Below are 281,133 nucleotides of genomic sequence, written 5' to 3'. Positions count from 1 at the left end.
TGACAGGCTGTGTCTGCTGTCTGCCTAGAGCTCCTGAAAAGTAGACAATCCTGGAAGTTTTCATCTTAATTCTCCTGCAGACCCTTGCAGACGCCCACTGGCAAAGAGAAGCTGGCGTGATAAAAGCACCAATTCCTGATTACCATCAGTGTGTGTGGCTTGGGAGGACCAACAGACCAGGGGGGACTCGCCTGACACGGCAGATAGAGGGGTTCACGGCAGTGGAGCGTGTGTGTGGCTTTATCCCCAGGACGAGGGGGAGGGCCATTGCGCCCTGTGGCCGTGGGACCCTGGGCCCGTCTCTTTGAAGGTGAGAACACGAAGAGGTGGTAGATCTAGATGAGTCCTAAGCTGTCGTCCAGATCTGGTGTTTGAAAAAGGGAGAAAGAGGAAGAAGATTTTGTTGTTCGCCCCTGCTTCCCAGTGGGGCCTGAGGGACAGGACAGGGGGATCACTGGGGAAAAGGATTACTCAGGACCCCAATACATAATCCAGATTGTAAGAAGGGGGGTAGCTCTGGGTGAGCAGTGGTGCGTCCTGCCTGTTCGGGTGCCCAATCCCATCCTCACCACCCCAAACTCTGAAGAACGCCCAGGTGATGGGGGAGAGGCTTTCTCTTGTCTCCCCACAGCTTGAAAGCCAGGGCTCTGTTATACAGTAGGCCCATGGAGGCTAGGGACAATCTAGCGACCTGTCTTTCCATCTCCAGCACCTAGCCGCACTCTTAACCCATGGCGACCACTTGATATTTGTCGAGTGAATGAATGGCCTACGAACTCATCAGCTATTGCTGCGATAATGCTGCGTAAGAGACAATTCCCCAAATCTCAATGATTTACAATGATAAGCATTGACTTTTTTTTCTTATTCATGGGCACAGGTCAGCAGGGGCAATTCCAGGGTGCAGTGTCTCCCTTTGGGACCGGCAGCTGCAGGTGGCCCATTCTGCTCACGGCGAATGTCCCAGTCCCGCACCCACACTTAAATCCTCTGCCCACATCACGTCCACAAACACTCCGTGTGGTCACACCCGGGGTCAACAGGGAGGGGGCAAGTTCTGCCCCCTCTAGTGGGGAGCGCTGCAAGGCCCCCCCGCAAAAGACGCAAGTGTGAGATTCTATCCAGGGAGGGAAGGAGGAAGTGGAAACGAGAACCCAGTCTGCCACAAACTACTAGATGGAAACAGTGAAGAGAATGTGCCCCTTTCAGGTCGCCTTGGCAAAGCCTCAGAGCAACTGTTATCACGACCAATGTCCCCACTGCTGGACAGCACAGTGACCACGAAGAGGGTCGCTGATAGAGGGGAAGGGAGTGCGGGGCAGAGGGACCCACCTCACAGGTGGACTGAAGCTGAGGACATGGCTCATTAACCCGGTTCTAAAAAGCACCCGGGGGCAGCTGGACTGGCTCTGCAGAGGCCTTTCAGAGAGAGGAAATATGGGGGCAGAGTTAACCCAACAGCCTCTGTGTCAGTGTATCCCTGGACTTCCGGTATGTGTGAGTGGCGCGCGCACACACACACACACCCTCCCTCCCTGCTGCTCCCCTGAAGAGACTCATTTCAAAGGTGTCAGTGCACTGGGTCTGCCTGTCTCTGGGCTGCTGTGAGTGTCAGATGAGAAAATGCCTGGGACTGTGACCTAAGACCAGGACACACTCGGATTCCAATTCTGCTCTCGGGGAGAGAAGGATGCTCCTGCAAGCTCTGCTTGTTTTCAGAAGTTTGTCAGTCTTCTAGCTTCCTTCTTTCCCTTTCCAAAGCTCCACTCACCCAAGCGAATAATGTAAACACTTACAATGGCACTTTAATAGTCTTGGGGGCATCGATCATTATTACAAATCTGGAAGTAGCCGAATTACTAATGTTTGACAGTGTCATCATGCAGCATGAGATACATCATAAAATCGTAAACGGCCAACGATGCTTTTCATTTCCAAGCACTTTCTCATCAGTTGTCTCAAAGGGGAGGAGCTATTCCCCCAATTAGGGTGATTGGAAAACAAGGTCGAAAAGGGTCAGACTGCTTGCCAACTTGGGCGGTACACCAGGAGGGATCAGAACCTGGCAGCCTTCGCCCCACTCTCACCCTCCCCAATGCTGAGGGACCACCAGCTCGTGGGACAGGCATGCTTCCTTCCTCCTTCCTCAGGACACCCTCTCTTCTCCTTCCCACCCTGAGACTTGAGGTTCCCGCCTCACTCCCCAGCCCGTGCATGGCCCCAGCTGTGCTGCCTCCCCCGGGCCTCTGGTTCCACCAATTATATCTCCAACTCCTTCAGTCTCCCGCCTTTCCCTCTGTGTGGCTGCCGTCCAGCTTCCGTGTACAGACGTGTTCATGCCTCGTTCCCCCAAACAACCTGCTCTCCACAGGGGGCCCCCTCCTGCAAACACACAGATGCCCCCATTGCTGTGTTGGCTCAAGCTGCCCTGAAGGCAGAGGCAGCAGGCTCTTTGGGAGTTGACCCCAGGACGACGGGGTCGCAGGGTGGGGTGAGATAGGGAAGAGGGAGCAAATAGAGAGGGCAAGCTGTCTGCGCCTGGACACCTGGGGACAGTCCTGCTGGGGAGCCTCTTCTAAGGAACGAGTAGAATGAGCCTAAGACCGCCCATTGGGAAGAACCAGCCACTGTGCAAATCTACCCTACAAATGGCTTTTCGGTTTCACGGTTCCACAGGACCGCTGGGATGGGGGCTCCCAACACAGCTGGCTGGCATCCTTTGGCGCTAGTTGCCTTCTCAGGGTCTCCCTTAGAATCTGGCTCAAGCTCTAAGCTCCAGGGCCTTTGATGTGCAGCCTGGGTCCACACCCACCACTGGGTGACATAGGGAGATGCTAACGGGTCACCCTGGAGACCAAATACCGACGCTGGATATGTGAGGTGCCCGTACAGGCCTGGGAGTTCAGGGACACGTGCTGTCATCCACACTTCCTTGGGTGGATGCCTTGCCTGAGCTAGGGGTTGGGCCTGGGCCTCAGTGGTAGGACCACCTCGCCGCCCGCCAGTACCATATCGCCTACCATTTGTCCACCCCCTGTCCAGTTCCCACCTCCCCACCTGCTCTGATCGCTGGCTCACCCTCCCCAACTCCCCGGCGGTAGGAATCAGCCTGTAGTTCCAAGGAAAGCATTTAAGGGCAGGCTAAACTCTGCTCCCCAGCTCAGGAGAAGGGAGCGTTGGGGGCTGATAGTCACCAAGGCCCCATCCTGTGCCGGTGCCAAGATGGGTATTGTGTGCCCCTGCTATCGTCTCAGTCTCCGTGAATCCTGTGAAGTGGGACTCATTATTCCCATTTTGCAGATGAGAAACCTGAGGCTTAGGGAGACGAAGGAGTTTGCTCAAGGTTACTCAGTGTCTTAGCTCAGGTTGCATTAACAAAATACCATAGGCTGGGGGGCTCAGACAAGACATTTATTTCTCACAGTTCTGAGGGCTGGAATCTAAGATCAGGTACCAGCAGACCGAGCTCTTGGTGAGAGCTCTTGTCTTGGTTTGCAGACGTCTGCCGACTTGCTGTGTCCTCACATGGCCCAGAGAGAAAGCGTGCGCAAGTTCTGGTGTCTCTTCCCCTTCTTAAGGTCACTAATCCCATTATGAGGGATCCAGGGATTTAGACGCATGACCTCATCCAAACCTAATTACCCCCCAAATGCCCCAAGGGGTTAGGGCTTCTACATAGGAATGGTGGTCCACAGCACTCAGCTAATAAGAGGTGGTGCTAAGATTCAACCTCAGGCTGGATCAACTCAGAAGCTTTTGCCCTCCTCATGAGACAGCAAATGCCCTCTCTCCAGGGTTATAGACAAGCTCACATGGCAGGGCCTCTGGGTCAGGGCCTCCAGAGAACAGGTCTGGAGACCGTGGCCGAGGACCCCCTTCCGCTCTGCCAGAAACATCCACCTAGCCTTATATCAGAGCCAGGGACAAGCCCAGCTTTCCCAGGCTGCCCCAGGCTGTCCTTTCCCAATGAGCTACTTTCTCAAGCAAAATCCCCTGGAGAAACTCGGGATGTCCCCCAGGGGCCATGTTCCAAGGTCATTTGTCCACCCTTCACTGAGAGGCCTGCAGGTGGCCAGACACTTCCCACAAAGGGGCCCTGAGTATTCAGTCCAGGGTCCTCTCCCCGAAGTGTCCCGTTGCTGTGCAGTCTGGATGGCTTAAATGGACAGTTCCATGGTCCCCTGGATGGTTGGAAATTCCAGATCAGTCATCTCACCAAGGCTGGCGCCGGCTGGCTACCCTTGTTGGTACCACACTACTGTCACCAGGACCCATTCGACTGGGCTTTATCCTGGAGTGTTGGTCTAGGGGGGTCAAATGTGGGAAGAGGGCCAGAGAGTGACACTAAGAACAGTATGGGATGCTCACGAGTTCCATGTCTGTGTGGGTTGAATTATTGTGGGTTGAACTGCATTCCCCCAAAAGGTCATGGTCAAGTTCAAACCACAGTACCTGCGAATGCAAACTTCTTTGGGAATAGGGTCTTTGTAGATATCCTCAGTTAAGATGAGGTCATACTGATGAGGGTGGCCCTAAATTCAATGACTTCTTATCCTTATAAGGATAAGAAAAGGGAAATTTGGACACAGACACACACAGGGGAGAAGGCCATGGGATGACAGAGGCAGAGATTGGATTGATGTGTCTGTGAGCCAGGGGCCGCCAAGGAAGCAGGGAGAGAGGCCAGAGACATTTTCTCAGAAGGAGCCAACTTCACCAAAACCTTAATTTCAGACTTCCAGCCTCCACACTGCAAGAGAATAAAATGTCTGTTCTTTTAAGCCACTGGGTCTACGGTGACTTTTGAACTGCACCTAAGGATGGGGGGTGCTGGCTGCCAGCAGAGCCAACCCTGTGATTAGAGGGTTGGAATTTTCAGTCCTACTCCCTTGACCTCCAGGAGAGGAGAGGGACTGGAGGTTGAATCAATCACGAATGGCCAATGATTTAATCAATCATGCCTACGTCATGAAGCCTCCGTGAAACCCAAAAGAACCAGCTTCCGGGTTGGTGAGCACATGGAGATTTGGCGAGGGTACTCAGAGCGGACCCGGAAGCTCCACCCTCTTTCCCACACCTAGCCCTGTGCACCTCTTCCATCCGCCTGCCCCTGAGTTATATCCTTTTATAATAAGCCAGTGAATAAAAGGGTTTCCTGGGTTCTGCGAGTCACTCTGGCAAACTAATCAAACCCCAGGCAGGAGTCATTGGAAGCCCAGTCGTGTGAGGTCAGTCAGAAGCACAGGTGACAACCTGGGTTTGTGATGACTTCTGAAGTGAGGGCAGTCTCATGGGGCTGAGCCTGTAAGTCTCCAGGTAGGTTATGTCAGAATTGAGTTGAATTGTAGGACATCCAGTTGGTGTCAGAGAATTGCTTGGGGCGTGGGGGGAAAACCACACACGCACTGGAACTGGGTCCCAGAACCCTTGTCCACTGTTATTAGGGCAGCAGAGAAGGCAGGACTCAGGGGTCAGGGAGAGCGCTGTGCAAATCCCAGCACTCCCATCGTCTCCAAGAGAGCATCTCCCCATCCTCCCTCCAGGCTCCCCTCCAGATGCCCTAGTCCTCCTCTTGGTCCAGGAGAGCTTGTGCCCCAAGCCAGTTGAAGGCCAGAGCCGGGTGCTGCCTGGGTGGTACCTTGGAGGCAGCCGTGGCCACCCTCCCCGCTGCCACAGCAGCGGCCCATCCCAAGACTGCAGGACCCCAGCCATTAATCATCCTTCTCCTGTTTTGTCAGGCCCCGCAACCTCCTGTACGTGCCACATAAATACACTTAACCTTTAAAGGGCCGGGTGGCAGCCCTGCAAGGATGAGCCATCACCCCCTCCTCTACTCCCAGACTCTCTCAGTCATAAAAGGCGAGAGAGTTTAAAACAAAGAGGAAGAGCTCCTTGTAAACCTAGCCCATCCATCAAACTGACGACGCTCTGGCCGCCAAGAATCCAGGGAGGTTTGCCAAAGAGAACAAAGGCCAAGGAATGATGTCAGTGTGAGCAACAGGGCCTATCTGTCTCACTTCCCCAGGGGGCAGCTAAGCCCCTGATGACGGGGCCTTTCCTGCCAAAGAGATCAGCAGACATGAGGCCCCTGGGCTGGGGCGGGGCTCTGCCTGGGGTCTGACAGCTGGGGGGCCTGCGAGGCTGGAAAAGGGTGCCCCACCACGCCTCACTTGCTCTCACTCCATCATTCATCCAACAAGGCCAATGAGTATCTTCCCAGTTCCGGGCACGGCACTAGGTGCCAAAGACGCAAGGAGAAATCAAAGATGGTCTCTGACCCCAGGGCACTCAGGGTCGGTGCGGGCGGGGAGGCAGGCTTGTAAGAAATCATTTCCATGGGATGAAAGTGAATCCGAGGATAAGGTAGGGAGGAGGCACTGTGGAGCCCTGAGAGGGGAGAGAAGCACAGATGGCTGGAGAGGGGAATTTGATCTGGGTCTCACTGCATGTGTAGGAGTTTTCTACACAGACAAAGAGAACTTGAATGGAGTGGCTAGAACATGAGGAGCAATAAGACAGAGGCCAAGTTGGGATTCCTAGGCCACACTGGAGGGCCAGTGAGGCCAGCCCCAAGCAACTGCCCCCGTCCACTGCCACAAAGGGGTGGCCACTGGGCTATGCCACCCAGATGCCCCTTTAATGCTGGAGACGTTGCCCCCAGCTGGCAGCACGCTCGGGGTGGCCTCAGCTGCAGAGACGCGCCCTGCCCAGGGCCTCACCCTCCCTTGGGGGCCACGTCCCAGGACCTATGGATGAAGTATAAAGGACTGGCTGGCTCAGCCCAGCCCAGCACAGCTCTGAAGGCCAGCCTCATCCAGACTCTCCCTCTGCCCGCACCCGCTTCTTCACTCCTTTCATTCTCTAATGAACGTCCCACAGGCTCAGGACGCCTCCCGGGAAACCAAACGTGCAATACAAGCAGAGGGTGAAGGGAGGACTGTAATTTAGAAATAAATGGTCAATAAACCAGATCAGAAATAAAAGCTCCCCACCAACTGGAGACATGAACTCATTCCAATTTCACAATCAAGACTCACTCTGCTGCTAAAACACTCTCTATGGAGAACAGCAGGGATCAGAGGCTTCCCAGGGGGCAGCTCGAGGTGCTGTGCCCTCCATGTCCCCCCGGTTCCTAAACCAGGACACTGCCTGAGAAAGACGTTACCGTATGGTGGAGAGAGTACATCTTAAAGAAGCACTGCAATGTCAAGAGTGGGATTGCCAGGGGTGGAAGCAACATGCACGGCTACGGTGACACAGAAGGTGCACAAGGACATGTCCCAGATCTTCAGGAAGGGAACCAAGATGCTGGTGCTCAGAATATCTCAAAGCCGCTCCTGAAATAACAGACTTTGGGAATCCACAAACATGCATACACATACGGTTCCAACTCGTAGGCGGGCCCACTGAGTTACCTGGGGCAGCCGATGAAGGTACCTGAGTCCACAGGGTGGGAAATCAGGAGAAGCAGAACTCACCTCCTCCCCTTCCTCTCCTCCCTAGATCCCTGGCTGAGAAGCTCAAGGTTGGAGACAAATTAATTTGCCTTAAGGTGCTTGAGTTTATCCATTAATTACACTCGCCCTCCCAAGCGATTTTCCATAAACATCTCAGTGCCTCTGGTGCGGTGCTAAACCAGTACTACCCTGCTTGGAGTGGCTGGTGAATTGCACTTGTTCATTTGTTTATTATGAAGAAGCTTGGTTGCCAGGGATTCATTAAATAAGACACACAGTATGTCGTTCACTTATTTTGACTTGCCTGGATGTCTTTGTGCATATAGACAGGGAGGCATTTGGTCCTCTGGTTTTCTAATATGCCAAGCACAGGTGACAATGGATTAGAGCTACCAGTCCCTGCGGGATGCATTGTTCCCGTGACAGTGTGCAGGTGAGCATGCATTTTCCCTGCTCACCTCCTCCCGTCAGACCACGGCAGGCACACAGCCTAGGGGCGTGGTGAGTCTCTGGTGGGGAGCGGGGGAGGCCTGAGCTGGGACCAGGTAGAGACTCACCCCGTAAGGCGAGATCATGGCAAGTGACCTGGACACAGGGTGGGCTTTGGGACTGCAGCTCAGAGGCTGCCCTCGTGGCTGGGGTGAGGCAGGCGTGAGTCCCTCCAGGAGCAGCCCTGAGTCCGAGGGTTTGGGGGAGCCTAGTAGAACCTGAAGGGGTGGCTTGGAGCTTGAGAGCAAGGCCAAGTAGAAGCCTGGGAAATAACTGGGGACAAGGCAGAGGGGCCACAGAGGACCAGGGGTCCAGGGGAGCACAGAGCGGGACAGGACAAAGCCCTTCGTGTGACAGGTGGGGTGAGCTGCAGGTGCAGGTGCAGGTGTGACATCCCGTGGGCCTGGGTAGGTTGGGTACAATGAGGGGCAGGCAGGCAGGGCCTGCAAGCCGGACCCTCACCAGGTGCCGAGCATCTGGACCCACCTGGCAGACCCAAGTCTGGGCCACGTCCCCATCCCCAAGGGGGCGGGGCCAGGCAGGCCACCAGAGGCCAGACCTGAAGAGCAAGATGGATCCAGGGCGCCTTCCGTGCACCGAGGCAGACCAGGAGACGACGAAGAAAAAGGAGCAGCTGGGGCCGTGAGAGGCCTCGCGGGTAACCCTGGAGCCACCACCACGGCTGCAACACGTCCCGTCTCACCGGTAGCACGACCGCCTGAGATGCTCCCTGTAAAGGTCTCTCTCCAGCCAGGCCTGTGGCCTGTTGCAGTGACTCTTTGGCACATTAACCTTTGAGGACCAGAGGTGACAGCAAGAGCTTTGGGGTCATGACCAGGTTACGGTCTCCATCAGGCACTTAGAACTTACCTGTCTTATTGACTGACCTAACCTCCGTTTCCTTGTATGGAAAGGAGGAGCAATGATTATCAACAGCTGCCTCGCAACGCATAAAGTGCTTTAAAAAGGCCAAGCAAATGGTAAATGCTTAAAACATGTTTTTGTCATTATTGTTCTATTATTACTACCAGTGGCTTATCTCCAATCCCTGCCACAACAAGGTGTGGGAACCACAAACCTACGTTATTTCAATCTCTGTGTTTGTCGGATACCCAGGCAGAGTGACGGCTGAGGTTCAGGGGTGGCCAAGGACATCAGCTCAGAGGATGTGGGGAAGAGAGAGACAGAGAAGCAAGGATGGTTCCACCAAGACTGGAACCTTCCAAACTCAGCCACCCCAGCAGGAGAGGCATTAATGCCAAACTCAGCGCGTCCAGCCGCATCAGAGCACAGACTGGGATTGGACTTGAGGGTCATGGAGCGAGGCCAGGTGGCGTTGGATTTCTCTGGAGATGCTCCTTCCGCACCAAAGAAAATGAAAATTGTTCCTGGACGTCCTTAGCCACTCCTGCCACCCCCTCTCACATCTTCGTCCTTCTCTCCTCACCTCTGCAGTTCGGCCAAGCAGAGGATAAAGAGAAACATTCCACACCTACTCCCAGTTCCCCCCACATCCGCCCCCCCACCCCTGGTCTGCTCAGACCCAGAGGGAAGGAGGTGGTACCCCGTTTAATCCGTCTTGTTCACTCAGCGGGAAGGGGTGGCTCACCTGCCCCCAGCATCCTCCACTCCTCCCGCTTCCACCCCTGAGACCCCACCCCAGGCCCTCTCTTTCCAAATCACCCCACCCTGCCAGCCCCCCACCTTCAGCTCCTGTGGCTGACAGCCCCTGGCTGCCCTAGGAATTAGCATCGTGACCTTCCACTTGATCCTCTGACCTTCATCCCCACCACACACCTCCACCGCGGCCTATTCTGGGTACAAGGGCAGACTCTGTTGCCTTCATTATAGACTATCACACAAAAACATAATAAAATAAAATGAATGTTTTCTCAGTGCAAATCCATTAGATGAGTTACCGTTGTAATTTAATAATGGGATGGGAAACTACAGCAAATTACCGAAGTATATAATTAAAGTAAATCTATTTTAAAGTCCTTTATTGCTTAGCGTTTCTCAGATCTCAGCCTCTCCCCACTGCATCCCCCTTCTCTTTTTTTCTCAGTGTGGGGAGGGGGATGGGAGCTGTGGATTCCTTTGAAGCCATCAGTGGTACTCGGTGGCAAATGCCACTCGCCTGATTCTTCCAAGGGAGGACCGTGTTCCTGGCGTGGCTGAGGCCCCAGGCTGGGCTCCCGTCGGCAGAACAAGAATAACTGACAGGCACTGGCTGAGGTCAGATCCCAGGACCCACCTCTGCTAGATCCTCAGGGCTGAGGGTTGAGTTTTGCCCTAAATGCCGAACTGATTAAACTGAGGTGGAGGTGTGGTGAAGGGGAAAAGGGAGGTGTCAGCCCTGAGAATACCCTTCACGGAGGACAGATGCCACTGACCCCTGGATCTCAGATTTGAGACCCACCCAGGATCACACAGCAAGAGGCGGCGCTGGGATTTGCTTTTGTCGGACAATTGACACAGGACCACCAGCGAAGCTCCCCGAAGGGATTCCTGTCTGCTGGGCATAGAAGCCCTCTGCAATGAGCCGGTCGGCTACTGCCCATTTTCAAAGGAGAGGTCAAATGTAGCTGAGGTTGCCATCACTGTTTTCCACTTTCTGGAATTCGGTGTCAGGGTGTGAGGGGTCCAGCGAGGGCACAGTCACACCAAAGCCTACGCAAAGCTCAGTCTCAATCCCTCCACTTTCTAACCGGGAAAGGGTAAAGGCTTCAGACCCTCTAGGATGAATCCCCTTCATCAGAAGGCCCCGGGTAGGTCCTAGGGGACTCACTGAAGACCCCAGACTCCGAGCTTAGCCTGGCCTGCCATGGCGAAGGGGGTCTGCAGGCCGGCGAGTGCCAGGGAGGGGCCAGCTGAGCCTGCGGTCACCTGAAGTGATCACAATGGCAGAATTTCTGTACTTCATTCAAACCCAGAACAATGCATTTTTCCCTTTCTAAGCCCTCAGGACCGCTGTGCTACTGGCAGCCACAGAAAACCAAGTGACCCAAACTGAGATTAAACCACAAGGGCCAATTCGTTAGCACAGCAAGCTTTTGGCTTAAGAGAGAAAATGATCCCCAAGAAAAGGAAGGAGAGCTCCCCTGCCCACCGGCAGTTTTCCCAGGGAACGCTGGACCTCAGGAGAGCCAGTCCTGCACCCCGCCCCTGCAGCCCTGGGCAGGGGCCCCGTCCTCCTCCGGCTGGCCCCCCTCCTCTTCTCCAAAGGAGAGGACTCGGAGGAGCCCCCCCTCCCCACCCCCACAGAAGGATGAGTGAGAGGCGTGGTCTCCGCAGAACTTGGTCCTATGCAAATGAATGCAAAGTGGATGCAAATCCAAGCCTGCTCTCTCTGAATCTCCCGTTTTCATCTGGTAGCTGAGTCGCTGCAGCCCTCCAGGCGCTCGGAAGGCCGCTGTCTCCTTCCACCTTCCTGTCCGTCGAGGACAGCAAGCTCTGGTGACGGAACAAACGAGCAGGGCCTTGCAGAGGGCAGGGGGCTGCCCACCCACCGCAGGCCTGACCAACCCTCAGGAGGCCAGATTTCCTGGAGCTCAGGCCGCTGCCACGCCCTCCTCTGGGGTCATCCTTTCTTGCTCCAGGGCAGCACCCAAAGATACGCATGTCCAAAGCCCCAGGGAATGCCCTATCCTAAACATGAAGTAACTCTGGAATGCAAATGCCACCCTGTCTCTCTTTAGCTGCAGGGAGTGGTGGCTGAGGGTGTACAGCAGTGAGGGTGAATTCTCCACCGAGATTCCAAGTTTGGAGCAGCCTTGGGGCTGTTTCCTGCCCCAGAGAAGAGCCGAGTGGAGAAACACCTCTGCACCTCCCAGACTGCACCTCGAAACCACACTCAGTGCTTCTCAGACAGGACCCCTGCTTTCCCGCCAATGCCCGCGTTGGTCCTGTGCCTGCTCCATTAACTTTCGAAAACATAGAGCTCCTCCAGGGTGAGGGTCATCGTCCACAGTGAACAGGAGCCAGGACATAACATAGCCCTGGGCAAAGACAGGATAATTCACCAAAATGGCCAGGTAAGCCAGATCCTGACACAAAAGGTGCCCTCCTACGCGAAGAAGAAGATCCCTGGCATCTCCAGGGATCATTAGCCAGCCCTTCTGGATAATGTTGGCTGCAGCAGACCCAAGTGTACTTCTTAGAGCTAATTAACACAGACACAGGAATGAGGGTTGATCCAGAGGCCACAAATATCTCTATAGAAACCGAACATATAAATGAGAGTCTGGGGGGGAGTTCCCTGGCGGTCCAGTGGTTAGGGCTCCGCGCTTTCACTGCTGAGCGCCCAGGTTCAACCCCTGGTTGGGAAACTAAGATCCCATAAGCCGCGCAGCCAAGAAAAAGAAAAAAGAGTCTGATCTGCCCAGGACCCCAGGACAGGAGACACGCTGTGTGACCTTGGACTTGTTCCTTAACATCTCTGGAGTTCTGTTTCCTCATCTGGAAAATAAGAAAAATCATACCTTGCAGCTTTGTCATGTAGATGACATTATTTTTTGATGTAACTAAAGCTGTGCTTTATTGTGAACTTTCTATGGACTGAACGTTCAGTTAAATCCTCTTATACACAATATTTCATTTATTCATTCTATGAGAAAAGGGAAGATACTATCTCTACCTCTATTTTATATATGAAGAAACTCATATATTGAGCTGGGAGCATTCATCCAGCATCATGCAGCTAAGAAGTGGTCAGCTGCATTCAGCCCAAGGCATTTTGACCCCAGACCCGGACTCTGAATCACTAACTCCTGGTACCATCCTTGCTGTTGAACACCTGGAACAGCATCAGGTACACAAAGGCTCTCAACAAATGGCGGCCTCTGTCTCACCCCAAGCCCTGGCTGCCACCCACCCGATGGCTCTTTCACCCAGTGGGGGAGAAAGAGGTATGCAGGACTCATGTCTCTCCCCAGGCCTGTCTTGTCATCACAAATGACCGAAAAAACGAACAAACCATCCAGGGAGCCAGATACGTTCACCCAGCACCTCATCAGTCTGTCCCGATTGGGAAGGGGCCACGCCTACAGAAAAGGCAGGTGCACCCAGGTTGAGGAGGGCTAGTAGGGAGTTGCATGTCCCCCCCACTCCCACCCCTGCTGCAGCCCAGACTAGCCTTCCAAGCCGCGGCCCTTTGCTGTTCAAAAGAAAGAAAAGGCTTTTGTTATAAGAGCCCTCTTTAATGGGAAGGGACTGCGGTCTTGTCAAAAACCCAGGGTGGTAACACTTCCCGAACACAACACACGCTCGTGACAACGTCTAATGAAGACTTTTATGATAGGAATGTAATTGTAAAAAAAAAAAATGATTACAAAATTGGTTTCAATGCTTTGTGATCCAAGAGTTCATTTGTTTCCTCATTCATGCACTAAATAAGCCCCTAATTAATCTTGAACCTTGGAGAAAGGAGGCTAGATTGCCATTTTCTCCAGAAGGACGCACTTCACATTTTGGAAAGTTTGAAGAGGCTCTTAAGCATTTTTCTTTAGTGGTATTTTCTCAGCATTTTAGAGAGGCTTCATCAGGCTGCGAAGGCTGCTAATTGCATTACCATATGTTTAAGCCTCATAGGTGCGGGTCAAGTTCATCTTTCTCCACATTCTCCTGTTAATTTGCTGATTTGACAGGTCAGAGACCTGGAGAAAGGGAAGATAAGCCGAGGGCTGATGCAGGCTCCTCTCAGCTGCCAGCCCGTGACCAGAGGAGAGAGGCTGCCCCTCACACCAGCAAGTGACCAACCTTTCTCCTTTAGCAGAACTTTTAGCTTCTAAAGTCATTGTGATGTCATTATTCCTAGGGAGGAGTAAAAACCTCCAACTTTCCAGCCAAGAAAAGAAAAGCAAAAGGAGTATGTGCATATGTGTGTATATAGATAGATATGAACACATGTGTATATATGTGTGTATAGAGAGGTGTAAATATATGTGCATATAAATGAATATATGTATATGTGTGCATAGATATGAATATATGTATATGTGTATATAGATACGAATGTGCATATGTATGTGTATACACATAGATACACATATGCGTATACATGAATATATGAGTATATAAATAGATATGAACTTGTGATGTATATGTACACATAATAAACATATGTATAGATATGAATATATGTATGCATAGTTATAAATATACATGCTATAAATGAATATATGTATATGTGTGCATAAATATATATGTATATATGAATATATGTGTATATAAATAGATATGAATATGTGTATATATAGATATAAATATGTGTGCATATATGAATATATGTATCTATGTACATAGATAGATATGAATATATGTATATACAAATATATGTATATAGATATGAATATATATGTATATCTATGTATGTATAGATATATATACATAGAGAGCTACAAATATGTGTATATATGAATATATGTACATTGTGTGAATAGATAGATATGAATGTGTGTGCATGTGTAGTGAGCCAAGATTCCATTTGTCTGGATATTTCCCCTCTATTTAAAGAAAATTTCGGGACTTCCCTTGTGTTGCAGTGGTTAAGAATCCACCTACCAATGCAGGGGACACAGGTTCGATCCCTGGTCCGGGAAGATCCAACATGCCGCAGAGCAGCTAAGCCAGTGCGCCACAACTACTGAAGCCTGCACGCCTAGAGCCCGTGCTCTGCAACAAGAGAAGCCACTGCACCACAACAAAGAGTAGCCCTCACTCACCGCAACTAGAGAAAGCCCGCGCGCAGCAACAAAGACCCAACACAGCCAAAAATAAATAAATTTATTTTTAAAAAATAAAGAAAATTTCAATGGAAACCTCATTCCCCAACCCAGGCAGATGGGCGGGTAAAGGCAGGCACTTCACCAAGGGTCTTACATACATTTTTTCATCTAATCCTCACTCCAACCTGGAGGAGAGTTGACTGGTATTCCCTCATTTTACGGAGCGGGAAATGAATTCTGAGAGACCCTAAGCCCCAGGTCTCTTAGGTGGAGGAGTCAGAATTTGAAGCGAGCCCGGCGGACTTGGAGGCTGATGTGCTTGGTGGTTGAACGTCCTGCACAAGAGTCAGGAGCCCAGGAGGTGAACAGCCCAGGGTCCAAACCCTGGCTCTGCATCCCCACACAAGTGTCTTAACCCCTCTGAGCAGCCACCCCCAACCCCAATCTATAAAATGGAATGATGACGTCCACCCTGCAGAGTTAAAAAGATAAAATGAAGTCAAATAGGTACAGCCATAAACCCTGGCCTGGCCACTAGCCACTCACACCGGCGCAGCCCTGAATGGACATTCGGACCCTGTGATGCGAGTAAGGGACCCCACATCCTCAGCAGACCCCAGCCAACACCCGAACCGGGGTCTCGCCAGCCAGCGACACTCGGAGACTTGGGACGGAGACAGTTCCTGCCTTTTGGCTTGAAAAGGTCTACCCAATTCCCCCACCCCCAGCCCGAACCTCATCCCTAAAGTTGTTGAAATAGATACTGTACTGCCTCAGGGTCCTGGCTGGGCAGTGAAACGTTCCCCCTCGGTGCTCCATCGCTGGTTTCCTACGGTCTTTTTTTTCTTTTTAACACGGGTGCCAGGAACCCAGGAGCCACTTCTCCTTAAGAGCCCCCTTGCATGCCTTCCCTCCACCTCCTCCCCATCGACGCCCACGCTCTCCAGCCTCGGGTCACCGTGCAAGCGTAGGAATAATGGTGCTGGGCTTAGAGGCGGTGGAGAGGGGTGACTGGGAAGCTGCGCTCAGGCCGGGGTCTCGGGTTCCCTGATGGCTGCCTGGGGGGTGCTGGCAGCAACCAGCCCGACAGGGCCCGGGGAGGAGCACTGCTCCCTGGTGATAGAGGCTCTGTGTTAACGCAAGGACCTCTGGAGATGGACAGTCCCCTCCCTGCTTGGGGATACGGGCCCCCAGGCCAGCATTGCCGGAGGGCCATCTGAGTCTCTGTTAAGCACAAAATAAGGAGACTTCTTTTTTTTATTTATTTATTTTTGGCTGTGTTGGGTCTTCGTTTCTGTGCAAGGGCTTTCTCTGATTGCGGCGAGCGGGGGCCACTCTTCATCGCAGTGCACAGGCCTCTCACTGTCGTGGCCTCTCCCGTTGCGGAGCACAGGCTCCAGACGCGCAGGCTCAGTAGTTGTGGCTCACGGGCCTAGTTGCTCCACAGCATGTGGGATCTTCCCAGACCAGGGCTCGAACCCACGTCCCCTGCATTGACAGGCAGATTCTCAACCACTGCACCACCAGGGAAGCCCAAGGAGACTTCTTGACTGGACCCCAGGCTGCAAGGCAAGGCCAGCTGGTCAGGCCACTCTGCCATAAGAGGAAGGGGACAGCAGGTGGCCGGGGGAGTCTCCAGGGGAAAACCCAGCTGGTTCCCTCCTGCCTGTGGCTGACTCCCGGAAGTTGCAGACAGTGGGAGTCGTGTCCCCCCAGTAAGCTGGCCACTGCCCCTCTTCCAGTTGGGCAGGTCAGCTGAAGGGCTGTTGGCTGCAGTGTGTTCGACACTCTGGGAGTCTGTCTGGACACGCTGCTCTGATGGAAGAGAGCACTGAGGAATAGTGGGCTCTCTGTTTGTTCTGTGTCCTCATGTCTTATAGAAGGAGAGGGGCCTGTGCATGGGGTCAGGACGTTGCCTGCACAGGATCCAGGGTGGCAGCGAGGAGGCATGGTTTGGGGGCCAGGCAGGGACCCAAGGGCCAGCTCTGCCACAGCCCACATGGGTGGCCACGGGCAGGTGACTCACCCTCCAGACACCTGTTCCCTTACCTGCAAAACGCAGCTAAAATCATCACTACCCCTAGGATTGCTGAAAGGGTGAAATAAAACCAATCTTTCAGCAAATAGTTTCGGAGCCCTTCTCCTTTCCCAGACACAGGCACGCAGTCCAGCTGGGAGACAGCAAAGAAACAGGTAAACCAACAAGTACGACAGAATAAATTGTGACAAGTGCCATGAAGGGGAAAGAGAGGAAACCGTGATGCAGAATAAGGAAGACAGGCTTCCTGGTTTGGGGGTCCTGGAGCCAAAGGATGAGAAGCCAACCAGGCAAAGGAGTGCGGAGAGGAGCCCGGCAGGAGGGCGTGTGCGGGCCCCGAGTCAGAAAGAGCTGGTCGCGGTGTGGTCAGCGATGCCGGCACAGGACGCATGCTCCAGGTGCGGGGGCTCCATCCATACCGTGCTGTGTCCCCCTGAGGCAAAAGTGCCCAGCAACGACTGCTCCCCTTCCCACCCAGGGGGCCTCCCAGGACCGCCGTGTCCCCTGTCCCAGGGTGGCCTTCCAGCCGGCAAGCATGCATGCTGACCCCTGGAACAGCTGGACCACAGAGAAGCCACGCATGTACCCAAACAGCACACTTCATCCCATCTCAGGACCAGGGCACCAAATCTTAAATCACATACCACACCCCGAAAATGGTCTCCTCTTCAACCAGGAAACCCTTTCTCATCCTGATTTTTCTTCTGGCTGATCTCGCTAGAAACTCAGGCAATGAGAAAACGGATCATGTGAGTCAGCAGGAACCATTTTCTATCCCAGGCCACCCATTCTCTCTCCCCTTCTCTCTAGCACGCACACATGCGGAAAGGACCAGCCATAAGAAGAAAGCACAGATTGCAGCTAACCCTGAAGATTCAAAATGACACACCTATTCCACACCTGTGAACATCACTCTCCCCGATCTTTACCACCAACGTGAAGCTCACACACTAACAAATGACCATAAAATGCCGTGATACGGGTTTACGCGTAAAAGGCAGGCGCCGACATATACACATACGTTGATCTGAAAAGCGCCAGGTATTGTCTTTGAGGTGTAGATTTCTGTCCCATTTAACAGAAAGGAACTCCAGGCCCAGTTACTAACCCAGGTAACACTGTGGCTTTGCTGGGGGGACATGTGATGCCAGCAATGGTTCTGTCCTCTGAAGGCACTTTGTTTCTCATCAAGTGACACTTTTTGCCTTTTAGTCTTATCCCTCCCACCCGAGAGCAGGAATGGTGTCATACGTCTTGGTATCCCCAGGACCCAGTGTCTCTCATACAGCAGGTGCTCAATCAATGCTCGTCAGATGAATGTCCTCCCAATGCCTAGGCTGGTGGAAAGCGAGGTGTTCAAAAGGGTCACTGGGGTTCTGGAACAGCAGTGCTCTTTCCCGTGCCTCCACCCGAATTCCATCCCTATGCGGGGGAAGCCCCGCCCTGTGGCATCCTCACCTGGATTGCTCCATGCGGCAAAACTTCAAAACAGAAAAGTAGGGAATGAGCATGGATGGCCACCTTATTCTCTGAGTAAGTACAATTTTTAAAGCATTTGCCATCCAACATCCCCATCATTTTATAAAACCAAGAACCTTCTAACACCAAAAGGTAGAAAGGATATAATCTCAGAATAGAGGGCAGGTCTTTAAAGTGACTACGAAATCGAGCGCTACGAACAACTCACCCCTCTGTCCAGTCCTCTTCATTTCGCATCCGGTCACATCCAGGGTCAGAGGCTGTCCAATGTTTAGGAGGATAGCGCTGGCTTAGTGGGGGATGGGGGCCAGGCCAGGAAGGAAGGGGGGAAGTGGGGGGCTCACAGTCAGCGGGAGACACTGGGTTCTGACGCAGAAGAGACCTTGGGAAGGAGATGCTGGGGGTCCTGACCAGGAAGCCCACCGAAGAGAAAGCTGAACTCAAGAGCTGGGAGCCAGCCACGCTTGGATGCGATTTCACCTGGAAAGCTGAACAAGAAACCAGAAGTCTTATAGATCCCCTCCGGACACTGAGACTCTTTCAGCTTCTCAGTTAAAGAACAGAAGACAAATTGTGTTCAAGGCTGGCTTTCAGTCAAAGCTCTAATTTTACACCGACATGGTTTTCATTTTCCAAGAGCGTGTCCTGTGAAGCCAGGGCCAAAGCGAACAGAAGACCTCACATCTTCGGCCACCTCCCCATCTCTGCCCCCACGACCACACCCAGTGAAAGCATCAACTAGAAGAGCCTGGGTGGCCAGCGCAGCACACACCCCCACCCCCACCCATCCACCCCCCTCCCAGCCCCATCACTGTCCACCCATTTTTACCCTGTATACAGTTGCTCGGTGCCTTCTCTGTGCCAGACACACACAGCCACCAAAGGTCCCCAGCCTGTGGCCCTTTTTGTCAACCAGACGAGGTGGGAGGAAAGAGGAATTTGCTTCGAGGCTGCTCCCTGCCTCCCCTTACCCCTGGCCTCTCTCCTTGCCCCTCCGGCTCTGCCTCCTCTGAGCTGGTTCTCAGAGAGCGGCCACTACACCTAAGGGAGATGCGTAAGCGCATAAAGGGTCAGCCCGGGGCCTCTCAGCTCTGGCTGATGTTCAGATGAGGCAGTAAAACTGCAGGAGCCCAGGCCTCCCCTAGAGACTCCGACTTCACAGCCTGGGGTGGGGCCCAGGGTTCCACCGTGCAGCTCAGAGACCCTCTGGCACTAAAGGCCGCCTGGGGCTACTGTGCTAAGGAATTACCCCCCAAGCCTCTGAGAAATGAGTTCTGGGCTCTCAGTGGCGCAGAGTAGAGGAGGGCAGGGTGGTCCTGGGGGTCCCTAGGCGGGTACCGTCCCTCCCCTGCCACGTATACCATCCTCCACCCATTTCCCCGCAGCTGCCCGGGGCTCCACACTGGTTCATATTAACCTGCCGGAAGATGTGCACATGAGATCATTTACTAATAATTGCATTTTCCCCCAGTGATTTTCTTTTTAGAATACAAATTTGAACTGAGTCAAGGTTATTATTCCTCTATTAAAGAGCTCCTCACTTGGTGCTTCTCATCCAGCATGCATTCCTGGGGGGCATTAAAATAGGGAAGAACTCCACACCTGCCTGACCAAGGGAGTGCGGCTCATGCGACGGTCACTGTCATGTGGGATGTTTCTGTGTGTGCCTCAGTTTCCTTGTCTGTAAAATGGGGGAATAACAGCATCTCCCTGCTGGGGTTGGTGTGAGGATTAAATGAAACTTGGAGCCAAGCCTGGTCCATCATGTTAGCTACCATCACCATCACCATCACCATCATCTTCATGTGTGTACAAAAAGCGGACCTGAAAACTGGAGCCCTGCGCTGTAGCCAGAGATGGCTGTGAAGTACATATCTGATCACTCTCTCTCCCCTCTCAATAATCTCTCTCTGGCTCCCCAGTGCCCTCAGGCAAAGTCTTTCAAAATCTGGTCCCCGCTGACCTTGACAACCTCCTTTTGCACCACCGCACCCTCACCCATCCAGCCATACCGATCAACTTCATTGGAGGCGGTGGCAATCGGCCAGCACAGGGCTAGGCCTGAAGAAAGCTTGTTCCTAAATCCGTTCAAAGCAGCAGGATGAGTTTGCACAGCATCTGTTCAGAATCTGCCTCAGGCAGTGTCCTCCACTTTAAGGGCAAAATGCAAATGACAAATTCTGAAATTAACAGCAGCCAAGATTACTTATCAAGTTCAGGGAGCTCTTCTTTCCGCAGCCAATGCTTCCTGATGGTGTCTGCAGTGCTTCCCCAGCTGCCGTTCGCGTGTTATTGCAGGTGCCTTATCTAGGTCAACATTATTATTTTTTAGAGGATAAGATAGCAATGTTAGTTCTACACAGGATTGTCAGATTGCAGTTACCTGTACTTGGTATTCACCGCAGAGGCAGAAAAACCTTCCAACACTTGTGAAACCAATCTGAAGCAGCATTGGGGAAGGAGGGGGCAGAGAATAGAAAAGAAAACCAGCAAAGAGCCAGGTGTAAATTATTATCCTAATTAAGTATGGGGGAGGAGTTAATGCACTAAGATTTTTTAAAAATGCACTGCTTTCCTTTTCTTTTTTCTTTTTGCAAATTGTGTACTTGTATGTTTCCTGATGACTAATGCGATGTATTCTTGGCTTGCAGAGCAAGAAAAGTCATCAGGGTTTCATTTTTATGTTTATGCCAATAGAAATAAATCTCGGCCGTCGTGGAGAAGGTTGTTCATACTCCAGTCACTGTCTGGGGAGGCCGGCTGGTCGCATCCCCTTAGGGCCCGCAGAACTGATTCGGGGTAAGATACACTTTGGCTTTATCGATCACAAAGCTTCTTCTTTACTGCTGTGGGGCTGCAAATCAATAGACAGGCCCACAGAAACATAATAGATTTTTTTTTTTAAGAAAATCAATTAAACTATTTTTTTGCAGAATTGAGTTTGCATGGTCGTTGTCTTGGGCATGCTACATAACAATTTTAATGTGGTCTCCTTCTAAGGGCTGCCTTATCATGACCAAGTGGCAATGCCTTGTTTAGAAGGTCGAATTTGAAAGAAGAGAGGATGGCCTGGGAAAAGCAGAAAGCACCCCGTTCAGCCCTGCGACCCTGACTTGACACTACAGCGTTGCTAGAAAGCCACAGTCAGCCCATTGGTCATCACGTGGACAGAATCTGTCAGCGTGCCTCCTTCTCGGGCTAAAAACGTGGAACTGAAACTTCTTGGAAAGCCCAGATTGATGTCTGAATTTCCCCATTCCGAAAGCAGAAGGAAGCTCGGTGGGCATAAAGGTGAAATACAGCCGGGCTAGGGCTGCCCAGATTTGCCAATGTGCCGCACACTCGTCCCTCTCCCCCAGGGACACTGCTGGAGTCTCAGGGATGATGAGCTCAGGAGACAGCTTCAGCCTGGAGCCTCAGCCAACTGGCCACACATACTTGGGCTTTTTTTTTTTAGATCACAGTTATGCAAGCAAATTCCCACCATGCCGCTTGTGGACAACGCGTATCTCCCCAAATCCTGGTCCTTAGCAGGCTAGGGCCATCACTCTGCTCCCTGGACTTCAGCCTTCTTGCCACTTTTTTCCTGGTCTGGGATGATCCTAGATAACATCTATTTTTTTAAAAAATCCTCTTTCCACTTCTGGCAACTCTACCAAGGACTCAAACTGACATGGTGACGTGGTGTGGAATCCAGCAGGATGGCCGAGCTGAAAGTACTCCAGCAACGCTGAACATAAGGAATTATATGTTCCTCATGGTACATAATAAATAACAAAGCTGTAATTCCAGAAAGGAGCCTGGTGATGACATTTAAAAATCTCCCTTAGCTTTTTGTTCTTGTGGTTCATGTCATCAGAACCCGGGGATGGAATCTCAGCCTGAATTTATGTCCATTTCGGGGGTGTGTGTTAGTTAACATTATTCCCTTTCATCCGTCTCTTGTCTTGGGCTTGCCTTTTGGTAAGTCGGGCGTTCCATCTGGGTCTCGCTTTCTTCACACCCCACCCCAGGGCGGCTGGCACCCTACTCTGAGTGCCTAGATTATGTACATTCCTAAAGGAGCGTGACGCTTCAGCTCTGAGATTCTGAACTGAAACAGGAAAAGCTGGGGCAAAGTATAAAGCCCTTATCCCTTTCTGCAGGGCCCAAAGAGAATCAGAAAGATCCCCCAAATTAATCCAAAGCAGCAGGCTGAACTTGCTTGGAGACTGACATCTGCCTGAAAACTGAGAAGCCCGTTCACTTCCACGCTGAGTGTCTGTCCGTCTGCTCCTTTGTCTCTCCGTCCCAGTGGAGAGCAGGGCTGAGTGGGGACCAAAGGGTATTGGAGCAACATGCCTTGTTTAGGGAAAGGGGAGCATTAGAAAGCAGTACAAAGTCTGAAGGCCAAGTGGAGGTTTTTCAGATCCAGTGATTTGGGGGAAATTACTGCTTCTAAGACCATGTTTTCAGTCTGGCTGGATTTCATGGTACATAATACGTGTCAGCAAAACGATGAATGACCATTGAAGGCTCAGCGTTAAACCTTCCATATTTAGTTGTTCAGAAATTCAACTTGGACCCACGATATACACTGAATTCCAAGACTTTTGAGGAAATGTTAAAGGAAAAACAACAGCATTGCCACGATAAATAATGTGCAAAAAAGAAAATCCATTTTTGTCATCTGTTGGGGCATGTCTACTTGGAGAGCCGTAATTCCAAATTTTTACCTCTCAGAGATGGTCCCAATGGGACATTAACTCATTCAATAAATGCTCACTGTGGGCTTCCACTTGGGGAGTGGCTGATTCACAGAAGTTCCTGCCCTCAAGGAGCATACATTCTATGGGTGAGACAGATAATAAACAAACACATATGGGTGTGATATAAACTCCATGAGTGCAGGGCTTGTCTGTGTGTTCGCTGTTGAATCTTGAGTGTCAGAAGAGTGCCTGCACATAGTAGGCCCTCAACAACTTATGAACCAGAGTGGGTCTATACTGTATATGCATGTCAGGTGGTAATAATGCGTGCATGAAGGTCCTACCAGGGCCGAGCTTCAACAGCTCTGACCCTGGAGCCGGGCCAGCTTTTATAGCCCTACAAACAGCCCCACATCCGCCCTTCACACACCACTCAATCAGGCAAGTGAACCACACACATAAAGGGGCACACACACGCACATCCCTGACTTGCGTCCAAATGCAATCTCCCCTCCCCTCAGACAGAACATGTTCTCCACAAGCTTTCTGGGCCGTGCCAGGCGTCAGCCCCAAGGCCTCATTTCACATCCAGAGTGGGTGATTTTTTACCCCACACCCCATACAACGAATTTATTTGGGGTAATTACGGTAGGCTGAATAATAGCCCCTCCAAAATATCCTAATCCCTAGAAACTATGAATGTTACCTTGTAGAACAAAAGGGACTTTTCAAAACATAGTTAGACTAAAGATTTGGGGATGGGGCGATTTGCCTGGATTATCCAGGTGGGCCCTAACATTCATCACATGGGCCCTTATAGGAGTGAGGCAGAGGGAGACTTGGGAGTGGAGAAGGAAGCTACGTAAGGACAAAAGCAGAGGTTAGAGCGAAGTGCTCTGAAGGTGAGACAGGAGCTACAAGCCAAGGAAAGCAGGCAGCCTCTAGAAGCTGGAAAAGGTACAGGATTCTCCCCGAGAGCCTCTGGAGGAAGCGCAGCCTTGCCAACACCTTGATTTTGGCCAGGGGACACCCCATTTCAGACTTCTGGCCTCCAGAGCTGTGAAATAATAGATTTGTGTGGCAGTAAGCCCCTAAGTTTGCGGTCATGTGTTGCTTCAGCCCTAGGAAACTAACACTGTAATAAAATGTGTAAACAGCTATTCTTTTCTTGATGTGTGATTTTAAAAAATCATTTTGAAAGAAGAATAAATGCTCATCTTAAAAAGACTGTTCACATTCAGTAAAATATTTCACGTATGAACTAAAATCGGTACTCACCAAACGTAAATACTTCTTGTCACGGTTCATACTGCTTCCCTGTTTTAAATTTTAAACACTGATGTGGAGTCACACAGAATGACTGAGCTGAAGTAAGTCAAGTTCTCTTCATCCCTGCGGTCGCTGTGCTGTCATTGTTTATTTCTAATCTGCTGTTTAAAAGCAGGAAAGCGCAATTCCACGGGGGTGGGACCCACAAACTGTACCCGAAGGGATCTCCAGCGACCCCAAACCCCCATAAACTTATTCCCCAAATGAACAGGAGCGGCCCTCCCCGCGCGGGGAGCCAACAGCACAACTGGGCTTTTCCAAACTGACTCCGATAAAGAATGGGATGTTTATCAAAGGCTAAGTAATAAAAAAAAGGTGTTAATTCAAAGCTTACATATATATTATTAAAACCCAACAGGAACAGCCATTGTTTAGAACTTAGATCAACAAAAAGTTTTTTCAGGGACGTTTTTTGGGAATCATGGGTTCATGATATAAACAAAAAGCAGAGCAACTTTTGCCGGGTTTATTGTTGTTTTCGCATTTCTTGCAGATAATGTGTGTCCTCGTTGCCGCCCTTGGAACTGTGGGCCTCCCACTCAACCTGCACGATTCCTCACAGACCAGGAAAAAGGAAAGCCAGGTTTCCCCCGACCCGCACCCGGGGCCAGGGGGCTGAGGGGTATTCCCAGGCAGCGCCCCGCCACACAGTGCAGTACTGAGATCCCCGGGGCGGGGTGGGCAGAGGCCTGGCGGAGAAGGGACTTCCACAAAACGCCCCCAGACCCTCACTGAGTATCAGGTAGGATGCTTCCCGCTGGCCTGAGGCCGGCAGCTGGGAAGGGATTTGCAGGAAGGGCCTAGACACAACTGCACAGAGTCCAAGTGGGTCGCCGGTGGGAACCTTCTCCCCGGGGACACCCCAGTCCCACTGAGCCTGGCCTCCCAGTGAGGCCTCCCAGCTTTCGCCGCCCTCGGAACGCCCCTACCCTGCTCTTAGCCACGAGGGACACCCTCAACCAGGAACTCACCCACGAAGCCGGCAACTGGTGAGTGGCTGTCTCCACAAACAGCTGTCACCCCGGCGCGACCGGCCCTGCGAAGTGGGGGGATCTGGAAGTCTCTGAGCATGTAGGGCGGAAGGATGAGGTCATCAGGAAGCAGAGACGGAGCAGGAAGGGGAAAGAGGGTCTGGTTTTCAGAACAACCGAGCCACCCCGCCTATAGCACCTCTGGCCACCACCCACCTGCTCACAGCCTCCGAGGCCAGGTGGTGGCTAGTTACTGGTCACCACCACCCGCCCTGTTCTCCCCGGACGCCCTCAGGGTGCAGCTGGCCTCCTCGTGACCTGTAAGCTCTGGAGTCTGCAGATGTGGATTCAGATCCTGCCTCTCTCAGCTGTTTGCCCTCAGGGAACGTGCTAGGAGTGGGGGGAGAGGGCACCAGGCACCAGGGCGGGCAATCGGCATCCCCTCCCCCTTTCCTCCTCCTGGCCCATTCTATCAGAACATCCAAAGGGCGGGGCACAGTGTCCCGAGCCCCCCACCCCTTAGAAACAGGAGCCTTTTGGTGACACGATGATCATTTTCAGCTGTTCCCGTGGGGTTCAAGGGCTTTAGGGCCCCACTCAAGGTGGCCGTGGGGCACGCAGCCCCGTCCAGAGTCGGGCTGGAGTGGGAACGGGGGAGGAGAGGGGAAGAGTGCGCAGGGGAAACGAGCGCTGAGAGCGGCGGTTCCCACCCCGCCAGTATGCAAATCACTCGCCGCTGAGATAAACGATCCGGCAGGAAGGCCGGCAGGGTTCCCAGCGGGAACCATTTGTCATTTCTATTCCCGAACGAGCAAACCCGCAAGAGCGTCCCCCATCCCTCCCTCCCACCCAGGTAGCTGCACCGTCACAGGTGCCCAGAACAAAGAGAGGCATCTCCCTCACCTCCGCCTCCCCACATCCCAACAGGGGCTGGGGGCACCTCGCACAGCCTTGGACTTGGGCAGCCCAGCACCGTGCGTGGAAAAACGCTCCTCGGACGCCAGGGCAGAGAGCGCTTTGTCTCTTGGAAGGACAATGTGAAACCGCAAACCTCTTTCTTTTGGCAGTCAGCTCTCCACCTAATTGACAAGTGTGTGTCCTGTGCATGAGCTGCTAAGATTTTCCATGACGTCAGCAGAGCCCGGCATTATCTGGGGTTCACCTGGCAGGCCTGGCACCAAGTGGAGGAAGCGTGGGAGCAGGTCGTGTTCCAGCAACAACTGGTGTAAAGCTCGGACCCCCCAGGCTCGTTCATGAACGGCTGACGAAGGGGCAGACGGATCAATCGATCCTGGAGATTTTGAAATTGCCAGAAACCCAGTCCAAGTCACCCCACCCTTTCCTATTTGGGGCTTCTCGTCTTAAGAGCAAAGGCATGAGAACATCACGTTGGACTCAGAATGCTATCTGGGAGCGAATGTCAGGCGTACTGATTTAGGAAGCAAGAAAGCAAACGGGTTGTCACTACCAGGGATTCTGCTCCACCCAGGCCGACAGGCTTCCGGTGCTGGAGATGATCTCCCGCAGTGGTGATGAGCCGGGCTGCTGCATCCCACCCCTTCCCAGAACTCAGAGCCTGGCTCATGGTGGGGGGTCAATAAATATTTGCTGAATGAATTAATAAGCAACCAGAGAAAGCCCCTCAGAGGACCACATAACACAGACTAAACTCTAGAAAGGGCTAAAGCTCCTTGTCACAGTTAGGGATTGAACCCAAAACCTTTGTGGTTAAAGCATATGGCCCGAGGGACTTCCCTGGTGGCGCAGCGGTTAAGAATCCGGCTGCCAATTCAGGGCACACGAGTTCGAGCCCTGGTCCGGGAAGATCCCACATGCCGCAGAGCAGCTAAGCCCGCGCGCCACAACTACTGAGCCTGTGCTCTAGAGCCCGTGAGCCCGTGCTCCGCAACAAGAGAAGCCACCGCAATGAGAAGTCCTCGCACCGCAATGGAGAGTAGCCCCCGCTCACCACAACTAGAGAAAGCCCGCGCAGCAACATAGACCCAACGCAGCCCAAAGTAAATAAATAAATTTTAAAAACAAATAAATAAAGCATATGGCCACACTTTGGCCTTTTATTCACTTGTTCCCTCACTCATACATTCATTCATTCATTAAGAAATATTCATTAAGTGCCCACTGCGCTCAGCACTGGACAATGCCGATTCTCATTAGGTCATAACTTGCCAAGAGCAGGAGCCTTAACAGTGATCCGTGGGCTCTCCACTGTCAATGGCTAGTCCTTGCCAGAAGTCCTCATGAGCCAATGCCCTGAAGCTCTGGGACAGCCCAGGATGTTGTTGGGTCCTGCTGACGTCATGGAAAATCTTAGCAGCTCACACACAGGACATGCCCTTGTCAATTAGCTGTGAGCTCACACGCCAAAAGAAAGATTTGAGGTTTCACATTGCCCTTCCAGGATACAAGTCTTCGCCAATAACCAGCATGACCCTGGCCCCCTCTCCAGTGGAGCCCTTCTACTCCTGGTGGTAAGAAGTTGGGTGGGTTTGTCAGCTCTCATCTGAGGTCCCCATCAGAACACTCTGAGGTCAACTCGACCCACAGATCCCTTCCCACCAAAATTTGGGAAAACTCCAGATTTGATCCACTTCAATTCAATGACACATTATATACCTACTACACACAAGGTACTCCATGAAAAGTTCCTGACGCTACAAGGATGACAAAAGACCTGGTCCCTTTTCTTCGGGGACCTGGTGATCTGGAGGCGAAGGCAACCCTAGCGCCAGTACCTGTGATACAAGGCTGTGAGTTGGTGCCGTAAAAGGAGTCTAGGTAGAGTTGTTCACTGAGCACATCCTCTGCCCTGGCCCCGGCACTAATCATTCTGCAGGCAGCAGGCAGGTCTTCGCTTACCTGTACCAGCGCCACAAGGCAGCACGCGCTGCCTCTACGTTACAGGTGAGGACGTTGAGGCTCAAGAGGCCAAGCCACAGGCCCAAGGTCTAAAGCTGGTGAGGCCCGTTGACCTTAACTGAGCTTGGCTGCCTGGGAAATTTCATGGCTCCACTGACCCAAGTTTGGGACACAGTTTGGGGCAGGTGAGCCATTGTCTGCTGGGCAAGGAAAGGGTGTGTGCTGGTGAGATTTAAGCCTCAGGAGTGAGGTCCAGCCTATCCCGAAAGCTGGGCAGCCCCAGGAGTGGCCGGCCATCTCGGGGACAGTTGAGGAATCAGGGAGGGAGGACAAAGGAGGAGGGGAGCAGTTCTTAGGGACAGGGTTCCCGCTGTGCTGTGGCCAAAGTGGAGAATGGGGGGGAGCAGGGAGGAAAGCAGTGGGAGGTCAGCGAGTTGGCATAGTCGTCAAACAAGGGCGGTGAGCTCGCAGAGACGGTCACGGCGCCACCACGACGGAAAGAGAAGGGAAGCAGGGTCAGCAGATGACGGTGATGGCGGAATGACTTCTTCAGCGGAAGAAGGGCTAGGACCTGGGGCGGTTGTTAGCCTGGAAGCATCCATGGGAGGGCGCCGTCCGGGTATCTCTTCCCAGCGGGAGGTGGGTATGCGGTGGGACAGAAGTGCAGGCAGTCCAGGAGAGAGGCAGGGAGATCCAGGTTTCTGTGAATTCAAGGGAGAGGTTCGATGTCACCTTCCAGGAAAAGCTCAAGGATGTGGCAGGAAGCCCTCAGCTCAGAAGGAAAGGGGCTCGGAAGGGGCTGGTAGGAGGCTGGGATGGGGAGGTGGAAGAGGACCAAGGTGAAAGGGGGCAAAGGGAGTTCAAAACAAATCAAAACAAGACAACCGCATCTGTCCCCAGCATCACGCCCTGCCTGTGCAGAACCCGCAGTGCAGCCGGAGGCCCCGGAGGGAGCTGGTGTGCCGGCCAGGTGTGCAACTGCTGCGTGCCCCCATCGTGCAGTGGCCACGTGCCCCCGCTCTCTGCCAGCACCAGTCTAGTCGCCGCTACGACAGTGAGCAGACAGCCACGGTCACTGCCCTCTTGCAGGAAATAAACATGATGCTTTGGTAGCAGCCATGAAGAAAAATAAGCAGGGTGTGGGGAAAGCAGCGGAGGGTAGGGAGTGGGGTGGGATAGAAATTTGCATTCAAGGAACTGCAGAAAGGTCTTCTTTCTCCTCCAAGGAGTCTGCTTTCTGGAGTCTCCATCCACCTCTCCAGGAGGCGCAGGCCGGCAGACACATCCCCTCCTCTAGCGGGTTTTGAATGTGCTGAGGCTGGTGGGCTGCCGCTAAAGGAAGTCTGGTGGGGTTGCCTCCTCTCTCCCCCACCCCCCAGCCGAGCGGTCTGACCCCTGGAGTTTTATCTGAGCCTGGTCCCAGCGGGTGGCAGCGAGGCCCAGCAGGGCAAGCTGAATCCCACTGAGAACTCATTCTCTGATCCTGCCTCCCTTAGCCCTGGGAAAAAGCACCTCCCCAAGCAAAGCTCATTCTCAGCTCCAAGTTTAAAGAGGTACAGAGACAGGACCATTCTCTCTCAAGCATCCTGACCTACAAGGAGTCTGGGTATGGCTGGAGGAGAACCAGGCAGGGCCTGAATATAGGGGCCTCTCCAGTAAGATGCTGCCCGCACCATGCTCCCATCTGGGCTTGTATCTGCATCTAGGTAACCTACTCAAGCCCCGCCCTCTCCTATGTCCCTCCTCCCCCGCCTGCCTCCCTGCTGCCGGGGCCGAACCATCCCCGGCTCCCTCCTTCTGGGCCCCATGCCTCACTCTGTTCTCTGGGCCTCCTGAAGTCTCTTCTTGCACATCTGATGCTGTGGCCCGGCTTAGTGGAGATGATAATTACTGTGTTAGCCCAGTGGCCTGAAGAAAGATTGGGGTGGGGGGTGAACAGAGAAGAGGGGGAGAGGAAGGTTCTTTATTAAATGCAGATGTTTTTAAATCACTGTAATTAACCGGAATGGATACCACGAATCACAGGCATAAAAGCTAAATGGGCTTTTGTTTTAACTGTTTGTCATATATTTAAAAGGTCATTGGAGAATATAACACACAGAGATGTTCTTCCTGTTTGCTTTTGCCTGGCAAAGGCTTCCTCTGGGCACGTGTGTGGTCACACACACACGCGCACACACACACACACACACACACTCGATGGGCCCGGCCCGAACGGGTCTTGACTGGAGGGGGAATGAGGCTCCATTAATGCAGCCGTGGAAGCTTCCTCAGAGGCCACAGCACTTCCTGCACCGGATGCCTCACGGCTGGTGGACATGCACAGCGGCCCTGGCCGAGCTGTTGGCCTCTGATCACCACAGCCCAGAGGTGTATCCATGGAGACTTGCCACTCCAAATCCTTCCTGTCCCAGGAAAAAGTCGGGAGACAGATATTCCCCCTTTGGGGTCAGACTCCCCCTTTCTCCCTGGGATGCTGGGCCTCTTTTCCACCGGGACAAACGCCTTCCCCGTTTCCGGGCTTGGGAAGGAGGGAGGGTCCGGCTGTGACTAGGCTGGCAGAGGTGCCTCGAGAGCCTTCGAAAGGTCCCCCCCCACCGGCCAAACACCTCTTCCTGCCACCCCCTGGGTCTGCACCCAAAACACTGGAGGAAGCAGGGCCTGCAGCTTGCATGGCTCCTGGGAGCAAGCAAATAGGACAGGCAGATGCGTCTGCAGCAGCAGGGGTGAGGGGTCTCCCAGTATCTCTGGGCCAACATGAACTGCCCTCCCAGAACTGCCCCCACGGGGCTGAACCACCGTCAACCGCATCCCTTTTCAGGAGAACCCACCCGTTCTACACCACACAGCCAACAGCTCTGAGGCTGGATGAAGCTGGGGCTCTGGGGCCCGACAGCTGGGTGCCCACCTCCAGGCAGGCTGCCAGAGCCCTCACCCCCTGCATGCCCACCCTGCCTACCCACGTCCCACTAGCACAGCTAAGTTTTCCCTTTGCTCTGCCTGTCCTCCATCTCCAGCCCCCTCACCTGAACAGAGCCCGTAAAGCAGGAAGGGGCCGGGAGGGGAATGGGTGAGGTTCCCCAGTTGTAGGGGAGGCTGATGGTGGAGATGTTCCCAGAATGTGCTGTTGGAACCAGAAACACTTCCCATGGAACACGCGTCAGGGCACTGGGATGGCCAGTGTGGCGTTTAAGGTTGCAAGGTAAAGAGCTACACCCTGAGTCCAGCTGGGACCCCAAGCCCCCGAGAACCAGGCCCAGAGGCACCTCCAGGACCAACGTCCACAGGCAGTGTCATCCTCCAGGGCAGGCTTGTCCTTTTAGTGTGGTCAGCGGAGCCGCCCTCTCCGCTCCCTCCGCCACTTCCAAAACCCCTTCTTGGGCAACACCTTTCTGCCTGGGCTCTCCGGGCCAGTGGTTTTCCAACCTTCTTGGCCAAGACCCACAATAAGAGACAGATGACACCATGTGACCCAATCCAGAAACGCACATGCAGACAAGTGTATAAATAACCAAGACGAATGCATCACAAAGGTCTCGCCCTCACAGGGGGCACACACACTAAGATGTTCTCTTCTATTCAGTTTTCCTATTTTTAATATTATTTTTTCTATTTTATTCTATTTGTATTTTTCACAGCCCACATCCTGGATTTCACCCGAGTGGGTCTCCACTTGAAGACCACTGCTCTAGGCCACCTTCACATTCTCAGTGAACCAAGCTTCCGCGAGCTCTCTGGCAACAGGCAGTGTCGCTGCGTGCAGAAATCTCCCAGGTTTTTCTCTTCCTTTCTCATAACCCAGAACAAACAACCAGAAGAGTGTTCTTACCTGAGCTTGGGAGCTTTGATATGTCACATCATCCTTTCTTTTGTCCTTCCCTCCCGGTTGCCTTTTTTTTTTTTTTTTTTTTTGCATCACTAGGTTCCCTCTGTCCATTCCCTTTCTCATGATTTCCTCCCAGTTTTCCAAACTTGGAAAGCTTCTTCAATATTTGGAGAACACTACTTGGGTCTCCATGATCTTGAGAGACGATGGCCAAGAAACCCAGCTTATTTCAATTTAAAGAGTCCATTTACATGTCTGGCCAGCAAGGAAATCTCCCAAATTATGTAGCGTTTCACAGGAAGGAGAGGAGCTGAATGTTTATTGAGCAGCTGCTATGTGTTCAAAGCTCTCCGAAGCTCTCTGTGGAGTTCTAAAGGCATCATCCCATTCACTGCTCTCAAGAATCTTTGAAACAGGATCTTATTACCACTATTCCAGCAGGAGACTCAGAGAAGGGAAGTCAGTTACCCAAGGCCAGCGGGTGGAGGGATTTGGGGTGGGGTGGGAGTGGCAAGAATCACACCCCATAGGTGCAGATAGGCCAGAGGATAGCAAAGCTCTGTTCCTTTCTGCCGGGGAGGTTGCTTTCCCAAGAGGAGGTGAGCAATGCAGAACAGGCAAACAAGAATCGTTTCACTGCATGAATGTGGACCAGTCTTTTCTACACACCCCTCCCCCTGTGTACATTTCCAAGCTGAACCCTTGGAGAAAGGATGGAGGAGGGAGAGGAAAGAAATGGTGAGAAAAAGAGTGAGGCAGAAACAGACAAAAATAGAGACAATGAAAAGGAATCACACCTCTTAAGACCACGTTTTCTCCATTTGAAAATAAACATGTTTTTCACTTTCTAGTGTTCTCGAAATGGAGGTACATCTTATGATCAATGTCAAGAGAGACTTGTTGGCTAACAGTGCGTTTTATAATCATGGTGAATCGGAATGGGGTGAGGGGGGGTGTGGAAATACGGTTCTGGTTCGTTACTGAGGTCACAAGGTGAACAACACCCGGGCAGCCTAAACTTCCTAGAGCAGCTCAAAGATACACAGGGACCTTTCTGGTTCGTTATCGGCCAGGCGCTATGTAATGTGACCACCACACTAATTTGTGGGGAAGAAAATTGGGGTGCCACAATTATATTTTTATTTGCACAATCTTATGTATCTATTTTCAAAATGTATGTTCTCAGCAGTTTGGGAGGCTTTTCTTTTTCTTTTTCTTTTTTGGTTTGGTTTTTGTTTCGTTTGCGGCAGCAATTAACCTAATAAACCACATTTTCACTACTCCGGTAGATTAACTACTTCAGAGAATCTCAGATACACGTGGTGCTTTGCGTTCAAGCACCTTCAGAAGCCCGGCTGAACAATGGGCTGCTTTTAACGGTGCAATCCTGGTAATTAGAGAGAAGAGGCCCCTCAGGTAACCGCTGAGAAAGGTCCCTTAATTTGACCCTGTTTCACACGGTCCAATTTTCAATGAAATGAGGCACTTCAGTACTGTCCCCTAGGAAATCGCCTCGCAGCCTGTAATCCCTAGACTTTCCTGGGGGTTATTCGGTCTCAAGTCCTCCTTTCTGATCTGTCTTCATCAAACCAGCCGTCCCTTTCCGCTCAGTATTTACCCAGGGATGTTTCCAGACCGGCCCCCATGCCCTATGGCAACATCCGTCAAGGGCAGCAGCGGTTTCTTCCTTCTCCGGTTGGCACCTTGCTTCTCACCAACATTTTTGATGATCTACTTGAACTTGCTTCTCCTTCTGACTGTCGGTGGAAACCCGAAGCAGGATTTAATGGTTTATTCATTATTTACTTATTTATTCATTGAATAGCATTTCTACTGCAAATACATTTTTGCCAGCAACATAAAGAAAAATATGCTCCAGTTCCTCACCCCCAAACTCCCCTCCCCTCCCCGACTCGGCTATGCAGCATATATAGTCTCGTGAATCCAAAACCACCCCTATTTACTGCAAAATTCCTTCCCCAGGCGCTTCAGTGCCAGGTTGGTTTTCTATTCCCAATGTTCCCTCCTTGAAGATTGATCTGGCAGTCCAGGACCAGACAACAGTAAAACGCAACCTTCCTTCAGGCAGAATTCCCTTCTGTCGGAGCATAAATTTTTCCACTCTAGGACCCCGGAGATGTGACGCTCCTGGAGGCCCCCATGCAGAGCTTGGGGCTTCAGAGCTTGCTGGCTTGTGCGCGCGCCTGCGTTTCTCATCCAGGCCTCTGAGTCGCTGGGTCTGGGAACCAAGGAGCACATCAGGGATTCAAGCCCTGCCCTGTGGAGTCAAGCCCCCATGCCTGTGATACTCCTTGCTTCACACCGTGCGCTCTAGGGACTCCGAGATGCTAACAGCTCCCCAGCTTTAAGTCAGGTGATTCATGAAAACTTAGCTCAGGTATCTCTTCCTCCAGGGAACCGCCAAGAGCCCAGGCTCATCGGAAGTCATCTATCTGTGTCCCCAGCAGGACAGAAGGCTCTTCAAAGAGAATGTATAGGAAAGCGGTCCTCTGGCTGCACATTTCAGAAAACCAACCCAATGGGATTAAGCACAAGAAAATGTTTTGGCCCCCAAGGCTGAAGGCAGGCCTGGCTTTAGACATGCTTCATCCTAGAGCTCGGACAATGTTACCAGGACTTGTCACTGCGCATCTCTGCACTTAACTCCCTTGGCTTGATTCCCAGACAGACTCTCCCCTCATAGGCTCTCAGGTTCACATCCATCAGGGAAGACTCTGGTTTCCCAGTAGTTCAAATAAAAAGAATGGAATCGCCTTGTTGGGCTTGTTGGGCTTTACTTGATCAGAGATCCATCTCGCTACCAGTCCAACGACTGGGAGGATGAGATATGTGATTAGAATCCGTGAGTTCACTGGAACTATATAATAATAATAACTACTCATTGTGAGTCATTAAAAGTAAGGGATAGGTCCTTAAATTAAAACTGGGGTGACTATTATCACTACAGGGAAAGCGGAGCTTAACCACAAAACCAGCAATGCCTACTGCTGCTAGCAGGGACCGCACTGATCCGTACTTGCCCAAAATAGAACATTTTGAGAATATAAGAAATTATCAAAAGAAAACAAGTCATCAATAATCTCATCATCTGGGGCTTCCCTGGTGGCGCAGTGGTCAAGAATCCACCGGCCAATGCAGGGGACACGGGTTCGAGCCCTGGTCCGGGAAGATCCCACATGCCGTGGAGCAACTAAGCCCTTGCACCACAACTACTGAGCCTGCGCTCTAGAGCCCGCAAGCCACGACTACTGAGCCCACAAGCCACAACTACTGAAGCCCTTGCACCTAGAGCCCATGCTCCACAGCAAGAGAAGCCACCGCAATGAGAAGCCCGCGCACTGGAATGAAGAGTAGCCCCCGCTCGCTGCAACTAGAGAAAGCCTGCGCACAGCAATGAAGACCCAATGCGGCCAAAAATAAAATTAATAAAATTAATTAATTTAAAATAATAATAATCTCATCATCCAAAGACAACAATTTTTAGCATTTCGGAGTGCTTTTCCTTTCAGTTTTTTTCCTGTATGCAGACTTTTTTATGTAGCTGTGATCGTATTATCTATATATTTGATGTCTTACTTTTTTCACTTAACACTTCACTTTTCTCACTCAACCTACAGCTTCTGCATAAATGATAACTGAGATGAGGTATATTGATCTATTTAATCATTTTATAATGGGTTGTTTTTAAAATACATGCTATTATAAAAATACAACCTGAAGCATTTTGAAATTTCAAATTGGGCATAAGAAGTCATTCTTTTAAAAGTGGGTGATCGGGCTTCCCTGGTAGCGCAGTGGTTGGGAGTCTGCCTGCTGATGCAGGGGACACGGGTTCATGCCCCGGTCCGGGAAGATCCCACATGCCGCAGAGCAGCTGGGCCCGTGGGCCATGGCCGCTGGACCTGCACGTCCGGAGCCTGTGCTCCATGGTGGGAGAGGCCACAGCGGTGAGAGGCCTGTGTACTGCAAAAAAAAAAAAAAAAGTGGGTGATCATCTGACCTCAGGAAACCATGCTGGGGATCCTAGATTTTGTAAGACTCTCCCTCAGTTTACCTTCTCCAGATTCTCCTTAGAACTGTGTTGAGGAGAGTACGTTTTGCTTGGTATTTCAAATACTCCCAGCCTCATCCAGGGAACCATACTGGGCTCTCTGGTGATAAATTCATCACAGGGACATGGCTGCCTTCCTAAAATTCTCTTCAGGGAACAATTTTCCAAGTTCTAACATGGTGCCTAATTGACAACTTTCTTTAATGGGCTGGGATGATAACTCTTTCTTATTTAAGCCACAAATGATTAATGGAGTTCCAACAGGACAGTATCTTCACTATTCTTACCTTCATTATTTTAATCTCTCTCTGAATGATTGTCTAATGGATCTGTATTGCTATGAAAGTCCATGAATGGTGGGTAGGTGCCTATAAATCCCTCAGAATCACAAGAGGTCCCTCCACTTGATTAAGGAGGCTACGGAGAGACTCCGTGAAGTCTGTCCACCCCTGGGATGCAGGAGGGTGAGCACAACTGGAAGAAATGGGCCATAGGGCCAACTATAAAGCAACCGGGTGCCCACAGCATCACCAGAATAGCTCCGAGAGTCAAATTACATTTATTCCTTGTGGGAAGGGATGAGAAGCAAAAGTTGAAATGGCAAGTTGGAGACTGTCAGGATACAAAGGGTTGTGAAGAATTAATAATGAAGGTGTCGATGGATCCATTCAATCATTTAGCATTTTATTGAGCCCACTGGTCTGTGCCAGGCACTGTGCCAAGCACTGGGAACTCAAGATTACCTGGAACAGCCCCAGCCCTCCAGGATCTCACAACCTCCATGAGGGAGGAAAAATCTACAATCCAACGATGAACATCTTGAGCAAAGTACTGTTAAAGTGACGTAAGCCAGCGGGGCCCTGCACATACAAGGACCTCACCCCTGGCTTAACGCTCTGCTGGTGGGCATCGACTACCCTTCAAATTCATTCCTTCTGCAAAGATTTATTGAGGGCCTACTCTGTGTCAGACACTCCTCTGGGCACTGAGGACAAAACAGACACAAATCCAGGACAGGTCACAGCAAATAACTATGTAAAACGTACAGGATGTCAGTTGGGGGTAGGTGCCAGGGAGGAGAGCAAGGGTGAGGCCAAGGTGAGGGCAATCCTAGTTGGTGGTCCATGCAAATACTGAGTGCCCACCTACCACCTCGGGCACCAGGGATGGTTAATTTTACATGGCAACTTGGCTTGGTTAGACTAAAATACCCCATGGTTTGGTCAAACGCCAGTCTAGATGCTGTGAAGGTATTTTTCAGATTTTTTAGACGTGATTAACATTTATACCAGTAGACTTTGAGTAAAGCAGATTACCCTCATCCAATCAGTTGAAGGACTTAAGAGAAAAAAGACTTAGGCTCCCATGAGGGAGAAGAAATTCTGCCTCCAGACTGCTCTCGGACTGGAGATGGCAACATCGTCCCTCCCCTGGCTCTCCAGCCTGCTGGCCTGCCGCAGATTTCAAACTTGCCAGTGTCCCCCCGCTCCAGTCACCTGAGCCAGTTTGTTACCACGCCAAACTTGGATCTGCCTGCCCGTGCACAGTAAAGCCAACCTACCGACACCGGGTTGTAGTGAAGGAAAATGCAGCGTTTAGTGTAGGTGCCGAGCAAGGAGTCCAGGGCAGCTAGGGCTTAAAAGACCCAAACTCCCCCAAAGGCCTCCAGGGAAAGGTTTTGGGGTTTTCTTAAATAATTTATTTATTTATTTATTTTTGGCTGCATTGGGTCTTTGTTGCTGCGCGCAGGCTTTCTCTAGTTGAGGCGAGTGGGGGCTACTCTTCCTTGTGGTGCGCGGGCTTCTCATTGCGGTGGCTTCTCTCGTTGCGGAGCACAGGATCTAGGCACGCAGGCTCAGTAGTTGTGGCGCATGGGCTTAGCTGCTCCGCGGCATGTGGGATCTTCCTGGACCAGGGCTCAAACCCGTGTCCCCTGCGTTGGCAGGCAGAGCCTTAACCACTGCACCACCAGGGAAGCCCCCAAGTAAAGGTTTTTAAAGACAGGGTGAGGGTGAGGGAGAGGGGTTGTGGGGTGTGTGATAGTTCGTGGACATTCTTCCGATTGGTTGGTGGTGAGGTAATCGGGAGTCAACATCATCAACTTTCTGGTTCCGACGGGTCTGGGGTCTCCATGCTTGTGTGCAGCACACAGTTAACTTCTTCCACCTGGGAGAGGTTTCAGTAACTGCAAAACAGCTCAAAGGACATGGCTACCAGTACTACCTATAGCCCTTGAGGAGGAACTAAAGGGCCTTGACTTTGTTTAATGGCTAAACTATTATTATTTTGTCTTACTTGACTGTTTTCCTTTCTCTCTGCATTTTCTCACTTCTCTGATTAAATTTATTCTTTGACTAAAGTTTACTCCAGACAAAAGGCAGGTAGAGGACCTGGGGGGGGTAGTTCTGTTTTCGAAGGCCCCATGGGGTCCTGCTCGGTTACAAATTCCTTAAAATAAAGCGCGTGCGCCCTCTCTCTCCCTCCCTCCCTCCCTCCCTCCCTCCCTCTCTCTCTCTCTCTCTCTCTCTCTCTCTCCCTCTCTCTCCCTTTCTCCCCCCGGTTCTCTTTCTCTGCAGAACCCTAACTAATACGGCAGCACACGAGGCACAGCTGCGGGCTCTACCATCCTCCCTGCTCCCAACCTCGGCAGCTGCCAGAGTCAGGATGCAAAGGGGGGGCGGGGCGGGCGGGGCGAGGTGGAGGCTGCTGAGCCCGGGGTTGCATCTGAAGACTCCCGCCTCAAAGTTTCTACTACAAACAGCTGTAGGAGCTGCCACTACCTGTGCCAATGGCCTGGCCACAAGTGCCTTCTATTTCCTCTTTCAAGGACTCCGTGGGATGAAAAACACACCTACCACATCTCACAAGTCCTCTGGGCCGATTGTGGGGAAGAGGCTCACTCTCTCTCTGACGGCTACCGTATTTGGCTTGAGTTGGACCCAGGGTGGAGGAACTCTGTGGCAGGCACTGTGGCAGGTAAGGCCCTTCCATCATGTCCAGTATAACCTTGCCAGCTGCCCATCACTGCATGTTTGGCTTCCCCCACCCAGCAGGCCCCAAAGAGCTTGCTGCTGCAGCCATCTGGACGATGTAGAACAACGTTTTTTAGTGAAAAGTACAGGATCCTCCAAAGAAATTTTTGCTGGAATGTCAGGCTCTGCTCCCTTTTTTTTTTTTTTTTCCTTTTTGCACATTGAAACGCGTGTCATTGCCCCAGAACGCTGCTGTCTTCTGGGAACAAACACAGAGGCCCATTGTTTACACTGCCAATTAGGAGCCATGAGTGACCCCAACACACAAAGGCCCGGCTGTGCCCGGGCAGCTGAGGGAAGTGTGTTGAATCTTTTGACACGGGTCTCGGGATGGAGGAGCCTGGGCTAGTCATTGATGGGGTTCTGGGGAGTCGTTTCCTCCTGTTCGGCCAAGCTGGCAGTGCAGCGGGATCGCCGGGGTGCAGGGCTCCATATAGATCCCTGGGGCATCACTCCACTGACAACAACAGCATCCAGTGGGCTTTCCAAGGCCTGTCTTCCCCTGGGGCAGCCGCTGTTCCTGAGGTCAAGCAGCAGCTCCTCCACGCAGAGCTGGGGAAGGAAGTTGGATTGTGAAGAGGCAGCAGGTAAACTGAGGCTGCCGAAGGCAGACTCACGGAAATAAGATTTTCCCAAACAAATGCAGCAGCTACTAAAATCTGTTCTTCAGGGGTAAATTCCCATCTTTAAACAGGTGGAAGGAAGCAATGGAGGTGCTTTTTCTAAAACATTTGTAGCAAAACAGTGCTGACCCCTACAAATGCATCTCTACATCATCATTGGTGGCAGTACCACTAAATGGTATTAAGAGCCCCCGGGTCCAGTTAGAGATGAGGACTTAGATCTAAGACCCTTTTGTATCTAGCAGGAGATTCGTTATGTAAATTATAGCAAATTCATTTGATAAAACAGTATGAATGCCATTAAGATGGTTTTTATAGATTTTACTGTAATAACATGAAAAAATTATAATGTGAAAAAGTTTTTTACTCCTAGACTAAACATGTTTCTCTTTTCCCCAGAGAGTAATTCCAAAACAATTCGTAGAGCATGAACATGTCTCTGGTTTTTTAAATTATGCTAAGATATGAGTCTGGAAGGAAACACTTTCAAATGTTCGCATAGGCTTCTTTGAGGATTGAGACAATGTGGTATTTTTCTTCTTTCCATATTTTCTACATTTTTTCATAAAGAGCCTTATTATTTTATAGTTGGGAAGAATAAAATAAACAAACAGGCAGTCGCTATGATGAGAAAATAGGGTGGGAACTTCATTATCTAGCTTCTCCGTTGTTCCAGGATCACATTAAACCCGTGGTCTGAAAACTGGCAGCTGGGAACCCTGCCCAGGCTACATAAGATGAATACCCAGCACCTCTTGGCTGACTCCAGATCACATCAGACGCCGAATTTAGAGGTTTGGCAACCTCTGAATTTCACCAGTTTGGGGTTTTCCCCCCACTTCTGGCTCTACACACACACACACACCCCCCAGAATCTACACATTTTGGTTTGTGGGGTTCACCATGGGTGGCACCCCTGCAAGAAGCCGGTTTGCAGTACCTGACACAGTCTTTCTGCAAGAAAGTAGACTCTGCAGACGCTGGAGTCCCAATTCTGTTCATCTGCAAGGGTCCCTGGCCCTTGAAGCCTAGCTGTAGATGAGACAGATTTCACTGATAATTCCCAGAGTCGCGGTTTCCAACACAAAGGCTGCGTTCCAGAGGTGACTTTGAGAGTCAACACAGGGCACGTCCCGAGCTTCCTGCCCTGGTCTAAGAGCAGGACCGGTCCCCAGGAGGCGGGGAGCACGCTCACGGCCCAGGAGATGGGCACACACGGTGACAGGCTCCAGGTAAACCTGCCCTCATTCCCACTGCATCAACTGATTGAAACCTGTGGTTTGGGCAGCTACAACAGCTCGAGACTTTCTCCCTGGCCTCACTCCTCTAATTATTTATCCTGTTTATTTTAACAAGAACTGCAGCTGAGTGTCTGAGGTCAGAATGGTTTCCATTACCTGGACGCCAAGGGGAATCGGATTCTGTACCCCAAACTGGCTTCCCCACCTTTACACACATGGAACTCTGAGCCTAGAATGCCGCTCCCTCCCTTGTTTTCCTGATACTCACCGACTCTGTCCGTAGTGTCATCTCTGGATGACGCATTCCCTGCCACCCACAGGCAAGGGGGAAACCAGTAACACCTGGTACAGAAAACCATTCATTCATACGACAGATATTTATTGAGCGCTCTTCATCTGTCACACACTGGGGATACAGCCGGGAACCAGTTGACATGGGTTGTAGAAATGGGTGGATACTTAATAAGTGGCCAAGAGGAAGCCAGTGGGAAGCCAGCTCCACTGTCAGAGCAGAGCAGACGTCCAAGCTTACCACCACGCCACTGAGATGAAGTCAGGCAACAGCTTGCTTGAAATGGGGTTGAGACTCCCTTGGGCTGACTTTATAACAGACTGAATGTGGTTGGTGATTTGCTGACTCAAATATTATTAAAGATGAATTACCATCTGAACGTTAACCCACCCTCCTGGGACCCTACTATTCCTGCTCCTGGCAGCACCATTCTACCCATCGCCCAGCTCATCATGAGTCACTTTGACTCCCCCCGCCCAACCCCAGTCTCCTGCTTCCCAATTAGTGGCCAAGTTCATGGCTCTCTCCGAATTGCCTCCAACTCTTTCATCATGGCCACCATCCTACTTATCTCTCCATTATCAACGGTTGTCTTTCCTTCCTTCCACAAACACTCATTAAACACCTGCAGTGAGCCACGCACTGTGTTAGTGCTGGGACAGAGCAGTGAGCCAAAGAGCAAGCACTGGGCTTCCCTGGTGGCGCAGTGGTTGAGAGTCCGCCTGCCGATGCAGGGGACACGGGATCGTGCCCCGGTCCGGGAAGATCCCATATGCCGCGGAGCAGCTGGGCCCGTGAGCCATGGCCGCTGAGCCTGCGCGTCCGGAGCCTATGCTCCGCAACGGGAGAGGCCACAACAGTGCAAGGCCCGCGTACCGCAAAAAAAAAAAAAGAGCAAGCACTATCTGCTATCGTGGGAAGTGTCGTCTAGCGGGGGAGACGAGCATTAACCAGGGCCCATAGAGCACATGAGTGGATGAATGAATGAATAAATGACTGATTGCTTGGACTGTCATGGTTCCCACTCTGAGCCATCCTACAACGGTCCTGCCTGGATAACCAGCCCCTTGTATGTTTTGCTCACGTTCCCTGCCTCAAACTTTCAATGGCTCCTGAACACACACATGTCAAGTTCAAATTCCCTAGCCTGGCGGCTCTCCACGGTCTGGTTTCAACCTACCTTTCTAGCTTTGTTTCCTTCTAACCCTCTAAGATAACCTGTGTACTACTCAAACTATTGCTGTTTGTTTTGCCTGTCTAGAAAACTCACCTCCAATTCTGCTGTTGAAATCTTATCCGTCTGAAGGAGGAGAAATGTGTAGGATGCTGGAATTGGTGTAGAAGAACCAAATCCTCATCTTCTAAAGTAGGAAGTCACAATGTTAAAGTAGAAAAATCAAGAAGGAAGTGTATAAGCAAACTTTTTAAGAACAATGAAGGTTAACAGCAGAAGAAACAGCTAAAGGACTTGCAAATGTTTGCTTCTGGGGGTAGAAATTGAGAGGGAAGAAGGATGGCCATGAGATTGGGAGTCTGTTTTAAGTCCAGGAGTATGTGACTGCCTTTTTTCCTTTTTTTTTCTTCTTTTGGCCGTGCCCTGCGGCATGTGGGCATTTAGTTCCCCGACCAGGGATCGAACCCGTGCCCTCTGCATTGGAAGAACAGAGTCTTAACCACTGGACCACCAGGGAAGTCCCTATAATTGCCTTTTAAAACTATATACATGGATTAGAGTTTTTAAATTGTTTTTAATGCTTACAATGTAGCAAGATAAAAATTTTTAAACATTAAGTGAGGTAATGTGTATAAAGTGCATATTGTAATGCCTGGCATGCAATAAGCAAAGAAGAAAGGGTTATCACTATGTATTTTTGTCTTTTCTATGAATCTCACCATGAAGCAAGCAGAGGCAGGAATGAGGAGGCCATGACTCTTCACATTATGTCATGTGACAATCCCTGCAACAGCTTCTGAGCTAATTTCTTGTCCTTCAGTGATTCTCTCCCTCTTACTTCATCACCTTACTGATCAATGGCATATTCATCTTCCCAAGAGTACTTTTCTCCTGAAATCCCTATTGAAAGACTTCACAAAGGTTTTCTAATATGGGTTAGGGTAGCGGTAGCTGCTGGAACTAACAAACCCTGAAGTCTCAAGGGCTACATCTAATACGTGGTTTCAATATGTGAGCCTGAAGAGTCTGGGGTTTGAAATTTGTTTCCATAACAAAGATACAGGAGTATATTTTCCTATTAGGTTTATTTGTTTGTTTATTTATTTATTTTTGGCTGCACTGTGTGGCTTCTGGGATCTTAGCTCCCTGACCAGGGATCGAACCCGTGCCCCTTGCAGGAGAAGCTCAGAGCCCTAAGCACTGGACGGCCAGCAAAGTCCCCCATTAGGTTTAATATACCACAGACAACAAATTAAAATGTCATACTATTAATATAGAATAAAACAATAATTTGTATTCAAATACCTATTGAGTTCCAAAAGATTTAGAAACAGAATTTCAGACCCAGGAGGAATCTTAGGCCACTTCAACTTCTTAAAAAAAAAGAAAAAGGTGGTAATTCCCTCCGTTTTTTGCAAACCATGCTCCCCATTTCACACATGCATGTGTGCACACACATACACACGCCTCTGCAGCTATCTCCCCTGTCTCCCTCTGGTCTCAGTAAGACAATTGACCCCCTCCCCACCCCCATCCCCATCCCCTCACCCCTGCATCTACTCCTTACTCAACCCCTTTCAAACAAACAGACAAACATCTTCCTCTTTGCTGTGTCCCCTTTACTGACCATTTCCTCTCAGCATATTAACCTGCTCACGTCTCCCTCTTTAAAGGAGTAAAACCAAACAAACCAATCAAAAAAACTATTTCTTAGCCTCAAATTCCTCTCTAGTCATATTCCCCCCTTTCCCCTGGCTGCCAAACTACTCTGTGTAACAAAGTACCACGTACCAGGTGGCTTAAACAGAAATTTACTGTCTCACAGCCCTGGAGGCCAGAAGTCCAAGAACAAGGTGTCGGCGGGGCCAGTTCCTTCTGAGGCTGTGGGGAGAATCTGTTCCACGCCTCTCTCCTGGCATCTTTGGCTTTCCTTGGCTTGTAGGCACATCACCCCTATCTCTGGCTTCATCTTCACATGGTGTTCTCCCTGTGTGCATGTCTGTGTCCAAATTTCCCCTTTCTACAGGGACACCAGCCATATTGCATTAGGGCTCACCCCAAAGACCTCACCTTAACTTGACTCTATCTGCAAAGACCCTGTTCCTCACATGCTGAGGCACTGGGTGTTAGGACTCCAGCAAATCCTTTTGGGGGATCACACTTCAACTATGTGCTCACCCTTCCAGCTCACTCTGCAGCCTGCTGCTCCCGGCTCCCCCACCGCCCCTGCTGAGGACTAAATGGCCTCACCGTTGCCCAGTTTGGTGGACACCTTCCTGTCCTTACCATGTGGGCCTTGCAGTCATACCATCGACCACCGAGTCCTTCCTCAAACTCCTTCCCCTTCCAGCCTCTCCAGTTCCATGGGGTCACCACCGAGGATTCCGAATCTCGGACGATCCCTTCTCAGACTCCTTTAGGGCTTTCTCCTCCTCCTTGGTGTCCCTCAGTCTCAGTACTCAGCCTTCACATCTTCCCTCCTAACCAACACCCCCAGCTAATCATCTATGCCCTGCCTTCAACATCCACCCCTATGCAGACCACCCCAGAAAGATCTCTCCAGCCCAGACATCTCTCCTCACTTGCAGATCTGACCATGCCACTAGCTGTCCCCCGGTGCCTCCAACTGCAAACGGACCCAAGCAGACCCACCCCTTGTTTCCCAAAGTCCCACCTAAGGCCTCTAGCTCATCCTCCTCCTCTTCCTGTAGCCCCTCTCTCACCATCCTCCCAACACTCACTGAGCAAGAAAACTGGGCATCGCCCTTTGCCATTTTCCTTACTCACTATATGTATATACCAGACCCCAACCCCCACCCCCAGAGTCCACTGGAGTTAAAATTATCTTTCAAAGGGATCCTTTCTGTTTGACTTCTAGTGTCACTCTAGTTCCTTCCACAGTTTCTCATTTCCTGGCTGCATGACTCTGTGGGCGTCCTACCCTGTGCCATCACCCCCTGCCTTACCTTCCCTGTCTTAGCCTTCTTCTCCCTGTCATCCACGATGTTCCCAGAGAGATCTCTAGGACAGCCAAGTATAAGGTTTAGAATCATTTAAGGGCCCTCCATGGCCTTCAGGATATAAAGTCCAAACGTCCTTCATGTGACATGATATGCTCCTTATAACCTGGCCCCTGCTCACCACTCCCACTTCTCCTTACACATTCGGTGTTCCAACCCTACTGACACTCTGCAGCCCCCTGAAAGTGCTATGCTGCTCTCTTCTATTTCTGTTCCACTGGTTGTTCCCTCTGTCTTCAATACCCTTCCATCAGCTCCTGGTCATTGCAGCATTCTAACCATGGCTCCCCTTGCATCCTTCAAGACTGAGATCAGAGGCCTTCTGGGAGGTCTTTCTGAGCACTCCAGAATGACCTGGGTCTCCCCTCCTGCCCCCTTCAGCACCATGGATGTATTGTAATCCTAAGCCAACCATGCCTTTCAACTTTAAATCCCCAGCACCTAGTCCATTGCCTGGCACATAACACAGGTTCAATAATTGTTCAGTGAGAATCTCTAACTCGTACAAAGGAGAAGGGTCAGGCCCAGAAAACTGCCTAAGGTCAAACAGCCAGTGAGCAGTGGTGCTGAGATTCAGCCTTGCTCATATCTTAAGATTCTGGTCTCTACTCCAGTATTTTCCTCGGTGCAGTGGGAGGACGACTGCACCAGAACCACTTGGGGGCGGGTTAAATATGCAGCTTCACGGGCCTCACCTTAGACCCACATGAATCTGTATTTCAAACAAGCTACCGTGGTGATTCTTATGAACAGAGTTCGAGAATCAACACCCCATGCCTCGCTGCCTGCCTGAGAGGCCTTTTAAGTTCATCATATTTTTTTCTTTTTCTGGCCACACCGCGTGGCATCTTAGTTCCCTTACCAGGGATTGAATCCGCTCCCCCTGCATTGGAAGCACAGAGTCTTAACCACTGGACCACCATTCATCACATTTTTTTTTAAGGCCAAGTCGGTAGCTATCTGCTTGGTGATTAGCAGCCCTTCTCCATTGCATTTTCATTGAAAAGCAATCATTTGTTGAGTCTTGAAGCTTTTTCCTTTTAGAGTCCACTGTTAGGATGCAAATTCTACTTGCAAAGTCAACATAGGTAGGAGGATGTAAGCAGGGGCTTCAGGAGGAAGCAAAGCAGCCCTGTGTGGTTGGAAGTAGCTGGGAGTGGAGGGCAGGCAAGTATCGCACACAAATAGGACCCTAAGGAAACGTGCCCTTTATTATTTTTTATTCTCCAATTTTAGTGTGCATCAGAATCACCTGGAGGGGGACTTTCCTGGTGATCCAGTGGTTAAGACTTTGCCTTCCAGTGCAGGGGGTGCGGGTTCAATCCCTGGTTAGAGAGCTAAGATCCCACATGCTTTGTGGCCAAAAATCCAAAACATAAAACAGAAGCAATATTGTAACAAATTCAAAAAAGGCTAAAAAAAAAAAAAAAAAGAATCACCTGGAGGGCTTATTAAGCTGCAGATATCTACCCCCACCCCCGAGTTTCTGATTCAGCAGATCTGGCAGTGGGGTCCAAGAAGTTGCATTTCTAACAAGCTCCCAGGTGATGCTGATACTGCTGCTGGTCCAAAAAGCACACTTTGGGAACCACTGAGCTAATTCAACCTTTGTGCCCAATGCAGTCATTTATTCTGCAATATCTATGGAGATGAGGATGTGATCAGCCTGTCTTTCTGCTTAAAAGAGATGTGGCATCTTGTTACATTTCAAGCTAGAGTTTCTATGGATAACTCTCATGATTCTTCCTTGAATGAAACCAAAATTCACCTCCAAACCTTCCACACACTTATCCCATTCTTGCCTCCTACATTCTCCCAGATGTGTCCAGCCAGGTCTTCTCCATCTGTCCTTAACTACTTGACATTTTTTTTTTTTTTTAGAAATTTATAAAACATATTTGTCTGCACCGGGTCTTTGTTGCAGCATGCGAACTCTTATCTGCAGCATGTGGGATCTAGTTCCCTGACCAGGGATTGAACCTAGTCTCCCTGCATTGGGAGTGCAGAGCCTTAGCCACTGGACCACCAGGGAAGTCCCTTGACCTTTTAACTTAAGAGCTACACTTAATATTTAATCCTCTTACATGTAATTCTGTGGGGTTTGCCCATTTTTATAGATTATAACCCATACCTTAGTTATGAGGTGGTAGTGGCAGGGCTGATAAAGGGATAACAGACCCCAAATATGCACTGACCCATTTTACAACTTTGCCTGGGGGCTGCTCATGCTTTATTCAGCCCAAATAGCCACTGATAAGTGACACTGCAGTCTCCACACTCATGGCCATCACATACCTCAATGTTTCTGGATCAGCCCTAATTTCAAGTATTCTTTCCGTTGCTACAGGCCCACATGCCAAACCATGAGTCTAATTTTTGGTTCAGATACTATGGTCAATATAAGTGCTGCCTTTTCTCCAGGTGTTTACAGTGTAAGATAATAGGAGAGGACAATTATTTTGCCTGGTTTAAGCTGAGGGAGGGGGACAGTAAAAAGAACAAGATGGAGAAAAGTTGAGAGGTTACAGTCACAAATTCAACATCAAGGACCAATATTAAATCGTGTAATTTTGGTTCAGTTTTCCAAAAAGCGAAGTTCTGCTTATTGCAATGATGGGTCCACCCAGGTATCTGGATTTCTCATTGATTTAGCAGTCTACTTAGTGGACGCTGAATATTTTGAAGATGTTATTATTTTGAGCTCCCTCCTGGAGCATGTGATGATACCTTTATCTTTGAGAAATACAAAGGATGCAGGTTTCTCCGAAGTCAAGAACCAAATTAATGTAAGTAAAACGCTGAGTGGAAAAGGCAGAAGCCTCTATGTCAGCTCCGGCTGACTTCAAAGCTTTCTAAGTGATGAGGGTTTTCGGGAGGCGAAATACCCAGCACAGACAGACATTTGAAGATGATTTTAGAGCGTGGTTTGTGACTCTGACTACCGGAGAGCTTAAAATATGGCAGTAAGAAGAAAGGAGGGCGCCGAGCTCATGGGACCCCGAAGGGAATCGAGAAAGGGGAATTTGTTGTGTCTCTTTCATCCACAGACGTTTCAAAGCAAGACACTCGCGGTAACAAAATTGCACTGCGAAAGTAACGTGTCATCTGCTCTTCAAGACGGGGACACGTAGATAGGGAATGGTCTCCAACACGAGCAACTTTCAAGTAGCACCGCTGAGCCTCCACCGCACAAAGGGGAAAGCTGGCCTGCTTCCACCACGCTTCACGAAAATGGAGAGAAATCTTGGTTTCAATATCTTCTCGTGACTTGAACCGAAAGTTAAAAAGGGACTTTTAAATTGCACATCGCTCCTGACCTTATCCACGATTAATGACTAGTGTACATGGAAGAGGAGCGGCGGGATGGAGGACCACTACCGGGTGCAGAGCACCGGGAAGGAACCGTGGACGGTGGGAGCCGGAGCGCCCGGGTTCGGCCCAACAGCTGTTTGCGCGGTGGGGGCGGGATGCTCGCGCTCCGGGGACAGGGATGCCTCCCGGGGGCTGTTTCGCAGCGAGGCTTGTTTGGTTCGCAGAGGGCGCGCAGGGGCAGGCTGGGAGGCGGGCGGCGAGCAGGATGCTCCCTGGCCCCGGCCGGCGCGTGTACGTGTGTGTGCACGATGGGGAGGTGCAGGGCGTGTGCACGGCACGGGCGGGACGCGCGCCCGGGCCGTCTCCGGGTTCCGCCGCATAGAAGGCCAGCGCCAACGGGTGAAAATACAGCGCAAAACCCTGGCTCGGGAGCCGCAGGGGGCCGGCCGGCTGGGGAAACCGAGCGGGCGCACAGAGCCGGGTCCTCGCCCCGCGGTTGAGCCGCGCTAATGCAGACTCGCAGCAACCTAAGAAAAGGAATGACGCCGCGCGAGTTTCCACGCACCCCAAGCAGAGCGCGATCCCTCGGGACTCGCGCGTACCCGCCAGCACCCTGGCGCGCTCCCCGCGCGGTCTGGGGAACTACAGTGCTGGCGGGTATTAAGGGGGGTGGGGGCGTGGCTTAGCTGGAAGTAGCCAATGGGCCGGGGAGGGGCGCGGGGGGGCGGAGCTCGGGTTTAGAGTGCCGATTGGCCAGTTGGCTCTCCGGTATGCAGATACGGTGGAGTCACGTGCCAGGGGCCAGGACGACTTCCTGTTGGAGGCCAAGGCGGGGCGGGGAAGGGGGCGCGAGCGCCCCGTCTGGCTGGAGCGGGGGGAGGGGGGGTTCTTGTCAGTTAGAGCAACAAGATGGCCGCGGTGGCAGCTCCGCACCTCAGCGCGACGGCCCCGGGAGCCGCAGCCGCCGCCGTCGGCCCTGCCGCCCCGCAGCCCTGAGCGCCGCCCCGGCAGCCCCCACCGCCCCTGACAGGGCCGTCCCTGCGCCTGCCGCGCTCCTGCCGCCGCCGCCGCGGGCCCGCCCGAGCCGGAGGCGGAGGGAGCGGAGCCGGCCGAAAGCAGAGCGCCGAGCGCAGCCGCCGCCGCCTCGGATCCCGGGCCGCGCCGGAGCTGCTGTCCCGCCTGCTGGTGCGAGGAGGAGGGCGCGTCGCGGCGTCGCCGGGGCCGGACCTGGACCCGCTGGGACGCGTCGCCGCCCACCCGCCCGCGCCGCCGCTCGCGCCGGGACCTGAGCCCGCGGCGCCGGCGCTGAGCGGGCCCCCGCCGCCCGAGCGCCCCGCAGGCCCCGGGGCGGCTGCTCGAGTCGTTTTTGCCGCCGCTGCCGTCAGGCCCGCGCCGCCGGAGCCCCGCCGAGGAGCCGCCGCCGCCGCCGGGGACGGATCCCAGGTGAGCGCGGGCTGGGCCTCCGAGCCGCCGCAGTCGGCGGAGCCGTTGGCGTCGCCTTTGTTCGGCCGGACCCGGAGCGCGAGGGGTCGCGGGTCCCGGCGGGAAGGGTGAGCGGCGCAGGGCGGCGGGAGGAGCTGCCGGCTGCGCGGGGCCGGGTGCGGGCGCGCGCGGGGAGAGAGGCTCACGGTGCCCTGCGCGATCGGCACGGTCGGCGCGGCCACACGGCGGTTGCGTGTGTGGTGTCTGGAAACGATGCGGTTGGTGGAATTGGCTCCCCTGAGCAGTCACCCGCGGGTTTTGCATTTCTGATGGCATGCATGAACCCAAGCGTTTTCGGTGTGGGGCCTCCCGCGCCGTTGTTTGGGGGAGAGCAGGCGCGGGCGTGCCTAGGCGAGCGTGGAGGAGCCCCTCGGCCTCCCACGGGTCTGGAATCAGGTGGGCTGCTCGCCGCGCTGCAGGCTGCAGGGCGATGCGCACGGGGGACGGGAGCCGACCCGCAGTTGCCCCGCTCTCGGAGCGCGGAACCCGAGCGCCTTGGGGCCACCCCCGCTCGAGCGACGCCTCGTCTGCACCTTTGCCTGGTGGATGAGGTTAATTAATAGATTCGTGCCTGTTAAATGTGCAGATACAGATACAGGGGTTCCCTGCGCGTTAACTCGGTGGAGAACCTTTCGCTTGCAGGTTACACGCAGCTTTGGGAATCTCACGGAAGATGCAGGATTGCTGCCTCCACGTCGCGGGGCGGGGGAGGAGGAGCCGCAGATCCTGGCTGCACCTCTTGCGGTGTAAGACGCTCGACAGCCTTAGGGATTCTGTGCAAAATGAGTGCGACTGTCTCGAACCTTTGCCTCTGTCAGATTGAACCTCCATTTGAGTGGTCTGCTCGGTTATGTCTAGGCATGAACTGCAGATTCTGAACTCAAAATGGTGCTCTGTAGATGTCCAACTTAAGCGTCTTTAAGGAGTTGCAAGTTGGAGGCGTCTGGCTGGTTTAATCCATTGTGTTGCTGAGGTTCGGGTTTTCTCCTGTCTCCGGTGTTCACGTGGATGTGCTGCGGTGTAGGTGGTCAGTTTGATGATCACTGTGTAGAGGCTGCTACGTCTCTGAACGTAATTTGACCCCGCAGGAGGCTTATTTTACGCAAGTTATTTCCTACATTTAGAATTGAGCAACTATGGGGATGAGTTGAGGCACTGGAAATGTGGCTTGAGTGATCTTCGAAGACAGTGGTGGCCAGTTTGAAATGTGTAGGGGGTGCGACAATTCTACGCATAGATTCCAGACTTCCTTCAATACTACATGAATGAATAAAGGATAAAACTTAGCCCCAGGCCAGATGAACTTGGTTGGCAGAGGGCACCTTGAAAAAATTTACATTATTCCAGAACCATGGAAGGTGGTGAAGGTCTTTGAACACCTTTCTGTGTGGCACTCCTAGGATGCTTTGTTGGGGGAAATGATGCAAAATGAGGTTTTCAAAACGACTAACCCAGTTGTATTATCCGGATTAATTTTATTATTGGTGTTCACAGATGATAAACGTCTGAATAGTTGTTACTTTGTTCTGAGTCTTTCATATTCTTGTCCAAATCAGAGACCTTACTGTTTGGTACCTCTGATTTACTATTAAGGTATGAAATTAAATAAAGTTGACACTGAGGCTGTCATGAGACTTAATCCTAACTACTTCGTTTTGGATTCTGGCATTTAAATATTTTAGTAGTAACCTGGGGTACACGTCAAAGTTGATTTTAGGTTTTCCTCCTCACAGTGTTTATTGTTGTTCTTTTTCAAGTGGCATATGTTTTAACACTTTGACAAAGATTATTTTGTAACAGGTTTATGTTTATACTTAGTTGGCTCAGGAATTTTGGAACAAGTAGTTGCCTTAGAGTGCTGATTCTGAGGGAAGGTGGAGCAAATTGTTTCATTTGACTCTCAATGATTAACTATAACTAAACCATGGAGGGAATATAGGAAACTTTAAATTACAGTATTTCTCACCACCACTACCTTTTTGTTAAACAGCCGGCTTTACGGAGATAAATTTGTGCTTTTGCAAATGCTGTCATCTGGCTCACTTCCAAAACCAAGCTGGAGGAGGAGGAGGTCAGGGCTGGAAAGGCGGCAGCCTTTTTCCTTACTGAAGAGAGCTTTCAGTTGGAAAGAAATGGAAGATAAAATTCCTACAGTACTGGCTGAGAATGGGTTGTTTGCATTACTTCCCAAACTCCAAGTGGGGGTGATAAGGTCCTGAATGTAAACTTACTATTTCTTGACTCAAGAAAGTGATGCTAATTTTAAACTTAAAAAAAGAGAGAGTACTAGTGAAAGTCTGTTTCTCTGTTATTTGATTTGAGCATATAGAATGTCTTTGACATCATATAACTTCTTTAACAACTTAACATTTTAAGGCTGAGAGCCATCTTAAAGACTATTTTATGGGGGGTATTTTTGGCCTTCCCCAGTAGGAATTAGATCCATGAGATTGCATGCTTATGTTTTCCATGATATGGACCTCTCAGTCAGGGTTTATTGTGTGAAGGTGATATCTGAGAAGATTTTGTAAGAAAGAAAATGGATTGGATGTGAAGTCTGAGGCTATTCCACATATCTGAATAGCATATGAGTTAGTTAAGATTTGGGGATGGAGCAAGCAAAGATTACTTAGCCAGAGCAACTGAAGCCTGTGTGGAAAGCATGAGAAATGGAGAGGTAGCAAGGGAATATGACAAGGGACAGATTTATAGAAAGCCTTGGAAACTGGGTAGGCTGAGGGAGCAGGAGGTGGAGCCCTGAGGAGGCAGAGCTGTAAGTGGGCAGGAACCAGGTAACTCTGTTTTTGTCTGTTTGTTTTGCTTTTCTTTTTCTGTGATTAAAACTGTTTTGACTTCTTACTCCTGATTTTGAGACAATCAGGTGGGTTTTTACCTTTTATTCCAGCTTAATTTCAGAGGCTCTTCTGATGTTTTTTAAATTTATTTATTTATTTATTAGGTGAGCTGTAAGGAAATCTTTTCAAAGAGTGTTAGTGTCGTGGTCTATTTTGTATGATAACTGGCTTCACGGTAAAGGTGACTGGATTTTATTTGCTTAATTAAGACAGTTAACATCTTAATAATTTTGTTTGAAGATGCCATAGATGTAAGTAGAGGGAGCAGAGTGGCCTTTTTTTTTTTTTAGGACATTTTACAGATTTTCTTTCTTTAAGCCAGTCTGATCATGACTATCTACATTTTTACAAATTAGCTTTTATTATTTTTAAAATTTTTATTGGAGTATACTTGATGTACAATGTTGTGTTAGTTTCTGCTGCACAGCAAAGTGAATCAGTTATATATAGGTATATATATGTGTGTGTGTGTGTGTGTGTATATATCTATCTATTTATCTATCTATATATCTATATATGTATCTCCACTCTTAGATTCTTTTCCCATATAGGTCATTACAGAGTATTGAGTAGATCAAATTAGCTTTTAAATAATTGTGCATTCATGAGGAGAACGTTCCTTACTTTGCAAAATAATATACATAAGCTTTAAGATGTTTTCAATCATAAACATTCAGCTTATACACAACTCTTCAGGAATATAATTACTTAAAAATATAAAGATTCCTTGTTGTCAGAAATAACTATAAAAGCTTACGTAGAGAATGTATGTTTGACATTGAAACCAAAAAATGTGTACTCCTTGCCCAGTGAACTTGTTTGAATAACTTGATTAAAATAATCCTGTAACTTTTCTCTTGTGCAAATTATGTATTTGAACTGTAACTTATTTAATGAAAAGTAAAATAGTTATTTTTCAGTTCTCCAACTGGAATGTGACAAGGATTTGCGTGTTAAAAACATGGTGAAAATTCATACCCTTTGTGCTAGTTTTGGAGTTTTACTAAAAATGAATTCTTTTCTTGGCCACACATGCTTTCAGAGAATGAAGAAGCTATTGCAGGGATGGAGAGCTGTTTGTTAAGAATGCATTCTTCCTCTGTAGCCCTCAAAGACTATAGAGCTGTGTGCAGAGCTAGACAATCTGGGCATCCAGCCATAAAACATCCCTGCTGTAGCACGGATAGTTGTTCGCACCCTCCTGAGCCCTCCATGGCTGCAAACCACAACAGAAGGAATGGGCTTGGGAAAGCAGCGTTCACTGCTATTTTGAACTCTTAATATTCTGTGTGGCTCTCTGAGTTCCAGCTCCGCATTGGGACTTTGGTTTTCTAAGATGTAGTAATGGTTAAGGGTAGGCAAGAATACAGCTTCTGAAATATGTCTCTTCTAGGCCAATGGATTTCAACTGTGGGAAATGAGGAGCAGCAGGTTGTCTGTCTCAGGGTCTCCCTCTCCTTGTTTGCCTCTTTGTTGCAATACTTCTATCCTGTTGGGTAATGACCTGCCTGAAGACACATCACCTGGCCACTGGGCCTTGTGTACAGGGCCCAAAGGAGAGAGTCCTGTGGAGTCTGTCCTCCAGAGAAGAGAGCCTATGGGCTAGATAGGTACCATGTGGCTTAGATCCCACTCTACTTCCTCATAAACCTTTTTTTTCATAAACGTTTTTTGACACAAAATTTAAAAAAAATTTTTGTACAGAAATATGAAAATGGAAGAGTGTGCAGACATGTCAGCTCATCTTTGTTATAAGGTTACAGCATTTTCTGTGAACACCCATCTACTTGTATAAATCCAGGTGATCCCCTATGATCCTCTAGAATACAAACACCTGAACAGCTTTTTTTCTTCAATCTAAAGTCCTACTCTGTTTTCCTTCTTTAGAATGTTTTAGAAATCATTACACTGTTCTATTTCGTAATGCCCTTCCTCTGAAGGCCTGAAGTGCAAACCTACAATATCACAATATCAAGTCAAATTATTCTCAGCAGCGGGATAACCCCTGTCTGTGACTGAGTCTTTTACTAACACACAGGCTGGCTAGTGCCAAACGTGGTTAGTGCCGAGGTGGTTATTGGGCGTATGTGTTTTGCCAGATTCATTTTATGTGTATAGTCTAGCTTATTAAGGATAAGATTTCTCACAACTAAAATCAGTTGCTTGGGTTGAGTCTGGCAAAGGCATTGTTTATTTTTTATTACCAAAGATAATTTGTTTTTAATTTTTCTTTTAATAAACGAATAATTTAAGATAGCAACCAGGAATTAAAGTTAAGGTCTGAAGCTGGGAAATGGCAGCAGAGGCAAAACTTATCACCTTCCCAACCATTGGGACTGTGAAAAGATGTTAACGTCAGGAATTGGGGGGGTGGGGTAGAATTACTCCTTTGATTGCATGTTTTCTCACACTCTATGTGAAATGCACAGGGGGAGGGGAAAGTGTAGGAAGAGAATTTACAGCAACAGGCTTTATTCTTCAGGAGGCTGATGTTTTAAATGAGGCTTTGGGGGTAGGTGAGGGAAGCAGATGTTGGCTGTGTGGAAGCAAGTACATTTGAGTCACTGAGGACAGTGGAGAATTGTGTGTGCATGTTGGGGGGTTAGGAAGCATCCTCTCAGGTCGCCAGATCTCAGTTTAAAAATAATCTTCAAATAGGTACAGCTAACATTTGAGCATCTACTGTGTGATAGTGTGCCAAGGATGTGAGTGTTTATCTTACTTAATCCTCACAACACTCCCAGAAAATGGGTGCTTTAATTCTATTTTACAAAGGAGGAAAGGGAGGACAGGGAAGGAAATAAAAGATCCTACAGCTTGTAGGAAGTGAAGCCAGAATTTACACTCGGTCTACTTCAGAGCCCTCACACATGGATTAATAGCTTGGATTATAGTCTCTTTTCCTCTGGTCTGTGTCCCACTGATGCACTTTATGTATGTTTTCCATCCCTCAGCAGCAGCTTGTAAGGTAGTTAGTATACTGTGTTCATTTTCTAGATTGGGAAGCTGAGGCTGATGGAAGTTGAATAGTTTGCCCGAAGTTAGAGCCTTAATAACATGTCTAGGTCCTCTGATGCCAGAGTCGGAGCCACTTTCTAAAGCCCAAGCCTGGTCATGTCGTTCCTTCCTTTACTACAGAAATTTAATACCTTCTGTGTTCAGCGGCCACAGTGAAGACTGACCTCTCCCTGCCCTCCATGAGGTGTCCTTAGTGAGGGAGACAGGCACCAAACAAGTAAAAACAAACAAAGCAAAAAACTGAGATGCCAATTAAATGTCGTGAAGCTTCCTTAAGTTCACAGCAATCCACGTTGGTATATAATTATACAGCTGTGTTCCGCATCTCCCCTCTTGAAGCTGCATGTTAGCACGTGGGATGCTTAGAGAAGTCCAGCAGCAGAAGAAACGTTTACCTTCGTTAGCCCAGTCAGCCTTTCCCAGACTTATGTGACCACCAAACACTGTTTTCCCTTTGGTACTACCTTGTAGTGTAGTTCAGTGGAACAGACTTGGGAATGTGAAAAGAGAGTGCCCAGTCATTCGATAGAGGGAGGGGACCCATGGGTCACAGTGGTCAGGCAGAACTTCACTTGAAATGGGCCCTGGAAGATTGATAGATAGCATTTGGCTGGATGGAAGGAATATTCTACAAGGAGACGAATGGGCAAGCCATGTTTGGGGAACATTTTGGCAAGTACCTAACCATAGCAGCTGGAACTCAGTATTTTTATTGAATAAGTGAACACCGAGACCTAGCTGTACGTGGAGTTTTCATGTTGGCAGTGAGGTTTAGAAGGGGTTATATGGGTAGAATCTCCATTCTTTGTCTGGTTAGGAACTTTTGATGGTTGTTGATGGGCATGATATTGAACCAAGTGGTAGATTAGAAACTTGCATGGAGCTGATACACAGTGGATGGTTGGAGGGGAGATTGGAAGCATGAAAACCATGGCTGTTGTGGTTGTCTGTCAGGCGATGCGAGCTTGGACAAGCATAATGGTAGGGGCACACTGAAACGGTGTTAGGAAAAATCAGCAGGACAAAATAATACCAAATGATTGGTGTGGGCTGTTGGAAAGAAAGAATTCTAAGAGGTCAGACACACTGTGCTCGCTGCTCTTTCTGGGATGTTCCAGAGAGGCTTTAAATTAAGTAAATAAAGAAGCTAATGTTAAACTGTTTGATTAAATACATAAATGAGTCCTTTTAAAACGCTGATCGGGGAAAGATGGCACATAATATAGCAGTTTTAGGAGAGTTTATTGTTTGAGGTTCTGGGGTGGGGATTTGACTCACAAGCATAAATCCCAGTATGTAATGAGCCATGTAATAATAGGGTTCTGCTGTTAATTATGGTGAGTACTCGCAACAAAATTGAATTTTCTTAGTACCATCCCTGTAAAAAAAAAAATCTTAACTCAGACTTTATATAACAGTCCCAGATAATATTGTAAACTTTATGGATATGGAATATTGACAAAAGAAAGGGAGAAAACAAATCTTAAGTATTTCTAGAAAATATGAGATCAGATTATAATGTAAGTAGTATACCAGTGTTCATGGTGGCTGTGTTGAAGTTACTAGAACTTTTTAAGTTAGGTGAATTTATTAGAAGTGATAATATGTTCTTTATTAACAAAGAAAAAAATTAAAGCAACAAAATAGACTTTTTTCTTTTTTTACTCCTCTAGAACGGGGTGGGGAAGCTTTAAAACAGACAAAAATATTATTTATTTGCCACATTCAGGTGATGAATAAGAACTTTAGCCACTGTTGTACCTTTGTATGTATTATGGTTTTGCGTTTAATTGATGAGCACTATTTATTCTCCCTGTTCATTTTGGACTCTAAACCCCAGCATAGCCACTTACAGATTAGTGCTTTGCAAAAAAGCCTTAATTATCATCATCATTTCTCTATTAGGTTTTGAGTTCCTTGATAGCAGGGATGATAATGTTTTTGTCTTTGTAATATCTACAGTATTTTGTGGATACTAAGGTTAAAAAATTTCAATTTTGAGTCATTTGTTTCTTCAGAGATGTTGCTTCCACAGATGATCATAGGGGAAAGGGAAGAGATTGATAATGACTACTTTTCCTCTGCCTTTTTTTTTTCTTTTTTTTTTTAGTCTTTTTAGGATAGTGACCCACCACATTTTCAACTAGTCAGCCCATCATGGGAGCACGGGATGCACCTGCAGGTGTGAGTAGAGTTATGCGATAAGTCCATCTTAACAGTCCTCGGTGGAATGCTTTGCACCGTGTTTTCTGTGGGTACCTGTAGGAATGGGCAGTTCTCTTTTCAGGTCTCTGGGCATTGCCAGTAAGTTCCACCAACCAAATTGTAAAGAAGTAATATGTGACATTTCTTAAGGACATTTGAACTTTAGGTGTAATTCCTGGTTTGCCTTCCACAGATCAGGTGACTATCATTAGATACTAGCCATTGGAAAAATGAGTGTTATAACTAATAGGATCATTCTGGCCAATCCACAATGTCTGGTTAGCATATATTAAATGTATTTTTCTATACTCCTCTGGGGGGACTCTGGAAATCAGATCGAATTTTTAAAGGATGTTGTCAAAATTCTTTTTCTTAAAATCAATTTATGTTAACTATAATTTAAGTACTCTTTTAGCACAGTTATTAAATGTGGTTAATTAGTTTACACATATGCCTATTTAGCCTTTTTTTTTTTTTTTTTTTTTTTTTTGCAGTACGCGGGCCTCTCACTGTTGTGGCCTCTCCCGTTGCGGAGCACAGGCTCCAGACCCGCAGGCTCAGCGGCCATGGCTCACAGGCCCAGCCGCTCGGCGGCATGTGGGATCTTCCCGGACTGGGGCACGAACCCGCGTCCCCTGCATCGGCAGGTGGACTCTCAACCACTGCGCCACCAGGGAAGCCCCCTATTTAGCCTTTGATGGCAGAATTTTGATTATGTAGATCCCATGGCCTAAGAAAATGGGGTTTTCTCTTTAGCTTGTGGTCTTCCAACTAAATCTCAAATTAGTGGACATTGATTTCAGAATTCAGCCTTTAGGATTACTCAGAAGTTTTTCTTGCCTTTTATTTGTCTTTCCTGTAACCCTCCCCCTCCGCTTTTTTCATTTGCTCTTTTCATTTTTTTTTTTTCTCTCCTGAAACTTTGCACTTCAGAGATGGGAGTAAAGGCTTATCTTGAGGCAATAGGATGAACAGTGTGCTTTCTTTCATTTCGATGTATTGTTGTTTTGCTAAGCCTATTTGCTCTGAGGATATAAAATCACAACTGGAGAAAGGATTCCAAACTTCATAATAGCTGTATTTTTTTGAGTGCTTGTTGTGTGCCAAGTACAGGGCACTTAATACATTACCTACTTTATTCTCATCAATAGATGTGGAAACCAGGGCACCTCAGAGAGGTCAGGGCTCCCTGATTGGTGGGACTGTGCTCCTGGCTGTTCAGTTGTTCCCCCTCATTCAGATGGACAGAGTGATTTTTATTACCATTAAAGATCTAAGAGATCAGGACTTCCCTGGCAGTCCAGTGGTTAGGATTCCTCACTTCCACTGCAGGGGCCACGGGTTCCATCCCTGGTTGGGGAACTAAGATCCCGCATGCTGCGCAGCATGGCTTGGGGCCCCAAATTTGATGTGTGGCATTTGGCTTCTTTTAATTTTAAAAATTTACCAAATGTTAACATAAATTACCTGTGTCTAATGGGTTCATAGATAGCCCCAATATCAGTAGTATCATTTGGGGCTCTAAAAGTACATTGAAAGAAAAATAACTTTGATGTGTTTATAAGAAATGTTATTTCTCTTGGAAAAACCTGATAGTGAATTCTTTTTTCTCCCTGATTTCTAAGTCTGGCATCCAGAATGCAGCTGAGGCAGGAGCATGTCTGTGAGACAAACATAGATCTCCTGAAATCTTATGGATTACTTTTTTTTTCTGCCACAGCAGCAGGTTTTTCTTAAAACACTGTTTGAAATTTAACATTACTGAAAATTTTAAGCCTGCTTAAAGGGATTCTAGTTTTGATTCAAATTATAAAAAGTAAGGCATTTTAATGAAAATCTGTGTCACCTTGACACCAGGATGCTTTAGTTATTAATGGGATAAGCTAGAAGTAAGGTGCCTTTGATATATATGAGCAGTGTATGATAACTGTCTGTCTTCTGTCTAATTCAACTACTTCCTACTACTTCCTGTTCAATCTCACATTTCAGTTGGAAAGCAATTTCCTCACTTGACCCATTTTTCTTCTGCATTGTGTCTTTCTTCCAGTTCTTCAACACAGAGAGTTTGAAGGAATGGAGTGTTGTAAACCCTAACAAGGTGAAGAGATTAAGATACCTGCTTTGGAATGAGCATATTCTCTTTTATTTCTTCCTTTGGCTCTCTGGTTGGAGGGATAATGGTTTTGCTTGTTTACTTTCATGTCACAGTTTTCAGAAGAGATACATATTGAATGACTGAGAATGGTAGAGAGGCATATGGGTAAAGAAAAACACAGGTGTGTGGGGGTAAGGATCTTGTTTTAGTAACATGGATAATTTAAGGATATTATAATTTTAGTAAATACATATGCAGTAAGCCTGGCATTAATAAGTCTATATTGTAAAATGTCTATTTATCTGGAGACCTGGGTCTCTTGATATCATTATCTTGTTATCATTAATGCCACCATTAGTCACAGGTTTGACGTTATCATGTGATGACATTTGTTTCGCACCCATGGCTTTGTAGAATGCTTGAATTGGCTTCTGTCCTTGTCAGATCAAATTCTAAATGTCCTAACATACCTAACAGAACACCAGTCTCTTTCCTGAAACCGTCTCTAAGTTCACTGTGTAAACTTTCTCTTTTCTGTTTACACTTACGCCTTTGGTGACCTTATTCAGTCCTGTGACTTTAAATACCATACATACCCTGAAGACTCCTTTGTTTTGTTTTGCCAGCCTGGGCTGCTCCCAAGACTCAGTATTTGCATAGCTAGTTGCCTTCTCCACATCTCCACATGACTGTTTAGTGAGCATTTCCACCCCACAGGGTCGGGACCTGACTCCTGCTCTTGCCCCCGCATCCACTCTGCCTGTACTCCTCCCTGTCTTACTCGAGAGCACTTACATCCTTCTAGTTGCTCCAGGCTCAAACTTTGGGGTCCTCCTTGGGCCCCTCTTTCTTTCCATGTACAGTACATAGGACATTAAACAGGTGATTTCCAAGTAGTCCATGGGTCAAAGAAGAGATCACAAGGGAAAGTCAGAAAATACTTTGAACTGAATTTACAAAAGAAAACACAACATATCAAAATTCATGTGATGCAGCTAAGCTGTACTAAGAGGGAAATTTATAGCTTTAAGTCTGTATTAGAAAAAGAGAAAGATCTCAAAGCAATAATTTAAGTTTCTACCTTATGATTCCAGGAACTGAAGAACAAACTAAACCCCATAGCGAGCAAAAAGAAGGAAATAAAGATTAGAGTGAAGTCAATGAAATAGAAATAGAAAACAGTAGAAAAGGTCAGTAAAACCAAAACCTGGTTAATTGAAAATATCAACTAAATTGAGAAACCTGTAGCTAGATTGACCAAGAAAAAGAGAGAAGATACAAAGTACCAAAATCAAGAATGAAGAGGGGACTTGAGAACTGATCTTACAGAAATTAAGTAGATACTCTGAATAACTTTGTGCAGACAAGTTAGACACCATAGATGAAATGGACAAAATTCTAGAAACAGACAAATTACCAAAACTGACTCAAGAAGAATGAAAAGTCTGAATGGACATCCAACAAGTAAAGAAACTGAATTAGCAATTAACAATTTGGCACAAAGAAGAGCCCAGGTGGTCTTGGCTTCACTGATAGATTCTGTCAGACATAAAAAGAACTAATACAAAGCCTTCACAAACATTTCCAGAAAATACAGGAGGAAGAAACACTTCCCAGCTGATTCTGAGGCCAGTACTGCCATGATAACAAAGCCAAAGACATCATAAAAAAATTAAACTACAGCCCAATATCTCTCATCAATGTAAACACAAAAATCTTCAGTCTAATATTAGGAAGCCAAGTCCAGAAACATATAAAAAGGATTATGACCAAATGGGATTTATCCTAGGACTGCAAGTTTGGGTTAACATCCTAAAATCACTTAATGTCATACACCATATTGATAAAATCAAAGACAAAACCACATGGTCATCGCAATAGATGCTGAAAGAGCATCTGACAAAATTCAGCTCCCATGTATGATTTAAAAAAACAAAAAACCTCTCAGCAAATTAGGTAAAGAGAACTTCTTCAACTTGATAAAGGGTGTATAGGAAAAACATACAAAACACAAGGAGTTAACTCATATTTGAGGGTGAGCAACTAAATGCCTTCTCCCTAAAATTGGGAACAAGACAAGAATGTCCATTCTCCTCACTTCTATTCAGCATTGTACTGGAGATTCTAGCCTGAGCAGTCGGGTTAAAAAAAAAAAAAAAAAGCATTTATTGGAAAGGAAGAAGTAAAACTTTGGCATGATTCTGTATGTAGAAAACCCTAAGGAGTTCTTACACACACACACACACACACACACACACACACACACACACACACACAGCTACTAGAACTAGTAAACAAGTTCAGCAAGGTCACAGAATACAAGATCAGTATATGAAAATCATTTGTACTTCTGTATACTAGCAAGCAATTTGAAAATGAAATTAAGAGAACAATTTCACTATGGCATCAAAAAGAATTAAATACTTGAGAATAAATTTAACAAAAGAAGTGAAAGACTTGGACACTGAAAACTGCAAAACATGGCTGAGAGAAATTAAAGAAGATCCAAATAACTGGAGAAACAGTCTGTGTTCGTGGATGGGAAGACACAGTGATGTTAATATAGCAGTTCTCCCTAAATTGATCTATAAATTGAATGCAGTTCCCATCAAAATCACAGAAGGCTTCTTTTTTGCAGCAATTGACAAGCTGCTTCTAAAGTTTACATGAGAATGCAAAAGACTTAGAATAGCCAAAATCATTTTGGCAAAAAACAAAGGAAGGTCTTAAAATTTCCAATTTAAGAATATACTATAGGGGGACTTCCTTGGCGGTCCAGTGGTTAAGACTTGGCGCTTCCACTGCAGGGGGCGCGGGTTCGATCCCTGGTCTGGAAACTAAGATCCCATGTGCGGTGTGGTGTGGCCAAAACAAATAAGCAAACAAAAAGAATATACTATAAAGCTAAAGCAATTAAGACAGTGTGGTACTGGCACATGGACAGACATATAGACAAATGGAGCAGAATTGAGTGTTCAGAAATAAACCTTTATCTTTATGGTGAATTTTTTGACAAAGGTACCAAGGCAGTTCAGTGGAAAAAGGATAGTCGTTTGAATAAATGTTCTAGGACAGTTGGCTGTCCATATGCAAAAAACAAAAAAAAGGTGATTTAGACTTCATACCATATGCAAAAATGAACTCAGAGTGGATCATAGACTTAAATGTAAAAGCTGAAACTATAAAATCGTTAGTGCAGGAGAAAATCTTCAAGACTTTTGGTTAGACAAAGAGTTCATAGATAAAACACCAAAAGCATGATCCAAAAAGAAAAAAGTTTATAAAGTGGACTTCATCAAAATTAAAAATATTGTGCTTCAAAAGATACCATTAAGAACATGAAGAGACAATCCACAGACTGGAAGAAAATATTTGCAAATCATACAGCTGATAAAGGGCTTGTTTCAGATTATATAAAGAACAACTCTTGTAACCCAATAATAAGACAAAATACCCAGTTAAAAATGGACAAAGGATTTCAGTAGACATTCACCGAAAAAGGTATACAAATAGCTAATGAGCACATAAGATGCTCAACATCATTAGATTTCAGGAAATGAAAATTAAAACCATATCCACTTCATATCTACTAGAATGGCTACAATCAAAAGGACAGGCAATAACAAGGACTTGAAGAAACGGGGAACCTCATCCATTGCTGGTGGGAATTGCTTGGTGCAGCAGCTTTGGAAAACAGTTTGGCAATTTCTTAAAAAGTTAAACATAAATTTAGCCTATGACCCAGTAGCTCCTTTCCTACCTATCTACCCAATACAGATAAAAACATATCTTCACACGAAAGCATGAACATGGAAGTTATTCATAATAGCCAATAAGTGAAAGTAATCCAAACTACCATCAACTGGTAAATGGGTAAATGAAATGTGGATATCCATATGGATATCCATACAATGGAATATTAGTCAGCAATATGAAGAATGAAGTTGGGATACATGTTACAGTGTGGATGAATCTCAAAAACATTGTACCAATTGAAAGCAACCAGATTTCATTTACGTGATATTTCTAAAAAGGGCAAATCTGTGGGATCCAAAAGTGTCTTAGTGGTCGTGTGGGGCTAAAGGTGAGAATGGGGATTGGCATGAAGGATCTTTGGTGGATAATGAAATTGTTTGAAAACTGGATTATGGTTATGGCTGTATAGCTCTAAATTTACTCTGCATCTTTTTTTTTTAAGAAGGAAAAATGCTATCTTAAGGCTTTGATGCATGTTAAAATATGTATACTAATTATCAGACATTTTCATCTTATTTTTTATTAAAAATATGAGAATTGTTCTTTGTGTGTTTTGTGGGTTTTTTTGGTTTTATTTTGGGGGTATATTACCATTGCTATTTAATGTTCTATATAGTCAAGGTGTTAATGGATTAGCGACCAGCATTATATCTTGTATATCTGCTGCATTTCCAAGAATGAGTCTTAACTAATTTAAGCTATTTAAAATTTGCAGATCTTTGGGGTTTATAGAGGAGAAAACTGGGGTTTATAGAGGAGAAAACTGCGATCCAAAGAGGTGGTGTGACTTGCGTAAGATCAGACAGTCCTGGGTTCAAACCCAGGTCTTGCCAAAAAAACCCCACTAGCTTTATGTCTTTTGACATAGGTAAATGAGCAAAGAAAAAGATAATTTATAAAAGAGACTAGTAATCAAACATTTAAAAAATTTATCTTGCCAGTAGTCAAAAAAAAGCAAATTAGAGAAACCAGAAAAATTTTTTGACATATTCAGTTGGCAAAGCTCAAATATAATCCTAAGGAGAATGAGAAAAGAATCTTCCACTCATATGGTGCTAGTGAAAATGTGGCAGTGAAAATGGGTACAAACACCTGTAGGCAGTGAAAATGGTAGTACATATCAAAAGATTCAAATACCTTAATACCCCTAGTGAGATTATTTTTGGGGCATTTTTATTAAGGTATTTTTCCCCACATATACTAAACTGCACATATTTAAAGTATACCATTCAATAAATTTTTATATACCTTTGAAACCATCCCCACCATCAAGGCAATGAGCATATCTGTTGAGGTTAAGTTTTGAAGTATGTTGGTAGGAGTAGTGGGACAGTGCACTGGAGGGGGATGAGAAGCAAAATTTAAAAACCACATGACCACTGGAAAACGATGGTAGAGGGAATGGGGATGACTTCCTTATAATTTTGCCCATAAAGGTAAGCTACACATAGCAGTTTTTGAAATACTTGTCATTCTTATAGGAAGGTAATTATCTCTTAAATATTATTTAATCAAACCTTTCCTTTTGGGGCTAAAATCTATTCTTTTGAAAATATAGAAAAGCATTGTGGTTAAGAGATTTGGGGACTTCACACACAAGTAAAGTTTTAACAGCAAAAGTGGGAGCTGACATATGGTTGCCGTCTTTTTTTTTAATTGTTTCATTTAATATTTATTTATTTATGGCTGCATTGGGTCTTAGTTGCGGCACGCGGGATCTTTTGTTGCAGCGCGTGGGCTTCTCTCTAGTTGTGGCGGGTGGGCTCCAGAGCACATGGGCTCTGTAGTTGCAGCACATGGGCTCAGTAGCTGCGGCATGCGGGCTTAGTTACCCTGCGGCATGTGGGATCTTAGTTCCCCGACCAGGGATCGAACCCACGTCTGCTGCATTGGAAGGTAGATTCTTAACCACTGGACCACCAGGGAAGTCCCGGTGGTCCCGACATTTGAGTGAAAACCACCATCATCTGCTCTTATCATTATTTTATAAAACAAAAGACGTTCCCATGCAAAGAAGTAGAAAGGACACCATCTTAGAGGAGAGTCCTATAAATTAAGTGAATGTAACTTTGTGAAAAATGTTCCTCATCCTTATTTTTCTAATTTTGTGGCGTTATCTGGAGTTACTTGATAGTGGGGTTGGTTTCACAGCTGTGTACATATATCAAAATTTACTGAATGGTATACTTTAAATATGTGCAGTTCATTCTCATTAACTGACAACGAGCATTTGAGGACCACTGGTATAAGCATGGTCTTGGGAGTATAAATTCTGGGATAGATTTCTGGGAATGCCACTTATCAGCTCAGTGACTTAATTTCTCTGAGCCTTTGCTCATCTGGAAGAAGTGGATAATAACGCCCACTACAGGGTTACTATACAAATTAAGTGAGATAGTGCATAAATTTGATACATTGTAGGTACACGTTATCTTCCCTGTATTCAGCCCTGCCAAGTCTGTTCCTTCCTACCACACATTTGTGCTATCATCTATTTGTGTGTATATTACTGTAATTTCAAAGGAGTGATTCAAGTCTAGAGAGAGGTATTGTTTTAACCCTATCATAGACATGACCATAGTAATCACTTTAGTATGATTTGTAAGGTGTGGGAGGGGGTTGTTTTATCTAGAAAAGATCCACAGATGGCCTATAAAATTATTGCTTGAACAAAAGGCATGGAATAGAGATTGAATTTGTATTCTTTGTAGACTGTTAGGATTTGTTCTTGTGATGATTATATTGTCCGTTTAATTTACTGTATTTCACACAGAGAAACCCCATTCAGGGTTCCAGAAGTGCTTATTAAATCGATCGTCTGTGGCATTTAATTATCATAATGTGGTAAAACTTTGTTCAGTACGATCAGATACCTAAGAAATATACAGTCACTCAGTCACATATGTTAAAGAGAGAAAGGAGAGGAGGAGAGTAGAGTGAGCAATAATATCGCCTTTTCAGTTCCACTAATATCTTTCTTAGATCTGTAATCTCCAGTACTTTTAAAGCTTTGGGTAATGAAAAGCAACTTCCTGATTCAAGAATAGTAGTTATTTATGCCCTGGTGCGAAACAAAAAGACAGCTTCTTAGGTCAAAAGGAAACATTTATTGAGCCTTAACCTTGTGGTAGGACAGGATCTTAACCTTTTAAGTAGTCACAGAACGCTTTGAGACTCCAGAAAACCTAAATGGAATGAAGAAGAAATTTTAATTATAAAAGAATTTCTCTCCAGAAAGTTTCTTCTTTTCGATAATGTTAATAAAATTATTTCATGGGAATTCCCTGGTGGTCCAGTGATTAGGACTCGGTGCTTGCCAGGGCCCAGGTTCAATCCCTGGTTGGGGAACTAAGATCCTGCAAGCCACGCAGTGCAGCCAAAAAATAAAAAATAAAAATAACATAAATTCTTTTATACTTTTTAATATTTACTATTTAAATTGTCTCAGAATTTTAAAAAGGGAAAGCTATTGACTTTCCTTTGTGAAGCTAGCGTAATTATATCAAAAACATGAAAACGACATCAACAAAGCTATCTTTAGATTTCTATTAACATAAATATAATCTGAGAATCTTAAGTAATTTACAGAAAGTATAATTCATCAGTGTTAGCATTATTTCTTTAAAATCTCTTTCTAAAGAACATTAGAGACATGCAGTAGCATAAGATTATCTTAACTGCTACCTGGAAAGTCACTGAGTAAAATTCAATATCCCTTAGACTCCTGCTTCTGGCTAAGGCAGACTAGCTGTATCAGACCACCCCTGCTGCCAAGAACTAAAAAAGTTAGGTGGAATATAAAAAGCAACTCTTTGAAGGCATTGGAAGCTACCAGGGTATTGAGGACTTATTTATTTATTTATTTATTTATTTATTTATTTATTTATAGCTGCGTTGGGTCTTCGTTGCTGCACGCGGCTTTCTCTGGTTGTGGCGATTGGGGGCTACTCTTCGTTGCAGTGTGTGGGCTTCTCATTGCAGTGGCTTCTCTTGTTGTGGAGCACGGGCTCTAGGTGCGCAGGCTTCAGTAGTTGTGGCCCACGGGCTCAGTAGTTGTGGCCCGTGGGCTCTAGAGCGCAGGCTCAGTAGTTGTGATGCACGGGCTTAGTTGCTCCGCGGCATGTGGGATCTTCCCAGACCAGGTCTCAAACCGATGCCCGCTGCATTGGCAGGTGGATTCTTAACCACTGCCTCACCAGGGAAGTCCCAGCATTGAGGATTTTGAGGGGCCAAGATCTCGCAAAAGAAGGGAGGTAAGAGGCAGAATAAACATTTGCTGCCACATGACCCCTCAGAGACATTTGCCAACTCAAAAGCTGTAACTGAAGAGCTGAACTGAAAACTGAGGCTGAGAAGCTAAGTAGAGTGTTGACTTGGCGGAATGGGGGGGGCCACAAGAGAGATGTCAGGGATGACAGTGGGGAAAGGACCCTGGTAAACATCCCAGGCTTTTGGCTGGGCCTCCCTAATTGCTTTCCCCCACCCCCAAACAAAAGTTTTATCCTAGGAGTAATGATGAACATAAGGATCATCCTGAAATCCAACCCTTGCAGAAACTGAAACTTACTTTTGAATTGGTTAAAATAGATTAAAGTGATTTCACCTCTACTCTGAAGTGCCTGTCAGAAGCAAAAGTAAATAAATGTTCTCTAGAGGGAGATAATATCATCCAGTCTCAGATATCGCCACAGTTTTTCCATGCAGTGACTAACATTCAGTCCAAAACTAGGCATGTAAAAAGACTGAATATCATAAATCACAGCAAGGTCCTTTGTGACCCACCTCCTAGAGAAATGGAAATAAAAACACAAATAAACAAATGGGACCTAATGAAACTTCAAAGACCATAAACAAGACCAAAAGACAACCCTCAGAACGGGAGAAAATATTTGCAAATGAAGCAACTGACAAAGGATTAATCTCTAAAATTTACAAGCAGCTCATGCAGCTCAATAACAAAAAAACAAACAACCCAATCCAAAAATGGGCAGAAGACCTAAATAGACATTTCTCCAAAGAAGATATACAGACTGCCAACAAACACATGAAAGAATGCTCAACATCATTAATCATTAGAGAAATGCAAATCAAAACTACAATGAGATATCATCTCACACCAGTCAGAATGGCCATCATCAAAAAATCTAGAAACAATAAATGCTGGAGAGGGTGTGGAGAAAAGGAAACACTCATGCACTGCTGGTGGGAATGTGAATTGATACAGCCACTATGGAGAACAGTATGGAGGTTCCTTAAAAAACTAAAAATAGAACTACCATATGACCCAGCAATCCCACTACTGGGCATATACCCTGAGAAAACCATAATTCAAAATGAGTCATATACCAAAATGTTCATTGCAGCTCTATTTACAATAGCCAGGAGATGGAAACAACCTAAGTGTCCATCATTGGATGAATGGATAAAGAAGATGTGGCACATATATACAATGGAATATTACTCAGCCATAAAAAGAAACGAAATTGAGCTATTTGTAATGAGGTGGATGGACCTAGAGTCTGTGATACAGAGTGAAGTAAGTCAGAAAGAGAAAGACAAATACCGTATGCTAATACATGTATATGGAATTTAAGGGAAAAAAATGTCATGAAGAACCTAGGGGTAAGACAGGAATAAAGACATAGACCTACTAGAGAATGGACTTGAGGATATGGGAAGAGGGAAGGGTAAGCTGTGACAAAGTGAGAGAGTGGCATGGACATATATACTCTATCAAACGTAAAATAGCTAGCTAGTGGGAAGCAGCCGTATAGCACAGGGAGATCAGCTCAGTGCTTTGTGACCAACTAGAGGGGTGGGATAGGGAGGGTGGGAGGGAGGGAGACGCAAGAGGGAAGAGATATGAGAACATATGTTTATGTATAACTGATTCACTTTGTTATAAAGCAGTAACTAACACACCATTGCAAAGCAATTGTACTCCAATAAAGATGAAAAAAAAAAGAATATTGAGCACAGTTCCTTGTGCTATACAGTAGGTCCTTGTTGATCATGGATTGAAAATAAATCATTAAACTTTCAAAAAAAAAAAGACTGAATATCAAGAGAAAAGACAGACAATAAGGACACCCACAGAAGATCCAGGTATTAGGGTTATCAGACTTGGACTTTAAGATAACATCAATTAATATGCTCAGAAAATTTAATGACATAAGAGTTTCAGCAGAAAACTGGAAACTATTAAAAAAAGTAAATGGAAATTCTAGAATTGAAAAGTACAATAACAGAAGGGTTCCATAACAGATTAATCACAGCTGAAAAGAGCATTCATGAACTGGAAGACAGATTAGAAGAAAATATCCGTGCTAAAGCACAGAGACAAAAGGATAAAAAAGGAAAAGAAAAAATACATAGACAAATGGGACACTTTGCTGTCTAAAATACTTATATTTGGAGTCTCAGAGGAGAGGAGAAAGAAGGTCAAAAGTAATATTTAAATGGCTGAGAATCAGGACTTCCCTGGTGGTCCAGTGGTAAAGAATCTGCCTTCCAATGCAGGGGACGCGGGTTTGATCTCTTGTCGGGGAATTAAGATCCCACATGCCATGGGGCATCTAAGCCCGTGTGCCACAACTACTGAGCTCATGCACTTCGATGAGAGAGCCCGCATGCCACAACTACAGAGCCCACGTGCCCTGGAGTCCACGTGCCACAGCTAGAGAGAAGCCCACGCACCACAACGAAGAGCCCTCACGCTGTAACAAAAGATCCCGTATGCCTCAATGAGGATCTCGCATGCTGCAACTAAGACCTGACATGGTCAAAAAAGAAAGAAATTTAAAAAATGGCTGAGAATCTTCCAAAACTGATGAATGCTATCAAGCCATAGATTTAAGAATCACTATGGCTGCTGAGCCTGTGCGTCCAGAGCCTGTGCTCCGCAACGGGAGAGGCCACAACAGTGAGAGGCCCGCTTACCAAAAAAAAAAAAAAGCTAATGGAGAAAGAGAGGGGAAATGGAATAATAAAAAAATACTGGTCCAAAAGAAGACAAGAAAGGAGAGAAATAAAGTGTAAAACAAGTAGTAAAATGGTCAATTTAAGTGATATCAGACAAAATAGACTTCAAGGCAATACACATCCCTAGAAATAAAAAAAGGAAATTTTGTAATGCAAAGTGAGTTAATCCACTAGGAAATTTGTATGCACATAATAAGATAGCTTCAAAATACATAAAGCACAAATCAACAGAATCAAAAGGAGAAATAGATAAATTCATTATCACTATTTCTTCTGTTAGACACAAATTAGGAAGAGCTGGGTATTTGTTTAATGAGGTATAAACTCTCAGACCAGCTTTCCCTATTGTACTCAATGCTAAAACCCTAAAAGCTCTCTCTCACTAATTTTTATACCAAATAACCCACTTGCAGAATTTCTGCTTTTCATTCTAGAAACTTTTGAGCTCTGCTGGGGTTTGAAGTTCTTACTTTCCAAGTGGGGAATGCTTCTACAAGAGTTCACAGAATAGTTTCATTGAGTTGGACTATGAGGCTGCCACCCATTTGGGGCACTGGAGAGACAATGGAAGGAGGAAGAGAGGGACAAAGGGGGCTTCCCTTCCTGGTTCTAATGTACTTTTTTGGTGCAGCAGTCAGCAGATTAGCATCTGGGAGTCCTGGTGGTTCTCACCTCAGTGGCACTTAAGGAGCAGCTTTGGTCCACCCATAATACCCTTGGGGAAGATTATTTGCCACCTAGGAGGGCCCTTGTATGGACCATCTCTGACTTGGGCCCTCTGTTAGGTCTTTTTGCTACTCACCAGCTGTGTGTCCTATGGCAGCCACATTGCTTCCAGTCCACAGGGAGGGATCCTCTTCTAAATTCTTAGCGCCTTATTTGTACACCCTCAGCCTAGAGGTAGTAAATTTCTGCTGTCTGCATTTGCTGCTTCTGGATCACTTAGAGACCTTTTTTGCCCCTCTTAAAAGTTAGCCAACTTTTACTAGTTAACAGATCTATTAAATCTACCCTGTTCAAATTATTGGTGTGGTTTCTGATGCCAGCTGTTCTCTGACTGCTAAGACTTACTGACATTAGTATTTAATCTTCTCTAACATTGCTTTCTAAGTCCCTGCCAGTTAATAAGGTGTGTTAGTTTTCTATTGCCACATAGCAAATTACCACAAACCTAGCTGTTTAAAAGAACAACCAATGTTAGTTTAGAGTTCTGTGGGCCAAAAGTCTGGCATGGCATGACTGAGGTCTCTGCTTAGGGTCTCACAGGGCTGAACTCAAGGTGTCGGCCAAGCTGAGCTCTCCTCTGGAGGCTCTGGGGGAAAATCTGCTTCCAGGCTCGTTGTTGGCAGAATTCAGTTCCTTGTGGTTGTAGGACTAAGGTCCTTGTTTCCTTGCTGGCTGTCAGTGGGGATTGCTCTCAAGGCCACCATGTTCCTAGCCATGTATCCTCCATCTTCAAACCAGCAACTGTTGTGTTGAATCCTTCTCATACTTTGAACTTCTGGCTTCTGTCTCTGACCTCTAAACCTGGATTCAGAGGGTTCATGTGATTAGGTTGGCCCCCCTTAGATAATCTTCCTATCTTAAGGTCAGTTGATTTGGGACTTTAATTACATCTGCAAAGTTCCTTTACAACAGTGCCTAGATTAGTGTTTGATTGAATAACTGGGAGAAAGTATGTATAAACCAGCAGCTAAGTATGGGGAGAGTGTCTTAGAATTCTGCCTACCACAATATGAAATAGAAATGAGAAATAAAAAGATGAAAAGAAGATGGTTGTTTACAGATTGTATATCCAGAAAACCCAAGGTGGTCTGCTGTAAAGTTATTTGATGCAGTATAGATAAATCAATAGTCTGACTAGATACCTACCATCAGTAACCATTTAGGCAATACATAGACTATTTGATCCTAACATAATAACAATAAAGTATCATAAAATACCTAGAAATGAGCTTAACATGTATAGGAAATAGATATAAAGAAAATGACAGTTTCACTGAAAGAAGAAAGAAATACATTGAGAGATTTCCTCAATTAGGAAAATTAAATCCTACAGAGCTTTTGGTTCAATTAATTTGTAGGTTTAAAGCAATTCTATTTTAAAAAAAAATACATGTTTTTCTTTTCGAACATGACAAAATGGTTGTAAATTTCATCTGGAAGGATAAAAGCATAGTTAAGTAAATTTTTAAAAAAGAATAATGAGGGAAACTAGTGGTAGCAGATAACCAAAATTTTATGAAACCGGAATAATTAAAATAGTGTGGTCCTGGCAGAAGCTCACAGTGATTAATGGAGCAGAATGGTCTTCAGGCCCATCTGTTTTATGTGGTTTTGATATATGAAGAGTCAGAGTCACAGATGAGTTGGGAGAGGAAGGATCATTCAGTCCTGGGCACTAAATGACATCTAGGCACTCAGTTGATCTAAAAGGAGGCAAGATAAATCCTAGTGTCTACCCTACACCTAAAGAAACATTAAATAAAGCATCATCTGCATAAAGCAATTAAGAAATCTAGAAAATAAAAACAATTTGAGGAATGTTTCTGCACTAAAAATCTCGTGAAAGTTTTTTGTGGGATTTTATGGGAATTTAAAACTTCTAAATGTCAAAGATAATTAAGAGATGACATGCAGCTCAATATCAAAGGAAACCCATACAAACCAATAAAAAAATGGGCGGAAAGACCTAAATAGACATTTCACTGAAGAAGACATACATATGGCCAACAGACACGTGAAAAGATGCTCAACATCACTACTTATTAGAGAAATGCAAATCAAAACTACAATGAGGTATCACCTCACACCCGTCAGAAGGGCCATCATCAGAAAATCTACAAACAATAAATGCTGGAGAAAAGGGAGCCCTCCTGCAATGTTGCTGGGAATGTAAATTGGTACAGCCACTATGGAGAACACTATGGAGATTCCTTAAAAAACTGAAAATAGAGCTACCATATGATCCAGCAATCTCACTGCTAGGCATATATCCGGAGAAAACCATAATTCGAAAGGATGCATGCACCCTGATGTTCAATAGCCAGGACATGGAAGCAACTTAAATGTCCATCAACAGAGGAATGGATAAAGAAGGTGTGGTACATATATACAATGGAATATTACTCAGCCATAAAAAGGAATGAAATACTGCCATTTTCAGAAACCTGGATAGACCTAGAGACTGTCATACGGAGTGAAGTAAGTCAGAAAGAGAAAAGCAAACATTGCATAATATCACTTATGTGAAATCTAGAAAAATGGTACAGATGAACTTATTTGCAAAGCAGAAATAGAGTCACACATGTGACTCTATAGAGTCACTTCTAGAGAACAAACTTATGGTTACCAAGGGGGGAGGGGAGATGGGACAAATTGGGAGATTGGGATTGACATATATACATTACTATGTATAAAATAGATAACTAATGAGAACCTACTGTATAGCACAGTGAACTCTCAGTGATCTGTGGTGACCTAAATGGGAAGATATATGTATACATATAACTGATTGGATATAAAGAGTAGATATATAAAAGAGTGCATATATGTATAACTGATTCACTTTGCTGTACAGCAGAAACTAACAACACAGTAAAACAACTGTACGCCAATAAAAAAAATAATAACTAAAAATTAAAAATAATTAAAAGACAAACTAAAAATGGGGAAAATGTTTACAGCAACAGGATAAAAGGTTAATCCATTTAACATATATAAATTCTTACAAATTGATAAAGGAAAAACCAATTAAGAACCCAAGGGATAGACCAGAAAATATAAATGGTTGATTCACAGAAAACAAAATTCATGCACGTTAACAATATATGGGGAATTAATAGTCAAAGAGGGCTTCCCTGGTGGCACAGTGGTTGAGAGTCCGCCTGCTGATGCAGGGGACACGGGTTCGTGCCCCGGTCCAGGAAAATCCCACATGCCGCGGAGCCTGCACGTCTGGAGCCTGTGCTCCGCAACGGGAGAGGCCCGCGTACCGCAAAAAAAAAAAAAAAAAAAAAAAATCAAAGAATTGTAAATTAATGCCAGTGAGATACTTTTTCTATCTGATTAGCAGAGATTAAAAATTATAATACTCAGTGCTTGTGAGGATATTTTGAAGCACTCTTATACTCAGCTAATAAAAAAGTACAGATTATTAAAATGCTTTTGGATAACAGTTTGGCTATAAGTATTGAAACTCTTAATTATACACTTTTGTTTTAGTAAGTCTGCTTCTGGAAACCTCTCTTAAGACAGCAATCACAAATACAGAACAAAATCGAATAATCACAAATACAGAACAAACTACACAAATGAGGGTTAGTGATGAAAGCAGTATAAAAAGGAAACACCTAAGTAAATAACAGGAGAATTGTTAAGAAGATTATGGTCTGTCTACACAATGAAAATATTATGTTATCTGTCATTAAAAATTGTATTTGTGAAGCTTGCTTAGTGTGAGAATACCTTGTTATAAATTTTAAAAAAGTATAAAATTTTATATATAGAATTATTTCAATCATAATCTTTCTTTTTCAAGTTTAGAAAATTCCATGAACTGAACTGAGCGTTATTGAGAGTGTAAATTAACACTGTGGTCAACCGTGTACCAGTGGTACTGTGCTAATTAGCATTATTTACCAGCTCTTTACTCTTTATCGCATCTTCTTCCCAACATCAGAATTTCTTCTCTGCATCTGCCCATCTGTGAATCTGTTCTCCATGGAGATCACTTCTGTACTTTAATGATTCCCTGGTTAAAAATGCACAGCTCCCCCCCTCTTTTCTTTTATGTCTGAGCATATTTAGAGTCCAAAAGGGTTTGGTTATAATTAGCATCTTTTCCAGTAGGTGCTACTGTCTTTCAGACTGTAAAAACTTTTTCAGTGCGATTTGAAAGTACATAATTGCTTTTTCAGTGTTGGATGTCATTTGTTGGGTGCTGAATGTTTAAATCTCTATTATGGTACATGTGCCTACAAATGACTACAAACAGTTAATGAGAAAATAACATTAATTTTCAAGGAAACTCTTTGTACTTTTACCTGAGAGATGCCAGGGTGTATAGATTTTAAGTATAAGAGCCACATTCTGGATCGTCTTTATTTCAAGTAGTTGTGTGTTTATTCCAGTTTTCTAAAATGTAAGCTCGGACTTCCCTGGTGGCACGGTGGTTAAGAATCTGCCAACTGATACAGGGGACACGGGTTCGATCCTTGGTCTGGGAAGAGCCCATGTGCCACGGATCAAGTAAGCCCGTGCACCACAACTACTGAGCCTGTGCTGTAGAGCCCACAAGCTGCAACTACTGAGCCCACATGCCACAACTACTAAAGCCCATGTGGTCTAGAGCCCACATGCCGCAACTACTGAGCCCACATGCTGCACCTACTGAAGCCTGCACACCTAGAGTCCATGCTCCGCAACAAGAGAAACCACCACAACGAGAAGCCCGCACACCGCAACAAAGAGTAGCCCCTGCTCGCCGCAACTAGAGAAAAGGCTGTGTGCAGCAACGAAGACCCAGTGCAGCCAAAAATAAATAAATAAATAAGTTACCATATGATCCAGCAGTCACACTCCTGGGCATATATCCAGAAAAGACAAGAAACTCTAAAATGTAAGCTCTGTGAAGGCAGGGACCAGAACATTGATGGCACATAGTAAGTACAGTTGACCCCTGAACAATGTGGGGGTTAGGGGTGCCAGTCCGCTGCACAGCCGAAAATCTGCGTGTAACTTTACATTCGGCCCTCTATATAGGTGGTTCCACAACCTTGCATTCAACCAGCCTCAGACCGTGTAGTACTGTAGTATGTATTTGTTGAAAAAAATCCACATATAAGTGGACCTGCGCAATTCAAACCCATGTTGTTCAGGGGTCAACTGTATATATCGAATGAAAAAGAGTGATTGATTGCCACTTCATGGAAATGTCTGCAACTAGAATTCATTAGTATGGATACCTCAGTGCCTCTCCATTTCTTGGAATTTGTGTCATTTAGCAGGGTGTACTTCGTTGCCTTAAAGCAGCAGTTCTCAGCAGGGGAGGTACCAACTCCTTTGGGGGGCATTTGGAAATATGGAGATGTGTTTAGAGCTATGGCACGATTGGGTTCAGGCACAGTGGCATTTAGTGGGTTAGGAGCCAAGGATCCTAGATGTTCTGTAGTACCTGGACCAGCCCCATACAGTGAAGCCTGGTACCACATCCTTGGTGGCTTTTGGATAGCCCTCTGGATATTTAGGTGGGTGAACATTTTGTTTATTCTCACACAGAACCTATTTTACATGTATATACAGTCTGTGTGTGTGTGCTGTTGTGATATATACTGAATTTCCCAGGAAAGCAGCTCTCATGTAAGTTGAGGGAAGATTATACTTTGTCTGGAACGTTCTCAGTAATTACTCATCATTTTGGAAATCTCATCACTGATGTCATGCCATCATGGAATTTGAGTTGCGATGCCAATTTTATTTTCTTCATAGCACTATCACAAACTGAAATTATCTTATTTTCTTGTGTTTTTTATTTGGTTGCTCACTAAACTGTAAGCTCCTTAATAATAGGAAGCTAATGTATCTTGTTCACTGGATATCCTTATACCTAAAACAGAGTCTGGCATATTGTAGCCAGTTACTAATAAAGAATTGATGCATAAATAATGGGTGGGTGTTTGAATGACAGTCTCATCCTCCTGAGTCTGACCTCTGAATGCTGATGTTCCTTAAGTCTTTGTCCCCGGCCCTCTTTTCTAACCCCATCCCTACCTGATTTCAGCTGTGGCCATGGCTTTGATTTATCTCTGCATTGACAGCTCCGTAGACTTCTCTCCAGCCCAGATCTTTCCTCTGAATCCAGAATTATATATCGAGCTGCCAGCTCCCTTCCCAGTTTAATGCTCAAGCATCTCAAATTCAGGGTGTTCTTCTCCAGTGTTTATCTTGAACGATGCCGTACACTTAGTCACACTGGTGAGAAACCCAGGGGCTGTTCTCGATGCCCCCCTCTCCCTTATGCCCATATGCAGTTAATCACCACGTTCTATTCATTTTATCTCCTAAATAATTTTCAAACCCTGCTTTCCATCCCCAAATCCTCTGCTGCTCCCCAAATCTAAACTACCAATTCTAAACTCTTAGACTGACAGCAGAGCCTACTCATTGGTTTCCACCTGTCCACTCTTATCCACATATATTCCATTCTCCATGTAGTAGCTAGAATGACCTCGTAAAAAGACAAATATGATTGTTATTTTCTTGCTGAATATTCTTCAGTAACTTCTCACTGCTCTGAGGATAAGACCAAAAACTTTAACTCAGTTTATCCCACCAGACTTGCTTTAGCCATTTCTTCATTGTCCCCATGCTTTAGGCTCACTAGTCATCTTGCTGTTCTCAAAACGTGCCGTATTTCTTTTCCACCATAGAGCTTTTATCCATGCTGTTCCCCTGCCAGTTCAGCTAGTTATCCTTCAGAGCTTAGCTCACCTCCACAGGAAACCTCCCATGCTCTCCTGACTACCTCCTCCCTCGTGCTCTCACAATGCCCTGTGCTTATTTTTTATATATATATTTTTAAATTAATTTATTTTATTTATTTTTGGCTGTGTTGGGTCTTCATTGCTGTGTGCGGGCTTTCTCTAGTTGCGGCGAGCAGAGGCTGCTCTTCGTTGCAGTGCACAGGCTTCATTGTGGTGGCTTCTTTTGTTGCGGAGCACTGGCTCTAGGTGTGCGGGCTCTAGAGCACAGGCTCAGTAGTTGTGGCGCACGGGCTTAGTTGCTCCGCGACATGTGGGATCTTCCCAGACCAGGGCTCGAACCCGTGTCCCCTGCATTGGCAGGCAGATTCTTAACCACTGCGCCACCAGGGAAGCCCCCGCCCTGTGCTTCTTAGCAAATTGTAATTCATGTGTTATGAAAGTAGCTGTCTGACTTTCCCATAGAATTGAGTTGTTTTTTAAAAAATTCATGAAGTGTATGTTTGACCTCCATATATTTATTTATATTATCATCATAAAGAATGGCCTAGTAGCAACAATTTATTTTCTAAAATTTAATTGGTTTTTGTCCAGTAATTTCATAAGGTAGATCACTTTGATTTGTTATTTCAGGGGCATACTGTATTTCATTTGTTCTAAGAAACACATTTTTCCCACTTTTAACATCTCTGAAATTGGCATGCATCTTATAGACTATAATGGTATTTCATGGTGTAATTGGCAGCATTTTTCTTTCTTAGTGCATAAGAAATAATGGTGCATCTTATATTTGAAAGCATCTTAGATTAGATAAAATTTGGTATTTTTATAACAAATTCATTCTGGAAGATTTACTGGCAACCTTGTGATGCTCAATCATTCTGTAGAAGCATTACTAGGATTTTTCTGTTGCCACAGCAAGTAACTGGTGACATCTTGATCCCTTGAAGAAGTTTCTGCCCAAAATCATTTTGCTCATATTCTATAGAGTTGAATGTTGGGGACTTGATTTATGTATCATTTGTTCAAGTAACACACAAACTCAAATCTGTATCTGTGTATGTATATCTGTTTTGTTTTGGAAAAATTACCTACTTTTTATCTCCACATAGAGATGGGGAAGCGCTTCATCAGTTCTGGAAACTGTTTATTTTCCCCCAGGAATGCATTTTCTCCTTCCTTTTGGAAGAAGTTTTAGATGAGCACACCTAGATTTCCCCAGCCGTACTTGTATCTAGATATGGGCATATGAATAAAGTTCTGGTTAATCAGATATGAGCAGAAATAATGTATGAACTTGCAGGGCATGAACCAAAAAGAAAATGATTTGCTCTGCAATTCTTCTTTTCCCTCCTCTAGTGAATGAAAAGAACTGGGTCCCTAGATGATTTCCTGGAGCAAAGGTACCTGGCCAGCCTCCGGACTTGGGGGAGAAACGTCTTGAGGACATTGCATTTTGGGGTCTCTTAGTTACAGTGGCTCTGCCTGTACTGTAACTAATGTATCATCTAAGAGATTGTCTTAATTGGACTCTTCAATTTCCAAAAAGTGGGGTCAGCTTTACTATCAGCTTGTCTTAAATCTGAAGCACTTGGCTCTTGCTCTTGGACTACGTACAACAAAGCGTATGTGCTCTTTAGGGATGCATTGTGCATGATGAAGGAGCATGTGCTTGAGAGTCAGTCACTTACTGTCTGTGTCACAGTGGGCAACTCACCGAGATCCTCTGAGCTTCAGTCACCTCTTTTAAAATGCAGGTGATGTCCATTTTAACAAAGTTGTTTTTAGGAGTCATTGGGGTCGTCTATTGAAGAGGCCTTGCAAGCCCAGTGTTTACTAAATGATAGCTATTGCTATCATTAGTTTTTTCAAAGACTACAACCTCAAACTATTATTTTCAGTTGAACTTGGTATCTATGGAGGATTGTTTGATTTTCTAGGTTTTATCTTTGGATTCAGCAAAACCATCAGAAACCTTCATACCTGGACCATGTACCTTGGCTCCCCAGAGAATTGCTGAGTTTTTGACAGTTCCCTGAGTTTTCCCATCATGTTTTTGGCTATGTGCATGCTCTAGGGCCTGAAAGAAGCTGTCCAGAGCCTGACTCTATGTCACCTGGGAGAGGTATCCCCTGGAAAACTTATTTCTGGACCTGAGTGCTAGGGAAACTTTTTCTTCCTTTGTAGAACTGGTGTATGTTCTCATGGTTTTAATAAGAAGCCATAAAGGACAGAGTGAGGAATTGAATCATTAATAGTAGCATAATTTAGTAAGTTGCTCATTGCTTCACTATAAGGCAGATTGTGGGTTAGCTCTGAGCACTTATACTAATCCGTTACCAGATGTGGTTCCATTAGAGTCCTTTAAGGAGGTGAACTCTGAATTTTTTTTTTTTTTAAGAAATCAGAAAGCCAAAATGGTGGGAACTAGCAGAGAGTTGACTTTGTGAGAGTAATAGGAAACATTTGCTCTTTTAAATTGGTATGTGAACATAGTATTGGACATCCAGGTCATATAAGTTACATACTTTGAGTATTAGAGTTGTTGACTTAAAACAGTAATTAAGGTACTGACACAACAATCTGTGACTAGTAAATACTTCTTACTATTCAAAGTATAGAACTGAACAAGTCAGGGTCCAGTGGACAGTTCACTGCTTTGTGTTTGTTGAATGAATGACTAAGGACTAGACCTGATTATATAAGAGCACCATGGCAAATTATAGAACACTTTTTTTCTTAATTAGGTTCCCGTAGGATCTCTGTCTAGACTTTGTTGTTTTGTTTCTTTGTTTTTGGTCATATGAACCTGGTGTATGTTTAAAAAACAAAACAGAAAATTTAATTCTTTTAATAACTGATATTTTTCAGGTAGGTTTTCTTCCTAATCATTTCTGAAATGAGTCTTTGTATTTCACATTTTTAATGTGAAATACTAACAATCCCTTGCAGTACCTGTGTTTTTTCTGCACAAATAAAATTGGTCATATAATTTATCTCCTGCCTTAGGTTTCTTTGTAGAAACTGTTTAGACAGGCATCTGACGCCTTTATCACCTCATGACTCCAGCACAGACCCTTGAAACCTTCTTTCCTACTATCCTTTCATATAAACCCTGGCTTCACAGATGTTTCTGGATCAGGGGACTGGGTGGATGGTGGTGGTATCATCTCCTTTTATATTTGACTTTTCCATTGTGCAGATTGTCACAAAGCTATTTCTGCCCAGGTCTTGTGCACTTGCCTGCTCTCCCAAATTAGAATCCAGCTTTGAGCACAGGTTAGTTTAATGGCTCCGGAAATTGAGTCCACAGTTAACAGTCCTTTTAGTTCACAGAATTTTAACTTTTTTTTTTCTTTTCTTTTTTTAAAGAGTTCGTTTTTGTTTTTAAATTTTATTTATTTATTTTTGGCTGCACTGGGTCTTTGCTGCTGTGCGCGGGCTTTCTCTAGTTGCAGCGAGCTGGAGCTACTCTTCCTTGCGGTGCTTGGGCTTCTCATTGTGGTGGCTTCTCGTTGCAGAGCACGGGCTCTAGGCGTGCGGGCTTCAGTAGTTGTGGCAAGCAGGCTCAGTAGTTGTGGCTCGCAGGCTGTAGAGCGCAGGCTCAGTAGTTGTGGCACACGGGCTTAGTTGCCCCGCGGCATGTGAGATCTTCCCAGACCAGGGCTCTAACCCGTGTTCCCTGCATTGGCAGGCCGATTCTTAACCATTGCGCCACCAGGGAAGTCCCAGAATTGCAACATTTTTAAATAGAAAGTTACCCTGGAAATGATCTGCAGTCCAGCTCTCTCACTGATAACTGCCCCAGGTGTCTGTTTCATCATTTTAGTGACTGGCCTGCGGTTATATGGTGCCAGGACTTTGTTCTTTCTTCTTCATAATCATGAAGGAGAACCTTCTCTAAATTCGCCCAGATGTATCACAAGTTTTAGAGCATAGAAATATTATTGAGTCAAACAAAAAATACTGGGCAAGTGATATTAGGCAAATCCAGGCAAATCGAGTCTTTTTCCACACCTATCAGGTTGCATACTTCAGGTCTATGTGCTATTAATTAAATTTAACTTGTTTTATATTTGATGTCATTTATTCGCTATTTAGGCACATCTGTGAATTTTACTTATTCATTAGTGTGGCAATATTAAAAAGTCTCCGGTTTGTTGACAGGATTGAAATAGGCTCTAATTTAAGGATTCTTCTGTCAGGAGAGAGAAACCAAACGGTAACGTGAACAGGGAAAGTTTAATATAAAGAATTGCCAACTCTAACGGGATTGGAGTAATGAGGGATTTGCTAGTCAGTAGAGAAAGCTTTAAATTTTGCAGGCATAGCGGTGTAAGGAGTAGCCACTGCCCGCAGGGCTGAGATGGGGTGCCCAGTGAGAGCCCCCCTGGCTGAGGTCCAGACCTCTGGATAGGGCACAAGGGATGGCAGAAAAGTCACTGAGCGTGGGAGGGTGGGGGGACCGCTGGGAAGTTCTCAGGGTGGGGGAGGGAGGGGCCTTTAGGAGTCAGCCAAGAGCAAAACTCTTTTCCTGCTGCGTCTCTCTAGCACCCTCTGTTGAAAAAGCTTAACATCGTGCCAGCTGGCAAAGGAAAATGTTTAAAGGTCCCAGTTTTCACAGAGTGGGCAAAAAGCTGAGCGTGGAGCTGAGCGGCAGTAAGTCAATAGCACAGTGCCCCACCTCCACATTCCTTAGTAGTTGGAAGTAGACACTTTTGGGTAAAGCATGCTTGTCATTGGTTACCCAGTACCGTACCTATTTTAAAATTTTCTAGCAAACAGTGAAATCCTGATCATTATTAATAACCACTCTGTGGCTTACATACCAGGATGTGCCAGCCAGGCCTACTGTATCTGAGAGATTGGTTGGAGATTTGCTTCTATTATTTTAAGCATATTTAAAGTACACGTATTCAAGTATCATTATGTAAATTGACGATGGAAATGGAGCAACAATAAAAAGTATAGTGGCATTTTCTGACTTAATTTGAGGCTACTTTAAACTCAGAAATGAAATAAAGAAAAGGTTTTCACAAAATGGTACTTAGGGACTCCCCTGATGGTCCAGCAGTTAAGACTCCACGCTTCTACTGTGGAAGGCACAGGTTCAATCCCTGGTTGGGGAACTAAGATCCTGTATGCTGTGTGGCTCGGCCAAAAAAAAAGAAAAACAGTACTTATAACTTCTATGCTTGTAACTGACATGTGATATAGTAATTCTAAAGCAGTTTTTATAGTGGTTAAAAATGTTTACTGAACATGATTAGTTTTGAGACATCATAATTAAATAGTGCTAGATCCAGTCAGCACATACTTTTACTAAGTCTAAATTAAATAAATAGATTGTTGAGAAACTGTATTTATCAGGATTCTTTGGTTACAAGCAACAGAAAGTGACTCTGTACAAATTAAGGGGGAAGGGGAAGAGGGACTTTGGAATGATATGAGGTGACTGACATCATTGAAGGAAAAACTGAGAAGCTGGGCTCCTCAGCCTGCAAAATCTAGGTAGCAAGTGCTAATGGACAGATCTGGAGGCTGCAGTCGCTGAGATGGATCTGTTCCAGCTGTTTGCCACTCAGTTCAGGATTCACATTCCAAGGAGGATCTTGACTGGCCTAGTAGGACCAGGCAAGGGCAGGCACTGAGGTACCAGGCCACAGGAACAACTTGTTCCTGGGCTCAAAGGACATACATTACCAAGACTTAATTCTCACGCCATTTCTTTGCTTCTTTTCCTTGGCGTCAGCTTCATTTCCAGGCCCTCTGTGATTAAGGCCTTGAGTTTCCGTTCAGCGTCCTTCCTGTGATGTTCACATGCAGAGTCATCCTGAATCTAATCACCGTGGCCCAGGAAATGCAGTGCTTTTTGATTGGCCAGACACATCTCTGGAGCCACTGTCCTTAACATTAGCGTGAGAGAAGGACTGGTACTCTGGGGGAAATTGGGGCACAGTTTCCAAAGGGAGGAGTAAAGGAAGCTGAGCGGCAAAAATAACAGACGGAGGTAATCAACTTTATTGTTCAGAGAAAAGCCTACCAAATGAGGGACATCATTTGTTCTGTGACAAAAAGCCAATGGAAGAAGATAATAAGATGTAGAGAAGCATTAGTGGGACAGGGAAGTGGGTATATGTCAGTGGTTAGACAGCAAGCACCATAGTGTGTGTTTATCCGATGAGAGGAACTGCTAAGAAGTCTGGTCAGTCAGACTGCTCCCTACTAAGGGTGCTGCTGGCTTTTGTTCTGGTTTGGTGTTTTAGCCACAGTAGTAAGTCTGTATTAGCACTAAAATGAAAATAATGTCAGAGTTCTTTTGGAATACCTCGAGGCCAGCTGCTGTTGCCATGCCTCTCTTCAGATCTCTGTGATGCTTCTCCATCCTTCTAAAATAAAGGTTCCTGCAGTCAGCATTCCCAGTCAGTGTCTCGTCCTTTTCTCCACATCTTCCCTCTGTGTCTTATGGTACACTGGTCCTGTGGTAAATGAAGATCTTTATCTTTAACTCTGTACCCTTGCAACTCACTCCATGTCCCCCCCTCCATTTAATTGAAACCCCATCTCTCATTAGGCCAGGAATGGAGGGGGAAGAAGATGCATGAGGGAGGGATTCAACATTCCCCAGAACCACCACCTTCCCCCCCACCCTGCCTCGCCCGGTGACCATTTACAAATCATTTTTTGCTTTTGTTTTTGATTTTTGTTGTTTTTATTCACTTTTTTTAAAAGTTTACGTACAGTACAATTCACTCTCTAGTGTACAGTTATCTAAGTTTCAACAAATGCATACAGTATATATATATGTAACGTTTATAGGTGTATATAACCACCATCATAATCAAGATTCAGGATAGTTCTGTCATCCTCCAAAAAAGTTCCCTTGCTCTGCCCCTTTGTAGTAATATCTTCCTCCCTCCCCAGGCCCAGGCAATCACAGGTCTGTTTTATGTTCCTATAATTGTTCTCTTTTTCCAGATTGTCATATAAATGGAACTATACAGCACGTATCCTTTTGAATCTGGCTGCTTGTACTTAATATATGATATGTCTGAGTGGGGTTTTCTTCGAGTTTATCCTATTAGGAGTTCACAGAGCTTTTTGAATCTGTAAATTTATTTATATCACCAACTTTGGGGAGTTTTCCACCATTATTTTTGCAGATTTATTTTTCTTCACCAATCTCTTTCTCCTCTACTCCTGGAACCCTAATGACATGAATGTTGGACCTTTTGGTATTGTCCCGTGGTCCCTGAGACTCTTCATGTTTCTCAATCTTTTTTCTGTCTGTTCTTCAGATCATTTCTTTTGCTTGAATTAAGTTCACAAACTTTTCCCTCATTCATTCTTTCATTGCACTCATCTAGTGAAGTTTTTAATTCAGATATTTTATTTTTCAGTTCTAAAATTTCCACTTGAGGGAATTCCCTGGCGGGCCAGTGGTTAGGACTCTGCGCTTTCACTGCCAAGGATGGGGGTTTGATCCCTGGTCAAGGAACTAGGATCCTGCAAGCTGCGTAGCACAGACAAAAAGTAAAAAATAAATGAATGAATGAATAAAATTTCCACTTCTGTTTTTACAGTTTCTGTTTATCTGCTGTGAACACCTATATTCCCATTTGTTTTAAGGGCATTTACCTTTATTTGCCTTCTGGAGCATAGTTACAATAACTGCTTTAAAGTCTTTGTCTGATAATTCCAACACCTGGGTCATCTGGGAGTTGGTATCCCTTGTACTTTGTCCTGACAGTTTGCCCACATATTCCTGGTTCTTTGTATGAAGAGTAATTTTGGATTTTATCCTGGACATTCTGAATGTGTTGTATAGACTTTGAGTCCTATTAAACTCCTCTAGAGCATTTGATTCTGTTGCTGTTATTTTGTTTTGTTTTTGTTTTAGCAGGCAATCAACCCAGTTAGGTTCAGACCACAAAGTCTGTCTCGTCTTCTGTGGGCAGTGGTTCAAATGTCATTCAGTTTCCGTAGCTTTCACCCTGCTATGCTGCTTTGGGCCTGGCCCACCCGTGTGCCACTTAGGGGTTAGTCCAAGACTTGGGGGAGAAGAGGGGAGAGTAGTTGAAGTTGTAGTTCAGTTTTCAAAGCAGCTGCTTCGCTGTTTTGGGTCTGTCCCACACACGCATGACTCGAAGTGAACCCGGAACTGTGGAAGTTTATGCACAGACTTTGGGGGTCTCCTCCAGCCAGTTGCTCTCTGGGTCCCCCACACTGTCTAGCTCACAAGAGCTCAGTTTCCTAATTCTCTGTTCAGAAAGATGGGCTTCTCTCGGTTTCAGCTGCCTGGGCCACCACAGCACAGCACAGCTCTATGACTGGGGCCAACCTTCTGTTAAAATTACAACAAACCAGCTTCAAGAGGAGGGTAGGTGAGAAACTCGCCCCCATACAGTCACCTCCCCAAGTTTTGACTCCTCTGCCTAGTCCACCTGCTTTTCTTTACTTTTCATAGTTTGTATTTTTGAATTTATATTGTACCTCATCCAGTCTTTTGTGGTAATCAGTGGCAGAGAGGCTGTGGTGGGCTTACTCCATCTTGGCTTGCCCTGGAAGTCTTAAATCACGACCTGTATTAGTTTCCTATGCTTCATGACAAATTACCACAAACTTAAAGCAATACATATTCATTATTTCACGGTTTCTGTGGGTCAGGAGGCTAGGCATGGGTTAGTTAGCTGGACCCACTGCAGGCTGCAGTCAAGGCCAGGTCTGGGTTTTCATGGGCGGGGCGCGTGTGTGGGGGGAGTTGACTGGGGAAAGGTGGGCTTCCAAGCTCACTCAGGCTGTTGGGAGAATTCATTTCCTTGCAGCAGTAGGACTCATGGCAGCTGTTTCTTCAAAGCCAACACCTGAAAGGGAGACTAAAGCAAGTCTGCTAAACAGATGGAGTCTTCTAAATGTAGTCAAGGCAGCAGCATTCCGTCACCTTTGCCATAGTCTAGCGGTGAGAAGCAAGTCCCGGGTCCGTCCCACACTCACGGGGAGGGCATTACACAAAGCTGTGAACATCAGGAGACCTTAGATTCTCTCTAACTGTGTTTTCCTTTAATCCTCAAATAAAAACTCTCCCTTCCACCCTCTGCTCCTGTTTGTCAGAGCTGTGGTGCCCTTTTCCACCCCACGTCCTGGTGTCACGCTGAATGACTGCATGACAGTCCAGTTCTTCTACCCAGTCCAGCCCATACTTGAGCCTACAGGTTCTTGACCTCCTATGCTAGTGACCTTTACTTTCGAACCTAGTTCTGTGACTCTGAATCTCAAGCATAAGCTGTCTACTACATTATTCTGTTTATTTCCATAGTCTATCAAGTATTAAGGATAATTCAAGCTTTACTGTCACTCTTCTATTAGATTCTATTCCCCTCAAGGTCTAAGACTATTTTATGTCTTATCCTTTCTGTACTGCCCACAAGGCTGTATCGTGTATTCAAACACATGTTGAAAAGAATCTTAAATATTTATTTGACGACTGGACAGGATACCTCTTCCTTCCCCTTCCCTTTTTAATTTTGTCTGATAACACTTAACCAGCTCTTCCTAACGTAAACCCTGCCAGGAAATTCTAATTGAATTAGCCAAACTGTATATAACGGCATATAACACACATGCGCGCGCGCACACACGCACACACACACACACATACACACTGAATTAGTGAATATTTTAATGACATGACATTGGAGTCTAACTTCAGAGCATAAGCTGTGATGTGTCCTGTAGGTGAAACTAGGTTACAGTTTCTGGTGACTAAACCTCACAGGCAAAAACAAGCCCACCCTCTTTTTTGAATCCCGTTCATTTGCAAAAAGGGAATAATCAACTAATAAAAGACTGGAAATTTGGAAGACTTCCCACCTAGAATACTTTGGCGTAGGGTGGCTACAGCTGCCAAATCCTGTTTCCCTGGGAAAAGGTGTAGTTAGCTGGGAGCACTGAGGTGATCGATACCCATAGAGGCTCCACTTAAGGGCAGCCTCCTACCTCCCGACCCTTCCTTCTTCTGGCTGCCTCCAAAGTACGAGTGTGGCTCTTTCTCCACCCAAAGCCTCCTAATCCAGCGATTGCTAAACTATTTGAGAGTAAAGGAAGTATGCATCTGGAAAATCCAGATGATTAAAAATATTTTCTTTCCAGTAGAATTCAGTATACTAGGGACCCATGACAGTATGCCTTGCCACACAGAGTAGAGGTAATTTATGTCCACTTTGCCCCTTCAGACTTGCTCTGGGTCCTGAAGTTGATCCCCGAATGAGATTTCTCCTTACCTAGTTTTCACTATTACTGAAGCATTAGCTATATCACTAATCAAAGCAATGTTGTTCTCTTTAGCAGAAGCTAGATAGACTAAAGCTGGAGTTACTTGTAATGGTGATAAACTGGAAATGAAGTGAATGTGTATGAATAGAGGAATAACTGAATAGAATATGGTAACATTCACACCATGGTATATTATGTAGCCATTAGAAATAATGGATATGGATTAGATCTGTCAGTTGGGAGAGGGGATGAGGAGAGAGAGACATATATTGAATGAGAAAAGCAAGATGCAAAAAAGTTTACATAACATGATCCCTGTGTTACAGAACAATGATCAAATAAAATCCTTTGTAAACATATATAGGTATGTATGTTTCCATATAATTACATGAGCATGGAGAGAGGCACAGAAGGGTATGAACTAGGTGGCTACATGGGTCATCTGGAAGAGAGGTGGAGAAGTGAACCTTTGAGATGGATGTGGAGGGAGAAGAAAGAATGAGTAAGGGATGCCAAGCAAATGAGAAACAAAAGCAAAGGTTATATTGGGAAAAAATATATAAGATTATATGTACACATGTATATAAAGTCATATGTATTTAAATTTAATTTTTTAAGTTGAAATTAAAATTTAAAAGTGAAATTCTCCCAACCTGGCTATCCCTCTTCTTTATTTCCCTTACAGCTTGACTTGTAAATCTCACAACTTCTCCACATAGGAAAAAAAATACAGTTTATAATCTTCTTACTAGCCTCAGAAGGTAGATAGAAATTTATTAAATATTACTTGGTCATTTCAGAAAACAAAGTTTCCCTTGAAAAGAAAATATAGAAGATTTTTTTCCAGTATAAATTTCACCTGAGATTATGGACCAGAAGTTGGTACTAGAAATGTCCTAAATGATGACAGGCTTTTCTTGGTGCCACAGAGACAGAAGACAGTCCTGCCACCAAGGTTCTTACAGCCCAGAGTACAGAAGGAAGCACACAATGTTCATTAAAGCAGGACATAAGGTCCCCTTAACTATAATAGAAAGATAACATAAGCAGGAGGGCATCACCCAGCAGACTTTTATGTTCTCGTTGCATTTTGTACATATCACTGCTGTAATAGTGATCATTTATTTGATGCATTATTTATATGAATATCCTTAAAAGCGTATGAACTCTGCCTTGTCACTGCTGTAATCTCTGCTATAATATTTGTTAAATGAATCAATCGCTCTTTTTGTCCCTGGTGCCTACCACAGTAAATAACATATGCTAGTTGTATAGTTCCTGAGTGACTGAATTAGTGAACATATGAGATGATCTTAAGGTTTAGGCTCTCTAGTAAAGGAACTGATGAAAATAGCTTAGAAGAAAATGGAAGACAAGGAATAGGAGTTTTTGGTAAAGATAATGAATGGGTACAGTGGAAATAGTAAGGAGAGGAGGTTATGGTCAGAATTCAGAATAATGACATCGAAAATTTCAGCAGTTCTAGGTGGTTAAGGTCTAGTAGCTACTACTTTGAATAAAGCACCCTGGTAATCAGGGGAAAGGCTGCATGTTTTCATCTTTGAGGCTACTTTAGCAAAATAGCCAGCTCCCCAACCTGTCTCCCTAAAGCAAAGCCAATGAGGAAACAAGTCCAGCCCATGCACACAAAAATAATTGGTTTTTTGTTTTGTTTTTTTTGACCCTGAACGGTCAAACCAAAGATGACCAGACAATTGAGAAAAGTCTCTCACATCAAAGGGAGTCTAAGGGAAGAACTGTTCAGAAAGGAAACAATGCAGAAAATTTAGCAGAACTTCAGAAAAACCCTAATTAATATCTTCTGCTAGCATAAAAATGATTTGCGTCCATAAAACAAGAACCCAGTATTGTGGGAAAAGAGCAACTGGAGAATAAGAAAGTTATATAAAATTTTAATATCATGGAATAAGAAGCTCAGTAGAAGGACTGGAACACCAAGTTCAGTTAAGCACTCAGAAAACTGAGAACAATAACAAAAAAGAGTAGAAAACATAAAGATAAATTATGATGATCCCTCCAAGAAACTTAATATGTGTTGTTTAGAAAACAGAAGATGTTTTCAATAAAATAGAGAACTGAAAGAAATGTCTCTATATTGAAAGCATCAGCCAAATACTAAGCACAAATAATGGGGGAGAAAGATACCAAGGTGCACATCATCATGAAATTTCAGAATCCCAGGGGTGAAAAGAAGCTTTGGAGGGGGAGAAAGCACCTAGAAAGGACTAAAAAAGCAAAATGACATCAGACTTCTCTTGAGTAGGTATGGATGCTAGAATACAGGGGCACTGTGCCTTCAAACTTGATTTTCAACCTAGAATTTATGCTCAGCCAAACCATCAGTGAAACAAAAAGGTAGCCAATTCCAGCATAACTTGAGGGCATCATTCAAGGAGGAAAACAAGGGAAGTCACAAGATGACCGAATTAGTAAGTTTAGGTCAGCATTCATGGATGGGCAATGATGAGGAGTTTGCACACACTGTTCCTTCTGCTTAGTCTGTTAGTTCCTCCTTTCCCACTGTATCAATCTGGATTGATAGAAATGACACAGTGATACAGAGTTAAAAATAAGGAATATGTAAACTATGATAAAAGAGTAGGCCCCCAAAAGATACACAAATGTCCAAGAAGCATATGAAAAGATGCTTGATATCACTACCATTAGGGAACTGCAAATCAAAACCACAATGTGGTACTTAGCGTTAGTCAGATTAATAGAAACAGAAAATAGAATGGTGGTTGCCATGGCCTGGGGAGAGGGGGCATGTAGTGGGGAGTTGTTTCTTGGGCACAGAGTTTCACATTTGCAAGATGAAAAGAGTTCTGGAGATTGGTAGTACAACCATGTGACTAACATTACTGAACTGTATGCGTAAAAATGGTTAAGATGGCAAATTTTATGTATATTTTACCACAATTAAATTTTTTTTTTTTTTTTTTTTTTTGCTGTACGCGGGCCTCTCACTGTTGTGGCCTCTCCCGTTGCAGCGGAGCACAGGCTCCGGACGCGCAGGCTTAGCGGCCATGGCTTACGGGCCCAGCCGCTCCGCGGCATGTGGGATCTTCCCGGACCGGGGCTCGAACCCATGTCCCCTGCATCGGCAGGCAGACTCTCAACCACTGCGCCACCAGGGAAGCCCCAAAATTTTCTTTTTATTAAAATAACTAGAGGGTATTAGAAAACTCTAGCAGAGTGCTCCCGACTGAGTGAGCTGGACTGAGGCTCTGGAAAGGAGTTTGGGAAATGCAGTTGAGGAGAGGGCTCATGTTTTTAAACTGGAGGAGGGTGGTTGTGTAAAAAACAAAAACAATTTTTGTAAGGAGGATATTGCAAAAGGAAAAGAAGAACAGTTAAGAACTCTAGAAAAAAAGCAGCTACACAAGAAGTTAAATGTCCTCACAGTACCCTACCTAGTTCTGCAGCGAACATTAACATACTGTTTTTAAAGCAAATACCATTCATCGTTTGAACTCAAAGCAGTGATGGGGTGGAAGATAGGGTCTGAAGAACCAAATTATAGAATTCATTATAGAAATTATATTATTATATTCATTCATATTCATATTCATATTCATGAATATTATTATATTCATTATAGAAATTAAATTGTTACTATCTCAAATTGATAAGAAATAGGAATCCAAGCATTTTTAAAGATACACAACCGTATATTCACATAGAGAATGTTCTTTAAAAAACTCCTTACCTCCAAGGAGAGAGCCTGCGGACACTGGAGAAGGAAGAATCTGTCTTTTTGTTAACGTATCTTTTGCACCGTTTATGTTTTCTCATGAGCATGTATTACTTTACAAATAAAAATGAGATTCAGGGCTTCCCTGGTGGCGCAGTGGTTGAGAGTCCGCCTGCCGATGCAGGGGACACGGGTTCGTGCCCCGGTCCGGGAAGATCCCACATGCCGCAGAGCGGCTGGACCCGTGAGCCATGGCCGCTGAGCCTGCGCGTCCGGAGCCTGTGCTCCGGAATGGGAGAGGCCACAACAGTTAGAGGCCCGCATACCGCAAAAAAAAAAAAAAAAAAAAGATCCAGTGTTGATTTTTTTAAGTTATTAATGAAAAATTGCAGGAATTGTAGAGGTAGAAGAAATTAGTGCTAGGTAGGGGGATATTAGATAAAAACTTTATTAAAGTTCATACATTTGAATCGTGCTTTGTCATAGGAACATGAGCTCAGGCAGGAGAAGTGTAAGATATCTCAGGGCTATATGAGCTGTTTATTTACAGCACTTTATTTTACCAGTACAGTAAAACCTTAACTGTACTCCTGGGGGAATAGCTGGTTCTAATTAATTTAACTTTCAGAGTAATCCAATCAAGCAAAAATCCTTTTTATTCCATCTCCTATAGAATGCCTTTTTTTAAATGTAGCTCTACTTGCCTTCTTTATTAAGTTTAATATCTGAAGATAAGGCTTTCATTATGCTGTAGATTAAGAAAGTATAACAGTAGCGGTGGACAGACACTACATTCCTAGTGAACATTTGTTCACTTTTTCCCTAGATGTGTGGCAGTAGCATGGTGATTACAGCAACAACCCATCACTCACAGGGCTTGCCTGTACCTTGTAAGAATATTTAAACACAGATTTCTTAGTGTCTCTGCATCCTTTAACATGAAAATATTCCTGGAAGGTATCATCTAAGGCAATGAATAATAGCTGGTTTCCAAGCTTGGGAAATGTACTGACTTCCTTTTAAAAGTTGTTTCTCAGCCTTGGTCGGACATTGGAGTCATCTGGAAGCTTTTAAAACTGCTGATGTCTGAGTTCAACTCCCTGATTTCACTGAAAAGGGATACAGCCTTGCCATTGCGAGTTTTTAAAACTTCCCAGGTGATTCTTATGAGCAGCCAAGAATCACTGTTTTAAAGGAAGAATAAGCTCTGAGTGCCCCCCATCACCAGCACCTTGTTGATTTGAGTTATTTTTATTACGATGGTATTCAAATAACGTACAAACTGACACTAGGTTGAGACTCCCTATGCATGTAGTAGTTGTAAACACATTTACAGGTTAAAAACAAACTCCAGAATTAATAAGTTAAACAGCAGTGGTGTGTGGACAGTGAGGTTTGCTGAGGCCTTTGTGCACGTTGCTCCTTCTGCTTTAGTCTGTTAAACCCTCCTTCCCACTTGTGTCAGTCTGACCCAGTGAGGACGCAGAAACTACATGGTGATATAAACAGGGAACGTTTATTGTAAAGAGTAATTAAACTGTGGTAAGAGAACAACTGTAGAGCTAGCTAGGGCTGAGGGAAGGGCCTGAGGAAGGGCCTGAGGAAGGGCCAATTGGAGGGGGCCCCTCCCCAAGGCTGGAGCTCCCACTCACTGAAGAAGCTGTAGGTGCAGCCCGCTGGATGGCAGAGTGGCTCCCAGCTTCGCCCAGGTCAGCCAGTGGGCAGTTGCTGGCAGCAGGAAGGAAGCACTCCTCCAGCCCGGGAAAGCCAGTAGCCCGCCACAGGGGCACACAGGAGGTGGGAGCCCTGGTGGCAGCCCTCCTGGTGGCGAGCTGCAGTTGATGGCCAGGCGTGCAGGTGTGAAGACAACGTGGCAGTGGCAGTGCCACGGGCACGGAGCACGTGGCATCCCCGTCAGGAGGGCCGCGGCCACATCATTGGGAGAAGGCCACAGAGACTGGTGTGGGAGTGGGGCGAGTAGCAGGAGGCCCGCAGTGCACAATGTCTGTGTTGACAGGGTCACTGGAAGGTGACACTAGATCACGCCAGAGCTGCAAGGTTGCTAAGAGACTGCCCTTTCTTGGTCCGTGGCTGGGGTCCTCACCAGGTGTCCTCATAGCCACATGCTGACCCCACCCTGCAGGTTCCAGAGGCAGTGGGACGGCCCCTTGCTGCTGCAGGCCCCTCCAGCGCCCCTCACTGGGAAACCTCTGCATTGCGCTCACAGGGAAGGAGAGGTGCTTGAGGGGACGGGTCCATTATTGGCAAAGCGTGTGCCGGAGGGTGAATCTGGAGCTGACAGGCAGCAAATGGATAACTGACACAGCACCCCATGCCAGCCAAACACTTTTGCCGCATTTAAGCCGTAGCTCATAGGCTACCTCACTCTTCCAAGTGTTGTTCTATGCCATGTTCCAGTGTACCCTTATAGTAGCTCACCATGCTGTGTAGGGATCTTTGTTTAAAAAACAATTGTTTTGTCCAGCCAACATAAAAGGTGTGCATAAGAATCACCTCCAAAGGCTCTGATTTGGTTGGGCTAGTGTGGGATCCAGGAATCTACACTTTTAATAGGTAGATTCTGATGATGGTGGTCCCTGAGACAGCACTTCTAGAAATACTGGTCTGGGGCTGGATTCTAGGGACTATGTCTTTCTCCATCTTGTACCCTTAATTCCTGGTACACTGCCTGATAAAAGGTTGGTGGTGTTCAACAGATGTGGGCCAGTGAATGAACACTGCCAAAGAAGTCAGGGCCACGTGCTCTAGTACTTAACAGAGAAGTGGAGCTGATAGGGGGACGGGTGAAGGTCCATTTCTAACACTGCTTCTCAAAAATATCCTTCTTTATACCACGTGTGAAACTCTGTGTGACTTAAAACTTTCTGCAGCTAATGTTTTTTCATTTTTTCATTTTAAAATGGACATTATACTAATACCATTTTATTTTTAATAGGGAGAAAGAACAAGAAACACAAAAAGAGGAACGTTTGATGGAAGAAAAGAAAAAGAAAAAGCAGGAAGAAAAGAAAAAGAAGGAAGGTGCTCAGAAAAAGGTTTGGCTAGAGTTCCTAGTTCATTGTTTCTGTCATCACTCGTGTCTCACCGCATTATAGCCATTGCATTACAGAGGTTCGGTTATTACTTTTAAAATTCACTATGCTCAATCTAGAGTGCTAGTGATATAGATAAAAGGTGACAGCCACAGAATGTCTTTTTTAAGGACTCAGAAATACTAGAGCTGTGTTTTGAAGGACTTTGATTTTAGTCATTGGTAGTAAAGAATGTCCGTGCTATTTTACTTAAACTGAACTGTCCGGGGCAGCCATGTCTAAGGGCCATTTAACTGATTTTGTTTGAAAAGCTAGAAATAATTTTTGCAGCTTTGGCAAGTGTTCTTTTACAGCTTGTACTAGTAAATATTAAAATCTAAAGTCCTACTGTATATCTTACGGCCATGCTTGAATTTTAGGGCATTTAAGGTACCAAGTTATGCCATTTGTATTGTTCTTGCCTGGTTTAATGCATCTTATAGTTAAAACTGTATCCGTTTTAGTTTGTATTAAAATATAGAGTTTAAGTGAGCTTCCACATAGATTTTTTTTGCCTTTAGATCAATATTGGCACATAATTAATAGAATGTAGACAATTATACATTTTTCCCAGTAGTAAATTTTAATAAGGTAACTGGGCAAAAACTTGTTTTTAAAGTTTCCAATATTAAAGTCTGCTTATAAACTTTCATATGGATGTGTACATCCTACACATTATTCCTAAAGAGTTTCTGATTTTTTTTTTCAGGCTGCTGATCAAAAAACCAAAGGTAAGTTTACTTTATTTTGGGGGGATACGTTTTATGACAGTACCAAAGTTTATGATGATGACTTTTTTTTTTAAATTGGTGGTTAAAAACAAAGAATCTCACCGTGCCTTTGAATCTGCTTTTTACTATTCCCTGTGAAATTCCTCATTTATCACTGGTTTTACATCTGCATTTAATTGGCATATGCTTAATCTAAAATGCCTAAAGAACGTTACATTACCTTTCTAAACAATGCTTTATAATTTTCCTTTGGTTTGATTTCCACCAATCAAGGATTAAGCTGATAAAGTTGGTCCAATTTGAGTAAGAACAACCAAAGGACATTGAATTTTTTTAAAGCTTCCAATTTCTCTTTGCCGACTATTTATAATAAAAAGAGGTATATTCTTTCTATATTCTTCCCTTTTTGCTTAATAATGTGTGAAAGGTTTCTTTTTTATTTTCCAAGTCCAGAATTGGCGTATGGTTGTCTTAATGGGTGTGGATGGGAACATATGTGGTTCTCACAGGAACTTGGGCATCTCTGTGTGATGTGCCGGAGGACAAGCAGAAGGGAAGCCACGCTCGGAGCCTCCGCACTTCATACTTGATTTGTTCAGGGACTGTCCAGTGCTGGGAAGCACACACTCAGGACTCGCATAGACCAGCTCTGTTTAATTTGGGGCAAGGCGCTTCACATCTTTAAGCCTTGGGTATCTCATATTTACAATGAGAAGGGTAAGGGGTGAATGGTTCCCACCTCACAGAGCTATCTTACGACTATATGAGATCCACATGGACAAGGCTTGGTGCCTGGCACAGAGCTGGTGCTCACTAGAGGTTGCCTGTGATTAATTGTAAGTTTTATTTCTTTTGGACTGTCACATATAAATGTAGACACAGACACATGCTCTGCAGAGGCTTGTGTCTCAGGCAGCGACACAGCGAAGGGCTCCACTTTTGTTTGACATTTATAGTTTTCAAAGTGGAGTTTATGTTATCTCATTTGAACTTCATGATTGAGCAGGGCAGGTGTTAATTGACAGTGAAGAAACTGAGGCCGATAGTGTGACTTACGTGGCTTGCTCTTGGCCTCGAGTTAGTGTAAGGACAGGCCTCGAGGGAGCCCAGGCATCTGACCCCAGCGCAGGCGGCTGCAGAGCTTCCGCAGCAGAGCCACGGTAAGAGATGGATTTCATGTAAAAGAATATTTAAAGACAGCATAGTTTTCAAAAAGGACGTTTTTCTCTCTTACATTCTCAGTGGTAGTGTGAATTTACAAAACTCTTGTCAGAAGGGCCCTGGTACATGGTTGTTTTGAAATTATGATCATGGATGAGAAATAATGGTTTCTTAAAATTGTCATTTAAAAGTACAGAATTATTGCTCTGAATCATCTATTTCCTTTTTTTTTTAACATTTTGAGAAGTTTTTACAACCTGATTCAGTACCAGCAGTGTTCTGTTGTCACTGTCATAATAATTATTTTCTCTTGAAATAGTAACAAATTGCTTATGATTGTATAGCGATCATGAATTACATTGTCCTGCCACCTTACACAGAGTTATTATTTTCTATTACTGTTCTGATGAGTATTTTCATTGCTGACTCCAAACCCTACTGGGTTTTTATCTTTTCCTTTCATCTTCTCTAAAATACTGCTCCTTTGGATACAATTTGTCAGTAACTGTACTAACCATAACTAGCCTCAGAACACAATGATTGTTAACGTCCTTCTAAACAATAAAAAAATGCTTTTTGAATTATCAATAATCTAACAGTGCTGCTAGGTAATTCATTAATAAATATTAGCAGCACCAAGGTCTAAATTTTTCTCAGACTGTCCATTATTACTGGTTCCAGTCAAAATTAGCTGCCTGCAAGGTGGTGGTTCTGAATTTCCAACTGGACATGTGTGTTAAATAACACAAGCTGGGCCTGACTGAACGTTGAGATACATTGTAGGAATAGTATGAGTGCTCACACGGAGCAATAGGTCCGCTTTTCTAACCTTCTGTCATTTTCGAGTCGTTCCCCTACTCTATTGTGTGTAGCCAGAAGGGCAGGGCCAAGTTTGCCTTGCTCTCTCTCACACGCCCAGCTCCTTGCTTTGTGTGTGCAGTCAGGAGGCCTGAGACCGGCACCCTCATCAGCAGCTGCTTTCAGACAGACCCTGTACATGTATTAGTTCCAGTTGTTGGCACTGTCTGCAGTGTCCACACGAGTAAACTGAAGCTCTGAGAGTTTGCCCAGTGCCCCCAAGACTGTATAGCTAGTGAACAGCAGGGCTGATGTGCCCAGAATCTTCCTGAACTTACGGCATCCAGGAAGGGCACACGACAGACATTCATCAAGCATTTACTGTATCTCAGTACCTACCATGCTTCAAAACAATCCTGTATCGGGAAAGGGATGCTCAGAGAGGTATGGTAACTTAGATAAGGTCACAGAGCTGGTGAGTAGCAGAGCTGGGTCAGTCCTGCCTCTGATTCCCGAGCCAGGTCTCTGACTTCCTGGCCAGATGTGATGACCCACTTCAGAACCACAAGAAGCCGGAGAACCCTACTCTCACCACAAGGCAGCACCCAGAAGTCTCAGGGCCCTGAGTTGTTAGAATGTAGGAAGGAGTTTAGCAATTTGAGTGAGTCCAGGAGTTGAATACTCTTAAGAGAGAGGCTACAGTTATAACTAAGGTTATATAATACACTGAATCAACATAGTAGAAGTTTGAATTGATTTTATTTCGATAATTAGATAACTAGACCATATCAATTAGTAACTTCCTTGCTCTGCAGTATTACACATGGCGTAAATAGTGGTATTAGGAAAGTAGTGCCTCCACTAGTTAGCATTATATTTGACTTAATTTTCTCAATAACTGAAACTTAACTTCTTTAAATTTTGGTTTATTTTAAACATTTTCAGGGAACTCTTTATGTTATACACATACATATATTATACCTTTCTGCTTTCTCCTAGAGAATAACTAGCCTAATCCATTCTTGATAGACGAGTCTTCATATAGCATTAATTATGCTTAAAAAGTTTTTTATATCTGGCTATAACCATTGAACTTGAAGTATGAATCTTCATTTAAGAGACAAATGAAGAACTGAATCTCACTGGAAATTTTTTCATTAGCTTAATCTAATATATAGCATGCTTCTCCTCCCCTACTGCAATCTGAAAACCAGGTGCTAGAAATTCTGCTTTACAGAATTACAAGTAAAATTAAATTTAGTACCTCTTTTTTCAAATCCTGCCTTGCGATTTCTTTGTTAAGGTCATTTTCTTTTTGTTTTAAGATTCAGGCAAGCGAGTTGGTTTGTTTGAAACACTGTGCTGCCAGCATTTGTGCCCAGCATCCCAGCATTTCTGCCCTGATGTCGGGGGGAGCTGCATTTTCTCTGCTTAGTTAAGCGCTGGAGACTTTTATGCAAATAGTGGATTCACCCTCACCTTTCACCAGTTTCCTCCTCCTTCTGTACCCCTGAGTATCCTGCACTGTAGGAATCTGAGCATGTTTCTGTGACTGGAACTCTTTTCCTTCAGTGCTTTCTAGTCTTGGGTGGGGTTGTTTCAATCATCCTTTCCTTATTTTTCCTCCTGTGATGAAAAATGTAAGTAATAATATTCTCATTGTCTAAAAAGAAGTTAAAGTTCAGTGAAATCCCTCCATCTTGAGATATTTAGCAGTTAACATTTTGTTGACCATCCTTGAAAGCATCTCTTTATGAATACATAAATATGCATTTATTATGGACTCTCTGCTGCTTCCCCTAATTAAACACTTCCCCATCCCTTGCCTCTCAAGGAGCTGCACTAAGCAACTTGAAAACCTCTGTATAAGCCTATTCAGAAACAAAACAGTCCTTAGTAAATTCTTCTAAACATTGTCTTTGCATTGGTGACCAATGAAAGAGCCAGCTGAACACAATGCCTTAGTGACACCCTAGATGTTCTCATAGTTAGGGGGAAGAGGAATCAGATATAATCCTGTTTCGAAACACCATTAACTTGTGTATTGTATCCCTGCTGTGGAGTAGCCAGTGTCTAAGTGTTGGACACTATAATGGGTTTTGCTTCGGTAATCAGTAATCTCTGTTCATTATTTGAGGCATTGCCCTTAATTTGGGCAGAGAAAATAATAGCTTTACATGTGATGTGATGACCTTATGAGCCTAAATTTTCCGTATTGTCTTCTGGGTTTTTTCATGGATTTAAAGGGGTTTTTTAGGATTAACTATAATATTCCTAAAGGTGAAGTGGATTTAATTTAGTGGTTTTAGCCAGATTTTCTCAAATTCATAAAATAGAAAGATAATTTTTCATACCAAAAGCTCAAAGTTAATTATATCATGTATAAAAGTGAATATTTTGATGACCCAACATGGCTCAAACTTCATATGATTCATGATTCATGGTTTCGAGTCATATACTTTTAAAAATTTGTACATTTTAATTAATTTCCTAATCTTGCTTGAAAGGACTATAAGTTTTGCAATCAGGTATTCAGCTTCTCCATGCATTCGGTTTTTTGTTTTGTTTTGTTTTACATCTTTATTGGAGTATAATTGCTTTACAATGGTGTGTTAGTTTCTGCTTTATAACAAAGTGAATCAGTTATACATAAACATATGTTCCCATATTTCTTCCCTCTTGCGTCTCCCTCCCTCCCACCCTCCCTATCCCACCCCTCTAGGTGGTCACAAAGCACCGAGCTGATCTCCCTGTGCTATGCGGCTGCTTCCCATTAGCTATCTGTTTTACATTTGGTAGTGTATATATGTCCATGCCACTCTCTCACTTTGTCACAGCTTACCTTTCCCTCTTCCCATATCCTCAAGTCCATTCTCTAGTAGGTCTGTGTCTTTATTCCTGTCTTACCCCTAGGTTCTAAATGACATTTTTTTCCCTTAAATTCCATATATATGTATTAGCATACGGTATTTGTCTTTCTCTTTCTGACTTACTTCACTCTGTATCACAGACTCTAGGTCCATCCACCTCATTACAAATAGCTCAATTTCGTTTCTTTTTATGGCTGAGTAATATTCCATTGTATATATGTGCCACATCTTCTTTATCCATTCATCCAATGATGGACACTTAGGTTGTTTCCATCTCCTGGCTATTGTAAATAGAGCTGCAATGAACATTTTGGTACATGACTCATTTTGAATTATGGTTTTCTCAGGGTATATGCCCAGTAGTGGGATTGCTGGGTCATATGGTAGTTCTATTTTTAGTTTTTTAAGGAACCTCCATACTGTTCTCCATAGTGGCTGTATCAATTCACATTCCCACCAGCAGTGCAAGAGTGTTCCCTTTTCTCCACACCCTCTCCAGCATTTATTGTTTCTAGATTTTTTGATGATGGCCATTCTGACTGGCATGCATTCAGTTTCTAATTGTTAATTTTAAGCAAACTTTTATATGCTTTTATTAATGTAAGTCAATTGAAAGCATATTCTTTCAGTAGCCTTATGTTGAGTGATAAGGGCTTGGAGAGGGTCACTGTGCTGTACTGCTATTAAGGCTTATTCTAATATATATATATATATATATACACACACATTTTTTTTTTTTTTTGGCCATGCTGTGCAGCTTGTGGGATCTTAGTTCCCTGACCAGGGATTGAACCTGCACCCTTGGCAGTGAAAGCATGGAGTCTTAACCACTGGACCACCAGGGAATTCCCTAAACATATATTTATAAAGCTTTCCCTCAACATGAGTGAAAAAAGTGAGAATTGATGTTTAAAGCATGCCTTCCCAATTTCATAGTCAGATATAGATAAAAACAAACAGAAACGAACCCAGATTTCTGCACCTCACCAATTAGGTCGCACTTTTCTTTAGCTGAGGCAGTTGATTTCTGTTGCTCAGTCCTTCAGGGGTCTCAACACAATAATCAGCAGTTAGTATTTATAAAGCAGCAGGTCTGTGTTTTCCTGAGTTATACTGTGTCATAAAATTGGCCAGGTTCCTTGAATTTACATGTATTCACGTTCACATCCGCATAACCAAAGCACATGTTATTTCGAGTATATGAGTTACTCTTAAAAGTAGCATCTAAAAATCTAGTCAGCGTACTTAGCACAATATTTTCTATAAAATATGGCATTTTATTTGCCTGTCTACAAGATTAATAAAATCTTAGAGCTTGAAGGATCCTTAGAGATCATCCAATTCCTGTTAGATGGGAAATGAGATTCAAAGAGGTTAAATGATTTGTACAAGTTTTGACAGCTAGTTAATAGCAGAACTAGAACTAGAACCCTCATCTTCTGGTTGTCAGTTATATATTTTTTCCGCTATCATGTGAAGGGACTGGAGACGTAGATATTGTTTATGTATCACCAGTACTGTGTGAGTTCCTTTTAAGAAGTAACTTAGGATATTTTCAAATAAGACTGGAAGAAATTCCTAAGAGATTTGTTATATGAGGGAACGTTATGGATGGTATCTTACAGGATTTTAAATATTATCTATGTCATTCTTTAACCCCATTGCTCTCTGTTTAAAGGAATTATTTAATTTTACTATTAAATCCCTAGGGAAGGAAGATATAATAAATGCATGAATATTTTTTCCATGGGAACAAAAGATAGTATATTAAGATGTGGTATTTTTCCCCTAAATATGTAGACAATTTAAAAGGATAAAAATTTATTGGAAAAAAAACCTAAGGAAATATATATATATATATATATATATTCTTTCTTGATCAAATTTTAGAGGAAAGGAAGTAAACCCAGTGATAATTTATCTGTTGTCTGTTATAAGCCCCTTTAACTGCATCTTCTGGATAGGTCTCAGGTGAAGTCCACATCTCTATTTAGCATAACTTCACTGAAGTGTTAAACATAATCATGATCTCCAGGCATAAAATTATAGTTTATAGCTCTAAAGGAAGCTGGCAATCTGCTTTCTGAGAAATCATTTGTTTGCCCAGATTGCTTTCTTCTTTTTGTTTTTTTTTTTTGTAAGCGCTTTACTGGGTTATAGTTGACATACAATAAACTGCATGTATTTAAAGAGAACAGTTTAATAAATGTTGGCATGGGCACACCTGTGAAGCCATCCCTGAAATCAAGACAGCATCCATCACCCCTGAAAGTACCCTGTGCCCCTTCCCAACCCAACTCTCCTACCCCTCCGTCCCCTCGCCAGTCTCTGGGCAAACACCGATCTCCTTTCTGTCACTACAGAAGCTTTTCTAGACTACTACATAAACGGAATCATACAGTGTGCACCCTGGCTGCTTCCACTCAGCCTAATAACACTTGTGAGAGTCATCCCTGTTGTTGCGTGTATCAGGAGACCATTCTGAGTAGTATTCTATTGTTTGGATTTTTCACAACATGTTTATCCATTCGTCTGTTCATGGACATTTGAGTTGTTTTGAGCTTTTAGCAATGATGAATAAAGTGCCTGTGAGCATTCATGTACGAATCTCTACATGGATATATATACATACACTTTCATTGTTCTTTGGTGAATCTGTGGGAGTAGAATGGCCAGATCTTATGATAGACGGACATTTAACTTTTCAAGAAACTGCAGAACTTTTCCACAGTGATTGTCCCATTTCACAGTTCTTTGCATCCTCATCAACACTTGGAAAGTCAGTCTTCATAATTTTAGCCTTTCTAATAGATGTGGAATCTCCTTGTGGTTTTGATTTGCATTTCCCTAACGGCTAATGATGCTGAACATTACTTTTATGTGCTTTTTTGCCATCTGCGTATCTTCTTTGGTGGATGTGTATTCAAATATTTTGCCACTGCTTCCTGAGTTATTTGCTTTCTGACTCCAGATTGGTTTCTAATATTAAATTGGCCCCTAGACTCGGCCGGAAAGTCTCATCACTGCAGCTTAGTTTTCTGCATGCCTCAGTCATTTCCCTTTCTTTCTGTGCCTGCAGTTATTTGTATGATAGTTATATCAGAAGATATGCACTTTCCATTGTGATCACATTTCATCTAGCTTTAACATACTAAAGATTGCATTAATAAATTAGCTAAATATTAGTCACATTTTATCACCTAGAGTTGTCAAGTTAGTTCACTAATTAATTTAGTAAATAGGTTATAAATACCTATCAGACAGCAGAGATAAGTTCTCTGTTCTCAAAGAGATATAGTAATGGGAAGAGTTGGCTGTATTAGCAAATGGATATATAAGCAAGTGAATGCAATAAAATGTTCTGGGTGTTGTGATTTATTTATCCCACATCTTCTACCTGAAAGGATTGAAGTTACATTCATTTGATCATCTTTTCATCCTATATTTATATTTCTATGAGAAAAGATAACCTGTTTTTAAAAATAAGTGAGAAAACTGGGGGAAAGGACAGTACTGATTGAGAGTGAGATAAATGCATGCTGGAGCTGGGCTGCTCTTCCCATTGGCCCCTAACTTAGCTGTGGAGACAAGGACAAGGAGGGATGCCTTACGCCAGTCATCCCAAACCCATCCATCAGGTGTGAGCCTACCCTATGAAAAAGGAGAGTCATTGGAGAGTTCTGAGTGGGGGAGTGACATCATGAGATTTATGTTTTAGAAAGGTCACCGAAAGCGCCAGATTGAAGGTGGATTAAACAGTTGGAGAGAGAGCTGGAGGCAGCGGGTGCAGTGAGACCGCTGCCCAGTTCAGCCTGCAGATGCTAAGCTGATGGGTGGGGGTAGGGAGGACGGCTCATGTTGACAGAGTGGGCAGAGCCCAGAGGCCAACCGGGCGCTAACCATCTGATCCAGCAGATATTTATTAAACACCTACTATTGGCCTTGCGCTTGCTGTTCACTGTGGGGAGAAAAAGATTTAAAAAATAAATACAGGGGCTTCGCTGGTGGCGCAGTGGTTAAGAATCCTCCTGCCGATGCAGGGGACACGGGTTCGAGCCCTGGTCCAGGAAGATCCCACGTGCTGCGGAGCAGCTAAGCCTGTGCACCACAACTACTGAGCCTGTGCTCTGGAGCCCGCGAACCACAACTACCGAAGCCCGCGCGCCTAGAGCCCGTGCTCTGCAACAAGAGAAGCCGCCGCAATGAGAAACCTGCGCACCTCAACGAAGAGTAGTAGCCCCTGCTTGCCGCAACTAGAGAAAGTCCGCATGCAGCAACAAAGACCCAACACAGCCAAAAATAAATAAAATAAAATAAAAAATAAATAAATTTATTAAAAAAAACAGATATATTTCCCACTCTCCTGGAACTTAGAGTCTTATGGGGAACAGACATAAACATCAGTCACAATGCTATAGGTATCGTTACCAACTGCCGTGAAGGAGAGGAGCATTGATTAATGAGAGCACAGAACACAGGAGCCTGGACTAGGCTGGGATTAGGGAAGGCAACTGAGTGCTGCTTCAAATGAGACCTGAAGGATGACGAGAACCTAGGCCCGGGAGAGTAGCGAGAGGGCAGGGAGAGTAGCGAGAGGGCGAAGGGCTCCCGCGTATGGAGGGGGCAGCGCTTGCAAAGGCTGGCTGGCTGGCTGGACCCTAAACAAACAAAAAGCCGTCAGGGCCTAGGAGCCATCAGCAAGGGGGAGAGAGTGGTGTGAGATGAGGAGAAAGTGGTAGATGGAGACCAGGGTGTGATAGAGGTGGAACATTCCTTTTCCTAAGAACAGTAAGGAGGCTTTTCAAAATAAATTAGCAATATGGGCAGTTTCCCTCCCCATCCGCTGCCTTCTCTGACTAAATGTTGGAGAAACTTGGGCTCCCTCTTCTGGCAGGATGTAGGATTCTGCACTTTGTGGGAGGAAAAACATCTCAGGATTATTGCTATTCCGTGATTTATTTATTTTATTGAAGTGTAGTTGATTTACAGTGTTTCAGGTGTACAGCAGAATGATTCAGTTATACATATTTTTTTTCTTTTTCAGATTATTTTCCATTGTAGGTTACTACAAGATATTGAATATAGTTCCCTATGCTATACAGTAGGACCTTGTTGTTTATCTATTTTACGTTTGGGTTTTTCCATAAGACGGTACAGAAAAACCCAAACAACTTTTTTGACCAGCCCAGTATATAGTGGTTTGTATCTGCTAATCCCAAACTCCTAATTTATCCCTCCCCCACCCCCTTTCCCCTTTGGTAACCGTAAGTTTGTTGTCTATGTGTGTCTGTTTTTGTTTTGTAAATAAGTTCATTTCCACAATTTATTAGTTTATTAAGACACACGCACACAGCCCTCCTGCACAAGGCAATATACATGTCCTGGGAGAACACTGGAACACTGGTGAGACATAATCCCACTTAAAACCTCTGTTTTATGAGATTTCGGATTTGCTCTTTGCTTCCAGAGCTTATTCAGCTCCGGATGATTCTGTGTGTAGAGAGAAGAGGTCAGACATAGAAGCTGTACACTCACTGGACTTTCTTTACCCTTCGCGTCTGTCCGGTGTGTCACCTCTTTGGGGAGTATTTCAGTTGATGGTCCGTATTGACAAGGTTATAGAAAAGCCAATATATGTTAATGCTGTATTGGCTACTTGGCTTTAACATATGCTGTTATCAAAATTTTCAATTTTTATTTTCTAAATCAGCTAGCCGACGTTTAAAAGAACCTAGAAACATTTGCCGGTGTGACAAGTAATACATTTTCTTAGAGTAGAAGAATCCAAGGACCAAAACAAGGTAACCTTTTTCCCCCCCAATTTATTTATTTATTTTTTGGCTGCGTTGGGTCTTCGTTGCTGTGCACAGGCTTTCTCTGGTTGCGGTGAGTGGGGACTACTCTTCGTTGCGGTGCGCGGGCTTCTCATTGTAGTGGCTTCTCTTGTTGCGGAACACGGTCTCTAAGCACATGGGCTTCAGTAGCTGTGGCTCTCGGGCTCTAGAGCACAGGCTCAGTAGTTGTGGCACATGGGCTTAGTTGCTCCGTGGCATGTGGGATCTCCCGGACCAGGGCTCAAACCTGTGTCCCCTGCATTGGTAGGCAGATTCTTAACCACTGCGCCACCAGGGAAGTCCCTAAGGTAACCCTTTAATGAAATGATTCTTACTGTTAGTAGCCTTTATTAAAATAATTTTACTGTAACATATTATCCAGTTTGATACATTAAGAGTAGCGTTTAATTTAATACCTTTCAGAGAGGTAACTATAATCCATTAGAATAGAAAACTCTGAACAGCATTTCTCATTAGCAGCAGACACGAAGTTAATGTAGTTAGTAGCTAATGAATGTGTGCTCATTTGAGTTGGACTCTAAAAGTTGCTATGGTGACAGATCAGCCAGAAGCCATCAACAGAACAAACAGAAGGCCACCGCTTTGTACCCCACCGGGACTGCGATAAACAGCAGATGGACCAATGCTCATAGCTGTCTTCTCCTTGAATCTCTGTTGTTCTAAGGGAACATCTCGCTAAAATGTTTGTTGCTGTAGAGGTTGCAGAAGTAATTGTAATAATGAAAATATTCCTCGGAATCACTGATTATTTCAGCACAGGAGAATAGTTCTCTTTCATAGTCACATTTTGCAAACAGTTAACATATACATTTCAGTAAATTTAAATTTTTAAGAAATTCTGAATCTTGGAGTATATATTCTGAAATGGCTAGAATTAATGCATGATTTTAAAATATTTTTCCTTTTTTGTCATTGTGTGGTGTCTTATGCATAAGAGAAATTCTATGCCTTATCATATAGAAACATCTGTTTCTTAAGTTCTAAGATAGCATCAATTATAGGGCATACCATTGATTTAATAATGTCTTATTGATGGAGTTGGAGGGTGAATGAGGAAAGTATGTTAAATTTATACACCAATTGTAGAAGCATCCAAATTTCAGAAATAAGACGTATTGAAATGTGTAGGTTAAAATGTCCCTTTAGGTTAACATTTACCTATAAAAACTTACTTTTAAAATATACTTCTATAACCCATTGCATGCCTGCTTGTCAGCATACTTCAGGCTAATGGAGGTAGCCTCTGAGAGTCTAATCCAGGTGTACGTAGGTAAGTCCCGTTACAGTAAATGTCATTAGTTGAATATCTAGCTCATACCATATACTGTGATACCGTCTAGGTGAATGAAAGATTTAAATGTCCTACTTGCTAAAAAAAATCTGTGCTCTTAACCAGAGCTGAATTGAAAAGTATAGAAACTACTCTAGCTATTTTAAGCAGAAATGAGTTTAAGTACAGGGAATTGGGTGCTTATAAAATCGGGGGGGGGCGTGCCCTAGGCTGGGAGGCAGATATGACTCCCCAAAGGGTCCTCCAGAAGAGCTGCTCCCTGGGGAAGAGTCAGGAGGCCCCGCCAGTACTGCTGGCTTCAGGAGCACGGTGTCACTGCCGCAGCCCAGCTGTCAGGAAGCTGCCACCAGTGTTGCCTCTCCCCACGACCAAGACAGTGATAGGAACCGGGACCCCATGCAGAGACTTCCACCATCTCCAGGGCCGTGCTTACACTTGGAGCTGGCGCAACGGACAGAGCGCCTAGTCACTGCTGGATCCCTCGCGCACATGCCTCCTTGCAGCTGTGAACCGACCCCTGTGGGGCCTGCCGCTGGTGTGCCTGTCGCTGAGCAGGCACCTTGGATTGCTGCTCTGTAAGGCTTTTAAAAAGCTGGGATGGCTGTCTACTAATAACATTTGTATAGTGCTTCACACTTTTCAAACAGTGGAAATGAGAGACCCAAATTAACGGAAGAGGTCTAGGGCCAGACTGGAGATCTAGTGCTCTGATGATCCTGAGTACAACGGTCATTGTCTGTCCCAAGTTGTCGCCTGGCCTAACGTCTTTGAGTGTTGCCTCTCTTCTTCCCTTGTTTACTTCATCATCTGCAATTCATTTAATGTAAGTTGGGTTTTGTTTTTGTTTTTGTTTTTTTTGCGGTACGCAGTCCTCTCACTGTTGTGGCCTCTCCCGTTGCGGAGCACAGGCTCCGGACGCGCAGGCTCAGCGGCCATGGCTCACAGACCCAGCCGCTTCATGGCACGTGGGATCTTCCCAGACCGGGGCACGAACCCGTGTCCCCTGCATCGGCAGGCAGACTCTCAACCACTGCACCACCAGGGAAGCCCATGGTTTTTGTTTTTAATCAGCCTAAAATACCTCCCATTGCTCCTGAGAGGAAGAGGATTATTAAGACTGACAAAGATTCTTTGTTTGACCAAACCTTTCTCAGGCTCCTGGACCTTCTCTTAGGCCCATCTCTGCACCTCCCTGTAAAAATCTAGTTTTAGCAAGAGCCCCACTGGGTCGCTTTAACCAGTTTCCTTCCTCCTCCTCCACCATCGCCCAGGTGATGTCTGACGACCACCCCCACCCCGCCTGCCTGCAGCAAGAATCCTGTTAGGTTGGTTTAGCTAGAACACCCCCTCACCCCTGATGTTTCCGCTTAGTATTTTCCATCCACTGACACCCTCACCCCCTGCTCCTTAACTCTCAGTTCCCACGTGCCCATGCTATATTCCGAGCTGAGCCCAGTCTCTCTCCCACACTGTAAAATCCCATTACAGTGGTCCCGTTGTGATGGTCCTGTATCAACTCTGCTTTACCATCTTCAACAAGTGTCATTGCATTTTTTCTATAACATAATATAAACACTTACCATGCACTCACTATGTGCCCGACACTATTCTAAACGACTCTTTACATATATTAATGTTCGCTCCTCAAAGAACCCTCTCAGTGAGGTACTGTTACCCTCACTTCATCCTCCACTTACCTACATTTTTACAAGTGGCACCACTGAGGGACAGAGAGTTAAGTGACTTACCCAGGGTCACCAGCCAGTAAGTGGCAGAGCTGAGATTTAAATAGATGAGTCTATGCCCATAGCCACTACACCGCATCTGAAGAGAAGAAGCACATGGGAGTGATAAACCCCAAAGTGCACATGGCCACAGTCTCCTGGGGGGAGGTGGAGTATGAAGCCAGGGAGGGGGAGAGAAGAGCCTTTGGTGGAATTGGGGACATTTTCTTTCTTAAGCTGGAGATTGGGTCCATGGAGTTTGTTGACTATTTGGTCTTTATGCCTTTTTGTACATCTTAAATATTTCCTAATAAAGTTTTTTTTTTTACAAAGAATGTCTTGTAGTATGACTTGGGTAATAAGATGGAAACACCTCAACACACTGGGCACCCCACCCTCCCCTGTTCTGTTCAGTTTTTGATAAGCAGCACAAGGTACCTCATAGCAGGAACCAAACCGCCTGAGTTTATAGAACAAGACAACGAGGGTGCTGCTGCTCTGGGCCATGGCTGCCGGGAAGGTGCTGTCGGGCAGGACCCCCTGGCTCTGGAGCCTGGGCAGACAGGCTCTTGATCAAGGTCACCTGCTTGTTGAGTTTAAACAGCCAGTGGTCACAACATCCTGGACTCTGTGAGTTTGTAATCAGAGGAGCCCGTCCCCAGAGAACTTCTGCCCGAAACTGGAGGCTCCAGACTCGTCAGTGTGCTGCAGCCGGGACAGGAACACCACGGGGCCTCCCTCCACAGGCTGCCCCGAGTGCTCTTCCAGCTGGCGGCCAAGTGATGGGACCCAGAATCTTTACAGAGTCCCCGCCTGCCTCTCCAGCCTTGCGTCCAGCAGCTCTTCCCTTGGGCACTAAGCTCCAGCCACACCAGCCTTGTTTCAGACCTTGAAAGCATGGAAGCCCTTTCCCATTTCAAGACCCTCCCATGCCCTGTCCCAGCTGGTGGGCGTGAGTTCGCAGACACGCTCCACCCAGCCAACAGTTTTCCAGACCCAGCTTAGCTGTCACTTCCTCAGAGGAGCTTTCTCTGAGTCCCTAACCTAAGCTGGGTTCTTTTATCCTATCGCTTTCATCGTGCTTGTGGCAACTTGTAATTGTATATTTGTGGAATCATTTTTAAGATAGTATCTCTTACTAGACTATAAACTACAAGGACGGGAGCCGTATCTATTTATTTTCCTCAACACACCCAGTGCCTGGCACAAAATAGGCACTGATTATGTATTTCCTAAATAAGTAAATAAAGAGGATAAATGAGGATACTGACACATGTGGGGTGTGAAAATGATAGGCAGATAACACGAGAAAAGTCAGCTTGAGCCCTTAGTTACCCTGCCCAGCTTTCCTCGTTTTTCACAGCACTTAGCACCTTCTGATGACTACTTATCTTAAATGCATCACGTTCATTGTCGTTTTCCCCTGCTGAGATGTGAGCGGAGGGGGTGAGGAGGTGGGAGTCTGCCTTTTTTGTTCACTGGAAGGTCCCAGCACCTGGAGCTGGGCTGTAGAAAGGCTTTGTGTGTGTGAGTGAGTGAGTAGCATCGATCTCAGGAACCTAGAGTCCCAGCCAGAGATTGAGAGAAGGGGGTGGGTATCAGGATTTGGAAGAGGTAGGGGAAGTTTGAAACAGTTGCTGTAAGGGACTTTGGGCCGACCACGTTAGATTATAAGAGGAGCGTTAGCAGTAGGGGCTTGGAATAGCAGAAGTGGGTACAGAACTCGTCGCTTCCTGAGCCTGCAGTTTCAGGCAGTCTGGAAAGCAACTGAAGGCTGGGATGGTACAGAGGTGTGGATAGCATAGTGGAAGGAAGGCCAAGGGGGGCTTCCAGATGGCAGTTTTGGGGCTTGGGCCATGTAAAATGGCTAGAGAAGCAGAAGAGAGAACGGGGTCGTCCAGAGTAGAATAAAAGGTAAGGAGGCTGGGTCAGCAAGGGCAGAGGCTTCTGTCTTGGTCTCCTAGAGATGGCAAGGTGTCGTACAAAAGTTTGAAAGGAGATCCTTCCTGAAGTCACCCAGACACCTGAAGGGACAGTCTAAACTTCCTGCCTATACTGTGGCCTGTTGTTTTGGAAAAGCAATGGTAGGAATTTATAAACTATTTGGACCCTGATGTGACAATGTCCCCTGAAATTTTTAACTGAAAGCGGAAAATTGTTTCTTGGAAAGAAAATTGTTGAAAGGACTTGCTTTCTTACATAAGGATTTAATATCTTACCTTTTCGCCAGCAGGTGTCGCTCTCATTTAAAATAAAAAAAGTAAAGGTTTATTAAAGAACCAGTGTCCAGCTTGCTGGAAGTTCTTTATTAGCTGTGTAGTTATTCACTGGATGCTATTCTAATTTCTTCTAAATAAAACAGATCATTTGTTGGCGATCCATATGAATCAAGCTAAAATTCCCATTGCCTTACTTTGTTCTACTGTGAAAATAGTGATGTGTCAGGTCGACTGGCTTCTGAGACTTTGTCATTGAGGTATCACCTTAGATCCCGGTCTGTTTGAGAAGAGGAACGTCAGAATTGCTTTGATACCCTAGCCTAGTTCTTTGGGCAGCGATAGATTGAGAAGAGAGTGTGGATAGTCAAAACTGACCATTTGATTTATCTGTATTTTAAGAATAGATCCAGATTTTAAGAGTCTCTATTTCTCAGTTGAGATTGTTAGTTGCCTGCTAGTTTCAAAGATCTGCAAAATACTACCTTAAAGAAGGTTTATCACTATCTCATGGAAAAGAGGCCAGAGGTGCAGCTTGGCAGGGTCAGAATTCTTGGTTCCCTCTCCCTCGTCCCTCTGCTGAGTGACGCTTCTCTTCCTTTTCCTCAGCATCCAGGGTGACCCCCCCCCCCAAGACCACCAGCCACGACACTAGTATCTCAGGCAGCTAGAAATACAACCATGAGGTTGAGTGTGTGGGTAAATTGGGAATACTGTGCTTGCTCTGTACTCTGGGCCCTTGGTCTCGCTAGCTACTTTGCAAATATCTAGTGACATTTTTCTGTTTGTGAGATAAGGCGCTAGTACTTCAGCTGGTACAGAATTGTAAGGGAAAATCTCTCACCCGAAAAGGCTTGTGATCTGCCACGACTGATGGTCCTTTATGAAAACAGACAGTTATTTAAATTTAACACATTTCTGAGAAGCCAACTCAAACTTTAACTCCTTCAAGAAGACAGTGCTGTTTCTAGACCAGCGCTATTCAATAGAAATAGAATTCAGGCCACAAATGTGAGCCACATAAGGAACTTCAAATATTCCAGGAGCAACATTTTAAAACTAAAAAGAAACAGGTGAGATTACTTTTAATATTTTTAATTCAATATATTCAAAATTTTATCACTTCAATACATCAATATAAAAATTAATGAGATTTTTGTGTACTGACTCTCTGAAATGCAGCGTGTATGTACTTAGAGCACATCTCAGTTCAGACATCGAGTGCTCGGTAGCCATATGTGGTTAGTGGCTACCATGTTGGGCAGTACATGGTTATCTTTCCGCTAAGTGACCAACTTCCAGTCTATACCACATGCTTCTGTGTCTTGTAACTTTTATTTCCCCTGTTGATTGTTGGTTCACTTAGGTGAGAAACACCTTATGCTTCAGTGCCTTCCTACAACAGTCAGCACCATCCTGGGCTCAGCCCAGGAAATCCTGTTTGGCCTTTGGGTACTTTCAGTTTGAAGGGTGACAGCTTCCAAGCATCACCGTCCAGTACACAACTGAAGGTCAAGGCTGAACTAGAGCTGAGGGCAATATAGAACAGACAGTATTCGGGTGTCAGCCTAGAGTTGATGGTCCTAATCGTGAACCTGGATGGCCTCTCCGCAGAGTCCAGGGCAGAGGAATGAGGCCAAAGATTCGAAGTCTGCTTCTTGCTTCTGGTCAGAGGGCCAGCAGAGCAAATAGGAAGAAGAGGTGAGCAGCTCATCCAGTCTGTGTTGACAGGGTAACAGAGTGCATTCTGTTCTCGCAGCTCAGTGCTAGGCTGTATTAAGAGCACCTGGGTTTCTAAGAGAGCGATCAAATCTCTTCAACTTAAAGTGTTCCCTTTGTTTTCTTGAGTAATAGCATCATATTACCCTTCATTCAGTAATCATAAAGAGAGTGAGCCTCACAATTGGAGAGGAGACATGAAACTAATTAGTTAGTTATACTTATTTATTTATTAAAACAACGCTCACACAAGACTTTGGCATACATTACTTGGATTTTTCCCCTAAGAAATTTGTACGTCTGATGCTTAATATAATAGCACAAGAAGTTTCTAGTCCCTACAGCAGGAGCTGGTCATACTTTTCCTGTGAAGGGCCAGATAGTAAGTATTTTAGACTTTGTAGGCCATATATATATGGTCTCTGTGACATATTGTTCATTGTTTTTTTCCCTGCCTTTTAAAAATGTAAGAAACATTTAGTTCACCTGCTGGCTCCTGCCTTAATCAGCAGTTATTCACGCGGAAAGGGAAGGCTGGCCTAGAGTACTTTCACTCTCAGAATGAGGCTGTCTTATAGAGACACAGATGTAGAAAACAAACGTATGGAAACCAAGGGGGAAAAGCGGGGTGGGGGGCTGGTGGTGGTGGGATGAATTGGGAGATTGGGATTAACATATATACACTAATATGTATAAAATAGATAACTAATAAGAACCTGCTGCATTAAAAAAATGTTTTAAAAAAAGGGGCTATCTTAGATATAAAAAGGACTACACATAATGCATCAGGCAGATAACCCAAGGAAAATTGAGTATTTCATATCAAATAACTTAGAACTGGTTGTTTAGATTCAAAACTAGTAACTGGGGCTTCCCTGGTGGCGCAGTGGTTGAGAGTCCGCCTGCCGATGCAGGGGACACGGGTTCGTGCCCCAGTCCGGGAAGATCCCACATGCCGCGGAGCAGCTGGGCCGGTGAGCCATGGCCGCTGAGCCTGCGCTTCCGGAGCCTGTGCTCCGCAACGGGAGAGGCTGCAACAGTGAGAGGCCCGCGTATCGCAAAAAATAAATAAATAAATAAATAAATAAATAAATAAACTAGTAACTGATAACATTCATTTATTTCTTCATTTCTGTATCATGAATTCCTTTTCCTCTAAAGGTTTTGAAGAAAAATAGCCCTGAATTTGTCCTTTGATACTTTTGAAAAGATAACAGCAGTGTCATGGAAGACCAGTCCTGACAGCAACTGTCATCTTGGTTAGCAGACTTGGGCCGAGGGAGTCTGTGTGGATGAGGGTAAGACGGGGTGATTTCTTAGGCTCAGTGTGGGTTCTTTGCTTCTGAGTCCTTGCCAGTTGTTTCCTCCAGGTTTTGAGTTCAGGTAGGTTTTCTTCGTTTCCAGCCTTTGAACAGGCAGGATGACGGGTGGAAGCGCCTTGCCTGGTAGTAGCTGGCCAGCCGATGTTGGTTACTACAAAAGGAAACAGGTTTTGTAACAAGGGCAGGTAGGGCTCTCTAGTGGTTCTCTTGCTTCCTTCCTCCCTCTACTCCTCTTCCTCCTTTTCTTCTTCTGCTTCTTTTGAATTTTGTAGTAAAAGGAAAGAACCAATTGCATTCAGACTCTGAGCTTCCTAAGAAGCAACTGCAAGGTCTGGAATAAAACCTTTGGGCCAGATACATTAAAATGTGCAGTTAAGTGAATTGATCTGCTGATGACATGTTTTTAAATAAATTTAGTGGTTCTAAGTTTCCCAGACAAGTGTACCTCTACTCTGCTCTCAATTTCGTTCGCAAAGTCCTAATGGAAAGTGAAAGAGATCAAATTTGCTTCTCTGCTTTTCGTTTTTTGTCTTTTTAGTTAATAGACTTTATTTTTTTAGAGCAGTTTTAGGTTTACAGAAAGACTGGGCAGAAAATAAAGAGTTCCAATATATTCTATCTCTCCACCCCCAGCCCACCCTCAGTGTCTCCTGTTATTAGTATCTGGCCTTGGTGTGGTGCATTTGTTACAATGGATGAACCCGTATTGATACATTATTACTAACTGAAGTCCAGAGTTTACCTGTGCCTTCACTCTTCGTGTTGTACAGTTGATGGGTTTTGGCAAATGCCTCATGTTGTGTATCCGATCTCACAGTATCACAGTGTCACCACCCTGAAAGGCTCCTGCACTCTGCCTGCTTATCCCTCCCTCCCTCCCTCCCTCCCTCTCCCCCGAGCCCCTCTCAACCACTGAGTGCCTTATGGTCTCCGTAGTTCTGCCTTTTCCAGAATGTTATATTATAGGAGTCATAGAGCATGTAGCCTTTCCAAACTGGCTTCTTTTACCTAATAAAATGCATTTAATGTTCCTCCATTTCTTTTTATGGATTGATAACTCATTTCTTTTTAACACTAACATTCCATTGTATAGATGTACCACGGTCTGTTTATCCACTCACGTATAGAAGGACATCTTGGTTGCTTCCAGTTTTTGGCAATTATGAATAAAGCTGCTGTACACATTCATGTAGAGGTTTTTGTGTGTGGACATAAGTTTTCCACTCATTTAGGTAAATACTTAGAAACTTCTGCTACTTTAATTAGCTAAAGGCCAATATCAGGAAAAAATATATTTGAAGGCCCCTGTACATTTAAAAATCAACCTATAGGGACTTGCCTGGCAGTCCAGTGGTTAAGACACTGTGCTTCCACTGCAGGGAGCGTGGGTTAGATCCCTGGTCAGGGAACTAGGATGCCACATGCTGCACGACGCGGCCAAAAATTAAAAAAAAAAAAGGAAGTGTTAAAAATCAACGTATAATAGGTCTTATCACTTTCTTTAAAAAAAAAAAAAGATGTAATGGATGTTCATCTAAGCAATATACAATGCTGAATGCATTGGGAAACACCCAAACTGGCCTAGGAGAGTCAGGGAAGGTTCTGAGGGGAAGTGACATTTAATTTGATATTTAAAGAATGACTAGGAATTACCACGTTTTATTGAATCTGAGATATGATCAATTGTTTTATGCATTATTTTATGCACCACTTAGAAAAAAAGCATTGCCTTTTAAACTGATACATACAACATCAATTATAAGATGCATCTCAGTTTGAGAGATGTTGAAATGCGGAAATATGTTGTTTTAGGACTGATGATACATGGTGGTTAGACAGAAGAGGGGGCACAATGGCCCAGAAGCAGGAAGTTCAGCATCGTGAAGTTAGAGGGGGCTGGAAAATTGGGCATTAGGACAGCTAACTGCTGGGACCTTGGACTTTATCCTAAGGGCCGTAGGAATCCCCAAAGCCTTCTAAACCAGGGAGGCGATCTGCATCTCAGAAGGATCATGCTGGCCGCAGTGGATGATGGATTAGAAACAGCCTCTGGTCATGGCAAAAGGAATGGAAATTGATGGAGTAGTTTGAGGGCTACTTAGGGGAGACATTTGGGAGCTATAAATGTCAACGTTTGGTGGTTGGTTGGATATGGGTTTGGGGAGATAGGGGGAGTAATCAAGGATGGAACCTGGGTTTCTGACTTGGAGCCATTTGCCGGAAGAACAACGGGAAGACTCAGAAGAAGAATGAGTCAAGAAAGCTGATGAGTGTTTGGGACACGTTGACTTTGAGGTGCCCGTAAGACTTCGATATAGGTATCTAATAGCCATCCAGGTCTCAGACCAGGACCACAGGGTTGATAAATGAAGCGTTGTGCGTAGATTAGATGACCCAGGATTAGTGTCTGCAGCAGGACCTTAAAGAGGCAGAAGCAGCAGCCTGTCATTGGGGAGCAGAAAAGAGTGGCTGGAGAGGTCAGAGGAAATCCAAGAAAGGACTTCCGGTGTCGTGGAGGCCCAGGAAGAGAGGCTCAGGACAGCCACAGCAGTCACCGCCAATACAGATGACTGAGAGGGCAAGCAGAGGAAGCTCAGGGGGGCATAGGGTTTCAGCCACAAGGAGGAAGAGGAGGGTGAGAGGACCTGGCTGAGAGGCACACAGCAGGTGAGGAAGCTGGACCAGAGGTGTGATGGAGGAGAGGAGAAGGAGGCCAGTCGGGAGGGGGGTGTGGGTCGAGAAGAGCCGGAGAGCCACTGTCTAGAGAGAGCAGAGGTGTGCACATGTCTAAGTGCTGACCAGGAGGGCCTGGTTGCAGGGTGGCCACATCCTGGCCTGGTTACTGGTTGGAAATGTGCTCTCCTCCACTCCACACGCAAACTCGGTGGCCGGATTTCTCTTCTCTTGTACACTCAGCGATGTCCATCTACTAAGCCCTGGAAGAAAAAATATAAATATTTGTAAAACAAAGAATTAATCGAAGACCCAGTCTTCAACTTTGAGCCTTTATATCTGCTCTGGAGAATGTCATGAGTTGAAGATCAAGGACACACAAAGTCCCTGAGACGGGATCCAGAGCCGTGGAGGGAGCCGTCTTGTGGTGCCTCTCTGACACCATAGGCAGTGAGATGCCCCAGTATTTCATGTGCCACTGAGGAAGGGATGTGCCGTCGATGGTAAGACACATGCCGATGCAAGTGATTTTCATATGTGAAGAAATGTGAGTCTTGGAATTGGTAAATATAATACTAGCCTTGGATAGGAATAACAGAAGTGTGGGACAGAGAACAGTGTGATGTGTATTGTAGGAGCAGAAACCTGGTTTTTGCCTGCTGGTCTTTATTTCTTTGAAGAATAAGGTCCAGTTTATCTTCTGGGGATGGGAGATAAAGGCATTATCACTGGAGAGTGGAAGGTCTTTGAATGAGTCATTGACAGCAGTGGAACCAGGCAGACCCAGGAAATCATAGGCTGGTCAGGAAGCACTGAGCGTGTCCTGAGGTTAGGGCCCAGGAGTTCATAGTGATGCCAAACTGCACGGCTCTGTTTTCTTGAGAGACATAGCAGTCCAAGTCCAGGGTGGAGAGAGTGGACAGTGACAGTGGCTTCATCCAGAATTGAGGGTTTGCCAGGCAGGGTGACAGAAAAACAGTGGGCAGAGCCTTCGCGGATACTGACTGTGTACAATGAGGTTGCGGGTTGGACAGCAGAACCCATTGCGGGAGGTGAGAAATGCGGGCTGATGGCAAGGGGTAATAAAAGGCAAACAGTGTCGACTGGAAAGTTTTTATAATGCTGCTTATACAAACAAGATATACAGAGAACTAGGTATAACTCGTTTTGCACATAGCTTTTACTCAATTCTGAAATCAAAGACATTTATAAATTAAGTCGAAAAATTTTTTTTTCAAATAACAGGGTAACATAATATTCTGGATATTAATGTTTCAAATTCAAGATGGAAATGAACTTGAGGCTCAGATTCTTTGGCACTTGACAGGCCTGTGCTCCGTTCCTCACTCAGGGCCACCACTCAGATCACCTTTTGCATTTGGCATGCTCACTAGCAGGGCTGTCACTCAACTCTCCTGCTCCTTTTTCCTGTTTACATTGCTGTGGAACCTTTGTTGATGCAGCGTACTCTGATAGCGTTTTGGCTTTCACTTAATGCATCATTTGCAAATTAGCCTACGGGCATTCTTTTCCAATAAATCTGGGAGGAGTGTAGTGGTGCTATCGATACCATCACCACAAATGCCTTAATTATTCAGATAACCCAGAATGCGCATATATATATATATATATATATTTTAGATTGTCTTCAGAATTAAAACAAATATATATATAAATTCATGGACATCTAATGATCCCTTAAATTTGAGAAACACAGACTGAGAGCAGTGATTCTCAAAGTGTGGGCCCAGGACCCGGGGCATCACCCTCACCTGGGAACTTATTAGAAATGCAGATTTGTAGTCTCCCCTCCCTTCCAACCACGTGAATTCCCCGGGCGGGTCCTAGGAATCAGGCCTTTAACCTGACTCCAGCTCAAGCTGAAGAGCTGCTGCTCTAACCCAGCGTGATCACCTGTCTTATAGATGAGGAAACTGGCCAAGAGCTACAGCTCAGGATCGAGGTTCATTTATAGGACAACTGGGTCTCAAGCCTGGAACTCTGGGCTTTCGTGGAGTTCGATTCCAAAGCTCTCCACTGTCATTTCTTTCTCAGTTTTTGGTTTTGTTTTCTTTGGTTTGGGTTGAAGGAGGTGATAACTAAAGTGTTGGGGCCTTTTCCTTTTGTTCCTTCTAGTGCCAGAACCTACTAAGACCTGTTCAAGCCAGCTCCAACCTGCCGGGACCAGTACCAGTACTTCCACCAGCACTCTCTCCAGCAGCAGCAATGGCAAACGTGCGTCTGCCGGCGGCCAGCAGCCAGCTGCATCCCGTTACCTGCCTCGCGAGGTGCCTCCACGCTTCCGCCAGCAAGAACAGAAGCAGCTGTTAAAGAGAGGTCAGCCACTGCCCACGGGGTCTCTGACCAGCGTGAGCCCCACCCAGGGTGCTGGGCCTGCAGGGCTGAGCCCACCCCCGCTGCCTGGAGCCGGAGCACAGCTGCACCCCAGCAAGCCCCAGCCAGGTAAACCGCACAGAACCTGGCATTCTTTCTATCTGAGAACTGGTTTGCTACTTTCAACTTGCTGCCCAGAAATAGAAATGGACATGTTTTGATCCATGTTTACTGTACACTTAGTAAAGCTAGCTAGATGATAGCTCGATTCATTTCAATTAGATCTTAAGGTTTACTTCTAGTTCCCCCTACTCATTTATATTGTTCCTCATACACTTTCAGATGGCATTAGCTACTTCAGCTAGTTTGTAGCTCACCAGAAACTAAAGGTCTATGTCAGTACATATAAATCTGCCAAGGCAGATGCTTTAGAACCCTGCAGTGAACACTTCAAAATAAAACCCTTTTCCCTCAGGTTACTAGGATATCTCATGACTGCACACATACTTTCTGTGCAGGGAGGTAATAGCATTTTATGGGGAGCGGTGTTTCTAAGTAACTTATTCAAGCATCCTGAGGCAACCCTGCCTGCTGTCTCCCCGTGCTCGGCCCCTGCGGTGTCTGGGGCTCTACGCCGCCTGCTGCTTGTTGTGTCCTTGCCTGCAGTTCAACGATAACTTTCTCTGGGCTCCCAGGAGAGCTCGCAACTTGCTCATTTGCTTTCCAGCTTCCAGAATGTCAGCATCTCTCATCTCCTCTCTCTCCTGTTCCCATCTTCTTGACCTCATGGATTTACACTTTTAACAATTTCTTTGCTGGAGTTTCAGGGAAATTTTTGGAAGAGCAAAGTACATGTGTTTGACTGCCATGAATCTCTGATTTTCTTAAATCTTTACGTTTCAAGTAATTTAACTAACAATTGGCAATGGTTCTGGCATCGAAAGCGTATTTGCTGATAGTAGTGAAATTCAGGTCTGTAATTAGAGAGTCAAGGAGGCTTCTTGTGTTAGATTAGAATTTAAAAGAAACATGTCACAATTCATATTAATATTTGTTTTCCTTCATGTGCTGCCTTTTTATATGGGGAATAATTCCAGCATGACATAGAAGTATTTATAGCAGAATTTCTCAAAACCATGACTTTGTGGTTTTATTTGGAACAAATATTTTTAGACAGCTTTGCCATGTCTCTTCAAATAGTCTTTACTTTCATCTGCTAAATTCCTGGTAGAGGCGATGTAGGTCAGTGATTTTCAGCAAAAAGCTAGGAAGGAAAGAAATGATCAAATATATTCACTGAATATAATCCTATCTGCTTAACGGCAACCAGTTTATAGTCAAACGTATGGTTACTTTCCACACTGAAATATGGTTCTCCGACCAATCTTAACAGAGACAAAGATTGTATAGTCAGACCTGTAATAGCTTGGGGTGTTGATTTAAGACGCTTATATAGAAAAACTGAAAAAGAAGTGTAACAGCCCTGCTTTTTTCTGGGCTTATCTCATTGTTATAAGATTAGTTGGCAGTCTTGCATCAGTGTTCTCACCAAATGCGAGAGGTGCAAGATGTTACTGGTATCTTCTTAGATAAGGAGAAAGTAATCAAGAAACTGATTCAGTAAAATTTTATATGAAAGTAATATTCTTTAAGAAAGTATCTGGCTCTGTAATTATAATATCCTTCTCCAGAAAGTTATTCCTAGTTGTTTGTACTTTTTAAAATATATACATTGAAGACTAAATCATCATTTTATACATAAAAACATCTTGAGAAATGGAATCAATCTATATATTTATATTAATAAAATAAGAAATGATTGATTTTTTTGGCTCCCAAGCAAAAGTCTTTGTTTTACACCAATTTCATCTCTTCACCAGCAGTCTCTGGTATCACAGCTTCAGAGGTCCCTTCGGAAACCTGTCCTGGTTTCCTAGTTCCTAATGCAGTCTCCGTCTCTGCCTGGCTCAGTGCCCTTCCCAGCCTTGTCCAGCCAGCACGTTTCCTTCTGTCCCCGGGTCCTGCTTTCCGTTCTGATTGGGATTGTTTCCGTATGGCTTCACAAATAGGCCACACTCAGTGTTGCCTTTCCCAGCACATGCACACACCTGATCGCCCTGCCCCTTTCTGTCTGCAAATCACAGTCACCCACCCTCCGTGAAGCCCCTTGAGTATTTCTGTCCTCAAGCTCCTCTTGAAGCTGTAGGATGCTCCATTCGTCCACAACATGCAGCCTCACACGCACTGTATACTGTGTAACCTGTATTGTATCCTAAAAGGACAGTGTCCGAACCTCTGTGTGACTAGTTGAGCAAAGTGAAAGGAACTGAACTGAAGGGGAAGTCCTGGCAGCCGGCACTGGTTATGCCACAGCCAGTACTTCCATTTCTCACCTAAAATGAGACTTCTAAGGTCCTTTCCCTGGAATCTCCAACTCAAACCCGCTTCCAAAGAGCTCGCTTGATTTTGTCAATGCAAACATTGCTGGGACGCCATCCCATGTCCTAGTGGAATCAGCACAGGGACCTAGGTGGGCGTCCCCGGGCATGGAGGCAGTGTGGCAGTGTGGTCAAGAGACAGGTCCGATTCGTTTTCCAGACCCACGACCCCTGTGTGACCTTGTCACTTAGCCAACTGGCAAAAATTTTAACTGATAAGTGTATATAGTCGTATATGTGTAGTGATTCACCCTGTTAAGCTTCCAGAAAAATGTTATTTTCTATTCAGACTATGTTTTTGCCAACCTGCAGTATAACTCCAGCTTGAAACACTTGAGAGCTTTTATCTTTTTTAAAAAAGAAAAAACTCTTTCTCGCTGCGCTTAAGGCAGAACAATGTATTGTTTTGGTGGCTACTTTGTACATTCATAAACTGAGGCTTTGATTAATACGCGGTAGTGTTTGCTACTTAGATCTTTTGTAGATAGAAGCAGGAAAGAATTTGGACACGTGCCAATTTACATATGGGGCTCATTTAGAAAATTATAGCTAGTGTTGGTATGCCGAACGTTTAGTGTGTGTTCAGGAAAAGCGGGAAAGAGGAAGGAACGGAACACAAAGGAGTAGGAAGGAGCAGCGGTTTATTTGCATGCAGCCAATGGGCAACGCGCCCTTGCTCTTTTGGCAGACTTTCAAAAAACAGAGGAAAAGTGGCTCTGGTGCTGCTGTAACTGGGTCCTGTAGTGAAAATGGCTGTGACAATTGAACGAATTTTAAGAGGCAGGAAGATCGGTTTAGTGTCAGCTGCAATTAGATAATCAGAGCTTTCAAGTCCTTTCCGCGGATGCCTCCCCCCGCCCCTCCCGCTGGAGGGGGTGATCGGCTCCCTCCCGGGAAGGGAAGGGAAGGGCAACGCCAGCTCCTGCCCCGCGGGCGCCTGCAGGTCGCCGGGCGCAGCCAGCACGGAGCCTCCCGGTGACGACAGCCGGCGGCCCGGGGCGCGCGGCGACAGGGTGGAGCTGGGAACCCGCGCTGCCCTAGATGCGGGCGCCCGGGCGTTCGGCGCGCAAGGTAGCGTCTCCAGGGGGTGGGCGGCCCCTCTCCGCAGGTACTTTCGCCCCCGCGGCCCGCAGAGCCGCAGAAACAGAGCCGACACGGAGCAGACAGCAGCTGCTTCTCCAGGGCCTCGGCCGGGGCGCGAGGGGCGCACAGACGACGCGTAAGATGGCGCCCCCGCCGCTGCGCGCAGAGCTGCTCCGGGCCCCGCGCCGCCGCCCCCGCGGCCGCCCCGCTCGGCAGTGCCTTTCACAGGGTCTGACCGCGGAGGAAGCAGCCTCGTTTCCTGCCGTTTTGAAGAAAAACCAGGCAATAAGCGTTTTCTTTTGGACACTTTAATTATTGTTTGCAGTAAACCTTTCACTTGGTTCTGCATTTCATAATTCCTTCCATTGATAGAAATTGACGAAGGAGATGTCTCGGAGTCTGTCCAGTGACGGAATTCTGAACTCAGAGCACTTTCTCCACAAGATTTTTACGCACACTCAAGGCAGTGGAGAGGGAGGTGGCTTCGGTTCTCCAAAGCTGAAAACGATGGTTTCGTTGATCCCGCCCCTTGAAACCGAGGACTGTGTGTTATCAGTAAGCGTAGCACTCATGTGTTTTCAACTATGGAAGGCATTTGGAATGACTTTATAATTTATTATTCTGTCATTTCGGTTAAAAGGACTGCGGTGAGAAAGAATGGACTACGTACTGTTTGTCAGTGTTAGCAATAATTAAGCATCCCGCGCACTTCTGAGTAAATCTTGTCCACACTTCCCTATCTGATTAATTTGATACCTAATTAAAAGCTCGCTTATTGTAGCTTTAGGAAGCTCTTTGTTAAACACTTTTTCTTGAAAATTTTATCTTTACATGGTAACATTTTGGAATTTAAAAAAAGAAGAAAGCTTTTTTCTTTAAACCATGCTATCGTGTGATCCTTTTTAATCACCTAAGACTGTTTATGTTACTTACATTTTTATAGAGACACCTATTTTTAGAACGTGTAAACCATTCAAACAGCAGGAAAAAAGTGAATTTAACATTTGGTGATAGAATGTTGTAATGGAAGGAGCACTGGAATTTTATCCTGAAGATAGGCATTTCTGTTCAGTCCTTACTGGTTATTGGTTATAACACCTTTTCCAAATCTGGCCTCTGAGCCTCTGTTTCCCCATCTGTAAAACAGATGTAATTTGTAAGGTTCAGTTCATTTAATGTGTGTGGAAATACGTAGAACTTGAAAGTGCTATGAAATATGTGATGTCTTAGGGATAGGAAGACTTATTTATAAACTCTCTCAAACTTGCTGCATAACAGATGCATGGATTTTAGCCTTTAACAGTTCCTGTGGGCTTATCCTGGAGAGTTGAGAATAACCTACAAGAGAATTCAGTCTTGGTTTATTTTAGAGCTTTCATTCATTTCAAAATGCCTGTTCCCAGAAGTCAGTCATTTCACAAATTTCTTTCATAGAGTCTTTTAGACTATAACTAAAAGATGGGTTTTTGAATTGATAGCACAGTCAAGAGACTTTGGTTTATGAAAGGCATGTTATTCAAATATTTTTGAAGTCATAAATTCTCCCAAGAAGAATGGTGTGCTTTAAACATAAAGAGAGTAATAGCCTTAAAAATGTAACACGTTTTCATTTTGGGGATAAATTCTAGTGTCAGAATATGTGGTGGTGGGGGGGGTATTGCTGGTGCTACTGGTGATGATGGTGGTGGTGGTGATGGTGGGAGTGATAATGTTGTTGATGTGATGGTGGTGTTGGTGATGATGACGATGAGCGGCAAGAGAGGAGAGACTTCAGGGGCTCCCCAGAACAGAACTAGTGAAACTGTGCTCCTCAGATACCCACAGAAGACTTTAAAGGAGTCTGAGTGGTGAAAGGATGGTGGGAGTGGGGAAAGCCTAATTTTTCCGAAGTGGCTTTAGGTTTAACTCCTTTGTGTTTTGGGGAAGTAGGTTCTGCTCTTTGTTTTCTGTTGTCTGGTTTTTACCACTGCACTAAGAAGACGGTGAGTGGTATTTTCAAATCAACTTAAGTCTATATTTGAAAATCAAAAATATTGCATTAAAATCATAACTTTCTGCTTTCTAGTTTTCAAGTCCTTTCCAGCTTTTAAATGCATTTATGTATTCAAACTTTTTTTTTTTTTTTTTGGCTGTGCAGGATGTGGTATCGTAGTTCCCCAACCAGGGATCAAACCAGCACCCTCTGCATTGAGAGTTCCAAGTCTTAACCACTGGACTGCCAGGGAAGTCCCCAAACTATTTTTTTTTTAATATATTAAAGTACATAGGACACAGTTGATTCCCATTTTAAAACTTTTTGAGAAGGAAAAAAATGAGAAAACAAGTTAAAGTGAAAGAAGGAAAATAAAAAACTAGAGCAAAGAGTGGCACCTTTGTGCTTCATGCTCGTCTCGGCACAGAAAGTTCTTTGAGGGGAGACTAGGTCTTGTTCATCTGTGCAGTGTTTGTGAGCTCATCGGTAAGGCTGTTGAACATGCTTGTTCAGCAGAATGTGAGTGTCTCAGGAAACTGTCATCGGAGGACACTGTGACTAGAGTCACACAGGAACAGGCTCTGTACGGGGCCCCAAACTGTAGGAAGAGAGGACCCTGTAAAGAAAGATCCTGGGGCTAAGAGCTTTCTTTAATGTACCAGAACTGGGAACACTAAGGAGCAAGGCCGAAAATCAAATTGTAGAACCACAGCATAGAGGAATTTTTACCATTTAGCCTTAACTTTTTGGTTTTTAATGTATTTAACGTTCATTTTGACCCTATAAACACCCCCAAATGTGGTATTATCTTGGAAAAATCCATATATCATTTTGGTGTTCCTGAAGTTTAATTACAGTGAAAGACATTGTAATATTTGTCTCTTTCATTTTGTTTCCTTATGCCCTGTTTCCATTACAACTAAAAACATTTTAAGTAGAAAAATATTTTTAGTGGCTTACATGGTAATAACACATATAAATGTATATAGCAAATTAACTTGTTAGCCTCACTTTAAGCCCCTCCAAATAGTTCCTCATATAAGGGTGGCCGTCTTTGCAAGCTTAGGACAGAAGTCCTCACCTGGAAATGGACTTGAGCTGTTCCGTGCACTGGTGAGAATTGAGCTTCTCCTTTAGGTTCCTTTAGTAGCAGTGATCCCCTGTCCTTTATACCGTCTGTGCCAAAACACAGGTGTAAGTACCCGTTCAGTAAAACTCCCTTGGTGTTTGGGGGACATTTCTTTTTTTCTTCCTTCCTTCCTTCTTTTTTTTTTTTTGCCACACCACACAGCTTGAGTGATCTTAGCTCCCTGACCAGGGATTAAACACAGGGCCACAGCAGTGAAAGCACTGAGTCCTAACCACTGGATTGCCAGGGAATTCCCAGGGGGACATTTCATCTCATGCTTTCACCTCCTTCCCTCTTTTATCTCCTCTCCTCTAGCCTTCTCTCTCTCGTCTCCTTTCCCACCATGTGTACCGAGTTCCAGAACACTTAGCTCCCCTTTGAGTTAGGAGCACTGGTCTCCTGGCATGCACCACTTGCAGACACGTTCTTGCCTTTGAGAAGAGTGTCCTGTTGAGTGGATGACAACACGTAGATTCTGCAGTGCTTGTTGGAGGGAGCCCCCACTTGATCCAGCTACTGAAGCAGGTGATGGAGGGGAGTGAAGAGGGGAGAAGAGTGGTGCTAATGGTCTTTTAAGGAGCTGGATGAAGCACCTGCAAGGATGCGTGAGTCCACACGGAGAGACTGCTGATGAACTGCACATTAACATCTGAGCTTCTGACTTGCTTCTCCCAGGACTGAGGGCGGATCCGCTCGGAGGTCTTGCAACCGCCCCAGACTCAATATGTCTGGATCTCAGTCCGTCATCTCCCTTTCTTCTCTCCTTCCCAGAACTGCCCTTACTCCAGTGTTCCCTATTATAGTTTAATATAGTTCCCTGTGTTCTACAGTAGGTCCCTGTTGTTTATCTATTTTATATATAGTAGTGTGTATCTGTTAATCCCAAACTCCTAATTTATCCCTCCCCCCGTCCCCTTTGGTCACCTTAAGTTTGTTTTCTATGTCTGTGAGTCTGTTTCTGTTTTGTAAATAAGTTCATTTGTATAACTTTTTTAGATTCCACATACAAGTGATATCATATGATATCTTCTTTCTCTGTCAGTGGGCATTTAGGTTGCTTCCATGTCTTGGCTGTTCTAATAGTGCTGCCATGAACATAGGGGTGCGTGTATCTTTTCCAATTATAGTTTTGTCTGGGTATATGCTCAGGAGTGGTATTGCTGGATCATATGGTAACTCTGTTTTTAGTTTTTTAGGGAACATCCGTACTGTTCTCCATAGTGGCTGCGCCAATTTACATTCCCACCAAAAGTGTGTGAGGGTTTTCTTCTCTCCAGCATTTATTATTTGTAGACTTTTCAGTGATGGCCATTCTGACCAGTGTGAGGTGATACCTCGTGGGTTTGATGTTAAGGACCTTTTGAAGTGTGTGAGTAGGCATTCATGATCTGCTGGAGGTGCATTTGGAAAGACTGCATTACTGAGAAGAAAGGTGCATTACTGAGAAGAGACTGGAGAGAAGCAGGAATGGGTCTGGGGGAGACAGTTAGAAATTCTCCTAGATTCTCATAGGAGAATCCAGTCGTAGTAAGTGAAAGTGTCCTAGAGACTCCAGTGTGTAAACGCACAGGCGAGACTTCATCCTGCCCTCTGTCGGCTCGGGTGCTGGGGCTCCTGCCAGCACTGCCTCGTTGGTGCCGAGCTGGCTCTGCTGCCCTTGAGCTCTTCCTCTCCACCCCAGGGAAGGACTGAGCGGTGGAACTTGATCACTGTGGGGGCCATCCCTTCAGCAGACAGACACACTTGTTAGAAAGAGCCCAGGCTGCACGGCAACGCTACATACCCTTGATACACCTTTATGGATGTGTTTTTTTTTTTAACCTAATGACTAATATTTTTCATGAAATTTGGGATTTTTAAAATTTGCGTGAATGAAAAAAATCCTTTTTCTCACAGGATTATCTCCTTAATTCCAACGTTAGCCTTTGGTCCTTGGCCCTTTGTTGCTCTTGTAAAGCTGTAAGGGCAGAGGACTATCCGTGAAAGTAGAGAATTCAGGTATTTATCAGCATGTTGATTCAGTGTTTTTCATGTAATTTTTCTCCTCCTTGTTTTCTATCTCCCCTTTTCAGGTTTAGTTACTGTATTTTTTTTTTTCTTTTTTGGCTGCACTGCACAGCTTGTGGGATGTTAGTTTCCCAAACAGGGATTGAACCCAGGCCCTCGGCATTGAGAGTGTGGAGTCCTAACCACTGGACCGCCGGGGAATTCCCTAGTTACTGTATTAAATTCATTACTTGCCTTACCCTCTCTCTGTCTCATAGACAAGTTTATAAATTATTTTATCTTGTAAAATGTAGGATGTTCTATAGCTCAAAATGTAATGATCTAGATTTATTTTTCTCACAAGCAACAACATTGCTCCTACATTTTATCATCTCATAATGTCAGAAATTAAATAATATTTACTATTTACAGTTTTATGTTTTGATTATAAATATTTGTAGAAAATTCCAAAACAAAACCATCTGAGTAGGAGGATGGCATATTTTGGAATTGTTTTACATTATTTATTGAAAACTCATTGGGTTTTATGGTTTTTTTATATGCAAACAATGTAGTTCTTGGATTGTTCATTTTAAACGAAATAAATCAGTTTGATTATAAAAATGCTTTACATGTGAAAAGATACTCAACATTACTAATCATTAAGGAGAAGCAGATCAAAACCACAATGAGATACCACTTCACACCCATTAGGCTGGCTGTTATTCAAAAATCAGAATATAACAAGTGTTGGCAAGGATGTGGAGAAATTGGAACCCTGGTGTATTGCTGGTATAGGGTTTCATCTTGGGATGAGGGATAGTGGTGATGGTTTCACAAAATGAATGTACTTAACACTGCTGAATTATATACTCAAAAATGGTCAAAATGGAAAATTATATTTTGTATATTTTACCAGAAAAAAAATCTTCTCTCCAATATTGTAGTTGAGATTGACAGTGTCAAATATGTTGCTAGGTATTTTTTTGTGTGATTCTTATGTACTATATATAAACTCTAGATTATAAATTTTAGAGCTGAGAACTTTAGGGCTTAGGTAGTTAGTTCATCATCATCTTTGTAGAGTTGAGAAATGACTTAAGATTGTTCAGCTAATTGGTGGCTTTAGCTAAAACTCATATTTGGTTCTATACATTGATTCTTTTGTCTGTCCAACAAACATTTATTGGTTGCCTAATATGTGGCAAGCATTATGGATGTAAAACCTTGCTAGGCCAGGCTGGTAACCTGCTACTGCTGGGTGCAGGTTGCAGTGAGTGCTCTCCTAGTCAAGAGGTAGGTGGCCTGCCTTTGGGTAAACCTTGTCCCTGCAGAGGCAAGACCGAGGGAGGGAGAGTGAACTGTGGTAGATTTGCTGAGAGAAAGTGATAATCTTTGGTTTTTGTTTGTTTGTTTTTAATTGGGGTATAGTTGTTTTACAATGTTGTGTTAGTTTCTACTGTACAGCGAAGTGGAGTTCCCTGTGCTATACAGCAGGTTCTCATTAGTTATCTGTTTTATACATATTAGTGTATATATGTCAGTCCCACTCTCCCAATGCATCCCACCCCACCTTTCCCCACTTGATGTCCATACGTTTGTTCTCTACGTCTGTGTCTGTATTTCTGCCTTGGAAACTGGTTCATCTGTACCATTTTTCTAGATTCCACATATATGCATTAATATATGATATTTGTTTTTCTCTTTCTGACTTCACTCTATATGACAGTCTCTAGGTCCATCCATGTCTCTACAAGTGACCCAATTTCGTTCCTTTTTATGGCTGAGTAATATTCCATTGTATATATGTACCACACCTTTATCCCTTCATCTGTCGATGAGCATTTAGGGATAATCTCTGTTTTTTAACTTGGTCTTATTTTCAGTGTTAAATGATGAGTGGCTCATTGATCTCTTTATTTTGAGGGCCACCAGGGAAGCCCTCGTTGATCTCTTTAAATTGGTTATTACATAAGCTAGTTTTTATAGTATAGGCAAAACCAACAGAGGAAATTGTCATAAACCAGGGTAGCAGAGCCAACCCCTAATATCAATATTTGGCAATAAAGAACTTCATTGTTTTATGGTAATTTAGATACTTAAAGTTTTCTGTTGCCTATCTTCATTTTCCCTTTGTAGTTTTCACCTGGAATTACCTGCCTACTTTTTTTTTTAATATTTACTTCTTTATTTTCTTAAGAACAAAAGCCTCGGATTTCCCAGGTTGTGCAGTGGTTAAGAATCTGCCTACCAATGCAGGGGACACAGGTTCGAGCCCTGGTCTGGGAAGATCCCACATGCCTCGGAGCAACTAAGCCCGTGCGCCACAACTACTGAAGCCCACGCGCCTAGAGCCCGTGCTCTGCAGCAAGAGAAGCCACCGCAGTGAGAAGCCCACACTCGCCGCAACTAGAGAAAGCCTGTGCGCAGCAACGAAGACCCAATGCTGCCAAACATTTTTTTAAAAGAAGAATAAAAACCTCTTACAAGCGACACAGTTGATTTTTTTTTTTTTTTTTTTTGACCACGCCATGCAGCACATGGGATCTTAGTTCCCCTACCAGGGATTGAACCCGTGCCCCTGGCACTGGGAACATGGAACCTTAATCAGTGGACTGCCAGGGAAGTCCCTACCTGCCTACTTTAGAATCACCTAGACCATCATTCTAAATTCATTACATTCCTTTTAGTCGCGGCCAGTTAGCTCAGTTGGTTAGAGCGTGGAGCTGATAAATTCATTACATTCCTTTTAAATCAGGCAACAAAAGTCATTTGTTTGGGTTTTTTTTTTTTAAGGTTGAAGTTAGTTTTGGTATGTTCTTTCTAGTGATGGTGATAATTCTTTGAATACTTCCTCTTTTAGCTCCATCAAGCTATAAAAGAGATTGCGGGGGGGAACCCAGTTTTACTGTCCATGAGTAAGATATTTCTTGTTGAAATTAATTTGCAGAGAACGTAATAATGAAAGTGTTCTAAAAGAGAAGAAATATTTAACTGCAATTATCTGTATATCATACTATTTAAAGAAACTCTGTCAACTATTTCTAAACTGTGTGAGGTCTTGAGTGATGCATACTTCGAATAAAGTCTTGGAAAATTCGTTGGAATATAAGTTTGATTGCAATGTTAGAAATACCCCAAAAATTAGGAAATTAAAGGAGGTAAATAACAGATACCAAATACTAGCTTCTTTAAAAGGATCATAAGAGTGAAAAGATATAAATACTATAGAAGATATCGTATAAAGTTATTCTGGGGATCTCCAAAGAAAAGACTAAATTAAGGAAGTAGAAAGCAACGGTAGAAGGAATCCATAGAGATCCGAGAAGATATCAGATACAGGGCTGAGAATATTTTTTATTAATGCACAGGAAACCAGGATAAACCATAATCACTGGTAATAACAGATAAAGTAGTATAAATGTAATCAAATCGTTCTAACTCTTGTACCCTTGATAACATGAGAGATCATTTTCTAAAACCACTTCTCTCTCTCTCCCTCCATCCCCCACCCCCCAAATATTGGTTCTGTTATATGATTCTGCGGGAGATTTACAATTCTTTTCTACCAAATGAGCTGTGTAACTTCTATCTAATACTGTGACTCATTAGAAGTCTTGAAAAGAACTGCAAATTGCACCCAGTGTCCAGGCGAGCTTCAGTGTTGTAGCCAGCGTTTCCCAGAAGCTGAGTGTTCACAGGTGTTGCATAGTCGCATAGATTCCAAACTGCTTCCAGTTAAGCCACTTTCTTTACTACAAACGCTTTCACAGATGCTCCTGTGCTAATGTGCATTGTGAATCTTCTCAATACTATGGTGTAGTGGTAAGAATTAAAGTAATTTTAGAAGCATTAACTCTTTTTTGAATGGGAGCTACTTAGAAGACAAATAACTTTTTTCTTGAAGTCATTTTTTAGTATTTGTCATTCAGAATTGAAAACTCGAAATAAAGAGCTTCCCCCAAAGACTAGTTTTAACAGTTGATTCACCGATAAGTGGGAGGAGAATCTAACTTTGAACTTGTTTCATCTTTTGCAGAAATCGGCCACAGCGGGCTGGCAGAGCATTATGAAAGTTCCCACTGGGGACAGCAGCCCACTTACAGGAGCGAAGCCAACGGCAGCTGGGATAAAGTGATAATAGACAGGACCGATAAGGAGGCGTGGCCTTCCATCACGGGAACAGAGGCTGAATCTGCCTCAGAATGTACGACAGACACTGACTGTACCTCCAGCTGTGGCTCAGAGAACAGTAGCATGGCTACAGGGAGTGCCCAGGGCAGCTTCACTGGACATACCAAGAAGACGAACGGCAATAATGGCACCAACGGCGCACTCGTCCAAAGCCCTTCTAATCAGAGTGCCCTTGGGGCGGGGGGAGCAAACGGTAATGGAAATGCAGCCAGAGTGTGGGGCGTAGCCACGGGCTCCAGCTCCGGCCTGGCTCACTGCTCCCTCAGTGGTGGGGATGGAAAGATGGACAACATGATCGGAGATGGGAGAAGTCAGAATTGCTGGGGTGCTTCCAACTCCAATGCTGGCATTAATCTTAACCTTAATCCCAATGCCAACCCAGCTGCCTGGCCTGTACTTGGACATGAAGGAACTGTGGCGACAGGCAACCCTTCCAGTATTTGCAGTCCAGTCAGTGCCATAGGTCAAAACATGGGCAACCAGAATGGGAACCCAGCGGGCACTTTAGGTGCTTGGGGAAACTTGCTGCCGCAAGAGAGCACAGAACCACAAACGTCCACTTCTCAGAATGTGTCTTTCAGCGTACAACCTCAGAACCTTAACACTGATGGACCAAATAACACTAACCCCCTGAACTCTTCACCAAACCCTATCAATGCAGTGCAGACAAACGGACTGCCAAACTGGGGCATGGCTGTTGGTATGGGGGCCATCATCCCGCCCCACCTGCAAGGCCTTCCTGGTGCTAACGGATCATCAGTTTCTCAAGTCAGTGGGGGTGGCAGCGAAGGAATCAGCAGTTCTGTGTGGGGACTGTCCCCAGGTAACCCTGCCACAGGAAATAGCAATTCTGGGTTCAATCAGGGGAATGGCGACACTGTGAACTCAGCATCAAGTGCTAAGCAGAATGGCTCCAGCAGTGCTGTGCACAAGGAGGGAAACGGAGGGAACGCATGGGATTCGGGACCTCCTGCCGGTCCTGGCATCCTCGCCTGGGGGCGGGGCAGTGGCAACCATGGCGTCGGTAACCTCCATTCGGGAGCTTGGGGCCACCCCAGCCGAAGCCCCTCTAACGGGGTGAACGGGGACTGGGGAAAGCCCCCAAACCAGCATTCCAGTAGCGACATCAATGGGAAAGGATCAACAGGGTGGGAGAGTCCTAGTGTCGGCAGCCAGAATCCCGCCACGCAGCCTGGCAGCGAACACACGAACTCTTGGGCCAAAGCTGCATCTTCTGGAACGACAACAAGTGAAGGAAGCAGCGACGGTTCTGGCAGCCACAATGAAGGAAGCGCTGGGAGGGAAGGAACAGAAGGCCGAAGGCGAGACAAAGGGATTCTAGACCAAGGGCACATCCAATTGCCAAGGAACGATCTTGACCCAAGAGTTCTGTCTAATACTGGTTGGGGACAGACTCCAGTAAAGCAGAACACTGCCTGGGAATTTGAAGAATCCCCAAGGTCTGAGAGAAAGAATGACAATGGGACAGAGGCCTGGGGTTGCGCAGCTACTCAGCTTTCAAACTCAGGGGGGAAGAACGATGGGTCCATCATGAACAGTACAAATACCTCTTCAGTAACGGGGTGGGTCAGCTCACCACCTGCTGCTGCGCCAGCAAACACAGGTTGGGGAGACAGCAGCAGCAAAGCGCCAAATGGCCCCGGGGTTTGGGGGGACACGATAAGCTCTACTGCTGTTAGTAATGCTGCTGCGGCCAAGAGTGGCCACGCTTGGAGTGGGACCGTAAATCAGGAGGACAAGTCGCCCACCTGGGGTGAGCCTCAAAAACCCAGAGCTCAGAACTGGGGAGACGGACACAAAGTGAATCCCGCCTGGAGCGCAGGAGGGGGAGATTGGGCAGACTCGTCTTCTGTCCTCGGACACTTGGGGGATGGGAAAAAAAACGGCTCTGGATGGGATGCTGACAGCAATCGATCAGGGTCTGGCTGGAACGAGGCTCCAAGGTCTGGGACCAGTGGCTGGGGCAATGGCACAAATGCAAAGGTGAATCCAGGGACAAGCTGGGGAGAGTCTTTAAAGCCTGGCCCGCAACAGAACTGGGCGAGCAAACCCCAAGACAGCAGCGCGAGTAACTGGGGAGGAGCCACTTCCGTTAAACAGACAGGAACAGGGTGGATTGGGGGGCCGGTCCCTGTCAAACAGAAGGACAGCAGTGAGGCCACGGGCTGGGAGGAACCTTCCCCGCCATCTATTCGACGCAAAATGGAAATTGATGACGGTACCTCAGCTTGGGGCGACCCGAGCAACTACAACAATAAAACTGTAAACATGTGGGACAGAAACAACCCGGGCATCCAGAGCAGTGCCTCGGTCAGCACCACCACCAGCACCAGCACCACCACCGCGAGCACCAACGCAAACGTGGCCGAGGCGCCCCCGACGCACCAGGCCAGCGCCCAGCTGAACCGATCGCCACTGCTCGGTCCAGGTACGTGGGGGGCTGTGTGTTCCTTTAGAGGCAAAGAAAAAAATGTTTATTCTCATTACATTTGCACACATACTCGACTAGTGTTTTTGTAGCAAATAACATTAAACTGATTTTAGTGCCCTTCATCTTACAATATCGTATTGAATGTCACCCAAAGAGAAGAAAGTTAAGTAGGATTCTCTGATAGCTTTTGATTCAAGAAAAAAAAAAACATTAAGCACCTTCAAAAGAAAGAAGAGGAAAGAAGAAATACGTCCTCTTAGGAAAGATTGAGGACCATTATGTTAGTTTGTGTTTACTTATTACAAAGCCTTTTTTGTTTTTTGTGGGTTTTTTTTGGCCTCGCTGCACGGCATGTGGGATCTTAGTTCCCCGACCAGGGATCGAACGTGTGCCCCCTGCAGTGGAAGCTCAGAGTGTTAACCATTGGACTGCCAGGGAAGTCCCAAGTCTTCACTTCCTTATGAGATAAACCACTGGTTCTCAACACCAGAGGACTTTCGTTAGAATTACCCGGGAGCTTGGGGACTGGGGGTACCAACCTGAGAGATTGCTAGTGTCATTGGTCTGGAGGTTCAAACCCATTCTGGAGCTGGAACACAGTACAGTAATAATCTAGAGAAATACCCCATGCCTGCCTTTTGATCAGAGATGGTAAGCTGCCCTTCCCAGTCCTTCTCAGACTCGGGGTCTCACTGGCGGTGGAGGGTGTGAAGTGCTGTCAGCTGGCTTGGAGCAGAGCCGCCGCCTCAGCTCTGCCCGGAGGCCTGGGGTAAGTCTGAGCCAGACCTGCAAGCGTAGCCCTTACTTACGTTTCTAAGGAAGTGAAAGCAGCTCCTGAAGTACAGCCCGATTATCTCGTGCACTTAGAAATAAACACTCTGGGACACTTAAAAATCTATTTGCAGACACAGGAGAACATTGAATATTAATTAATAAAACATTTGATGAATAACATCTTCACAGTAAACTCTGAATCTAGCAATGAGATTAAGGGAGAATCTCCAGAGACGGTTTCTTTCACCCCTGAACTTTGTCAGGTTTCATTAAGACGTACAGATAATTTGAGAGGGATTGGGAGGTGGTGGGGTGAGGGGTTAGAGAGATAACTACCCAGTTAATTTAGAGTCAAATATGAAGGCCATTATAGGCTTGATCTGAGTGAAACCAGTGACATGGTGGGGTCATGATATCTTGCCTAGGGCTGTGTCCTCCCACGGTGGATGGAAGTGAAACATAGTGCCACATGTCAATCAGAAAACCAGAAGAATACTGCTAATGTCGCTCCTATTCCAGAACATTTTGTAATCCGTATTCTACATACCTATCCACCTATTCTCCTCAGCTCCTCGGAAATGGGTCTCATTACCCTTGGCCAGGCATTCAGCTGTGCCGGTGGTAATCCCTGTAGCTGTCTCATGAGGTTGGAGGAGGCCCCAGCCAGAAGCAGACTTGCCTTTGCGTTGTATTCTTATTCTAATGATATTATATTTGCTTTATCGTTTAGTTTTCTGGCACAAACATAACCAAAGGCAGAGATTGTGTGAGTTAATCATGGAAGAAGCATATCACCCATTCGATGAACTAAAACTTGGAAGAAATTGGATTTGGGAATCCTCTCGCTAGGTAGATAAAACACATGTGCGGTTTCTCTAAGTCTCCTTAGAGCAGAAGCTGGAGGACATTGTCCTGCCTGCAAGCCGCCCTGTCCTAGAAGCTCAGTTGCTCTTTCATCATCCTTTGGTATAAAAATGATACTCAAAAGTAGAGTCACCTGCAGATGGAGTGAATCAGCAAGATGCTGTTAGAGAGTGACTATTTTCACACCATAACCTCAGAAATTGATCTCACCGACCCCTCCAGCCAGAGGAATTCTATTTTAAGCACCACGCAGTAGTTACTGAAAGAGGAATGAGCTGTGAGCAATCAATGCTTTGTGTGGGTATGAGATTTTTCTTGGGTTTCAGTTTGGTTAGGCTGTTTATACTTTCGTGTGTGTTGAGGGACTTGGTAAGTCAGGCTGGACGTGAAGGAGGACCAGGGAATCAGAAGTCCTGCTCAAGAAGTAGGAGGAGATGCCTGTCAGTGCAGGTCCTGCGGATACACATGAAGGTTTTCACTTTAGGTACCTTCAGTTCAAAATGAATAGAAAAATGAGACAAAGATGCCATTTGCCCCGCTACACAGCATATCAATAAGAAAGAGTTAGCCCATTTAAAATCGGTATTAATGCACTAAAATAAAAACCTATTTTTCTGTTTCTGATACCTACCCTCTGTGATGACTCAGTAAGACGGGCAAAGGCAGCTCTTCCTAAGAGGCTGTTGTGCAACTTGAGACCACGTGGTCAGCTTTAAAAAGGACCCTTATCTGTAACCCTCAGATAGACTCCCCTGTTTTTGGAACAGAAGTGTCAAATAAATGCCCGAGAAACAGGGCGTTCTAAAAATTATGGGATGCTTTGCATCTGACTGAGCAAACTCTTCCACATAAAGCTTCACTCTAAGTACCTATCTTGATTTCAAATGTGAAAAATTAATTGTTGCTGCAGTAAATAAGAAAAATTGCCAGTAGCCAGTAGCCATCCAAGCATTGTAATAAATTTACATTAGGCTTCCGTGCCATCATTATGAACAAACTCCCATCTCATTAATACTTAAGTTAGTACCTAAAAATACCAAGCACATAGCAAGCGCTCAAATGCCTAATCAATTAAATTTTCAGTTCTTTATTTTTCCTTCACTTAATTGTAATTGGTCACTTTTTAACTGAACCTTTCTTCCCCACAAGGAGTGCCTGTCACACTTGTAGAACTCTCTAAGTAGCATCCGTGGAACAAGCTAGCGTTGATTTCTTATTTCACAGAATAACGAATGAATGCCACCTCCCAGCTTAACTATCTGTAGTGCTTAGGATGAGAATCTTTGAGTCGGGTGAAGATTCTCTTTCTCTAGGTTCTGTTTCCTGGGCTCTTATCTGCTCTGTGCTCATTTTCACGCCAGTCTTCTGGGCCTGCAGCACTTGGGCACCCTGGTTTTCTCCGTTCTGATAGAAAGATAAAGAATGTACAGTAAGTCCCCTACATACCAACCTTCAAGTTGCGAACTTTCAAAGATGTGAATGTGCGTTCACACGTCCAATCACATTAGTTAGTTCACATTGAAACGGAACAGGACCCTAGGGTCCTTGCCCCCTCCCACCATGTCCTCAGCCTGCCTTTTGTCTGTGCAAAAACTTCGGCCAAAGAATTAGTTTAATCAGAGAAGTGAGAAAATGCAGAAACAAAGGAAAACAGAGGAGACCAAATAATAATAGTTTAGTCAGTAAACATAGTCAAGGACCTTTATTTCCTCCTCAGTGGCTGTAGATAGTATTCTGAGCCGTATCCTGTGAGCTGTCTTATAGATAGTGAAACCCACACCAGGTGGCAGAAGTTATCTACATGATGAGCAGGCTGTAGCCATGACATAAGCTGCCACAATTCCAAGAACTGGCCTCAAGGAAATGGAAACGAACAGACCCTGGAACTGAAGATTAACTGTACCTAAAGCAATCCAGATGACTCTGGTCAGACCACTGATGACCAATTTCAAGATGCCTGTCAGGCTGACTGTATTGTTTCTACATGTAGCCCCCTCCCTCTGTCTCTAAAAGCTGTTGCCCCCTGATTGTCGGGGGAGGGGGGAGTCGGCTTTTGGACAGGCGTCCGCCCTCCCCACCCTCCCCGCTTGTTGCCAGCATCCAAAATAAAGCAAACTTTCATTTGCACCAACCTGGCCTCTTTATTGGCTTTTGAGTGGCAAGCAGCCGGACCTGGGTTCGGTAACAACATGTCTGGCGTACATTGTCACGTGCACGCATCCTCTACAAGTGGTTGTGCTTTTGTGTACTGTACTGTACAGTGCTGTATAGAGTACAGTGGTACAGTATCTTTATTTCAAGCCCAGGATGAGTGAGTGAAAGTGCAGCTTGCCCTCTGTCTCCTGTTGCTGACGATCCTTCAGCTCTACCATCTCCCACCTCCTCTCCCTCCTCCAGTCAGTAACGCTTCTTGCCTGTTCACTCGATGCCAGCCCCTTGTACTGTATGCCAGCTGTTGTACTGGTACTACTGTACTTTTCAAGGTACTGAACTGTAAGATTAAAAATGTTTTCTTTTTCCGTGTTTTTTATGTATTATTTGTGTGAAAAGTATTATAAACCTATTACAGTAGAGTACTATATAGCTGATTGTGTTAATTGGGTACCTAGGCTAACTTTGTTGAACTTACGAACAAATTGGACTTACAAACGCACTCTCGGAACGTAACTCGTTCGTATGTAGGGGACTTACTGTATATTTAAAATGGACTGAAAACTACATATTCTGGTAGCATCTCATTGCTGTTGTTATTTTATTCCCAGCACTGTGTTTGTTCAGTTGAAGAAGGGAGATAATTGGGACTTCTCTGGTTAAAGACTGTGCTTCCACTGCAGGGGGCATGGATTCGATCCCTGGTCAGGGAACTAAGATCCCGCATGTGGTGTGGCCAAAAAAAAAAGGGGGAGGTTGGGAGGGTAATGACTCCTGTATCCCATGGACCATCTTTTAAAACTTTAATATCAATGTTTTAATGCAAGATAGAAATTTGTTCAGCCTCATTAAGCCCAACTTTAAAAGAACTTCTATAAAATTATTAACAACAGGGATACCAAATTCACTTGAGCAATAAACATTAAAAGTGGAGAGCGTATTTATTTTAGTAGTATGTATTTAAAATTATCTCCTAGCTACCGAAAATATTTGCTTTGCATCAAAACGTTCTGGTGTGCCTGGGTTTTTAGCATCTCTTCCAGAGGCTCTCGGTTGTCAGGTGGTGCACTCATTCTGATGTGTATGTTAGTTTGGCCTTGTAGGTAAATTATTTTCTTGCCAGAGAGCAACGTAAACTGGAAATGTTGTTTTCTTGCTTTTCTTCCATTTATTTCTAAGGTTTTAGAACCTGCCGCTTGCAGACCCTTTGCCTTCCATATAAAAATACTCTGTAGACATTCCTGCTGCTTTCTCAGGAATTAAAACCTCTTTAACTATAATTACCAGGGTTTTAACACTTATTCTTAGTTTTGACTTAATTAAATAATTTGTAGTACTGTATTTCAAAGAGATGGCAGTATAAGGGTGACAGACAGATTTTAGGTGAGTTTGTTATTTAATTACCAACAGTAAATCAGTATTTTTATAGCTGATTGGCCTTTAGCAACACCTGTATTATTTTATCTTCCCCAAACTTCCATAATTTTTGTCATCTGTGTTAATTTTCCTAATTTAATTTTGTCCCTTCGATTTGTAAAACTCCTTCTCCCAAAATGCATTATTGTTTTATGTGTAATTATAGGTAATATTACAGTTAGCAATTGCCGACAACAGCAATTAGGGCTAACTTCCCTGATATTGGTAATAGTTTACATAATATATTGCTCAGCATAGAGCTTGTAGTTTGAAATGATTCATAGGTTGCATGTACTTTTATTGTGAATCAATATTATTGCATTTTATTAGAGTAAAGCATCATGGGAGCTGATCACATGCTGTTTCTGGTCAGAAAATTAATAAATTTCATAATGGAGATGGTACTATCCATATTTTAACCAAATAACTTAAAATTTGTGGTTGGCTACTTGTATTTTATGCTTTCTATTCTTCAGTTAGTATTTAAAACATTCACAGTTCTGTCTCCGAGAAGCTGTATCTGTATGAAGACTACAAGTGATATGACCTGTCATTGTGACTATCAGTAGTGTCAAGTGAGCTTATGGGCAAAAGCAAAAAGATCAGAATTTGGATTGATTCGGAAAAAGTGAAGTTTGCATATATAACATAAAATATTTTTCTTACTAAAGTATAAAGAAGGTGGGGAGATCCTTACTGTTGCCTGGTCTCGTGACCGCTTCTGTGCCTGTAGATAGTGATGCCATAACCTTCTGGATTCATTAGGGACCCTTATCTAGTTTCATTGCATCCCAGTCCCAGATCAGGGTGCTATGGCAACAGGACTGGGTGGAGGAATGAAAGAAGAATTCTGAAAAATTCTTGCAAAAAATACTTGCAATCAGTGTGTTTGTTGGAACCACACTTATCCATAATTCCTCCACTCTGTTCCCGTCTTTAAAGATGAATGCCTCAGCTCTTTCTCAGCCCACTGCTGGTACCTGAGAATTGTCTGGGTTCTCTATTATTACTTTATTTGTACATGTCTAATCTGCCATCTTCTCATTTCTTTGCCCAGATATATGTCTTTGATGGTTGGTCAAAAGATAAGCAAAAATAATTTTCAGTGTATATTTGCCACTTGTAAATTTTTTTATAAGAGATTAATGTAACATGAAATTTCTTTTAGGTTGTTATGTATAATACCAGAAGTAAAAGAGCTACTTCTTAAACTTTAGTTTTTAAACTATTCTTTTAAACTCTATCATGTTGCAAATACTGTGAATTGAATAGTTTTTAACATAATGGACTTTTAAGTGGGTAGGGGTCAGGAGTGAGAAAAATGCAGCTTAAAAAAAAACTGAACAAATCTGATTAGATTCAATATTGTCTCCTTTTCGCTTTCTACTAAAAGCCATCCTAAAGATAGATTATCTCAAAATTATTTTGAACTTGAAATTACCATTTTTACTTTCTCTCTCTGTTTCATTTTTATTGTTTTCTCTCTCCCCTGGTGCCCTTTTCAGTTTCGTCAGGCTGGGGAGAAATGCCTAATGTTCATTCAAAGGCTGAAAACTCTTGGGGAGAGCCATCCTCCCCTTCTACCCTGGTTGATAATGGCACAGCAGCATGGGGCAAGCCGCCCAGCAGCGGCAGCGGATGGGGGGACCAGCCCACCGAGCCGGCGGTGACGTTTGGAAGAGCCGGCGCCCCCGCTGCCGCCCCAACCCTGTGCAAACCAGGTGAGCCGTGCTTCCTGCCCTGGGTTGGCCGGTTCGAGATGGACCTGGGTAGTCTGTTTAGAGGGATGCTTCTCATTGAATTTTAAGAATTAGTGTTTTAGGACGCTTTCCTCATTTTTAAGTCTAACGTTAAACTAAAACTATAAAGAAATATTTGCCCTATCTGATACAAGAACACAAGGGAGCTTTTAACAGAAGTCCATGTTCTCCTTTTTACAAAAAAATAAATACAAGGATCAGAGCAGTAAAGCATAGCTGCTTGCTGGTTAGTGGCCTCCACGCTTCTTCAGCAGTGTTCTCCTGCCTGCCGTTCAAACTACTTAAACTTGCTATTTCACTGAGCAAGGCGGATAAGCCAGGCCATTTTTCTTTTTGAGATTAGGTTTTGAAACATACATTACTTAACAGCAGTCTGACACTTGCTTTGCTTTCAAGTAAACAAAATTCTGCTTTAGATTCTCCAGGTTTATGCTTCTTCTCTCTCTTTTTCTTTTCTTAAAGAGAAAAACCATGCTGTGTTTTCCTCCCATTATCTGAAAGTATAATAAGTATACATATAAAATGTACATCCTTACAAATGAGATCATGTTTACCAAGTGGCATCCTGTAACGTGTGGCTGTTTTGCAATGTGATACTTACGACAAGAGCATGAATATGTTTGCTGATTTAAGTCTGATATTAAAATTAATTGTTCACATGGCTGCAGAAGCTCAGGTTTCTTGTGGTTTTTTTGGACATCATTAAATGTCTCAGATCTTAAAATGAAACTTTATTGTTTTAGTATTTTGTTACGTTGTTAACACTGGATAGTATGCTCTGTATACCAACCATTCTGCTGGATTATTTATTTCATTTATATTACTTCTTGTTATACATCTAAAGGATGGGGAGCTCCTGGGTATTTAAATTCAGGCACTGAGATAGTATATTTGTTTTTAATAATTTGTCCTTGGAGGCCTAATTATATGCCTGTCCACCTTGTAAGCCTCATGTCTTCATCGTCTTATGGACTCTAGTAACAGTACTGTCACCTGACCTTTGTCCTTCTTCAGATTCCCCAGGAAGTGAAAATTTGGGGTAACTTTTTTTTGCGGTATGGCCGCTCCGCGGCATGTGGAATTTTCCCGGACCGGGGCACAAACCCGTGTCCCCTGCATCGGCAGGCGGACTCTCAACCACTGCGCCACCAGGGAAGCCCTGGGGTAACTTTTATACCAAGAATTGCTTTGTATTTTAAGAAAGGAGAAAGATAATATCCTGAAATCAAAACTCAGTATTCAACTTGTAAAACTCCCTCTGCCTATAGCCTCAGCTGTCTCCATCCTGTCATTCTGGGAGCATCTCCTGGGAGCTTGTCAAAAGCGCAGACTGTTGGGCCCAACCACAGACCTGCCGCATTTCTCCTGATCCCCTGGCAACTCGGGTATGGTCGCGTTGGGGGAGCACTGGTCCACGTGACATACCACGTGACAGGGAGGATAGTGACGTTTTGCAGGACTCTGCATTTTACCAGCCGTTCCATATCACGCAGAGATTGCCTCCTTCAGTAGCCTCCAGGATTTACTGTTAGAATGTCCATGCTTTGAAATGACTTCTAGTTGGTTAAAGGAGTTTGGAACAGCACAACCTACAAATAGCTGAAGTTTGAAGAAAAAAATAGGTACATATATACATGTATATTACATTTCTAGTAGGGAAAATTAAATTCTTAGGTCTAAGGGAAACAAAGTAGTAAAAGGTAGGTTATGTACACCCCTTTTGTCCTGCCTCCCCCTAAATGATGTTATAGGGCACCATTGTCTGCTTTGGGAATGGTGAATCTGATACGTTCGTGTTCCCTCTCTTTCTAGCTTCAAAATCTATGCAAGAAGGCTGGGGCAGCGGCGGGGACGATGCGAACCTCGGTGCCGGTCAGTGGGAAGACGAGGATGGGGGCATGTGGAACAACGCCGCTTCCCAAGAAAGCACCTCCTCCTGCAGTTCCTGGGGGAATGCCCCCAAAAAAGGACTCCAAAAGGTGCGTGTGACACTAAAGGAAATAAACTCTAAAAATCAGTGGTGGTACTTAAAAACATTCAGTTTCAAGGTGGTATCTCCAGGTAACAGTGACAGAGAGATCTGAGGTTCTCAAAGTGCTCTCAGGACCCTGGTGGTCCTGAGGCCCTCTCGGCGGGTCTCTGCCGAGCGTAGAATGGGGTTTTCCAGAGACTACATGCCATTGCTGTCACAGCAGAGCGAAGGCAAAGACAGATGGGTGAATCCAGCTGCTTCTGTGAAGCCGGACAGTAGAGAGATGTTCAGTCAGGTACGACAATGCCACTCTTCTCACTAAAAATTTTTGTTTTAGAAAATATAATTATTTTCCATTAAAAAACATTGTTATATTAACATATAATGGCTTTGTTATGGTTATCTTTAAACAAATTAATACAGTTTTTTTAATTCATCAGTTTTAATTTCTAATACAGTAAATATCAATAAATACAACCCATATAAACAAAACTTCTTTAGGATCCTCGGGTTATTTTTGTTTGTTTTTGTTTTTGTTTTTGCGGTACGCGGGCCTCTCACTGTTGTGGCCTCTCCCGTTGCGGAGCACAGGCTCCGGACGCGCAGGCTCAGCGGCCATGGCTCACGGGCCCAGCCGCTTCACGGCATGTGGGATCTTCCCGGACCGGGGCACGAACCCGTGTCCCCTGCCTCGGCAGGCGGACTCTCAACCACTGCGCCACCAGGGAAGCCCAGGATCCTCGGTTTTTAAGAGAGGTAATGGGGTCCTGGGAGCAGGAAGTGTGAGCACTCCCCAGGGACTCAGTTCTCTGCACCCAGATGCACAGCCTCCAGAAGAAATCAAGTGAGGTCCACAGCACAGATGCGCACCAAGACAGCTTCCAAGTAGATCGCAAATTCAAATATGAAAGGGAAAAATGTAAGAGAATTTTAAAAACTATCTTGGCGAGGAAGAGGCCTTTCTAACTATGACCAAAATCTAAAAGCCATGGAATGAAAGGCTTATAACTTCAGTAAACATAAAAACTATACCTGATAGAAAATTTCATCATCAAAGTCAAAAGACAAATAACAAACTGGAAAAAAATGTTTGTAAGTCATAGAGAAGACTGACCTTCCTGATAAATAGAGAAAGATCCTAGAAACTGGTTTTTTTTTAAAAAAAAAAAAACCCACCGGTAATCCAGTAGACAAATAGCGAAGAATGTAAGCAGGCGATCCATGGAAAAGGAACACAAGTCACCGTTAAACGTGCGAAAGGATATTCAACCTGACTTGCAGAAAGAGAATTCAATTTAAACAACATGAAGAAATGCCATTTTTCATCTCTCAGCCCAGCAGAAATCCAAAATATGCTGTCTTTGCAAAGCTGTAGGAAAACCAGCACTCTCGTACATTGCTGGTGGAAGTGTAAACTAGTGTAACCCAAATGGAGGGCAGTGTGGCGTCATCTGTCAAAATTACAGATGCATCAGCACTTTGACACAGACCTTCTACTTGTCAAGGGACAGCAAAAAAATAGTAACTTAAGTGCACATTGATGGGGTAACTAGTTAAATTATGCTACATCCGTATTATGAAAAACTAAAGTTTTTTTTAAAGAAACTAAACATTGATATGAAAAGATCAACGAAATATATTGCTAAGTGAAAGGCAAGATACAGAGTATATGTATAGCACAACCCCGCTTTTGGGGGGCAAGGGGAAGAGAAGAGAAAATGGGTGTGTGAGTGTGAGGCACACACGTACTCGTAACGGCCTCTGTTGAATTTAAAATTCTCTGGAAGGATGAGTAAGGAGAGAAGAACTCAGCAGATGGGTCATGGGGCGGGAAGAAGATGCTTCCATTTGCCCCTTTTTTCTGCTTTTGAATCATGTGAATGTATTATCTGTTCAAAAATTTTTCAATTTGAAAACCATTCAGTTAGCAGTAAGCAGAACCCAGAAACTAAAACCACGGCTTTTTGCTCATAAAGAGTAGAAATGATTGCAGACTTCAAATTAAATCTTTTCACAATCAGGCTGGCAAATAATCCTGTTAATGATGGGACCAGAAACACCAAATTGATAAGTTAAAGTATTGTATATTCTTGGCAAACCTGGCTCTGGCCACAGAGTAATGATTAAAATCACCTCTAGAGAAGCCGCTTCCTTGAGGAAAGTGAGCCTGTTAGTTTGCAGTCACCCCACATGCTCTGTCCTGTGATTGTGGCAGGCTCAGTTTTGAAAGCACTGTGAAGAATACTGTGTATGGTAGTGACGCATTGTTACATCCCCCTCGTTGCAGAAGAGCAGGAGATTCTTGAGGGGTCACATCTTGACGCTCAGCCCTTCCGCGGTGCCTGCTGCCCCCTCTCCGTCTCGCTGCCCTTTCCTTTCCACTGGACTCCCTCCTTTTGTCTTCATCCTCTCCCTCACCGCCATTTCCCCGCTTATTTTTTTTCTCCACCCTACAGGCCATAAACGATGAATAATTAACAAAATTAATAGGTTTTTTTGATCCCTTTCATCTTTTCTGTTGGAATGAACACCCTGTATTTTGTCATCTTTTAGAATAAAGCTTATAAAAGGGCAAAAGCCATGTAATTTTTAGTAAACTTTATATGGTTATTATAGGGTCATGTTCAAGGGAGCACTTATTATGATTATTTGATAATGGAAGCGGTACATATTTGTGATGAACTAAATTCATTCTCTGGAGAAAAGAAATAATTATCTTGCTTTTTTAAGTCCATAAATTGCACACATATGCCAACCTCAGAAGCACCCTGAAGCATTTCATAGCACAAGCCGCCGAATACTGTCGGGGCGATGTGGAGCACAGCATTGCTCAGCGGTAACACAGAGACACGGTGACATGTAAATCAACGTGAATTTTAGGCATCTCCCACTTCTGGAAGAAATGCATTAAAGCGTGGCTCATGGACTTTCTCCTTCCCACACTTGGTTCTAGGGCATGAAAACATCTGGCAAGCAGGACGAGGCCTGGATCATGACCCGGCTGATCAAACAACTCACAGACATGGGCTTCCCGGTGACTGGCGTCTTACTTTACTCCTCCCGCCATGTGTCCTGCCCTGCATGGCCCTGTTGTGTCCTGCCCACCTTTGTCATGTGTAACACGGAAGGAAGACTTGGGGGATGAGATTGTTGGCAAAACCTAACTCGTAAATTCCCCTTTCACCTGGGCGCTTCTGCTTAGGGATCATTGCTTTGAACTACAGCAAAGATCCACATCATTTCTATCAAGAAAGGTGTGAGAACCTTTTCTTAGAATAAAAAATGATGTGTGATTTTTAATTTTCATTGGTTTATACAGTTTTATATTTTCTTTTCATTTATAATTAAAAGTGAGTTTTCATTCGTTTATGCAGTACGTTGACCAAGATCTCAAGAGAAAACTTGGTATAAAGTACTAAACCCTCGTGTCCAGATAAAGAATCCTAACCAGACCTATTTGCTTCCTGAGTTTCATATCGTGTGTAGGGAGAGTTGGAAATCTTAGGGTCTTCTTCTGAAAATGCCTCCCGGTCTCTTCAGTCCCTAAGAGCCAGTGGCAGGAGTTCAGACCATGAGCAGTGCCTCCTGTGTCTGCCACATAGCCCCTTCAAATGTCTTCTTTCCAAATCTTTATTCAAATGAGTGTTTACCTTTTGATTGCTGCAGATGTCCCTAAAGGACGGGTCTAGAGTGGCCCCAGACTGGAGCAGGGGACCACATACTTCACGTGGGGTGCAGGCCCCTGACCCTGTGCGGGCGTGGCCGGGGGCCCAGCCTTCCCACGGGTGAGGTGATAGGCCCACACTGGCCCTGCAGTGCTTCAACACCATGCCCAGCTTGGTTTTGGCCTCCACCGAGACTAGTCTGTTTCAATCAGAGAGATAATTATCAAAATGAACCTACGTGTTTTGTGTTATGTTGTCTTTACATTTTTTTGTGAAAAGTAGTTTACAGCAGAGCCTAGAATCTGACTCTTACTGTGACTTCCTGCAGCTGCCCTGGGAGAGGTTTCACCCTGCTAAACCACAGAGTCAGAAATAAGACTCTCCTGGCACTGGACATTTGGGGTTTAAAGTGTTAAATACAAGTTCTTCCCTCTAAAAATCAATTCAGTACATTTTCTTATTACAAGTATTTTTTATTTAGAAGACATTTCTCTCTAACCACATGGAAGAAAAGTATTTCTAGTTCTAAAATCTAACAATATTAGGTTAATATCAATCACTTCCCTGAGTTAATAGTGATAGAGCTCTTTACAAGCTTTTCCTTTTGTTAACACGCAGTCCTAGTGAAAACTCTGTTTCCCTCCACAGAGAGAGCCAGCTGAAGAGGCCTTGAAGAGTAATAATATGAATCTTGACCAGGCCATGAGTAAGTAAGATGACATACCTAAAGCACACTTTTTTTTAAAGGTACCAATTTGTGAGTTTTGATGTTCAGAGTCACGGGTTAATGGTTGAATACGCACTGGGGAGACAAGACCACCCATAGGATGTGCACCTGCCACGGGGCCGGTCCCTCAGGACTGGTGGGCACTGGGAACAAATGGCCAAACACCACATTGAACTACGTTTGCTTTTTCTGTTTTGGGGTTTTTTTTTATTATTATTTTTGCAACAAATAGATGAATTTTTTCTGTCTCCATCTATTTTGAGTGGGGAGATAGTGACCCTCTTGGAGAAAGGCACTGGGACCACGTGCCCACCTCATTGGGTGCTGAGTGAGCTGTTCTTGTGCCACGCCCGGCAGGGCTTGCTCAGGCCCCACGGGAGCATTGCCTGCTGGCTGAGAGACGAGAGTTACTGTCAAGGAACAAGCAACCCTAGTTCTGGAATTGCTTTAAAAATAATATCAATTATGTTAAATGTTTACATGTAAAATACAGCTGATTCGCATCATTCGTGGTACTTATGTCCTATAAAGTCCCTGCAGACACTGAATCAGGAAGTACTAAACCCTTGCTCCTCGGGAACATACAGGGTTGAGGTCGTCTGAGCCTCTGGCCACAGCATTTTTGTCAACCAGTCAACACATAACCTTGTTTTATGTGTGTTTCTGTTTAAAGACACCGTATTTAATATGTATTTCTCACAAATAATTATGTGCCATATTTCTTTATAATAAAGCATTAGCTATGAAGGGTTGAACATCCTCCTGACCCTGGATAATGTGACCATAGATTTTGTTCCCTTTTTGACTCACACCAATGCCGTGAGCTATGCTTTTTTAAATAAGTTATCATCTTGTGAATCCACAAATTTAGCCACTTTCCATCTTTTCTGAAGCTTCATCTCACACTGTAGACATTACTTTAGCTCCCCCCACACAGCCTTATACACGATGGTGACATTCTGTCCCTGTTCCGGCTGCACTGCCCTGTTCATCAGCTGAACGCAGCCGCCTGGGCAGCGCTGCTGCAGCAGCTGCTAAACAAAGCAGGCACCATGCAGCCTTCTTGCGCTTAGGACACTAGACAGCACATTGGCTTGGGGACCATGGGGACCACTGCGATGACCAACAAAAAGCACAGAGATAGCCCTAAGTACACCACAAAAGGACACCTGTCGCTTTGTGAGAGCCTGATCTGGGAATGTGTGTGTCGGGGGCTCAAATTCTTCACCGCCCCACGTGTCCACAAATGACCAAAAAGCGCCATACTATTGATTTGGGGGCTACAAGTATATTTAGGCAAGTAGGTGGATTCACAAGCTCGGAATTCACAAATAATGAGGATCAACTTTATAATCACATGCAAATGCCAAATGGGTGGTATAAGCTGCCCGGACACAGGAAATCGGTGTGAGCTGGAGGGAGTTAGTCCCGCCTCCTCAGAGCCGTGAGGCGGCGCAGAGTCAGAGGGAGTGGAACAAACACCAGTCTCTGAATCGGAAGAGCACAAGGACAGACTCTGTCTGGTTTGCGTTGTATTGTATCCCCGACATTCGGACAGGTCCTTACAGCCAGTAGGGACTCAGCAGGTGGAAATCGATGGCCATGAGGCAGGGCAGCCAGGGAAGGGCCCTCTTTGGAAAAAGAGGCGACAAGTCCCGGGGGAGAGGAAGGGCCTAGCCCCACAGTGGCAGAGGTGGCCGGTGTGGCTGCGAGGGACGAGGAGCAGGGGCCAGAGCCAACCCGAGGCCCCTGTTTTCTGGGGGTGAGCGTCTTAACTCCTTCCCTGAGGGGTAGGCTGGTGCCCGTCCGTGCTCAGAACTCGCAGCCGACCCCCGAGGCGTCTCGTTTCAAGCGCTGCTTCTGTCTGCTTTGCCCCAGGCGCTCTGCTGGAAAAGAAGGTGGACGTGGACAAGCGTGGACTGGGAGTGACCGACTACAATGGGATGGTCACCAAGCCCCTTGGCTGCCGCCCACCGATCTCCAAAGAGTCTTCCGCGGACCGCCCCACCTTCCTGGACAAGGTATGAGTTTAGGTGGCTTTTTGTTTGTTTTTAACAAGAGGTGTTTTTCGTTTTCACTGTGTTGGGTTAAAAAGTTATTGGGCTATAACATTTAAGTGACTTTTACCCATTTTTCTAATATATATGAATGTTTAACTCAAAAGAGGTTGTGTTATATTTCATATGATGGGACTAGGAATAAAAATACTGAAATTGAAAACTGATTTTCATGTTAGCAGGTGAGCTTGGCTGCTTCAATTTGTCCAATAGACGAGGGTCCATCAAATTTCTGTTTTACGGTCTTACTTTATATGCACAGTTCTTCCCACTGGAAATGATGTATTACATGTCTAATCTCAGGAAAAAGGGTCTAGAAGTGGTTAGGCATGGGCACCCATGTCTCATGGCCCTTGCTTGGATGTTCTACTTCAGAGAACACGCAGGGGTCTGTGGGAAAATCCCCTTAGATGTTTCAACAAGTGTAGTCGCCAGTTCATTCCCCTTAGTATCGTCATGCTCCCTCTCCAGATTGGTGTGACCTCAGAGGGGGGAAACAGCATCCCGTTAAACTCAATCAGAATGTTCATCCTTGAAAAAAAAAATGGAAGCAAGAAAGGACAAGTTTAAAGCAAACAAACAGACTAAAAGCAAGCTTATAGGAGAAGAGCTGAGAGTTCGTCTGTTCTCAGATTAGCAGTGTCCTCTGCCAGCACTCCACACAGTGGAGACCTCACCTTGCCCGGCACCGGCACCACTGTGCCCAGAGAAATCGGAATTTCAGACAACAATGAATCATTTTTGGACCATGTTTATTCTCAGATATTATTAGTAGTTTATCTGAAATTCCAGTTTAACTCCACACCCTGTATTTTTATTTGCTAACTGTGGGACCCTGACTTATTTCCGTATCTTTAAAATGTGAAATAATACTGCAGGTTTGGGGACTTCCCTAGTGGTCCAGTGGTTAAAACTCTGCACTTCCACTGCAGGGGGCACAAGTTTGTCAGGGAACTAAGATCCTGTATGCCACATGGCATGGCAATCAATCAGTCTATCAATAAATACTGCAGGTTTGTTGTGAAGTTAGATGAGATAAATTTACAAAGGACCTGGCACCCAATAAATGTAAAAAAATAATAATAACAAGATTTTTGTCTGTTTTATAGTTTACCTTATTATTAGGTTAAACCATATGAAATCGCTGTTTGTAGGTCAAAAACATTTGAATGTCAGCAGATTTCAACCTAATGTATACCTAGAGCCTTGCTAATAACTTCTCAAAAGGAGCCTGTTTATTTGAAAATGGTTGTAAAGTGTTTTCCAAGTAAGACTTTTTACAGTGTTTGTCTCTCTTCTGATTCCTACCCGTAGGCAGGGTCAGTAGTGATGAGAATATTATAAGCTGATATGTGTTTGTAAAATAATTGTTAAAATGAAAACAGCATCTTAATCCTGTTTCTCTTTTTTCTTTTTCCCCTCTTCCTTTTGACCATTTCTCCATTTTCCTGTCCGCACATTTTTGATCTTTTAATTCTTTGTTCATCCGCATCCCTTTCTGTGTCCCGGGAAACTTGTGCTTTGTGTGCGGACGGGCACCGCACACAGCTCACGCTTTCTTTCCCCAATCAGGATGGCGGCCTCGTGGAAGAGCCCACGACTTCACCATTTTTGCCTTCACCAAGCCTGAAGCTCCCCCTTTCCAACAGTGCACTCCCTAATCAGGCCCTGGGCGGGATTGCCTCAGGGCTGGGCATGCAAAACTTGAATTCTTCTAGACAGGTAAGGCTGTTGGTAGAGGGCCACCATGGTCTCTCTCACTTGCCTTTAAGAAAGTGTGTTTGACACGCAAACCTTCTTATTTTTAATTAATGCCTGCATTTGAAAATATAACTGAATATGTAAAGGAAGCTGAAATATTATAAGGATTTCCTTCCAAGTGATGTACTGCTGTCAAGAATTGAATCCAGTTCTTGAAATTTAACCATGTTATAGGAAATGCTTCAAAATTATATTTATTCTTACATGTAACTAAAACACCCTTGGTACTAAAGTACTGCTAGTGAAATGACATGGACCGCAGAGCCGTCTTCACCTGCCCAATGCGTTCACAGGTCCAGGCAGTGCCGTCCTGTCTCTCCTGACAGTCGAAACCTTAAATGCATTGATCTGCAGGAAAACACCATACTCTCCCCTTTTTCCCAGAACAGAGGTGACATCTCTTGCAGGTTCTCAGTGGTTTTCAGAGAGTGATGTTGGCACTGTTCCCTGCCTTTGACACTCTTGGGGGAGGTGAAAGTCACCCTCAGACGTCCCTGAACGGAGGGACCTGGGGTTTTGATCGACGGCCGCTTCGTGCCACTTCTCTCCCCTGGAATGAAATGATACGGAAGCGCGTCACGCTCTTCCCGTCCACAGACTGCTCTTCTTGATTTTCTCCTGGGGGAGGCTCACATCACACAGCTCTGAGCCTTCTCTTCCAGTGATGCTGTGAGATGTGGGGTGGCCGGCGGCAGTTCTCAGTGGCGCCCCTTCCGCGTGATCCTGGCCGTCTCTTGCTGCCCACCGGGCCGCGGTGCCATTTTCAGCTCTTCTGCGGTCGGGAGTCAGCAGCCTGGCCGGCGGGCCCCGGGGATCAGATACCCAGTCAGGAGAGTAGAAAGAAGCGCTCAAATGTATAGTTATTATATTTAACACAAAGTTAACTGCCTGGACTTGTTCACGTATTCAGTTTCAGGTTTGTTGAAATCATAATTACATTTCCTTTTGGAGAATGTCCTGTTCTCCCAGGTTAGTGGTCCCCACACATGATGCCCTTTACCCCAGCACAGACGGTGCCCACACAGCCGTGCCTGCCGCTCCTGTGCCTGGCTCTGTGTCATTATAGCTTCCTGGAACACGACGGCCTTGTCGGGGGGCACCTAAAACTGGCTCTGTGGGCAGCTTCTGTGATTTAAAGACATAGGCAGGCTCTGCGGGCAGATCTCCTGTCATCTGTACCCAGTTTAGACAGCACTTCTTAAACATCCCCTTTGGTACACGTTGAGAGCGGCAGGAAGCAGGTGCAGCCTTGCCCCCCGCTTGCTCCCGGGCGACTGTGTAACGCGCCCTCCGCCTCCCTGCAGACACCGAGTGGCAACCTGGGCATGTTTGGCAGCAGCGGAGCAGCCCCAGCGAGGACCATGCAGCAGCCGCCACAGCCGCCCGTGCAGCCCCTGAGCTCCTCCCAGCCCAGTCTCCGTGCTCAAGTGCCTCAGTTTCTATCCCCTCAGGTCAGACCCGCTTCCGCGCTACACTGAGAGCCAGTCAGCCCGCCCGTGTTAACCTGTCCGTCCCACCCTCCTGCCCTGGGAGGCATTTCCGGAGCTGCTCCCCCAGGGCCCCCGCCCCACAGGCCAGGACTGGGCCTCCCCCCGGCAGAGTGCTGTTGCCGGGTGACACATGCCAGGGATGGGACTTCTGTCCTGGTCTTGAGAAGATTACTTGGATGAACCCATTGAATTCTTCTAGATTAGTGAGAGAGGAAAGTGGCAAGTGAAATTGCTTGGGACATAAAAGAAAATTCTTAGAAGCAGTGAAGGACTGAGTAATGCTTTAGTGACAAACTAAATGTGACAATATATAATAGTGCCCATATCACAGACTTTTGAGTTAAGTTTATTCTTTAGTATTAGATCGTTTTAAAACAAAAGAGCAAATAGCATCAAGGAAAAGGATATTGTTTTGCAGAGCTCTAAAGCATAATGTCAGCTTTTTCTCATATTAATATTGTTTACTTTTAGAACATTTCCATAATTTTTGACTTTGGACTGAGTTTTTAATTACAGTGTTACAGTCCTTACCGCTTAAAAGAATATTCAGTAATAGATTAAAATGGTAAATCATAGAATTCGCTGGAAGTAATTATTCCTCCACGGTTGTTTGACCAGAGATCTGTGCACTGAGTTGAGATGGCTGAAATCTGGGTAAAATAATAGTGAAATGCATTAAACAGGATACACTGTAAGCTGCTACAGTAAAATGCATTAAACAGGGTACACTGTAAGCTGCTACAGCAAAGACACCCTGAAATACAGATGCTCGGACGAGACAGACAAGTAATTTGCCCCCAAGCAACAGAGCAGAAAGTAGCAGCTCTGCCTCGGCCGTTGCCCAATGACAGAGGGAAAGCGAGAGACATACCGCTTCCACTCATGTCCCACTGCCCAAGCCTAGTGACATGGCCACCCCAGCTAAGGCACAGGAGCAGAGACAGGTCCTGGAGACAGAGCAGCCTTCCGCACACAGCAAGCCAGCGTGTCCCGAACGTCACTCATCTGTGTGCCTCCCACGACTGTTACATAATGTGTTTTCTTTAAGTTGACTTGCCTTCTTAATTTAGATAAATTTATTCTTAAAACTGAACATATCTGTCGTAAAGAGAAAAAGCAACATTTTTCTAATACACGTTAGGCGACTGTAAAAGATACTCTTCTGTGCTCTACCTAAAACCATCTTGTGTAAATGCTGTGATAAGCGTACAGCGCACGCCGTGGAAAACACTGAGCTGGCCAGTGCCAAGCCCCTGAAGGGTTCAGAGCAGTGAATGCCAGTTGGGCAGGGAGGCAGGCTGACCATTGCGGTCAGGGCTGGCCGGCCACACCAGGGCACGTGCCACATGGGAGGCTGGGCAGCCGGGCCCCCCGAGAGGAATGGCTGGTCCCACGAGCAGGAGGAGACCACTTCCCGAACGTGTCAACTTGAGAAGGGGTCCCTGCCTGCCCTGGAACAAGGCCCCCCGGTCAGATGGCCGCGGTGCCATCTGCTGAGCTCCTGCGGGGACTAGTCCAGGGCGCCTGTGTGAGACGTAGACACTGGCCTCCTTTGAGGAGGCTTGAACTTCCTCCCAGAGACCCACGCCTTCGCTGTCTCCCACCCTTAAACGATGCCCACTTAGCTTCATTTCGACAGAACGTGAAACCAGTTACCGATGGGAGTAACCCAGAGCCCTAGCAAGTTAATTCGTAACTAAAATATTTGGAGGAAGAAATCTCTTTCTTGCCATCCGCCTTTACCTCCCTCCCTCCCTTCCTTCCTTTCTTCCTTTCATATTATCCACAAAAGCATGTAAACTACTAATGTTAAAATGTCTGTAAATTTTTTAATGGCTTTTGAAGTTCACCGAGACAAATATAACTGTCATTTACTCAGTTTTGAATCTCAAAAAACTGCACAGACAAGTAAATGTTTGAATAGAGAATCCATGTCTAATGGTGCATTTTTTGTTAACAGGTTCAAGCACAGCTTTTGCAGTTTGCAGCAAAAAACATTGGTCTCAACCCTGCACTATTAACCTCGCCAATTAATCCTCAGCATATGACGATGTTGAACCAGCTCTATCAGCTGCAGCTGGTGAGTAGGTAGATCTGCTCGGGTTCTAGGACAGAGGAAGAGCCTTCTCCCCGTGAGCTCGGGGATGTGCCAGCAACATGCACGCCGCCTGAAGAAAAGCAGTCGCCGCAACGCTTTGCTTCACGTCGGGGAATGTCGTTGAGACGTTCATGAAGTTTGTAAACTATTAAAGGAATTAGGAAGTTCTTCACTTAAGGGTGTGTCCACTGAGCTTTGTGGATTCTGTGGCCCTTTCGTGATCACAGTCTTCCAGATCTGACAGTTAGGGTGTCTGTTAGCTCTCAGCCAGCCTTTCTCATCTGAACCACAGAACCCAACAAATCATTTCATGATTGTTCTCTAAATTCTTCCAGGGTTGGTCTACACAGATAGCATTCTAGAAACAAAAGACAAAAGTTACTTCGTTACATACAAGAGATGAGATGCCTTAGAGATTAGGACTTGATTTTCTCAGAATCCCTCTTGAGGAAGGCTGATGTAGCCTAATAATTCTTGCAAGTGTTACAGTTTAACATACGTTGAATTTTTAATTTTCAACAGTCTTACTGCTTTTACCATGAAATGCCATGGCATTGTATCCCTAGGTGCATCCTGAATTTATATTCCCTGAAGGGCCCGGTATATTATTTCTTTCTTTAATACGTTGACACCTGATTTATTTAGAAGTCTTGCCCAACAGCTTCATCTCCTAGAAAATGACCAGGAGTCATGAAGGGAGAAAAGCCTCCAATAGACAAAACCATGCTGTCAGCCTTTCCTTACGGGGGAGCCCTGGGCTCTCAGTCCTGACCCTTCAGCGTTTGTTAGACACACGTCTGACCGTCTGGGTGTCTGGTTCCAGGTAGTGGCCAGGTGGGGTGGGGGTGACCTAGGACAAGCCGCAGTGCAGTGAAGTACCCAGGGCCCTGGGCACGGGATCCAGACCGGGACTGGACCTCACTCGGAAAAGGGAGCCAAGCTGCCTCACAGTCATGCTGTAAGGCCCCTGCGCGGTGTGCTACCGCCAGCGCCAGGAAGGGACCGCCGGCCTCAGCGGGGAGCAGCTGAGAAGCATGCTATTTAGAGCTCTCACTGCAGAGGAAAACAGCTTTCCACTCCTTGATAACACAGAGGACGGCTGGATTCTGACGGGAGACAGAACTCGTTATCAGTCGTACTGATGTTCTGGAATCCTTTATTTATACATAATTTTTATTGACCTCTGTAGTGTAAAAGATACCAAGAAAATGTTGGATTATGTTTACTCTGCTCTGTTTTAAAAACAATGTACACTGTTTTAACTTTTTTTTCCAGAAAACTTGGTAAAATGATATTTCAGTACATCCTAAGGTTAAGTTTTAGAGCCTGTAAGGATTCACTTAAGTGAAGTATTTTATTCCTCTCTAATTTACAGATTAATGAGGCATTTCTAGTAGTATAATCTCTACTTCTACTTGGATTCTATTTCAATAAATCCTCTTGCCCAAAACGTCCCAAAAAAATCCATGTTGTAAAGAAAAAATTTACAGTATTCAGCCAACTTTCGAAACAAATGATCCGGCCTTCTGCCTCGTGGTGGGAAGAATCTGACGATCATTCTCGCTGGCTTCGTGGACGGGGTCTGTGTGGCAGAAGTGGCCACGTCTGGACCTCAGGCTCCCTGTGGACCAAGGCCACACGTGGCTCCTGGTAGCTACAAGCCCTTTAACGTGTATTGTTCTGTGGCCGCCGATCACTGCTGTCCTGCCACATGGTCTGAGCCATTCTGGACAACTTGCATCTTTATAAGGGGAAAAAAATTTTTATTTTCCCCTCATTTCTTTTTTATTTTTAGTTTGTATGAATTGAGCGGAAGAATTTTGATCTCTTCATTAACTGAAAAATATTTGCTGACAAACCTCATTACCAGCACTAAACAGGGGTACTGACTGAGTTACTTTGTAAAGTCTGTGCACTAGAAAGGCTTTGGAAAAACATGTCTCCTTTTGAAAAAGCTCCATGCCTCACGCTATGCTTAAACCACAGGATGGTAAGGGAACCGAGAATCTGTGCCTTTTTTTTTACACTAATGTACAGAAGTGGAACCCTTTGTTGAGGCTTTCTTATAATCTACTGGACGCTTCTCTTTGTGTCTGTGTCCACAGGCGTACCAACGTTTACAGATCCAGCAGCAGATGCTACAGGCCCAGCGGAACGTTTCCGGACCCATGAGACAACAGGAGCAACAAGTAGGCGCCCCCCGGGTGGCTCAGCGGGTCGCTAGCTGTCACCTCCCCTGGCCTGTTACTTGTCACTGGCTTCTCTCTCGCTCAGCCTCCCGTTTTGAAAGCCTCGGCGTCACCTGGGCTGGGGAGGAGGGCGGCCCCGGCGGCCCTCCCGACCCGCTGACCGCGCGTCCCCGCCCGCAGGTTGCGCGCACAATCACTAACCTGCAGCAGCAGATCCAGCAGCACCAGCGCCAGCTGGCCCAGGCCCTGCTCGTGAAGCCGCCCCCGCCCCCGCCGCCCCTGTCTCTGCACCCCTCTGCAGGCAAATCGGCCCTGGACAGCTTCCCCCCCCACCCCCAGGCCCCCGGCCTCCCCGACCTGCAGACCAAAGAGCAGCAGTCTTCACCCAGCACCTTCGCTCCCTACCCTCTCGGTGAGTCCGGGTCGACGCCGACCGCGTGCGCCTGGCGGGGCTGAAATAGCCGGGCAGAAATGCAGTTCCAGGCAAAACCGGAGCGAGGCTGTCTCAGGTCTCCTTCGTAAGGGAGGGACCCTAGCTGTCTTCGCAGAGCAAGAATTTTGCTGCGCCCATAAGTGCTTTCAGTATAAAATCTTTGAAAGTAGTACCAGAATGATCTCCTCTCCACTGTTGAATCGGCGCTTTGTTCCGTCCCTGGCTCTCTCCAGCCTGAACTGCTGGGAACAGGAAGGGTGTGCAGATTTCCGTGAACCAGGCACTTCTTAAAAAGCCATGGTTGCCCGCACAAGTCCTGTAGTGCAGAGCACGACTGTGTACTCACCCAGACCAACACGCACACCCTCACCCCCAACCGGTAGGGCGCCCGCCCAGCACTTGAAACCCGCAGGCCGGTGGCAGATGTGGTGCCGCCCTCGAGGTCACCAGGAGGGACACAGGTTACGACGTTGAAGACCGTCAGAAGGGCTGTGTCAGGAAAGTGATCGTACGGGGAATACTGTTGACCCATGAACAACACGGGCTGAAACAGCGTGGTCCACTTACCCATGGGTTTTTTCCCGTAAATAACGGTGCTGCGTGACCTGCAGTTGGTTGAGTTTGCAGGTACAGAGGACCGGCTGTAAAGCCATACCCGGATTTGTGACCCCTGCGTTGTTCGAGGGTCAGCTGTAATTTGCTCTAAGGATCCAGAAGTGGGTGAAAGCGCCTCAGGCTTGTCAGGCTGACTGTTAGAGTCTGAAGCTACAGGGCAAAGGGAATTAGTTACCTGAGAAATACATATCCAGAGGGTCAAAGGCCAGGTGAGTGACAGCGAATCTCGGCTAATGATGTCCCTTTCTGTGGAATACTACCAACACCTCTGAGAGCTATGTTCTGATCACATGAGCACTGTCTCCTTGACATGTAACCAGTGTGGTGTGTCTTTAATACAAAACTGACAAATGCTAAACTACAGTTCTTCTGTCCCTTCATGATTGTCCTACCCGTTACTTTCCTCTGTGCTGAAGAAGCAGAATAGTCTAGTAGTTAAGACCTGCCTTAGGAATCAGGCCACCACACTGCCCCCACGACTAAGCTGCCTGGCAGCTCTTTGCCTCAATTTCCCCATCTGTAAAGTGGGAATACTTACCTCATAGGGTTCTTCTAAAGATTTGGTGAACTAACAGGCAAAGTACTTTGTAATAGCAAGCACTTGGTAGAATGTTGGCTACTTATGTAAATACTTCTTTTTTAACAATAGTTGTTTTAGAAGAAAATTCAGTTCCATCTATTGTCCTGAAATGTTTAGCTGCAGCTTCCTAGTGTCCTAGTATCCATCTGTCCTCTTAACCTATATTTAGAGGATGTAGTACACAAATCTTTACCCTTAAACGCTTTTTCTTACAAGTGAAAAGATTAGTGCCTTGAATCTTCAAAATTGATGAAAAATACTTCGGATAATATTTTATAATCACATTAAAGTTTAAAAATAAATGTGTTAAAATAGATAGCTAATAAAGTTTAAGAAAGTTAGTTTGTAAAATTGCCTCTCTGGCTGGTTCTCACCCCTTTTCCTCAGCAGCTCTAAGTCCCGTCCGCCTTCCTTCCTGTGCAGCCTCTTCTCCGGATGCTGTCTTGACTCCCGAGCTTGTCGTCTTCCCAGGAAGACCAGGCGTATAAAAACGAAAACCAGCCTTCATAGGCAGTGCAACGTGGTTACTGCAGAGCTTAGGGAAGGGAGAGTGCATGGTCACCCTGCGCGGTGAAAGAAGAATCAGAGCAGGGTTTAAGCGTGGACCTCAAACGAGTAGAGTTCAGTGGAGCAGAGCCAGCCTCGCATGGAAGAAGAGGCCGTCGGTGTCGGCGAGGGCCGGCCAGGCTGGCTGCCAGTGGAGGGAGGAACAGAAAGAAACGAGACGGGGAGGGTGGGGCCCGGCCATGGGACTTGGGGTGCTCTGGAGGCCAGTCTGAAGCCCGTCCTAACGGTTGTGCCCTCACCTGACTGGGTCTGTGTGGGTGGAGGTGAAGGTAGCCCCCAGTGGTGTCGGACTCCCATGGGCGTTCGGTTAGGTCTGCACAGTGTGTGTGTGTGAGATTGCCAACATTTAAAAATTGGAAATTTTCAATCAAAAGTGGCTTCTGGCTTCTCTTGAAAATGGCTGCCTTGGGCCTGTGTTCCATTCACTGGTTGCATGGGTAGCACCTGTAGCAGGGCGGGCGCTGTCCCCACCAGGCCCGCATCACCTTCATTTGTGTTGCCTGCTTGGCCCATACGGGCATTTGAGTTTGAAGCTCTTGATTTAAAGTTAAGAACAAAAATGTTCAGTACCTTTGCTCTGTACCAGGACATGTGGTGTGGGAACCGCAGGTTAGAAATGGCCTGGAAACACTGGGTCACACCTGCACTGGTCATTCTGTCCGGCCAGGCAGCCTGCTCAGCTCATGACGGGTGTCCCATCAGCGACTCTTTACTTCAGCCTTTTTGCTATCATCCCCCTCATCTCTCTCCACTAACCCAGCACAGTGAGGGCGCTTGTCACGTGCCCCAGTGCATGCCTGCTTTTAGCTGTAAGAAATAAACCCAGGATCAGCTCACATTCCAGCCAGGGCAGACGGCAGCACCCACACTTTGAAATAGTTCAAGTCCTTTAAGGGAGTTTGATGTTTAATTCATAAACTCCTTAAGAGCAGCCTTTTGTAAAGTGAGTTCACTAAAGGCAGATTTGGGGTCTCCCCACCAGCTTGTTCTGTCGGTGGGACCTTAGGGTACCGTTTACATCTCTGAGAGACTGGTTTGGATCTGGTGAGTTTGCACAAGGTGCCCTGAGATCAGAAAAGACTTTCCTAATTGTTTGGACTTGTTCTGTTTTTCTGTGGGCTCCGACTGAGAAGCTTCAGGACCACGTTTGGCACCAAAGCGAGTAAAATGAAGAGAATCATTGGTCTTACTTAATCAAAGACTATTTGTTACCATCGTCCCCCTAATTTAGGAATAAGATTCCTACAGATGTGTGTTACTAAAAAGGCAAAAAGGGGTTTTTTTCCTCCAGCATTAAAAGTTACATTTAAAATATTTGGCTGTGAATTAAGACTTAGTTTGATTCTCTAGGAGAGCTTTAGAAAGTAAACGTTTAGAGGAAGAGCAGACGTATCCTGATAGCGTTTTTGTTTTTAGCTGGACTGAACCCAAACATGAATGTCAGCAGCATGGACATGACTGGTGGTTTATCAGTGAAGGACCCGTCGCAGTCCCAGTCACGCCTCCCTCAGTGGACACATCCCAACCCCATGGATAACTTACCCGGTGCTGCTTCTCCACTCGACCAGAACCCCAGCAAGCATGGTACGTCCGAGCCAAGGTGCCTGCAGTCTGGTCACTTCTTTCCTACTCGCTGGTTATGCTCGTTTTGTTACTCGTACTGCATTTCCCTTCTAAGAGTTCAGTGCTGAAAGCTGAATAGAAAATATTCCAAGAGAACAAACCAAACCACAACAGACAGGGATACAGGGAACTAGAGTAGTGGTAACCAGAGGGGAAGGGGTGGATGGAGAGCGAAATGGCGAAAGGGGGTCAACTGCGTGGAGACGGGTATAAACTAAGCTCTTGGTGGTGAGCACCCTGTGGTGTAGACAAAAGTCGAAATGCAGTGTCACACCCGTGAAACTTAGATGTCAGAAACCAGTGTTACCTCAGTAAGTTAAACATATATATTCCACTTCATTACAGAGTATGTCAGATCCCAGGTAGTCAATGATCAAACCTCTCCAAGCCTCAACTTTCACACCTTAGCTACAAACCAAGAAGTAATTGAAAATGCCCCAGAGCAACGAAGAGTACAGGTCATGGCCGCACACTCATGTATCTGTATCTTCAACCAAAACTTTGTCTAAGAGAAAATTTTTTCCATAAAATGATAAAACACAATAGAAAATCTAATGCCTAGAAAAGAGAAACAGCAGATGCTAACAACCAGGAAATTCCCTGGTGGTCCGGTGGTTAGGATTTGGCGTTTTCACTGCGGGGCCAGAGTTCAGTCCCTGGCCGGGGAACTAAGATCCTGCAAGCTGCGAGGCACGGCCGGGGGGGGGGGGGGAAGCTAGTAACCGTAGGAGGTGATCTCACTTGCATTAAATTTAGCTCTTAAATTCCTCGTAGCATAAACAGCAAAGGAAATTTAATAGGGTGTATAATTCTCTCTCGATATAAGGCATTCTAAAAAGAAAATTTTTCCTAATGGTTAATTCTACAAGAAAATCATCATGTGCTAGTTGGGCACTTCCCTTGGCAGGAGAGAGCTCAGTCGCCCAGGGTGGGTGGGGTTAAGGCCTCCGAGTCCACATGCCTGTTTGTCCTTTCATAGTGAGGGCAGCAGACTGGGGAAGGGACACAGGCAGCAACAAGGACAGGAGCTGTCCGCAGGGACTCACAGGCTGTCCCCAGAGGGCTTCATCGTGGTGTGGGTATGCATTTATCAAGAATTCCAACTTGAACAACTGAAACAGTTCTTAAAGAGTTTGTCTTTCAAGGCCAAGTTTGGGCTAACGGAAATAGTCACTTCCCCCAGAAGGTGCTGGCCAAACCGAGTCTGACAGTTCGTGCACCTGTGCAAAGGGCAAGGCCCGGCGCCCAGCACAGGGACTCGGGGTCCCCTGTTCACTCGGCTCTTTGTTCCCTGTCGTCCCCCCAGGTGCTATCCCTGGAGGTCTGAGCATTGGGCCTCCAGCTAAGTCCTCCATCGACGACTCCTATGGCCGGTACGATTTAATCCAGAGCAGTGAGTCACCAGCCAGTCCTCCTGTAGCTGTTCCCCATAGCTGGTCACGTGCCAAATCTGACAGTGATAAAATCTCAAATGGCTCCAGCATCAACTGGCCCCCAGGTAAGAAAGAGTGTGCATGCTTCCCTGTGGCAGCCGATCAGAACACGCCAAGCCTATGGGAACGACTAGGCCCAGTAGAAGCCAGGGTCCAAGCTGAGAATCCTGGAAGCCTTAACCCCATAGCTTTGGCTTTTTCATTGGAAATCCATTCATCAGATAAATTGTGGGTGTGGTTGGCATCACAGGGTTTTCTGCAGCCCTCGGTTCAGTGGAAGGAGAGAGGGGAAGGGGCGCTGTGTCCCGTCCGGTCAGAGTATGTCTGGGCTGTATCCTCCCGTCTGGACACCATCTTAGTGTCCAGCGTGGTGGCTATAATACTTAGTTTGTTCCGAAGGATTGATGATTTACTAAAGAAAGTCTAAAGTGTGCCTCTTAACTTAATTAGCAGATTATAAACATTTCCATAAGCTGTCATGCAGCAACATGAAGGTGCTCTAATACTCATGTGTTGATTTTCATTTGTTTGGAATTTTCCAGAGTTCCATCCTGGAGTTCCCTGGAAAGGACTTCAGAATATAGATCCCGAGAATGACCCCGACGTCACTCCTGGAAGTGTCCCCACCGGGCCTACCATCAATACCACCATACAGGATGTCAACCGCTACCTCCTCAAGAGTGGAGGTGAGGGGGCGCCCCGCCCGTGTCCATGCAGTGGTCTCCGTGCAGGCGCTCCAGGGCAGCGGGAGGGTGTGGGTGGTGAGGCTGGGGCGTGCAAGGCACGTCCGGTGGGAACCTTCTCTTGCCGTGTGATGCAACATAGTGCTTACGGGGAAATGGAAATTGATTTGGGTTCAGTGTCTCTGCTGGATTTATTAACACATCGTTTTTTATAAACATTGTGTTATAAAATAACAATATTAACCATGAAGCTTTTTAAGAAAAAGGTTTCCACTTGAAATTCCTTGAGCCAGAAGTGACCTTTTACTCATCCATGTCAGCCAATTTTTCCTTCCCTCCAAGAGTCTGGTAAAAAGCCTGGGGCCTCTCCCCAGGGCTTGCTTCCTGGCACGAGCTCCCGATGCTGTGAGGTCTGGCGCACCCGCTCCAGACTTCAGGGTCCAGTCAGAGCAAGTGATGAGCTGAGCTGCGAGGTTACAGAACGTAAGCAGATTTCAAATGCAGTGTCGAGAAGGGCAGCAACTTGCCTTTCCCTAAGGCCTGCAAATGAAGACGCTCTGTAAGGCCGTTGCTGATGGAGTTTTATCCTCATAGTTCTAATAATGGGAAAGAATAGCCAGCTTACCAGAGAGGCTCAGCACTAATAAGGCCACTCGCATATTTCCCAAAACATTAATTTAGGTTTCCTACCTAAATATGGCCTGTGGGGGAGAGGCCGTTCTTATCAATGGTTCTTTCAAGTGACAGGATTCTGCGTGCCTGTGGTTCGGGTAGAAAGGCGCCATAAACGCAGATCACCTTCCCATTTAGTGCCGTGCATTCCTCGTGTCGCGAGGCGGCTGCATCTCAGAGCAGGGACATTGCAGGCCACCCCAAGGTCAGGGACGGATGAGTGGCACGGGGGACGAGAGGCTGTGGGACGTGGAGCCTGTTTGAGGTGGTGGGGACCGGGGGGTGGCACAGCCAGAGGTGAGACTTGGCCGTCGCCCCTCGGCACCCTGCGTGTGGCCGCAGGGTTGAGCCGGGCAGCCGGGTGGGTCAGCGTGTTCGAGGTTGTGGAGGGTGGGTGAGCCATGCCGATCAGGGCAGTAGAAGACCTTGGAAAGAGTCGAGGCTGCTCGGCACAGAGCAGAGCTTCCCAACTGGTGCCTGATGGTCAGCCCGTGGTCCCTGGCACCTGGGGCATTGTGGGCCACCTCCGCCGTCGCATGCGTGTGCCGTGATGCGACACAGGCGTCCTGGAGGGGCAGGGGAGTTGCGAGGGCAGAGCTGAGCAGATGAGACGAACGTCAGGGCAGAGGGAAGCTCAGCCTCAGAGATGTTGGCTGAAACGGGACCTCAGCTGTAGGACAGAGAGAGCTCCCTGCAGCCTCACATGGCCCTGTGTGACCTCCTGGGGCTGGAGCCCTGGGACAGCGCCTCCTCCACCCCGTGACCAGGCCTCGCCCCGGAAAGCCCTGGCTCCCCCACCTCCTGGTTTGTTTATCTGAGAGAAGGGGCGGGATGAACGGATCTTTATGTAGAACTTATTTACAAAAGGCACCACAGCCGCAGGGCCAGAAGTAAACTGCAAAGGCCAGACCTCGCTGACCGCCCCTCTCCAGGGCCCACGTGCCGCACCCAACACTCGAGGGCCTTCAGGCGCCCCAGGGGCTGACCTCGCTCAGGGCCCAGCCACAAAAGCCTGTCGTATTTTTGAGTGACCAGCTTGATCTGAAATACAGAGAAGGGACTTCCCTGGTGGCACAGTGGTTAGGAATCCGCCTGCCAATGCAGGGGACACGGGTTCGAGCCCTGGTCCGGGAAGATCCCACATGCCGCGGAGCAGCTAAGCCCGTGCACCACAACTGCTGAGCCTGCGCTCTAGAGCCCGCGAGCCACAACTACTGAGCCCACGCGCCGCAACTACTGAAGCCCGCGCGCCTGGAGCCCGTGCTCCGCAACGAGAGAAACCACCGCAATGAGAAGCCCACGCACCACAACGAAGAGTAGCCCCTGCTCGCCACAGCTAGAGAAAGCCTGCGTGCAGCAACGAAGACCCAACGCAGCCAAAAATAAAATAAACAAATAAATAAAATACAGAGAAAAAAATGGAGAAAATGTGCCCTAGAAGGAAAAGAGTGAGAAATGCCACTGGCCTCTTGTTGTTGGCTTATTTATTTTACGTACTTTCATAATGGAATTTTTTTTTTTACTGAGTATACTAGGTGTTGGGTTTTTATTTGCATTTTTGTTTTTATTTATTGTCATTGGTGTTAAGTTCTGATTTGATATTAAAAATTTAAATTAGCCCAGTATTTGTTTGGATGTTATTTATAGTTTTAACCTTTATGAGGTGAATAGCAACCAGAATGGTAAAATGCAGCTGTGCCATCTCCTGACAAATTGATACGAAAAGGAAAATTAACCAGAATTTTATGGGACAGTTTCCACTATTAAACTAAAAATGTCAAAACTAGAACACTGTTAAAATCTAAGTATCCTACTGTTAATTATAAAAGAAATGCCACGTAGGGTTAAATAGTCTATAATTTGGGATCTTGGGTTGATTGCATTTTGTTGGTAGATGGAAGCAGAGGGTTCAGGAACTACGATTAGGTTGTCAGTAAAGCTGACATCTTTCAAAATTGAAGACCTGCAGATTACAAATAAATTTTAATGTTCGTCCGCTCTCATGCCATATTCTAAGGAGGTCAGTTACAGCAGAGCAGCTGTAAACAGCTGTGCAGGTTGTAGACCGCACAAGTCTGGGAGGTGCCACACGCCTGGTAGTCCCAGTGAAGGGTACTCCCGACGTTGTTCAGTGCCATCCCAGCTGGTGCCCTGCGTCAGGGGCCCGTGTCTTGTGAGATTCCGTTCACGGTAGTAAACCTGACAGCCAGACTGTTGTGTGCGCCTGTCCCCTCCCCCGGCCAGCTTCCACACTCTGGCCGAGTAACTTGCCAAGTCAGAAGAGCTCTGATCCATCCTGCTTTAACCCACAAGTCACCACGGCTTCATCCTCCCTCTTCCCTGGCTTCCTGCTTTCCTCAGAAAACGGATGGGGTGACATGGAAACAGCACCAGCAGGGGTGCTCCGGGGGCCACACCCCGTCAGCCCCCCTCCCAGGAGCAGGAACAGGGTCCTTAACAGAGGGAACCGCAGTTCTGGGGACACGATAGCTCACAGTGACACAGTTACTAGCACACATTTCTCCTCATTATTCCCGTATTCAAAAGAGAATACGAATGGGGGAGATGGGATACGTGAGACCTTTCGAGTTAGGAAAAGCGCTGGTCTTTTTATGGCAAAATCTGTAACAGAAAGCTTGGAGTTTTGTTTACAGCTCTGTGGATCTTGTTGGAGGTGTGAAAAGGTGGAGTTGGCCCTGTGTTTTTATTTTTATCTTACTTGGAAGGGGAAACCCATGGGATCCTTCTGAACTTGGACGTGTTGTTGTAAACACTCGGTGGTCGTTCTCTTCCCTCCTGCTGCCTGGTTTCCCGCACCCCGCCCCGGCCTCTCCCAGGGCCCCGGGCCCCCAGAGGCGGTGGTGTGCCCGTGTCTTCCTCTCCTCCCCATGGTCTTGGCCGCGTCACGCTCTCATTTTCCACCATTTGCTCAAACGGCAGCCTAGGAGGACATTGGTTCTTGGCTGTTAGGACTCTCAGGCCCAAGCTGAGCGGCTCACCCCGCAGGCCCGTGCTCACCTTTCTTAGTGCCGCGTTTGGTTCTGCAGGGTCCTCCCCACCGTCATCTCAGAGTGCCACACTGCCTTCCTCGAGTGCCTGGCCGCTCGCTGCCTCCGGCTACAGTCGCTCTCTCAGCAGCCTTGTGCCCGCTCCTAGTATCGCAGGTACGCACCTGGCCTCTCGACTTGCAGGTAGCCTTTTCTCTCTTTCCGCAAACAAAACGGATGGCCTGGCTTTTCCTGGTGGTCTGTCTGCTCCTCCCTGAGCTGGGAGGCCATGTGGTGTGATGGAGAGCGGGCCTGAGCTTTGCTGAGCAGCCGTGGGGCCTCGGGCACCACTGCTCCCACCCACCCCCCACCCCCGTGGAGTGGGAATGGTGACACCTCCTCCGTGGGCTGTCACGAAGGTCCGGGGATTATGTAAACTCCCCAGGGCAGGATGTGACACAGCTGCTTTCCCCTCTCCTCCCTTCCCGCCGTAGCCATGAGACCAGGGGTATAGGAGGCTTAAAGACGTGAAGGCGGCCACCTCTGGGGACCTGCTGTTAACTTGCATTGGCCACCAGGGGCTAGGAGGCCACAGCAGCCCCGTGCTTCACTGCCGTCTCTGGGATCAGTGCAGGGCCTGGGTTGTTCCTCTCTCAGTGTAGACCTTACGAGTCTTTCAAGTTAGAAATTTCTTTTAGGCTGAGAGGAGAATTGAGAATTGTCATAGTAACTTCAAAGGAATTGTTATCTGGAAGTTTTAAGACAAGGATAGAGATAATGGACACACACACAAACAGAATGTGTACAGTACAGGTTTATAAAAAGAGGTGGAACTTAAGTAAAGAGGGTTTATTGTTTATACATTTCTTCAAATATGTTTCTGCATTCCACCAGCCTTTGTTTAAATCCATGTAAGAATGCTGTAGGAATTCCTTTTATACCAGTGCCTAGGGGAGAAAGTCGTTTTGATGTACTTTAGCGTCTTATTTAAAGAGAGAAAAAGAGCTGCTGGATTATGTCTATTCGTTCTAATGTTTATTCCCTCTGATGTTTACAAAGGGGATGCATTAGGCCTTTAGTGCTTCCCAATCATTTGGCTAAAGAGATGGGCAAACAAAACCGTCTTCCCATATCTCAGGCAGTTTTTTATGGCGTTTTGTTTTTTCTGATCAGTGACGCCTTTGCTCAGATTAGCATTTGTTGTTGTGAAGCTGCAGTGGACCCTGGCCGCCAGGGTGGCAGAGGCGCTCCACACGGGGCTTGTGCCGGCCTGGGTGCTGCCCTGCTGCCCAAGGAGCACGGTGACAGCGACCACTCTGCCTGCTGTCCTTGCAGCGCTGGGCCGCTGAAGCAGGCATGGCAGGTGCCCCGGGCACAGGAGGGGCTGGAGCTGGTGGTCATTACTGGCTTTGGTTTTTCTCCCCAAGAGCCTTAAAGCAGGCTTCCCCCGGCCAAGGTGCCAAGATGCCAGGCTGCTCAGCCCTGGGCCACACCCGTTTCTATAGGCATGGGGAGCGAGTCTCAAAGCCGCAAAGATGACGCTGGTCAGCGTGAGCTCAGGCGGGTTATGTCAGAGGGGGCGTTGCTTTGACAGGGGACGGACACCTAAGGAAACGGCGTAAAAAGCTCTTGCCCTTGAGTAGTCTGTTACGAGGTAAGATGTGTCCCAGCAGCATTGGTTAAGTTTAGCTCTAACACTGAACTACAAAAACGCAGTTTTTCTGGGTGCCAAGCGCGCGTCTGACACACTTAGCAAACTAAGTGTCAGGAGTACTGGCAAGATGCATACCGGACACCAGCAGGCTGTGTCTGGGCAGAAACTCAAGAGAGAGGATGCCTGTGGTCCTCGTGCGGGAGCTTGACTTGGTGCTGCATTCGGGTCACGCAGTCCTCTGGAGCCAGAGCGCCTGGTGTGATTCCCTAGGCACTGCCGTGACTTTCCTTCTCTCAGGAATGCCTATGCTCCACTTCTCTGCCTTTCCAGGTAAACTGTCAGACATTAAATCGACGTGGTCCTCTGGCCCTGCCTCTCACACACAAGCCTCTCTGTCTCATGAACTGTGGAAGGTGCCCAGAAACACTACTGCACCCACAAGGCCACCTCCAGGGTTAACCAATCCCAAGCCTTCCTCCACCTGGGGAGCCAGTCCCCTCGGCTGGACCAGCTCCTACTCCTCGGGTACGCGTCCGTTCTCGTGTCCAAACGGGGTGGCTGGGACGGGGGTGTCCGTGCCTGCTCCGCTTGTCCTTTAGGGAAGATGCCTGTCATTTTGTCCTGCAGCTCCTTTGTAAGGACTCCTGGACACTGGGAGGGCTTAGGAGGGGCCAAGTCGCCCTAGACCCTCGGGAATTATCTGGTCCCAGGCTCTGCTGCCTGTGTTTCAGCATCAGCCCTGGGTGCTCGCACACACAGCTTTGTTCGGAGCCAGGAGGTCCCGGCGGGCGGTCTCGGCACCCACTGAGGGGCCGCACTGGGCCCTTGGAGAGGCCCGATCAACGAGCACGAGGGTCTCGCTTCCCAGTGTGAGCGCACCACCCCATCCTAAGGTGCAGTTCTGGAGGCTTCTCCCGGCCCCCTGCTGAACTGCGGGGACGAGCCGGGTGCACAGGGCATTTAAGAAGCCGAGAGTGAAGCCAGCCCTGCAAGTCTGCTTCATTTTTGTTAGCAAGTGGGATTTTAGAGCATTGATTATAAAGCTGTGGGGGAGGGGGGCAGAGGAGGAGACCAGAACTTCCAGGCAGTTCTCAAGTCTCTGCCACCACACCCACCTCCCAGGGGTCTGCAGGGACTGTGACTCTGGGTTGGTTTCCGGGGGTTGGGAAAGGCTTGGAGCACAGGTTCGGCCCGTGCTGCGTCCGTGTGGTGAGACGGGAGGGCATCGGGAAGAGCTGTCTGACTCACCGCAGCCTTGTTGACCGGGTTCTTCCCTGGGCACAGGTTCTGCCTGGAGTACTGACACCTCAGGAAGGACAAGCAGCTGGCTCGTTCTCCGCAACCTCACGCCCCAGGTACAGGCACCCGGTGGGGGCATCGCCAGGCCTGAGGGTCTTGTCGGTGACCCGAGGCCTCACTCATGGCCCAGAGGCAGCGCCGGCAGCATGGGTCATTTAACCATGTTGCTGGTGAATTGTTCACCTTTCACTCTTCCGAGGCTGAAAGAGTGTCCCCTTATAAACAGAATTGCTCACCTGCACCCGCTCCAGAACCATTTGGCCTGCGCTCACTTTTCCCAGGGTCGGGGGCCGCGAGGCTCTGTGTGATGTGCTCTGGAGAGAGGGGGTCGGAACCAAAGCAGGGTTTTCTCCTTCTTCTGTTAGCCCAACTCAGAAACTATAACTGAAATGTCCAAGATTTTAAATTACACAGTAACTTACAAGGTGCAAAAGGTTAATATCATAATCATATAGTAAGCCCTTTCAAGGACAGACATCTTCCCAAGGTACCGTGCACCTGGATTTCATAAACGTGTATAGTGAAGAATCCCCAGGACGCGTGTTACCGCCCCTCTGCTTCCTTAATCAGATCGATGGCTCCACCCTGCGGACGCTGTGCTTGCAGCACGGGCCTCTCATCACATTCCACCTGAACCTAACCCAAGGCAACGCCGTGGTCCGGTACAGCTCCAAGGAGGAAGCCGCCAAGGCCCAGAAGTCCCTGCACATGTATGTCCCTCCCCTGCCCTGCGCAGCCCTGGCTGCAGCCCGGTGGTGCGGGGGCTGGGCGTTGTGGGTGGGTCCTGGGGCCGCAGCCACAGAGCACCGCGGGCGGGCGGGAAGTCCGATGTGGTGTGGACAGGGTCGGCTGCCCCCGGGGCCTCTCTCCTCGGCTTGCACTCAGCTGCCCAGTCCTGTGTCCTCAAGTCTCTCAGCCTGAGTGTGTCTGCGTCCTGACTTCCTCTCCTTCTAAGGACACCAGTCTAAGTGAATTAGGGCCACCCCCCTGACCTCATATTACCTTAATTCCCTCTTTAAAGACCTCTTTCCAAATACAGGCACAGTGCGGTCTTGGGGCTTAGGGCTTCAACATATGAATTTGGGGGGGACACAATTCACCCCGTAATAGGTGTCTTGTGACGTGTCGGTTTCTTCTGCTGCTGAAGTGCCATGGCTCGGCCTCCCCCGCACCCAGTAGGGAAATGGTCCCCCAAGAGAGCACATGTAGAGCCCAGTGATAGAAGATGCTCTGTCCATAGAAGATGTCTCCAGGCATACGACACATTCAGACCCACTGCTGGGCCTCGTAGTGGTCCCTGCAGCCAACTCCTCTCCCCTGATTAAAGGATGCTTTTGATAAGATGTGTGAGTAGACCTACTCAGCGACATCACTTGGGGTGTGGACCCTAGAAGTTAATCATTCCTATTTTTAGCCCAGGGTATAAAATTGCACTGACCCTAAATGATGCCCAAGTTTAATGGTCCATTCATGCACTTCCTTAAGAATGTGCGCTCTACACCGACACAACATAGCTGCTAGAAGTCTAAGGTGAGAAAAAAAGGTCATAATCTGGCCTTGGAAATAGCTATACTAAAACGTAAACTGCAGGACCATTTCTGGGTGGCCTGTGACATGAAGCCTCCAGCTGCCCTTTTCCCATTGAAAAAAAAAAAGGGGGGAACGCCAACGAGGCGAACACAGAAAGACACACAGCTGCTCTGCTCACATGACCCCTGTTCTGCTTTTTTTGTTTGTTTGTTTTGAGTTTTTGTTCTGAGATGTAACTGACATACAACAGCGTGTCAGTTTAGAGTGTAGTGTTGATTTGACACATTTATATATTGCAATGTGGTTACCACCGTGGGAGCTAACACCCACATCAGGGCACATGATTATTATTTCCTTTTTGTGGTGAGAACGTTTAAGATCTACTGTCTCAGCAACTTTGAAGTAAAGGATACAGAATTGCTAACTGTAGTCACCGCGCTGTACATGAGCTCCCCAGAACTCACTCATCTTCTAACTGGAAATTTGTACCCTGAGACCAACCTCTCCCCATTTCCCACCCACAGCCCCCGGTAACCACCATTCTACTCCCGAATGTTTCAACAAGTTTGGCTTTTTTAAAAAGATTCCGTATATGATTGATATCATGCAGTATTTATCTTTGACTTATCTCACTTAGCATAAGGCCCTCAGGATTAATCCATGTTGTTGCAGGATTTCCTTCTTTCTCATGGCTGAATAATATTCCAGTGTGTCTGTTTGTATCTGTGTGTGTGTGTGTGTGTGTGTGTGTGTGTAAACATCTTCTTTATCCACTGATTTGTTGACAATTAGGTTGTTTCCATATCTTGACTATTTAAGTAATGCTGCAGTAAACATGGGAGTTCAGATATCTATCTCTTCAATAGCCTATTTTCATTTCCTTTGGATATATACGCAGAAGTGGGCTTGCTGGATCGTATGGTTGTTCTAGTCTGAATTTTTTGAGGAACCTGTATACTTTTTCCACAGTGGCTAAGCAATTTACGTTCCCACCAGCAGTGTAGGAGGATTTCCTTTTCTCCAGATCCTCACCAACACTTGTTATTTCTTGTCTTCTTAATGATAGCCGGTCTAACTAGTGTGAGGTGATGCCTCATTGTGGTTTTGACTTGCATTTCCCTGATAATTAGTGATGCTGAGCATCTTTCCATGTGTCTGTTGGCCATTTCTATGTCTTCTTTGGGAAGATGTCTATTCAGTTCCTTTGCCCATTTTTTAGTCAGATTGTTTGGGGTTTTTTTGTTATTGAGTTATATGAGTTCTCTATATATTTGAGTTACAGGATATTCTCTATATCAGATAGATGGTTTGCAAATACTTTTCCCATTTTATAGGTTGTGTTTTCGTTTTGTTGATGGTTTCCTTTGCTGTGCAGAAGCTTTTTAGTTTGATGTAGTCCCACTTGTTGATTTTTTTCTTTTGTTCCTTGTGCTTTTGCTGTCATATCCAAAATTTTGTTGCAAAGACCAGTGTCAAGGAGTTTTTTCCCTATGTTTGCTTCTAGGAGTTTTATGGTTTCAGGTCTTATGTTTAGTCTTTAGTCCATTTCAAGTTAATTTTTGTGAGTGATGTACGGTAGGGGTCCAGTTTCATTTTTTTGCATGTGGTCGTCCAGTTTTCCCAGCACCATTTATCGAAGGGACTGTCCTTTCCCCATTGAGTATCCTTGGTGCCCTTGTCAAATATTAGTTGACTGTATATGTGGGGATCTATTTCTGGACTCTCTATTCTGTTCCATTGGTCTATGTATCTGTTTTTATGCCAGTACCATACTGTTTTGATTGCTGTAGCTGTGTAGTGTTGTTTGAAATCAGGAAGTTTGATGCGTCCAGCTTTGTTCTTTCTCAGGATTGCTTTGGCTATTTGGGGTCTTTTGTGGTTCCATACACATTTTCGGATTGTTTATACATTTCTATGAAGAATGCCATTGGAATATGATAGGGATTGCATTGAATCTATAGGTGGCTTTAGGTTGTATGGATATTTTTAAAGTATTTTTAATTCTTTCAATCCATGAATACAGGATGGCTTTCCTTTTGTATCTTCTTCAATTTCTTTTATCAAAGTCTGGTAGTTTCCATGGTATAGATCTTTCACTTCCTTGGTTAAATTTATTCCTAAGTATTTTATTGTTTTTGATGCTATTGTGAATTGGATTTTTTCTTTATTTCTTTTTCAGATATTTCATTGTTAGTGTATAGAAAGAAATGCAACTGCTCTCTGGGTGTTGATTTTATATTCTGCAATTTTACTGAATTCTTTGATTACTTCCAACAGATGTTTGATGGAGTCTTTAGGGTTATCTCTATGTAAGATGATGTCATCTGCAAATAAATTTTACTTCTTCCCTTCCAGCTTGGATACTTTTTGTTTCTTTATCTTGCCTGATTGCTCTGGCTAAGACTTCCAATACTATATCAAATAAAAGAGGTGAGAGTGAGCACCCTTGTCTCGCTCCTGACCTTAGAAGAAAAGCTTTCAACCTCTTACCATTGAAAATGATGTTAGCTTTGTGTATATGTATGGTTTTTATTATGTTGAGGCCTGTTCTTTCTGTACCCTATTTGTTGAGGAGTCTTCATCATGAAAGGACACGGTGGGTTTTTTTTGTTTTTTTTTTTTTGAAAGGACGTGGTATTTTGTCAAATGCTATTTCTACTCCCGTTAAGATGATCACATGATTTTGATCTTCCATTCTGTTAATGTGGTGTATCCCATTTATTGGTTTACATATGTTGAACCATCACCCCTGCCTGAATCCCAGAGATAAGTCCCACTTAACCGGCGTGTACTTTGTTGAGAATCTTTACTTTTTTGAGAATTTTTACATCTATATTCATTTATATTGGTCTGTGGGTTTTTTGTTTGGTTTTTTTGTGTGTGTTTTTTGGGGTTTTGTTTCTTGTTTTTTGTTTTGTTTGTTTGTTTGTTTGTAGTGTCCTTATCTGGCTTTAGTGTCAGGATAATATTGGCCTTATAAAATGAGTTTGGGAGTGTTCCCTCCTCTTGAGTTTTTTGGAAAAGTTTGAGAAGATTTGATGTTAATTCCCCTTTAAGTGTTTGATAGAATTCATCATTGAAACCATCTGTGGTCCTGGGCTTTTCTGTATTGGGAGTAATCAGCTGATTATTGATTCAACCTCCTTTCTCATTATTGGTCCATTCAGAGTTTCTATTGATGATTCAATTTTGGTAAATCGTATGTTTCTAGAAATTTGAACATTTCTTCTAGATTATCCAGTTTGTTGGCACATCCTGTGTATTTCTGTGTTATCAGTTGTAATGTCTCCCTTTCATTTCTGATTTTATTTGTGTCTTCTTTTTTTCTTGGTTAGTCTAGCTAAAGGTTTGTCAATTCTGTGTATCTTTTCAAAAAACCAGCTCTTATTTTCGTTGCTGTCCTGCTCTTTTAGGTGTGTTCTGGGAAACACTACCATCTTGGCCGAGTTTGCTGGCGAAGAAGAAGTGAACCGTTTCTTAGCCCAAGGCCAAGCACTGCCGCCCACCTCCAGCTGGCAGCCCAGCGCTGGGACCAGCCAGACGCGGCTGGGCGCCTCGGGCAGCTCCCACGGCCTGGTGCGCAGCGACACTGGCCACTGGAACGCCCCGTGCCTGGCAGGCAAAGGGAGCAGCGACCTGCTGTGGGGCGGGGTCCCCCAGTACTCCAGCAGCCTGTGGGGCCCCCCCAGTAGCGACGATGGCAGGGTCATTGGAAGCCCCACCCCGCTGAACACTCTGCTTCCTGGCGACCTTCTCAGTGGGGAGTCCATCTAGCCCGGAGAGGCTGCGTGGGCACCGCAGTCATCAGCACTAGGAAGAAGCGCTGACCCTTTCCAGTCCGGGCGTCGCTGAGGACCCCGCTTGACCCGAGCAGCCCGGCAGCCCTTTCAAGTACCTCTGTCCAGTACTGAAGACGAACCTTGGCCGCAGTCCTTGCGAACTGTTCCCAAGACAGTGCGGGCTGCGCTGGGTCAGTGTCATGTGTAATGACAGGATGCTTCTCACAGCTTTTTATTTTGTGTCGTCTTATGTTTGTATGGTGTGTTGTCATTTTGATTTTTTAAGTATAAAAGCTGCTTAGAATAGTTCTATCATGAAGGGCACTTTTCAGATTGTGGGCTGGAAAGGGTTATTTTATCAAGGGGGTGGGGAGGGGAGGGAGGGAGACGAGAAAGCCTATTTAAAACGAGCCTGTGACGATTATGCACATTACCAGAGGCGGACCCCGTAATCAGGGGGAGCTGGCGTCCATCACTGGGACACGGTCCTGGCGGCCCAGACCAGCGAGCCGAGCGGAAGGAGCGGTCTGCGATCTGTTCTCTGTTCCCACGGAGCCGCCTATGCACATTACCCTTGTTTCATTACTTTTTCATGTCATTTTTTTTAATCCCAAAAAATATTTTTTAAAAGTTAAAAAAAATAGACATATCAAACATGCAAATACTTGAATCCAGCAGGCCAATAATGAAATGTGAACACTTTCTAAGTCTAATTCTACACTTCCAGGTTGGCATCAGTACGCAGAAACAGGCTCTAGGAAAAATTTCTAAGTTCACAGCCTATGTGTGTGTGTGTTGAAACAGAAGCACGTGTGTGTGTGCGTGCGTGTGCGTGCGCACTTTCTGTGTGTGTTAAGTGTGTGAGGGATTTAACTGTGGGTTTTCCCTTTTATTCAGTATGTGCTTTTTTTTTTTTGGCGCATTGGTCAAACGTTTGTTATTATTAGCTTCTAACTTTGCACTGAGTGTCCCTGCCCTTCCTTTAGCTAATCCTATACATTAAAGAGAATTCATAGGACAGGGCCGGTGACAATTCATGTGTAAATGTTTACTCAAGGACTCTGTTATTGCGTTTAAAAATTACAGTGTATATCTCTGGAGAAATAATATGTATACCTACCTTTAGCAGCTTTTTATCGTGGACTAATGCAAGAAAATTATTACCAGAGTATTGCACCATTTTTCCATTTGGAATATAAAGTTAAAGAGAAAACAACTCTCGTTGAACTGTGGCCATAGATACTTGTAGAGGTGGATGGTTCCGCGGGAGGAACGGAGACAAGCACTTGGACGTGGGTTGTGACTGCTTTCGGAGGAGCCCGAGGCGCGGGCTCCCACCTGTTTACAGACCTTTTTTTCTCCTTCAGACTTTAAAATAAAAAAATTTTAAAAAGGAATTTAAAAAAAGAAAAGAAAAAAAAAAAGACTTCCGTCGTAAAGAAACCTATTTTCAGAATGCAGATCCGCTACTTCAGAGCTCTGGGATTGAACAGTGTTGTTTTCCCCTCCGGCCACCGTCGTGGACTCTGTCGACTGTCCCCTTCGTCCAGGTGACGAGTTGTGGTCACTGTCTTGCACACGCGGATGCGCTCTCAGGAAAGCCAGGGTTCCCGAGGGGCAGCTCCACACCATTTCATGTATTTTGTAACCCAACTCCTAGCACTGAAGATGTTATTAAAAAACAAACAAAAAATAAAGAAAAAAAAGAAAAAAGAGGAAAAAAACACACAAAGAAGAAAGATACCTAATCTCTAACGTGTAGCAGTTACGTATGTACCAAATAATGGACTCAAAGGAAATAGATGTTCGAAGAGTGCTTTATATATTAAAAATTGCTTTATGTTTTAAAAATGATCAATGTTTTGATTGTTTTGCAAGAAAGAAAGACAATGGAGTAACATACCCTTGAGTATGTTTAAAAAAATATATGAACATGTGCTCCCTGCCTGCTTGATCAGGAAACTTGTGCATTACATTTTTTTTAATTAGCTTTTTAATGGTTTTATCAAAACAAAACAAAAAAAAAACAAAAAAAAAGAAAAGAAAAAAAAAAGTTCCTGCAAAATTGCAGATCAACAAAAGCTGGTTTTATAGAGGATCATGAACTATGCACAAACTGGTTCAAGACTTTTTTCTCAAGTTCAGTAGTGTATTTAGCTAAACAGACCTTCCTCAGAGTAAGTGCATCTCATTGCCATTACATGCGTTCTGTATATTTGATGTACACGTCCCTGCGTTATGTACACCAAATATACGTGCGTGCGTGCCCGTGTGCACCCAGACATACAGCTTCCCATGCTGCATTTAGCATCGAGTTGTAGAAAACTGATATTTTTAAATTGAGGATGGAAGTAAAGATTCTCTCTGTTTTTGTTTTTCGTTGGGGTGGGTTTGGTTTTTTTCTTTGGACCTTTTATTTTGAATTAAAGATGTCTGTAACTCTGAGATTAAAAGACAAGTTTGTGGCTTTTAATGTTTTTCCTCATAGAATGTGATTGTTGAAGAAAATGCACCGAAAGTTGCTTTCAAAAGTACAACGCTTTGTTGAATCTTAATAAATTGCAATTTTTTTTCTTGGCTGTTCAAATAAATGTGTTTTTTATTTTTCAGAGGCGGATGTCATCCAAATTCACTTTGTATGTGTTGGGAGAGAGAGTTGTCCTACTGTGTGTAAGAAATTCCCTGTGTCGTCTTATGCCGTCCTCAGAGTTCACGTGTATAATCAGATACCCTCCAAGTTTTGGTTGCTTGACTTGTGATCTTATCATTTGTTTTGTGGTTTTGCAGTCCACACTGAAATCTTATTACTAGTCTTCGAGAGGTGCAGTAGAGCCTGGACCCACCCGCTCCGTGTGGGAACCGGTGTCATCTGGGGCAGCCGTGGGACGTGGCCCCAGCCGAGGACCATTGCTCGCTCTCACCCATGACCCAGTTTGGGCATAAGAAATATTCGGAGAGAGGAGAGTAGTGAAGGTCTTTTGGGGCTTCCATGGTGACACGGTGGTTAAGAATCCTCCCGCCAGTGCAGGGGACACGGGTTCGAGCCTTGGTCCGGGAAGGTCCCACATGCCACGGAGCAACTAAGCCCGTGCGCCGCAACTACTGAAGCCCGCGCACCTAGAGCCCGTACAAGAGAAGCCACAACAATGAGAAGCCCGCTCACCACAACGAAGAGTAGCCCCCGCTCACTGCAACTAGAGAAAGCCTGCGTGCAGCAAAAAAGACCCAACGCAGACAAAAATAAATAAATAAAAAAAATTTTTTTAAAAAAAAAGGTCTTTTGTTTTTCCTAGACATTCGTTTCGGTAAAGTAGCCTTAGCTAACTTTACAGAGCGTCTTGTACAAGCACAGTTGAAGTGACGGCACTGGGCAAAGCAGCAGCAGCCTTCTCCCCACGGGGTTCAGGCGGCAGTCAGAACACTCGGGTCTGGCTCTCAGGTCCACCCCTGGGTCGCCTGCCATGACCTTAAGTAAGTTCAGCACCAGTGCTCCTGTCACGTCAGGATTGTAAAGACAGCCTCTTGAAAACCAGCCAGAATGTCCTTTGTGACCCCCGCTCAGAGACCAGCAGAGTGAGTGTCTTTTTCTCTCCACTCTTAGGCGCCTCGGCCACGTTTTATCGAGAAGATAGGACCCGGGTTGGCCCCCCGCAGGCGAGACGGCGAGCTCCCGGCTCTGACTGGCCTCTTTAGAAAGCGGAGGAGGAAAGCGCAGAAGAGCCGTCATCCGGAGGAGAAGCGAAAGGCTAGACCGAAACTCATGGAACTCAGAATGTGGACAGTGGAATGTACTTGACACCCTACCCTGGTACGCACCTGGAGGCACCGACCCTGCCGGAGCTGTGAGCAGCCCTTCTGCAAGTGTTCGTTCAGTGCCCGTGAGTCCAGCATCGCTACAGGGAGCGAGCCGGCCCCATGCCTGCTCCTAGGAGAACAAGCCCAGTGCCTCCAGGTTGAGGCGGGCTTCATGGAGGAGGTGGCACTTTCCCCCCAGGACCGGGGGAAGTAGGGGACAGGTGGGGAACACAGGGTAAGCCAACCGACGGCCTCATGGCCTGGAGTGGAGGCGGCTCCTGGTACCCACAGGTGAAAAGGAGGCTCGGTGTCTGGGATCAAGAGAAAAATCAAGGCTCAGAGCTGCACTTTTTAAAAAAATCATTGTGGCGATACCGTGGGAGAAGGCAAAGAAAGAAGGCAGGGTGCTCAGTGGGTAGAAGCTTGATGTGAGAAGGGACTGTTGAATGGAGAGGAGAGGCCAGGAGAGAGCCGTCCTGGCCAGCACTGATTCTAACCGCATAAACGACAAGATCCGAGGAGCTGAGGTGCTGAACACGCGTTCACTCAGGAAGGCATTTCGAGAAGATTCTTTGCAGGAACAGAACATATGGGGTGGATCAAGGAGAAACCACGTAAGAGTCGTGGTGGAAACATGTAGTTAACTTACTAGCTTTACACATCAGTTTTCACAGCTTAGCTTGTGTGGGACCGTCCCCTGAATGGCAGACCGTGTGGCAGGCCTGGCCCCGGAGCCTGGATCCCCAGTCATCGTGAAAACCAGAAGCACATTTCCAAATGCTCCCTAAGTGCGCAGAAGCCTCAGGCTTAAGTGACATTTCGCTGGTTCTCCACCCTGGCTGCGTGTTAGAATTATCCAGAAAGCTTTTTAAATCCCAGTGCCAGGGCACATCTCAAGAGTTTTCACATCTCCCCAGTTGGCTCCACTGAGCGGCCAGGGCAGAGGCGGTGTCAGAGGGAGCCTGTCAGGCTGAGACTGTCGGCCGCCTACCCACTGGAATAGCCATTTCCAAGAGTTCAGTGCGTCTCATTTGGCAGTCATAGCTAGCTTTTTGCTTTTTTTTTTTTTTTTTTTTTTTTTTTAGCAAAACTGCTATGTGCCCGGCAGGGTGCTAAGCACTGTGTAGGACTGTGTCTGTTGTTTCAACAGCCCCACGAGGTGAGGACTGAGACTGGGAGAGGTTACAGAATGTGCCCGAGGCCATGAGCTGATGAGGGTCAAATCCAGGCCCATCTGACTCCACAGCCATCGCTCGCTGGGTCAGCCCCACACAGGATCCACCACGGAATATTCCAGCTGGAGGACCTTGAGGCCACGTGTGTATCAGAAACAGCTCCGATGGGCGATAGGTGTGCCTGTAAAGAGACCTGGCTGCAGCGGTAGCGGGGCCGGCGAGCCTGGAATTTGTACAGGGCCAGGCAGGGTGGTGCCGCAGCCCTGGGCAGAATTTCTTCTCCGGAAAACCTCAGCCTTGCTCTTGAGGACTTCCGACTGATTGGATGAGGCCCACACACGTCACTGGGGATAAAACCCTTAAAGCCAGCTGACTGGGTGCCAAGCACCTACAAGATGCCTTCACAGCAACACCTCAGGTGGCGCTTGAGTCGATAGCCGGGCCACCAAATGACCATCACACGTGGCTTCTGCAGAAATACCCGCGGGCCTTTCGCCTATTTGTCGTCAGCAGCTCGTCCTGACTGACCTCATAGTTGTTGCAAGGCAGGCGAAGTGGGCCCAGTCATAGCTGGTGGCAGTGCCAGCTCAGACTGGATGTGGTCGGTTTATGTCCATCCATCCAAAAGTGCATCCTCTTCACACAGAGGCAGACATCTGCGGGGGTGCTGGCCCCTAGAGCCCAGGCGAGTGTCCTCACCCGACCTCACCCAGCGGCACTCATGCTCGGAGACACAGCCCAGGCCAGCTACTTGTAGAGGTCCTTAAGCTGGCTGGGACCAGCCACAACAGGCCCAGGAATCCTGCCTGATCTGTCGGGCGCCCGAGAAAGTCAGGTGACAGTCTGCCCCTGGACGTCTGCCAAATGCAGGAGCACCCTGCGTGGGACCGTCCTCAGAAGAGGGACCATTCGGGGTTAGCGTGGGCCCAGCTGGGAGCACTGCTAATGGCAGTGGCATCTTCACTGCAGGGCTGGCCTGGCCCCCCCAGGCCAGGTTTGCTCTCCCAGGTTCCCCGCTGGGATGAGGAACGTGGGCCCATCGCCGCTCTCCCATCCTTTCCCACGGCGGCCGCTGCCCCAGCTCCTGTGGACAGCGGGCGCTGGGGCTGTGACAGCTCCGTCCCCTCCTCCCCGCACCCTCTGGTCCACGGCATCCCACAGGCTCCTCAAGCACAGCCGGGCAGGACCCGGGGTCACCCCCCACCAGTCACGGCAGCCAGACCCCGCTCCTGCCACAGGCCTGGGCGCTGGCTGCCCTTCGGCCTGCAGGCTCCTCTCCCCACGGCTTACCAGCAAATGACCCACCCCGGTCCCGCCCTATATTTTCCCTCCACCCCCACCCCAGGAACCACTAGAGCATCACTTCGTCACCCTCCACGCACCCCCGTTCTTGTCCCGCACAGCACAGGCTGGCAGGGCAGCGCCTGAAGCTGCAGCGCGGTCCATCCCTGCCATCGGGGGCGGGGCCAGAAGAGGGCGCCCTGCGCTCAACACTGAAGCCGCACAGAGTCTGCTTCATGGGGAGCCCGGCACCAGGGGAGGCCCCTCGGGCATCTGGTAGGCCGCAGGGCCCTGGCCTGACAAGGAGAGCAGCCTTGAAGAACCAGAGGGAGAAACTGAAGCGGCGGCACATGCACGAGGCCCAAGTTCCCATGACCTCGGCCTGGAGGTCGTCCACGGGCTGTACCTACAGCCCTGGGCACCTGGGCAGGCCTGAACATAAGCATGGACTCCCACGAGACAAGCCCACTTCGCAAAATGTGTTTAATCAGGATAAATAGAGTCCTGGGCAGGGTCCACCGGGGGTGCTCCAGCCTCAGACGGGCTGCAGACTCCCGTCACCTTCCCCATGTCCCAGCGGGCCATCTCCAGGCGGCATCTGTGCCTGCAGGTCCATGGGAACCGAGGGTGACAGGGTGACAGGGTTCCCGGGCTGCCAGGCCCAGCGCTGTCCTACTGGGCATCCCAGTCGTCTGTGAATACGGCCGGGGGCATCACGGCCTCCTCGGTTCTACCAACCCTGCCAGAAAGCAGAGTCGGCAAGGGGCCTCGCTCGGGAGGCTGAGAAGCCCCACGGTCATCCCTCTGGCCAGCCGAGGCCAGAGGATCCCCAGCAGCCTTCCTCAGGAGCTGTTTCCAGGCCTCCCAGGGCTGAAAGGCTCTGGACAGCAGTGGAAGGAGCCGGACGAGGCCGGGACTCACCACCGGTAGGCCTCGGCAAGGGAGGGAGTGGGGTGGGCAGGGGATCTTGTTAGATGGCTCGTTCTGGGGGCTCCTGCTGCCTGGGGTCGGGGCGGGGGAGCCCCAGGGGCCTCGACCTGCAGACCTCAGCTGGCCCACCTGGCCGGGCGGGGGTCGAGGAGGGGTGTGTGTGCATTCCCGTGGGTGGCCTGTCTGTCCAGGCAGCAGGAGGGTGTCTGAGTTCATCTCCCCTTCCCTGGGCTCAGCCGCAGGTAACAGTTGAAGGGTGAGATGTGCGGCCACAGGAGCAGCCCCAGCCCTGCGCCAGGGCAGCCGGGGCTGAGGCAGCAGCACTCGGTGGGGTGGGGGGGGGCAGGGGGGGTGTTCACCTCACGGGGAGAATGGGGGCAGGGGTCTGAGAAGGCCAGGCAGGCTGACCCCCGACCCATCAGGACGCGGGTGGCAGAGGGACTTCCCTGGTGGTCCAGTGGTAAAGAATCCGCCTTCCAGTGCAGAGGATGCGGGTTCGATCCCTGGATGGGGAACTAAGATCCCACATGCCGTGGGGCAACTAAGCCCACGCGCCACAACTACTGAGCTCGCGTGCCTCAACTAGAGCCCGCATGCCACAACTACAGAGCCCACGCACTCTAGAACCCACGCTCCACAACAAAAGAGCCCACATGCCTCAACGAAGATCCCGCATGCCGCAACTAAGACCCGACACAGCCAAAAAATAAATAAATATTTAAAGAAAAGAAAGACGGGGGTGGCAGAGAGGAGGGAAAGGGCGTGAGAGACCCCCAGCTCCACCTTGCCCCCTGCACACAGTTCCTTCATTTCTTTTTTTTCCTTTCTCAGCAAACTTAAGTTTTCTTCCTCCCCCAAATGCCCCACACACCTGAGGAGGAAAGGTGGGGAAAGAGGGTAGGGGAGTCCCAAGGGGCTGCAGGCCACCCCGGGCCGCCGGCAGCCACTTCCCTCCCCACCGCCGGCGGGGAGAGGCCTCCTGGTGCAGCACCCGTTCCTTCTCCCCCACACACTCCCCTCCAGGGCCCCTCACCTGCTCCTCTCCTTCCTCTCATAGATACGCTGAAGCTTGTTGATTAAGAAGATTTTGTCTTCCCCCTCCTAGAAATGCCAGAACACAAAGGCTGAGAAAACAGCCATCACGTGTCCGTCCAAAAGTGCCCTGTTCCAGACTGCACTTGGGGTAGCTCACAAAGAGTGTCTGACATCACAAGCACAAAAAGTTTAAAGAAGGGGGACAGAGGCACCAAACAAGGACAAGGAAATACCAAGAGCCAAGTAGTGGGCATACACACACATATGCATCTAAGCTTCCTAGTGGCCAAGGTGAAAAGGGAAATGTGATCAGTTGCACAGTGAGGGCTGCCTACCCAGCCTGACTCAATGTACAACCGGCCCTGACACTTAGTCTGTCTTGGGCAAATTACCTCCCCTCTGACCTCGGTCACCATCTGTAAAAGAGGGATACAAATGTCTGTGTCATGGGGCTTTTATTAGTTTTCTATTGTTGACCTAATCAATTATGGAAACTTAGTGGTTTAAAACAACACAAATGCAACATCAGTTCTGGAGGTCAGAAGTCCAAAATGGGTCTCAGTGGGCTAAAATCAAGGAGTCAGCAGGGCTGGTTCCTTCTGGAGCCTCTGGGGAGAATCTATCCTTGCCTGTTCCAGCTTCTGAGTCTGCCCACATCCCTGGGCTCATGGCCTCCTTCAGAGCCAGCAATGGTCAGTCCAGTCTTTCTCACACCTCTTTCTCTGACAGTGACTCACCCACTTCCTTTCTTAAGGACCTTACGATTACATCATGCCCACCCGAATAATCCAGGATAATCTCCCACCTCCAGGTCAGCTGATTAGCAACTGTAATTCCATCTGCGAACCTAATCCCACAACCCCAATGCCACGTAACCATGGCATATTCACAGCTTCTGGGATTAGGACAAAGACGTCTTTGGGGCAGGTATTGGCCAACCCAGGGCTCTTTCGACAAGTGACTGTGAAAACGCACATAAAGCTTTAAGTCTAGGACCCAGTAAACATCAGGCGGATTTCAGGGCCCATCGAACCCCGGAGTCAGACTGGATTCCTCGCAGGGAGTCTTCACAAAGGGAAAACAGCAATTTGGTCAGGATGCGTTCTGGGCGCTGGGGACCCTGGCTCACCCACGAAGGCGCTGAGACACTACGAGGTGGGACCTCCTTAAGAGAGCTCCCTGTTTTCTCTCCATCGAGTTAGTGGGTACAGAGGGCTGTGCACCTGAGTAAGCCACCTGCCCAGGCCAGGGAAAAGATGTTCCAAGCGCAGGCTGAGATCAGAAGTGTGGCCCCAAAGACTCAGAACCAGGGCCAGCCTCGGCCTTGGGAGGACACAGCCTGCAGCAAGGGCTGCCTGGGGAACCGTCCTTCAGCTCCTAGAGGAACGGCGGGCGGAGCTGGGATTCCCCTCCCGACGCTGCTGTGCGTCCCACCACCACGGGACACCGCAGGCCCCAAAACTCTACAAGGTAGGGCAGGAGCCAGTTGGGAAAAGCCCACTTCCAATAGCTGTACCTCAGCCAAAATGCCCAGCCTGAGCCCTGCCCTCGGTTTGTGAAAGGGGAGGAGAGGGGTTACCTTGTACTGCCTTACTTATAACCGTATAAAAAGTGGGAGCTGTCCCCAGGGCATCCCTCCACCCAAGAAGACCTGACCCAGAGTCCCTGCACCAATTAGCCAGCAGCAGAGTCACAGGCGAGCTGCACCCCAGCCCTGTCCTGCCTCGGCTGACACCCAGCAGCTGACCCCCAAGTCATTTCTAACGAAGAGTGGCTGGTGGCCACGAGCCCTGATGTGACCGCCTAGGGGACACAGGCACCAGCTGGCCCCAAGGTGGGCTCAAGCATTAAGTACACAAGTGAGAAACTGGGAAGGAAAAGGAAAAAAGAAGAAACAGCAGTGGGGAGAGTGATGTCAGGGCCCTGGGGGCAAGGTTGGGGCCCTGGGGATGAGGTCAGGGCCCACCAAGTGTTCAGGGGAGACCTGCTGTCACTGACAGGTGCCCCTGAGCAGCCAGCCCAGACCCCGGGAGGACAGGACCAGGTGAAAGGCCATTCCTATCTGGGGAAATGCCAGCCCAAGTGACTGACCTACGGGGCAGTGACTTGTTTTCAAGGTGATGGGAGGCCCAGTAACTGCGCAGGGAGGGAGGGACAGCCTGCGGGCAAAGCTGGGCGGCCTCTAGTGGGGATGCGGGTGGGGGGGGCGTGGGGTGTGTGGAGGGGCCGCGGGTGTGAGCCAGCAGGCACCCCCGAGGTGGGAGCCCAAGGGGCACTCACGTTGCTTAGCTGCTCCTTGAGGAGGCAGATGACTTTCCGCTGGCCCTTCACCACCTGGATGTTGAGGTAGATCACGGCCCTGCGGGAGATGGCCGCTCAGGCTGGGCCCCCCGCGCAGGAGCCCCGGGGGAGGGAGACCAGGGCCCCCACCCGGGCCTGCCCCGCACTCACAGCAGCAGAGCCGACGCCAAGTAGATGGGGAAGGCACTTTCCACCAGGTACCGGTGGATCCAGGGCAGCCAGGAAACCCCGGGGCCCGCCTCCTCCAGCTGGCGCACCCACACCTTGCCTGCCTCATACATGGTGTCCAGGGTCCGGAAGGGGCCGCAGATGCTCGAGGGCTTCGCCCTGGGGGAAGAGGGCGGGCGGCTTGACCCCTCAGCCCGGACAAAGGCCACCTCCACACCACCCAAACCGCGGCCACCAGCCACAGCGGCCCCAGGGGGCAGCTCCCCATCCCGCGCCCCCAGAGGCCGAGGGCCCACTCACTGCCAGATGGCGTAGCAGAGGAAGACGGCAGCGCCCAGAAAGGAGGGGAAGCAGAGCAGCGAGATGAAGACGGTGCTCATATGGGAGGCCTTCCAGGGCCTGCGGGGCGCCTGGCAGTTGGCCATCAGGCTGGTCTGGGGACAAAGGTTGCGCTCTGCCACCACCCTGCCACCCACCCTCCCCCAGGCCTGGTGGGGCCTCCAAGAGGGAAGGGGGCAAGGCCGGCAGTGGGCTGGGGGTGTTCTGCTTGCAGGGGGAGCCCGAGCCGATCCCCCAGGACAGCCCCGCAGAGAAGCAGACACTCAGAATCTCAGCCCACAGGCTGGAAAGGGCCAGCGGGGCTACCTCCCGGTCTACGGAGGGGAGACTGAGGTTCACGGGGGCAGGCTGGCCAGGTCACCTGCATGTGAAAGGGTTGATACTAAAAGCCACCTCCACTGACTGAAGGTCTCCACCGTGCCCGACGCTTTATAAACGTCATCTCCGGCAGCACCCCCAGAGCAGCATCACGTTGTACAGAGGAGGAAGCACAGGACCAGGGAGAAGGACCTGGCCCTGAGCACTCCCAGCCCCCCGGCCCTAAGCCCTGGCCCGTGCGCACGGGCACCTGGCAGTGACCACGGACCCTGACAAAGGCAGTGATGCAGGGGCGGGACGGGGGTCAGCTGTGGCCCGTGGGACTGACCCCAGAGGGTGGCCCTGGGCTGCCAGCCCCACACCACTTGGCTCAGGGCTCCGCATCTGCCGACCCAGCGGCCACCCTGGCTGCACGATCTCCCCAGGCCCCGCCGCCCTCCCAGGGACCCAGCGGCACCTCTACCTTCTTGACGTAGAAGAGGAACAGCAGCTTGATGATCTGCATGGCGGGGAGGAGCGGGGAGAAGAGGACCCCCAGCCTGAGGAGAGCGAGGAGAGGGCTGCATCCAGAGGCTGGGTCCCCGGGGAAGTGAGGGTCAGGTCCCTCCAGATTCCCAGGGCTGGGTCTTGCTGTGGCCCAGGGGGAAGCAGTCAGCCTCCCCAAGGGCCAGGCACTGGGACACAAGTGGGAGATGCTCACCAGGTCAGGGTCTGCCCGTAAATCAGCTCCAGAACATTCCCCGCAATGTCGAACTCGGGCTTCCCCTTCCTCTGAGACCTCTTCTCAGAGATGAGCCTGGGCAGAGGAACCACTGGGGTCACGCAGGAGGGCCAATCCCCAAGACAGACCCTCGTCCCCACCCCGACCCGCACACCAAGCTGAAGACCCTGCCCGCCCCACCAGGGTGCCCAGTGATGCAGAGGGGAGACGGCGGCCTGGGGTCCCACCCTGAAGGGTCCACACTGCAGCCAGCTTCATCTCCGTCCTTTTTCTAAGCATGTATGGATATGGATACACCCGGGTATAAATGTGCACGTCAGCATCAAATGTTTTACTGCCTTTTTTTTTTTTTTGGCTGCGTTGTGTCTTTGTTGCTGCACGCGGACTTTTCTCTAGTTGTGGCGAGCAGGGGCTACTCTTTTTTTTTTTTTTTTTTTTGCGGTACGCGGGCCTCTCACTGCTGTGGCCTCTCCCGTTGCGGAGCACAGGCTCCGGACGCGCAGGCTCAGCGGCCAAGGCTCACGGGCCCAGCCGCTCCGCGGCATGCGGGATCCTCCCGGACCGGGGCACGAACCCGTGTTCCCTGCATCGGCAGGCGGACTCTCAACCACTGCGCCACCAGGGAAGCCCAGGGGCTACTCTTCATTGCAGTGCACAGGCTTCTCATTGCGGTGGCTTCTCTTGTTGCGGAGCACGGGCTCTAGAGCGCAGCTCAGTAGTTCTGGCACGTGGACTCAGTAGTTGTGGCTCGTGGGCTCTAGAGCACGGGCTCAGTAGTTGTGATGCACGGGCTTAGTTGCTCCGCGGCATGTGGGATCTTCCTGGACCAGGGTTCGATCCCATGTCCCCTGCATTGGCAGGCGGATTCTTAACCACTGCGCCACCAGGGAAGTCCCTGTTTTACGGCTTTTTTAAAATCTTATTATTATTAAATTCATATGTTCTCAAAGAAAACACAAAAAGAAGGAAACGACACCTACAATGCTAGCACTCATAGCCAGGACATCTGAAAACGTTCCTCTACTTTCTGTTCTTCCTCCCCACCCCTTTTTCCTTTGTATGAGACAGATTATACCATATGCATCATTTTGAAACCTGTTTTCCTTTCCAACCTCAAAATAGGTTACATCCTGTCTCCTAAATGTTTTTCTCAGTTTATCGATATTTTACAGAAGAGCCGTCACGGGTAGAGATTTATGGCCCCAGTCTGGGGTCAGGTCCTGATTTTCAGAGGCCTGAGAACCGCCTGAGTGACCCCTCACCTCCACCACACAGGTGAGGATGCCAGGAGCCCTTCCACAGGGGGAGCCCAAGTGCCCAGGAGGTGAGCGCAGGGACCCGCCCCTGGGGCCTCACCTCCACACCAGCTCCCCCAGAAGCGTGTCCAGCAGCGTGAAGATGAAGTCCATCACCATGAGCCGGTACAGCTCCTGGCCCACAAAGTCCTCCCAACACTGAAACGGACGCGGCCTCAGCCCCCAGTGCCCTGGTGCCCCCCACCCCTGCTCCCCATGCCCACCTCGGGGCCTCCAATACGCTTGTAGACCGGGCCAGGTAAGATGAGGTGAGGGCTGGCTGCTGTGAGGGGCCACCACGTCCACCCCCAACCTGGGACCAGGGCAGACCCTCTTGAGGGGCCGGAGAGCCCCACGCCTCTGCCAGCACCGCCCAGCCCGCCCTCACCTGGTCCTTCAGGGTGCCCACCCTGCGGCCCAGCCAGTGGTAGCAAAGAATCCCCAGGATGACCACCTTGAGGATGAGGTTCCTGTGCAAAGAGGGGGGAGGGCATGCACAGGCTGAGGGAGGGGTGCCTGGGAGACAGAGGTCCCGCCCCAGAAAGCCCCACCTGGCGGTCCCATCCGACCACGCACCTGCAGATGGCCACGTACACCTCTAGCACCGGGGAGTCGTGCCGCTCCAGGACGGCCAGGACGCGGAACAGGTAGGGGGCCCCCAAGTTGAGAAGGCAGACCACCAGGGGCAAGGCCAGCAGCGCCCAGTCCCGCTCAGCAGACACGCGGCTCTGCTATGGCAGGGGGAGGGCCAGAGGTCAGCACCCCAAGGACAGAGGCAGGTCAGCACCCCAAGGACAGAGGCAGGTCCACTGATGAGCCCGAGACGGAGGAGGGGTTCCCGGGGCGGAAGGAGGGGGTGGAAGTGGCAGGCACGCCACCCTCCGCCCTAGGCCCAGTGTTCAAACCGCACAGGAAGGGGCGTGGGAGGGGGAGGACGGAGGATGGAACACAGGTGTGGCGGAAGAAAAGAGAAACCAAAAGAAGATGAGAAAACAAAAGGACAGAAAAATAGGGAGAGTGTTGAGACAGAACAAGAATGAGAACAAGGCTCGTGAGGGAAGTGGCCTCCAGGGAGGGCCCGGGCGGAGGCGGCGGGGCCCCAGGGGGCCCAGTCTAATGAAGCAGGCATTTGACCCCACGGCCGGAGCCTCCGCGGGGACCCCCCATGCCCTCCCCGCACCTGGATCACGAGCTCTGAGAAGGTGTAGACGGCCAGGGCGCACACCAGCGTGGTCCCCAAACACAGCAGCCAAACGAGCCCCAGCACGGCCCCCCGTTGCAGCCGTCCGCACGCCCTCCGGGGGCGCTGCCACAGCTGCCCCTCGGCCAGAAGCTCCTGGGGGCGGCAGCGGGCCTGTCACCCGTGGCACAGACCCACGGAGACACGCAGACACACGCGCCACACCCCAGGAGACACGTGGAGCAGACACACAGGGAGGCTCGGGGAGCACCGGGGGTCGCCTCCCGCCCACCCCTGGGGCCACGGCCCGTCGCTCCCCCTGCTCTGGGGCCCCTCCAGGCACCAGGAGACCGCAGGACGGGGCCGCAGGCTGAGGCCTGCCCCAGCCGCTCCCACGCACCCTCCCCAGCCCTGCCTCCTGAGCTGTCCTGCCTGTGGAAAGCCGTACCCTCGCTGACCCGGAGCCCCAGGGCACTCCCTGGGGGCCCATCAGCCGGGTCAGAGCCGTGAGCTGCCCTGACCCGAATCCCGCAGCGGGAAACCCCAGACAGGCAGAGAACCTTCCGCGAGGCCCAGCCAGCCACCCTCGAGCCCTGAGGCCTTGGGCAGTGTCCTCTCGTGTACCCCAGGGCTATTCCGGGGACTGGGACACATGCCAGCTGGCGCCCCGCAGGCCTCTGCCCGCGGGGGCTGGAGGACACGGGGACTCCGGGGAGAGGGCCCAAGAGCAGCCCTAACCCTCTCCCACTGGAGCAGGCCCTGACTGGTGTTCCCTGGATACGGGGTGGGGGACAGCGGCCCCAGGGCCCCTGGGCAGCTCACCTTCAGCTGGGTTCGGATATTGTCGTGCTGGAGGCGGCTGGCCCATTTCTGAGTCACTTTGTAGTCCCAGGAACAGAAAACAGTGACGGCGTGGACCCCCGAAGTGCTGCCTACCCGGTAGCTCTCCCCAAAAGAGCGGGACATGCTGGGAGAAGCAGAGGCAGGCAGAGGGTGAGATGGGGCGGAAGGCGCAGAGGCTGGGAGAAGACAGATGGGATGCTCCCTGCAGCCAAAACCTACCACCCACTCAGGGGGGCCCTCCCGGCGCTGGATGGGCCTCCAGCCACTCTCCCTGCCCCACCTCTAGCCCAGAGCTCTCAGCCTCCTGGTGTGGACCGCCGGCCACTCTTAGATCAGCCCTGACCAACAGGGTGCCCGCCAGCCACAGGTGGCTAGAAGAGGGGTCAGGCTCCACTCCCCACCAACATGGCTGGCTGCCTCCCACCCAGACGTGGCTGCAGAGGGTGCTGGCTCACCTCAGGGCCTTTGCACTGCCTCTCCCGATAACCAAAACACCTTCCCCGGCCTTTCTCCAGCCCACCCTTATTTAACCTCCCTCTCTGGGATGAGTGCCACCGCCCTGGGGAACTGGTCTGACTTCCTCTCCTATGCTCCAAAACACCGGAGCAATATAACACCAGGAGTTTCCCAGCCTCTTCATTGGCCCGTCTTCTCCTGTAGACAGCAAGCTTCTCAAGGACATGCACCAAACTCACTTACCTTCCTGTCCTGAGCAGAGCACAGCAAATGTTTGTGGAGTGGTTGGGTGCGTGGATGAAAGTGTAGATGGATGAATGGAAGGAAGGCAGGATCCATGGATGGATGGATGGATGGATGGATGGAGTGATGATGGACGGATGAATGGATGAGGAAGTGATGGTGGATGGATAGGTAGCTGGACGGATGAATGGATGGGTAGCTGGATGGATGGATGGATGGACAGATGGATGTATGGGTGGATCAATGGCGCTCAGAGCCAGGGTCATAGAGTGGAGGGCTATTACCTGTACACCAGAGTGATGCAGGTGATAAAGAAAGCTACCCCCACGGTGAAGAGGTAGGCCAGGGGCATATTGTAGGGCAGGCCGCCCGCCGCAGGCGTGCACTGGCCGCCATCCAGTGGGGAGGCACATGGCTGGTTCAGCGTCACGTTACTATAGTAGCCGTAGTACATGACGGTGTGGGTGAAGCAGCCCTGTAGAGAGGACGCCCGGCCACATCAGGGACTCTCCCCCTCCCTGCACCTGACCCACCCTCAGGCTTGGAAGGCAGATGGAGGGCACCCAGGGGGCAGGGCGAGGGGAAAGGCGGAAGGGGAAGGGCCAGGGCAGGGGCAGTGAGGAGAACACGGAGGTGGGCAAAGGGCCGCGGCCACCCTGGAGCTGCCAGGGCACCCCCCTCCCGGAGTCGCAGCAAGGGGTGGGGTGGGGATCCCTGGAGGAAGCCGTGACAAGGGGGCGCCTGCCCGCCCCCACCAAGCCTCACCCTGCCTGTGAGAAGCTCCAGGCCCCTGAAGGCGGGCGTGGAGCCCGAGGGCGCAGGCGGGAAGGCGGCCTGCACAGCCACGATAAAGGCCAGCAGTGGCAGCAGCAGCAGCGTGTTGAAGGCCAGCAGGGTCTTGAGGAAGAGGAAGTAGGAGAGAACGCTGGAGCCGAACTGGCCCCCGATCCGCTTCAGGGCGTAGTGCCAGGGCATCAGGGCCTGCAGCCCCGAGAGCAGCGTGAGCCCCAGGTTGTGCAACGCCTGTGGGGCCAGCAGCAGGACAGCCCTCAGGCGAGGCTGGAGAGGGGAGCCGGCCCCCAACCAGACCCCGGGCCAGGCCTAGAGCGCAGGGGCAGTGGAGGGGCAGCCGCTAGGGGAGGGGGGGTCGATCACGCCCAGAGCCAGGCTGAAGGCTAGAGGACCCCACGAGCAGCACGCGGAGGGAGAACACGTGGCCCCCCTCAGTGCCCCCGCCCCCAGCCGCCCAGAGGCGCCTACCAGGTTACAGCTGTCGCGCAGCCGGCTGCAGCAGGAGAGGAGCCCATGGCGCCCCCGGACCCTCCGCTTGCCCCTCGGGGGCCGGCTCTCCTCTCTGGGGGCAGAGGCAGCGTCAGGGCTTGGTCCACTCCCTCCCAGGGACCACCCGCCCACCGCAGGCTCAGGGCCCTTCTCACCAACCACCACGCCCAGCCGAGGAAGTGGGGCTGGGGTCCGCACGAGGCCGAGGGGCACTGACCGCAGGCAGCGTTTCTCGGCCAGGCTCAGCGGCATCCCCCGGAGCATGTGGTCCCGCTGGGCCACCGTCAGGCCCTGAAGCTCCTTCACCAGGAGGCCCCGCTTCTCTGTAGGAGCAGGAGGGAGCCCTGCAGGTTCCCCGCAGCATCCTTCCCTCCCTCCCACAACTGTGGCCGTTCCCCGGCAACACAGGCCTCTGCCGCCCTGCCGGGCCCAATGGCTCCTCTCTGCTAGGACACTGTGCTGCCCACCTGTCCCACACCCCCACTGGCCATCACTCTCTCACCTCCACCCCCTGGAGCCCAGGACACGATCAAGCTCCCAGCATCTTCCGAGGCGCAGCCCAGTGGCCCCTCTGCCTTGAACCAAACTCTCCTCTTGGGTCCCCACTCGCATCTTGCTTTGACCCCCCAATGCCCCTGAGCCCCGTCCACCCCCCACTCAGCAGTCCCCACTGTCCCCCCACCACATCCCACTATGCCAAGGCCTGGTGGGGTGAGTAGGGGAGGGCGGGACCTGGAGATCTGCCCCTCCCCTATGTCCTCGTTCCTTTCATCTTCACAACCACCCTGGAAAGGGGGTGCTATTTTAACCCCACTTTACACATAAAAAATGACCAGAAAGCAGACACCTGGCATGGTTTACACAATGAAACTGGAATGTCCATCCTGACCTCAGAGCCCACACCACCCTGCACTGCTCCGTCACCCACCAGCTGCAGGCCTTGGGTAAACAGGGAGAGGAAACACAGGCAGGGCCCCAGGAAGTACCCAAGCCCCTGGGCACTGATGCCAGAGATCATCTGGCTGAAGACCAACCTGTGAGCTGGGCCCTGCTCCCTCCTATGACCACTCTCCCTTGTTCCCCAGCCCCGCCACACAGGCCTCCGAGATACTCAGGCAAGCCGGCAGGCTCCCACCTCAGGGCCTTTGCCCATGCCCCATTGACTCTAGTGTCACTTCCTCCAGGAAGCCTTCCTGGGTCGCTCCAGGCTAGACAGGTTCCGTGACACTCTCCTGCGGCATGCCTTTCCTCAGCTGCCCTTATCTGAGCTTCAACCATCCACTTATCCATTTATTTGGTTCCTGTCTGTTTCACAAGGCAGACAATAAGCTGCATGAGAGCTGACTGGGTCTGCTTACCACCATCACATCCCAAAGCCAACACCAGCGTCTGCGACACTACAAATGCTCAACAGACGCTGTGGAGCGCGTGCCTGCATGAGCCAAACACTGTGCAGCTGGAAAGGCCCGCACTTCTCTACGCCAGTGGCCAGAACACCGAGACACTCCCATACCCCTGCAAAGAGACCTCACCGCTGGGGGCCTTCAGACAGCCCACTGCACCCCAGTCCCCCGACCCAGCCTGCTGACCTCCTCCCCACCGAGGCTCCGGCCCCCCCTCACTCACCATCCTCCTCCAGGACCGCGGGGTCCAGCTCCAGGTCGTACAGGCGGAGGCTGGGCCGGGCTGAGCGGCCCACGTCTCTGAGCTGAGGCCGGCCGGCCCTGCGGCGCAGCCTCACTGTACGGCTGTAGTACTGGGAGATGATGGCGCCGCGGCTCCGGCCTGTGGAGGCCGCTGGTCAGGGGGGGACGCGCCCCTCTTATGTAGAGGCAGGGGCTGCCCCCCCACTCCTTCCCAGGACCCATGAAAGTTCTTTCACAAGAGACCTCAAGCACCACCGGGTTCCCAAGAGCATATTTTTATCCCCGTGACGACTCCGGAGTCGTTTTTAGACCGCGGCGAGGCTGCATGGGACTGGGCTGGGCCTCCAAGCAGCAGACGGGGTGGGGTAAGAGCCAAAGAGGCCTGGCTCTGAGGTACACAGATCCCCGCCGGAAACCGCAGCCCAGCCCAGGGTCCAAAGGCAGAGGGTCCCACTCACCAATGGTGCGACTGGGCATGCTGGCCAAGATGCGGAGTGTGGCCGTGCTGTAGACAGGGGCGCCCTCGGGCCCCAGCAAGGCCTGGCGGTCACTGCCTGCCCAGCAAGAAAGACTCGTCCAGAGGTTCTACAGACACCACTGGCCGGAGATATCCCCTGCCCACCCGCTGCCCCAGGCTGCTAGGAGGAGCTTCCTGAGAGGTTGAGAGGCTCCATGTCCGGCCCACACATCCCAGCACCCGGCCTGGGCCAGGGCAGGCGGGCTCACCTGAGGCCCCCAGGGCTCCAGCCCCCAGCACCCTCTGCTGCAGCTCCAGCCCCTCCTCGGCCACCCAGCGGCTCTGCTCCTGGATGAGCTGGTGGAAAGAGTCGTGCACTTCGCTCTCATCGTAGGGGCTGGGCTCCTGGCTGCTGTGGTGAGAATGGGGGAAGGGGCAGGAGTTCAGGCTGCGGCTGACCCAGTCCTCGCCCCAGCAGCCTACCCGCTCCGAAGGGCTGAGGTCCAGACCACCTCTCCCTGGGGGTGATACATCCCAGCCCCCCAGCCCCACCTCAGAGCACTTACTCCTCTGGGTCCTGTGGGGTCTCAGGGACATTGAGGACAAAAGCCAGCGACCGGGACATATCTGCGGCCCACCCGCAGCCAGTCTGCCGACCTAGGGCAGTTCAGAGCCTGGACACAGCCTCAGGAGCCTCCCGCTGCCCATGTGATGAGACAGAAAGCGTTACAGCAAAGTTAGCCTGGCACCCAGCTCCACTGCCCGCTCCCTGGGGACCATGGGGCGGGTGCCACTCCCAGCCCAGGCTGCCTGAGCCCCCATCCTGCCCCCATCCACACACAAACACCAAACGCGTGGCCAAGTGAGGGGCCCCAAATAATCCTCAGGCCAGAACGGACTGAGGGGGAGCTCATTCCGGAGGGAAGGAGGAAGGAAGTGAGGGGAGTCTGGGCAGCTCCCCACCGGCTTCCTCAGTGACGCCATCCCTGAGAGATGGGGAGCGGGTGGGGTGCCTGTAGATAGGTTCTCCATTCCCAGGGTTCTGACCCAGAGATGCCGCCCTCTGGGTGGGAAAGGTCAGAGCAGTTGAGACCTTCCCTGCGCCCGCCCGTGACCACACAGCACTTCCTCCCGGCCGGAAATCCCACAGACAGCTAGCAGCCTGGGCCCTCACCCCCACCAGCGCCTGACAGAACGGCAGACAGGATGGCCTCCTCGGCTGCGGCCCACCCTGCATCCCCCCCACAGGAGTTACTCCACACCAGCCTGGGCGCGTCAATGTTGACAGCCCTCCTGGGAGACTCCCCTATAGTCCATCACCTCCCGCAGGCCAGGGCAGCTGGCGGGGGGAGGGGTGCTGGGCGTTGAACAGGCAGCCTTTGTCCGGGCTCTGCCATCACCCAAGACAACTGAACCAGGGCGGCCTTGTCCAGGCTCTTCAGCCTGTGGGAGTGGGGCAAGGGCAGCAGGCTCCCAACCACCCCCTGAGTCCTGCAGGCTCTGCCCCAGGAGGACGGGGCCCAGCCTTCGGTCTGCCCTGTCCACCCCTCCTCGCTACCCTCACCCCCAGGGAACTCAGCACAGAGGAAAGCTGGCTCAGCTCAAGGGGCTTCCTCGGGCGAGGCCAGGGTGTCCAGACAGAGCAGGTCCCGCTAGAGCTGTACCCAGACAGTGCCCTCACTTAGGGGTGTCCAGTCTCTGAGCCCAGGCCGCACAGAGTCCAAGCCCCATCCCCTTCTCTCTCACAGGAGCACAGTGTGGAGAAACCAGCAGAGAGAGGTCAGAGGTGGACTCTTAACTCCGCTTGAAATGGTGAGTAGCTGGGGCTGAGGGTGTGCCCCCCAATCCAGTCCCTAGAGCTGGAATTCCTTCCTGGAAAGACAGACCTTCCCAGGTTCAGATCCGCAGGCCTCTCCCACACACCCCTTGTCCAGGAGGGAGAAGCAGGGAGATTGAAGGCGCTCAGAGGCTGCCTGGAGGATGGGGGCTCACCTGGGCACTGGCATCTGGGCACTGCCCTAGACTTCTGTCCGGCTGGTACCCAGCACCCCGGCACCCTCGCCCAGGCAGGGACAAGTCGGGCAGGAGCTCCCAGGGTGCACCATTCCTGAGCCGTGAGCCAGGTAGGGAGGGGCAGGGTGGGGCGCGTTTCCAGAAACCCCACCCCAGCCGGAAGCCAGTCCTCTGGGAGCAGCTACTGCCCAGTCAGCGCCGCGGCCCAGCCTCTGAGCCAAGGGAAGGCAGGAACTCCGAGAGACCCTGGACCCCTCATCTGCCAGTCTCCCACACGCCCACTTTTCACCAGTGGTACCCACCTGCAAACCCAGCCTCCCCACCCTTTCCCATCTCGAGAGACGCACACCACCGCCCTCTCCCCTGACGCCCGCCACCTGACTGTTGGGGTGAGCTGAGATCTTCACGTCCCCCGCCCGGACACCCCTGAGAGAGTCAACTCCGGTAGTGAACTCAGGGAGATCCAAGAGAACCCGAGGAGTCAACGCAGTGCCCAGTGGCCCCAGAGGCCCAAAGGAATTCGGAGGGGGTGGAGCTGGTGGCCGCAAGGGAATTGGATGGGGCTAGGAGGACGAGGGCGAGGTCCCTAAGCCCCGGAGCTGCAGCCCCCACCCACGACCCGGCATCCGCATCCCGGCGCTGGCCTGGGAGGCGCTGGGGAGGAGGGGCCCGGCGCGCGGCTCACCTGTCCCCCGCGAGGGCCGCCGGAAACTGTGTCTGGGCTCCACCAGCTGCGGGAGGGGTCGTGAGGTCAGAGGGAGGGAGTGGCCAAGGGCCCTGGGTCGACCTGTGAGCGTATCAGGCCTGGCGGGGCCAGAGTGCTGCTCCGCCCAGCCCGGCCCACGTGGCGACGGGGCTCGGACAAGTCACGTGACCCGGCTGGGGGGGCGCGCCCCGCTCCTCCTGCTTCCCCTCCCCGTCGAGCCCTCGGCGACTGTGCCCTCTCCCCACCAGCTTCCGACCCCTCCTCTCACCCCACCCTGAGGTCTGACCAAGATGAAGGCGGCGAGTGTCTGGAAGTGTTCCAATCTCCGGTTGAAGCCAATTTCTGTGGGACTCAGTTTCCCCAAGTTTCAAATGGAGACAATGATTCCAGACCCTCCCGCTTACCAGGACGATTATCAAAATAACACCATGCGGCAAAGCCACACGGATACGGCGGGCGTTGCAGGACTACATTGGGTAGCCCCTTCCTCCAGCACAGCCTCCTGCGACAACTAGCCCCAAACTGGCTGGTAGAACCCGGGGTTATCTCCGACCTCCCGATGTGGGCGTGGTTTCTCCAGCAGAGTTCCGGCACACTTCCTGTGTGCTAGGTGGGGAAGAGAGGAGGCACACTTGGGGGCTGTCCCCATTGCTGTTTGCTCCGTTATTCCCCACAAGCCAGGGAAGGGGGCACTGATGACCCTAGCTCACAGATGAGGAAACGGGCCGAGAGGTCAGTCAGCCTCCAGGGTGTCATCGGCCAGGGTGTAAGTCTTGTCCACCTGGGAGCTCTACCTAGAAACCTGACCTCGAAAAAGCCCGGCAGAGGAGAGTCACCCTTGGGTTTGAGAAAAGGGTGGGATTTGGACAGTGGTGGGAGCCATTTCTTGTTGGGAGAAGACTTGAGAGGCGGGCAGGGTAAAAGTGAGCTGGAAGGCAGAAAGGAAGGGGAGGGCCCTCCTGGAGGGGAGGACAGGTGGGCCAAGCCAGGATGCCCAAATAGTCATTGCCTCAGGATGGATCTTGGTACAGGCACCTCAGCCTAGAGAACTAGCTCTGCCCAGCCCCCGCCTCTCCCCCAACACTACTCCCTGCCCTGCACACCCATGCTCCAGTCACGTTTTACTTGCATGATCCCAGGCACAACTTGAAAGTCACCTCCTCTGGGGAGCCTTCCGGGATTGAACCCTGTTGGAGCATGTGCCACTTCCTAGTGACATGTACATTTACTAGTCCGTCCCCCCTCTCCCGCTCCGTCTCTATCTCTATGCTCACTGTGTGCCCAGCACCAGCACCCAGCCTGGGGCCTGGCATGGGGCGCGGGGCGGGGGGGCGGGGGCGTCTGGAAAACCAGGAGCGGAAGCAGGCAGGGAAGCAGAAAAAACACTGGAGCTCTTTAGGGATGAGGGGGGCCCTCAAGGAGGCGGAGAGGGAGAAGGAGGAAGGACAGGACCGCGGGGCCTCCCAGGGGGTCCCAAGAGAGAGAAAGGGCCGAGATAACTCGCCGGGGCGGGGCATGAGTGCAGCGAGTTCCTGAGCGCTTCCTATGGGCCAGGCGCTGGGCCGCTTCGGTTTAAGTGCCAAAGATCGAGGCGGGAAGTTGAGAAATAACGCCTAGGGCCTCTGAAAATCGAGCAGCCCTGAGTGGTCGGACCCACCCCCTAAGTTATTGCACTATCGCGCCCTCTGAGCCGAGCGGAGCCGGGGCTACCGGCGGATAAGGGGCGGGGCCTGCGCCCAGCCGACCGCAGCCCCGCAGGGTCAGACCTTCGGCCCAGAAGCCGCGGGTCCCCCGTGGGGAGGGGAAGGGCCCGACCCCCGCCCAGCGCGCACGCGCAGCGCCTCTCACCTGCCTGCTGGCGCTCCGCGCCCCCTCAGGAAGTGCGGGCCTCAGTGGAGCGCGGAGGAAGTGCCGGAGGCGGGGGAGAGAGGAGTACGGGGAGGCGACGGCTAGGGGTGCTGGGGTTCCTGTCATGTGACCCCTCCCCTCGGCTCTCTCGCAGCCCCGCCGGGAGTGGCGGGAGCCAGTCGGAGGACGGTCTCTAGGTCCCTTGTCCCCAGGTGAGCTGGGTGCAGCGTGAGGGGAGGGGGGATCGTGAGGGGGTGGAAGAGAGAACTGAGGCCGAGGAGCCGCTGGCAGCTGGCGGGGAAGGGGTGAGAGCCGCTGCTGAGGGGCAGAGGGGTCCCTTCCTTCCTTTCCCACGGCCGGGGCTGTAGCCACGCTTCCCCATTTGGGTTCCATGGGGGGCCGGGGTGGACCCAGTCCCGGGATCTGGACCACCAGGTAGAAGACAGAGGAGGTCCCAACACGTCCGGATTCGAGGTGTTGCAGTATGCTGAATCCAGGGAACTGCTGGGGTTTGCGGCAGAGAGGTCTTCCCAATGGGAGAATCGGCACGTGGAATTGTCCCTTGCCAGGGGGCGATGGGGAAGGGCTGCGGCCACTGGTAACCGGTTGCGGTGGGGCAGAGCGGGCCTTGGGCTCCACCGCACTTAACTGTGGCCACACCTGGCCTTGGCTTTGTTTGTGACGTCCCATCTTTCCGAGCCCTTTGGACCTTTCTCCCCGTCTGACAGATGGGGAGACTGAGGCCATACGTTGCTTTGAGATGTGGCTGGAGACTGAGCCAGATCTCCTCCAACAGCATCCCCTCCCAGGAGGGGGAGCGTTACAACCCCAACTTCAACCCCATCACAGAGATGCTGAGGCAGTGGTCGGTGCAGGCCTCAGGGGAGCCAGAACCTGAGCCGGCCGGCGAGGAGCTGTGGGAGCAGGAGATGGAGCGGCTGTGCTCCTCCCAGGAACCTGTGCGGCTGCTGCCCTACGCCATGGTGGACAAGCGCTTCATCCGGTGGGTGCCCGAACACCTTGCCGAACACAGCGGAGGAGGAGCAGTGGGGGTGGGGAGAGGATGCACCTGTTGGTTGGGGGGGTGGAAATCACCAGCAGTGGGAAGACTCCCTGGCTCAGGGTGCTGCTCTGCCTGGCCAGGTGGGCATGCTGGGTGACTCAGGGACCCCTCCCATCACCACCCCATCCCAGGCAGCTGCGGGAGCCCGAGGGGGTGAAGACCTCGTGCTGGCAGCAGTGGCGTCACAGGCAGCAGACTGCAGGACGGCGCCTGGGGGAGGCAGCACGGCGGCTGGCCCGGGGCTGTGGGCTCTGGGAGGGGGCTCTCTACGAGATCGGGGGTAGGACCCGAACCCCAATCCCCACCTCCTGCCTCCCCTCTCTGCAGTCTCAATGTCTAGTTTGGAAACCAGAGGAGGGCATTATCCCCCTGGCCATTGTACCCCTCCACCCCCACCAACCCACCCCGCCTTCCTCACACATCCCCCTCTGCCCCCAGAGCCACCCTTCAAACCTTGGTGGATGATGGCACCCCTGGTGGCTGTTAGAGGTACTGCTAGGCCAGCCTCCAGGACTGGCCGTTACACTGAGGTCCCTGTGAGGCTGCTCACCCACCCCCCACAACCCTCAGATTATCAGCTGGGCACACGGCTCGGCGCCTCCGGACCCACCTGCTGTTCCCCGCAGGCCTCTTTGGCACCGGAATCCAGTCCTACTTCACCTTTCTTCGCTTCCTGCTGCTGCTTAACCTGCTGACCCTACTTCTGACCACCAGCTTCGTCCTGCTGCCCCTGACCTGGCTCCGCCCCCCTGACAGAGGACCTGCTCTGAACTTCAGTGAGTGCCTGGCCCACGGAGGGAACAGTGCCCCCGAGCCCACCTGAACCCTGTGGGGCCTGGTCCACTGGGACAGCCCCAACCCTCTGTGTCCAAACCCTGGGCATCGTCCTGCTTGGGTCCAGCCGTGAGGCTCTACTCGATCTCGCCTTTTGCATAACAGGCCTCCTGACATGCCCTCATGACCCTGCTCAGGCCTCCTGAGATGGGAGGCTATGGAGTGAGAGGGGCAGAGTCTCACCTATGCCTTGGGGACCCTTCCCTATTGGACCCCTCTCCCTCCTCGACAGCCCTCCAGTGTCCTGGTGGCCACCAACCCCAGACTGGTGTTCCCAAGTTCAACAATCTACTTTGGAATGTTTTAACTGGCAGGGTGAGTGGGTCTGTACTGGCTGTGGACCAGGGAGGCTGGGGAACCTGGTGATCTAGCCTCAGGGAACCCCAGTCTAAGAGGACCCTCACCCCTCCAAGGGCACGTTGGCTTCTAGGGAGACCGTCCTCCACAGACAGGCTGGCTGGGTCAGCAGTGGGGTCAGAGAGAGGCTGAGGCCACTGTGCACAGCCCAGGCCCATGGACATGTGCCCACGGCCCTCAGAGCCCAGCTGGGGTCGGGGTTTGAAGGACAAGAAGGGAAAAAGTGTCCAGGATTCTGGGATAAGCACCACCCTACCCTCATCCCTGGAAGCCACTGGGTGGTTACCGTGCGGGCTCCCGTGTTCCAGTCCTGGCTCTTCTTCCAAGCTGTGTGTCCTTAGGCAAGTTGCCCAACCCTTCTGAGCCTCTGTGAAATGGGGATACTCTTATTCTCTACCTGATGGGGTCACTGTGAGGGCTAATGTGTTAACAGCAAGAAAACACTTAGCACACAGCCTGGCTCACTTGTCATTGTCTGACATCCCCAGGCCTTCAACAACACCTATCTCTTTTACGGCGCGTACCGAGCGGGGCCTGAGAGCAGCTCAATATACAGCATCCGCCTGGCCTACTTACTGAGCCCACTGGCCTGCCTGCTCCTCTGCTTCTGTGGGATTCTACGGCGGTGAGAGGAGAGCCCCTGCCTCCACCCCTTTCCAGGGGGTCTTCCCTGATCACCCCTGCTTGGCGTGGTACCCCCAAGCTGGCAGGGAGTCCCTGCTAATGGAGGTTCCAGGGCCGGAACTCTGCATCCCCAGCTGCAGACCTCAGGAGCGGGGCCACCGCTCCTGTGTCCCCACCCCCCCACCCAGGCCGAGGCCAAAGGCTGCACTTAGGGCTGCCTGGGACTTCCCACCCCAGATCAGAGCCGAGCCGAGGCTGAGCCCTGGCCTCTGCCCCCTCCAGGATGGTGAAGGGGCTGCCACAGAAGATGTTCCTGGGCCAGGACTACAGGTCACCTCTCAGCGCCAAGGTCTTCTCTTCCTGGGACTTCTGCATCCAGGGGCAGGAGGCAGCTACCATCAAGAAGCATGAGATCAGCAACGAGTTCAAGGTGTGTGTGAGGATGTGCGTGAGTGTGAGTTGTGAGAGTGAATGAGTGTGAGAGCACGTGAGACTGTATGAGTGTGTGGCTTGAGTGTGGGAGTGTGTCTGTCTGTGTGTGTGTGCACACACGGTTTTCCAGCTGGAGGCGGGGGCTGTGCCGTGTCTGGGTGTGAGCGCTCACCTGCACGGTACTCTGGGGATGCTGTGGACAAAACCAGCCCGTCTGTCCCCGCCTCAGCGTCACCCCAACCTTGCCTAGAGCCTGGCAGCCTTTCTCCCCACGCACACCGACCTGGGGCTGTTTGCCAGCCCCCTCCGCTTCCACCTGGGCCAGCCCTAACCCACCTGTGCCCCTGCCCCTGCCCCCGTGACAGGTGGAGCTGGAGGAGGGGCGTCACTTGCTGATGGTGCAGCATCAGACCCGGGCTCAAAGGGCCTGCCACCTGCTTACCTACCTGCGGGTCAACATCCTCATCGGGCTCCTGGTGGTTGGGGCCATCAGTGCTATCTTCTGGGCCACCAAGTACTCGCAGGACAACAAGGAGGTGCCAGGCGACTGACATGCATTTATTTAATCCTGGCCAGACCTGGGGGAGGAGACGGGATGGTCCCACTTTGCAGAAGAGGAAACCGAGGCTCACAGAGGTTAAAGCAATTTGCCCAAAGTCATAACCAAGTCAGACAGGCTCTACCTGTGGCTACCTCCTGCTGCCACTGGGAATAATCCGTGGGCTTCCAGATTCCGGGCCTGCACCAGAGTTACACTTGAAGGGGGCCGTAGGGGATAGGGGAGCCGCTGGGGGCCCTCCAGCCCACGGCACCCCCTTATCCACTTCTCCCCACAGGAGTCCCTGTTTCTGCTGCTCCAGTACCTGCCCCCTGGGGTCATCGCCCTGGTCAACTTTCTGGGTCCCCTGCTGTTTGTTTTCCTGGTCCAGCTGGAAAACTACCCTCCCAACACTGAGGTCAACCTCACCCTTATCTGGTGAGTGACACCTGGGGGGGTGACAGGTGGGACGGAGTGTGGAGGGCATGGAAGGGCTGTGTCCTGCCGCCTGTCTTGGTTATCACCTGGCATCAGGGGTCCCGTGCAAGGGAAGGCAGGCAGCTGCTCCCACACACAGTCTGGGGGGCCCTGGTCTAAGGTTCTCCAGTCCCCACCATCCAAAGCAAGCCAGTGACTGTTTATGCCAGGACACGTTGGGTGCCACAGTCACCCACCTAGGAACACAGCTCCCTCCCATGTGCCCCGAGGGTTTACACCCCTCACCTTGACACCCTCACGTGACCTGTGAAGTTAGGACCATCCTCACTGCCACTGGATAGGTGAGGACACTGAGGTTTGAAAGGGTCAAGCGCCTTGGCCAAGGGAGGCTCCCCATGCCTGCTGGGTGCAGGTTCAAACTCAAGCCGTCCTCCGCCCCCAGGCTCTGCTCTGTCTCCTCTCCCAGGACTCGGGTCCTGCCTTGGACCCACCCACCCACAGGACCCCACACACACAACAGCTCCAGCCCAGGTTCTCTTTCCGTCTGCCACCCACCCCTCACTTGGCAGGCTCTGCTTTTCCTCGGGCTTCCCTGGCACAGAAGCTGTCCGGAGCCCATTCTGCGTATCTACCCATTCCGAGGTAGATTGTGTTTGCTTTGAAATTTTATTCTTGGAATGGGTAATAGCACGTGCACATGGTAAAAAAAAAAAATTCAAAATGCTCAAAAGGATGAAAGATAAAAATAAGCCCCCACCACCCCTGCCTTCCTCAACACAAGAACCACTGTTCCCAGCCAGGCTCCGGCCGTGTATCAGCCTTGAAAGTCCACACTTCATGGGATTTCCCTGGCGGTCCAGTGGTTAAGACTCCGTGCTTCCAATGCAGAGGGCACGGGTTCGACCCCTGGTCGGGGCACTAAGATCCCACGTGCTGCGGAGTATGGACAAAAAGTAAAAAAAAAAGAAAGTCCACACTTTGATATAACGTGCAGGCAATCGTTTGGGGTTAGGCCACCCTACCTGTGTGATCCAGTTACATGTTATTCAGGAGTATGCATGCACGTGTTTGTGATATATGGACAGTGTAAACGGACTAGGGCATTAATAGGCCCTAGAAGAGAGATCTCACCTGCATTAATGATATAAAAGCACGTATGTGCCTGTGAATCTCCAAGCTGGGTGTGGGGGGAGGATGGCTGGACTGTGCCGTGTTTCCCAAACTGATGTAAACAGAACCATTCTCCTGTGAATCATCTGGAGACCAAGATTCTAGGGAACGCACTTTGGGAAATATTGACACGCATGGAGCAGTTTGGAAGGAGGCTGGGCTCTGGGTTTCGAGGGGGCTGGGCCCGGGAGAGACTTGAGCTCATGCAGATGTCAGCCACACCTGTGTCCCGAGTAGATGTGCCTGGGCTCCTCCCCTGACACAGTCCCCGCCCCTTCCCCTAACCCCCAGGTGTGTGGTGCTGAAGCTGGCCAGCCTGGGAATGTTCTCCTTCTCGCTGGGCCAGACTTTGCTGTGCTTTGGCAGAAACAAGACCAGCTGTGAGTCCTACGGCTACAACGCATGTGACTACCAGGTGGCCGGTGACTCTATCAGGGCCTGTCCCTCCTGTCCTCTGCAAAGCCCCACCTCTTTGAGCTCCTCGTCCTTCTCAGGGTCTCACCTTTGTGAGAGGCTGTGGGCAGAGTTGCCCACCCAGCAGTCACCTCCAGGGGGCGCCATTCACATCACATTCTGCGCTGTGCAGAGAGGCAGCCCAGACTGTGGGCTTTGTCTGCTCAAATCTTATCCCAGGCCCGGGTTTTAACTTAGCAATCATATCAGACTCCAGGCAAGGGTCCTAGACCACAGAGTCCCCCAACGGGCGGGTGAGGGGCGGTTGGGGACCGAGGGTGGTGACAGATGCCCCCTCTGACCAGTGCTGGGAGAACTCGGTGGGGGAGGAGCTGTACAAACTCAGCATCTTCAACTTCCTCCTCACGGTGGCCTTCACCTTCTTTGTCAGCCTGCCTAGGAGGTGAGCCACGTGGGGACACTACGGGGGTGGAGTGGGCGTGTCTGGGGGTGGCCAGTGGCCACAGCCAGGGGTGAGCAGTTCTACATGCCTGTTACCGTGTGAGTGTGTTATGGTCCACAGCCAGGACCAACGAGGTCCACACACTTCTGGGTGGTGGGTACCTGGGCACTCCCCTCCCCCAGGCTGCTGGTGGAGCGGTTCTCGGGCCGGTTCTGGGCCTGGCTGGACCGGGAGGAGTTCCTGCTGCCCAAGAACGTGCTGGACATCGTGGAGGGCCAGACAGTCACCTGGATGGGCCTCTTCTACTGCCCCCTGCTGCCCCTGCTTAACAGCATCTTCGTCTTCCTCACCTTCTACATCAAGAAGGTGAGGGCTCGGGGGCTGGGAGGGAGCAGGGCCGCACCTGTGTGGGCACCTCGAGCGCCAGCAGCAGAGCAGCCCTCACCTCCTGCTGCTGCCCCGCCGGGCACCTCCCATCTGCACACTGCGCTGAGCCCCCTGTGTCCTTGCTCCTTAGTACACCCTGCTGAGGAACTCCAGGGCGTCCCCTCGGCCATTCCGCGCCTCCAGCTCCATCTTCTTCTTCCAGCTGGTGCTCATCCTGGGCCTGCTCCTGGCCGCTGTGCCCCTGGGCTATGTGGTCAGCAGGTGAGGGGAGCAGACGGGCTGAGGCTGCCGGGCCGGCAGCTCGTCACCCGAGCACTGACACCGGCCCTCCTCTGGCGGTCTCTCCCCAGCATCCGCTCCTCCTGGGACTGTGGCCTCTTCACCAACTACTCAGCCCCCTGGCAGGTGGTCCCAGAGCTGGTGGCCCTCCGGCTCCCACCCCCTAGCCAGCGCATCCTCCACTACCTGGGCTCCCACGCCTTCAGCTTCCCCCTCCTCATCCTGCTCAGGTGCCTTTCAGGGCAGCAGGGGCCGAGGGAGGGGGCACCCCCAGCCAGTCTCATGGGATCTGGGGGCCAGACAAGGAGAGCCCAAGGTCGCAGGGAGCCAGGGGCCCAAGGGCGGGTGGCCTGGGGGTTGCCCTGTGCCCCTGGGCAGCCCCTGAAGGCCCTCACCTGTAAAGCGGGCACTTTAAGTGACCACTGGGGAAGCACGTCGCCTGGTGCAGACACGCTGTGAGCCTGCCGCGCTTGTTATTCTTACTACATTTAGAGGAGAGGGGCTGAGCGACCAGTGGGAGGAAGGAGAGGAGAGAGAAAGCGGTGTCTAGGAACCTGAAAGAGAGAAGACCCCGGGAGGTGGTTTTTAAGAGACTGGGGTGGGGAAGGAGGAAGTAGTGGGGCTGACTGACCTAGCATCCCCGTCTATCCAAAGCCTTGTCCTGACCGTGTGCGTCTCCCAGTCCCAGGCCAGCGCGAGGGCCATCCGGGGGCTCCGGAAGCAACTGGTGTGGGTGAGTGTCCGCCGGACTGGGGAGGGGTCACGGACTCCGGGCAAGACCCTGTCGGGATTGTGGCCTCAGGCCGCGGATAGAAGTGGGGAAGGTGGAGGGAGGGAACCGGTGCCTCCGGCCGGGAACCAGTCAACAGGAATGTGGCTTTAGGCTTGGGGACCCAGTTTAACGGGAGTGTGGGCTTGGGCTGAAGTAGGAGGTGAAACTGGTGGGGGCGTGGTCTCTGGCCAGGCTGGGGCGGGACCTGATGGGGCGCGGCCTTGGGCTGGGGCGGGATCGGGAGGGGCGTGGTCTCTGGCCCGGCGGGGCGGGTCTAGGGATAGGGCGGGAGATTGGTGGGGCGGGGCCGTAGCGGGGGCGGGGAGGGGAAACTCTGGTGGGGCGGGGCCTCGGGGCTGCTACTGTGAGGTGGCCGCTTCTCCCGCGGCAGCTGGTGAGAGGAGGCGCCGCTCGTAAACCGGCCGCTCGCTCCCCTCTTCCGCCCCAGCAAGTGCAGGAGAAGTGGCACCTGGTGGATGACCTGTCGCGGCTGATGTCGGAGCCGGGCTCCGGCGACTCTCTGGGGCCTGAGTCCCCTCACTCCCGAGGTTCGCGCCCGAGATCCTTCTGCCCCGGATTCCCGTGCCCGGGCTCCCCGGGACCCAGGGCCTCCAGGCCGGAACCCTCCCTTGAGGATCCTAACGGGTTGCGCGGTGTCCGGGTCCCCGCCCGTAGCTGCCGCTTCCCCAGCGGTTCGGAGCTGTAGCACCGACCCCCACCACCGCCCGGAGCTTCCCCAGGGCCCCGTGTGCAGCTCCCCACTTCCTGCTCCCTCGCCCCACGCTCGTGACCCCAGGTGACCACCGCCTCTCTCAGTGGGCCCTCCAGCAGGGTGCCCTAAGGTGGGGTGCATATACCTAGGGGCATCAAGAAGAAAATATGGGAACTTGTATTTATATTTTTATCTCAATCCTTAAAAGTTTCTATTTTTGTGGAATGTTTTATAATATGCATAATATGTTAGTATAGTAACCCATGAATGCAGTTTATAAATACACATCCATTGGCAGTGCTCAGGAACTGTTTACCCTGGGCAGTACCATTATAAAAGTCCAGAGACCTCCACCTGCGGGAAGGGGCAGGCCTGGCCGCAGTGAGAGCACACAGTGGGGGCTTACTGTGCTCTGACTGCAGGCACCCTACACAACCTCCTGTAATTCCTCCTTCACGTGTGAGACCACTGAGACCCACAGACGTTATGAGTCAGCAAGGGGCAGAGCTCAGATCTGACCTGCATCAGGAGACACTCCGAGTGTGGGCCCCGGGAGGTAGCGGAGCCCGCTGCCCAGGAAGGCAGGGCTGCGTCCAAGATTCCCAAGCCTCGGGTGCCGAGGCTGCAGAGGTTCTCAATCTGTGGTTCTCAGCCTCGGAGAACTCCTGAGAAGCCCCGTCAGATGCTGGCCCTGTGCCAGCGACTCTGACGCCATTGGTCCAGGTGCAGCCAGCAGCCAGACATCTGGACTTTCTAAAGCTCCCAGGTGACTCTCACCGGCAGCCAGGGTTGAGGATTGCTGGCCTAAAGAGCTGTCAGGAGGGAAGGTCAGGAGAAACCCCAGGACGTGCTTGACGAGGCTCTACTTCCAGCAGCAGGAGGCCAGCGCCTGGCTGGATTCCCAGCCTGGACACGGCATCTGGGCGGCTCTGGCCCGGCGCCCTCAGTCCAGGGGCTTCACGTGGTCGTTGCAGTCTTGGCTGGTTCAGCTCCTCCTGTCGCTGTCCCTCTCTCTCACTCACCCAGCATCCCATGACCCATCCGCCTGTCAACAAGTGCCGGGCCCTGTTCTGGGGCCGGTGAGGAGACTGCGGGAGACACAGGGAGCTACGTGCTCAGCTTGGGGAGGGCAACCAGTCTGGCCCCAAAGAAGGCGACACACGTTGTTAATTAGCAGCTTAGGGTCAACGTGTGGTCCCGGACCAGCAGCACCAACATCACCTGGGAACTTGATAGAAAAGCCAGTTCTCAGGCCCCACCGCACCTCCTCTAAGGGTGGAGCCCAGCGATGTGGTTTAACGAGCCCCCAGGGGTGAGGCTGTTGGGTGCGAAGCGGGAGAACCTGCAGCACTGAGGCATCCAGGTCCTTCTCATCACCTTCACGTGCCTTCAGAGAACCCACCAAGTGCATCACCGGATGTGAGGGGGACAAGCTTCGGGACCTTGAGGAACTCAAACTCGGGGCCTCAGTTTGCTTGACCAAAGCCTGGGGATGACACCACCCTCCTCTGCGTGGTTGTGAGGACTGAATGAGCAGTTACTTATATAGTGTCCTTCCTAGGAGAGCAGTTGAGGCCCTATTACAACATGGTCATTGGCCTAAAGGAGCAAAGTGGGAGAGATGGGAAGGGGCCCTGATGGCCCTGTGACCGTGCCGGCCCAGCGAGGCAACCCGGGGCTCAGGGGGGAGCCATCGCAGTCAGCAGGAGGGTTTCGTGGAGTGGGCGACTAGCGGGGCCTTGGCGGACGGAGGACTCGACAGGAGGTGAAGGCAGAGGAACGGCCTGAGCCACGGTGTAGAGATGGGCCGGGCGGGCCTGAGCTGTGGAAACTGGGACTCTGAGGCCTCTAGACTGGGCTCTGAGGCCCACGAGGACAACCAGAGTGAAGGCGGAACCAGCACACCTATGGCTGGGCTTGGAGAGCCCGGGGGTCCGGTAACGTTGAGCGTCTACCAGCAGCAAAGAAGACACACGTGGGTAGGGAGAGGCCCGTGGGGTTATTGCAGTAAGTGAAGCCAGGGTCTCTCCAGGTGCAGGAGCCCCAGTGCCTCCACCTTGGGGTGGGGGTGGGGGTCCCGGACTCTCCCCACCCAGCCCTGAGAGGGCTCCCAGCTACTCTGGCCAAGGCAGCCCAGCACAGATTCCCACCCAGGGGACCCTCCCAGGAAAGTGACGCAAGGAGGTGCTGGTAAGGCCATTTATCATAGAGGAGACTGGCCCTCGGTGGGCAGGAATCACGAAATGTCAGTCTAGTGGGTGACAGGAGAGCTTTGCGGACACCCTGACTCCGCTCCATCTAGGTGACCTGGGCTCACCTGGGGCAACCTACTCAGTGCTGTCACACCTGCAGCCTGTGGAGAAGAGGCGCAGAACAGCTCAGAGAAACAGCCCTCATTTGGTGGGGCACACAGGTGATGGCTGGAGAGGGGTAGTCGGGGTGAGGCAGTAGAGATGCCCCCGGTCCCACCAAGGCCTGGGGGAATTGTCCCTCGAGTCCACCCACCGTTCTCTGCTCTGACTCTGGCTCCCCAGACACACCGATAAAAGGGGGAGGCGTCTCATGAGCTGCCTCAGCTCGAATCAGAAGCCCTGAGCACAACGTAGAGGAAAAACCTCGAGCTTCTGGGACTTCAGGCAACAGATTGCCCACAGCTGAGGGGACCCTTCTGCCTGCCTTCAGTCGTCAGTTCCCTCCACGCACCCCTCCCGGCAGAGTGAGAACAGACTTTCTGGAAGGGAATTTCGCTAGGAAAACTAAGAGAAGATTAGCTTTTGCCCAAATGCAGAGAGGTAGGTGGGTCCCCAGAGCACATCCCCAGGGGTACGAGTCAGGACTCTGGGTGGCAAGGGACAGATGCTGATTCTTGCCCACTGAGGAGAAGGGACCACCGAGGTGACAAAGCCAGTCTTCAGGGGAGCTCCAGGACACTGTGCCCAGGCTTGGGCAGGGTCATCCCACCAGACCAGCTTCCCAACACGCCCAGGCCTCAGTGGGTGCCCCTGAGCCGGGCCTAGGGGCCCCAGGGCAGGGCTGTAACTGGCCTGCCTTGGGTCAGGTGCCGGTTCCCGGGCTGTGCTGGGGATGTGAGTGCCACTGACCTGTGAGGCTCTGTAGGAGAGAAGAGTCCGCACAGGAAGCAAATTGTTCCCTGGGGGCGGGACATCCTCCCTGAGGAAGGCACCTGTGTGCAAATCAAAGCTCCATGTTCTGTGATAGCAGGAGAAAAACACATATGCAGCTGTGTCAGTGTAGAAACAGGGAGTGTTTCAATAAAGTCACTTCATTCATTTAAAAAAAAAAAGCCTCTGTGGGATTGGATGGGTCCTAGTCCCGCCTTACCTGCTCCCTCTCTTCTCTCTGCCCTGAGCCCCCAGCCCTGAGGGGTCCAACCCACCAGTTCTTCAGAAGGACCCTCATGATGACATCAGGCCCACCTCGATAATCTGGGATAATCCCCTCGTCTCAAAATCAGCGGGTTAGCAAGCTTAATTGCCCCTTGCTGGCTACCAGTGCCTCCACCTTGGGGTGGGGGGGTCCCGGTGAGGATTCCAGGGTGAGGACACGGACATCTTCTACCCTGGGGTCCTACAGCTCGGCAGTGGTGGTGACTGTGAGCCCTGGTTTGGCTCCTGGCCCCTCCTAACTCCCTGGGGGTGTGGGGAGAGTCGCCGTCCCGGGCCCAGCCCTGGGGCGCTGTGGCATCCCGGTTATCTCCCCGCTGCAGGCACGCACCCACCCAGGGAGCACCCAGAGGCTCTGGAGTGGAGGTGGCCTCGCTCGAGGAAGCGCTTGCCCTCCTGGCTGAGGGCCCCGCGCGGCAGAGGCATGAGGGTCCTGCGGCTGCTCTGCTTGGCTGCGCTAGGTGAGCTGCCCAGGGACGTGGTGGGAGGGGGCCGCTGCCAGGGCCTTGAGGTGGCAGACTCAGGGTCCAGGGGTCTAGGGAGCACAGGAGACACCTCTGGAAGCACAGGACAGAGAGGGGAAGGTTTAGGCTTGAGTCTCAGACCAGCCAGTTATTGCTTCACCACTCTGGGCCCACTCTACTCATCTGCAGAATGGGCTGATGATACGAAAGGCTCCGGCCTCCAAAGAGCTTCTGTGAGTGAAGGTGCTCGTGGAGTCCTGGGCCTCCTTCTGGGCTCAGGATGAGGCTCTCTGAGCGAGCTCTGGCCTCCCCTCCACCCTGGGCTCTCCTAACTGCCCTCCCCTCTCTTACAGCCACCAGCAGCTCCGCAAAGCAGGAGAAAGGTGAGTTTCCCAGCATGCTGGAGGGCGGAGTACCCCCAGATGGGTACCCTGGAGTCAGAGGCCCCACCCACGGTAGAGGCCTTGGCCGGCCGGGGGAAGGGTGTTGCGGGTGAGTGGCGTCTGCTGCTAGACCACTGGAAGGTTCTGGACCCCAGCCTCAACCCCTGCAGGGCCCTGGAGGGTTGGAGAAGAGAAAGCTCTGCAGGAGGTGGGAGTGGGCGGGACAACGGTGGGGACAGTGACGTGGGGCAAGGAAAGTGCTTGGCTTCCCCTTGGGCTGTGTGTGGTGGGGGGGCGGGTATTACCAGCGGAGGCGGGCAGAGGGCGTGTCCCGGGCAGGTGTACCCCAATCACTCTGAGTGCCTGATCTGTAGCAGAAGCCCCTGGGGTGGGTGTGACCCCAGGGCAGGCTGGGGGCATTCTGGTGGGGTGCCTTGGCCCAGGAGGAGGGCGAGTGAGAGAATGAGGAAGTCTGGGCTCCCCCAACTCCCCCCTCCCTGAGGTCCAGCAAAGGGGAAACTGCCTGACTCTCAGAGGCAACAGGAAGGTGTCAGGGCCCCTCTCTCCACCAGCCGCCTGGTGTAAGAGCCAGTGAGAGGGGAGGCTCCCGGTGGCCGTCCCTCCTCCCCTCAGCTTTGGCCGCCTCCGTCTTTCCACTCCCCTTCCTTCTCCTGCCCTCTCCCCTGCCCCCACTTCCAGCCCTGTGACCCTTAAAGTCAAGGTGGTCAGTCACCTCCTCCTCTCCACATCTCTGCAAGGGCGGCTGCCCTTCCTCTGGTCTCGTCTGGACCTGTAACTTCCCTGGTCTCAGGGCTGCAGCTGCAGCCGCTTCTATTCCACTTAAGGGTGGACCTCACTTGAGTGCCGCATGGGCTGAACTATCATTTCCTTATTTGCTTTAAAAACAAACACATCAAAAAAAAAAAAAAAAAAAACACATCATGGTGTTTCCGCTAAAAGGAGAACTGTGCAGGGCCCTGGCCTCTGGGTCTCCGGGAAGTACCTGGGCAGGGCCGGTCCACCCCCCTCCAGCCCCTGACTTCTGCTCAGACTCTTGCCCAGCAAGTCCTGCTAACTAAACTCCTAAGGAGCCGACTGACACATCATTCATTCATTCATTCATTCATTTATCCAATCATTCAGTAATTACTGGTTGAGCATCTGTTTGGTACCAGGTGCTGCTTGAGGCCCCAGGATGGTGGGTGCAGAAACAAAACAGACATCCCTGCCCTCACGTAGCTTACATTCTAGTGGGGCCGGAGGGACAGATGATAATAAAAATAAGCACATTCTACAGCGTGCTAGAACGTGATAGGTCCCAGAGAACAGCAAGCAGGGAAGAGGGGAAGGGAACATGGGTTGGGGGTGGGGAGGGAGGGCACCATCTACTGGGAAGTCATCACTGAGAAGGGGACACGCCAGCAAGGACACGAAGGAGGTGGTAGAGCAGGATGTGCTTGGACAAGGGCCTGCGTGGCCAGAGCACAGAAGCAGGGGCAGGGGAGTGTTGGATGAGGTGGGGGGGCCCTGTGGGCATAGCAATGGGAGGGTTTACAGCAGAAGGGTTGACCTGATTTACTCTTCCTGGGGTCATTTTGGCTGCTGTGTTGAGAAGAGATGGGGTGGGGATGAAGGCTAGAATCCCAGAGAGCCTTTAGACTGTTCCCGGGATCCAGAGGAGAGATTGGGTGATAGCCAGGAGGCCTGGCAAGGTGGTCAAGGTATATTCTGAAGGCCTTTGCTGATAGATGGGATGGGATGGGAAAGACAGAGCTGTGGAAGATCACTCGGGGGGTTTGGGTCTGAGCAGCTGGGAACTGGCGAAGCCAAGGGCAGCCTTACAACTGATTACTACTAATGGGAACGAGAGGTTGGGCCTGAGATATTGGGTGTTAAGAGCCAAGATTTTGGAACGTTTCTGTGTATTTTGAAATCCCCAAGGATCATGGCAAGTGCAGTATTGAGTGTAGCAGGAACCAGGCACAAGAATCTTCAAGGGATGGTGGGCATTTCCAGGTAACTGTAACCCAGAGGGGCAGGGTGCAGTGTCTGAAGACATGAGGTTCAAGGCTGCTGTTTAGGGAGGGAGGAGGGAGAGTGGTCCAGGAATAGCAAGAGGATGCCCGCCCTCGCCATCCCAGGCCAGTGTTGGGAAGGCTGTGAGGACCCGCCGCCACCTGAGATACCACTGGTGCAGGCACTGTGTGGGGGAGGGGAGGCTGGTTTCCATTAGGTGTAGAAGGTGAGATGTGAGAGGAGAGCTTGAGGGTTCCGGGATTTGGTGCAACTGAGCCTACCAGCCTTCCAGAGGACGCAGGGGGAGGTGGGACATAAAGGGGGACTTTCAGAGCCCTAGAAAAGGTGGGGCAGGAAGATGAGGCCTGGGGTCTCCCGTGGGGCTGCCATGAAAGAAGACAATGTTCGGGGTGGGGGGCTGGGGCGCGGCCAGTTGAAGGACAGATTCAGAGTGCAAGTGTGTACAAAGGAGTCTTGATAACTGTCCCCTCCCCCCACTCCTGAAACCCGCTTCACTTGTAAGGGGGCTGTGCTAGTTTCCTGGGGCTGCTCTAACGAAGTACCACACAGAAATCGATTCTCTCCTGGTTCTGGAGGCTTCATCTGAAGGCTCACCTGCGGGCTGTGGTAGTCCTTGGCGTTCCCTGGCTTGTGACAGCATCACTCCAAACTCTGCCTCTGTCTTCACATGGCCTGTGTGTGTGTGTGTCTTTGTCTCTTCTCTTTAGGGCCCACCCTAATCCAGCAAGGGTTACTGAAGTCCATCTGTACGGACCCCATTTCCAAATAAGGTCCCATGCACAAGTACCTGGGGTTAAGGCTTGAATACATCTTCCTTTTTGGAGGACACAATTCAACTCTCAACAGATGGGCTGCTTGTTCAACCCTCATCAGATCCCTGGGCCCGAGCTCAGGTCTAATGAATTGGGCCTCCAGGGTTGGGACTCCAATCTCCAAGCTTCTGGGTTATCACAGAAACAAGCTAGGGAGAGGTAGGGGCGATCCTGAAGGGCCTCCAAGCCCAGCTGGACGGCAATCCACTGCCCGGCCTGGGCACAGCCCTAAGCCGCTCGCTCGCTCTTTAGTGACAGCGGGAGGCTCTGCACAGCCATTCGATCACCCCAGCCCTGGCTGGCTCAGCTTCCGGTCCCCGGGGTGTCCTTGTCGCTTGATCAAATTCTGAGTGTGCCATCCTATCTTCAAATGTTCAGACACAGATGATGAGTTTGTAATTAAATGATAGACCCCTCGTTATGGGTGGGCTAGATGCATAAACTAAATAATCAAAAGGAAAGACCCACACAGGTCTTGTTAGAATAAAAAGTGAGTGCTCTACCCTGTAGGGCACTAAAACCGAAAGTGGCTTCTGTCTGTGAACTTATGTAAATCAGGCTTCTATTAATGGCCATCGTAATGGAAATGAAGGTGGGCCAGCTTTTTCTTTCCATTTTTGTTAAGTCAAGGTCATTTCCCCACAGTGAAGGGAGCAACAGTGTCATCACCCTGAAGCCTGAACCCACATTTCCCAGGGGGTGGGGTGGAGGGGAAGATTCTGGCCCCAAGAGCCGTTGACTGTTGAGCCCCAGAGTCACGTTGACGAAATTGTTGGTAGCAGTTTGCAAACTGGTGCCCTGGAGAGTAGATTAAACTCTAGATAGAGCTTTACTTAACTTCAAAGATTTTGCATGAAGGAGTGTTTGAAAAAAAAAATAGTATGAGGGCTTCCCTGGTGGTGCAGAGAGTCCGCCTGCCGATGCAGGGGACGCGGGTTCGTGCCCCGGTCTGGGAGGATCCCACGTGCTGCGGAGCGGCTGAGCCCGTGGGCCATGGCCGCTGAGCCTGCGCGTCCGGGTCCTGTGCTCCGCGGCGGGAGAGGCCACAACAGTGAGAGGCCCGCGTACCGCAAAAAAAAAAAATAATAAATAAAAATTCTGGGTATTTCACATGAATAGAATCATACAATATGTGGCCTTTCGTGTCTGATGTATTTCATTCAGCATAATGTGTTTTTGTGGTTTTTTAAATTTATTTATTTATTTGGCTGTGTTGGGTCTTTGTTTCTGCGTTAGGGCTTTCTCTAGTTGTGGCAAGTGGGGGCCATTCTTCATCGCGGTGCGTGGGCCTCTCACTATCGCGGCCTCTCTTGTTGCGGAGCACAGGCTCCAGACGCGCAGGCTCAGCGGCCATGGCTCACGGGCCCAGCCGCTCCGCGGCATGTGGGATCTTCCCAGACCAGGGCTTGAACCCGTGTCCCCTGCATTAGCAGGCAGATTCTCAACCGCTGCGCCAGCAGGGAAGCCGCAGCATAATGTTTTTAAGGTTCATCCATGTTGTAGCAGGTGTCAGTGCTTCATTCCTTTTCATGGATGAATACTCTTCCGTCATGTGGATGGACCACATTTTGTTTATCCGTCATCCATTGATGGACATCTGGGCTGTTTCCACCTTTTGGCTGTTGTGAATAGTGCTGCTGTGAACATGTGTGTACAAGCATCTGTTAGCGTCCCTGTTTTCAATTCTTTTGGTATATAGCTAGGAGTGGAATTGCTGGGTCGTGTGGTAATTCTTTAACTTTTTGAGGAATTGCCAGACGAGCATTTTCTTAAGGTGCTTGTTAAGCGTTGGTTTCCTTCTTCCTCTTTGGACTGTCTCATCTTTAAGAGACTGCCTAAATTTTATTCATTGTTAATCTGAATTCAAAATTAACTGGGTGTCCTGTATTTTTAGCTGCTCAGTCTGGCAACCCAGAATATACCACATGAAAATAAAACCAAATACATGGATGAAATTGTATGGTATACACTGCAAGTAGGGTAGAAGCTCAGACGCGAGGCGGAGGGAGCAATCCAGAAGGCTGCCTGGAGGAGCAATCAGTCAGTTAGGCCACTAGGCTCATTAGGCATGTGTACTGAGGGAACTGGCTAGGGGGAGGGCATTAAAGTCTCCCAGCCACACCTGTGCTCCCGCCCTCTCCCACCCTGCCAGAGCCGGTGTCCCAGCTGCAAGCTGACTTCACCCTGTTGGACAGGGGGTCAGGCCTCAGGGTAGAGGTGTTCTGCCAGGCATCCTCGGGCAGCCCACCCATCACCTACAGACTGGTCAGGAGGAACGGGCACATCCACATGCAGCAGACTCGGAACCCTGGGCAGCCAGCCAACTTCTCCTTCCCACTGAACCAGACGTCGGACTGGTTCCGGTGCCAGGCTGAAAACAACATCAGCGTCCAGCACACTCCCTTCACACTAGTGCCCCCAGGTGAGAGGGCCCCTTGGTTTCCAGAGGGGCAGCTGGCGCTTCTGAGTAGGTCAGTGGGAGGTGCCAAGAGCAGGGACGGGTGCCCTGACGCAGCCATGCCTACCCTGGCCTGGCCTAACGGAAGTCCAGCCCAGCTGTCCCCCGCCTCCTTCACAGGAGAGCTGCCCCAGGGACCCACCTTCACGCTGGCTGCCTGCCTCATCTCCATCATAGCCGTCTTTTCTTGGAAACTGAGCTGGACCAAGCAGATCAGGTAGGAAATGGGTGCTGGATGTGGGGGAGGAGTGAACTGCTGATGGCCTATGTGGACCAACGGGGGCCCTGGCTTGGCAGAGCCGGTGGTGGTTTGGTAGGGCAGGGCTGCCATTGGAACCAAGCAGGACCCTATGGGGCTTTCCCAGGACAGATCCCTCCTCCATATCTTCTGCTGTAGCTCCTCTCTGAAGTACCCAGATAACAGTATCTCAGGCATATTTCCTGAATTTTTCAGATGCTAAAACCCACGACCCAATGGAAGAAATTAACTACTTGAGGATCATGGGTTCGTAGCCCAGGGGCCTTCTGGTGCCTAAGGATTGATAATGTTAACCTCTGTGACACCAACCAATCAGAGAATTGATCACATACCCTGCGGCTCCCCTCCCTCACCTGGCCGATAAAAGTGCTTTGCTGAAAGCCCTCGAGGAGTTCGGAATTTGGGGGGGCAGAGCGCCCCTGCCCCGTTCCCCTTGCATGGCCCCGCAGTAAAACTTTCTGTGCTCCAAACTCCAACATTTTGTTCTGTTTGGCCTCACAGTGTGTTGGGCACATGAACTTGCGTTCGGTAACACCACCAGGGCAAAGAAAGGGCCGTATGGCTTATGCATGACTTGCAAAAGTTTACTTAGGGCCTACCGTGTGCCAAGTGCCCATGGAGCACGTTGGCGGCTTTATCTGACCCTGACCATGCTCTAGCCGCCTTGTCGTGGAGTCCACTGCCTCTGGGTGGGGCTCTCTCCAATACTCCCTATTGGTCTGAGGAGGATGGAGCCTCCGGGGCACCAGGGTGGGCCAGGGGCTTCTACCCTCCATGGAAACCCCGTCAGTCTTTCCAGCTGGTGACCGGAGGCAGGGGCCGGACCTCCTGGGGTCCCCTCTCGAAGGCTATTACTTCACTGACTTGTAAAGTGACCAGGGCCTTTGTGCTGTCCAACCCTGGGCACCGCAGGCCTCTGTGTGCCCCACCTGCCTGGCCTTTGGCAGTGGTCACCTCTGCCTCCGAACTTCTCACCTCCCCTCGTTCCTAGGACACTTCTGTCTCCTGGTCATCCTCCCCGCCCCTCTGGTACCAAAGCTGTCTCCCCAGAATCACACCCCTGTCCCTCCCTCGAACAGAAACCAATTACTCTTATCTAAGTTTCAGGAGGAAGCAGCAAACAGAAAAAAAACAAGAACCAGTTAGAACCAACTAGGCTCAAGATGGCGGAGGATTCGACTTCCAATAGATCTAGAGCCTTACTACACGCTCTATACGTTAGCTAAATGACACACCCACCAGCACCAGGACAGCTGGCGATCACCATGATGACAACCAGAAAAGCCCCTATGAGAACTGAAAAGGAGAGTTGCATCAGTTCCAGGTCCAAACCACACCCCTGTTCTTGGATAACTCATGAATATTCCTCCCACTCATTCCAAACCCCTCCCTTTTACTCCAACCCTCCTATTTATTTGGTGTCTCCAACTGAATTGGGTTGAGTTGATTTGCAAACTAGGTTCCCGCTTCTCCATTCTTTGGCCATTGAAGAAAGCTGGTGCTCTTCCAGTCTCAGCATCCGTTTTGTTATTGACTGAGCAAATCAAACCTCCCTGGCTGAGACAGGGGGTCTCAGCCCGAGCTAGGACCCCAGTGTGGGTTTGGTCGACCAATTCACTAACACCTGGCCGGCCTCTTTGGTGGGCTTTGTCCAGGAGTCCTTGGCACTCTCCTTGTCTTACCTCTGCGCCCCTCCCTCCCAAGTCTGTCCCAGAGGCTAGGCTCATGGGCGAGCCATGTCAGCTCTCTGAGCCTCAGTTTCCCCTTCTATAACAGGGGGTATACAGACCAGGGGCCAGTACTTGGCCTCCAGGTGATTCAGTGCCCCCACCTTATTTCGTGGTGTGACTAAGCCTCACGCCCCTCCTCCTGCCCAGGGCACTGATGCACTTGCCACCAATAAAATTCCTGGAGGCCTTGGGAGGGGGTGGCTGGGAGGTATGCTGGCTTAACCTGGAGTCTCAACTCCTTTGTCATCAAGGTCGTGACCAGAAGATGCAGGCTGGGCAGAGTCCCCAGGAGAGCCCTGGTCCTTGTCCCCTATAGAAGGACCCACCATTTGAAGAAATGAAATGAAGAAAAGAATGAAGAAAAGCCCCACCAGCCTGGATTCTTGGAGCGCTGGTGTTCTTCATCAAATACTCATGGTGCTAGTTTGAGGGATTTAGGATGGGGGGAGCTGTAGGGGGAAGGAGAGGTCCATAGGAGGACGGGGCTCTGTGAGGGCCCCTCTCCTCACCGCTCAGCAGCTCGTCACCGTCCATCCAGGTCTGGGGAGACGGTGGGGTAGATGTGAAGGCCCAGAGGCACCAGCCCACCCAGGGCCACTGCTTCCTCCCCCACCCCTGCTCCCCTCTTCCCTGGAGTGGCACCCCATCTCCTGGTGGCCCAGTCCTCTGGCTCCACTGCTCACCTGTCACCGTCCCATTCACCTGGAGGACTCTGGGCCCCACCTGGCCAGCACCCCCTCATTAATCTTTACCTGCAACTATGATGTCTGGAATTCCTCCCTGCCGAGTCAGCCTGAGGCCCCTGGAGAACCAGCCCCCCTCCCCACCCACACACACCTAGAGCCATCCCAGTTTGGACGCTCTGAACCATTTCCGGAAAGAATTGTATTAAACTCTGCCCCCTGCCGGCCACCCTGGGAACTTCGTTTCTGTCTGCACACCATCTTGGAGCCTGGAAGTCGGCCCTACGCACGGCCCTACATGGCCCTGGGGCCGGGCCCGGCTCGGGAAAAACTGGGAGGGGCGGTGGTCTCGACCACATCCCAGGCTTAGCTCCAGAGAGGAGAAAAGAGTGACAGGCCATGCAGGGAGGGGTCCAGGCTGTGGCCTGGGGTTTAAGTAGAATGGGGGAGAAGAGAGGAGGTGCGTAGGAGCCTGGGTCTTGGGCAGATGGGGCCCAGACGGCGTCTGGCGGGGCTTCCTGGAGGCGGAGGCGGGAGTGCAGGGGCAAAGAGTGGATGGAGCAGGGGGGCGGGCCCTCCTTGCGACCCTCTCTTCCTGGGGACTCTCTGGCCCTTTCCAGTCGCCCTGCGGACCAGTAGAGCAGAGGGACGAGACTCCGGCCGAGAGGTGGGCTGGACAACGAGTCCGCTGCCGCTGGACGGATGTCGGCCGCTGGAAGCGCAGGCCGGGATGTCGGGGTAACCCTGCCGCTCCTGCACCGCCGCTCGTCTTGGGCGGACTTTGCCCTCGGTCCCTGGGGCGGTGCTGGCCACGCCCCTGGGGAGGAGCCGGGCAGGGGGCGGGGCGGCGGGCTGGCTCCTCAGCAGTCCGCGGCTGCGGCGGCGGCGTCGGCGGCGGCTGCGACGGCGACATGGAGAGCGGGGCCTACGGCGCGGCCAAGGCGGGCGGCTCCTTCGACCTGCGGCGCTTCCTGACGCAGCCGCAGGTGGTGGTGCGCGCCGTGTGCTTGGTGAGCCGGGGTGCGGGGCCTCGGGGAACCGACTTCGTCGCCAGGCCGGGGGAGTGGGGCCGCTGGGAGCCTGAGAGCGCGACAGGTGGTGGCGGCCGAGGCCCGGGGGTGGGAGCGGCGCGCGTGGGGCGGGCGAGCGGGGCCCGGGACCCTCCAGCCCCTCACCCCCCGGGCCCCGCCGCCCCCCGAACCCGGGTCCCGCCACCCCCCACGTCCCAGCCCGGGCGCGGAATGGCCGGGCGGCACCGCGGGGAGCAGGCCCGTCGCCCTGCTGGCAGTGGGAGGAGTTTGAGGCGGCTCCAGGACAGGTGGCCGGCACGCCGCGACTCCCACCCTGGGGGAATTCATCAGGAAGGGGCTTTCCGAAGCCACGTGGGGTGCGTGGGGCTGGGGGCCAGCCTGGCGCCCTGATATAGAGTCTCTCAAGAGCAGCCCATGGGTCTGCTTCCCCATCCAAGATCAGGTGACCCCAGGATGTTCCCCTCCATGTGAGCTGGCTGAGCGCTCCAGTACCAGGTTACCGGGGTGGGGCGTTGGTGGGAGGTCCCATGCTCTCGGACAACCGGAGCCCAAAGCTGAACAAGCTGTTAGCCAGCCCGCAGGCAGAGGGCTGGGCATGCGGCGCCCACACCACACCTGCCCCTGCCTGGGACTGGAGCCCTACGCGTTGCCCTGGTGACACTCTCACCCCCGCTCTGCCTGACTGTGGGGTCTGACTCCAGGAGCAGATGCCCACGTTTCGGGATGGCAGTGCCAGGAGTCAGGCTGGCACACTGCTCCCAGCATCCAGAGTTACGGCTTCATCTCCAGCTGGGGGTGGGGCCTGTGACTGCCAGCTCCAGAGCCTATTGAGAGGGCCTTGTGCAGGCAGGCAGGGCAGGCTGGGGAGAGGCCTGGGCCGGTCCCAGAGGGAGCCAGGCGTCCAGACTGTCCCGGGTCTGCTGACATAAGGCAGGGGTGAGCGGTGGCCTTTCAGTTTGGGGCGGAGACGGGTGACGTGAGGCTTTTCGCAAGGGCCTGGAGCCCCTCCCAGCGTTCTGGCTGGTACACCCCCTCGACCCCCACCCCAGTACATCCAGGGGTCTGCGTGCAGAGCTGTGTCCACAGGCCTGCTGGGCAGACCAGCGTGAGGTGCTCTGTGTGGGTGGGACCCACCGTGAGCGGGAGGCCAGCTGGGGTTCCCTGGGAGGGCAGGGGCCAGGATGCCAAAGAGCCCAGAATTCCTTGTAGGAAAGAAGCTGGCCAAACTGGGGAGCCCAGCAGGGAAGAGGTGGAGGGGGCTCCAGGAGGTGGGGGTCTGGGGACGCTATTTCGGCTCGGAGGCATGGCTCTCCTGAGGTGGGAGGAGCCCTCCATCACTGGGTGTTTAGGCAGAGGCTGGGTGCTGTAGAGGTGACTCAGACAGGTGATGGGGGTGAGACTCCAAGCTTGGGTTTTTATGACTTTGTGACCCATCCTGTTTAAAACTCACTGAAAGTGGGAGTGCTTTAGTTTGGGCGATTGCCCTTAATCTTCAAGTACCTAACCACCAGTACCCATCCTCCAGGCAGACAGCTGGGCGGGCAGTCCCCTCCCAGGAGATCCCCTTCACTCCCCACCATCCCCAGTCCAGGAATCCCCGGCCATGCCCCTCGTGACTTGTGACTGGTGTCTGGAGGTAGCCCAGGAGAAGGGAGAGGGAGGGGCTCGCTCCCCAAGTTCAGGAGGGGCTGGGACACCGACCTGGAGCACGGGGGACAGCAGGGGCAGAGGAGGCCCCACTCTGTGTGCCACCTGGGGGGTTTGTCCCACGAGGGTAGCAGTCACTCAGCGCTTCCCCTGCCTCCCCCTCAGGTCTTCGCCTTGATCGTGTTCTCATGCATCTTCGGTGAGGGCTACAGCAACACCCACGAGTCCAGACAGCAGTACTGCGTGTTCAACCGCAACGAGGACGCGTGCCGCTTCGGCAGCGCCATCGGGGTGCTGGCCTTCCTGGCCTCGGCCTTCTTCTTCGTGATCGACGTCTATTTCCCCCAGATCAGCAACGCCACTGACCGCAAGTACCTGGTCATCAGCGACCTGCTCTTCTCAGGTATCTGCCGGCTGCACCTCCATTTGATCTTGGGGTGAACAGGAGCGGCAGTGGTCCCAAGAGCTCTAGGGTGCTGTGACCGCAGGGCTTGGGAGGGGTGGGAGTAGCCCCAGGTCCCCAGACCTCCCAGCAGACCATCTGCTGAAACCCTCCGCAGCTGAGTGGGACTTGGAGCAAGGACTCCCAGGATAGCCTCTTGTCCCCACCCTGGCTTCTGCATCAGTGCCCTTTCCACCCCCGGAGGCTCCTCCCTCCAGGAGGTGCCTGCCCTCCTGCCTGCTCCGTGGAGCTGACCCTGCCCTCCTGGCCTTCTCCCCAGCTCTCTGGACCTTCATGTGGTTCGTCAGCTTCTGCTTCCTTGCCAATCAGTGGGCAGCCACCAAGCCGGAATACGTGCTGGTGGGAGCCGACTCGGCCCGGGCGGCCATCGCCTTCAGCTTCTTTTCTGTCTTCTCCTGGGTAAGTGGACCAGGACGGGCCAGGGCCCTGGTGTCTTTGGTGAAGGGTGGCGGAGGGCTGAGGAACCCAAACCTCGGGGCTCTCTGCAGGGCGTGCTGGCCTCCTTGGCCTACCAGCGCTACAAGGCCGGAGTGGATGACTTCATCCAGAACTACGTGGACCCCACTCTGGACCCCAGCACGGCCTACGCCTCCTACCCAGGCGCGCCTGTGGACAGCTACCAACAGCCGCCCTTCACCCAGAACGCCGAGACCACAGAGGGCTACCAGCCGCCCCCCGTGTACTGAGCTGCGGCCGGGGATGGTAAGGGGAGGAGGGAGGGCGCCTGGGGGGCCTCCCCTCTTCCCGGACTCCTCCCCCGAGGCTGGTCTCCCAGAGCTGCCGGCCCCGCTCGATCCACCTGGGGCCTGTCGGAGCTGACGCACGGCCTGGAGAGAGAGCCTCTGCCTCCTCGTCCTGGCTGCTGGCCTCAGAGCCTCGCCTGTGCCCCAGGGGGCTTCACCTACCACTCCTCGAGGGCATTTTTTAGGGAAGGGTTTTTGGTTGGATGGGTTTTGTCATTGCTTTTAATGATCCCCAGCCCCACCTGAAGTAGCTCCAAGGGCCCGATGTGCTGGTTTGACAAGTGCCTTAGCTTCTCCCCAGCCTGAAGGAGCCGGGCCACGTGCAGGCCTCGGTGGCCACCGCCCTCTGGGGGTCTCTGCCAAAGATGAGGCTGTGGGGCACTGGGCTGGGGCTCCTTTCCTCCTCACTCAGGTTCGTTCTGCCCCCAGCCCCCTGCCCCCTGCCTGCTCTGCGAGCGGCAGCGCGTGCTCACCGCTGAAGTGTCTGCTCGCTTGGATCTGGGCTCTGTGCCAGTGCCTCTGGGTCCCCTCCTGACAGCCTAGGCGCAGGGCTGGTGCCGCCCCCACCAGCGGGCTCGGGCGGGCAGCACTGTCTCTGCTCCCGCCCCTTGGCCGCAGGAAGGGGCTTTGCCTGACGACAGCACCCAGCTTTATGTAAATACCCCAGCACCGTTAGTTGGGAGGCGTGGAGCACACCCACAGCCCCCAGGCTGCTCTGAATGTGTTGCAGAGCCTCGGGGGAGATGCACAGCACCCTTGGATTCTGTTGACTAACTTTGGAGATGGAATAAATGTTTTTCTCATTCATAATCTCCATTGTCATGGGTAGGGCCTCTGTCTAGGGGTAGGAGAAAGAGAAATTCCACCCTGAGGTACACCCTCTGGCCGAGGTCTTATGGAACCTGTATTTTGAACAGAGTTGTGGCAGTCTGGCCCTCCAGCGTGCCTAGCAGCTCCCCGCCACCCCCACCCCCCCACCGACCCAGGGTCTCATTGCTCACGCTGCCCTCCCATCAGCATCTTAAAATAGTAACTGTGCTCAGCCTGTAAACAACATGGCTTTTCTGGGCCGCTCTGCCAGGGTCCTGGTGTGCCCCTGGAGGGGCAGGGGCCCTCTGCTTCCCATAGACAGGGCTCAGCACCTCTGCAGCCTGTTCCGGACACACAGGGGGCCGGCCTGACTGCCCAGCCCGCCCCAGGGAACAAGCCCGGCTCAGGCAGGAGGCCAGGGCCCCCAGGGCAACTCGGGGCTTCCCCTTTTGAGCCCAGACAGGGAGCTGTCAAAAGTGGGCCCCAACAGTTTCAAAATCCCGAGTAAAAACTAATAGGGTTTGGGAATTACGCTCTCATCACTGTACTGCACCTTTGTAACCTGGGACCAACCGCGAGCAAAGGGGAGGGAGAAGCTGGGGCGAGGGTGGGGAACCCGGACCCCCATGTGCATGGGGCACACCTACAGCCCAGGCTCATCCCATCCACACCTGACCTGGCGCACTCTTGCCTCCGTGTAAGCTGCCCACAGCGTATTTTCTGAGGCACAGCAGAGCTGGTCTTCTTGGCTCCTGAACTGTCAAGTGTCTGTTTCACAAACAAAACCTGACCTCACAGCCCCATCTGGCAGCACAGACCAAAGCTTCATCTTTCCAACCTGGGCCTCAGGCTCCTTCATCCACCCATCTTGACCTGAAACCTGCCCCGACAGAAGAGCAGGCAGACATTCCTCTCAGGACACACTTCACGATCATTTCTCAGTTAAAAAGCATTGTGGCTAAGAGATCAGTAGTACTAGAAAATGATTTGAAAAGAAATCCCCACACCTAAATCAGGTCACAGCTGTCTCCAGTGAGACCTGGGGAATCCCAGACAGTTAAAGAGAAATAACGCTTTCATCAACCAGTAAAGTTTAATATTAGTTATTAATATCACACACTACAACAGAAAAATCACAGCCCCTGCTTTAAAAGACAAGCCCCTGGGATCTGAGCCCCAGCAGGGTGTCACCCACATGGAAGAAGCTGTAATTCTGGAGAAAATGATCGCCAGAGCAGGAAGGGCTTTTGGCCCAAAGGGAAGTAAGAGAGAACAAGTCCAGCCATCCTCAGAAGGGCCAGGAGCCCGTCCCAGGCAGGAGGACTAAAGTCTTTGCACTAGAGGAGGCTCGGTGCTGAGCCAGAGGTGCTGGTGCTCCGACTTCCCAGTGAGAACAGAAACTCAACAGCAAAAGCCACAAAAGGGGAAGAAGCCAGGAGCGCTGATGCCACAGGAGCTCGCGCCTCCGGCCTCACCGCTTGGAGAGGGAGGGACTCACGTCAGCAGTGGCCCCGCGCCCGCCTGGGGTGGATTGTGAGTAGTCTGGGAAGGGAACTGAGGGAAGCCGGCGGGCAGGCAAGGAGGGAAGTGTGATGTGCAGACCACCGGCCCGTGGCCCTTGGCCGGGGAAGGGGCGCTGGTGAAACTTCACCCCCCACCCCCGCTTCCTCCTCCGAGAAGGCCGGGCAGCACGCAGGGGGCAGGCGTCCGCCAGGGGGCAGCAGCAGGCACGGGAGCGGGTGGCCGGTCAGCGCCTGTCCTGGGTGTGGGGCCTGTGCCTCAGTTGGCCGGGCTGCACTGCAGGATCTGATGAGGAGCGAATAGCTTCCTGGCTCCCATGGCCTCCCCGGGCTTTCCCAGCACTGGGCAGTTCTCTTTATTCTCTTTGCTGTCCAGCCCGACAGGCTGACCCGAGGCCTTCTTGAAGTAGCAGAGGCGGCACACGGAGTGGTACTTGTCTGCTCCTCCTATCACCTCGACCTGGCCATGGGACAGGAAGCGCCAGGACTGAGCGGGGACACAGCACCACCCCCGCCCCTCCACCCCTTGGAGAAGGCAGGAGGCGCCACCTCTTTCTCCACGCCCAGCCTCTTGGTGTAGGCGGCCTCTCGGAAGCACTCCATGCACACCGCCGTCAGCTTCACCACACTCTCGGCCAGGGGCACCAGGTTCAGGATGGTCCCGAAAGCCTGTATTCCCATGGAAAGACTGGTGTGCACTTACCTCACCGGGTGGGCTTTTCCTTGAAACCCTCTGATTCACAGCCCTGAAGCCAGGAAACTAGGCCCTGACCTTGCTTTCCCCCAGAGCACCAGCCCCTGCAGCAGGCGGCCTAGTCTGGGGCAAACCAGGGAGCTGGGTCTGGCTCGCCTGAGCGCCTGGGCTCTGGCAGTCTGGTCATCCAGGGCGCGGTGAGCTGTCCATCTGTGCACAGCCCCGGCCCCTTCCTCCCTCCTGGGTCCCATCCCGAGACCTGGACCAGACGCCTTACCTTCCTCTGGAAGGTCCCATCCAGTGCAGCCACAATGACGGTCTTCCCGGCATTGGCCATGGTCTCGCTGAACTCCACGATGTCGGGGAACTGGAAAGGGTGAGAGGAGGAGTGAGCTTCCGCCCTGGGCAGCAGCTTCTAGGAGCCACGAACACGTGGCTGGACCCAACAGCTCTGGCCACCTGGATCGGCGTGGAGCGCGAGAATAGGGTGGCCCCAGCCCCCCACACCCGGCACGCTGCCTGCACATCTGCAGCAGCCCCAGTCGCTCCACCATCCTGCCAGCTTTCCATGGCAGACCCGGGGCCCACTCCAGGCCAAGCACCCGGAACAGTCACCAGGAGAGGCAGTCTGCTACCGCAGTGGTCAAAAGCCCAGGCCAGAGGCTGCCTTGGGCTTGAACCGTGGTCTTGGTTGGACCCATTAGCTGTGACCTTGGCAATGACTTCACGTTTCTGAGCCCAAGAAAAGGCAAGGAAGGCCCTTGGTGGTGGTTAGGGATTCAGGAGCCTCGAATAATTTATGACATATGCTATATGGCCGAGAGGCAGGCTCTGTGTGCTTGCTTTTCTTTAAAAACATAATGTGCCCATGTGACGCCTTGAGAAGGGGTGAGGGTTCCACTGGCCACTTAGAGCAGGATGGCACGGCACACCCTTCTAAATACAGGGCCTGCAGAAAGGTCACTTACTTGGGAAATCAAATTTCAAGTGGCCCAGGGCAAGGCTGCTACTTAAATTCTTTGGTGAACTTTCACTGGTCAATCATCTGTCTAGATTGGTCTTTGGGTTGGGTGAAGTGGGGAGTTCTTGTGTTTGGGCAAAGGGTCTCTCTCCAAGCCGTTCATGTAGGTGCAAAATTACCAAGACCTGAGGGCTCAGCAAGACGAGGTCCAGGAGAGGGGTTAGAAAACCTGGATCAGTTCCAGCGGGATTCACCGAAGCCAGATCTGACGGCCTCTGCAGGGCTGCCGAGCCTGAGCTACGGAAACAGCACCTCCCACCCAGAGGCTCCAGCCTGGCTCCAGGTGAGGCCCCTCTTCTTCTCTAAAGGACTCATCACAGGTCACAGAAATGCAGCCCCCAGCCTGCAAGGAGCTGTCAGCCAGTGCCCTCCACCCTACCCCCCATTGTCACAAACAAAATGGTTTCCAGACATTGCCAGATATCCCCCGGGTAGGGGCTGGGGGCAAAACTGCCCTGGGATGAGCACCCCCTGCGTCTCACTCTCCCTGTCAAGGCCTCATCAGATGTGGGTCCTTCCACACCAGGGTTTGGGGACCTCTCAGGGTCCTCCACCTTGCCCGCTGCAGCGATGCCCACCATCAGAGACTTCAATTCTTCCACTTAAACTTTGTCCCCTGTTCACATGCCACCCCGCCCCCACCCAAACACTGAACCCTGGGCCTCCAGCTGGGGTTCCTGAATGATCAAAGGTAAGGTCAGAGCTGTCTGCAACATCCCAGAATGCCCACTGGTAACCAACCACATTACTGACGTTTGTTCTTATTGCCATTAAATTTTTTAGGTTATGTTATGGGTTGAATTGTGTCCCTTCCCACCCCCCAAATCCATACGTAGAAACCCTCACCCCCAATACCTCGGAACCTTATTTGGAGAGAGGATCTTTGCAGAGGTATCCAGTCATAAAGTAGGTCAGTAGGGTCACACTCCAGTATGACTGGTGTCCTTGTAAAAAGGGGAAATTTGGACACAGAGAGGGACAGACACAGGGAGCAGATGGCCACCTGCACACCAAGGGGACAGGACTGGAACAGATTCTCCCTCACGGCCTCAGGGGGAACCCACCCTGCCCACACCTTGGCCTTGGGCTCCCAGCCTCCAGAGCTGTGGGAAGTAAATGTCTGTGGTTTAAACCGCCCAGTCTGTGGTACGTGTCACAGCAGCCATAGACTCTAATACAGGTTACATTCAAAGCGGAACTTCAGAGGACCTAGTAAACGTAGGGTTTTCTTGGTAGACAAAAATGATTGCCACACGGGATCCAGGTAGAAAAGTAACGGGGGGTTTCTTGATGGTGACAAGTCTACCCATTTGGTTCACCTGCAGATCCAGCACCTGGGCTGACCTGCCGTGAGCCACTTCCTGAACAAGGTTTGATGAGGGGAGAGGACCGAAAGGGGAGATCAGGAAGCCAAGAAGTAGTTTCACCCTCGTCCTTATCTTGCCGAGAGGTGGCGCCCTCATGATGCACGAGGGAAGCACCCCAGCCCTGCCCCGGTGGAGGCCCAGCTTCCCGGCAGCCAGGCTGGTGTTGAAGGCGCAAAGGCCACAGAGGACAGGAACGAAGGACGTGACACTGAAACATTCAACCGTTCCACCATGAATGGTAGAGACTAAATGAGATGCACAGACCAAATCCAGAGGCAAATAAACAGGGAAGAAATATTTACAGCATGTGACAAACTGGCACCGATTACACCATGTCCTGTAGAGGAAAGATCAACCAAGAGAAGGAGGCAATTTACAAAAGTAGAAACACAGGGAAAATGATGTCAGCCACCCGAGCAACAAAGGAGAAGGGCAGTTGGAACAGGATGTGTGTATGCAGCCGCCAACACCCTGCCCTCCACCGCCGGGGATTTCCGCAAACACCCAGATGCCTCTCCCCCCACCCCCCACGCTGTCCATGCTCCTCCAGCAGAGGAGACGCCCTGGGCGGCTTCCAGGCTCTCCCAGGGTTACCGCCAAAGTCTTTCCCGCTGACCTGGCCAAAGCCCCTGGCCTCCTGGCTGCTCCTGAGACATGCCCAAAAGCACACTCCTGACTGGGAACCTTCACCCCACTTTCCTTTTGGCCCCTTTCTGACCGTCCTCATAAAGCATCATCCCCACCTTAGCTCTACCCCCTCACAGTGCCTTTCTCCCCCGGTTGCCACCACCTTTTACGTATTTCTCTCCCCCAACTAGAATATAAGTGCGAGGGTGAGACCCTGGCTGTATCCCCAACACCTAGAACATCGCTGCCACACAGCACAAGCTCAGAAAACACTTACTGAATGAATGAGATCGGTCCCTTGACCAGTGATTCTACTTAGTGGATAAACCCCAATACACCGGACGACAGCCAGGATGTCCGCACACACGTCCGTCACAGCCTGTAAGTGCCACACCCAAGGGGCCAGCTCGTGGAAGACATGGGATGTTCATAAGGATAGGTATTTGCTGATGAGGAAAAAATGGTCACAACACGTGATATGAGCCCGATCTATAAATACGAACTTCCGGCAAGGCCATTCTGTGACTGTGATGGTCAAGACAAAACCAGACCCCTCCTAGGGAATTCCCTGGTGGTCCCAGTGGTCTCCGCGCTCTCACTGCTGAGGGCCCGGGTTCAATCCCTGGTCAGGGAACTGGATCCCACGTGCTGCAACTAAAGATCCCGCACGCTGCAACGAAGACCCCGTGTGCTGCAACTAAGACCCAGCACAGACAAAAAAAAAAATTAAAAAGAAACAGAGGTAAGACCAACACTTGGAGTGACACTGTGCGGCTGGCATGCCCAGGATCCAGCTGCCCACCTACCACTGCACCCTCAGCTTATAGCGTGGGGTCTTCAGATGTACCACTCTCCAAGGGAAGGATGAAGGGAGGGAGAGGCAGTCCTTTTGTCAGGTCCCATGTTGAGAGGCAACTGAGGCAGCCACCTCTGGGCCCCAGAACTTCTTGCAGAGCAAGACCCACAGGGGTGAGGGCAGAACAGAAGATTGGTGATGTTTCTGCAGTAGGTTTAATAAACACTAGTTATGGGAACTCGAGTTTGACTTGCTGGCCAGGGAGGAAGTAGCCATAGAAACAGGGAACAGAACTGTGGGGCAGGGACTTCCCTGGTGGCGCAGTGGTTAAGAATCCGCCTGCCAATGCAGGGGACACGGGTCCGATCCCTGGTCCGGGAAGATCCCTCATGCTGCAGAGCAGCTAAGCCCATGCTCCACAACTACTGAGCCTGTGCTCTAGAGCCCATGCTCCACAACAAGAGAAGACACCGCATTGAGAAGCCCGCACACCACAATGAAGGGTAGCCCCTGCTCTCCGCAACCAGAGAAAGCCCGCGCAACAACAAAGACCTAACACCGCCAAAAAATAAATCAAAAAAAAGAAGCGGACTTCCCTGGTGGTGCAGTGATTAAGAATCCACCTGCCAGTGCAGGGGACACGGGTTTGAGCCCTGGTCCGGGAAGATTCCACAAAGCCCGTGTGCCACAACTACTGAGCCTGCGCTCTAGAGCCCGCGAGCCGCAACAAGAGAAGCCACCACAATGAGAAGCCCACACACCGCAACGAAGAGTAGCCCCCGCTCGCCGCAACTAGAGAAAGCCCGCACGCAGCAACGAAGACCCAATGCAGCCAAACATAAATAAGTAAATAAATAAACTATATATATTAAAAAATTATTTTTACAGTAAACAAAAAATTTGATTTCTCAACACTGGTGTATAGGGAGGGTTTGGTTCTGTTTAGCTCAATGTTGCTTCTTTTTTTAAAAAAAATTTATTTATTTATTTATTTATGTTTGGCTGCGTTGGGTCTTCGTTGCTGCGCGCGGGCTTTCTCTAGTTGCGGCGAGCAGGGGCTACTCTTCGTTGCGGTGCGTGGGCTTCTCATTGTGGTGGCTTCTCTTGTTGCGGAGCACGGGCTCTAGGCGCACGGGCTTCAGTAGTTGTGGCTCGTGGGCTTAGTTGCTCCATGGCATGTGGGATCTTCCTGGACCAGGGCTTGAACCCGTGCCCCCTGAATTGGCAGGAGGATTCTTAACCACTGTGCTACCAGGGAAGTCCTGTAAATTTTTTTTTTTTAAGGTACAATAAATTCTATATAACAGTAACACAGAAAGCAGTAAAGGGAATTCAAAGGGTATTCAGACACTAGTTAAAGCAAGTTAACAATGTTTACCTTATAAAAATATCAGAAATTGAACCAATAACCTCCAAATTAGCAGAGGAAAAAGGGGGACAGTTGAGTTCACAGGAAGAGTGCTATCAGGACAAGTCAACTTACAAACTGCCCTTCGTCGATGCCTATAACAGCCACGCCCAGGGCCTCCTGGGCCACATCCCGGAGCACGCAGGCTGGCAGGGCCTCCATGGTGTTCCTGGGGACAGAAAGCCAGAGTGTGAGCAAGAGAAGGGAGCCAGAGGAGACCAGGAACCAGAATGAGGGGCCAGGGAAATGGTCTCATGAGCAACCCCTACCTGCAGAGCAGGCTGAGATGTCTGCCCAGAGCTTTGAGAAATTAGCACCTGTGGGAAGGCATCTGGGGAGAAGAGTAAAGGCCTTTGTTTGGAAAACCAGTTATTCAACAAGAGCTATTTCACTTCACGCTTTGGACTGGAAATTAGCAATGCCCAATGTGAAGCTCAACCCAGATGCAAAGCTCTTCTCTGCTGTGTGTGTGTGTGTGTGTGTGTGTGTGTGTGTGTGTGTGTGTGGTGGGGTGGGGTGGGGTGCAGACAGGGTTACTTCATCAGGTACAGTGCCTGGGGCCCATGATGCTTTGGGGACGAATGAAACATTTTAATTTCTTCTAAAAATCAGAATAAATGTAACTCAGTCTGGATTATCTTTGTCTTTATATCAATGCAGTCATAAATTATATATTTTTATTTTTTTCTTTATAGAGGAAGGGGCCCATGAAAATCCTACCATGGCCCCGGGCAGACCATTAGCGCCAGAATCTAAGACTAGGCGCCGCGCGCACCAGCAGAGATAAGCCACGAACACCGACCAGCAGTGCAGTGACCTAGGATTCCCTCCCTTTGACTCCTCTGGTTGATTGATTAAAGGATTTCTCAGAGATCATAGAGCTATTAAAGGGCAGAGTCAGGATTCAGATCCGCATTCATACCGCTGCCTCGTGTGTCCTGAGGGGAGGTTCCTACCCAGCAGAGTCTGAAAGTGAAAGGCCATGTGTGGGAGTGTTCCAGTGCATTCAATGACGCGGTGGACCCCACCCTGCCCCACAGCCAGGCCTTTTGGAAGAGGAATGCTGTTCTTTGTCTTCTAGTTTCTGTTTTTCTGCAATGTTATTTTCTTCTGTTTCCATTTTTGCCTGCTCCTCTGAACTACCCTTCCAAGGAGCTAGGAGTTTCCTGACGGCTCTGCAGTTTTGCAGCTATATATTTATGTAAAACTTTACAACTACTTAGTGATGATCTTGCTTTGATCCTGGCAGGCAATGCAAGCCGGTTCCAGCTTCAGCAAGAGCAGCGTCTCTGGAGCACCGTCACCCCTGCCAAGCGCTAGGCCTCTGCTGCAGCTCGTCTGGGCCTCTACAGCCCAGATTAGAGAGGATTTGTGACACTGGGGCAGAGCTACAGCCCAGATTAGAGAGGATTTGTGACACTGGGGCAGAGCCTGGATTCCACCCCCATCTGACAGACCCAGAAGCTGCACTTCTAATCTTCTCCACTGCTTTCACTGTCCTCCCCTGACACTTCTCACGTCCTGAGCAGCGGACACCTATGTTTTAGGGATGAGAAAGCAAACGTGGAGACGTAAATGACCTGCATCAGGCAACATGTCCAGGAAACGTCACTCAACGTTTAACTTAACTCCAAGTCCTGGGCCCTCTCCGCCTCACCCACCTGCCCAGCTTCAGAGCCCCCCGCACTCCCACCCTGAAGCCACACACAGCACAGCCTTGATGCTGGGGGCTCAGGTGGATGAATCTGGAAGACGAAAAAAGTGTCTCAGCCTCCAAACCATCAGGGCCTAAATGCTGTACGGAACAGCAGGAGTGGTATTAAATTTAACCTCCCAACCTCAGGCTGCAGGCTGAAATGTCCACAGGACACAGGCAGATAAACATAAAAGGGGGATGCACAAAGGCCACGAGACAGGGAGTCAGCAAGGACAAGCCAACTAAAAACTTAAATAAAATTCAGCCTGCAGGCCAGCAAAACCAGTCTGCAACCTCCACATAGGTCAAGAGCAGGGTTTCTCAACCTTGGCCAGACATTACTGACATTTGGGGCTGGATCATTCTTTGTTATGGGGCTGTCTGTGCATTGTAGGATGTAGTGGCATCCCTGCCCTTTACCCACTAGTTGCCATCATGCCCTTACCTCCTCCTGTTGTGAAAACTAAAAAACGTCTCCAGACATTGCAAATAGACGCTGGCGGGCAGAATCACGTCCCGCTAGGAACCACTGGGCTAGAGCCCCAAGAAAGGCCAAGTTCTAGGGTACCTTGCCAAGCAACCTGGAAAGTTTGCAGATTTGAATGGTTCACTGCCTGGCATCAGCATTATTAACCATCCTCTCTAAAGAGTTCTGACAGTCACTGGCCTTCTCACAAAAGGTGTGGGGACAGGACAGAAGGGGCAGGGACTGACCGGTCATGCGTGGAGAAGTTGCTGCTGTAACGCGTATCCTTGGCATATTTGATCACCAGGCACTTGTACTGGGCAATCTGGAAGCGACGGACCCGTCTCATCAGCTCAGTACTGCAAGGTAAGGCCCATGCATAAGTGTGGGCGAGGAAGACCCCATCAGCACAAGTCGGGCTCCTTACCGCCTTCTAGGGGTATACAGCCTGAGCCCCACCAATGGATGGGAAGGCTGCAGGGCAGGGCGTGGACCAGTGAGGACAGAAAAGGCCCACACAGAGAGTTCAGTCTCGACCCAGGAGGGAGGAGCATGCCTGGGCTGATAGTCATTCTCTATGGGGAGGGTGGCAAAGAAGGGCCCTCAGGTGATTCGGGGAAGGGCTGGAGGAGTGATTTTGTTGGGGGCAAAGCAAAGACCACATGCACAGGAGAGGGGTTCAGATTCCATTCCAAAGTAATCTCACCCCACAGTTCTTCACATAGCCTGAACTAACTTCACAGAACCTTTTGGTGCAACAAGGGAAGTGCTTTGTCTCTGAGTCCAAGAGCCCACCCTGAGCCCACCCTGAGCCTCACCGTCGTGGGCAAGGGATTTGAGCTGGAGTGATTCCCCAGCGCCATATAGGAAGGGGGGCCAGGGGAGTTACTGGGGGCTCACTGGGATTGGTTCTATCACTTCAGGGAAGCAAAGGCACCAGCGCTTGACTCTTCAGTGTGGAGAGTAACTACGCTCCTGGGCCATCTAAGGAAACAATCATACACTGCAAGGAAGCCATAGATACTGCACGGCGCACAGAGCCTGGCCACCGTAGATGCACCCGTCAGAGAGGGCTTTAGTGAGGGGCTAAACGGTGAGCAGCTGTGACCAGCTCCCGGAAGGAGCTGTGGTTGAATGACCCCAAGGGGAAGAGGTTCCGACCCGGACGGGAAGGGGAGGAGCTTCTCCTCCGGTAGGATCCCACGGAGGAGAGGCATCCTGGGCGCGAACGCGGGGTCGGGCAGTGGGGGCTGCTCTAGAAGCGGGGCTCTGAGAGGGGCGGCAGGCTCGGGGTCGTGGGGCGTCATGGGAGGAGGACGGGGTCCTGGGGGTTGGAGAAGCAGGGAAGTAGAGGAAGAGATCCCGGCCTACCCCTGTCCCGCGAGGCCATTACCTTTTTCCTGAGAACATGGGTCCGAGAATCACCTAGGAGAGAAGGAGAGGTCACTGGGCCCCGGTGCGCACGGACACCCGGGCCTCGATCACGACTCCGACCCCGCCCCGCGGCCCGCACCTGGATCTGCCCCCGGGTCTTGCTGGGGGAGCCGGGCAGCACGGTGGGCAAGTTGATGCAGCTCATGGTGCCTTCAGGGAGATCACAAATCGAGGGCCCGGCCGCCGCCGCCGCCGCCGCCGCCGCCGCCGCCGCCGCCGCCGCCGCCGCCGCCCTGCAGGCTCTCGTCGGTTCCCGCGCCTTGCTTCTTTATCCCCGGCGCGCGGGCCAATCGGGAGCCGGCGCCGCCGGCCCGGAGCCAATCAGCGTGCGGCTGTGGGACCGGCGGGAGATTTGACCTCAGCCCGCCCCCTCGTGGGAGGGACCGGGAACGCGCGCACCAGGCTCAGCTCACCAGGGCGGTGGGCGCGGCTCCCAGGGACGGGGCCTGACCAGAGCCCCGCCCTCCTGGCATAAAAAGGCGGCCCGGCCCCCTGTCGGCTCGTACACAGCGGGATGGACGGGATGGACGACTTGGACGGAGGTCCTGAGGGCGGGGCTCCCTGGAAGAGGATGTCTAAAGAGGTAGGCGGATCACTGGGAGAGGCTAGGGCTGAGGAGTGTGTTTCAGAGGTGAGATGGGGGTTGAGAGGAAAGTTTAGAACCACTCCTGTGGGCGCCGTTGATAGCCTACTGTGTGCCAGCTCCCGAAAGCTTTAGCACTGTGATTTATTGATATTTTACTTCTCGCCACAGGTAGGCTTTTGCTAGCCTGATTTTAAGGGTAGAGGAAATGGAAGCCCTGGCTATGTTTTTCTACTTTTTTTTGGCCTCACTGTGCGGCATGCAGGATCTTAGTCCCCTGATCATGGATTGAACCCGTGCCCCTGCAGTGGAAGCGCGGATTCCTAACCACTGGACCGCCAGGGAAGTCCAGCCCTGGCTATGTCAATACCCATAAACCGGGATGAGGTTGGGGCCGAAGTTCTGGACCTTAATCTGAGGTTGTGCAATGTTTGGAGGATGTGTCAGACCTGAAGGAGTAAATACCGGAGGGCTGGTATTTACTGAGGGAAGGTTATGGGGGTTAGAAACCACATATGCAAAGCATTTGTTATGCTTATCATTCTGTTATAATTTCCTAACTAGTTTTCCTACATTTCAGGTAGTGGTTCTTTCTCTGGTCACGGACGCCTCTAAGAATGTGGTGACAGTTACAGATACTGCCCCCAAGAAATCCTAACCTCTCTTTTTCGGTCTCTCTCTGTCTCTGTCTCTCTCTGTCTCACACATAGACACACACACACACACACCCCTATAATATCAGAGCACTTTCAGAAACCCATTGCATTTTCATTATTATAAATAATAGCAATAATAAAAGATGATGATGATAGCAGTCACAGAGTGTGCGAGGTATGACTGCAAACATCCGACGGGCATAGATTGTACAGATCCAAAGACCCCTGGCCAAGAACCCCGTTCAATGGAAAGAGGGGGAAACCCACATTTGAGTGGCTAGCTTGACTTCATTTACATGCCTTATAGCTTTCAGCCTCGCAAGGTATACAGCCTCACAAGGCTGAAAGCTATAAGTCATGTGAATGAAGTAAAGTACTGTTGTTTTGCCCATTATACAGATGAGGGAACTGACTGTCAGTAAGTTGCCCAGGGTAAAAGAGCCTGCAAGTGATGGAGCTTGGATGGCACTCAGCCCATCTGATTCCAGAGCCCAAGACCTTTCCATGAGGCCACCTGTCTTCAAATTCTCCAGTCCAGCCTTCACCTGTTTTTTTGTTGTTGTTGTTTTGCCTCTGAGCCCTTTCTCCAAAACCTGGTTCCTTATTACTTTCTGTGTTAAGTCTGAACATCTTAGCTTGACATTCAAGACCCTCCACCCCCCAGCCCCCGCTTCCCAGCCTCACCTCTGTGTTTCAGCAATCTGGCTGGTCAACATTTCCAAACTGACCTTTGATTCCTTCCTCTTCACCTCTGTTTCACCGATTGTGCTGCGTCCACCTGCAGTCAGAATCATACCGTTTCAGGGAACATCAGCTCTACCTCACTTTCTCTGCAGCGGCCACCCCAGCTCCCTGGCTTCCTGTGGCCTTAGCCGCTGTGGAAGTGGTACCCATGATGGCATTGACTGGGACAGATCTATGGGACCTCATTTCCCTGTAAAGCTGTCCTGCTGGTTAAAGGCATGGCCATTGCTCTAGACCGTGGATCTGGCAGCATCTGCAGTGCTGTATCTGAAACGCCTAATTAGTTAGTGGGGGGAGAGTGGGGAGTGGCTTGCCAGGCTGGAGACCGGGGGGCTTGAAGGAAGCTAAGGGCATCTATGAGAGCCTGAGATATCAGGGAAGGGGCTTCTCCAGGCACGCGGAGGGGCGGGAGCACAGTCTGCGTGGAGGTCAAAGGTCTTATGGAACTTCGTGTCTTTGTCCCGTAGGAGCTGGAGAATCAGTACTCTCCCAGCAGATGGGTCGTCCGACTGGGAGCAGAGGAGGCCTTGAGGACCTACTCACAGATAGGAAACGAAGGTACCGGGGGCTCTCTCTGTGGCCGCTTCAGGTGGACTTTAGCATGTGGCAGTGTTTCAGGATGCCAGGGCGGGGAGGAGGGGCCTCCCAGCCCCAGCCTCTCGGGACAGTTCCCAAAGTCCAGGCACCTCATCTGCTCGGGGCCAGGCGCCCCGGAGCCCTCGCTGCAGGACTGCCGGAGGCAGGGCAGGGGCAGTGACCATGCCCCACCTCCCCTCCTGCTCAGCCAACCTGCCAACTATGCCCAGGCCCTAAGGCCACAGTGGCCCAGGGAAGTGGAGTGAGAAAAGGAATGTGGCTGCTGAATGCGGGATGTTGTTGCTATCTACAAGAAGCAAAGAGGTCTTTTTTTTTTTCTTTAGAGAAATCAGGGCTTGGGAATCTGTAAGCTAGTGAAGTCTCAAGGTTAATTCCCATCCCAGCCCTGGGTCTCTAGAGTGTTGTGCTGCCACCTTTTGAGTGGGTTGGGCAGGTGGGCTCCATGGGGGATGTGTGGGTGAGGGAGCAGCCAGCCTCTCCTCCAAGTCGGAAAACTGGATGTTGGCAAATGAGCTTTGTGTCAGCAGGCTGACTGGAGCTCCCAGGGTTGGTGGTTCTCTACACTGAGATAAGCCAGCTGGAGGGACAGGCTAGTGGGGGTTGGTTCCAGCACATTTCAGCGCCCTCCCTGTCCTGATAGGGGGTGGAGCTGTGTCCTGGGCTCTTCAGAGTCCCCTACTGTGCCTAGCTCTGCACCAAATATGTCTCTATATACTCAATATATATTTGAGTGTGCAGAGAAACCTACATGAGCTGGTAGAAAACCTGTTTGTCTATTGTAATTGTCTTGAGGGAGAAAAGAGCTGACCCTGTAGAGAAAGGGAGTCTCTCATAAGAAGCAAGGGCTTAGAAGAGACTCTGAGGCTGTTGCCCTCAGAGACTGTCTTTAGCAATCCCTCCTGAGAAGCCCTATGGACAGCTTTACATTCACATCCTACCTCCCTTCCTATTTTCGATGCTCCAGCTGGCCCAGAGGTGCCGCAGGTGCATCTGCCCTATTTCATTGGTGAAGAAGGTGAGTGCGACAACAGGGGGGCATCAGGGCCAGACGAGTGGGCGGAGCCATGCATGCGCAGGGTTGGAGGCTGTCTCTATTGGAAATGTTGATATTTCTTTCATCGTGGACTTTTTGGCATTAATTCTGATTTTTAAAAATATTGCACTTAAATGTTATCTTTGTATTGGTCAGCTCAGGCTGCCATAACAAAATGCCATAGGCTGGGTGGTTTAAACAATAGGAATCTCTTTCTCCCAGTTCTGGAGGCTGAGAAGTCCAAGATCAACGTGCCAACTGAAAAAAAAAAAAAAGGTGCCAAATGATTTGGTTCCTTGGTGAGGGTACTCTTCCTGGCTTGCAGATAGACCCCTTTCCCCTGCATCCTCACATGGCAGAAAGAGAGAGAAAGAAACACTTGCTCTTCCTCTTCTTATAAGGCCACTAATCTCATCACAAGGGCTCTACCCTCATGACCTCAACTAAACCTAATTACCTCCCAAAGTCACCATCAAAATAGGGTATGAATTTTTGGGAGACACAGGCCTTCAGCCCATAGCGATCCTCATTACTGAGTCTTTGGTGCCCTGCCCCATGCTGTGCCTGAGGTGTCTCACTCACCCCATCCTAGTCCTGCATGATGAGGTTAAACAACTCACCCAAGCTCACGTGGCTAGGGACAGTCACCACTTCCCAGAGCTGAGCTTCCAGGTAAGAGGGGAGCAGGCTGACAAGGGGTGATGACAGGCAGGTGGCGTTGGTGAGTGCCCACCAGCTGCCTCTCTTGGTGGAGTTCCCCAGACCTCTGGACTTGCAGATTGCCTCCTTGGAGTCAAACTCCCAGAAGATGGCGAAGGAATGTAAAGCGGAAAAAATGAACAGTGGAATCCCCCGCCAACCCAGAAAACCTCTCCACAGAGGTAGAAGAGAAAGAAAACATGATTTTTAATTGAGTAAGGAGATTGCAAAACCAGAAAGAAACCTGACCCTTTTATACAGCCAGGCTTATATCCCTAGGGCATACCTGTTCTCAAAATCAGCATACCTGTGTTCAAGCAAGAGGACCTGAGGGCACTATCTACTGCCCTAGTCCATCCTAATTCCATAAGGGTGGCCATCTGTGTTTGCAAATTGCCTTTATCCAGAGGAAGACGAGAAATTCCCATATCCTTAAGGCAAGAGGTGGTTTTGCAACTTGGAGCCAGGTGCCTGCAGAAGTTAGGGTCCTTCTCTCCCATGGGGTATCTTGCTCAATAATTATATTTCAAAGGGAGAGCTCCCAGGTCTTTGAGAAGAACATTCCTAGGTTGTAAAACTGGCAAGAGACTCTTTTAGCTTTAAAAAATATTTACATATGGGGAATTCCCTGGCAGTCCAGTGGTTAGGACTCCACGCGGAGGGCCGGGGTTCAGTCCCCGGTATGCGAACTAAGATCCCACAAGCCGCGCAGCGATAGATAGATAGATAGATAAAATATTTACACACATTCCCAAAGGGGTAGAGAAAGGATATTTGATGAGGTCTCCTAAAAATAAATGCTCTAAGAAAAGGGAGGAAGGTAAACTCTCTTTTCCTTTTTTGCACTACGGAGAATGAAATTGTTTTTCTTTTGATCTATATTCATTCTAACAGCGTCGACCTGGAACTTGCAGTGGGGACTGCCCTCTTCCAATGAGTAGGTCATTTTTATCCTCCACCAAGGCCTGGCCTCTCTCAGGCTGGGCACCTGGGGACAGCTGGGTGAGCACCGGCAGAGGAAGGTTTGAAGAACTGTTTCCTCTACCAGTAGCTATTAAATTTGATTAACAAGACTCAGTAAAAACACATTGTACAAGAAACTAAAGGAGGTATATGTATAACCCGGCTTGGGGCACAGTTCCAAACTCCCATTCCCCCAAACCACGCCTCGCCCAAGGAGCACCAATCACCAGTGAGGTGGGTGGGGCCTCGTGATTGACAGCCCCTGCGACTGAGAGCCTCTCTGAGGTCCCCTCCTGCCTTTCAAGGCTGAGATTGTGCTTTTTCCTCTCCATCAGAAAAACCAAAGGAAGAAAACAAAGGCACGCAAAATACAGGCCCCAATTTTGTTTTACTGTGATAAAATACACATAACATAAAATGTACCACTTGAACCATTGTAAAGTGTACAATTCAGCAGCATTTAGTACCTTAACGATGTTGTACAACCATCTCCTCTACCTGGTTCCACCACATTTTCATCACCCCAGAAGGAAAGCCCCTACCCGTTAAGCAGCCCCCTGGCAGCCACTGACTGCTTTCTGTCTCTGTGGATTTTCCTATTCTGGACGTTTCGTATAAATGGAATCCTACAAAATGTGGTCTTTTGTGTCTGGTGGCTTTCCCTTCGCATAATGTTTCCAAGGTCCAACCATGTTATAGAAAGTCAGTGCTTCATTCCTTTCTATGGATGAATAATTTTCCATTGTATGGATGGACCACGTTTTGTTTATCCATTCATCCGCTGATGGACATTTGGGCTGTTTCCACCTTTTGGCGATTGTGAAAAGTGCTGTTGTGAACATTCATGTACAAGTTTTTGTTTGAAAGCCCTAATTTCTTGTTAAGTTCGATAGACACAGCCATTCTACCAAACTGCATGTATTCCAAATGTTTACTTCCACCTTTTTACTTAGTTCATCATGGACCAGTAGCAAGCCGTGTGGGACACCCATTGTCCACAGACCACGTTATAATAGCCCTGCTCTGCACTCTCTGAGGTTGGCTATTTTTAGGCAACAATTGTTTTCTGATTACAAAAGGAGCATTTGCTGATTGAAAAGGATTTTAGAAAATAAAACCGTCAATAATTGTCACCCATTGTTAACACCGTGAGATCATTTCTTATAGTCTTTTTTTCTCCTAGGAGAAAGTGTTCTGTACTTATAATGTGCAATCTTGTTTTTAATAGCATAAACAGCCTTAAAAATTATTTCTAGAAGAGATACTATGTATAAAATGGAGAAACAACAGGATATATTGTATAGCACAGGGAAATATAGCCATTGTTTTGTAATAACTTTAAATGGAGTGTAATCTATAAAACGTTGAATCACTGAGTTGTACACCTGAAACTAATATAATATTGTAAGTCAACTACACTTCAATTTTAAAAATTCTTTCTAACCCAGGGCTTCCCTGATGGCGCAGTGGTTGAGAGTCCGCCTGCCGATGCAGGGGACACTGGTTCGTGCCCCAGTCTGGGAAGATCCCACATGCCGTGGAGTGGCTGGGCCCGTGAGCCATGGCCACTGAGCCTGCGCGTCCGGAGCCTGTGCTCCGCAACGGGAGAGGCCACAACAGTGAGAGGCCCGCGTACCGACGGAAAAAAAAAAAAATCTTTCTAACCCAAAAGAATTGAAAATAAGTTCTCAAACAAGTACTTGTACACACATGTTCATAGCATTACTCACGGTTGCCAAAAGGTGGAAGCAGCCCAAATGTTCATCCACAGATGAATGGATATACAAAATGTGATATGTCCATACAGTGGAATAGTTTTTGGCCCTAAAAAGTAATGAGGTACTGATACCTACTAGAACATGGATGGACCCTGAAAACACAATGCTCAGTGAAGGAAGCCAGGAACAAAAGGTCACATTTAGGTGAAATGTCCAGAATAGGGAAATCCGTAGGAACAGAAAGCAGTTAGTGGTTACAGTGTCTGGGGTAAGGGGGGTTTGGGGAGACACTGCTTAACGGGTAGGGGGTGTTCTTCTGGGGTGATGAAAATGTTTTGGAACTAGATAGAGGTGATGGTTGCATGACATTGTGAATGTGCTAAGTGCCACTGAATTGTTCACTTTAAAATGGTTAATTTTTTTAAAATTTATTTATTTATTTTTGGCTGCGTCGGGTCTTTGTTGCTGCATGCGGGCTTTCTCTAGTTGCAGCGAGTGGGGGGGCTACTCCTCGTGGCGGTGCACAGGCTTCTCATTGCGGTGGCTTCTCTTGTTGCGGAGCGCGGGCTTCAGCAGTTGTGGCATGCGGGCTCAGTAGTTGTGGCTCGCGGGCTCTAGAGCACAAGCTCAGTAGTTGTGGTTCACGGGCTTAGTTGCTCCATGGCATGTGGGATCTTCCCGGACCAGGGATCGAACCTGTGTCCCCTGCATTGGCAGGCAGATTCTTAACCACTGTGCTACCAGGGAAGTCCCTAAAGTAGTTAATTTTGTTATGTGAGTTTCACCTCAATAAATTATTTTTAATCTTTTGCAGCACTACCACTTCTCTCTGTCCATCTGCAAGTCCTCATGCCCCGGGGGCACTGTGCTAGGTGCTGGGAAGAAGGCGGGGCCTTTGTCTTCTCTCCTGACCACCCCCCTCTCCACTTCTTCAGCCTGTGCCGCTCTGCTGGTTTCCACTCCCTCCTCCTGGGAAACTTGGTTTTTCTCTGACTTTGGTTATCACAGATTTGGCTACGAACTCACTGTGACTGAGCCCCAGAACCCCACCCCACTGACCTCCCCCAACTTCTCCAGCTTGTCCACTGGTTCTGGCAGACAATGGCTCCCAATGTGTGTTCACTGCTCTAAAAATCCCGTATTCTACATATTCATCCCTCTCCCCCCTCCCTGCCCACTCCCTAGAAGTCACTGATCTTTTCACTGTTTCCGTGGTTTCACCTTTTCCAGAATGTCCTATAGTTGGAATCATACACTATGTAGCCTTTTCAGATTCTGGCTCATTTTTGTAGCACATGTTACCACCTGACATCTTTCTGTAACTGCTTGTCCCCCTCACTAAGGGGTAAGGCACATGTGATTTGGATTTTTTTAATTATTTTGTCACTACGATATTCCAAAATGGGCACAAGGCTGCTGCTTATATAAGTATTTGTTTGCTAAATGAATTAAAAGACTGGGGGAGAATAGTTCTGAAACTAGATGGAGGCTGATGGGCCCCAGCCTCCTCTTAAATTGCTGCCCCAGACGTGATGAACCCTTGGTCTTCAGCTCTCCGTGACTGTCTGATGGGTCTCCCCGCCCCACACCTGCATTAGTCTCTAGGCCCCTGCTCCCCCTAATTGCTCTAACACGATGCTCAGTTGGGTCCAGGGACCTGGAGTTTCTCTCTGTAAGAGCTGTGACACTTTGGACTGTGATTAATAGAAACCGAAGTTTTGCTTTTTCAAAAGAGGAAGTTTGTAATAGGGTTTATGCTGGGGTGTCTTGTTGAAGCCCTCCTGTGCTGCCTGTAAGTGCAGCGCCTGGAGGGCTGGCAGGATTCACGCTCTGGAGGAGGCAGTGGGTCCCCCCATTCTCTGTCCTTGCAGCCAGCTGCCCGCCATCACCGTCATACCACCTCCTGGAGAGAGGCAATTTCTCTGGCTCAGGGTCGGTTGGGTTTTTTAATACTGGAGGAAGACTTTTTTATGCATGATAACGAATATCGATAGCTGCTTGGTTTTAATTGCTCTTCAGCTTAGGGCATAAATTGCATCATCTTTTTCTTAGTTTTGGCACAGCATAAATCTTGTTGGTCCACGTACACTTCCAGAACCCTTGCGTTAATTAAGTTGCTCCCCTTTGCTGAGCCTGCTGTGTTGACGAGCTTGTCGGGAACAAACACCTTCACACAGTGCTGGTGGGAGGGTGGTTGGCAAACCCCTCAGAGAAGGCGAGCAGGGGAGCTCCAGGGCCTTTGGGGGGAGTGTGGGGGCTGTTATGGACCGAATTTTGTGTCTCCCCAAAATTCACGTGTAGAAGCCCTAACCCCTACTGTAGCTGTGTTTAGAGATGGATGGGGCCTCTAAGGAAGTAATGAAGGTTAAATGAGGTCGTAAGGATGGGGTCCTGATCCAGTAGGATTATTAGAAGAGACACAGAGGGTTCCTCCCCCTAGAGAGGGAGAGCTCCTCCCAAGCACAAAGAGGCCACGGGAGCGCACAGCGAGAAGGTCATCTGCCACCCCTGGGGAGGGCCCTCACCAGACATCACCCCACCTGGCACCTTGACCCTGCCTTCCAGTGTCCAGAACTGGGCGAAAAAAAATGTCTGTCGTCGAAGCCCCCCCACTGTATGGCATTTCGTTAAGGCAGCCTCAGCAACTAAGACGGGAGGCTCCGATTGAATTTGCGCCTCAGATCAACAGGATGTGATGCTAGTTATACCTGGCACACACGTGTGGCTGGATGGAGCCCTGGTGAAAGCAAGGGAGTGGAGAGGGACTGTCCCTGCTTCCAAGGGAGTAGTGAAGGGGTTCCAGGGTGGTCTCAGTAGGGGTGGGGAGAAGACTCAGGATTCAGGATAAGCAGAGAGGGAGCCAGGAGACTTTACTGATGATCAGATGTGGTTTGTTTGCCCTAAAAAGTGTCACTACTGGGCTTCCCTGGTGGCGCAGTGGTTGAGAGCCTGCCTGCCGATGCAGGGGACGTGGGTTCGTGCCCTGGTCCGGGAAGATCCCACATGCCACGGAGCGGCTGGGCCCGTGAGCCATGGCCGCTGAGCCTGTGCGTCCGGAGCCTGTGCTCCGCTGCAACGGGAGAGGCCACAACAGTGAGAGGCCCGCGTACCGCAAAAAAAAAAAAAAAAAAGTGTCACTACTGGTTAAATAAATTAAGGTGCAGCCATAGGATAGAATAGCAAGTTAACTTTATGAAAAAAAGAAAAGAACGAGGAAGCTGTCTATGTACTGATTGGGAAAGCTCTCCAAGAAATATGAATTGAAACAGGCAGGGCAGAAATGTATTTCATACGCTGCCCTTTGGATTAAAGGGAGAGAGAGTCCATATCCGTATTAATAACAACAGTCACCTTGGCAGGGATATTTCATGCAAATGCCTGTTGTATATTTTTTAACTGTATAAACATATTATTTCTTCAAAAGAAAAATGAATGGCATTTCATTTATTTTTTTAAGTTAATGCTCAAATAGCTCATAACTTTCACAGATTAAATTCCCGTCAACTTTTCAACGCAACTTACAAGATGTGATGGAATTCTGAAAAAAGCACTTCAAATTATAATCGCAAATGCAATGCATTTGATTTGCTTAACAGAATCTCATGGTTCTAATCAAGTAAAACGTACCTATTTATAATGGATTGATTCACTTAAGTGTGTCCTGCAGTGTGGTCTGCACCCAGCGTGGCACCTGGGGGCAGGTGAAGCCTGTTTGGGTCTGATCCTTGTAGAAGTCACACATCAGGCTCTGAGCAGTTGGTCGCTTGAAGCTTTAGGAGACGGGAAGCCCCCTTCCACCCCTCCATGGGAGAGGGAGTGGGAACCCACAGAACACAGCCAGCCTCATCCCTTTCCTAAGAAGCCTCCCCCTGGCCTTGTTCCCTCACTCAAGGGTGGGGTGTTGGTGATGGCAAAATCGGTTTTTCAGCCACCTCACCTGTCCTGCAGAGGCAGCCTGGTCCCTGCTTTAGGCACGTGGGAAACTTGGCACCTGCCATCATTTTTGTTTCTCTTGGCCTTGAGCAGTCCAGCAGAAATGGAGGCGGCCCATTTCAACAGTTTATTCACACTTGCATAAACACGATCTATGCAAACTATCTTCGTCTACCTAGTTTGCCCTTTCTGGAATTGCAGAATCACCCAACCCAAGGGAGCCCTGGTGAGTATTTTTGGGAAGGGGCCTGTGGGCGGGGGAACCGTGGCCACCGAGGTTGGGGATCTGGAGGCTTCCAGGGACAGGGATCCCAAGTTGAAGGTCTCTTGCCACCAATCTTCAGTATCAGAAAGATTGCAGTGTTCGTGCTGTATGGTATTTGCGTAACCTGCTTTCGCTCTTTACATGGCAAAATACTCTCCCTCCAGTATTTCCTTTTTGATTAATGCATTTTGGGTCCTGTTTGTGTAATCTTTGCCTAGTCCAAGGTCATTAGGATTTCCTATTTCCTTTTCTAAAAGCTTTATTGTTTTCGCTTTCATCTGGTCCATCTGGAATTGGTCTGGTGTGGTGTGAGGTAGGGATCAGGAAACTATTTTTTTCTCCCTTCAGATATTCAATAGACCCAACACGACTTACTGAAATATTTATTCATTACATAGTTTTCTTTTTCTTTCTTTTTTTTACACACTTTTCTTTTTAAAAATTAATTTTTATTGGAGTATAGTTGCTTTACAATGTTGTGTTAGTTTCTGCTGTACAGCAAAATGAATCAGCTATACATATACACGTATCCCCTCTTTTTTGGATTTCCTTCCCATTTAGGTCACCACAGAGCAGCACAGTTTTCTTTTTTTTTTTTTGGCTGCACCACACGGCTTGTGGGCTCTTAGTTCCCTGACCAGGGATTGAACGCAGGCCCTCGGCAGTGAAAGTGAGAGTTCTAACCACTGGACCACCAGGGAATTCCCTACACAATTTTCTTTTAAGTGGTTATGATGCACCAGGTCCTGGGTGTACAGAGGTGGGCAAAGCAAAGCCCTTGTCTTCTCAGAGCTCATGTTCTAGTTAGGGTGACAGACAGACAGTAAACAAGTAAAAAATATATGAAGGATTAATGAATGCTGGGATAAAAAATAAAGGAGTGGGGCTTCCCTGGTGGCGCAGTGGTAGAGAATCCGCCTGCTAATGCAGGGGACATGGGTTCGAGCCCTGCTCCAGGAGGATCCCACATGCCTCGGAGCAACTAAGCCCATGCACCACAACTACTGAGCCTGTGCTCTAGAGCCCGTGAGCCACAACCACTGAGCCCGCGAGCCACTACTGAAGCCTGCACGCCTGGAGCCCGTGCTCCGCAACAAGAGAAGCCACTGTAATGAGAAGCCCACGCATGGCAACAAAGAGTAGCCCCCACTCGCCACAACTAGAGAAAGCCCGCACGCAGCAATGATGACCCAATGCAGCCAAAAATAAATAAATAAATTTAAAAATAAAAAATAAAAAATTTTAAATAAAGGAGAGAAAGGGGCTATACCATAATGTATTTTACCTGTTTTCTATTGTAGATCACTGGGGCTGTGTCCAATGTTTTGCTGTCATAAATAGCATTAGTGTGGGCATCTTTAAAACAAGTCCTTAAGAATACTTCTGATTATTTCCTTATAATAAATGTATGGATAAGGACTTATGCATCAAGGAATATGATCTTCTTGGGCTTTGATACATATTTCCAAGTTGCCCCCCGGGAAGAACTTACCAGTTTACACTCTCTGGCATCCAGTGGTGGAGGGAGCTGAGCTTCCTGGGTTTCAGTGATCGAAGTGGGGCCTTGAGGGGAGATTGTTTACTGCAACATGAACATACAGAGTCCCATCCCACCTCTAGGCCTTTGCCTTTGGTATTTAATTTACTTACGGTAAATTACGTAAATGTACTTCCTCCTTTCTCCTGACCCCAGTCCTAGCCAATTTTCACATGCCTCTGACCTCTCCCATCATGGTGCTCAATTATATATTCATATTGCTTTATTATCTATTTATTTCAAGTGATTTTATATCTTAGTTCCTAGAAGGTTATTTTTCCAAATACTTGGAAAAGTTTATACTTCCCAGAGCACATAGCCAAGTGTAACACACATAATAAGCATGTAATAAAGTAGTGGTCGAAATGGTGCCCATCAGAACTGCCAGCTCACCAGAGACAGACGTCACAGATAGTTCTGGCCCCCACTTGGATGGGCCAGTCTGATTTCTTTGTAACTATGCACCTGTGGGATGCTTCAGACCCCCAGCCCCGATTACCATGAGGACTTGGGGAAGCACTGATAGCTGGAGCTAACTGGTCAACCCAAAGGGGCTTTCGGCAAAAAGGTTCTGCCTGAGGTTGTGCTGACAGCGACTTGTCCATTTCTGGAGACAGCTACCAAGAGGGCCCAGGCCACCGGGAGGAACCTGCTCGATGTCCCCTATGGAGATGGCGAAGGGGAGAAACTGGACATCTACTTTCCTGAGACAGTGTCTGAAGGTAAGCGGGGGCTAGTGGTCCCCCATGGATCTCAGCTGGGAGCCCTGCCTCGGCCCACACACCCTTTGTTTTGTCCTACAGCCTTGCCGTTCCTCGTGTTTTTTCATGGAGGATACTGGCAGAGCGGAAGGTGAGTCGGGGGATTTGGATGAATGGAGAAAAAGGGAGATTCATCTTTGCCTGGACTCTTCATTTCCTAGGGCTGCTGCAACCACTTACCACAAACTTGTGGGCTCCGACAACAGAAATGTCTTACCTCACAGTTCTGGAGGTCAGAAATCTGAAATTCTTCAAGGTGTGGGCAGGGCCACGCTCCCTCTGAAGGCTCTGGGGAGGACCCGTTCTTAACCTCTTGCAGCTTCTGGGGTGTCCGGGTCTTTCTCGCCTTGTGACCGCATCACTTCAACCTCAACTTTCATCTTCACAGGGTCTTCGTGTGTCTGTATTTCAATCCTCCCTCTCCTTTCTTTTACAATGTCACCAGGCATTTGATTTAAGGCCCATCCTAAATCTGGGATGATGCCATCTCAAGATTCTGAATTATATCTGCATAGCCCCTATTCCAAATAAGGTCACATTTGCAGGTATGGGGGTGTAGGATTTGGACATGTTTTTTGGGGGGACACTATTGGATCCACTATACCCAGTGAAAAGCCTGTTCAGTCTACTCTAATCAAATGGAAAACCACAGTGACTCACCATCCCTGTTTGCTCAGAAGTGAGTGGTTTCCCAGGACCTGGGGTTTTCAGTGGTAAAAAAAGAGAGAGTCCCAGGCAAACTGGGACCACGGGGCATCCTAAGATAAGCAGAGGGGAATTTGGGATCTTCAGGGACACTGTTGTTCCCTAGGATCTTACTAAGGCGTTGCCTGTTATAGGACCTACTGCTCTTCAAGCATATCATCTCAATGCTACATTTATTGCAGTTTTACCCTTTGCTTTGTGAAGCTCTCTACATGTCTCACCTCCTTCAATTCTCAAAAACAGCCCCCTAAGAGAAAAAACATAATTGTTCCTATTTTACAGAGAAAGAAATTAGGCTCAGAGGTTAAATATAGTCTCTAGGGTCCCATAGCTAGCATGTGATGTCGCAAGGACAAAGCCTCCCTTCTTCCCTTACTGCACCAGGTCAGAAAGCGACAGTGCCCTGGGTGGACAGGACACAGAAGCAGCCTAGTGGCCAAGTGGCCTCCAGTTGTCACGTCTTTGTCTCCTTCTGCAGTAAAGACTCGTCAGCCTTCATGGTCGGCCCACTGACAGCACAGGGAGTGGCTGTGGTGATAGTGGCCTATGACGTTGCCCCCAAAGGTAATGAGGGTAGTCTTGCAGGTGCAAGGGCTGGTGGGCTTTGGAGGGGAGAGGGCCCCCGGCGGAGCCTGACATAGCGCCTACCCTCTGCACAGGCACCCTGGACCAGATGGTAGCCCAGGTGACCCAGAGCATCGTGTTTGTCCAGAAACAGTATCCAGGCAACCAGTGGGTATCGCTGTAGATTTTCCTTTTGTCAGACTGAGTGGGAGGACAGTGGACTAATCTTGGATGCAGCCCAACTGCCCCCTCTGGCTTTGGAGCAAAAGGCAAATTGGGACTCCTTGATACTGGCCTGTTGCTTTGGTTATACTGGATGCAAACCCAGCTCTCTGCTCTGACCCACCCAAGGGGAATTTACCTGTGCGGACACTCAGCTGGGGCTCACCTCGCCGCCATGATGCTCCTGGCCAACTGGACCAAGCATGGAGTCACGCCCAACCTCAAAGGTTTCCACGGGGACTGAGCCTGGCTGGGCAGCATTCACCCTCCCCTGATGGGCCTGAGGGTCTGTAACAGCTGCTTGAAATTTCAACAGCTGTGAGTAGCTTGACCTCGGGGCTTTGAGCCTGGGGAGCAGGGCCTGCTTTGCTGCTTCTCTGCCCCCTACCCTGGCCTTGCCCCACTGGCCCTGGAGGTGGGCTGGCCCCATCTTGCCCCACCTGCAGCCTGGCTCTGTGACTGTTCCTTACCTTCACAGGCTTCTTCCTGGTGAGTGGGATCTATGACCTGGAGCCTGTCATGCACACCTCTGAGAACACCTCTCTCCTCACAACCCTGTGAGTCACTTGTCCGCTCGTCCCCCAGCTGGCCTGCAGCCTGCGAGGAGGGCCAGGGGTGCAGCAAAGGCTGCTGTCTGTCCTGACCACACTTACTCCCTGCACCAGGGAGGATGCTCAGAGGAACAGCCCACAGTGGCACCTGAAGACAGCCCCGACACAGCCTGTGGATCCAGCCTGCCGCATCCTGGTGACTGTGGGCCAACACGACAGCCCCGAATTCTACCGACAGTCCAGGGAACTTTATCAGGTACCCCCAGCACCCCGCTTTTGGCTCGAGGTTGAGGGTCATGCAGTCTTATTATCTTCCTGTTTATTTCACCCAAACGGACCCCACGATACCAGTCATTTCTTCAATAAATACTTAGCACCCGGTATGTGCCAGGCAGCTGCGAGAGCCCCTCTCCCCCCAGCCCCCCGCAGCCTCATGCTTCCTCTTCCCTCGTTTCTCCTACTCAGACTCTGCGCCGAGGAGGGTGGAAAGTCTCCTTTGAAGAGCTCCATGATGTGGATCACTTTGAAATCCTTTGGAACCTAACCCAGAAGGACTACGTGCTCACCCAGGTAGGGTGCATCCCTTCACCGTGGACAGAATGCGTCCTGCTGTAGCCCCTACACATAAGGCGAGGTGGCCAGGCAGGGGGCGTGGGGAGTCACCTCGCTGGCTCTTTGGCATCCAGGAGGTTGGGGGACTTGACGATAGGGATTGAGTGCCACGCTTGCTTCCTGTACTTCACCTCCCTCTGAAACAGCCCCAGGTGATCTGCAGAGGCTGGTCCTGGGCACACAGGTGGGATCTGCATGGGGCTGTGGTGTGGATGGGGACAGGCAGGTACAAGAAAGTATTAGCCTGTTTGTGTGTAAGCATAAAAGCAACACCAACTCCGTTGGGAAAGGAGGGATGGAGTTGGCCACATAAATGTTTATTACAATTTTAATGTGGAGAATCCTTTTAAAAGTCTAAGGATGGGGCTTCCCTGGTGGCACAGTGGTTGAGAGTCCGCCTGCCGATGCAGGGGACAGGGGTTCGTGCCCAGGTCCGGGAAGATCCCACATGCCGCGGAGTGGCTGGGCCCGTGAGCCATGGCCGCTGAGCCTGCGCGTCCGGAGCCTGTGCTCCGCAACGGGATAGGCCACAACAGCGAGAGGCCCGCGTACCACACACACAAAAAAAAGTCTAAGGATGAAAAGGAACCTTCCTACACTGTTGGTGCGAATGTAAATTGATACAGCCACTATGTAGAACAGCATGGAGGTTCCTTAAAAAACTAAAAATAGAGTTTCCATATGATCCAGCAATCCTACTTCTGGGCATATACCTGGAGAAAACTATAATTCAAAAAGATATATGCACCCCAGTGTTCATAACAGCACTATTTATAATAGCCAAGAAGCAACCTAAATGTCCATCAACAGATGAATGGATAAAGATGTGGTATATATATTAGTCAGCCATAAAAAAGAATGAAATAATGCCATTTGCAGCAACATGGATGGATCTAGAGATTATCATACTAACTGAAGTAAATCAGACAGAGAAAGACAAATATCTCATGATATCACTTATTATGGGGAATCTTAATAAATGATACAGGGACTTCCCTGGTGGTGCAGTGGTTAAGAATCTGCCTGCCAATGAAGGGGACAGGAGTTTGATCCCTAGTCCAGGAAGATCCCACATGTTGCGGAGCAGCTAAGCCCATGCAGAGCAACTAAGCCCGTGCGCCACACTACTGAGCCCGTGTGCCACAGCTACTGAAGCTCGCGCACCTAGAGCCCATGATCCAAAACAAGAGAAGCCACCACAATGAGAAGCCCGCGCACCACAACAAAGAGTAGCCCCCGCTCGCTGCAACTAGAGGAAGCCTGTGCACAGCAATGAAGACCCAACGCAGCCAAAAACTATATTAAAAAAACAAATTAAAGGAAAAAATGATACAAATGAACTTATTTACAAAACAGAAATAGACTCACAGACATAGAAAACAAACTTATGGTTACCAAAGGGGAAGCGGGGGGCATAAATTAGGAATTTGGGTTTAACCTATACACACTATTATAAATGAAATAGAAGACCAACAAAGACCTACTGTATAGCACAGGGAACTATATTCAATATCTTGTAATAACCTATATTGGAAAAGAATTTGAAAAAGAATATATATATTATATATATATAACTTAATCACTTTACTGTATACTTGAAACATTGTAAATCAACTATATTTCAATTTATTTATTTATTTAAAAAAATTTTACTTATTTATTGGCTGCACCAGGTCTTACTTGCAGCATGCATGCTCTTAGTTGTGGCATGTGGGATCTAGTTTCCTGACCAGGGATCAAACCTGGGCCCCCTGCATTGGGAGCATGGAGTCTTAACCACTGGACCACCAGGGAAGTCCTGACTATACTTCAACTGAAAAAAATATTTTAAAAAAGTCAAAGGCTAGATTGGGGAAAATATTTGCAATGGACCCGGAAAATATACAGTCACTACTTTTTTTTCCTGGGAAAGTGGGTACCTGATTAACTTTACTTTTTTTTTTTTAATATTTCTTTTTCCTCCACTTTTATTGAGATATAATTGACATACAGCACTGTATAAGTTTAAGGTGTACAGCATAATGATTTGACTTACAAACATCATGAAATGAACCACAATAGGTTTAGTGAACATCCATCATCTCACAGATACAAAAGAAAAGAAAAAGAAAAAAATATTTTTCCCTTGTGATGAGAACTCTTAGGATTTACTCTTAACAACTTTCATATGTAACATAGAGCAGTGTTAATTAAATTTATCATGTTGTACATTGCATCCCTGGTGCTTATTTATCTTACAACTGGAAGTTTGTACCTTTTACCACCTTCCTCCAATTCCCCCTCCCCCCCACTCCCAATTAGCTGCCACCTCAATAGGACGTTTTTTTTAATTATTTTTTATATTTATTTATTTACTTTTGGCTGCATTGGGTCTTCGTTGCAGTGCACGGGCTTCTAATTGCGGCAGCTTCTCTTGTTGTGGAGCATGGGCTCTAAGCGCGCTGGTCAGTAGTTGTAGCACGCTGGCTTCAGTAGTTGTGGCATGCAGGCTCATTAGTTGTGTCTCACAGGCTCTAGAACGCAGGCTCAGTAGTTGTGGTGTACAGGCTTAGTTGCTCCGTGGCATGTGGGGCTTGAAGGTGTGTCCCCGCATTGGCAGGTGGATTCTTCACCACTGTGCCACCAATGAAGTCCCTCCATTAGGCTTTTATAGCGTTCAGTTTTAATTCACATAGTTAATATCCTTACCACACAAAGAGCACTTTCAAATCAATAAGAACAGTTCTTTTTTTAAATTGAAATTTAGTTGATTTACAATATTATATTAGTTTCAGGTGTGTAACATAGTGATTTAATATTTTTATATAGCCTATACTCCATTTAAAGTTATTATAAAATATTGGCTATATTCCCTGTGCTGTACAATATAACCTTGTAGCTTATTTATTTTATACATACTATCAATAGTTTGTACCACTTAATAAGAGCAGGTCTTATTTCTCTTTAAGAACAGAAATAAATAGAAAAAATGGACAAAAAATAAGTGATAATTCAAAAAGAAATATAAATGGCCAGTAAACATGGGGGAAAAGTAAGCTGCATTAGTGATCATAGAAATGTAACTGAAATGGGACTTCCCTGGTGGTCCAGTGGTTAAGACTTCGCCTTCCAATGTAGGGGGTGCAGGTTCAATTCCTGGTCGGGGAGCTAAGATCCCACATGTCTCACAGCCAAAAAACCAAAACATAAAACAGAAGCAATATTGTAACAGATTCAATAAAGACTTTAAAAGTGGTCCACATCCAAAAAATCTTTAAAAAAAAAAAAGAAAGAAAGAAATGTAACTGGAAATGAGTCCTTTCCCACCTCTCACGGGAAATATTCTAGTTATAATAGTGCCTAATGCTGGTGAAGACACAGTGAAGCGGGCCTCCCCCATCCTGTGGAGCACACGTTGGCCTGATGTTTCGGGAGTACAGCCTGGCAATATGGACCCAAACCCACTCACCCAGTAATTCTGCTGCTTGGAATTTGTCTTCAGCATAATCAGAGAAACACAGAAACATAGTCTCTGTAGCTTTATTAATGTTCTAAACTTGGAAATAACCTAAATGTCTAATGAGGTTAAATTATGATATAATCAAGTAACAGAGTGAAGTTTGTGAAAATTAGTTAGGACATGTCAAATTGCTTCAGAGGTAAGAGCAAAAACACAAAAATTAACTGGCCTAGTATCTTCCTAGTTTTATGATACATAGATAGCTAGGCCCTTAGAGGCATATATATGCATCCGCAAAAAACGTTTACCAGTGGTGTTACAATGGATTTAAAAAATCAATTTCCACATTTTCTACCATGAACATGTATTACTTTTTTTTTAACTGGGGAAAAACAAGCCCCCAATAAATGACATCTCTTAAAGAAACCTAATAAATATTTTAGATTTGGAGGGCCATATGGTCTGTGACAGAACTCCCCAACTCTGCCACTGTTGCTCAAAAGCCGCCAGAAACAATTCCCAGGTGAATAAATGTGGCTTTGCTCCAATGAAACTGTACTTATGGATGCGGAAATTTGGATTTTGTGGAATTTTTACATGTCACAAAAGTATTCTTTTTTTGATTTTTTTTCCAACTGTTTAAAAATGTAAAGCCATTCTTAGCTCATGGGTCGTACAAAAACGGGCAATGAGTGGGTGACATTTCAAATGAGAGGTGGGAAAGGACTCATTTAAATTACGTTTCTGTGATCGAAAATGTAGCCTGTTTCTTTAATCAAATTCCTCCCAAGAGATCCTCACAAGAGCCTCTCCAACTCTGGAGCTTTTGTATTTTTCCCTCCTGCTGCAGATTATTTTGAAAACAATCTTCCAGGAGTCCTGATGACACCTGAAGCCCCGCCGCCAGCATGTACCCCGACTTGTGAAACTTCTCCCAAGAGCCCGACTGCTCCCCATTCTTGCCGGCCTCAGTTTTCCCTGTGCCCAGCAGCGCCTCTGTTTGTCCACCCACCCCGGCCAGGGTCCATTCCCCTCACTGCTCTGAACACGAGTACAAATCTCCATGGCCTGCCCCTGGCCTGGATCGAGCGGGTTCCAGGGAAGGTCTGGCCCAGGTTCACGCCATGTGTGATACCCAGAATCTGGCCCACAGTCTGCTGAGAGGGTGAAACAAAAGTGACAACTCCCAACCAAAATGAAGAGTAAGAGCTCCCCAAACCAGTTTTTGTTCTGTGTTTTTGTTTCACTCCTTTGTCTGGGCTCCACCTGACGTGGGCTCCACCTGACCTGTCTGGATTTGTCCCGTAAAGCCCTGGGATTTTATCCTTGGGGTTAACACCTTGACTGACAGGACAGTGACATCCACAGGTAGAACACACTTCCTCTGCCACTCCCCCACACACACAGGGGTGTGTGTGCATTCAGTTCCCAAGGAGCCAGCTGGGTCCACCCACCATCCACCACACCCCTCTCTCGCCCACTCTGAATAGCTAGCAGTTCAAGAATGATTGATGATAGCGAAAATAGGTAATAGCCTGAATATTCATCAGTAGGGAGTAAGTACATCTGAGCAGCCGACCATCATTAGAAAGAGGTCTGTGGGTTTTTTTGTGTGTTTTTTGTTTCTTTTGCGGTACGCGGGCCTCTCACTGTTATGGCCTCTCCCGTTGCGCAGCACAGGCTCCAGATGCGCAGGCTCAGCGGCCATGGCTCACGGGCCCAGCCGCTCCGCGGCATGTGGGATCTTCCTGGACCGGGGCACGAACCCGCGTCCCCTGCATCGGCAGGCGGACTCTCAACCGCTGCGCCACCAGGGAAGTCCGAGGTCTGTGTTTATAACGGGGGACATCTCCAAGACATACTATTACCTGACAAAGAGCAAGATGCTCAACGATACAATACAGTACCATCTCAACAGCATTACCTAATACTCACAAAATGACATGTTTCTGTGTGTGCACGCAAGTGTGTCTATGGAGAGAAAAAGTTTGGAGAGGCTCCACACCTAACACCTCTGCTCCCCTCGGGGGAGGGAAGTGGCGTCGGGAACACGAGGAGGGGGTGTTTTGGCTTCATCTGAATTATTTGGATCTTTTAGGATAAGAATGTAATGAGGCAAAAAAACCCTAATGGGACCTAATTACATTTAAAACTTTTGCACAGCAAAGAAAACCATCAACAAAATGAAAAGACGACCTACTGAATGGGAGAAAATATTTGTAAATGATACGATGGGTAAGGGGTTAATATTCAAAATATATAAACAGCTCATACAACTCAACATCATAAAGACAAACAAGCCTATTAAAAAATGCGCAGAACTGAATAGACATTTTTCCAAAGAAGATATACAGAGGGCCAACAGGCACATGAAAAGATGCTCAACATCACTAATCATCAGGGAAATGCAAATCAAAACCACAGTGAGGTATCACCTCACACCTGTCAGGATGGCCATCATCAAGAAGACCACAAACAAATGTTGGCAAGGCTGTGGAGAAAAGGGAATCCTCCTACACTGTTGGTGGAAATGTGAATTGGTACAGCGACTGTGGAAAACAGTATGGAGGTTCCTCAAAAAACTGAAAATAGAACTACCATATGACCCAGCAATTCCACTCCTGGATATATACCTGAAGCAAATGAAAACATTAATTCGAAAAGATACATGCACCCCAATATTCACAACAGCATTATTTACAATTTCCAAGATATGGAAGCAACCTAAGTGTCCAACAACAGATGACTGGATAAGGAAGATGTGATACACACACACACACACACACACACACACACACACACACATATATATAGACAGAATGGAATACTACTCAGCTATAAAAAAAGAATGAAAATTTGCCATTTTCAGCAACATAGATGGACTTGGAGGGCATAAGTGAAATGAGTCAGAGGAAGACAAATACTGTGTGTTATCACTTATCTGTGGAATCTAAACAGTAAAACAAATTAGTTAATATAAAAAAAAAAGAAACAGACTCACAGATCTAGAGAACAACCTAGTGGTTACCAGTGGGGAGAAGGAATTTGGGAGGGGCAAGATAGGGGCAGGAGATTAAGAGGTATAAACTATTATGTATAAAACAAATAAGCTGGGGCTTCCCTGGTGGCGCACTGGTTGAGAGTCCGCCTGCCGATGCAGGGGACACGGGTTCATGCCCCGGTCCGGGAAGATCCCACATGCCGCGGAGCGGCTGGGCCCGTGAGCCATGGCCGCTGAGCCTGCGCATCTGGAGCCTGTGCTCCACAACAGGAGAGGCCACAACAGTGAGAGGCCCACGTACCGCAAAAAAAAACAAACAAAAAAACAAAGACCCAACGCAGACAAAAACAGATAATTGGGGGAAAAAAACCTTATGGAAAAGACCTAAGCAGCTGAAGTTTTCAGTAAAATAAAAATTTAAATGGTAAAAGTTGGAATATGTTGGTGCCAAATAGAAAATGAATCACAGAAATACGTTGACTTGATGGTGTTTGATCCAGAAGATATATAGTTTTATTTATTTATTGGCCACGCCACCAGGGATTGAACCTGTGCCCTCGGCAGTGAAAGCATAGAGTCCTAACCACTTGACTGCGGGGGAGTTCCCTGGAAGATATATATTTTTATACAGATGCTATCAGTATTGATAGAACTCTGATTAAAATATCCTAGGATGAAAAAGGCAGGGTCAACATCCACCCAGACAAGATGGCGGAGCAAACCGTGTCCTGGTCTGATGATTGTGAGGACAGGTTGGCAATATTAAAAAATGTCAAAAGACACACACACACTTTCCCAGCAATCCTGCTTGCAGATGTTTATGCTACAGGCATAGTTGCACATGTTTGTGTGTCTGTCTGCTGTAGTACAATTCATAATAGCAAAAGAAAAAAATTGGAGATACCCAATGGGAAATTTGTTAATTGGAATTAGGGTAGACCATCCAATAAACACCATGCAGATATTATAAAACATGTTGAGATCTCTAGGTGCCGATAAAGCTGAGATGTGCTGTTACCTGAAAAGACAGGATGCCAAGTGGTGTATGAACACACACACACACACACACACACACACACACACACCTGGAAGTATACATAGAAACTGCTGAAAAGTTTCTTTCTGCTAGAGGTCTTTGGGGAGAGGAAGACTTCCTTCCCATTGCATGATTTTTGCTTTTACAGCATTGATGTGTCACTCTTACAGTAGAGGAAAAATGTGTTCACAAAAGTTTTGGTGAGACTAGATGGCCATAAGGTAATATCTAGCATTGATGTTTTATGATCTCAAAACAGTTTTGTCTGATCATCACAGTATCCATCAGGATTTGTGGCCAACTATTTGAAAATCCAGAAAGTTCACATAAAAATGCAAATTTGCCTTTGTGATAAATATATTTTTGGTCTTTGTCCCCGATTCCTGGCACACAGCTCCTAAAAAACCTTTGGAATCTCCAGAGTGATAGGAGCGTCTTTTGTTCTAATGAGCAACCCCTAGATGCTTCTGGCTGGGGCTGCTGGCCATAAAGACCAAGCCTTCATTAGAAGCTTCAGAAGCTTCACTCCCAATCTTCAGAGAGTGGAGAGGAGCTGGTGATTCAATTAATCACCAAAGGCCAATGATTTGATCAACCAAGCCTGTGAAACCTCTATAAAAACCACTTAAAGTCAGGTTCACAGAGCTGGAAGGCTGGGGCGTCTGCATGAGGCTAGGCACCAGCTACACAGGCCTGCTCTGAACCCAGTCTGGCTGTGCCTACAGGCAGGTGCCTGCTCCCTGGGCTCTCATTTCTATTATCCAGGCGGATTGTCATAGGCTGTTCACTTCCTGGAGTCACATAACAATCCCACCTCCCTGATAGGACACCCAGGTCTCCTGGCTGGAGGGCAGTGGGCATTGTTTCCACACATTTCTTCACCTCTGTTGATCCCCACCCGCACGTCTGTTTGGGGCAGGGACTTAGAAGGGATATCTAACTCCTGAGGAATTCTGGTGGAAAAGGAAGAACAAAGCTCCAAGGGTCAATTTCTGGCCTTCCAGGAAGCTTCAGTGCAAAGACTTGCCTCAGCACATGTTCCAACCCGGACGGCACAAGGGCTGGCTGAGGAAGCTGGCACTAGGAGGTTCCAGGAGTGGGGTACCCACAAAAACAATAACAGTTTGCACGCTTAAAGGGCTTAATCCATTTGTGCTCGGCAGGTGCCACTCCAAGAAACTATCACGGGAACTTCGGCCCATTCTCCACTCCTCTTCCTACCACTGTTTGCAAGTAGCTGGGATGGGAGTACGCGGGGCGGGGTTGCGTCGGTGCCTGGTGAGTAGAAGCAGAGATATGTGGCGGGAGGACTACAACTCCCAGCGTACCCCGCGCCGCCCAGCTTCCCATTTCCCAGAAGGCCGCGGGCGGCGCGTTCCCGACATGCCCCGCGGCGGCCGACAACCGCTGGATTTGAATCGCGTCACCGCTCGGCGGCGGCGGGATGAGTACCCCGTCGTTGCCCCCGGCCTGGCAGCTCTACCTCAAGGACCATCGTGTCTCCACATTTAAGAACTGGCCCTTCTTGGAGGGCTGCGCCTGCACCCCGGAGCGAGTGAGTCCGCGCGGCCTCCCGGAGCCCCCAGGCCCGCCCCGGCCCCAGAGCCCCGCCCCAGGCCCTGAGACGACCCCTCCCGCGGGCCCCGGCCCCTCTGTGGGTCCCCGGGGCGACCCCTCCCGCGCGCTCTGGTCCCTCTGTGGGTTCCCGGGCCCCTGGGGCGACCCCTTCTGCGGGCTCTAGCCCCTCTGTGGCCTCCCGGATCTCGGGGGAACCCCTCCGCTCTGGGGCCTGAGCCGAGCTCTGCTTTGCAGATGGCCGCGGCCGGCTTCATCCACTGTCCAACTGAGAACGAGCCCGACTTGGCTCAGTGTTTCTTCTGCTTCAAGGAGTTGGAAGGCTGGGAGCCAGATGACGACCCTATGTAAGTCCCTCAGGCCAGCCTCGCTGGGCTTCCGGGGTTCCCCAGTTACTTCAGGACCGTTTGGGGGTTTTTTTTGTTTGTTTTTTGTTTTTGTTTTTTTACATCTTTATTGGAGTATAACTGCTTTACAATGGTGTGTTAGTTTCTGCTTTATAACAAAGTGAATCAGTTATACATATACATATGTCCCCATATCTCTTCCCTCTTGCGTCTCCCTCCCTCCCACCCTCCCTATCCCACCCCTCCAGGCGGTCACAAAGCACCGAGCTGATCTCCCTGTGCTATGCGGCTGCTTCCCACTAGCTATCTACCTTACGTTTGGTAGTGTATATATGTCCATAGGACCGTTTGTTTTGAGTTGGGCTCCCCCCAAAACATCTGAATTTCGAAGTATTATTGAAGGACCTGCGGCTTTCCAGCCTCGTTTGTGCCCTAAACAGCTGCTGTAAAGGATGAGTCTCTGCTGGCACCTTGGTGATGCTTTCAACCTAATCAAATCTGATTTGGCCGAATGTCCTCCTGGGTGGAGTGTTGAAGAAAGGCTCATTCTTGTAGGTGCTTGATACCTTTCCGGTTAGACAGAATACTGGAGCAGATCTTGTTGTGACCTAGGGATGTCCAGGTGCCTTTCTTGTTTCAGAGGTTTTAAATCTGAAGCTTTTTTTAAAATAAATTTATTTGGTTTTGGCTGCGTTGGGTCTTCGTTGCTGCACACGGGCTTTCTCTAGTTTCGTCAAGCGGTGGCTACTCTGTTGCGGTGAGGGCTTCTCATTGCGGTGGCTTCTCTTGTTGCAGAGCACGGGCTTTAGGCGCACGGGCTTCTGTAGTTGTGGCACGCGGGCTCAGTAGTTGTGGCTCGTGGGCTCTAGTTGTGGCACGTGGGCCTCAGTAGTTGTGGCACGTGGGCCTCAGTAGTTGTGGCTCACGGGCTCTAGCGCGCAGGCTCAGTAGTTGTGCGACACGGGCTTAGTTGTTCCGCGGTATGTGGGATCTTCCGGGACCAGGGCTCAGATCCATGTCCTCTGCACTGGCAGGCGGATTCTTAACCACTGCGCCACCAGGGAATCCCTGAAGCTTTATTGAACTATAATTCATACAGCACAAAAACCACCCCTTAAAATAGTACACTCAGTTTTGGTTTAGATTTTGTTCTTTAGGGCATCTAGTTTTTTTTTTATTGTGTGCATATATTCATACAGACAACAATACTCCCGTAATGTAATGCCACATTTTCCCCGCACCGTTTTTTCTCCTGTCAGAATCAATTGCTTCCACGGCTTGAACTTTTTTTCCCCGTAGAGAATCACCGGAGTTGTTTCTCTTCTTGGCAAGAAGAGTGTTGCTGTTTTCCCTAATGTGTTTGCTCTCATGACCCAGTATTGACTGGGATGATATGGTGATCATACCAGGTATCACTGGGGAAATACTGGTTGTATTCTTGGGAGTGAATTTCCAAGTGCTATAATATTTTCAGATTATAGTTACTATTGGCTGTCCTTTTGGAATTTGCGTGGCTGGGTGTTCCTTCCAGCCTGTTCTGGTTTTTGTTTTGGTTTTTTTTGGCCGTGCCGCGTGGCTTGCGGGATCTTAGTTCCCCAACCAGGGGTTGAACCTGGGCCCTCAGCAGTGAAAGTGTGGAGTCCTAACCACTGGAGCTCCAGGGAACTCCCCAGACTGTTCTCGTTATAGTGCTATCCGCTAGCAGGGATAATTCCGAATGCACAGAATGATGGTATGAGGCAGAGGAATTCACTGGAGAAACTGGGTCAGTGGTGCCCTTTTTCCAAACCAACAGATTATGTAATAATTCGAGTGAAATGAGACAACTGCCAATGGTTCCTGGAGGATTTTAAGGGCTTTGACATGTGATACCTTTGGATTTATACTCTTAACACTTTTCCTACTAATTGCTAAAGGACTCCAGGTAGACTACATCAGCCACAGGATATGGGTGGCGCTGGGGGGAGTCCACAGAGCAAGAAGGTGCTGAGACAAGTTGTGTGGGAATGTGGGTCCTGCCCCTGTTTCCATCCACTTCAGACTTCACACTCTGCTCCTGAAGCAGAGCAGTGTGTGTCTGTGAGGTGGGGAGGGGGCTGGTGGTAACAAACTGTTGCCTTTCTCCCTTTACCTGAATTTTCTCTGTTGACATGCTCATGTGTTGCTTTTTCTAGAGAAGAACATAAAAAGCATTCATCTGGTTGTGCTTTCCTTTCTGTCAAGAAGCAGTTTGAAGAACTAACCCTCAGCGAATTTTTAAAACTGGATAAAGAAAGAGCCAAGAACAAAATTGTATGTATTACTGGGAATAAGAAGCGAGCGCAAATCCCGTTCGGCATCTTTAGTGCTAAACTCCCTAGCCCGCCACAAGCACTGCATAGACGCCTTTCCTTAATCAGCACTTTCTAAGCCCCTCTGATGTGTGTGCGTGTGGATATAAAAGGGTAGAAAAGCATCTGTCCTGGAATGTGGCCTTGGGGTTGTGCAGAGAGAAAAACGTATCCCCTGAGTAGAGGTGTCCTCAGTGTGCGGTTACCTCTGGTGGTGGGACATGTGATGGCTAGGCTGGCATTTCTGCCTTTAGTGACAACTGAGATGGTAGGTCATTTATACGGGGTGTGTTCATGTGTTAGCAGTGGTGGAAACAGAGGGTTTGGGGACACAGAGTAGAGAGCATATTGGGAAAGGGGCATTATGTGTGTTGGGAGAAAGAAGCACCAGTCCTACTGGACCTTGAAGGGATTTCTGCAGGCGAACTTAGGCTCTTGCACTGGGTTATTGGAAGAGTGAAACAGTGAGTCCACAAAGAGGCAGCTCCCAAGCAGCCCGGGCTGTAGAGAATTAAGGTTGCCAGAGAAAACCAGGACTCCCAGTTAAGTCTGAATTTCAGGTACACAAGGAGTAATTTTTTTAGTATATCTCACATTTTGTATGGCTGTTTACTAAAAAATTACTCGTTTATATGACGTTCAAATTTAACTGAGCAGGCTCTATCTTTATGTGCTAAATCTGACAGCTCTACAGAGAGTAAATATTCAGGTATTTAATCTATTTTTAGCAAAGCCCTGGGCAGGGAGTCCAGATGTACCAGTTGTCTCTGCCACTCACAGACTTTGTGAGTTTAGGCCAGTCTTGGTCGTAGTTTCCTTGCTGTAAAATGGAGGATAGACTCCTGTGGTTTCTCAGGTCCTTTTCAGCTTGAAAATCGTATTCCTTTTTAGAGATCAATAGAAATAATTCTGTGTAATATGGTACCTTTTAAATGCTAAGGACAAAATTGAAAATTTTTTCAGGAAGTGAGAAGAAATCAGTGGTCAGTAAAGCGGTGTATTCGATGGAGGTCTTGGGAACTGCAGTGCTGGAATTGGGAAGGGGGCTAGGGAGGGCCTTCGAGATTAGGGGTCAGCTCACTTTCTGTGAAGTGCCGCAGATGGTAAGTGTGTAGCCTTCCTGGGCCACAGAGTTTCTGTTAGAGATTATTCTTTCTTTGTTTTTTTCCACAAGTGTTTAAAAATGTAAAAAGCATTCTTAGCCATTGGGTTAAGAACGGGCCATGGGCTGGATGGATGTGTCCCACAGGGCGTAGTTTGCCAGTCCTGTTCTAGGTGAAAGACAAGCTTTGTGTACTTCAGGAACAGTTGTGAGAAAGCTGTGAGAAGTCCCCCAGATCATTTTAAAATGTATATATTTGGGGGAATTCCCTGACAGTCCAGTGGTTAGGACTCCATGCTTTCACTGCCGAGGGCACAGGTTCGATCCCTGGTCGGGGAACTAAGATCCTGCAAGCCACGCGGTGCAGCCGAAAAAAAGAAAGAAAAGGAAATCAAAGAAAATTTAGAATTCAGTCCTTCAGTGGCACTAGCAGCATTTTATCTGCTCATTAGCGACATGTGGCCAGTGACTACTGGACGGTGCAGGCAATTGAACATTTTCATCATTGCAAAAAATTCTGTTGGACAGGGCTGCTCTAGAGTGACACCCAATTTTGAGGTTTGTTGCAATAATTTATCACTGATATAAAAATTCAGGTCCCCTTGTGTCCCTAGGCACATTTGCATGTGAATGGATGTGGACAGTAAGGTTTGGGGTCAGAGTGCAGGGAATGGGCATAACCAGAGGCCTGTCTGCTTCCTGCTAGAGCTCCTGGATGGCCCCTCTAGGGTACATCGCTCCTGGAGGTGGGATGGCGTGCGGACCTCGGCTGTACCGTGGGGTGGAAATAAGTTGGGAGCTGAACTTTTAAACCATTTATTAAGTTAGTTATGGGATTGCAGCACACAGCTGTAAGGCAAACGTTTATCCAGGTGAGATAATTATGTGTTGCAGTTTACAGATACTGAAAACGAGGAACAAGTGTTGTCTGTCGTGATGCTGTGAATTTCTGAGACCCTGCATTTAATTGAGATGCCGCTGGTCAGTTCGACAGGACCACTGGTCAGGCAGCCACCTGGGCCTGACGCTGGGCACGTGTGCGGCTGAGGTAGAGCCGGGGCTCAGGGTCTGACCCTGGAGTGCACCACGTGCTCTCTGCTCCTGCTACCGCATCGCTGCCACCTTCTTTTGAAAACAAGTTACCTCTATTGTTTTTCTTATTAGAAAACATTTAACCCAATAAAAGTCTATTGTTTGTTTTTTAATGTGGCAGAGAAATCAGGAGAGTGAAAATTAGGGAGGAGGTTTCTGGATTTGTTGATGTGATTGTCATTTGTCCTCCTGGAGAGAGCACTTAGCAGAATGAAAGGTTGGAAGCCAGATTTAGAGAGCTGCTGCAGGTGGAAGGTTTCTCTGTTTGAGGAGCACGCTGATGCTTGATGGCGTCTGTTTAAGTGAACAAGAAGAGGGCTCCGGACTTCCTGTGGGAGCTTCAGAAGCAATGTAGGGTAGTGGGGAAGAGCAGGGCTCTGCCACAGACTAGCTGGTACCCCTGAGCCGGATGCTGCTGTGGACCTCGGTGTCCTCATCTGTGTAATGGGGATAAAGGTGGCACCTACCTCATGGGGACATGAAGCAGTGAGTGAGTTAGGGTGTGTGGAGCAGGTAGAATGGTGCTTGGTACAAGCAAAGCGGTCCATCAGTGTTTTCTGTTATAATTATTGTGGGACAGCTCAAATTAGAGCTAGTTGAGGGGAATTCCCCAGCGGTTCAGTGGTTAGGACTCGGCGCTTTCACTGTTGGGGCCTCGGTTTGATCCCTGATCGGGGAACTGAGATCCCACAAGCTGAGCGGCATGGCTGATAAAAAAGAGAGAGAGAGAGAGGCAGATGAGGTGAATGAGGACATTTACCCCATATAGCTGGGCATCTCTATTCGAGCATGCCTAGAGCTTCAGTTTCATTTGTCTATTCTTTATTTCCAGGCAAAGGAAACCAACAATAAACAGAAAGAATTTGAAGAAACTGCAAAGAAAGTCCGCTGTGCCATTGAGCAGCTAGCTGCCTCGGAGTGACGCCATCCCCACCGTCACTGCCCCACAGGGACACAGACACATCCTTTCCAAGGCACAGCCCTCAGCATTACCAGCTTTCCTCTGGGGCCCCTTAACTGTGCCTTAGGAAAGGAGAACATCAACACTTTGAAATTAGAATATTTACCTGTATTTTTGGGTTTTTTCTTGAAGGCGGTGCCAGGGGCTATTTCTGTTGTACAGCTGGTGCTAAGTACAGTGACGGATTCTCTTTTTTTCTCTTTGGTAGTTTTTGCTTTATTGATTCCTGGACTTAGGGTGAGGGGAGAAGTTTGTCCACGTGGGTAGAGCCCTTTTACAGTGACCTGTCTGGGCTTCACACTGACGACTGGCTGTCCAGCTGAGATGCGATGTGTGAATGTGATCATTGGTCCATTGTGACTGGACAAACAGGATTAAGAATGCCATTTTAAATTTCATTTGCGTAATAATCTCCATTTATTGTGTGCACTTCTCATGTTCCAGGTGCTCTGTATTATCTCACGTTGACGGCTGCAGGTCCTGTGACCATACCTTTTTACCCCATCAGGTCTGTGGTGTCTCAGCAGCTCCCTTCCTCCCAGGTGGATTGTACAGACCCATCCCTGCCACGCCTCTGAAAGTGCCCTGTGTGTGAGGTGTTCCTCGCCATCCCATCTTGTGATTTTCAGGTTTACAAGGGGGAGCTATGGGATTAGACCCTAGACTCTGCCTCTGGACTTGATCCGTGTAAGAGCCCTTTCCATGACTGTAGCATGAGCGGCTGGGGGGTGGAGGGGATGCAGAAGGACTGATGTCTTGAGAGTAGAGCTGGCCTCTTGCTTTTGAGGTCAGCTGAAGATACTTCTTCACCTCCAGTGGCACATGGAAAGTTTGCAACATTTCTTTATAGTGGACGAGGAGAAGGTTGTCCTTTGTGCCAGACAAGGAACTTTCCAGAAGCCTGGCTCACTGCTTCTTCCTCTTTAGTTAGCAGGGCACACAGAGGGGATTCTTCCTGGGAAGTTTTGCTCTGGACCAGCTGTCATCCATGGACACAGCAGGCAGGGGTGGGATGAAAAATCCAAGGAAGGAGTTCCTGTTCTTAATATTTCTAATACTCTTCGAATAGCTGCTTCCCATTAATGATGTGGCTTAGGCAGCTGGTAATTCCACTGTCTTTCTAATGTGAATCTTCCTAAAGGAATAAATTAATTTAAAAAGTGGATTGGAAAACCTCTTTGGGGGAAACTTCTTAAAAACATAGATGAGTCGTTTATGTTGTCTGCAGTCTTGCAAGATCACAAATTCAGTGATATTTGAGTTTCAGCACCAGCACGGACTGAGCAGAGAGTTGGAGCAGTTGTAAAAAAGGCATGTGGGACACCCACTCCGGGCCCTGACTGTGCCCTCTCACGGTGTGCTTGCCTTGTGGGCTTGGGACTGGCGCCTGTTGAATTGGAGCTGCAGTTTCCTAACCAGTGATGTGGGGATCCTAGAACCTTGTTGCCTCAGCTGGCTTTTTTTATTGTAGCAACATGGTTTTCATTTGAGGAGGAGAGGAATTGAGACAAAGCCCTCGGCCCCTCTGCACAACATTCTGCAATGTTGTTTTCTTGTTTTTGTTTGTTTGAATTATTATTTTACAGAACAGGACAAACTACAATTAAAAGTAAGCACAAAGCCTTTCTTAGTCACTTGGGGGCACCAATGTGAATTTTAGATGGATTTGGAGACAAAGTAAAGCAGCAGGAAATATCTAGCAGCAACTGTCATTTACGAAATTGCTGCAGTTAGCCGCCCTGGTGAGGCGGAGGGCGCACACTGGCTGCTGCTCCCCGGGACAGTGCAGTGGCCTGAATCCCTTCTAAATGACTTGGCTCAGAGCTGTGGAGACTTGGTGGGCTGCTGCAGGCGATCTGTCAGCCCTGAATGGCTGTGTCTCCATTGCTCCACATCTGTGCCACATTCTCCACATCACCACCTCCGCACGGGTACCCTGCTCTCCTCCCCGCGGCCGGCTCACGCAGGGCTGAGGCTTGATGTTAAGATGATAGATTTGATTTCATCCTCCTTCACGAAGTTAAGCTGCAGGGTGGATTGTTACTGTCCTACTGGAAACCTCTGGGGGTCATCTTGGTAGTTGCCAAGAATAAAAACTATTTCATTTCAAACACTGCAGACCCTACTGGCTTTTAAAATATTGTTGGCTTTTGGTGGTGGTCCCTTCTTAGCCTGCCAACTGATCCTTCCCGCCCCAGCGGTTGCAGGGGAGGGATGAGTCCTCGCAGAGAGACAGAGCCAGCCTTGGGCTCCTCTGCAAGAGCCACTTGAACCCAGAACCATTTGTGTCATCTGGACTCATTCCGTGTATAAACCGGCTATGAAAAATGCACCTCAGACTTAGGTTTTTCTGCCACATCTCAGAGAGTAAAGTGAATTTTTCCCTCCAAGTTTGGAGAATATTGCAGAGGTTTTTGTTATGGGGAAAAAAGCACTCCCGCGTTTATATTCATCTCAGCTGCTTATTTTTGATATTTGTGCCAATCTGTAAATGGATACTTCACTTTAATAACTGGTCCTTACAAACTGGCTTTGTAGAGAAGCTGAGAAAATGTTTTTGTGCTCAGTTTCCTTTGCACAGTGGGTATTGCTGCAGTTCTCGGCTTTGTCGGGCTGTGCTGTGGAGCAAGGCAAAGCTGGGGCCGACCCCTCAGACCATCTTACACATTTCCTCTTCTAGAAACTTTTGTTCTAAAAACCATATTTATTGCTGGACCTTAATGGCCACCAGCGTCGGGAAGTTTCCTAGACATCTATTAATGAAGTCTAAGACCCTTGCTAAGGGCAGCAGCCTCAACCTTCTCTCGAATATGTGTCTGCCTCTCAGGTTCTCCACGGTCGGAGGGAGTCTGGAAGGGTTGTAACTGGTGGTTAATGGTGTCAGGTGTGACATGGTCAGAGCCTGTGGGCAGCCTGGGGAATGGGGATCTTCCATTCTCAGCGCTGGGAAAGATGGAGTGCCAGCCAGCCAGCCATTGCCTGCAGGTTGGCACTCCCTTGGGATGCTGACCACTCTTTGCAGGTTGTACTCACTTAAAAAGAAATAACAATTGCCAGTAAAGTCTAATGTGATCTTACCCGCATTTTTTAGATGCAGAAATGGAGATTCGTAAAGAGGTGAAATAGCTTGTCCAAGATAATACAACTAGTAAGCATTCAGGTTGGAATTTGAATCCAGGCTGTCTATCCCCAAAGCTGGGCCCTCACTGTCTAATGACAGTGCCCAGCCTTGAGGGGGTGCAGCGGGGGGTGGCTTTTGGCAACAGCCTGACCCCTGGGGGCTAGTGCTGTAAACCGTCCCCATTCCGTTTTTCAGACAGCTTTGTCACAAAGGCCCTCACGTAAACTGACACCTGCCTGCTGAGCTTCCATGGATCCTCGCTGTACAAGTTTTAACTTTTTATTTTGAACTAAGGTTCACAGGAAGTCGTAAAGCTAGAACAGGGTTTCTGGGTACTCTTCGCCCAACCTCTCCTGTCATAACTACAGTACAGCGTCTGGAGTCGCTTCCAGCATCTAAGGCCTGAGCTGAGAGGAGGTGAGCGGTACAGCCCAGCGAGCTCTGAGCCAGGCTTACCATCGCCGGGGAGTTCCTGTCTCGCCCTGGGTGAATCTAGCTCTTGAAGCAAAGAGCCAGCTGAGCTGTAGGTTTTCTCTCCACTGGCCCAGCTACAGCATTTGAGCCGGATTTCAGCTGGCTGGGACCATACTGGGGCCTAGGTTTCTGTGGCAGTTTTCCACCTGATCTCCAAGGTGGTGACGTTTGTCCATCTGTTCGCTCAGACACTTGAGCACCTGTTGTTCGCCAGGTGCTATGTCCAGGGCTTGAAGCCTCCTGCAGTGAGCTCACGGGTTCCTTGTTCTCCGAATGGTGGGAAGGTACAGGCCACCTGGTAGCCATATGAGTGTGTCCGTGGGAGCACCAAGAAGATGACAAGGAACTCTCAGAGCATCCTGCCTGTCAGGAATGAGGAGGAGGCTGCCAGATGGATGAGGAAGGGAAAGATGTGCCAGGCAGAGGGGACGGGAGGGTCCGTTCTGGGGACAGCAGGTGCATTCTGTGATGAGGGGGAGGGGTGGCTTCTCCCGTTTCCCTCTTAGCAAAGCCTGTCAAGGCGGCCACGATGAGCCCTTCATAGGCCTGTGAGTCCTGGGGGATGAGTGCGACCAGCCATGCGGCTGCCGCCCTGCACATCAGTGCTTCCCACCTGTGACCCCAATCATTTGAGAACCCTTTAGAAGGGTTGGTTTTGACCAGAAGAGTCTACCAGGATGAATTCGCTTCATAATGCACCCTGAGTGAAGGAGCTGACCTGTCGGGAAGGGTGATTTAGGAAAGTTCATTTTCTGTTGGAGGATGTTTGCCAGAAGTGGTGAGATTAGTTGTAGTATAGCTGGTGCTGAGCTGCTCTCACAGTAATTTCGCCAGTGGTTTCAGCTGTTTCCCAGTCCTGCGATGGAGGCCATTTGTGGCGTCGTCGGCCTGGAGCAGGAAGCCTGTCACTGGACTCAGGCATCCTGTTGTTTCAGCTTCTGTGAGTTAGTTCAGTGTAAGTTTAAAGGAAAGAGGCTTGGCTGCAGCCCTGTTTTGTCACATGTAATTGGGATTTCTTCTATCAAAGATGACGCCTGCCGCTGATTTTGGGGGTAGTGGTCTGATGCTGGCTTTGAAGAGGTCCCAACAGCCTGGTGACAGGCTTGGTGCTCACAAGTTCTGGATTGCAAACTGATGAAAGGAGGATGAACAATGAAAAATAATGGGTCATTCTAAGCGGCACCTTTTCTCTGGGCTACGGTATAATTTGGATCCATCTCAAGAGAAGTAGATTGGCGGAACTCATCCAAGTGGCCTCTCAAGGACCAGCACCCACTGTCTGGGGACAATGCAGTCAGTGGCTCTGACTTCCACATCTAGGGTTTAAAACCCTGCACCAGGGCTTTAAAGCAATAGGGAGTAGACTGCTCCCCTGGCCGTCTGCACTGCAACCTGAGCAGGATACGTGTCTGTTCCTCTACAGAGACGTGGGGCTCTGGAGGCACAGTGGCCTCAAACAGCACTTGTCGCTGGCCCTGACAGCTGAATCCTGCTCTGTTTAAGTTTTATGGGGTGCAAAGGAGACCCTTTCAAACAAGCTCAGGCGGAGAGGCAGGGGCACTGGGAGGAAGCGTGTGGAGCGTGCAGCCACAGGGTTCCTCTAGTTCTCCCTAAACACAGTCACGATCGTAGCTTAAACACACACAGAAGCAGTGTCCATCTCTGTCATATTGTGAGGTGTGTGTTAGGGTCATTACCTGCTTTTCCAGCTCCACACCACTCTCCCCTCCTCCCCACTCCCAGCACCACCTGCCGCCCTGCCTTTGTAGATGGCTGCTACTCCCTGAGCACCTGCTTTTCTCTGTCTGCCTCCTGGATTCTTTCACCTTCCAGGCCCACTACCCCCTGAGAGAGGAGGGCCCCTGGCTGGCACCCAGCTTCCGGAGCAGGGGCTGGGGGAGGGCTGTCAGGAAAGAGGGTACTGAGACCGCCACAGCTAGGGTCACTCCCACCCCAACCCCGCCGCGTGCCTCTGGGTGTGGCGTGAGGACGACGCGTGGCCTGCACGATACTACACTGTTCCATGCCTCTCTGTCTGAATGGAAGTATGGTTTCAGTAAGTTTGCTAGGACCGCTTTCACTTCCTGATTATATTCCTCAAACCTAGAAGAGCCTGGTAGAGAAAAGGGGGCTGAGAAAACCAAGCACTTGGAAATGAGAGCCCTGGGATGACCCTAAGTCGAGAAGCTGCTGTCTGAGAAGTTTCACCCTCAGTGAGGCCTCTGACCCCCGTCTCTGCCCTGCATCAGGGGAGGGGGACAGCAACGCACGGTCCAGGGACCTGGAGAGGAGGCCCTCCCGTCTCCCAAGATTGGACCCCAGAGAGCCTCACTGTGACAGCCCCAGCCTGTCCGTCCCACACATGTCACAGGCCTGCTTCTTGTGGGGGCCTCTCTGCCTGCCACCCCACTAGCACCGGACACCTGTCCTAGGAGAAGCTTCGTTTATGTTTGTGCGTGAGTGATGGACAGGCAGAGGCTGGCCTTGCCTCACTCGGCATTTGTAATTGGAGCTAAAAGGAAGCAAGACTCCTTCCTTCTGTAGCCCCTCACCAGCCCACCCAGTTCACCAGATCCCTGTGGTGCTTGGTCCTGGGGACTGATGAAGACCAGGACGCAGGGCCAACCAGCAGCCGAGTGCCCCAGTGTGTGCGCGGGGTGGTGGCGGGCCGCCTGCTGAGCCCCCGCGTGGGCCATTTCAGGCCCCACCCTCCCTCCTCAGCCTGGCCATCTGGGCGCTGAAGAACCGGAGGGTCAGAGAAATTAAGAAACTTGCCCAGGGACCCACAGCCAGCAGCCAGCTCGCTGGGGATGCTGGCGTTTGAACACAGCTCAGGGGCGAGCTGGGCGGGCTATCACGTGATCACCAACAGGTGGGAGTTCCCGACGAACTGGAGGGGCACTGCACCCAGAAGAGCCCCGGGAGTGCCCGCCTGCCGCTCGGCTCCCCACTCCCCGCTCCCCGCGCCCCCTCCCCGGTCCTGCTCACCAAGTGCCCCCCAGCCCTTCTCCCTGGCCCTACTCCCCCAGGTTCCAGAATGCCCTCTCCCCCCACTTTCGGCTCTCTCCACCCCCTAAGTGCCAGCTTCCCGTGCTCCCCCTCACCCTCTGGCTCCCTCTTCTCCCCCATACCCGGCTCCGCTCCGGTCCCTGCACCCCCGACCCGCAAGGCCTGGCTGGGCGCGCTGCTCAGCTTTGCACTGCTGGTGCCGCCATGGCCAGCGACCAGTACCTCCTGCAGGTGGCGGACGCAGGCAACCACAGCGGCCACCCTCCCACTCGCGGCTCTGGCGCATCTGCGAAGGTACCGGCTGCCCCTACCCCGCGTGACCCCTTTCCCTCAGACCCAGGGGCCACACCCCTCCTCCCAGAGCAGCTCTGAGAGGCTGCCCCATCCCCTGCCTGTCTGCCCACAAGGGGGTCTCTCAGGCACCCCTTTCCCCCACCTGTCTTGGTGACAGTCTGGCCGGAGGAGGAAGGGACTCTGGCTCAGGGCCTAGCCAAGGGTGGGAAGTGAAAAGGGGGGCACTGGGTGGCGCCATAAGGACCCAAGAGCCTTCCAGAGCAGGAACCCTTGACGGTCCCCTGGCTTCGCCCTTGGGGGCCTGTCTTGCGTTGGAAGTGATGGCAGGGCACTGCTGGGTGACCTGGGACCTTGTCCCTCAACCTCCAAGTTCTGATCTGTCAGATGGGGAGAAAATGATGCCTCTCTGGATGCAGGGCGCGGGGTGGGAGGAATTAGGGAGGGGAGACACGGGCAGGCCCAGCACCCAGGGGTGCTCAGCTGCTGTTCTTGTCACTTGTCTGCAGGGGCCCTGGGGTTGAGCTGGGAGCCAGTGTGCAGGAGGGAGGCCCAGGTGTGGGGAGCTGGGGCCCTGGCAAGGCCAGGGTTCCTCATCCCAGTGACTGGGAGTTGTTTCTTTATTACCGTCCAGGGCTCGGTCTGGTCACCCCATTAGCCCCGGTCCCTGTGAGGCACAGCCAGGGCTCTGGCGCAGGGCCCCTGTTCCCATACCCCCGATGGCCTGACACACAGGGCGGAAAACCAGAGCGCCGCGTGGCTTCAGACCCGGGCAGGGGCGGGGAGGGCTTTCTTCGGCGAGGGGTGGGGAGAGGCAGCGGGCTTCCACACGTACCCCAGCTGCGGGCCTCGCCAAGCTGGGGCCAGCCTGGGGGCCTTCCACTGCACAGGACGTGCACAGGGTGGCAGGGATGTGCGTGAGCATGAGTAAACGAGTGTGCACGTGTATGAGAGCAAGGTCCGTTTGTGCGTGTGTGTGACACAGTGCCTCCTCGGAGCTGCCGGGGAGGAAGGACAGTGCAGTTTATTCAGCCACCCCACAGGCAGCCCAAGGCTCCAAGGCTCTCCCGGCTTGCATGTGTGTGCACGCGTGTGTGCCCGTGTGCGAGAGTCGGAGAGCCCCTTTCTTGTGCAGGCAAAGCCTGGCTTCCACGTGTGAGCAGGCCCAAGGGAGGCCTGAGGGCAGCCTCTCTGCAGTGTTTGAAACTTTTCGACAGGCATCCACGTAGGTCTTATTTGTACATTAAATAAACAAACAAAAGGTCTTGAGCCGTCCAAACCCGTTTGGGGCCTCAACTCCAAGTGGCAGGAGAGGACCTGATGGGGCCCTGTGGCCACCTCTCGGGGCCCTCAGCTCTGGTCGGGGGTGAGAACCTGCAGGCCACCTATCTCTGAGAAGTACAGGGTGGGTCCAGCCCACCAGGTTTTGCGTTCTTTCTGCTTTTTAGGGCAGAACAGCTGCATCCCCCGATTGACCCCTTTGCCACTGAGAGCCTGGACGCCTCCACCTTGGCGCAGCACCTCATGTGTGCGTGCTGGTGTGGCAAGCATTTCCCCATCCTTCCTTAATCTCCAGGCAAGGCTCAGAACCCCCTCATCCTAGGCCCACAGACTGCTTCCAGCTGGACCCTTTGTTGCCCAGAGGACACTGCCATATGTATCTGAAAAACCCCATGACTGGCCTCAGCCCCCATGCTCTGCTATTGGCTTGTGACCACAGGCGCCCGACCCCCAGCCTGTCCTGCCCTCCCTATGCCCCTTCTTGACTCTCCTTTATGTTTCCAAGTGGGTCTACCCGGTGGGCATCTCCCACTTGGTGAGTTGGGGGCACGTCTCTGCTGCCCCAGAGAAGCCTGGGAGGTTGGGGAGGGCACTGGGAAGCCTCCCTCACCCTGGGCCTCAGGAAGGCTGTGCCAGGACAAGGGGTGGCCCCTGGGAGGGTCAGGTGGTTACCGTGGAGACATCAGAGGGAATCGGATGGCCCAGCTCCTCCTCTGGCCAAGGCCAAGACAGTCCCGAGCGTCCTACGAAGGAGGACCTCCAGGCAGACAAGGCTCTGAAGTGCTCAGCTGGGCTTTCCTTGGGGGGCCGGTCCGGGTCCCCTCCTGCTCCCTGAACCCCCTCTCCCGGCAGCGCTGCGCTGAGCCCTCGTGGTGGTCCTGCCCCCGAGCCTCGTCCTTGTCGTGTGCGGCCGGATCCGTGGCCTCCTCGGCTCCCCGGCCCAGAGCTTCCCCCGGCTGCTCTTCATGGACTGCCGCTTCTTGTTGGGGGGGTGAGTCTGGGGGCTGTGAGGGCCGCAGCTCCTGGCAGTGGGGTGCTGCCTCTCCTGCTGCCCCATCCCCTACGCCCCCAGCCCCGCTGCTCTGAGCGTGGGGCCCACCCTGGCCGTTGAGCTGCAGCAGGCGGGGGCGCCCTGGGTGGCTCTGGGGCCTCTGTAGGGGCAGGGATTCTGATCGTGAACCCAGAGCCAGGGACTGGGGCTGGGGAGCCCCAGGGTTGAGCTTCCAGGCGCAGGAGGAACGAGGATCTCTGAGGGGTCCCAGGAACTGCCCCACTGGACGTGCACTAGGGGTGGCAGACCAACCCGCACCTGTTCCCTGTCCTTCCCAGATCACCCTGGTGAGGGGGCAATGCAGGCAGGGGGGTTGGCATCTGCCAGACAGGGTGAGACGGGACCTTGGAGTCCTTGGCAGTGACCCCAAGCCAGGCCCAGACTGCAGCTAGTAACAGTGCATGAGCTGGCGTACGTCTAGCCCGCAGGCTCTGGGCCGAGCCCTCCCTCAGGGACACAGCGTTGCAGGCACTCGGGTCGCATCTTCCTGCTGAGAGGTCCGAGGATTCCCTGAGCTCAGCAGGAAGCTTGTCCTGGAGTCCTCTTCACTGCCTTTCTGTGCTGTCTGCCCCAGCCAGCCACCCACCCGCTGTCCCCAGCTGCCCACGGCTGGCTGTCGCTGACCGTGGGTTGGAGGCTCCTCAGGGTCAGTCCTCAGTGACCCCTTCCATCCAGGGCCAGCCCTGAGCCGAGTCTGGTGTCCTGGGCCAGCTCCACTGTCAGGGCTGTGGCACGAGGACCAGAACACACCGGCCTGGGGCTCCCTCCTGGGCAGGCCTGCGTCCTCCCCAGGGGCTGCTGGGCCCTTTGGGAGGCCTTGGTCAGGAGGGAGTAGGTGCCAGTTGCCAGGGGGACCAGCAGCCTGGGTGTTTGGTGTAGAGAATGAGAGCAGGAGGAATTTGTATTGACTTGGTATTGTGCTTGGAACCAAGGCACTGGCCAGTGGGTGGAGGGAGGGTCTGCAGGCAGCTGCTAGGGGGCGCTCCGCTGTCTCCGAGGGCGGGCCGGCAGTGGGCCTGGTTCCAAGAACACCCTGTCTGCTCCACTGCTCAGAAGCCAGACTGGCTGCACCTCTGCTTTCCTTGCATGGCGGGTACCCGGTGGAAATGGATCATCTGACATCACCGTCAGGAGCCCGCACAGGTGGCCCGGGTGAGGCCAGTGCCGGCAGATGCACCAGCTCTGGGGGCTCTGAGACAGGAATGTCACACCAAGGGGACCTGTGTGAGGCCAGATCACCCCAGCCCTCCCCATCACCATCATCACTGCAAGAAAAGGGAGGAACACAGAGAGCTCCAGCATGACACTGGCTGGGTCCTGAGCTAGGGGGTTGGGGACAGACAGGGCCTGGGGTGATGAGTTCCACAGCCATCACCCCAGACTCTGTCCCTTCTCTGGGTCCCAGTGAGATCCAGACCTGGCCCCGAAGGTCAGATCTGGTCAGCCTCTTGCTGTGGCTGGGCAGTGTCCCGAGGGAGCACCGTACATTCCCTACAGCGGGCACCAAGGGCAGGCCCTGACGTCAGCCTGCAGCTGACTCTCTGGGCTGGTTCCTCTGAGCCTGGGTGGACAGGCAGGTGTCCCAGTGCCCAGCTCGTCGCTTGCCCCTGGCCCTCCAGGGTCACCAGGCACTATGTGCAAAGCCAGTCTTCTTCCTTTGACTGCGCAGACATGCAGGGTCAGAGGAGGAGGGCATCCTCGTCTGGTGAAGGACAGGGGTTAAAACAGGAATTATAGGAAGGGGCTGAAACTCAGACCTGGGGAGGGGAGAGGGCCTCTGGAAAGAGGTACACTGAGCTAGGGCCAGGAGGGGAGGCTGGGGCCCGGTAAAATGGGGAGGGGGAGCTGTGAGGAACAGGGGACGGAAGTGCAGGTCAGGGGCCTGGCTCAGGATGTCTGATCAGAGCTCCAGAGCTCCCCCCACCCTTCCCGGCTGCCAGTACAGGTCACTGGCCATGTACGTGTGTGTGTGTGTGTGTGTTGGGAACTCCAGGGGGTATGGGAGGGTGCTGTATATGTGGAAGCAGTTATGTGAGTAGGGACCATGTATCGGGGGTGTAGGCTGTGCTGTTTGCAAGCCTACAGAGGAGGCTGTGGTGTAGCCTCCTCTTAGAGGTGAGAACGTTGAGTCCCAGAAAGAAGCAGCAGCGAAGGGCTGAGGGCCGGCTTGTGGTGGTCGCGTGAGGGTGCTGCAGGCTCCTGGGTGGTCAGCGGGCCTCCTGGCCTCTTGAGGCCGTGGCCTGCGCTCGCCGCTCCCTATCAGTCCTGGTGTGCCACAGCTGCCCCCATTCTTAGGTACCTGAGTCAGGCGGAAAAGCTACCCCAGTCCTCAGGAGGGGGCAGTTCGAGAGAGAAGCAGGTATCCGGCAGACACCCCCTGTGCCAGGCGCCGTGCTGAGCGCTGCCCGCTCGTCCACTCTGCTCGTTCAGTCTCCCAGTCACCCTTCACAGCAGTTACCATTCACCCATTTTACGGAAGGAAGACTTAGGCCCAGATCACCCCAGAGCAGATGGCAGAGCCCGTGCCCACGCAGGCCTCTATTCTGTCCTCTCCCCGCCCCTCCCCAGGGCAGGCGTTGCTGGGGAGGGGACTGAGGACTGGGGGGACCCCTCGGATGTGCAGGTGCAGGGGGAGCTGAGGGGGCTGGACATGCCTTTGTTCCCCCTGTTTTCAGGCCTTTGTCCCCGTCCTGGTGCCGCTGCTCCTTCTGAGGGGCCGGCGCTCCAGGACCCGATCCTGGTCTGCAGCTCCCTGGGGAATGTCTGTGATTGTCAGGGCCGTGTGGGCCCCTGAACAAGCAGGTGTGCAAGTCCTATGGGGTGGGGGAGCCATGCCAGGGTGGAGAGGGAGGGGCTTCTCAGCCAGGAGGGGCGGGGGCCACCCAGGGTGGCAGAGGCCAGAGCCTGGAGTTCTGACCGCAGGCTCCTTGAATGGAGGCGCACCCAGGCCTGGTGCTCCTCTGAGGCCAGACAGACAGGAAGGTGGTCGGCCCGCCCACGCCGGTCATCATGGTCTAGGGAGGCTGAGGCTCCTCTCCTCCCATGCTGGGCAGTACCTGAAGCCCTCCTTGGCCTTTGTTTCAGGTTCAGGGCCCTCCTGAGTCTGGGGTGTGTGCTGGGGCGTCCATGGCGGCCTCTCTTGTGCCTCGGTCTTCCCCACCACCCCCGTCTCCCTTTATTGCTTGGGAAGTTACAGGAAGCTCTGGGGGCATCAAGGGAGTCCCACTGAGGGACAAAGAGCTTGGGGGTTAAGTGGGGGCCTCCCTTCCTACTGGTGTTTTAAGCATTTAACATTGTGCCAATTTGTCCTTAAAGAAATCAGCTCGTTCTGTGTGCAGTTAAACCTTTACTCTCTTAAAACTTTTTAGAATAGACAATACTTGCCCATGGCTTACAAACAGTGCAGGGAAACCCTGTTACCAGCTGTGTATGTGTGTGTGTGTGTGTGTGTGTCCATCCAGAGACATCCTATGTGTCTATCTATCCATCCAGAGAGAGACATCCTGTGTGTGGTCTGTGTGTCCGTCCATCCAGAGTCGTCTTCGGCAGACGCATTGAGCTCCTTCTTATTTCTGGTCAGCACAGGCAGGGATGACTCCTGGGGCCTCATGTTGGATCCAGGGTCTGGCTTTGTGGGCAGGTCCTCTCAGCCTGGGAGGCTCTTACCTGACCTCTCCCTCCTCTCACACAGGGCTTCTCGTGTGGGTTTGCTGGGGGTCAGGGTGTAGGAGAGTTTAACCCTGGGCCTCTCTGACTTCAGACAGGCTGGGGCTCCAGGCATGGACACTGGAACAGACACACATGGGTGGCCCTGGGATCCTAGAACTCCCTGAGGGAGGGTGGAGAGAAGGGGCACTTGCCCCTCCCCTGCTTCTAGAACAGACCTGTCCATGACTCAGTGAGGCCAGCCCAGGCAAGCCTCAGTCTCTGGCTGGCCAAAGTCCACAGTGGGTGTTTCACGTTCACTCTAGCTCCTAGCCCAGGTCTTTTTTTTTTTTTAATTAATTAATTAATTATTGTCTGTGTTGGGTCTTCGTTGCCACGCGCAGGCTTTCTCTAGTTGTGGCGAGCGGGAGCTACTCTTCGTTGTGGTGCGCGGGCTTCTCATTG

General features: G+C 49.2%; 9 protein-coding genes and 2 long non-coding RNA genes across 53 annotated transcripts; 8 read left to right on the top strand and 3 right to left on the bottom strand.

Annotated features, from left to right (window-relative positions):
* Positions 1 to 15,951: 15,951 nt before the first annotated feature.
* Positions 15,952 to 18,864, bottom strand: LOC132511166 (uncharacterized). The gene is made up of 3 exons (XR_009537538.1): positions 18,397 to 18,864; positions 17,354 to 18,046; positions 15,952 to 16,233 (listed from the first exon to the last, which is right to left on the bottom strand). It is a non-coding gene; the product is annotated as an uncharacterized LOC132511166 (long non-coding RNA).
* Positions 18,865 to 50,022: 31,158 nt separating this feature from the next.
* On the top strand, positions 50,023 to 176,669 carry TNRC6C (trinucleotide repeat containing adaptor 6C). Of its 10 annotated transcripts, none has more exons than XM_060134938.1 (23): positions 50,023 to 50,088; positions 95,462 to 95,561; positions 96,307 to 96,328; positions 120,094 to 120,420; positions 132,939 to 135,542; positions 142,256 to 142,471; positions 144,323 to 144,489; positions 147,436 to 147,516; positions 148,796 to 148,853; positions 150,753 to 150,895; positions 152,504 to 152,653; positions 153,997 to 154,143; positions 156,143 to 156,262; positions 158,386 to 158,469; positions 158,650 to 158,881; positions 162,081 to 162,248; positions 163,594 to 163,785; positions 164,263 to 164,406; positions 168,123 to 168,239; positions 170,047 to 170,241; positions 171,001 to 171,071; positions 171,586 to 171,725; positions 175,959 to 176,669. In XM_060134938.1, the coding sequence occupies exons 2-23, from the start codon at positions 95,499 to 95,501 to the stop codon at positions 176,317 to 176,319; spliced, it is 5,802 nt and encodes a 1,933-aa protein (XP_059990921.1). In that variant the 5' UTR covers positions 50,023 to 50,088; positions 95,462 to 95,498; the 3' UTR covers positions 176,320 to 176,669. The 10 variants fall into 10 exon arrangements, with proteins under 10 accessions (XP_059990921.1, XP_059990920.1, XP_059990925.1 ...); XM_060134937.1 differs by having other exon boundaries at positions 152,480 to 152,653; XM_060134942.1 differs by lacking the exon at positions 152,504 to 152,653.
* Positions 176,670 to 183,040: 6,371 nt separating this feature from the next.
* On the bottom strand, positions 183,041 to 198,625 carry TMC6 (transmembrane channel like 6). Of its 19 annotated transcripts, none has more exons than XM_060134963.1 (21): positions 198,487 to 198,624; positions 196,355 to 196,488; positions 196,058 to 196,200; positions 195,790 to 195,885; positions 195,312 to 195,470; positions 193,903 to 194,008; positions 193,665 to 193,758; positions 193,170 to 193,427; positions 192,689 to 192,879; positions 191,685 to 191,829; positions 190,863 to 191,018; positions 190,259 to 190,413; positions 190,071 to 190,152; positions 189,744 to 189,841; positions 188,367 to 188,462; positions 188,130 to 188,205; positions 187,310 to 187,443; positions 187,105 to 187,168; positions 186,821 to 186,899; positions 184,539 to 184,606; positions 183,041 to 183,314 (listed from the first exon to the last, which is right to left on the bottom strand). In XM_060134963.1, exons 2-20 carry the CDS (start codon positions 196,411 to 196,413, stop codon positions 184,557 to 184,559), a joined length of 2,241 nt encoding a protein of 746 aa, XP_059990946.1. In that variant the 5' UTR covers positions 196,414 to 196,488; positions 198,487 to 198,624; the 3' UTR covers positions 183,041 to 183,314; positions 184,539 to 184,556. The 19 variants fall into 19 exon arrangements, 17 of the variants coding, with proteins under 17 accessions (XP_059990946.1, XP_059990931.1, XP_059990940.1 ...); XM_060134948.1 differs by having other exon boundaries at positions 183,041 to 183,794; positions 186,992 to 187,168; positions 198,487 to 198,622; XM_060134957.1 differs by having other exon boundaries at positions 186,992 to 187,168; positions 198,487 to 198,622.
* TMC8 (transmembrane channel like 8) lies at positions 197,851 to 212,673 on the top strand. 8 transcript variants are annotated; one of them, XM_060134971.1, is made up of 19 exons: positions 197,853 to 198,190; positions 201,205 to 201,358; positions 201,550 to 201,698; positions 202,045 to 202,194; positions 202,485 to 202,567; positions 203,098 to 203,234; positions 203,516 to 203,663; positions 204,031 to 204,201; positions 204,502 to 204,641; positions 206,103 to 206,226; positions 206,570 to 206,667; positions 206,850 to 207,033; positions 207,185 to 207,315; positions 207,405 to 207,563; positions 207,988 to 208,066; positions 208,554 to 210,796; positions 211,120 to 211,230; positions 211,352 to 212,295; positions 212,545 to 212,582. In XM_060134971.1, exons 2-16 carry the CDS (start codon positions 201,207 to 201,209, stop codon positions 208,809 to 208,811), a joined length of 2,163 nt encoding a protein of 720 aa, XP_059990954.1. In that variant the 5' UTR covers positions 197,853 to 198,190; positions 201,205 to 201,206; the 3' UTR covers positions 208,812 to 210,796; positions 211,120 to 211,230; positions 211,352 to 212,295; positions 212,545 to 212,582. The 8 variants fall into 8 exon arrangements, with proteins under 8 accessions (XP_059990956.1, XP_059990955.1, XP_059990958.1 ...); XM_060134973.1 differs by having other exon boundaries at positions 197,851 to 198,190; positions 208,016 to 208,066; positions 208,554 to 208,653; positions 209,240 to 212,295; XM_060134972.1 differs by having other exon boundaries at positions 197,851 to 198,190; positions 208,554 to 208,653; positions 209,240 to 212,295.
* A 5,350-nt stretch (positions 212,674 to 218,023) lies between these two features.
* On the top strand, positions 218,024 to 221,276 carry C20H17orf99 (chromosome 20 C17orf99 homolog; the record flags this gene model as incomplete). Its single annotated transcript, XM_060135756.1, has 4 exons — positions 218,024 to 218,339; positions 218,496 to 218,592; positions 219,736 to 219,958; positions 220,616 to 221,276. Coding segments are annotated over 3 exons (468 nt in total), but the record flags the coding sequence as incomplete, so codon positions are not given.
* Positions 221,277 to 221,898: 622 nt separating this feature from the next.
* Positions 221,899 to 225,308, top strand: SYNGR2 (synaptogyrin 2). The gene is made up of 4 exons (XM_060134976.1): positions 221,899 to 222,057; positions 223,891 to 224,128; positions 224,448 to 224,587; positions 224,677 to 225,308. The coding sequence occupies exons 1-4, from the start codon at positions 221,959 to 221,961 to the stop codon at positions 224,872 to 224,874; spliced, it is 675 nt and encodes a 224-aa protein (XP_059990959.1). The 5' UTR covers positions 221,899 to 221,958; the 3' UTR covers positions 224,875 to 225,308.
* A 5-nt stretch (positions 225,309 to 225,313) lies between these two features.
* LOC132511635 (uncharacterized) lies at positions 225,314 to 234,557 on the top strand. 3 transcript variants are annotated; one of them, XR_009537673.1, is made up of 3 exons: positions 225,314 to 229,259; positions 230,302 to 231,712; positions 234,424 to 234,557. It is a non-coding gene; the product is annotated as an uncharacterized LOC132511635 (long non-coding RNA). The 3 variants fall into 3 exon arrangements; XR_009537672.1 differs by having other exon boundaries at positions 233,870 to 234,557; XR_009537671.1 differs by lacking the exon at positions 234,424 to 234,557 and having other exon boundaries at positions 230,302 to 232,004.
* Positions 226,821 to 236,982, bottom strand: TK1 (thymidine kinase 1). 3 transcript variants are annotated; one of them, XM_060134981.1, is made up of 7 exons: positions 236,850 to 236,982; positions 236,730 to 236,761; positions 235,585 to 235,695; positions 233,250 to 233,343; positions 228,233 to 228,322; positions 227,811 to 227,930; positions 226,821 to 227,721 (listed from the first exon to the last, which is right to left on the bottom strand). In XM_060134981.1, the coding sequence occupies exons 1-7, from the start codon at positions 236,913 to 236,915 to the stop codon at positions 227,521 to 227,523; spliced, it is 714 nt and encodes a 237-aa protein (XP_059990964.1). In that variant the 5' UTR covers positions 236,916 to 236,982; the 3' UTR covers positions 226,821 to 227,520. The 3 variants fall into 3 exon arrangements, with proteins under 3 accessions (XP_059990964.1, XP_059990966.1, XP_059990965.1); XM_060134983.1 differs by lacking the exon at positions 227,811 to 227,930; XM_060134982.1 differs by lacking the exons at positions 236,730 to 236,761; positions 236,850 to 236,982 and adding an exon at positions 234,632 to 234,710.
* AFMID (arylformamidase) lies at positions 234,569 to 261,822 on the top strand. Of its 4 annotated transcripts, XM_060134978.1 has the most exons (14): positions 234,569 to 235,550; positions 235,644 to 235,702; positions 236,260 to 236,429; positions 236,927 to 237,353; positions 239,221 to 239,311; positions 250,116 to 250,220; positions 250,302 to 250,350; positions 251,443 to 251,528; positions 251,624 to 251,696; positions 251,880 to 251,977; positions 252,229 to 252,307; positions 252,416 to 252,557; positions 252,767 to 252,871; positions 261,553 to 261,822. In XM_060134978.1, exons 4-14 carry the CDS (start codon positions 237,285 to 237,287, stop codon positions 261,673 to 261,675), a joined length of 1,020 nt encoding a protein of 339 aa, XP_059990961.1. In that variant the 5' UTR covers positions 234,569 to 235,550; positions 235,644 to 235,702; positions 236,260 to 236,429; positions 236,927 to 237,284; the 3' UTR covers positions 261,676 to 261,822. The 4 variants fall into 4 exon arrangements, with proteins under 4 accessions (XP_059990961.1, XP_059990960.1, XP_059990963.1 ...); XM_060134977.1 differs by having other exon boundaries at positions 234,569 to 235,702; XM_060134980.1 differs by lacking the exons at positions 234,569 to 235,550; positions 261,553 to 261,822 and adding an exon at positions 258,516 to 261,011.
* BIRC5 (baculoviral IAP repeat containing 5) lies at positions 261,698 to 268,194 on the top strand. 2 transcript variants are annotated; one of them, XR_009537670.1, is made up of 5 exons: positions 261,698 to 261,944; positions 262,202 to 262,311; positions 264,486 to 264,603; positions 266,450 to 266,615; positions 267,668 to 268,194. XR_009537670.1 is itself a non-coding variant. In XM_060134985.1 (4 exons), exons 1-4 carry the CDS (start codon positions 261,834 to 261,836, stop codon positions 267,755 to 267,757), a joined length of 429 nt encoding a protein of 142 aa, XP_059990968.1. In that variant the 5' UTR covers positions 261,698 to 261,833; the 3' UTR covers positions 267,758 to 268,194. The 2 variants fall into 2 exon arrangements, 1 of the variants encoding a protein (XP_059990968.1); XM_060134985.1 differs by lacking the exon at positions 266,450 to 266,615.
* A 6,410-nt stretch (positions 268,195 to 274,604) lies between these two features.
* TMEM235 (transmembrane protein 235) lies at positions 274,605 to 280,124 on the top strand. The gene is made up of 9 exons (XM_060135754.1): positions 274,605 to 274,694; positions 275,909 to 275,916; positions 276,140 to 276,219; positions 276,837 to 276,963; positions 277,045 to 277,108; positions 277,302 to 277,310; positions 277,598 to 277,669; positions 279,699 to 279,825; positions 280,108 to 280,124. Exons 1-9 carry the CDS (start codon positions 274,605 to 274,607, stop codon positions 280,122 to 280,124), a joined length of 594 nt encoding a protein of 197 aa, XP_059991737.1.
* Positions 280,125 to 281,133: the final 1,009 nt, after the last annotated feature.

The sequence above is a fragment of the Lagenorhynchus albirostris genome, chromosome 20 (assembly GCF_949774975.1).
Source record: "Lagenorhynchus albirostris chromosome 20, mLagAlb1.1, whole genome shotgun sequence".
Classification (NCBI taxonomy): Eukaryota; Metazoa; Chordata; class Mammalia; order Artiodactyla; family Delphinidae; genus Lagenorhynchus; species Lagenorhynchus albirostris.
This window is presented reverse-complemented; position numbering and strand designations above follow the sequence as displayed.

Excerpts from the sequence above, each read along its gene's own strand:
- TNRC6C (XM_060134937.1), top strand. The coding sequence starts at position 95,499 with ATGGAAGAAAAGAAAAAGAAAAAGCAGGAAGAAAAGAAAAAGAAGGAA. Across the intron at positions 135,543-142,255 it reads ATCGCCACTGCTCGGTCCAG|TTTCGTCAGGCTGGGGAGAA; the intron begins GTACGTGGGGGG and ends TGCCCTTTTCAG. Across the intron at positions 158,882-162,080 it reads CTTCGCTCCCTACCCTCTCG|CTGGACTGAACCCAAACATG; the intron begins GTGAGTCCGGGT and ends TTTTGTTTTTAG.
- TMC6 (XM_060134948.1), bottom strand. The coding sequence starts at position 196,413 with ATGTCCCGGTCGCTGGCTTTTGTCCTCAATGTCCCTGAGACCCCACAG. Across the intron at positions 195,471-195,789 it reads CATGCCCAGTCGCACCATTG|GCCGGAGCCGCGGCGCCATC; the intron begins GTGAGTGGGACC and ends CGGCCTCCACAG. Across the intron at positions 193,759-193,902 it reads GCCGAGAAACGCTGCCTGCG|AGAGGAGAGCCGGCCCCCGA; the intron begins GTCAGTGCCCCT and ends CTCTGCCCCCAG.
- TMC8 (XM_060134971.1), top strand. The coding sequence starts at position 201,207 with ATGCTGAGGCAGTGGTCGGTGCAGGCCTCAGGGGAGCCAGAACCTGAG. Across the intron at positions 202,195-202,484 it reads AGGACCTGCTCTGAACTTCA|CCCTCCAGTGTCCTGGTGGC; the intron begins GTGAGTGCCTGG and ends CCTCCTCGACAG. Across the intron at positions 203,664-204,030 it reads AGATCAGCAACGAGTTCAAG|GTGGAGCTGGAGGAGGGGCG; the intron begins GTGTGTGTGAGG and ends CCCCCGTGACAG.
- SYNGR2 (XM_060134976.1), top strand. The coding sequence starts at position 221,959 with ATGGAGAGCGGGGCCTACGGCGCGGCCAAGGCGGGCGGCTCCTTCGAC. Across the intron at positions 224,129-224,447 it reads CAGCGACCTGCTCTTCTCAG|CTCTCTGGACCTTCATGTGG; the intron begins GTATCTGCCGGC and ends CCTTCTCCCCAG. Across the intron at positions 224,588-224,676 it reads TCTTTTCTGTCTTCTCCTGG|GGCGTGCTGGCCTCCTTGGC; the intron begins GTAAGTGGACCA and ends GGCTCTCTGCAG.
- TK1 (XM_060134981.1), bottom strand. The coding sequence starts at position 236,915 with ATGAGCTGCATCAACTTGCCCACCGTGCTGCCCGGCTCCCCCAGCAAG. Across the intron at positions 236,762-236,849 it reads AGACCCGGGGGCAGATCCAG|GTGATTCTCGGACCCATGTT; the intron begins GTGCGGGCCGCG and ends CTTCTCTCCTAG. Across the intron at positions 227,931-228,232 it reads ATGGGACCTTCCAGAGGAAG|GCTTTCGGGACCATCCTGAA; the intron begins GTAAGGCGTCTG and ends ATGGGAATACAG.
- AFMID (XM_060134978.1), top strand. The coding sequence starts at position 237,285 with ATGGACGGGATGGACGACTTGGACGGAGGTCCTGAGGGCGGGGCTCCC. Across the intron at positions 251,697-251,879 it reads AAACAGTATCCAGGCAACCA|GGGAATTTACCTGTGCGGAC; the intron begins GTGGGTATCGCT and ends GACCCACCCAAG. Across the intron at positions 252,558-252,766 it reads AGTCCAGGGAACTTTATCAG|ACTCTGCGCCGAGGAGGGTG; the intron begins GTACCCCCAGCA and ends TCTCCTACTCAG.
- BIRC5 (XM_060134985.1), top strand. The coding sequence starts at position 261,834 with ATGAGTACCCCGTCGTTGCCCCCGGCCTGGCAGCTCTACCTCAAGGAC. Across the intron at positions 262,312-264,485 it reads GAGCCAGATGACGACCCTAT|AGAAGAACATAAAAAGCATT; the intron begins GTAAGTCCCTCA and ends TGCTTTTTCTAG. Across the intron at positions 264,604-267,667 it reads AAAGAGCCAAGAACAAAATT|GCAAAGGAAACCAACAATAA; the intron begins GTATGTATTACT and ends CTTTATTTCCAG.
- TMEM235 (XM_060135754.1), top strand. The coding sequence starts at position 274,605 with ATGGCCAGCGACCAGTACCTCCTGCAGGTGGCGGACGCAGGCAACCAC. Across the intron at positions 276,220-276,836 it reads CTTGGCGCAGCACCTCATGT|CCCTCGTGGTGGTCCTGCCC; the intron begins GTGCGTGCTGGT and ends CGCTGCGCTGAG. Across the intron at positions 277,670-279,698 it reads TGGGTTGGAGGCTCCTCAGG|GCCTTTGTCCCCGTCCTGGT; the intron begins GTCAGTCCTCAG and ends CCCTGTTTTCAG.